The sequence below is a fragment of the Poecile atricapillus genome, chromosome 3 (genome assembly GCF_030490865.1).
Source record: "Poecile atricapillus isolate bPoeAtr1 chromosome 3, bPoeAtr1.hap1, whole genome shotgun sequence".
NCBI lineage: Eukaryota > Metazoa > Chordata > Aves > Passeriformes > Paridae > Poecile > Poecile atricapillus.
In genome coordinates, this window is record NC_081251.1 from 62,226,983 (window position 1) to 62,470,775 (window position 243,793).

The following is a 243,793-nucleotide window of genomic DNA, read 5'->3' on the forward strand; positions in this document are numbered from 1 at the left end:
TTTTGGTAAAATTCCATCCAGTCTACTTTTTGAGCCCAAAGAAATACCCCTGCAAGTCACCACACAATTAGGTATCACATATCATAAAAGATTCTCTGTCAGAGACAATGAATGATGATGAAAGAGCAGCAGACTAGATCCTATTTATCAGCCACCACCTCTTTGGTCATGCAATCTTGTTTGCCCCTTGCCACTCACTTCCAGCCCCCTCAGTCTGGTGCATTTGAAACCTCTCGAACACAGGCTGGTTTTCTTGGAACAATTTTTTCCAGTGCTTAATACAACCTTTCCTTGTCTGGACTGATTTCTTATCCTGTCAGAATAACTGGCCACTGCAATTTTGGTTTCATCTGTGCTAGAAATGTATGGGGAAGTGCTGCCTCTCAAACTAGGATTACTGCTTCTGTACATGACACTTGCTTTTTCACCATAGGTGGCAGTGATGATCCAAAGTGCAGAACAGGGGGCTGAAGGCAGCTGGCCAAAAATGCCACACAACCAGAAGATGCAAACCCAGGGCATGAATTCAGAACCTGACGGTTTGATGCCTGCCAGCTTTTACCAGAAAAAAGAATCAGAAATTATTAGTAAGTAAAATCAGTGTTACACCATCTCTCCAAACCAGCTAGAGTTCATGCTGCTTCTCCATAAGAAGCACTGCAGCAACTGGAATCATTGCTTAAAATATCATGAGTGTGTGTCAGCACAGTGGAACCACAGCATTTCTAGCTAAAGAGAGCCATTTTCAGCAGGGTGGGTGGACTATCTCCACATTATAACATGCTCCATCATTTTAGTGCTACACAGCATTTGGCTACCTCTAATGCAAGTTCCTGTATAGTCATTCTATGTGCTATGTGTACAGAGACTCGAAAATAACATGGGGAACAGCAACATCACAAAGAAGTTTAATCCTCACAGAAATGTTTTCCAAGGTCATGGATTTGTAAGCACTCTGTTCCAACTTCTGAGTAAAGGGGTATAAGCCATGTATATTATTCTAAAATTCTAACAAGAAGAAATTCAACTTTCTAGCAAACAGTGACCTGTGATACACTAGAGTGTTCACTTCAGCTGGGGGCATGGGTGAAAATAGAACTCAAATTAGAATACACTATGTAGTATAAAGGAGTTACTTATTACTTTTTATTTTATTGTCCATGAGCTAACAATTTTGTGATCTACACAACATGGCAAATGGACCAAATAAAAGAAACAAGGCTTCATAGATATCCCCCTTTACATAGGAGTGGGACAGAAAAAGAAGGTGCAGTCGTCCCCTCTAAAAACACCTTCACACTTGGGGAGAACATGGACAAAGTACCATCAAAGATCAAAACAGAAGCTGCCAAAGGATGTGACTGATTTTGCTGCTGGAGTTGGCAATTGTCTCAAGGGCTCACAAACCTGTAGTGACACTACCACTGTCTCCATTGCAAGTGGTTTTGTGTTAATGGCTTTACAAATTCACAGGGACAATTCAGACGAGCTTAAGCCTTAGATAGACAAAGGTTTTCAGAGCCCTTTATGAGCAACAAATGAACCTTACAACTCACTGAGATTGTTATTTACCCTAGTTCTGCACACAGATCAGCTCAGCTACATTAGAGGTTTCTGAACACTAGGAATTGATGAGAAATCAGGATCATAAACTGAAATCCTCCTCCCAGTTTTGTTCTTCTGTCTGTTTTTTTTCCCTCCTCTGTGTTTTAGAAAAATACACCCTGTTTGCCTCAGAATCAGGTAAGACATAACACAGTATCTGTAAGGTCAAGTCCTCAAGCAGCATTCAATCCCAGCAGTCTTATATTTAAATAATGCTAAGTCCTGTTGAGTTACGGAAAGACAAAAATGACCAGTTACTTCAAAAGCAAGGGAATTTCCATCTGCAAACAGTTTCCTCTGTCTCTTACCCTTCCTGTGAACACATGATGTCATGCAGAAGGCTAAATTGACCACTTACTATCCTCCCCATCCCACAGCTTTTCAGGCCTTGGAGTTAAAGTCTCACCTCAGTGGAAAGCTCTAAGTTTTAGCATAGGTCAAATATAAAGTTTGATGTTGCTACTGGATATTCCTCAGAGATAGGCTGTACAACAGACAAAACCTCCAGTCCCTTTAAAACACATTTTTTACTTGAAGGCATAGCCTGCAGCCACAGCTGCAGAACCTACATAATTCAGGGTAACAATTAACCACAGCTAGCTCATTATTGCTAAAATAATAATCCAAGTGCAAAGAAGTCATATAAATCCCCAAGAAACATGAAACAAGGCCTCCTGGTTTTGTTCACTGCTGGTATGGTATGCATGACACAGGACCTCACCATGGTACCATTCACCCCCATGAGATTCTTCCCCCAAGCCTCTGGCACATCACACTGGCATTCTTCTTGGTAAGAATGAGTGTATAAGACTTGTCTGTTTTAAGGTGAGATGTCTGTCTGAGCAGGACACAGCTGACTAGGAGCTCTGGGGTAGGGATGTTGCTGATCTCACTCCTTAAAGGAAATCCCCTCTAAAAATGCATCATTTAGGGGCACTTCTGTTTCCACACCTTCTTTCTTCCTGCTTCTGCTAGTTCCTTGCTGCTTTTATATTTTGCTTTCCCCTGCCCTCTCCCCCGCCAAGTTATTTCCAAACCTTCCTATATTTTAAAAATGAGTTTTGTTACCTCACTGCTGTCTCCAGGCTTGATGTGTTTGCCCCAAAGTAGATGTGTGCAGCAAAGCTGGAGCCCAGGACCTGCCAGTGGAGGCTGCTGGCTTCCCTGCCCTGCCCAGAGCAGCAGGCAGCCTTGCAGCCGAATGAATACCTGCCGATAGCCTGTCACAAACAGCTGATGCCAAAATAGGCAAAAAATACGACTAGAACTGTCCTGTTGTGCCCTATACAGATGGATGAATATTTTATTGTTTTTCCAGGAAAGGCTTTTAAAAGAACACATGAGACAACAATTATGTGGAGCTGTCTCAGCACACAGAATAAAAATAAAAGCAATCTAACACTTAAAAGAAAGGACTTTTAAAATTGTTTTTTAAACAATTGTTTAAACATTTTTAAACATTGTTTCTAAACCCCACAAAATGGCATCAACCATAACAGCTAAAAGTGTACACAGGTGACCTATAAGTAACACTGATCTTTTTAAATGACAGTTTTGGCCAGAAAATAATGATGGCAGAGGAGAAGAGAGATGAATTACAGAGATATTTCTGTTATGTGGAGCAGAAGATGGAGTTTTGCCCAACAATTATCCATGGTCTGACTTTGAAAGTCTCTTCAGCAGCATGATGAGTTTAATAACAGAGGCCTGATTCACTGACACTGATACCAAATTGTTATTTCTAACACTCAGTAGCTAAAACACTCAGCTTTGCTAATATTCTGCAGTTCTGTATTGCCAGAAATAGCACCTCTCCAGGAAGAATTTGGGCAGGTATCCAGTTTATATACATCAGAGTGTTTACATTTTAGTTGTCAGACTGCTGAAGAACAAATTAATCAGGCAGTTGAGCTTAGGGATGCAAATAATCCTGCTGCTCTCTGATCTCATAAGTGCCCAGATGACACCACAAGGGTTTTCAAAGGTGCTCTCCCATCCCTGTAGATGTCAGGGGGACAGGCCAGATACAGAGAGGTATTCAGCTGCACAGTCCCCACACTGGCATCCCAGTTAGGGATCAAAGGCCCTAAACATTCTCCTACAGACCCAGCTGTTTACCCAGTTTACCCAGCACCCTGCAGGCTCTTTGGAAATGGATGTGTTTCCTATAGCACCCAAAGTATGGAAGTGGCTGGACTCTTAGAGGAGCTGCCTGGAGAAGGGAGCGTGTCCATACCGCCCGTGGGGCTGAAGCCCGCTGGGGGATTGGAGCAAGCTGACCACAGGCAGCAGGAAGATCAATGGTAACCATGAAAGAAACTGGATCACAGCCTTACCCTCTGCCCTGGTGTCTGCAATAATGCTTAGCTTCACCTGTTGTTGGGTTGGTTTGGGGCTTTTTTTTTCTTTTTTTCCTATCTTTTTTTTTTTTTTTTTACAATTAGATTTTAGTTATTGTCTGAAAGGATTCCTTTAACCAATTTCAATGGTATATAGGTAGTTTTCTAAACATGGAAAGCATCAGTCATTGTTTCCACATGAGAAAAAAATACCTGGAGTTATTCAGAAAACTAATGTTATAAGAAGCTTTGAGAATAGCTGGTAAGTTGTACAGACATCAAGCCTTACTTATTTTAACTTTTTGCAGATAGTAACCAAACTGGTTTCTTCCTTAGGACAAAAATCCCCAAACCAAACCAAACCAAACCAACAAAAAACCAAACCAAACCAAACCAAACCAAACCAAACCAAACCAAACCAAACCAAACCAACAAAAAACCAAATCAAACCAAACCAACAAAAAAAAACCCAAACAAAAAAAAAAAATCAACACCCCACACAGAGAAAAATCTGTTTCTATGGTTTTCAGACACTAGCTTCCCTCTTCATCCCCCCTAAAACTGGCCCTTAAAATAAATGTGACTCATTCCAGAACAGATTCTTATAGTTGGGTAAAAGTGGTATCTCTGTCAAGACTTCAATAGTATTAGTTGTTGATGCTGAGGAGTGTAAAAACCTGGAGGAATTACCAGCTTTGCCTGCCAGGGTATCTCTTGCCCACAGGCATTCTGTGTTGAAGAGCAGGGATCCTTCTCCTCCAGCAGAAAATTCTGCCTTGTCATGCAATATCAAACACAAGTCATTATCATTTATTATGTTAAGGCTTCTTAAAAGCTAGCCAAAGCACCAAGTGCAAAGAGTATTGTTAATCTTATTTATGTCTAAAAAAAGAACATTTTACTAGGACAATGTTAGGTTTCTTAGATGCTGGCAATGTAATTTTCCATGATGTTACATTTTATATTCTAGAAAAACTTTTTTTTTTTGGTCTTGGACTTTATAGAAATAAAGGCAGCAATACCTTTTTATCTGTTTGTCACACAAGTTGATAACGATACATGTGAGATGAGAATGACCTGGACAGCTTAGCAGACATAAGCAAGAGTTTTTCTTCTACTATTAAAAAAAAATAAAATTCAAAACACCCACAACCCCCAGAAAATCACTGAAAGCTACCATAGAATAATCTTTGCCACACACTGTAGAGGTGATTGTCACTTTTAAGGTCAACATCAGACAAATCTGACGATCTGAGCAGGTTTCAAAGGGCACTGAATCTACTGCAGATTGTGTCTCCTAATATGCATTACACTAGTACCAATAAATCTGTGAGATCTCAACACGTTCAAGTTTCACGGCAGTCAAAGCAGCTTGCAAAATAGCTGTCCCAAAAAGCTCTCTTTTTTCTCTGCCTTGTGATACAAGGTAATGCAAAAGGGAAATGCAAATAATGCATTTCATCACCGATGTAATGATGTGTGTGCCTCCTTAGAAACCGTGAAGTGCATTATTTGGGATGAAAATGCATGATCTGAAGTTGGAACATCAAAGAAAATAAAAAGTGCAAATATATTCAATATTTTATGTACTAAATATGAAAGAGAGTAAGGCATTATACAGAGAAAACTGAACCAGCTTAAAATAAGACAGATGAGAGCTAACCATTATCTACTTTTTGTTAGCTTTATTAGTTACCTATCCACACCTATTTCAAACTGCGAGAGATATTTCTCTCTGAAGTACACTCATTTTCCCTTCCTGCCACATTTCCTGCATATAGCTTCCAAAATAACACTGAATACCTTAAAAAGGCAGATCCTACATTACAGTTTAGCTTCACATTTCCAGGAAACAGACTTAGAGCAGAAAAAACCAGACTGTTAAGGGGTTAACAACTTAAGCGTGTCACATTTTAGACATAAAAATTTGCTTTAATAAAGGACATTTAAAAGGAAGAAGCCACAGAGGCTAAAGAAACACATCTCCAGCAGCAAGAGAGAGAGGATACAAACGAACCCCGTAGCTCCACTAAGAATGAAGATCTGTTTTATTTCACTTACCGGTATTATCCATTATTCCCTCTCGGTATTCAAAAAGCACAGTTCCCAAGAAAAGCAGCCGGTACAGTCTCAGGCTCGATAATGAAGCTGGCTGCCCTTCTCCTGGTTATTAGACCTTGCTGGCAGTCAGAGCATACTTCATGTACTGACTGCAGTAGACATCACCAGGAAATTTATATCTCCAAGGATGACAAACAGCCATTAGCTCCATTATAGGCTGATTAAGATTGTGTGAGCCTATCAAGTAGATACTTAAATCCCCCAGGGTTTTACATCTATGGGGGGAAAACAAAAGAGCTCCCAGCCCATAATACTGAATATTTGTTTCTGAAAAGTAAAAGTAATGCTGATGAGGAGAGGTTTAATGGGTAGGAGGGCAAAACCTTAAATACAGAAGGGATATATTACTGAGGAAAGGGCTGTTATTTATCAGTGACGCAACAGCAAAAGTTTTAGGGAGAGAAAAAGAGGGGGAGGAATCTGTGGCTGAGAAAGTGTTGGGTTAGGCTACAATTTGCAGTCATTAGCTTTAGCTAATGTGTTTTAAATCCTGCAAGTTCTGCACCTGATGTTCTCTACATCAAGTGTTCTCCTTTTTGTGAGAAACAGAGCAGATGTGCTTGTCTGTGAATGCATATCAATATATTAATTGCCTGGAAACATACATTATTATAGTGATAATAGCTGAATGTAAGGAAAGGGTAAAGAGTAACTACAGGGCTTTACTTTTAAAGTCAAAATGAAAACCACTGGATTCCAGAGGGATTTGGCTCAACAAAATCTGAGTGACATGCTGAAATGAAGAGGTATTAATTCTAAATTTTCCGTATCACCTGAGACTATGAAGCACAGGCTTTTCCCCCACAGACATAAACAAACAAACAAATCCAGTACAGACTCATAAAAATTTCCATGTACCAGGATATTAGGGTTCTATCCCGCATTTTGGCACAGATTTGCGGTGTAACCCTACACCACGCATTTTGTGCCACAGCCTTTGCTCAGTGGTGACAGGGGCTCCATTACACACATGGCCTTTGGTGAAAGAGAATGTCACAAAGTACTGGCACTACATCAGTGCTGCACAGTATTTTCTCAGTATTTGTACCTTCCATTAGATAATTCACTCCAATCCTCTTTATTGCAATGGAGAAGGAATACAGTTTTTTTATGTCTCCATTATATTGACCCTCTGCCTCACAGAATCACGTGAGCAACAAAATATATTTTCAATTCATCACCCCTTCAACGTCCCTTTGATCTCATTGCTCTTTTTAAAATTTTGAATAAAAAAAGGTTGCAGCACTGATCTATTTACACTGATTAAGAAGTGGAAAGAATCAATGGCTGAGAAGTAAAGTCATCAGCAAGAATGGAGAATATCTAGGGCACACTGGATATATTTTGTATTTCCAGAAAGGAGGTGCTTGGAGAGCTAAGGAGAGACTAAAGATTAGAGATCTGTCACACTTCATATTAAGCTTCTATTTATAAGTGGCTTATGAAGAGCTTATAGAAAATAGAAGTTAGCATAAGCATGTTGCATTATGCACGTCAGATAGCTACAGCCACACTAATACAAAGGGTTAAAGATGACCAATAAGGAGTTTATTAATTTGCTAGGTTCTGCATCAGTTAATGACAATTGATTAATGTGCCAATTTGGGTAATTGGTTAAAGTGCATTTGGTGATATCTAGTTGCAGAGGAACACTGAACTGGAGGCTGTGTGATGACCATCTGATAAAGGCAATCACTTTTCTCCAGCTCCTCTGTGGGAGACAGCTGCCTGGACAGTGCTGGGTTCCTGCAGAAAAGAGAAAAATAGCAGGCTCTTGGTGTGTCTTTAAAGCCCCACGTGTCCTGGAGAGAGCTGGGGGATGTACTGCAGCGCTGGCAGACTGCTCAGGAGAGAAGGGCAGAGGATTGTGCCCTTTTGCTAGGAGGCTACTGCTAGCCAAGGGAACAGCAAGCTGCCTGTGTGAAATGAAGAGATGGCTTGGTTTTGAGATGGGGCTCTGCAGAACTGCAAATCCTACAGGTGTCTGAGCTCAAACTGCACTGTGGGATGGTGACAAAGCCACTGCAGGGCAGAAGGACAGATATCTTAAATCCCACTAAGTATGTAAATGTCTTTTGCTGACTAAAGCTTAGAGAATTGGCTTTGAATCCAACTTGTTTGCTTTGAGTTTCACTGGAAGCTGGAATTGGGCAGCTCTGCACTTGAGAAGTCACCAGGCAATGGTGCAGCTATAGGAAACCAGTCCTGACCCTTGTGGCTGGGGAATACAGGTGGGCAACTCCCCCTGCCAGAGATCCCAAGGGAAGATGCAAAGTTGCACCTACACAGGCCTCAGGGAAGTGCAGAGCTCCAGACAGTGACTATTTCTCTGTGCAGAGCAGTCCCAGCATGTGTGCCATGGCTGAACCTCAACCGCAGGGCAGGTGGGCTTCATGGTGTCCTTCAGGGTGCTGGTCCCCCAGTCACACAGATGAGAAGACCTACAGGACAACACCACAGCTCCCTTCCTGCCCACATGCACAAGTTTCCTTCCAAGGATGCCCTGGAAGAGTCTAATGAGTACCCAGGTCTCTTCCTGAGATGCAGTACAGATTCACAGCTTCAGGTCAGCTAAGGATCAGGACTGTAAGGAGCTAACTAGAGTATGGGAAATCCCAATTGCAACAGCTTGATAAGCATTGAGTTTGGGTGCTTCATCATGGCTGTGTGACAGGAACTGCCAATGAAATTAACTGTTAGTGGAATTTATTAACTCTTGAAAGCTAACTAAAAATGGAAATTTCATATGATACAAATCTTCTCCATTTGAACAGAAAGTATCTCACCAGGAAACTTCGAAAGAGAGAAAGCTTTACAAAATATGTGAATTGGGGTGGATTTTTTTTAAATTGTAGGTAACTAGATTATTGCATATAAATCTACAGATGTGCATGATCAGATGCCATTGTTACAGGATTAAAGCAATGTCAGCCTGACTGAACGCAGGGGAAAAGAAAGATACAGGTAATAGGTGGAGTTCAACAAGGAGACTGTGATTGTTATTTAGAAGTAAAATATACATATATTCCAGACATAATTTACTTCATTTGTGAGGACAGAGCAACCCCATCACAATACACAGTTGCATGACACCAAAATTACTCAGTCTTTTTAAGGACAATTTGAGGCATGGGCTAAGAAGATCAGATCTGAACAGGTGTAAAGCTCTCTGTTCATCTTGAAAAAATCTCATACTCCATCAGAATATATCCTGGTTTTCTTCACCTATGAGGTGGTCCTGTCTAACAATACATTTCAGCCATAGGCACTTAGGACCTGGGCTCAATTCCTTGTTCATCCTGATTTTGTGCAGGCTCCTCCAACATCTGACCTAGGAACAGCTTATACCGTGCTCGCTTCCCACACTTGAGCTGTGTGAGGATAAACACACTGGAGGTTGTGTGAGACCCCAGTGCAGAGCTAGGAGCCAATGAAGTTGCTAACCCACATAATCAGGGCCAACCCTTGGAGAAGAAAGCATTACAGGGTACATTAGTAGCACTGCTAATTACACAGAACCCTAACGATCCCGCTCTCCAATATACCTGATGTACACAGCCTGCTAGGGCAATGACATTTCACTCCCAGGAAAATCAATGAGGATTAAAGGAGGCACAGAAATCTGCCCAGGTAAGCAGCAAATAGAGAAATCAGGGTAAACACCGACCTCAGTGCCCAGACATCAAAACACTTAGAGTCGACAAACCTGCAGAATCGATGGGCAGCTTCAGCTTTGGTGTTTCAAATCATGACAAAAATGCCTAAGGACACATTTAGAATATGTGAAATCTGGCTCTGTTCAGTGCACATTTGTCACTGCAAAGATCTGATTCTGTAAGATGCCATTTCGGGCAAAATGTTTCACTTCCCTTTCACTGTGTCTGTTTCTTCCTACACAGAAATCATCAGGCAGGTGTCTCTGGGATAAGCTATACTTGTTTTTAGATGCTGTGGGTTTGAATACTCATCATCAATACTCTAAATATACAACTTCATGCAATTCTTGTAAGTATCCACCAAGTCCCAGGCCAACGACTGAGTATGAGGTATCTGTAGACTTCCAGAAGGTATTTCCTTTTCTGAAGTGCCTTTCCATCCACCAGTGGGGGGATGGTTTTACTGGGAGGGAAGGAAGGACATTGTGAGAAGATACGGGAATGACAGCAACGGATCTGCACTCCGCTACAGATGTATCTCAGTATTTCAGACAGTAACAAAAATTGCCGCTTGTTATAAAGCGGTTTTGGTGCTCATGAACTGCACCAAAATCTGGAATCAGTAACATGTCTATAAATACAAAGTTGCTAGATACACATTCTTCAGGCTTTATGTATATGAAAACCACCTCTGGCACATTCTTGAAAATTGCTAGGCAAAATGGAAAGCCTCTTGAGGATGTGCTGGACAGTATGCATGGAGTAGGCTTCCCTGGGTAAGGGCTGAGGATGTGGCAATGTGCACAAGCAACCTCTAGCAGAAGCTTTCCCTAAGCCTCACTAACAATTCCCAGCTGGGAAAAGGTTTTGCCAAACGCCTTTTCCCTGTCTTACTTAGGCAGAAGAGTTTGAGAGCAGGACAGTTACAAGGATGCTCTTTTCTTGGGAAGAAGCTCCAGTTCAACCTGGGAATATTGTCCAGACACAGCTGTAAGGGCACAGAGTGCTTTGTTTCGCTGAGCAAACAGCAGGAACCTCTTTTTCCCCAGGAAGACTTTATCCTTGAACAGCCCGGGCAGATGCAGTGGTTCTGACTCTTGCTGAAAGCTGCAAAGGGAGAAGCAACACCTCTGAAGTCAAGAGATTTAAACTGAGAAAACAAGGAGAGAGTGGGATCCAGACAGCAAGATGGGGTCACTGTAGGTGGGGAGTTTCACAGCACAGATGGGTTTTCAGAGGGAGCAGGAAGGGGCTGGGCATATGTTGAGTTCTGTGCAGAGAGGGTGGCAGGGCTGAGTGAAAGGAGGGACAGAGGAAGTGGGAGGGGAAAGCAGGGACTGCGACAGGTGAAAGAAGAGGTTTCAGCATATCGTAAAAAGGGGAGCTCAGCAGGATATAAAAGCATGGACAAGAAAAAAATCTCTAAATACATGATTATTTAAGAAAACTGTAACTTCTTCCTGAATCCTGGATTTTAGTGAATTCCTATCTACAATGCAGCTTGGTATGTGTTCAGTTTGAAATACTTGGAAAAATAAACTGAACGTTTTCCTCTTTAGCTTTCTCACTGATTCCTTTATAGAGGCTTGCATGTGCCTAACTGCCTACCCAGCCCTGGAAATCTTCAGAGGATTTCTTGGATTTGGAGATGCTTGAATGATTTGTGCCTGGCATGGCCAAAAGTAAATATATATTAACTATGTGCTGGTGTCACCATGATCACAGCTGCACGGCTGGTGATGGGGGGGGGGGGGCTCACAAACAAGATGTCTAATGGCTTCAAGCATTTTTACTACTTTTAAACCAGCTCAGAGCTGTTGGCAGGCGGTCTGCCTTCAGAAAACAAATATACTCAGGTCTAATTGACATGCTGGTAAAAATGCCTCAAGTCGCAGACTTGTCTGTGTTCCATCCTCCCTCTTAGCCAGCCATTATTTCCCTTGCATCACTTGCCCTTCTTCCCTCGTCTTGCCCTCTCATGAGCACACGTTCACACACAACCTAGGCTGTGGTTATTCCTCTCTGTTCTGCCCTTACTGTAAGTCAGACTCTCAGGCTGTGCTACGTACCAGCTTGCACAGAGCCAAGAGCTTGCTACATAGGGAAGTTCTGTAGATCTGAAGCTGCCACACGTCTTCCACCGAACTGCCAAGCATTTGCTGTCAGAATCAAAATATGCCCTTCTGTTTGCTTTTTACAGTCTCCCAAAATTGGAAATGACTTAGAAAAGCAAATGGCTACCAAAGGGATTAGGGCTATGGTTTGGGAAGGTCCAGAAGATCCATTTTCCTCTCTGTCACAGAAAACTGGGTAAGTGTTCCAGGTGAAAGGCTACAAGACCCGAGCAGTCATTTACAGTGCCTGGTGTGGGTGTTCATGCATTAATATAACATACTGCTCACATAAATGAAATCTGTCAAGCAAACTGAAATAACCTCTCTCCTTTTATCTTTAAATATCACAAACAAATGCTTTGAAACAAGTTACTATTCCTATGGAAACAGAGATGAGCTGCGACCAAAACCTTACTTCATGTCATGGCCTTTGTTACACCCAGAGTGCTAAGCTAAATCAGGTATAGAAAATTGGGACAATCACTTCAAAATAAGACTTTTAAAGTGTAATTTTAAGGTATCAGGCTGCTATAATCCTCAGTATTATATGATTATAACAAGGAATAAAAAATTTGCTTCCATGTGTCCACTGAAATCAAGTTCCAGACTCAAACTCCTTTTTATGGGCTGTAGGCTTTTTACACCTGAGGCAGACAGTTACAGAGCCTGTTACAAAATGTTCTGACTTTGGAAATCTAATGACATCTTTAAATGTTCTGAAACCATTATGATATTTGACCAGATTGAGTATTTGTCTTAGAACAGGTTTTCTGCAAAGAGGCCAAATGGAAGCTCTGCATAAAGGGAGTTTTGGATTCCAGTTTGTCTCGGCCATACTGAGGCTGGTGTGAAAACCCCTCCATCTCAGCATTTGACCTCAGCGGGATGGTAATACAAAATAAAATAAAATACTTCAGCCTTCTACTGAAATGTGAAAAGTGAACACATTTTGTGAGTCACAGGGGCCAGGGCACCAAGAAGAAACAGAATGCCTTTTACTCTGTAGTGAAAGTTACAATAAAAAACAGTGGTTGAAAACTGAGACTAAGCATGTTCAAGTAAAAATTATCTATTGCCACAGAAAATGTGATTAAGCTACCGAGGCTTTCAGTGGATCTTCTGTCTCTGGAGGTCATCACATCAGGACTAGATGTCTTTCTGGATGACAACAGTAAAACACAAGTTACTGAGCTCAACGAAAGTGTTAATGGGCATAATTTAAGGGCTTGTATCACATAAGTCAGCCCAAATAACCTCTCTGGCATTAGTGCTGTGAATCTATGTAAAAAGGCCAGTCTTCATTATCCTTGCTGAAGTGAAATGTCAGACTTTTATCATGCCTTAATGACTGCATACAATAGATTTACAGAACATTTTACCCTGCTCCTTATCTCAGGACCTTATTCTTACGTTCTTCCCCCCACTTTTCTTTGTGTCTTCTGCAGATTTTTCTCTTGCAGTCTTATGTACAATAAAAAGAGAAGGAATTTAACCTCACTGAGAGGCATAAATAAATCTCTATTTTCCCTTAAAATCTTCAAACAGACAATCCAATAAAGAAAAATACATAGAAAGACATATATCCTGGTCTGAGGATCTGAAGTGATACCAACTTCAAGTGAAGCCAACAGCAAAACTCCCACTTCAGTCAGGCCAGGACTTTGTCTCTGGACATAAAACGTGGCCACATTTATGTTAAGGATAGGGGAGGTTCTGGGTGTTTCAGTTTAAGTAGTGTGAGTGAAAATGCATCAATAAAGGCAATGGAATAGAAGACTGCATTTAAGATATTTATTGGCATTTGTCTTAACCCTGTCTCCTAGCTGAAGTAAAATTTAAGCAAGAAAATGGTAGGTAATGATCACTTAAATGTCAAATGTCACCCTTAGGAAAATGAACAAATGAAAATAAATCAAGAAAGAAAAAGCTTTTCTAACTCCAAAGGCTGACAAACAACTGCTAGTGTGCAGCCATGTGCTGTACATGATGCACTGTACATTTAGCCAGACAAACTTGACGGCCTCTGTCACCCTGGAGTTAGAAAAGCTTCTTCAACCTCCTTAAGGGACCCAGGTGGACTAGAATCACAGCTCCAGATATTGTACAAGGTGCCTCACAGTTGCACCAAAGGATATTTCTTTCTAATGACTAATAGCCAGAGTATGTCTTCACCTATTCAAGTGCAGGAAGTGTGGTGAATTGATTGCTGTGTAATTTAACTCTCAGCACCCTGGTTAGTTACAGGAATGTCTGAGCAATTTGACTTCCACTCAACTGTCCTGAACTGCTTTAGGTTCCGTATCGAGGATCCCTTTAGTTTGTGCAGCTTGATGATATTCTAATGCCAGCAACAAAACATGCTCAAATGCACCTCAAAGGTACTGAAAGGATGGGTATATTTTAATTATTATATAACACATATTTTACCTGCAAAAGTTCATTAACAACACCAGTTACTTTAATCTTATTTGGTAGCTAGTGTTCTTGCCAGAACTTACTGTAAAAAGTGTGTGACAAACACAGAGCCTAGACAATATCAGCAAAGTACATCAGGCAAATTGGCAAGCTGGAGATATGCCACATGCAGGTGTTGGGAAAACATGCATTAGAAAGAGCTTGCTTTTGCTGAATGAATAGACAAGGTAAATATTTTCCATTCCAGGATGTTACTGTGTCACCATAGGCTGTACTTTTGTTAGGCCACAGCTAGCCAGTATAGCAGAAGTGAAACCCTGGAGTCATTTCAGGTAATAATGCTGATAATTCAGCATCCCAAACTTTTTTATTCTGAGTCAAAACTCCAACTGTACTCTACTGCAGCATATGGAGCTAGAGGATAAACTATTGTTTATACAACAAGTGCTGAGAGGTGTATTACAATGAAATCAGCAGTGTGTTGTAAATCTGGTTCAGTCTGCTTGGTTGCTTTGCACAGAAGTGTGCACGTCTGGGTAAGAAAAGCAGAAAGACCAGAGAATTTGACCAAAGAGGCAACAGGGAAGCCAGGGGAACTCTGGAAATACACCCCAAGGAAAACCTATGAACAAACACCAGCTGAAAACAACTGTGCTGCTAACAGTGAAATGATGCCTTTTTGTTTGATTCCTGCTGGTTTTGGGAAACAGACTTGGTGTACTGACAGATGAAGAAATTAAAGACATTTCTGTTTCTGTTATCAGTTTGTCATCCTAAGTGAAACAGCACACAAAGGTGTGTGAAAGTTCAAAAAGGGGTCAAACCCACATGGCAAATCGGTTTTTGCAATTTCTCTCCTTCCTTAGCTGTTACCCAAAACACCCTGTTTATTGCAACGTGCCTTTCACCTAGGCATCCCTTCCCAGGGTGTCATGCAAGGCCACTTAATCCCTTTTGTGGCAAACAAGTCAGTCCTCTTTTCCTGGGGTGGTAATAAGACGTAAAAAGAACACCCAAGTGACATTTGTATGGCATTGTTCCTTTTCTTTTCCTCTTACAATAGCACCCACTGGCAGTTGCCTATTTTGTGCACAATTGGGGATACTGCAATTAACTTCTGAACACAGGTCTTTTCATAAAAGCATCAACAAAGGGGTAGGAGGGGAAATTATGTATCCTGCTTCATTTATTTCTAAAAATAACAACATTTCATCAAGAACATGATGCTTGAATTTGCCTGGAGAACGTATTTAGGTAATGCAGGGAAAGGTGCCCTCTTGAGAGCAAGAAGAAAAAGCTCACTAAAGCTCTTACAAAAGGTGGTTGGGTATTTCAGAGCTATGTTGCCCTTCTCTTTGCATTCAGGGTGGTGAGAAGTATAAGCTTCTTTTGTTCAATACGAAAGAGAATATTATAGAAGGATACTGACAAAAAAAGTATTTTAAATCTTTTTATTTACATCATTAATAGTGGTTTGATTATTAAAATATAATGAATTTGAAAGATCTGGTTATTTTACTACTATTATCCTTTTTTCTTTTGTTACTGAGGTCAGTCTGGACAATGGGATTACAATGAAGATTGTTTCCTCTTTGATTCCCTGTTATCCATCCATGGTTTTAAAGCACAGGTGTGCTGTCTTTCAACAATTTCCTTCCTCCCATTTGCATTCAGTTTAGCAGTGTGGGTAAGTGGCACAATCATATGCAGTCTTAATCTCTTAAACTTAAACTCTTCTGTTCTCTACTTATGTTCTCAGGTTGCTGCCTTTAAGTGTGACAGACCCACCCAAAATACAAGTATTTTGATGAAGTCTTGAAATGGTACATTTCTTGTGGTAGTCTCATCATTTTTCTAACACAGTTCTTCAATATCTTAAAATCCTTGCAAAACCTTAGTACTGGACATAAATTACTTGACAGTGTGGCTTGGAATTTTACCTGGATTTTGCTAATGCTGTCTTTGCACACCCTAGTTATGTGGAAACAAAACCAAAGGAGGAGTATGTCAATTGACAGAAAGCTGTATTACCTCTTTGCTTGAATCTGTCAAGAGCATTTGTCAAGAGCAGTGCTATCCAGTGCTTGCAACTTTTCTGGCTTAGCAATAGCTGCAAAATTTGCAAGGATATTCTGTAATCCTACATTCAAATCAGAACTGAAGCACTGAGTAAGAGCTGGGCCAGGGACTGCCCCATGAAAGATCCTGCGGGAGATGCCCTTTTGCACTGACAGAAAACTACAGATGCATATCTTTGAGAGCAATATATCAAATGGTTGTACCCTTCATGAAGATAACATCTAGGCCATGTCTCCATGACATTGATTTCTGAGCTAGACCTGTCCACAAATACAGGACAAGTTTAACATTTACATTTCTATTTTATAAAGGAAAAGTAAATTGAAATAGATAAACCTTAATGTGCTTAGCCAGAACCTGAAGACTCTCTGCTATATTTCTCCCACAGTCCAAATCAGGAACAAAACCCCTTTGGAAGTAGGCCAAACAGTTAAACTAAAAGGAATAATTCAGATATTATGTCATTCTAAGGTTGCAGCGAGCAATGTAGTAGACCACCCTATTAATTGTATCTTTAGGTCAATATTTTATCTTTATCCAAACCATATTAGTGCATAATTTTAAAATTAATAAAAAACTCCAGACCAAACAATCAACAAACCAATGAAAAAAACCTAGACAAACAAAAAAAACCAACCAACCAACCAACAAAACAAACCCAAAACCCCCCTGTGTTTTTCATCCTCACATAAGATTATTATCAGTTACACATTTCAAGACCTGGATGGAATTTCACCATGCTATCTCCCCCAGAGTCCAGGAATGAAGAATTTCTACCACTCTGCTCTAACAACAGAGGAGCCTGCCCCAAAGCTTTCAAAAAACCTGCTGCAACCCTGGATATTCTTCAGCCACTGGGGCTGAAACACACCAAGCAATTCTTGTGGATGCTGTGGAGTGAAGGAGCTTTGGCTCCTTGGGCTTGCAGGTGCTGCAGTGATTGCTCAGATGTGGCAGCTCAAGGCTTGCACTCACCCAGCTAAGAAGAGCTATTCAAAGGCTTTTTTTTAAAGTTTCTCCCTCTCTCTCTCTCTCCTTATTCATCTGCACATATATGTGGGAGATGGCCAGGACTTACAGATGTAATTTTCTCAACATGGATGGCATTCTATAAAATAACACAGTCATTTTTCACGGAGTCACTTTTTATGATCATTTCAGGCAGTATTGAATAAATAACAGAGAAATGTTTTGGTAAGTTAGTAAGAGTGCTATTTTCATGTTTCATTCAGTGATGTGTCATGGGAAAACAGCTATAGCTTAATTTTAGTCATATATCTACTATCTATAATTTTTAATATTTCAAGTAGAAAAAAAAAATCTGTTCCTGATGAACTGGTATATATGAAAATTTTGATGATATCTTTAATACTTATCAATTGTATATGAACCACTTAACATTACTGTGGGGTTATTTTTCATGTAATACCTCTAATGACAAAAATATACCAGGCTTTTCTCCTCAAAGAATAAAAGAAAAGAAATTTTTAAAAAAAGAAGGAAAACAAAAGATTTTTCCTGCCATAAAACTGATTTGAGGTTGGAAAGAATGAGTGACATCTCTTTTTTAGGCTTCTGAGGAAAGTCTTTCCAATGCTGTAATTTTCAGTCTGGGAGAAAGAATGACTGTTTTCAGTCTCATTCAGTCAAGGGATTCTGCATCTTCCCTTAGAGCTGCATACCCCAAATCTAAATGTCTGCCAGGCCAGGAAGACATCAGGGTATGTAAGTGCACACTGCTAATCAAGGCCTAGATGTATTGCTGAACACATTTTATATAGACCCAACTGAATTTTGATTTAGAAAATAGTACTTCAGGTTCAGCACACACAAAAATTTTAGTCCAATTATTTTAATGATTTCTTTCTCAGAAGACTATGTAATAAAGGTGCAACTCAGCCTGAGAGTCTGCCTTTGCAAACTTGCTGTGGACTAGGGTCAAAGCACTCTGCAAAAATACTGGAAATCCTGGTACTAATTAAAGCCAGATTCCCTCATAATGGATCAATATCCAAGTGTGCAACAGGCTGCTGGCAAAGAATAAAAGCTTCTGTTAGTTCCCAAACAACACAGACAACAGACCTTGCTCTCCCACTCCTCAGCAGTTTCTTTGACAGATCAATGCAGAACCCACAAGCCCTGACCAAAAGTACATCAGAATCAATACAACAAGGAGATCCAATTTCACCAGCAATAATGCCAAGCTTGCAGCATTACCTTGGCTGAGAGAAGAGCAATGGCTGATAATAACATTTTGTGTTTTTTAAATATGCATTTTATGGATTTAAAAAAAAAAAAAAAGAGGGGAAGAAGGGAGCATTATGAAATTTAAAATGCTGACACACCATCCCCATTCCATCCCACTCCAGTTTTGTGCCTTTAAAGACACTTAAGGCACCGAAACTAATGAAGATCCTGCTGTGACTTCCTCTGGGAAGGAGCAGAAACCAGGTGAAACCAGCTCAAGGCAATCTGCTGCTGATCACTCAATATAAACAAGCCTATATTTCAGATCCTGTCTGCAGGCAGGTCCCTGATCCAGGCAAAAATCAAGCACAGAGAGGCAGGCTTTGCAGATCAGCATCACAACCACTCCATCTAGTGTATAAGCCTCACACAGCAGCATCTCCCTGACAGCCAGAACCTCTCCCCAGCCGAGTTTTCCCTGAGAGCCCCTGACAGGCAGCCAGGAGGTTAAGGTACCTAATCAAGCTGTGCAGGGGGGAGATGATGGGAGCCTCATCAGCAAATGGGTGTGAAGGCAGAGGGGGGATTTGGGAGCACATGGTGTGAGGCATTCAGCGTGTGTGGCTGGGCTCAGGGGAAGCTCTTTGGGTGGTGACAAGGCAAGATGCTGCAGTAATTACATTAAGGATGCTCTTAGCCCTTAAATCCTATCAAAAATAACTAGAGTAAGGAAGATGTAATAAAACAGGAAGCATAAGGGGGTTAATTCTACCTTATCGCTGGGGAACATATTCTGTTTCGACCATATATTGATGAATACAAGCATACTCACAAAACCCAAAAATCTTGGCTTTTCCAAATTTTTCCCATTTCCCTCCTCCTGCAGGAAGGTCACTGAAGCTGCTGGGCCTTGTAGGACAGGAAACAGCACAAACAACAGCAGAAGAAAGCTCCATTACCTTACACCTTCATTACACAGGGAGAAAATGAAAAAGATTGCTCACATAAGTGAGGCTTTCTTCAGGCAATTACTATAATGCAAACAAATTGTTTAAAGCCACTAACCTAGTCATCTGTTGTTTTCTGTCATTGTTTTCAGACTCCTCCACAGACCTGTTGCAAAATCTCAGCCTATGGACAATTCTCCTCGTATCTATAGCAGAGCAGAGCTGGAGCTGGTAAGGGTCCAGCACATCACCTCTGCTGGCCACCACAGGCAGATGACTCCTACAGTAATTGTTGCTAGATGGAGAGCATCCCTAGTTTTCCCACGCTTGGTGGGCATCATAGTACAAAAAGGCAGGGAGAATAAAGATTTTCCACTGAACAAAAATCAGAGATGCTGAGCCAAAAGGTAGTTTGTTACCTTCAAAAGGTATTTTGAAGCTAAAGTGAAAGAAGCAGAGCAGAATCAATGGATTTTTCTAGATAAAGATATCATTTGCTCTGTTTGTGGACATAATGACAGACTAACATAAAAGAAGGTATCAAAAATTTCAATGAAGAAATTTCTTTTGTTTCTGATGGGGATCTTTTACATTTTAGACCATTTCAATTTTCCTTTGGTATCTGAGTCAGTACTTTTTCATCTTGATTTCTCCTGGCCCTTCCTACTCCTCTTGGTACTATAATAAAGGGCCTAGCTGTGTGGAGAGAGGTAATACAGCTCACACCAGAGAAGAAGAGCTAATACACTCCTCTCTCCTGCTCACATGCAGCAGAGGAAGTGAGTCACGGATCATCATGGACAATCCCATCCTCTTTCTGTCCTTACCTGAGTAACAAGGAGCCAAAGCAGGGCTCTTCTCCCGTGAGGAGATCCTCTTCTCTGAAGGTTGGCTGCCTGCAGACTCCCACATCATTGGGTGGACATTCATAGGGCTTTCACAGGATAAAGGTGCAAGCTGCTGTGTATTTTTACCTACTATGGACTTGCTGCAGATGCTTCGTACTTGTTCATTGTTTAATTTCCCTTGGAAAACAATCTCACATTTATTTTGATCCTTATTGACCCTGGCCAATCACAAAACCTGTTAATGCATTTCATCCCTGTTAATGCATCTCATCTCTACTTGCATCAGGATTTTCTTAACAGGCTAGAACAGAAAAAAGCCAAACTGCTCCCAAAGGGACTTTTGTCTTCTACAGGACTGTGATATTTAACTTCAGGTCACCTCATCTTTGTAAAGTGGCGTAAAGAATTCTTCCTGGGATAAAAGCTGTGGCAATCTATTCCAGCCCAAGCCTTTGCTTTGACCCTTTGGAGTCAATAGCAGCACTGCCAACTACAAGTGCACCAATATCATGAATCAAGCCCCCAGGATCATGGAGACGCCATAGAAAGCATATTATAACTTCTCTTGGAATAAAAAAGAACAGTAGTTTTTCTGCCTCTTTCTCCTAACCTCTGAATGACTGGGCATGGGAGAATTGTGTTTTCAGAAGTTTTCAACACCAAAGAAGTCCAGCAGCTGCTGGAGGGAAAAAACCCCACAACAGAGAATGTGACTGTAAGTGCCAAAACACAACAATGCTGAGCACTGGAAAGGGCATTGGAAAGTCACAATGAAGTCACAAGGCCAGAGACACGGCAGTAGCCTTCACTGGCAGTGCACTCCTGCATTTCAAAGGGGGCTGCACAGCACCTGACAGTGAAGCTTGGGTGGGATGCAGTCACAGTGGTGGCTTGGCTGGACCACTCTGGCTTAGCCTGGGTGGCATCCACTGGAGGATGCTTGGTCTACTGGAATTGCTGCATCTCCGCGCTGATCTCAAAGCGAATGCTTTTGCTGAGAGATCAAAACGTCTGTGTTATCTACTTACACTACCTCAAATCACAGAAATGGGAGGGAAAAATGACAGCATGGACTCGAGAGGGAAATGAAAGGGGTGCCCAGCCACTTCTCCTTCCATGGCAATCTCAAAGTGCAGTGACTGAAGCCTATTTCCCTGTTCAGAGCAAGGGTCCATGTGGCCAGTCTTCAGCATTTCATTTGGAGATACTCGATCGCTACCAAGCAGCTCCTTCCTTCCCTGTGGCTGTGTACCTGTATTTCCTAGCAGAAAAAGCAAGGCCCCACCAGTCTGATGTTTATATTTAAGTAGTTTAGAAAAATATATAATGGACATTTATTTCAATTAGTTTATTATTAATATTATTATAACATTAATATTAATATTATTATAATATTACTAATTAAATGAACTGGACTGAACTGAAGCTGTTATCATACCCAAGAGCTCTTCAATTCCTATGTAGAGCACTCTTGACATGCTCTTCTTCCTCGTATTCTGTGAATTCCCAACAGAAGAACCTGTACTGCAGTTTTACAGAAAAAAAAAAGATGCAGCCCTAATAAAAACTGTCCTGCAGTTCTGTGGCAGCATTTATTTCAATGCCTGCTATCACATGACTCTGCCATTTGCAGAGTCTCTTCTGGATTTTTTTCCCCCTCTCTCCTATTATTATGATAATCAATATTTGTAGAAAAACATTTTGGACCAAATATCACTTCTTTCTTACATGGTATGCATGAAGTTTACTTTTCTGGGGTTTATTTCTCTACGGGGCATAATATAAATGAGACAAGTTCATTGAAGCAGAAATATGTAAGGTCTAATAAATATTCTAATAAGTAATAAATATTAATAAATAATAATAAATATAAAGAAGTTCTAATAAATATTATAATTCACTTCATTAGTTAGTGCCTGAATTAAAATCTCTTTGTTATAATTTATTTAAAGAAGTTGATTGTCTTAGAAAGCAGACTAAGTTTGTTTATTTAAAGTACTTCTCACTGTCAAAACCACATTGCCTAGAATTCATCTAAATATTCTAAATATTCACCCAAAATCATCTAAATATATATTTATCTTAAGCTTGGGATAAAACTGTGTATAACAAAACTCCTCATCAAAATACTAGGGGCAAATTTGGCTTTGCTCTTTCATTTAGCTTATCTAATTGTCAGTTATTTACCTGCTGCTTGGGAGAATTCCTTTCCATCTCTTTCACTTCCATCTGCTTTTAAAGCAAGTCAAGAGGACACCCGGCCACTGAGGGTGGGTCATGGATGTGGCTCTTCCATCCACTAACAAAGCAAGATCCATCTTTATTTCCTTCGCCCAGTGAGTCTGGCAGATGGATGGCTTGTATACTCAGTCCTCTGTCCCTCTGCTGTCATTCCTGACTTGGCCTAAACACAGCAATAAAAACCCAAACCAGAAACCCCCATACAAAACACCCACAACTGCAAAAAACCCTGCTCATTGTTGGTGCAAAAAGTTTCTTTTTGCATACTTTTTAGTGCATTTCCAGCTCTGGTTTTAAGTGCTTCCAGCACTTAAAGGAGAGCAACTTTCACTGTTCCTCCTGGGAGGCCATTCCCCAGCCCAATAAATCTCACTCCCAAGAAATCTCTTTTACACATCCCTTCCTGTGCTTACAACGCCTTTCCAATCTCGGCCTATCATGAGTGGAACAAATATGTTTTTCCCCGCAGAGTTTATATAATAATGCAATAAAGTTGCAGAAGCAATGTGCTCCACTGAGTTACTTCCACTCACCAGAAATTTATGGGATAACAACTTCTGTATTGCCAGCAGGACGTATTTCAAATTTCAATAAATGACGAGATTTCTACTGAAACACAAAGCCATCTGAAACAGACAATATTATTACAAACTTCATAGAGGATGTAGGAAAAGAAGCATGGAAAATCTTTAAACTGCTGACACCAAGGTAAAGTCTGATGGGTTGTTCTCCCCCTGAATTCAGCAGACTGGTTACAGATATCTTGCCAGCACTCACTCTGTCTTTGATGCTTTCTTTCTCTTTTCAGAAGACCAGTAACTGAGTTATTTTAGAAATTATAAAAGAAGTGCTTTGGTTGCATTTTATTTAACCCAGCTTGAATGGAAAGTGATTTCAATGCCTTAGCTGCTGTTTGGCAATTGCCTTGCTGTTTGAGGCTGTGTGCCATCTTCCCTCACCCAAAGATAGGCAAGCCTGTGGAGCTGCCTGGCACTGCCTCCACAGCAAGCACTGAGTGAAAAGCAAACAAAAACCCCAAAATTCCCCATGGAAATTGCAGGGGGGGAAACTTTCTTCCAGGCTCTGGTGATCACCAGGACAGCTATTTGATACAGAGCCAAAAAAGGGGCAGGCAGCGCATCTGAAGTCCTGAAGTCTTTTGCCCCTGTAGCTGCAAGGAAGTCATTCACTCTGCTCATTCCCTCCAGGTCTGGCAAGTGCTGCACTGCAAGGATGTAGCTTTCAGAGCTTGTTTCAGGTAGACCACTAAATGCATGAGAGTGTACAATGCTCTCCTTTACCATGTGTGCAGTGATAAACATCTGCACCACGGCTTGTGAGCTGAAATCGCCTACGAAATTACACACATTCACCAGCTTGCCACAGAAAGATCCCATCAGAGAAATCTCAAGATGACCAGCTAAATATGAGAAAGCTCTGGAAATTAATGCATCAATTTTTGGAAGTCTTTCCCCCAAATGATTTTTGCTATATGTAGACCAAAAGCTATTGTTTATCTCAACTTACAAAGAAAGGCGAAACTCATAGCAGATGTGTCTCCAAATACTTAAATAGCTGAGTGGCAGACTGTTTTTTTATTTGCTATTCACTAAAGTAAACATGATGTGAAATTTGCCATTCAGGTTTTTTTTTTTTTGCAGGAAGGCGTAACAGGAAGGCACCATGATTTTTAAAAAGTGTTAAGGGCTCAAAAATCAGACAGCTGAAAGAAAGATGCCACGCTCCTGGGAAGGTGTAATTCTCTCTCTTGGCTCACTCCTAAGGATACAGTTGACAGTCTACTCAGAAACATAGGCAGAGGTACCTCTAAATCTAAGTAACAAAGGCAGCTTTGCCATGCTTTATTCTTGGGGCTGGAGCAGTTCTTATCATGGTTTGTGTGAAAAACAAAGTTCACTCTTTAAAATTTTTAAAAGTTTAATAAGGGATAAAAGGGATAAAATCCAGAGCTGGGGTGCTTGGCTATCTGCCGAAAGCACACACTTAGCTTAAAATAAAGTTCTTTATATACTGTTACATTACAGGGGGTTACATGCATATTCATAAGAGTTTATACACATTCAAACATTCTTTTGAGTTTAGGTGTTACTGTGCTCGGTTCTAACCTTTGACTTGTCTTCATGCCATGCTGTAGATCAAACTAATATATTTTATTTCTTCTTGTGGTTCCATTCTGTTGTTTTCCTACTCCCTGATAATGGGAGTTAGTAAATTGGGTTCTGGTTTTTGCCACTGTTATCTTCTCACTCAGATAGTCTACAAATGCAAAGAACTACCTAATTATCTTACACCATTCCCTGAGTTAGTTACATAAAAGCATTTTAACATCACATAGTTTCTATTTTAATATTATGCTGTGGCCTAAGATATATTTATCAAATTACTACTTACTATTTATATAAACTATATGGTGGATATATAAACTCACAGATTATACTATATTAAAAATCAGTTAAAAGGAAATATAAATTGTACCATATCAACATCTTTGTGATTAATAATAATGTGCAAAAGCTAATAAATAAATGCAAAAGCCAATACTGTATTGTTATTTATAACACTTGGGATATCCACTAGTCCCTGATCAATTACCCTGGCTCTCACTATGTAAGCAAAATAATGTATTTCAATTCCAATCCTTCTGAGCTTGCCAAAACTGCTTTAAATCAGAATAAAAATCAGAATTATGTCTTGCAGACTCTGCCTTTTTGTGCTATCCCTTGGTATGACTCATCCTTTTTCAGATAAAAAAGTCACAGTTTCATTGGTGGCTTAAACCACCAACATTTACTGCAGCAGTGACACTGGGCAAGAGAGGAATTGAATTAAAAAGTGGCAAGCAGATGACTGCAAATTATCCTTTCACTCATAAAGTTCAAATATAGCCATCTGTGTTTGAACACAAAGAAGGCCTGCAGATAGGGCACCTTCAATTGCAAATGCACCACAACCCATCTTTACTGTGCTTGTAGATGATGCAAAACAATACCTCTATACCAATTCTACTTAGTGGCCATAATTTGCTTCAGTAAGGTGTGTATTAGTCACAGATATAGCTTAAAAGCTGTTATTCTACCCCCAAAATCAAGAAAAGCAAACACACATGCTCTGGAGGGAGAGCTTTGCTCAATATGCTCTTTACTGTCTGGTTCTATGATATATTCAACACCTTATGCTGTGAAGAAGGCATTTGCACCTTTTGATATCCAATAATTTGTAAAGAATTCTGGCAGTGGTTATCCTTGCCTTGGATGATGTACACTTGATGGACAAGATCCCTTGGGATAATCACATTTCTCTGGTGGGGAAATTCTGGCACTTCTCTGCTGCTGTAATTCCTCTTCCTGATCCCCAAACTAGAAGAAAACAAAAACCCTATGCCAAATATCTGTATGATGAAAAGTTGTAGAAACCTCAGTTAATTTTTTGAAGTGACAATTTACCATTTTCAAATTTTTGTCAGATATTTTTCCTGAAAATTAAGAAATATGCCTGAAATCAGGATCGTTTCTACAGAAAAAAAATGAAAAGTTGTTCACAAAACGCTTATTTTTTCAGGAAAAAAACTGTATTCAAGGAAATTTAAGCTAATTTAATAACTTTAAATGAAGTAAGGATGATGTTCACATTTCCTGATCTTTGCCACCGTGCCAAGCTTTATCTTAGAAAGGCTCTGAAGCACTTCTTCATTCCTAATACTCAACAAGCCTTTCTTTTAGAAGTTTTAGGAAATCTTTTATCCTTTCCCAATGAATTCTTAACAATGAAGGAATCCCTGCTTGGCCTGTACAAATTCTGACCATTATCTCTCAGTGACAGAGAGAAAATAAACTTACTGTGCATTTACATGAAGTTATTAATTGCAGGTGATTGCATTATCATATTACAAACTTAATGTCATTAATTGGAAGTTCCTAGTCCCTTCACATCTCAGTGCATTAGACTCAAAATGGGCAGGGTACAACAACCTCACATGTACCTAACCAGACCTCAACAGAGGATCACCAAAGGTGATCAACACAAACATAAGGCTATCAACACAACATAAATGACATTAACTGGAAGCTATGGAGAATGCAGAACAGAAGTTAGTAGGGAAGAGGGAAGTGAAAGACTGGCCAGAAAGTGAAAGGAAGAAAGAGATGAAAGGAAGAAAGAGATGAAAGGAAGAAAGGCATTTTATTATTTCCAGTATAGTTTGGATAGGAACAGCCTGGTAAAGGTGCCAAAACAGAGCTACTGACTGGGGAAATACTTATCTGGGAAAATAGTGAATGGTGCTGTGCAACCGGGCAAATTCCCCAATTGGGAACCACCACAATTTGTGTGCAAAACTGAAGTCAAGTCTGAAGTTGAAGGGAAAGAAAAAAGTAACTGCTTTTAATGGAAGTCCACTTTCCTTAAACAAATTTTCTTCTGGATACTGTAAATTGTGCAAACATTAGAAAATGTGGCCCAATCTACAAATAACTGTTAAATTCTACATTGTCTGAAAAAAAAATAAAGTAAAAACATTAAAATTATTTAAAAAATATTTTTTTAAAATATTTTATCTCATGGGAAGTGTCACCGCTGCCATTTGTGGTTGAATGCTTCCTCTTCCACATTTCCCTCCCAGCCCTGCACTGATGGTCCTACATTTCTCTGAATAGAGCCAAGCATGAGAAATGTGCAGGGCAATGCAGGATGTGTCAGAAACATGTAAGAGACATGAGAGAAATGGGAGAGGGTAGAAAAGAGTCTCATCACCAAAGGATGCAGTGGTTTAAGCTGCCCTTTAGCTCCTCTATGCAGCGCTACCTCCACCTGAGAGTGTGGCCAACTTGCAAAGAGCAGTGGCTTCGCAGCTTCAGGCTGTATTAAAGCAGGGACAACACTTCTGAGCCCACTGTACTAAATACTTGATGCTGATAAAATTTACTAATATTCCACTGTCACTCAAAAATCGTGGCAACATCAAAGGCACTAACAGAATATATACAGCACACCATCTTAGGAGTCCAGTTCTGCATCAAAACCCCGAGATGGGAAGCAAGTTTTCTCAGCACACCCCCAAGGGAAGTATTGACTGCCTATAAATTCTGCTTGCATTTCAGGAAGATCACAGTGCTTTCCACATGAATGAAAGGGTACCCCTTGTTGCGCTGGGGTTTAAGACTGACAATTTCAAAGATAAAGTGAGAGGTGAATGAACTCAGAACACTGAAGTCAGAATTTTGTGTTTTCTTCTGGATATTATTCCTTTTGTGCCACTCGGTTTGTGAGAAAAACTACTTTCTGCATTTGTTAAAAGTAGCAACATGCTAGGTAAAATGCTAGGGGAAAAGGAAGAAAAAGAAAAAGATTACCACTAAAAATATGTCTGCTTTATGATAAAGCATATTCAATGAGAGTTAGTAAAAATTCAGAAACATAGCTAATACTGGTGTTATTGAAAGCTGAAATCTTACGGGACTTCTGGCACTGAAAAGATTCTGATTTCAAAAAGCCTAAATAAATAAAAAAAATGTAAATTCTTCACAAATCTTTTAAAAAACTAGTAATTCTCACCAGTCTTTTGACCATAAACTGTGTCTACTTTTTCAGGAAACAATGGCAAAAAGAGAAGGACATGCAAGAGCGGGGCGGAGAAGAAAGACAAACTATTTATGCTACTGGTGGATTTGGGCAATGAAACATTTAGGTTTTAAAACAAAAACAAAAGCTTCTTTTGAACAAGTTGCTTACATTCAGTAAAAGAAAAAGAAAAATTTTTCTTCAGCTACTCTCTGAATCACTTCTTTAGCCTTCACACTTGACATGTGGTCTGATATTAAATGGTTACTTGCTAGGAGCCACAGAGCAGCAGGAAGTGCTAAATGCCAAAGGGCCCTGAGAAACTAAATCACACTCAGCAGCAAACCACTAAGCAGATCTCACCATCAGCTACTGGTCTAGCTGCTGCAAAACAGGCATTAAATACTATGCTGCAGTTGTTTGGAGTTAAATTTCTACTTAGCCAACCATGACTATCATCACATGTAAATTATTTTTTTTCTTTTTAAGCCTGAGCCCAAGTCTGAATATATTATTGTAAAGCTTCTCTCTCAGAAACTATGCCATGTGTAAATGACATGTAGAATACAAGGTTTATATTTGTAAACCATGGTATTCCCAGGGTTTCCCCTTCCATGCTTAATCAGTCTGGGCTAATAACAAGAACCTATTCCACTTATTCTGCAAGAGTTGGTGGGGGTCTTTTAGTCTGGTATAAAACAAGCAGGTTCTTATTTTGTGTATATTTTGGTATATATAACTCACATTAGAAATGGCTGACTATATTCTGACACATGCTTCTTTTCTCTATATGCCCATCTATTTTATAAACTGAACTGTTTTTCAGGCAGACTTAAACTTTGTAAGTGTATGCAGTACAGATGATTCCTAAATTTTTCCGCAGCATCATTCTGAAACTACAAGTTACATGTAAGGTTGACCAGGATGGGATTTAACATTATGAGATGATGGCCTAAATAGATTATTACAAAGTAGCTGCTTCAATTCTAGAAGTGTAAGTCAAATTTCATTTGGTTATACTTGTTGCCTCTTCCTAATAGTTTAAATTTTAAAATTGTTGCAAAAATATTAATGTGAACTTAGGACAGGATGCACTAACTCTTGGAAACTACTTAGTCATGCTGAGTCTAGTTCATAAATCCTCCCAAATTATTATTTGTCTTAACTTCTACTATAGATTTCTACCAAAAATTGTCTGCCTTGGGCTTCTTGCAAAATTCTGTACTTCAATTTAAGTTGTAAACAAGTCCTGCTTAATACGATGGAGAATCATGTTTTCCCATATCTCCCATATTTTCATAAAATGTACCAAAATCCACTGCTCTATTTTTGGTGTTCTCCCACAGCATGAATATTCTCCCTCATCAGCCCCATCTTAGGACTGAAAAACAACATTTTTCTAACTCCCAGAGAGCTTGGTACGACTCTTGCTTTGTGTATATGCAAACAGGAATTTGTAGTTATTTGGGGAAATATGCGTACAAGTGCAGAAGGAAATACAGACACATGTTAACAGCTACCTATCTACCGGCCCAAAATTTACCTTTTCCCTAAATTCCATGCTCCCAGATAATCAGGTCAATGTCTAGAGCATATTCTGTGTTTCACCCTTTCTAGATTCTCAAATACCTGGAGCCAAAGGGCTAGCTTCTACCCCCTATCATGTCAAAAATGGGTCCTTTGCATCAACCAGAAAATTTGTTCCATAAAAAGAGAATCTGACATTAAGTTTGTAAAGTGGGGTACTCTAATATGAAAAGCTTAAATAAGTCAAAAAAATCATCAATTTTCTTCTCATTTAGTACCAGCTACTTTGATGCCCTGATCACAAGAAAACTTCACTTAAGTGGGGGATTTTAAGCAATCTTTTCCCCATCCTACTTTAGAGTCAACAGCAGATGGCATCATAGATGTCATTCCTTATCATTTTGAATAAATTAACCCCCCAAAATACCCCAAATCATCCTGGGATGTACAAGTGTTGAGACAGGACTGCCATTTTCACTCAGGCTTTCATTTTCTTCTGCAACTCAACATCTGGGCTACAGACTGAGGTACTGAATTGCTGTCAGAGTTCTTAGGTAGGTTTTTTTCGTCTGTCATCAGAAGGGCTCAAAGAACCCCATGAAAGGAATGGAAAGATGCATGAGGAGCTCACCTCTCCACCTGAAAGGTGCATTTCTTACTAATGGAACAAATTATCTGAAACTTCTTGCTGCCAAAGAGCAAGACCTGAGGAGGAACTGCAAAAATACAAGAGCATCAGTCCCAGAGCAGAGAGATGGGTGGTTTTCTGACTTCTGATCTGAGCAGTAAAGTTCCCTTTTCACCAAGATGTACCTCACCACAGACCTCACCGCCTTCGGAACAAAGTGCAAGGCTGTACAATAAAACCCACAACACCAAAAAGAGAGTGAACTGAAAAGTGTCTGCACGGACATGTAGACAAAGAGCAGGCGCTGCAGCAGCGGAGATGGGCTCCTGAGGGCTGTCACAAAGAGAACCACTGCCACAGCTTCGCCATTGGATGTGATGTGAAACAGCACCTCTTCCACCCTGCAACCCAGCTCATGCTGAGAGCTACCTTCAGCCCCACAACCACCAAATCTACCACCAAATCTAGGTTTTGAATGAGTTCTTTTTTCTCGTTGCAGTTCAGTCCCCATTGTGTTGGACACATTAAGAAACTCGACTAGCTTGATCCACCTTTAAGGTGGGTTTAAATCCAGTCAGTAAAGATGGAAGACTGCTTAAAGGTGTGTAATTCAAGCAGCTTTCTGCAAGTGGCTCTGGTGTTGTCCTGAAATTTTAGGAGAGTATGTTTTACTTCACTCATCTCATTCAGATGCTCTGACAAATCAGCCAGTTGTCAACTGGGGCATACCACAACATTGAAGTGATGCAGAAACTATGCCTGCCACAGAGACTTTGAACTTTGCTAACACTACACTTTTTCAGGGTCTAAATCAAAATTCTAGATCATGCCGCCCATACTTGTGATGAGTATCACTTTATTCCTCCTAGGGGCTTACCACGAATAAAAAGGCTTGACAAAAGAGTGGATGAGGTAATAGCCCAGAAAGAGAAATGAAGTAATCTTCTACCACTAGCACTGAAATAAAAGGTCAGCTTTAAGAAGAAAATCCTGAAAATGTATTGTCCTCACATACTGGATGGCAGCTAATGAAGTGAGATGCTGTAAAGTGATAGCAGCAAGTTGCTTTTGTCAGTGTGTAAGAGCAGCAGAAGAAGGAGTGGGGGTAAGAAAGCATAGACAGCATAAATATGGGGACCACCCTACCTCACTGCACTATCAAGATAGATACTGTACTGACCTAGAATTACAAGCAGATGCATTTTATGAACCACTACCAAAGCTGCTTTAAAAAAAACTGTTATTTTTTCCCCTAGCTAGAAGGGTCTCTAAAAATATTGCCTTTTCATAGCTCCTGCATTGAGAATGGTGGATCAGAAGGTGGTAAAATAAATGACGGTGTGAACCTCCACAGGGGTACCAACTGATCACTGAAGGAGCGTGAGGAGACAACATCTTCTCAGCTCAACTCATGTCAGGTTCTAAAAAATGGAAACAAGTGTGCAACAGAAGCTGCCAACAGTTGCAAGCGACTCAGTCTCGGGACAGGCATAAAGCAAACATTTTGCAGGTTATTTAAAATGCAAATTATTTAAAATGCAAATTGTTCTTCTATACACGCAGATGTTGGAGCACAGGTAACATCTGATGTAAATGAGTCATCTACTTTAATCAAATGGTATGGCTAGAGAAAAAGGTAGAAGCAAAAATAATGACTCATATTGTTTCTTCACATTTCTGTCCCCATTATAGTTGTTCACCAGGTTAGTAGGGGAATGAAAAAGCAGGTTATTTTAATGGCACCTCAGTATAAAACCAATTCTCTAACCACCATATTAAAATTTAAAGAGCTTTGCATCTTTAATGCATACTTTCTTTTTTGAAGATGGAATCAACAGTTGTGTGGCCATATGTAAAGTGTTTTTGTTGTGTCCAATCAGCAGCTGGAAAAAAGATACAGGAAGCAGCAACGGAGAATTAAAGAAAATATGACCAAAATAATAAAAAACAAAGAAAGCAACACTTGATTTATACTGTCAGGAAGCAAATCCTCAAAATTAAATTAAAAAAATCAAGTCAGGCAACAGGCATGCTAAAATGTCGTGTTTAAGAAACTACAAATAACAACACATCTTTGAAAACACTGTCATTTTACCTCCACTAGATTTGCCAGTCTCTCATAATGAACCAGCTCGTTACCAGTAGTCTTTGTACTTAAGCCACCAACCAACACTGTCTACATCAATAATCCAGGGGTGTACACATCCAATCACAGGGCATTGTTCATGCAGCACTCTCCAGGCAGTGCTGAAATACACCTTACATCTAAAAGTAGTCCTTTCTGAAGCACTAGAACCTCCTCCTTCCTCCCTGTCCCAAATATCCTTCACCATAATTTTAAGTAGACACAGAAAAAGGTAGAACAGAAAATTATACACAAAATGGCACAGAGCTGTTTTTGCTAGCAGCCTCTGGCCCCATAAGCTGAATTTACTTGCTCCTTTGTGACTAAGAAAGTTTTCATTCCCTCTCTCCTCATCAAGAAGGCATAGCTGCATACTTGATCTTCCCCAAGCAAATGTTCTGCCTCATCTTAAGATTCCCTGAGGAACAAGTGTAAGAGAACATTGTGGTCCGTTGCAGACCCAACCATGCACTGCACTATCTTGTGCTGCAGCAGAGGAGGTCCCTCAGTGCACTTTGAGCTTCCCTGATGGTGTTTCATGGGTACCTCTGTGCCCTATTATGTGAGTGCATCCAAAGTACCAACATCGCCAGGGCATATGTGCCTACAGACTTCTTCTAGTCAGCAGAGCAGGGCTGATTTGCAACTGGGCAAAATACATTTTCAAAATGTGCTCAGCCCTATGGAGACCAGAATTTTATTTTCCTTAGTGCCCTACCTCAGGAAACGGACTGAGTAAAGCACAGCCCAGCCACTTTGGCAACTTTCAAGTATCTGCACTGTAAACTAGGACCCTCACTTCCTCTCATTTTATACAGCAAAGCTTCTCCAAATCCTGCAGGAAGCCTACTCTGTCCCAAAGGGCCAGCTTCCACCCCCAGTCATCCTGTGTGCACTTTCAGGGATTGACTCTTGAAGGAAGATAGTGGGATTCTGACTTAAACATTGGTTTTTCTCACCTATTAAAATCCCTAAGCAGATACAAGGGCACAAGGTAAAATTCTGACATGCAGTTGAAGCATGTGTGAAGCAGCAAGATGAGAAGTTTTGATGTCCCGGCAATACACCCTGAAGCCTTCCTGGGACTTTTCTTCTCTTGCAGTCGGAGATGCTTTGGCAAACGGGTGCGTAGCCACGATGCTACCAGGATTCATTCATTCACTTGTATGAACATGGGTATAAAAAGCCTGCAACTCTCCAAACATCTTAGCAAGGAGAAGATCAAGCACCACGTACCCCAGAAATCCACACCACTGGCCACCGAGAGAAGACAAGTCCTAAGTCTGGGTGAGCAGGACAGGGTATCGGCGAGGATGTCTTTTCCCAAATTCCCAAATTCAGTTCGGCTCCGAGGTCTCGGACACAAGGAGCCTTCCCTCCCTCCCCCTTACCTGAGCCGCCCACGTTGGACCGCAGCAGGCAGGTCCTCCGGGAGGAGGAGAAGGAGGAGATGTCGCTTTGGGAGCGGCCGCGGGGACCGGGCAAGGACCAGACGGGCAGCAGTGCTGTCCCGCTGCTCCCTGGCCTCTCAGCCATCGTCGACGGGGAGCCGAGAAGGGCAGGGAGGAGAGAAGAGGAGGGAGAGAGGCGGCGAGGGAGGGGACAGGCAAAGTTTGCAGAGGAAGAGCCGCCCCTCTCCTCCGACCGCCCCGCCGGGACGCCGGCGGCGATTTTGGGTCTCTGGGAACATAAATTTTGTGTTTGCACAGGAGCAAAGCAAAGTGGGGGGTTGGGTGTGCGGATGCACCCATCCCCCGGGGTGTCCTCATGCTCCCGCCATTGCCATCTCTCGGGGAAAAAAAAAAGAAAACAAAAAAGAAAAGAGAATCAGTTAAAAAGAGCAACCCACACCACCACTTCTGGTTTGTGTAACAGGGTGCCCTCTCCCCCGCAAAGCCGGAAGGTTGCACAAGGCACCGCATCCCTGCAGAATAGCCGTGAGAGAGACGAGTCAAATATCCTCCCCCCTCCCATCACTTCCCTCCCCATCTTTCTTAAGGATTGGGTTGCAAGAGACTTAACTAACTTCGGCAGGAAGGTACTCGCCTGCCTTTCAGATCAGTCACACAGACATAGGCAGAAGCAAAATCAAGCTTCATGGTTTCGTTTCCTGGTGTTTTACAGAAACCCTTTTACAACAAGGTGCATCTTTAAAAGGAAATTTAATGTTCACACTGCTTCTTACAAGCAAATCATATTACATTCTACCTTGAATAAAGCCCTCACTGCCATGCAGCCACAATGACAAAGACAGAAAAGACTGCACCCTATATTTTTAATGCATCCAGAGCTGCATTATCTACTTATCCAATGTGAAAGTTGCATTCAGGCTGCATGAAAATTGCATTCAGGCTGCATTTTAACAACTACGACTCTCCAGGTTTGTATCAAAACCTATCAAGTCTGAAATTTGTCCATGCGAAATTCAGTTTCTGGTTTCTGCTTCCACACAGGCAAGTGCCTTCGTCTCAGTGCCGAGCCCGTGCAGCTCCCCAGGCACGGGGGTTTTGTGATCTTCCCAGCAGTCACCCTCCACGGTCGTCGAGGCAATTGATCCAGTACAGGAGCCTCATATGTCAACCATTAGTCCGGTCAAAAGGTCTTTTCTGCTCAGCTTCTCTCAGGGAATTGCCTTCATTATTTCCTCTCCTTCCCTCTGCTGACAGAGCAGCCTGCTCCTTCCCCAGCCGCAGAGCTTTCCCAGCGGGGCTGTGCTGTGAGAGAGCAGCAGGGCCTTCTGGCAGGGCACGGCAGTGAGCTCCATGCTTACAGCCCCTCTCACGGGGCCCAGAGGCTGCACGGTCACACAGGCAGGAACGTCGTACCCATGCTTAGAGAGCTTTTTGCAGCTGCACATGCCAGGCCTGTGTTATTCACAAAATCTGACAATGTGCTATTTTTATTATTTACCCTTTGCAGCTTCCATTATTACGAATGTGATCGTACACCAAGGACCTTTTTCCCTACCAGGGATTTCAGTACCTGGGTGTGTGTGGGCTGGTGACATTTTCTGAACCTGTTTATGCCTTAATCACAAGTGTACTCATCACTGCTATTTATTGAAATGTTTGACTTATTTTCATTTAATTTCATTTCATTATTTCATTTCATTGGTGCAATCAAGTTAGTTATTGAAATACACAGTCCCTGCTCCAAACCTCACCAGAGTTTATGGCAGGTCAGCAAGCTTTGGGTCAGACAATGACTGTTTTTAAAATCATTTTTTCTTCCAGAAGTTTTGAGCTACAGAGCAATTGTAACTTTGTCGTGCTGTACAGAATGTGTGCTTCAAAGTTTGCACATAAAGGAGCTGCTCAGTGTCTGCAATCCTTTGGTGGGATCAAAAAGGAGAACATGAAGAAATTGAATGATAAACTAGAAAGGATACCATAGCAAGAGGTCAAAGGCATCTAAAGATTCCTTTTGAGAAGCAAAGTGACACCTAAAGGGGTGAAGGAAAAAGAAGATGTAAAGTAGGTCAACAGTGAATGTAAAAGAGCTATGAAGAGGCTCCTGTTGTAATATGAAAGTGCTTTGGTAAACTAGAGTAATGTGAACAGTCAGACAGAAAGAATAATATACTGGCATGTTTTTTACCTGCCTTAATTTATTATATTAATCAAGGTATATAAATGAAAATATCACAAAACCTTGTTTTCACATCCCTTTAAATATTTTTTTTTAATTAGATGTAACAGCTGTGGTTAATGGCTCTGGAAACTGAAGCTCGATTTCCATAGAATAGCAGTAAAGTATACATTCTTCTCAATTGGAAAGAGATTAATTCAGTTGCCTGCTCACTGCTCGTTCATTTTCGACTGTTCTGATGAGATTGCCGAAGAAATTTCCATTTGTGTTGGTGATTATGGAAAGTTAGTATTTGCTGATTAAACCAAATTATTTCACAAAGGCTGTCCCATGGTAGCTGGGGGCTGAAGTAAAAACACAAAATTCGGGCATCAGGAAAGGCTGGAAAAACACCAGCTTGGGCAACAAATTGCTGGAAGATGCATTTTTTAAAGTATGTGCCCGCCACCCGTGATACGCAGCACAAGCTCCAAGTGTAATCTACTGCATTGAGGCAGCTTCCGCACATGCCATTCTAATGATCAAAGAGGAAAATATTTCCTTGACAGGCTTTGGGCCACCTCTCTGCCCGGGAAGCCTCCACTACAAGTCGGCTGGAAGAAGCTGCAAAGCGATGTTACACCCTGTCCTTCTTGGGACGGGGAGGCAAGCTGAGCCTGTGGTGGGCAGCAATCGGGAAGGACAAACCCAGGAGGCTGCCGAGGCCACCTCTGGAGCGGAGCGGCTGCAGACCCAAGGCTCAGAGCCGGCTCCGGCCGTAGATCCCGCAGACACCGTCAGGCCGCTCTCGGGCGAGGCTGACGGGCCGGCCGGGGGAGGAGCCGGGGGAGGAGCCAGCGGGGCCGGGGGCGGGGGAAAGCAAGGCTGGATGACGGCCGAGGCGTCAGCCAGTTATTTCATTTTTTCTTGAAATCCTTAAAATCCCTGGGACAGTTTGTGGTCGAGCAGCCAGATGGAGCGGCACCAATGCGGACGAGCGCCCGGGCGGCGGGCGGGGCGGGGGAGGCGCGAAGAGGCAGCGCTGCCGGCCGGGCGCCGCCAGGGACAGAGCCGGAGCCCGGCACCTGTGTTCGGCCGGCGGCCTTGGCGGGGCGCGGACAGCCCGAGCCTGCCCCGTTCGTGCCCCGCTTCTTTTCCTTTCCCTTCCTTTCCCCGCTCCAGCCCGGCCCGGCCCAGCAGCACTGCGAACCCCGTCCCGCGGAGCCGCGTCCGGCCCCGCCGCCATGTCGGGCCCGGGCGGCCGCGCCGCGCTGCTGCTGCTGCTGCTGCTGCGGGGGCTGCCCGGGCTGCTGCAGGCCCGGCCCCGCTACGAGCCCACCTGGAGCTCGCTGGACGCCCGGCCGCTGCCCGCCTGGTTTGATGAGGCGAAGTTCGGCGTGTTCATCCACTGGGGCGTGTTCTCGGTGCCCAGCTTCGGCAGCGAGTGGTTCTGGTGAGCTGCAGCCAGAGCGTTCTGGTGGCACGGAACAGCTGCGGCGGACGGGCCGTGGCAGCGGCCCGAGGGCTCCGCTTGGAAAGCAGCGCTCGGGGCAGGCGGGGATGGTGTGGTGTCCCCCCGTACTGCGGTGGTTTGGGTTGGAGCCCCTCTGCAGGCTGACCACGGAGCTCAGGTGTGTGGGAAGAGCTTAGTGTCCACCCGAGGCCACGGACTCCATGGCGCCGTTTGCAGAGGAAGTGGAGTTTGCAGTACTTCTGGTGTGTCTGAGCACCTGTCTGCCCAGCCCCAAAACTCCCGAATACCTTGGCTGAAGTGACTAAATTCAGCAGAGAGCCGGTAGGGCTGAGAGAAGTGCTTTGCAGCACAGCAGTGTTGGTGGGAGAGGTGTTTGATGGAGTGGCCAAAAGCGACCTCTGAAGGACCGCCGTGAAGGGATGGGTGAAGGGGTTCTCCCTTGTGGGAGCAGGTGTTTGGCATCTCCCAGCCTCGGGAGCCGCCTTGTACAGCTGCTGGAGCACTCTGGGGAGCGCAGGAGACCATCGCTACCCTTACTTGCCAAGCAGCCGTGCTGTTTTCTTGTGTGCCTTTTGTGCTGCTGATGGTTTTCTTCCCTTTTTTTACTGTTACTGCATTATTCAAGAGTGCTTTGCACTTAACCTAAAGCTCTGATCCTTTAGATAATTTTAGTTCAGAGGCTGAATGAAATCTTTGTTCTGTGAGTGTTCAGTGGTTCAGGCCTTTTGGCTGTAAGTATGTTTTTACTGTCACCTTTTCTTGCTCTAGCAAGTACTTCCTGTGAGACTTCAAATGAGATACATTATTATTTACAATATGAAGATAAAGGTAGCTTTGTGACAGAGCTATGGTGAGCCTTAATTACAATTACAATATTTGCAAAGGAAGCCAACATGTATCTAATAAAACCAGTGCTTTCTGACACCTGTTCTTTTCAGAATTAAGTTCAGGTGTTTCAGCAGGTTTTTAATGCAGACTACATTTACTAATAAATTACTTTTAAAGGGGCAGGACAGAATTAGGTTTGCATTCAGGCCTCACTCAGAGTTCTGTACTCTGATAGTTTTGTACAGACTCAGTATTGAGCATTTGGGTTTTGACCCCAAAACTAATTTCTTTTTATTAATTGCTCCTATCCTGTGGCAGATGTGGGTGTAGAGTTGCTTCAGTGCCTTCTGGCAGCATGTGCAGTCAGATGACTGAGGTCCTGTATTAGCAGCTTCAAATGGAAGGTCATAAATTATTATCACCTATCCTATGTGCCTTCCCTCAGAGCTCCACAGCCTTGGTAAGGATGTTTCTAGAATCTAATCATGTCAGCATGGAAATGTTTATGGTAGCAAACCATGTGACTATGGGAGAGAAGCAAGGTTGTTACTTTTTAATTTAAGAAATTACATACTTTGAAATCAGAGGGATTTTAAAATGTGTTTGTTGTGCTTTGTTGTTATTTCTACTGCCCCTGCCTCTTTCAATGAGGAAAGCTGGCTCAGCCTCTTTCTTCTAAGCTTTTTTCCCCTGTTGGCTGCCAGAGATTGTGTCGGTTTATGCTGGAGTGTTTTTGGGAAGGTTACAACAATATTCACACTATGGTCTTAGAGAACTGAGGTCAGAGTCCTGCTCAGGACAGGAGGGAGAAACTAATTTCAAACATTTAGATTCTGGCCTGTTTTATTCCTTCACTTACAATCTGTTTTCTGATGTGCCTAAATTTGACAAGAGGATTTTTGCTGCTTGGTTTCATTCATAGAAAGGTGACAGAGGTGCATTTGTCAGTGTGTGGCATTCTTGCAGGGGCAGGTTTTGGTTGGAGGTCATGCTTTCTTCTAGCAGGGTGTCTTTGCTTGCAAGCCTCAGGTGTGCAGAGTCTGCAGTGACCTGGTCACAGCTCTCTTTGGCCGTGGGGCTGTGGACATTGGGTCACTCAGCTGCAGTTCTGTAGAGGACTCGGGGCTGTCAGAGAGGTAAAGCTGATGATCCCCCTGTTTGTGGGTGGCAGAGCAGAGATCCTGATGGCTGAGGTGTGAGACTTGAGGAGGTGACTCATGCAAGTCCAGGAAAAAAGCATTTCCTGTGCCACCTGAGCTGCCTACACAGACTGTCTGTACCTGCTCTCTGGTACAGGTTTGAGATTTTGGTATTGACCAAGACTGCCATTTTTCCATTCTCAAAGTGTAGCTGCTTTTCTCGTTGCTTCAAATGAAATCCTGAGACCTTTCTAAACTGGAGCGCTTCAAAGATGTAGGACACGGACAAATAAGATAGAAAAAAGGAAATCTTTGATAATCAATACTCTCCTGGAGCAGTTTTTTCTTATTGCCAGTGTCATGTACCTGCAATGCCTCTCCCTCGCAGTGTTAAATAGGAGCTGATGATTTCAATTCTCTTTTCTTTGTCTAAAAATACATCAGCAGACATGCTTTGTTCTGTATTTTGTAGGTGGTACTGGCAGAAAGAAAAGAGAGAGCCCTATGTGAAATTTATGGACACAAATTACCCACCTGGCTTCAGCTATGAAGATTTTGGTCCTTTGTTTACAGCAGAATTCTTTGATCCCAACCAATGGGCAGATATTCTGAAGGCGTCAGGTGCAAAATACGTTGTCTTAACTTCAAAACATCATGAAGGTAAGTGGAAGCTTTGTGAATGTTAGTGATTGCTGCATTTCTGTCAACAGATGAAAAAAGCAGGCAACTTTCCTGCCTTCTGAGAGACATAGAGAAAGCCAGGCAGGCTTACCTGCCCCACCACAGCCAAAGAGGAAACAAAAACCACCCAAGAGATGTGCAGGTGTTTTCCTGACTCATACACACAAACTGTGGCCATGGAGTTTGCATAGGAGGAGCAATAGGTTGTGCCACTGTTCTCCTGCTGTGGGTAAGACAGCCTGAAGTGGTGATGGCAGCTGAGCTTCCTGCAGTGGCTATAGTTTATTTTTTATTTCTGTGCAATTTATTGCTGAAGGAGCCGTAAAAGTGAATTGTGCACTGTTTAACATTTAACATTAGCTGCTGTGAGCAGGCAGTTAACAAACTCCCTTGGTTTCTCCAAGGAATTTAGGAATGTGTTCCAGGAGTCAACTTCAGATTTAGGAAGGTATAGCTCTTCCTGATGTAGTGCACAGAAGCCAAAACCTTGAACCAGATCTGTAGCTTTACAGGCACTTTTTTTCTTTTTGCACTGTAATTGTAAGATGCTTTGCAGAGAAAAGTAAAGAAAAAGAAAGCTTCTGGAAGGAAATACAGTAGTGAAGAAAGTATAAAATAAAAAAATATACTACAATACATCTAATGAATGTTGTTGGTCTTTGTGAGATGTGGGTTCAAGGCAAGCAACTTGTGATGTGTCAGTTTTAATCTCAGCTCTGACACACATAATTCTTGATCTTGATTCTTGTGGTGAAATTCCCAGTGACTTCAAAAGAACCAGGATTCATTTAGTCTGTCCAATAGCCTTGTGCATGAATTTTTAGGTTGTTTAGTCAGTACAATTGCATGTATCCAGTTCACTAAAATAGCACAAGATTTATTAGACAGTGAGTATAAAGGGGTTAGAAGGTGAGAGTGGAACTCCTCTGGCAGTGGTCTGAGTGTGCAGTGCAGTAGTATTTGTGCGTGTTTGCGCTGGACTGATGTGTGCCTCAAAGGTCAAATCCCTCCTGATATTTAATCTTGATGTTTTAAAAGCTGTTTCAGGAGTTTTTGCCCTCTCCTTATACATGTACAGAGTAGTTGATTGAGCTGTTATAAATATCAAGGCAAACAAAAAGCGAACATTTGCATAAGATAGAAACAAAAAATAGGGGAACAGTCTTGGAATGCAAATGATTGCTTGGGCTTTCTGCAGCTGAGAAACAATTCTATCTTCCACTTGCTGATTGCGTATTTACAGTTCACATTTGATGTAGATGCCTCAAAAGCTGCTGTATTTTTGGTTAATTTCAGAGTTGTAGAGTTAAAGAATGCCTTATGTTGGAAGAAGCCTTAAAAGTGATCTAGTTAATTTAATTGAGACATATGAATAGACTGAATAAATAAAGAGAAGGAATAATTATTCTAAGCAGTACAGAACTTGAAAGTATAAATGGATGTGTACATATAAAAATACATGGTGTTCTGATGCTAGAACTACTCCCATTGTGCATAAACAGGGTATAGGAGCACTTTATACCATGACAACAATATTATTACATATATAATTTTTATTATTTTATTTTTTGCAACACTTCCAGCCACTTTCCAGAAGGAAGAACTGTAATGTCCTCTCTTCTTCTTTTCTTTCTTATCCTCTGATTTTTCTCTTTTTAGGCTTTACTTTGTGGGGGTCCAAATATTCTTGGAACTGGAATGCTGTTGATGTGGGACCAAAGCGAGATCTTGTTTCTGAACTAGCAACATCTGTTAGAAACAGGACTGACTTGCATTTTGGGTTATACCACTCCCTGTTTGAATGGTTCAATCCTCTCTTCCTTGAGGATGCCACCAATGCCTTTAAGACAAGAAAGTTTCCAACCAGCAAATCATTACCAGAACTCTATGAAATTGTGACCAAGTACCAGCCAGAAGTAATTTGGTCTGATGGGGATGGAAATGCTCCAGATACTTACTGGAATAGCACTGGTTTCTTGGCTTGGCTGTATAATGACAGGTACATAATGATGCTGGTTTATCTCCTTATCTGAAATTTTGCTCTGTGTCTAGTTTGTTTCATTTTCTGTCTGCTTTGTGGAAGCTGCTGCCTCTAATTCAGAGGACTTAACAAAATATTAATTGTCCTGAAATACACAATCCAGATCTTTCCTAGAACTATCAAAGCTGGCTTTAGAAAAAGACTATTTTTAACCACATTTGGAAATTAATCATTTAAGATGGTATTGGCTATTCTGCTGAATCATGGTCTTCCCTAAGTATTAGCTGTTGCACGGAAACACAGGATAGCAGGACAGTTTGAGAATACGGGTACATTGTTGTCATTGCAGGCTGAACATCTGGCAGTGGATATGAAGTGCAGAGTGATTTTTTGGCAGAGCTCCTGTAAAAATCTGGAGCTTATTTCCCTAAGAAATTCTGATCTGGACCTTTTATTAGAAAGGCATGAGAGTAGAATTCCTGACATTGAACTTAATCTTATTGTAATAAATTAGTAGTATGGAAGTCATCCAAAATGTTAGTTCCTGGGAGGGGTATGTGTGGGAAGGGATTAGGCTGGCTGTGACTGCATTTTATAGAATAAAATTAATAAAACTCCTCTGTTCCCAGCCCAGTCCGGGACACAGTAGTGACCAATGACCGCTGGGGAGCTGGCAGCATGTGTGCCCACGGCGGCTTCTACACGTGCAGTGACCGCTACAACCCCGGGCACCTCCTGCCCCACAAGTGGGAGAACTGCATGACCATCGACCGCGGCTCCTGGGGGTACCGCAGGGACGCGCAGCTCCACGACTACCTCGCCATCGAGGACTTGGTGAAGGTACCCTGCGCCACAGGAGCTGCTGCTGCTCCCCGTTCTCTCTCCTGATTGTTGTGTTGTGCTGTTTAACAGTTTGATTATGTAACTATTTTTATGAATAAGATGATTTTAATTCAATGGTGAATCCGTGAAATAGTAAGTAATTTTGTTACTTTCCAGCCTAATGCTGGCAGGATGGAATATCCATGTAATTCTTAATCTTCCTCTTAGTTGTTTCTGTAGAATGAATTTCTAGTGAAAATTCAGTCTGTTTGTTAGAAGCCTGTGAGTAACTGGCCAAGGACTGATCTTTAATGTCATTAATGATGACAGTCTCATCATTACCTTTTCAACTATGTTTCTGTGGAAACTGCATACACAACCTGATGGGAAGCTAAGAGTTGCAGTTTCACAGCTCCTGTTTACGAACTCCTGCTGGAAGGCTACATCTTTTTCCCTTTACAGACAGAAACAGTTTATGACTCAGCAGTAGTTTTACTTCGTAGCGAGAAACTTTCCTTACAGACATGCAGGTAAACACTACCAGGATCAGACAGCTGGTGTTGTTAGAACATTGATTCCCTTACTAGTCTGAGGTATTAAAAATGATTTGAAGTTTAGGAAACCTGAATGAAAGGAAGACTGATCAGTCTTTCAGAATAATGCATTTAATTGCAAAATTCAGCTAGTGAGGGAAAGATTGATTGTTGTTGTTGCTTAATCCAAAACTGTTTCTAGTGCTGTCCTTGCAAAAGACAATTTCAAATTGAAGTAACCTCTTCTCAGAGGCAGAAGGTTTGAATTAATTCAGCAGCTTGTCTCCAGCTGTCTGTTTCTCCGACTTAAGCATCTCAGTCTATGATCTCTGGAGGGCAGTGTGGATGTGAACACAAGCTTTATAGGCTTTGTAGGAGGCTTCCTTGTGTTTTACAGATGTTTCTGTAAAATAGGAAAAGCATCAAACAGGAGGAAGGAGGAAGCTGCTTTTCTAAGATTCAATAAAGATGAAGTAGCAACTATTTGCCCTATTTTACTCTGGCGTAGAGAAATCATCTGTCCTGTTGGTAAAACCCTCATGACATTTCTGCAGAAGTTGAAATGATAAAGAGTTGCAGGATCTGATTCTAATGTAGATTCAGGCAGACATTGGTGCAAGGAGGTATTTGGGGCTGTGTTCAGATGTAAAAATTGACAGCAGAGCTTTGTTTTATGGGAACTTAAGTTTTGTATTAACTTTTGGGATGAGCCCCAAAGTCTCAGCATTCAGCAGTAGCATAACGCATTTGGCTCATCATTCTGAGGCAGTACAGCAGACTTTAGAAGGTACTTCAAATATACTCGTAACTGTATGCTCTGTGTGTTTAAAAACACTTCAGCAACTTGTGGAAACGGTGTCTTGTGGAGGAAATCTCCTGATGAATATCGGGCCCACTCACGATGGTCGCATCACTGTTGTGTTTGAAGAGCGCCTGAGGCAGGTAGGTGCTTGGCTGAAGGTCAATGGAGAGGCCATCTACAGAACGAAACCATGGAGAGCACAGAACGACACAGTCACACCTGGAGTCTGGTAAGTCTACTGAACCAAAATGCAGGCTCTGGAAAGCAGTGCCAATGTTATGTGAAACTTTGAAATCCCCAATGACTTGATGCTACAGAAATCACTGTCTTAGTTTGTATGTGGTGAAGGAATTAAGGCCTTTGTTAGTGTGAGTAACTGCATCTAAAATGGTATGAAGCTGTAGGTAGACTCATTTTGGGATGATGCCAAGGCTGGAAGGAGAGCTGTGCAAGCATTTCTTTGGTGATCTTTTGCTTCTTGGTGTCAGCTAATCTGTTAGGTAATTCTGTTTGCTGCTAGTGGGCAACAGAAAGGAAAAACAAAATCTGGAAATGCAATGTTTGTCTGGATAAAGAAATACTCAATATCACTTGATGTTTAGAAAGAAAGTGGGAAGATAACAGCAATCATTTGGGTTGCTAAATACAGCCCACCTCTGGCCTCCCCTCTGCCCTTGTTACCTGTAGCTTCCCTGAAGCCTTCATGATCCATCAGGGCTTTGGTCATTACCCTCTTGTCTCAGTGGGTATTTTTACTCCCATTCCCAGTAAGCCATCTGGCTTTAGCCTGGAGATGTTGAACTGTTGACTGCTTAGTAAAATCCCTTTTAAGAGCAATAAAAAATTGTAACTAAAGGAAGGAAGGAGGGAGGAATGTTTCAGGTGTATGCCACGAGATTTCCAATGGCATAGTGATGAAAACAGTATTTTTAAAAACTAGCTATGCAAGGTGGAAACTCTGTTGCTCATACTATTTTAAAATTCTTTTAGTCTGCATGCTAGTGTACAGATGGGAATTACCGTGTTTTTCTGAATATAACCTACAATTATCTGTTAATGATTTCCCATCCTGTATCTCCTTCCTATATGGCTGAGTTGTTACAGTGTGCTAAAGTAACTACAGGTGTTTACCTCTGAATTCAGTTCTTTAGTAGTCTTCATTACCTCTAGTTTGTTGAAACAAATTTTCAAGGAACAGTACATTATTAAGGTCATAATTCATCTGACAATGTGGTTACCTGTGTGAAAATCTAATTAACCCTGACTTTTCTAATCCATTTTTCCAGTCTTGAAAGCACTCTTATGCATGACTTCTAAAAATTTACAGGGAAAAGCTGACATGCCGTTTTGGTCCCCATTTCCAACCAGGTACACTTTTAGCCCTGAAGAAGGGAAAGTCAACGCTATCTTCCTTAACTGGCCAGTTTCTGGGATTCTGGAACTTGGTGAGCCACAGGCTAAGCTTGGAGAAACACAGGTAAAAGTGCATGCACACACAAACACACACACACACACAACCAGCACCCCTCTCCCTTCCTCCTAGCATGTGTCATGTTTCATCTTGTTTATTTAAGTTTCTGGCATCTTTGGGAATGCATAGTTCTTAGGACAGAGTACTTTGGAAGAGACCCAGAAAAATGTTTGTTTTCTTTCTGGGACCTCCTTGTCATAGTCCTCCCAGTGGGATGTTTCTTCTCCAACAAAGTTAGACTGAGATGTTGCTGGGATATATTTTAGTTTGCAAACTAAGAATCACAAAGAGGCCAAGGAACAGGGGAAAAAACTGTGCCACCTCTCGTTTCCTGTGTAGACTCCTAACTCAGCATGACTTTTCTTTAGAAGTAGCTGTCCTCATGACTTTGGTGATACTGGAGTTGCTGTAGTGGTACAGTTGTTTGAAGTCAAAGCCTTGCAGGAAAGGGAACATTCACAGAGGTTTTTGTTGCCCAGGGAGGCTGAGGAGCAATCAGTGTGACCCTAGATGTGCATCTTATACCAAGTAGAGGTCAGAAGTTGAGGGCAGTGATGCCACACCTACACTGGCAAGTAGCAAGTAAGCCAGTGGAAGCAGAAGATGGTATCAACTCTGTGCATTTAAGGGGAGATTCACTTTGGCTTAGCTCTGCTCTGGTCTCATGCACTGCATGTCTGTTAACTGCTGAAATGTGCTAGGAGTGTTTCTGGACTGCCCCTTCTGGTCTAGTTCCATACAAATGTAGGCTGACTGGTGCCAAGATAGAGTCACTTCAGAAGTGATGGAGATGCCTCTGGAATTTTGGGGAGGCAGCTAGACTGTGCACTAGAAAGTACTGTTCCTCAGCAGCAGACTGGTCTGCAGCTGCTCCAGCAGGTCACCAGCTGCTGTAAGTGACAACATCAACCTATTTGTGGTTTTTAGTTCTTCAGCTTTCTCTGAGATACCTGGCTGCATTCTGGAAGAAACAGTCATGCTTATTCAAGACTGCAAATGGCACCATGGGAAGCAGGCAGTTTGGAAACAGGGGATGCAAAGCTCTATACTGTGGCTCCTAGATCCCTGCTTAGACATAAATCCCACCCCAAATCCTTCCAAAAGGTGTTTATGTACCTTCTACAGCCCTAAGGACTTCTCAAGACCCAACACGAATAGCTTTTTTACTTGCATACGTACTTGCAAATGTTTTCCCATTACCTTTAATAATCGTCACTTGTTTGGTTGGTAAGTGGCATTTAAGGATACTTGGTAAGGCAGCTATGGATCAATATTTATTTTGTCAAGATTGCACTTACATGTACTTTGAAAAGGCACTGTTCCAACTGTAGTGTGTGTTTCTATTTTAGGTGAAGCTGGCTGGGTACAAGGAACTGCTGAAATGGGTTGCCTTGGGAGAAAAGGGAATGGTTATTGCTCTACCTCAATTGACACCTCAGCAATTGCCTTGTCAGTGGGGCTGGACCTTACAACTGACTTATGTAAACTGAGCCATGCTCTGCTGGAGCCCTGGCTAGCAGGGAATGCTGATGTTTTGCTCTTTCTTATCATTGGTTTTAAACTTACTTGTTTGACTGAGAAAGACCAATAAATTCTCTTTTTCTATGAGAGGTGGGTTGTCATTAAGGGATGGAATAGAATGGAACAAACCTCACAAAAAGTCTAGCACTTGGTAATTGACCCTCTGCACACAGTTTCTTTGAACTTGTGTGAAACATTGAGCAGCTACCTTGACCTCTACACTTGGTTTAGTCAGTTTCTGGCCAAGTTATGTGAAGAATGAGGTGGCGGGGAAAACAGGCACTAGACTTCTAGAGACGAAAGAAAGACTAAAGCCGAAGCTGGTGTTCAAATGCACATAAGTCAGTTGTATACCCTCCTTAATGCAAGAAATTTACCTTCCACAAAACTGCACAGTAAAAAGTGAGTTTTAGAGAAAAGAATATACTTTTCCCCTGTGTGTTTAGTGGGAGCTGGCAGTATCAGCTGAGTAGGGTAATGTCTGCACAAAGGCCCCATAAGGGTTGGGAATTAATCATACATGCATTCAGGCAATGCATCTGTACATCACTGTTTCTTATCATGGAAGTCATTAATTTTACATGTTCCTATTCTTGAGTAACTCCATCCATTATTGGGACACAGGTAAACTGGGAGAGAGTTGGCTTTTTATATTTTGTATAATTTTATATGGGTAAAACTTGCCTCTTGTTTACAGCCTTTGTTTAGACAGTTACCAGGATGCCTCCTGTGGACTATTAAACCAAACATGTACTTCAGTAACTAACTCTTGTAAAAGGAGAAATAATCAGGAGTTGCTAGGGATCTTCAGCTTTGGAAAAGAGACAACTTTTTAAGCAGAGAGTAGACTGCATCCAACTTGAAAAATTTCCAAATGAAGTATTTCTGTTTCAGGGTAGAGACTGAAGGTTTATTTTCCCTGAGTAATGTTCATAAGCGCAAAATTAGTACTGTATAAGTTAAATTTACTCTTTCAACTCTGTCAGGATTTTGAGTAGTTGACCAGGTCAGGTTATTCTCCTCCCTACTAGTAATGTTAATACACACACAAATTATACATTAAAATATTTTATTACAATACAGACAATTGGGCTCAAAATTAATACAAATTAAGATAAAATATTTACAAGGTAATGTGTACAGTGTAGCTGTTTGAACAGCAGAAACAAGAGAATGTCTAAAAAACCACATTCCTTTAGTATTAAGTAATGGAGAGAGCAGACCCCCAGCTTGTTCAAGGGGAACATGCATCCATTGGCAAAGGCTTTCTGAAGAATGAGAGACTTTGGAACAAGATTTGTAAAGTTAAGGGGAAAAAGATTTACTTTGTAGAAAGAAAAATCTGGGGGAAGAAGAAGAAAAAAGCATTACTTCATTCTGCTGCTCTGTGCTATTCTTAGATCACTTATCATTTGTTCTTCCCAAAACTTACACATCCCAGGCAAAAAAATGGGTTTTTTAGTAACTTTCTGTAATACTGCCACCAAATGTCTTTTAGATGCAATAAAAACAACCCAAGGAATTACAGAAGAGTTTAACCACTTTTTAATAGAAAAGTCTTCACTTACACTGTTTTTTTCAATAAGAATATTTTTAATGGGTGAAACATAATTTGGTTAGAAGAAAATATGGGCTCACTCCACTTTCCCCAGAGTGCTCTTTCTGCTGCTCTGCCACTCCTACACCATTATAAAATTAACCCAAGTCTCATCAGTAGTCACCAGGGATTTGTTATAAATACACCATCCATTCATAAAAATGTGCAGGTCATTTCTCTAGTTGCTGAGGGGTACTGAAAGCTTCATAAACATTAGCAGCAAAATCTTTCACTTGTTCCATCATCAACAGGTCCTGGAAGAAATGTATAAAATAAACTTCCTTAATCAAATACATTCCCCACTATTCAGCCTGTGCTGTAGTACAGAATTTCTATGAAAAGCACCTGGCACTCCCATAGGCACAACTCAAACTTCTTGCTTTAGAAAGGTTTAGGAGCAGACATGCAAGCAGTACCAAGGCAAGACAAGAAGTCTGTGGTTCTGTGCGGTTCAGCAGAAGAATTAAGTTCTAGAAAAGCAGTGTATTTTTGGAAGATACAAACTGACAAAAAGTTTTGTTACTGCAATTGTTTTCAGTTTATTTTTTAAAGCCACTGAAATTAAACAAATTATTAAAAAAATATACAACATTAATTTCAATATTTTACTTGGGATATTGTAAATAAGGCAGAGTCTTACCTGAACAAAGTGACTAGGTGTTTCACTGCATACTGAATGGATCTGTCCGTTTATTATTGGAATTATCTTGGCTAAAGGAAGACTGACACTGGAAAGACTAGGAGAGAACAAAAAATATTGACCTGCTTTGACACAGATGAAACCACTAAACAGTGATTATAGAATTCTAAGTAAGTACAACTTAAAAAGTAAGAACTGAAAGACTGCAAATTAAAACATATGGATGAAGGGTTTTTTCCTCCATATCAAGGCTTTCCTTTAACATAGAGAAGTACCAATTCAATTCCAGTTCATGTTCCTATTGCAGTTTCACACTTGCTTCTCATGCAAGAGAATTATGGTTTAGTCAGAGTCTTTACATATGTATGTAAGTAGACAGGTCATAGAAGTGCTGTCTACAGTTTCATGCTATTTCAAACTAAACCAGGCTTAGGTGGAGAGCCAAACAAAAGATTTTTGGGTATTTTAAGTGATGTAAATAGTATATATTTAAATTAAAACACAACTCTCTGAAAGCCAATAGTCACTAAAATAAACATACATAAATGCAGTTATCATTCCAGGTTTTAATTTTAATATTTGAGAAACAATATTTCAAGGATTTGAACCCAGCTGTTGGATTTGTAATGCTCTTACCACACTGCTTAAAACCAAAGTTAACTTCAAAATAAAAGCTATTTTTAAACATTCTTCTAGAAGGATATAGAAAATCCTGAATATTACTGCATTTTATCTGCATACCATGAAACCTAAAGCTCCGTGGCTCCCTGTCACTGGAGGATCAGAGCAATACCCACCCCTCTTCCTTGAGAGCCACAGGAACTGATGGAGGCTGGGGCACTGGGGGCTCGTGGGCTGCAGGGGAGGGCTCTCCTCACAGCCTCACTGAGCACATCTGCCAGGAGTCACCAGCAGAGGGTAAACCCTCCCAGCCCAAAAGGCACTCTGCCTCTGCTGTGTTCCAGCAAGAAGTGGAAGGCACAGGTCATCTGATCTCTACTTCTAGGTCTGCAAGTAATGGTGGGAAAGAACCTCACCTGATTCTAGTGATTTCATTGGTTGGGAGGAAACATGAATCCTCCTAACTGCCCACTTGGCCAAAGAGAGAAGAATGCAGTGATCCTTGAAGAGCAAGAAGCAAAATAATATTTCCAGCAAAAGAATTCCAAGAAGGCAGGAAAATCAGGAGCCTTTTTGGAATTCACTATGAACCCAAAGCATTACTGACATGAGAACCACAATAAAAAAAAACCCATTTACCTATTTAGAGAGCTGTTTTGAGAAAGGTCCTTTTCAGTAGGTCTAAAAAATTCTGCCATATTGTCCAGCAGTCGACTGAATCCTCTGTTTAAACATGTGCTCAAAACTGTACTGAAGTCTGGACTGAAAAGAAAGAATAATAGAAAAAAAGGTTTTATTCCTGGGTTTAATTTTTTTTCAAACTAAAAAGCCCTGCAAGTATTAAGTGCTACAGGTGTGCCTCCCCTCATGGGTGATGTGTGAGCCAGACAAATGCCACTAGCATTGCCACCTCATGAAAACCAGCTTCCTCAACAACCTGAACTCTACCCTAAGATTACTAAAATCCAGAAGAACAGGGACTTAACCTTAAACATCCCTAAATGCAGCTAAACTGAAAGAGTAGTTTGACATTTGTCTCAATTCCCTCAAATCCTGTATTTATTATAGGAGCCTCACTTTAACCAGCTCTCTGGTAAAAGGACACAACTACCCTCAAAACCATGCATTAAAAAAAAATTCCAATAAGCCAAATCTGGTGTTCACCTTATCAAAGCAAGTAAATCCAGTAAAATTATACTCTCAATTTGCCCTGCTTTAGCAGAAGAGAAGTACTCCTCTGTTCCTAACTATAGAGCATGTGAGGAAGAGATAATAGGTCTGACTGCCAAGGACATCCTGGGTATCTCATTAAGACAGAATTATTTCTTTAAAAGTTTCAGCTTACAAGTTTTGAAAATCCCAGCCTACAACTGATAAATATAAAAATTTAATGCAGAATGGTCACATTTCTCAAATGAAAAGTTTTCAGCTTTTTGTATGAAAGTAATTGTCTTATAGAAACAATAGTTTTGAGGAGGAGTTTAATATGAACACAGCATCTTTCTCTATACCTTTCTAGCATATCTCTAGTTTCATTCAGTAATTTAATTGTAGCAATGTCTCTCTCTGTGAGTCCACAGGCCTAGAAAAACCAAAGACAGACACTGTTAGTAAGTGCCATCAGCAACCGTAAGAATAAGAATAGAAATAGAGAAGCTGAGTATCATGGAACTAAGTCAAGATGTACAAGTCAAATATAAAAGAAAATATTGTTGTAAATCAGTTTCTTTATAATTTGTGTTTAAATGGTCACTGTAGGATTTTTAACTAAAAACAATACTATCAGGAAATACTAGACTATTTGAGGAAGTAATTTTTCCAATTCTGACCTTCAATACTGAAATCAACCTAGCGTATCAGATAAAGCAATAAATGCACGTAGTCACATGCTGCAGCCCAGGCACCTTCACAAAATTTAAGAAATTAATGTTGTGACTGAGATTACACTTTTCTCTTGACTCCTGTTCATTTTTCAGCCCAAAGCATCAAAGGACTCCAGGACACCATTCTCTTGTGCACCAGCCAAGATGCTCCAACACTCCATGAATATTGCTGGTACACAAGTGCAGATGACACAATTTATCTTAGGGCTGAGTTAAGCTGTGTTGTGTCACAGGCTAAAGGCAGTAACTGGGCTGCATTTCTGAGCACAAAGCTGATGTTCTGAGGGTGACACTTGTTTTCTATCATATCTGAAGAAAATACAACTGCCTAGATTAAAGATAAGGACACTTGATATATGAGAGAAGAGGCTTCACCATTTATTAAAGACACAGATGCCATGGTACACTAGAGGACTGTTATGTACCCTTTCTTCTTCAAAAACAACCCCCCCCCCAAAAAAAAAAAAAAAGGCAGAATGAAAAAAGGTAGGTGAAAGGAACTGAATAGAGTACCTGACTAGCCAAGGGGTTTTCTTCATCTGGCATCAGATAATGACATAAGGGAGAGTAAGATGCAATCTGTTCTGAATCTCTATGTTCCACTACTTCCCTGATATCTTTAAGTTTCTGTTCCAGCTCCAGAAGAGACAGGGTCTGCTTAAGGGAAATACTGGAAAGGAAAAAGACTACAGTGTTGCTTGCAAAATAAGTAGTGCTGCTTTCTCTTTCAACCAATAACATGTTTACAAGTAACAAGACTCCCATCAGCTACATGGGTTTGCAATGGCAGACACAGCCTGCTATAATAAAAGCATGACTTTGAAAAAATCAATATGCCTGCTTTCCCCCCACCCCCACAATTCTTATAATACTCTTTATTTTGGGAACAGTCATCACAATAAAACTTAAAAGCTAACCACAGAGAAATACAGGCTCTTACCTTCCAAAAACTTCACGCACAGCTTGTTTAACAATAGTTATTAACTCAGTCAGTCCTAAAGGAAGAAAGTCAAAATTATTCTAAGGATTTGTTCAAGTCCCAAAAAAGGTAGAATTTTAAAAGTGTAGTTAGCTCACAATAAGCACCATACCATCTCCTAAAAGGTGCTGAATGCTTGATAGATATTGCTGCTGGACTTCAGGGGGAGCTAGTGGTGTCTGCGGGGGGAAAAAACCAACAGTTCTGTGACATGTCAACAGTAGAGAACAGTGCAAAAATAATTTCAAAAATAATTTCCTTAATCTTTGTAATACTCTTCAGCAAATAGATTGCCTCACTCTCTTCAACTTTGTACTGACTCTTCCTGCCCATCAACCATGTCATTAGTCCTCCAGCATTCTTTTCTTCAAACCTATACAGATCTCTCTTCCATCCTCAGTGGCACAGAAAAATCACTTTTCATTCACCTAAAGGCAAGTCTCTTAAAAACCTTTACTGCTGGTGAAACCAGACCCTCCACCGCCCCAGAAATTTAATCCAGTGGACCAAGTTATTTATGCTCAAACCTAATAAAAACTTATCTGACAGAAAAGAAGCTTTCAGAAACCAAGACAGGATTCCAGTTTGTCCCAACAGAATGCCTCAGAGCTGGCCCTGTCAACCCACTTCTTTGTTGAGAAACTAACAGAAAGGAAGTGTGTTTCTAGTTCACAATCATCTTGCGCTTCTAAACAGCTTTTTCAGGTTTTCCAAAAAGAAGCACTACCTCAGTCAACTCAGGCCTTCCTATTGAAAGCTTTTTTCCATCCTGCCTTGACATGCTGTTCCTTGACTCTCAGCAGGAGCCATCACAGGGGGGCAGATGAGAACTAATCAGCTTGTATCCATTATTTATAGATGAGCCATCCAGCAATTTGCAGGTCCCATTCTCTACAACTGGTACTTGCTTACTGTGGGAGTGATCTATTTTTATTGAGCAGTGATACACTATATCAACAAAAACCAGCTCTTGGGTGCTTGTCCCCACCAACAGACATTTAGGTAGATGGCCTTTTGGAGTCAAACCGAATAGTGAAAATTTCAAAGACAACATTTTCATTCTTTAATCTCAGAAAAACTTAACTGGAGGAATTAATGTATGTACTAGGAAGACCTAATAAGATATATCTACCTTTGCTTACGTATCTTGAATCATTCACACGGCATTGCCATTTCACAAAAAATCAAAACAAATAATTTCATGTTGGTGTTTAGACAGAAAGCAGCCTTCTTTAAGCAAGACAAATGCAGACAAAAGGCATTCTCTAATATTGCTGGTATTCAGGTAAACAACAGTACCACCAAGTCATCCAAATTTAAATGCTATTAAAGGACATCAATATATTGTACTGCCAGTAATGCTTCCACGTACCCCACTCTTGTAAGGACCCTTGGTTTCATTCCAGCAGTCCTAAGCTATGCCCTTTTCATCTCACCAAATAATCCTTTCCCTTCCAAGGAAGTACAAGTCCTACCTGTGAACCAAAGCAAGACACTTACTGTGCCGTTCTTGCCGAGCGCGGCGTTATCCAGGTAGATGTAACCGCCGATGATGTTTAACTGGACTCGCAAGAGAACCACGAGCATACAGGTGCTGTACACAGCGACAATACTGCGTGTGAAACCTTGGGAAGACAAAACAGAGTGACTGCAAAGTCAAGGAAATAAAGGTGAGGCAAGGGGAGAGAGTGCTCTCCAAGGCTCCCAAGTGCTCTTTACTTTTAAATACGCAGTCACATTTCTCTCACTGGTTGTAATAACATGTTTTCTCAACACATACCCAAGACAGTTACGAGTCTAATGTGCTGGATCTACATCTAAAGTGTCCCATTTAAAGTCCTATATTAATATAATTTTGCACACTGCACAAGTTATTTTGCAAAAACAAAAATCATACAAGTTGTTCTGGAAGGAAAATGTTTAGTGTCAAATCATCTTTCTTCATTAGGCCAGGAAATACACAGACTATGTTAGCCCTCGTCATGCAATTCAGACACAACTACAGCTTGTCAAAAATGTTACCTAAGACATAAGCAGCTAAAGAAGATCTAAAGAAGGAAAATTAAAATGAGCATCAGCTACCAGCCAGTAGGCAATGAGGGTGTGTAGAAGAAGCATCATGAATAGATACATAAGGGAAGAAAGGAGCCAAATCAAAAGTAGGATCTGTAAAGGTGCTATGAAATGGAGAAAAAAAACAAAAGGAAGAATGGCAGAATGGTAGAATTTCACTGCATTATTATCCGAGTTTACTATTTTCTTCCATCCCACTGCTTCCATCAGCCAATAAATAAGAAATGATAAGGGCTTCATGACTACTGGTATAGTGGTTCTCTCCAAAAGGCTCAAAAAGAGGGAACTGATGGCCAGGTAAGGGCCGATCTACATTTCTGATTGAATTTCCAATACATCCAGCATAGAATTTCTGAAACTAGTTTCGTTTTATTGTGATGGCACAGAAAGGTCTCACAAAGTTTTATTGAGTAGAGTAGCAGGAAAGCCAAAAAAATTATTCACCTTGGTTTCTGAGCTTCTAATTTCCCATGGGGCTAAGAAAAGTTACTTCATGTAAAGCCTTTGGGGGTGCAGGGGGGAGGTTTGCCATGTGTGTTACACTATCTTTGTATGTACTGAAACAACCCAGTGTGAAGTTTGTTTTAAATGGTGTGAAGGACATTTTAAATCTACACTAAATAATTATGTAGACGTAATCTTTAATTTCCACTTACTTATAATCTTTAAATCCTCCCATATTTCTAACTTGTTTGCTGGCCTGTGGGAAAAAATAAATGGAAATATTAAAAATTATATTTTACTTGGAAATTAACAAGTATGTTAAATGACATAGCAGTGCTCTAGGGAGAACTTACTTAGCTACCACAATTACTCAAACCATATCCAGGTCTATATCGCATTCAAGAAAGCAGTATATAAACAACACACTATAAAGGCATAGAAAAGCTATTCAAACTTTAATGTATAAATGTAGTGTTTAGTGATGTCAATTACACACTTACATGATCAGTTTTGAGTTACTATATTATGCAGTCAGAAAAAGCCACTGATGGTACAAAGTGGTCTTTTCTGGGGCCTTGACTATATATTTAATGTTGACTCAGTTCAGCAGGACTTTCTGTGTGCAATAAATGCAGGATCAGAATTCCATTGTCCTACTTTCTTGCAAGATTTGCCATTGCCTGATGTGTTTAAAGTTCATATTTGATCATCAAAAACCAAAGAGATCACAACCATCCGTGGAAAGGAAATCTTGCACCATTCCACACCAATACATGTTGATCTTTTTCTTTTGCTAAGGCATGTTCACTTTTTTGACCTAACCAATTCCTAGTTCATATTCTGCAGTCAACAAAGCAAGACTGTAGATTGCATAGATACACCTGAACTGCCTGAAGTACATTGCATATTTATAAACACTATCCAGAGGTAATCTTAGCTATACAGCAACAGTAGCAGGAATAAGAGCAAGTTAACCATCCAAAATTTTCACCAGCCATTCTCATCTGTTAAGCATTGTCAGTAAAGAATGGCTACTGTATGTCAATTGTGGAAGATAGATATTGTAAAAGTCACTTAGGGAAACATTTGGTAATTTCTTAGAATCAGGATTAACACTTAAATATTTAGAGCAAAGAGTTCAAATTAACCTATACTTTACAGTAACCTAGTTTATTTTAAAAAACATCCAAACCCCCGCACTTCTCACCAGAAATCATTTCTCTTTACAGGCACAACATAGCACTTCTGCATTAGTTTGAACATTCTATCACTTACACAAACAGAAATTTTTATGTTCACTACTACCAAATAATGCAAATAAACTGATACAATAAACTATTAAGTCTCTATTAATTCTGAAAACTAAAGAGATATTAAATAAACAATAGCTAAAAGAGATACACGGATCTATGGCAAACGTAGCAGATTCACACACTTTTTGCAAGCTACTCTATGCAAGTTTTTAAAGCTTGGCTAAAACACAACAAAGGAAGAACTGTAAAAATATATTGTAGCATTTCTATACATGAAACATGATGGGACTCAAAGCTATAGTTGTTACTTATCAGGGGTTAAGTTCTTCATGAAGAATGAAGAGATATAGAGAAGCCAATACATCATTAGGCAACTACACCTGCACCTATTACATCAAAATATTTTCTAAAGCTCATGCTTACAGAGCTTCTTTTTGCAGCATAAGGCAGCAGCCAGATAACAGTCTGCAAGTATTAAGCCTAACAGTGGAAATTAGTTTTTCAGTCTTCATCCCCTGCAATTTACTAAGACTCAGCTGCTACTCAAAACTCAACTTTTATTTCATATTTATTTATTTGGAAGGCTGTTCTTGCTTTGGAACCAAAGGGCAATGCAAACAGAAACTAGTGGTTTGGGATAAATCTAAGTGCTAAAGAGGTGGGAGATGTGCAACATCTGCAATGCTGCAGAAGCAGGGATTTCACCTTATCTATAATATCCAATCACTGGGCTTTAAAAAGAGAAGGACAGATCGAACAAGAACATCTGTGGTCTTGGGTGCTGCTCCCTCTTCAAAAGTTTCTCTGGAGGTCTGAAGACTTCAGCCTCTTTACACTCCCAGCGTACCACTGGCCACTCCAAATTTAAGGAAGTGAGTGGATTTTAAGTTAAAGGAGATTACCTAATGCATAATATGATCTGTAACATATGATAACATAGATCCATAACATTTTAAACCACAACACAGATTATGTGAGAAAAATAATACATCTTCAGGAACATGACAGAAGGTAAATCTTCACATCTGCTCTTTCATATATTCAACAACAGCACTCAAGGGTCTGGAGCTGTTTGATTGATCTTCTTAAATGGAAGTGGAAAGCAAAGAAATCTATACCTCCATGCTTAGCAGAGCTTCTTCAAAGGATCACTTCAAAGAGGAGCAAGCTTTGATGGCTGATTCCATTATCTGTGCCTTCACAACCCCTTCCCTACATTTCAGTTCAAAACTTTCAAGCATCCAGTTAAAACTTCCTCAGTGTAAGTAAAATAAGAAGTATTAAGACACAAATTCCACTGCAAGATACATTCTAAATGACCATCCACGCTTACAGAACGTTGCATGTAGCAAGCATTAAAAAAAAATTTGTTTTTATGAGTGCATACCAATAACAAGAAGAATGCCTAATCTCTATTTTCACTGGAATTGTTGGTAGTCAGAGGTGCATCCCTACACTGTTTCAACTGGTCAAACAATTTAGAGACAGCAGGTGTTATCTTGATAAAAGAATGCTTGCTACAGAGAACAAACTAAGGTATTATATGTCTTCAGCACTGAACAAAGGAATACAAACTGTTGCAGGCTATTTTCTGCACATTTCAGATGACATATCTGGTGATCCACAAGCTCTTTTGTTCATTCAGTTTAATTTTTTCATTGAATAAGACTTCTATTATGATAAATACATTTATTCCATTAAAATTAACCTTTCCCAATTTCTTCTTGTTTGGGGTACATAATATTCAATAGAAGTTGTAAATACTCAGAGAGTTTATTATAAAAACATCATTCAGGCTGAAATTCCCCCTTTAAATCAGATTGCTTTGTTGTGGAAGTTTTTGGACTGAAAAAAGCAGTGACTGAATAGGTAATCTATTAAATGCTGGACAGCTGAAGTTATAGATGTATAAATAAACTAGTGGGAGGTAAACTAGAAAGACAGTCTGGAGTGAGTCAGAAATCCCGTGTTAATTGCCTACATAACACTTTTACTCTGTGCCATATGCCAAGCAATTTACGTTTCAGGTATACTATTATGCACTTTATGAATTTAAATCAGGCTATTTGTTCCTGCAGTTGTAAGGAATTCCAAGGTGTTTTCTGACAGGAAAGCATTTCTGTTAATGCATGACATGTCCCTATTTGTTCTACTTTGAAAAAAAAAAAAAAAATTTAAAAATGACTTCTCATCACTTACATGCATTTGCAATCTCATCTTGGATACTTTCCACTACTACTCATGTCTGAACTTGGTAAGATTACATAAACATTTTTACAAACACAACATCAACAACTCATTCAAAATATTCTGCTCTGTTTAAGAGAGAACTAGATCCAAGTACTTTTATCTACCTATCTTATAAATAATTTCAACAAAAAACATGGCTCTCACTGCAGCACCTTAAAGGAAGTATTATTTCCTGTAATTTTGGAAAATGCTAGCCATACCTATTAAAATACATCTAACATGACAAAATATTTACATAGTGATTTCAAAATACCTTAAGACTCATGATTCAATGGGACACTAAACCAAAATTGTGCATACTCTCTACACTATATAATTTGAAAAAAATTTGTCATCAGAGCAAGTGGAGTTCAACACATTGAAGACAGTCTTACCTATTTTTAAGAAGAGATGTGAGACTCTCAGAGTTTAATTGATGCATTAAGGCATCCCTCAATGTTGGAAGCATTGACAGTACTGTTATTAAAAGAAAAAAAAAACAAACAACAAAACCTCTCAACATCAACAAGAAAACCTCATATAAACCCATCCTCAGCTCACACTAGGATGGACACCCATTGCTTAACAGGCAAAGCTGGGAGGACAAGCAAAATAGGAAACCCAGGGAGAACTCAGAAGGGCAATAACCTGTGTGCCTCTCAGGAACTGGGGCACTCTGCTGCCCTTACATGACCATGTGGTTTTACTGGCTCCAGCTGCAGATGTGTATTCACATCCTGCATATACACGCTTCCAACTCCCCAGAAGAAAATCTGGCAAAAACCTACACTGCTGCATTTCTCCCAGTGAGAAGAAAAAGATCTGAGGTTTGTTTTTCTCAGCAAGAGAACTGGAGAAATATATGTTATAAATGAGAGAAAGCCAGTGGGAAAAGATCCTTTACTTTCAGAACCATGTCTGATCTGCTGTTACATGACTGGATCAGGAAATGGAAAACATGATAAATACTAAGAACAAAGTATGAAAAGTCTTGTAAGGAATGCATGCTGCCAAATACAAGATACTTTGTATAAAGAAAGGCAAAGAAAAACCTAGTCCTTGCAGCAAGATTACTCCCAGCAGTACAAAGTGAAAAGGATGAAAATTAAATATCAATTGGTCAGGGTAAACAGGTTGGACTTACAGCCACATTACAAATTTCAACAGAAAAAGAAAATACTGCCGAACTTCTTTAATAAAAGCAGTTTTGAATGGCCTGAATTTACAATGGCAAGGAATTTGTTGAAAAAGTACTTTCACTTTTTGCTCTCCAGCTAGTCAGGTACCTTCTAAATGTGTAGGAAACTGATGGGCTGATGTGCTTCTTATTAAAAATTACCCACCAAGTTCTCCATGCAGCTTACTAACAATCTGCTATAATGAATAAAAAAAATCCTGCTGTAAATTCAGTATTGTTTGAATCTAAATGCTGTTTCACACCTCAGTATCACATGCAGTTTAAGGCAAGAGGGTCCTGAAGTGACAAAAAATTGTAACCTGCATGTATACTTGTAGGTTTATTGATGGTAAGGGTTCAGATGTCGCCTAAAATCCCTTTAATTCCCTACTGTTCAGACTCTCTTCATTTGCTAAACCACTCTATTTATGCACCAGTATTTAATTATGATTTTAAATTTATCTACATTTCTAACTGCTCTTCCATCCTAACAATATGTAGCATAAATCCCCAAATACTTCCCCTTTATCTAAAACAGTAGCTATTTCCTTGTCTTACCTGTCATATTGCACGTCCTCTGATTACTCTCAAAATGGTACTGCCTTCGTGCTTGGGCAATGTACTCAGCTGCCTCTCGTTCCTGGATTTCTCTGATTTTCTTCTGTCCATATTTTCCCAGTAAATAGACTCCTACAGAGAAATATACATATTAGAAGGTGCTTTTAAAAAGTGATAACGGTCCCTTAACCCCTTTATTTGATTTTAAAGCATAAAGGTGCATAGTGGGGGATTCTTTTGATATGGGGTCTTGAGTATTTTATTAATTATTGGCAAAGCAGTACTAAGAAATAATGCTTTAAAATTTTATTAAAATGTCAAGGCTTATGACTTGAATCAGTAGATGAAACTTTCCTGAGAAAACAGAAGACATTTTGGTACCAATGTGAACTAGTACTAAAGAGACTGCAACAAAAGAGAAACAATGTAGGGTAAGAAGAACAAAAAATAGCGAAACAATCAGAAATGCCTATGTCTAGAGATGGATGAAAATTTAAATTTCTTAAAAGATATATTTCTAAAATTAGCAGAAGTTAGAAAGAAAACTCAACTACTAAATATCACATATGAGAAAAATTTTATAGATCAACACTTCCTTAATTTTGGTTCTGAAACTTCCATAGGAAGAACCTTAAGTTTCAATTGGGCTTGACTGTGGCTCTTCTTTTTTTACCACACCTGGTTCCTACTTTCCAGCCACATTCTTCTCTTGAAGGTCACAGCATCCCTCATCACTCTCACTATGAATCTTCGTTTTTCCATAAAGACACCAAAAATCTTTGCTTTGCATTTTCACCTCTTCCAACATACATCCCTCTGAAGTTTCACCCAACTGCTTGTCCCGCATCACCAGGGGTTCAGGTATGTATCCAGGCTGCCCACAGCCCTCTTCCCATCCTTCCTCATCTCTGCCCCCTTTTCTAAACCATTCCTCAAGGTTTCACTACACCTTCTAGGCTTATCCTCAGCACCTTTGCCCACTGTAGGCTACTTTCCATGAACTTTTCCCCCTCCACCCAGGCCTTCTTGTAGCACCTCCTGTGTGTCAGGTTCATCTGCTGCCTCCTGTATGCACTGGCAGCTGCAGTTTCCTACTTAGGTGTGTAACCAGCACCTCCCCTGTTCTCTCATGGAAGATTTGGAGGGGGCACAGATAAGGGAGGAACAAGCCCATGCAAGGAAAGACTACAATTTAGTCATCTTCAGTCTGTGTTGACTAATACCATAATTACTGAAGCTCCCCTACAGAGAGTCAGCTCCAAATCTGTCAGGTCAATAACAGCACAAAGAAAAAATCTGAATAACAAATCAAGAATTTTATTTATTTTTTTCCCCTCAAAGTACTTTCTAAAGTTGTAAACACAAAGTTTTCTTCAAAGTTCAATTTTCACACTTAGAAGCCAATATTGGAACAAATGAGGCATTTAGCACTTGCTGAAAGTTTCACATCTAGTTTTATAAACCAAATCTACAACTAAAAAAAGAATAACAAGCAAAACAACAACAAAAACCAAACAAAAAACCCCACCCTAACCAAAAATAAACACACAAACCCATAAACAACCCCCCCCCCAATATTTCGAATTCAGCTACGTTTTTTAGGTTATTAAAATCTTTCAAAATATTCCCTGAAACTATCATCAGTGTTCAAAAAGCCTTGTTAACTTTGTGCTCCAATGTCCATGGTTGTAAAAAAAATCTGGCTATTCACAATGGCATTATGCTTGCTCATAGGCAACTACTAGCCAGACCAGTCTGGAACAACCACAGTCACTTCCATTTCCCAAAAGCCTCATAAAACAGAAATGTGTGAGTCTCTTCCACACTTCAGCCTTTAGGCAGACTGCCCATTTGCCATATGAAATATTCACTTCATTAGATGCAAACTTTAATATTATGGGTCCATACACAAAAAATGTGATTCCACTATTATATTGTTAACAAAAATGAGACTTCACAATCAAGATTATTTTCATCTAAAATGATATTCATCTGCCAAGAATATCTATTTAGAATGCAACTTCCAGGCTACTGATATTTTTTCAGCTAACATACTGAAATGGAAACAGTTTTTTTAGCATTAGTGATCAATTCTTGAACATGAGATTTTTCCAATCATTTTACCCCATTACACTATTCACATTACATTAACATACTGTCATTTGTCCAAATGACTACTTTTGTCTACTTTCCCTACACCCCAAAATAAATCCTTTTAACTCCAGGTTTTGTAGCAGAAAAGTCATAAGAATGAAAAAAGACCCTTCCTGAATGTAGACAGATCATAGCAGACATGCAAACAGTTCAAGAAGAATCATGTGCATGCCCTAGAGCAATGCACAGGAGCAGCAGCTTTGAGATTGAGACAGGTAATTGCTTAACACCTGCTGGTTAAGGCTGTGTGCCTACTCTGTATTAAGAGCTGTTGTGGCCTGTGAGGGTACAAAGCTGCAGTAGCTGTCATCCAGGCTTAACAAGCAGTCTCCAGAAAAAAAACACCTGCCTAAAACAATGCAATACCCAGCTACTAAGTCTCGTTTCTCCCTCCCTTCTCTGAACTGAAGTATAACTTTGACCCACTGTTAACAGATGTTGCTTAATCCAGGATTATTCTTCTTTCTGGAGTGTGATGCATTAGAAGTTAACCAAATTAAAAGCTGCATCGCCCACCTGCCCACCTTGAGCAAACCCAGCAAACAACAATAAGCTTGAGCTTTGGTTGCCAGCAGCAGACTCTCTGCTACCAACTGCACGGCTTGTAAGCGCCTCTAAGTCACCTGGAGGACACAGCACTTCACCTGTGAAACTCAAATCTCAGCTGTGACAATGAACTTCTGCTCCCTGCACTCACTCCTGAAAACTGCAGTGCAGCCTCTACAAGTCTCTGCCTTATGAGACATCTCAAGGAGCTGCCAGCTGGGGGGGCTGGCTTGCAGGGGTGTTTGTTAATCCAGGACAAGCTTGTGTATCTATATTAATATGCTGCATTAATTCAGAGGATTTGACAATTATACAGACTTCTCAGAAGTCCACAATGAATGCATCACACAAAACCATGATGTGGAGTTGGAAGCAGGACCAGAGAAAGCCACATCCAAAAACTGCCATGATATCAAATCAGCTAACAAACCTGTAAAAAAACTAAGCTCACATTGTGAAAGTCTGTTATCATAAACATGCAAAGCCAATATCAGCTTTTTATAACTAATAAAACTTAGTTTTACTGCTCAGTGTGGGATAGGAGGTCTGCAAAAAGCTGCAGCAGCAAGAATTTGCTCATGTCTAATTAGCTAAATTGTTGTATAGATGGAACTTCATGCTGAATCTTCCCATATGTTTGACACAAGACAGGAATTAAGAAAATTCAGAAATAGCGAGGCTGCCCAGGAGATAATTCCTACGGAAACTTTTTTCTATCTTCATCAAAATGTGAATTGTACATCTGATTTGGAGGGTTCCAAAACAGGTGAGTGATAAAAACATCACCTGATGTCAGACCCTTCAAGAACAGCAACCTCAGTAAGGAGCTCAAACTACAACTCATACAGTTTTACAACTGATCTAGAAAGTGAAATGTATTGACATATGTACTGGCTGTGTTGGATCTGGCTGGGATAATTTTCTTCACAGTAGCTGGGAACAGTGTTGGTAATAGATGTTTTTATAATTGCTGAGCAGGGCTTACACAAAGTCAAGGCCTTTTCTGCCCATCACACCACCCCACCAGCAAGGAGGCTGGGGGTCACAAGGAGCTGGGAGGAGACACAACCAGGACAGCTGATCCCAGAAGATCAAAGGGACACGCCACATCACAGGATGTCATCTCAGCACTAAAATTAGGGGGGAATACAGGAGGAGGGGGGAGCACTGTTCAGGGGCTGCTGGGCATTGGTCAGGCCTGTTTCTCTCCCTCATCCCACCAGAGAAGGTGTGTGTGGCTCTGTGGTGCTTCAGCTGCCAACTGGGAAGCATCCTGGGGTTTACAGCCCCTATATCCTGTGGAAGCAAGATTTTTGATTTGAGATGAATTTGTCTCCATATCCTTCTTTGGCTGTAGCACTGTATAATCTCTTCCCACCTAAATGTAAGTAATGCAAGAAGTTTACAGAGTCTTCAGGCTCTTACATGTTCACTCTAGCAGCCTCCAAGAGGTAGAGTAATTCTCACATCACCTAAGTGATGGTTTCCCTCTCCTTTCTTCACAGGTGGAATGGAGGGCTGAGCTGAAGAATGGCACAGCTAATTAGGAGGCATCAAGTTTTCAGGAAGCCTCTTTGCCTTCACTGCCATGCTTCCCACAGGAAGGAAAAAAAAAAAAAAAAAGGAAAATTTCAGTTTTAAGAATTTTATTATGTAGGAATTGTGCTGACACACAGAAGCCTGCATCATTCCAGGACACAAACATCTCCATAAACTGTGGTTTGTCCTTATGTTGCAAGCAATGCCAGGCATTAAGGGACATACAATTATCCTGTTATGGTTGAAAGCCATCTTTAAAACATGCAGGCACTAAATCCTTATTCTCTTGGTAACACAGTCCCACCAGAACATATTTAACACCCTGTGCTTACTCACAAACCAAGCCAACTTTCTCTGCTAAGCAGAGAGATTTCTGAACTGAAATGCTTTTTCTGCAAGCCAAAGGTTGCAACAGATGAAATTCAGCAATAATTAATGTACCACTGAAATCAGACACATACATTGCAGACACACCCTGGGCTTGTTCTTCCACTGCATCAACAGAATTTCAATGGTGAATCTTTTGTAATATCTATTAAAATCTGGCTTGAATGCTGAGCACCAAGATAAAAAACTACTTTAATCAAACTATCCAATAAATACATGAACCTAATGTGTCCTTGCAGATCCCTGTGGCTCTCTCTCTACATATTTCTAGTGGGTTTGATTCCCAGACCACTAGATTTTGCTTGCTAGAAGAGATTTAAGTCTTTTCAGTATGCAATCTATTTTATATTGTTAAAGAATATCCTGCTAAAGAAAGGTTTGTACAGGGTCTTTGCTAAGGTGAGGCCTTCTTAACCCTGTGCTTAAGGGGAAGTCAAACATATTTTTCAGTTGCTTTTCCACTAAGTTTGAGCTTATTTTGTGAGACTTGTATCTTCATAAGCAGTAAAATATGTTGTAGTGTTGAGATTGAGAAAAATTGCACAAAGAATGAAAGCTACTGGTAACACACATGGAATCCACCTCAGTAAAGAGAGGAAAAGTTACCATCCAACTCTGATTTTGGTGCAGTAATTCAGCAACACAACACTGATACAATACTGTATCAGTAATAATGCAGAAACTCTTCTATATTGTCTAATGAATTATTAAATATTCACATTAATCTCTGACATGTGCCTGTTAAAGACTTAAAATCATTAAATCTTGTGATGTCCCATTTTCCTTGTTATACCCTCCTTCCCAGAAAATGCACCTGCAGCTCGTAACACCACATAAAAGTAGATTCCAGGCTCTGCTATTAAATCAGCAAATTTGGATACTTTCCTTAAATCATTCAGCCAGTTCCAAATACTCAGTCTTTATTTAAAAGCAGTGTGTAAAGTTGCATTCCATCTTTCAAGATTTGTATTTTCTGGAGTGTCCACCATGGACCTCAGAGCTCTGATTCACCAGTGGTGGCATTACCATAGCTCATGGAGTTTTTTTAAGGTCTGATCCATAACTATGTAGATGTCCAAAGCACTCAAGATTCAGCTGCTCAACAGCTATAAAGCAGCACTCTGCAGTAATTCACTCCATCTCCCTGCTTCCCTTAAAATACCATGGTGAAAAGTTGCTGCTGGTGGCAGCTAATGATGTTCACCTGCTTGTGGAAGCCCAGATTTACTTCAGTCTCAAATACATAAAAAACAATTCTCTACAGTCCTCAAATACTACATGGCCTGAAGAAATAGATAATTGATCCATGCTGCAGAAAATGATATCACAGTTTAATATTTTCAGTCAGAGTTGAAATGCTGATTAGTGAAAGAGCATCTTGAGTTGCCTTTTTTTTTTGGTAATGTTTTAAATGACATTATTTTAGTCTATAATTATTATTTTAAGTGCACTTGATCCAGTCAGTAGCATTTTAGTGAAAGTGAAACTGAGCTGTATATAAACAACACCAATCAAAAAGAAAAAACTGCAAACTCAGTTATGTTAGGTTGGTTTTCAGGCTGGCAGAAGGCTGTTTATACATGAAGAATTTAAGATTTCAGGCTATGAGAGCCACAAGTTCCCAGATAGCTGCCTTCCCACTTGGGAATTGATCCATGTCTACGCATTGAAACTGGGGGAAGTGATTTTGTACTATTCCCATTTGTCCACCCACCACTCTCACACAGACAGTTGAAGGGGAAGGAGAACATCTTCCAGGTGACAGCCTGGTATGTAAAAGCAAAAAACTAAATCCGTTTACTTACCATGGTGGGCTGCAAGTGTGGTGGTAAACATGACAGTGTGCTGCACTTGCAGAGCCACAAGAGCTGCAGGTGAGGGGGTGAACTGGCAGAGCAGTCTGACCATGATACTTCAGTAACCATCACCCACCCTATTATCATGGATTAATTGGCACTCTTCGGAAAACCGCAGAAGGAATTATCATGAAAGAATGCAGACGACATAAGAACCAAGACAAGCCAGAAGTAAATACAAGTCACCTTCACAGGGGACTTCACCTGAACATATGACAAACAACAAAAGCCCTGTAGCCCTCAGAACATTCAATTGTTCAGGCAAGTTCCAGTTCTATGTCACTTACACTGGATATAAGTACATTTGATGACTGAGTGCACTGCTGTGCCTTTTGAGAAGTATCTAATCTCCAGCTGCACAGCTATGCATTTCATCATTAAACAGAGAAACAGATCCAATGTGCATTTTAAATCCATTTCCAACTAAAAACATCCCAATAATAACTTCAAGGGAATGTGGAGCTTACTAGACCATAAGCACCCTACAGGTTCAGCAAGAGCCTTAAGGGAGAAAGTGCTTGAATAATTAATGCAAATCCTCTCAGTGAAAATTTTGTGTCTGCAACTAATCTATATTTGTCCACAGAAGGGCAATGAAACTGGTGAAAGGTCTGGAGTACATGTCCTATGAAGAGTGGCTGGCTGAGGGAGCTGGGAGTGTTTAGGCTAGAGAAAAGGGGGCTTAGGGGGAGCCTTACCACTCTTTATCTACAAATACCTGAAAGGCGATTTTAGCCAGGTGGGGTCGGTCTCTTCTCCCAGGTAACAAGTGACACAACAAGAGCATATAGCCTTAATGTGCGCCAGGGGAGGTTCAGGTATGACATTAGGAGGAATTTCTTCACAAAACGGGTGATTGATTAGACATTGGAATGGGCTGCCCAGGGAGGTGGTGGAGTCGCCGTCCCCGGAGATATTTAAGGAAAGACTAGATGTGGCACTTAGTGCCATGATCTAGTTGACAAGATGATGTTCGGTCATAAGTTAGACTCCGTGATCTTTTTTTCCAACCTAATCGATTCTGTGATATTTGACAATTCACCTCACCGCACGAGTCACACACGAAAGCGGAGGTTTTCAGCCTCCATCCCAGAAACAACACAAGTGTCACACACGCTTTGCGCCCTTCAGCGCTGTTTCAAAGTAACGCGATCTCCCGCCGCAGGAGCACCCGGGAAACCCGAGTCCCTGTCTTTTAGGGCTTAAGGGACGACGCGTAGACTCCCTCCGTGCCTCGGGGGAAAGTCCTGCTGGCACCCGGTTCTCCCGGCGGCGGACAGCGGGAGCACTTCAGTGTCGGCAGGCGGGCGCAGGGCCCGGGGGCACAGAGCCTCTCCAGCCAGCCTGGGCCCCCCCTGGCCGCGGGGGCTCGTCGGGCCCAGCGCCAGCTCCGAGGGGGCCGCCCCGGTGGGAGCCGGCAGCGCTCCGCGGGAAGGCCCCGCGGCCGGCGCCGCCTTCCCCCGGTATCATCGCCCCCGCCCCTCGACCGGGCACTCACCGCCAAGGAAGGTGCCAAGGACGAGGCATTTCTTCTTGTGCCGCTTAAGGAAACTCCAGAGCGACCGGAGCATCCTGCGAGCCTGACCCGGCCCGGCCGCCCCTCGGGTCTCCGCGGCGGCGGAAGGGGCGGAGGCGGCGGCGGCACCGCCCGCGGTGCCCCGGAAACAGCAGCGGGCCCGGCATGGCGGAGGCGGGGGAGGCGGCCGTGCTGGCCTGGATGGACCAGGCGCTCGACGTGGTCAGTGCGGGCCGGGGCTCCCGCTGTCCCGCGGGGGAAACCTCGGGCAGCCCCGGGGCCCCTCACGGCAGCGGGGAGGGGAGGGAATGGGGGCCGGCGGAAGCTCCTCCCGCTGCTGTGGCGCTGTCCTGTGCATCTCGCCAGTCTGTCTGTCTGTCTGTCCCGCAGGCCAAAGAGGCGCTGGAGAAAGGAGAGGTTCCCGTGGGCTGCCTGCTGGTCTACAACGGCGAGGTCATAGGCAGGGGCAGGAACGAGGTCAACGAGACGAAGGACGTGAGTTGAGGTCGGCCCGGGGACACCGCGGCTCGGCCGCCCCCGCCCTGCGCCGCGCTCGTCCCGTGGCTGGGTCTCAAACGTGCTCTCCTAAAGTCACCCGGGGGTTAAGAGTGAGAAATGACTGTGCAGCCTTTCCTGATGGAGTTCTGTCCACAGGCCAGCGCAAAAAAGGCTATTTCCTGTAGATTTTAGACATATTGCAACTTTAACCATCAAATTAGGTATGAGATCTGGTGCCGAGAGACCTATTAATGCCAACAGAGATTTTGTACAGCTGGAATTTTTGTAGAAATTAATCTGACTGCGGGATCTGACTGTAATTTATATTAGATGTCTCAAACCCGAAAACAGTAAAAAGTTAAAATTAGTCTTTTAAGCTCAAAAATGTAACAGTAGATGAATCATTATAGTAATTTGTTCTGCAGGACAATCTGTAATGCATTAAGAGGATTTTAATACAGCTTTAAGAAAGCCAGATGACAGAGAAGTTAGGTATCTCATGTTACACCATTGTAAACACTGGGGAAGCAGACTCTTCTTGGGAAAATCATGCCAGGGATACTAATATTGTGAAGAAATCACATGTTAATAGACAGAACATAATTGAAAAGTTATGTAAAAAGTTTTGAAAAATTTACCAAAATCAACTTAAAAATCTCAGGGAAGCTTTGAGGCATTTTTGGTGTCAGGGCTGTCTGAAGGTGCATACTAAAATGCAAGTAGCCTGATTTAAAAAAAATCGGCTGGATTTTGGAAACAGGAATCTGTTAATATCTTTGAAAGCCAAGTTTTTTTTTTTAATTGCTGCTTAGCTCAAGTTTCAGTTATTTTGTGGCTCAGTTTTCATAAATGTTTATATTATAGTGATTGGAAATGCTGGGTACTTAGTGCTTCTAAATTTTTTATCAGATACATAATTGCTCCATGTAGTCTAAAAAAACAATGTAAGCTTGAAAGAAGTACTTGGTATGAAATGTGAACATAGGAAATTGTTTTCAGTTTTCTCCTAACCATTTCTGGCATTATTTAGGGAATAAAAACATTTGTTTTATTGTGGAAAAAACCTAATCCTCTTGGACATTGAGGCAGTTCCAGCAGACATCATAAATGCCAAGGTCTGTTTTAAAACTAATTTCTTGTCCCACCTTATATTGAAGGACTTCTCCAGAACATCATTCCTCAGATGTCTTAAAAAATATCTGATTTCCAGTTTCAAACTTTTTATGTTCTGTTTATATCCCCCTGCTCTTGTGCCAGCATCATCCATTATTTTACATAGCTTGGATGTATTTTAAGTCATATTCCTTTACAGCTTTTGTTTTCCCCGAGACAGCTGTTTAATTTCCTCTCAGAAGACAGGCTTGTTTTCTGTGTTCATTATAATAATTCTTTTACTTAGCCATTCCAGCTTTGATTCATTTTTTCTTGAACTCACTTAACCAGAACTCTGTATTTTATTCCAGATGGACTTGTGCTTTGTTTGATAACAAAAGTACTTCACATTTTCCCTGGAAAAAAAGTCCACCCATCTTTTCTGGAGCTTCCTTGGTCTTTTATGCTGTTTTGTTATTTTGAATTTTTTTTTCTTACTCCCATCTTGAAGGCCATCCACCTCCTGAGTGAGAGTCTCACCTTGTCACTTCTCGTGATGTGTTTCATCATACAAAAGACATCACATCATCAGCTGTTTTCTGTAGCATTTCCAGTTAATGCCAGTGACACAGCTGAAAACACTGAAACCAAATGATCTTTGAGTGTCTATGGCAATGAGTTCCTTCTGGACATTTATTTCTCCTGTCAATGCAATGTCTCTTCTTTTCTTGCTCACCTTGCATTTCTTGCATTAGGCTGTTTTCCCCACTCACAGTAATTTCACGGGTTGTGCTGTGCCAGATGCACTGGAGATGTCCAGGAAGACTGGTGTTTCTCTTGCCTAGAAAAAACATTTGTCAAAGAAAATCACTAGGTTAATTTAGTGTCAGCTATCTTACTGGGTTTTTGTTTAATTTACCTTTTATAAGGACTAGTCCTTATAACACTGCTTTCAAAGGTTTGTAATCTTGCCTGTTTTATTATTGAGATCCTCTTGGATCTATAGGTGTCAGGATTGTATGACACCTGTCCTTCCTGGTTTTTATTACAGTGACTCTGTTTGCTCTAAAGGTTTCACTCATGCAATATTCTGCCTTGATGCATTAAAACATTGCTGTGAGGCTTGCAGCTTTCTGGGCTCCAAAATGCAGCTTTATAACAAGCTGACTTTTGTAGCTTCATGAAAATTTTGTTCCTGCTTTGCAAAATAGATCTTCAGTCCTTCCCTGAAATTCTGCCTTTGGTCAGGAATCAACTTGCCTCCGAACCTTGTGTCAAATAAATTCTGTCTTCTCCTTAAGCAGGAATCTGCATCCTCTGATGTAATGGGCTGAAGTTAGGAGCAGGTACTGTCTTCTTTAGGCCCTCTTCCATTATGTTCCTAAACTGCTCGTTTTGGCAAAAGATTTAGTTGCCAAAAACTCCAGTGTTTTCAGGCTGTCTCCTGTCAGCCTTCATCCTTTTTCTTTTTCACCTGCAGCGTCCACAGCAGAACACATTAAGGTCAGAAATACTTCTGCTTACTTCTGTGGAACTTATTTGCAAAATTACTGGTCATTGTATTCTTCTGGGAGGAATTGCTTTTGGGAGAAGGGAGTCTGTGTACAGCTGTGTTTGGTTTATTTAGTTTTATTTTTTTAGGAGCATGGCTGTGACATCAGCATTTCAAAATAGTCAGACATGGCACTACTTGTCTTTGTTGGGCAACAGTGAGCAAATGTCTCTGTAAGACATTGGGTTTAGACAGCCTGGCGATTCGTTCACAAGCTTGTGCCAGTGCTGCGTGCCCTCTGGCAGCTCCCACACTTGCTTGTTCACGGTCTTGCCTCAGACCAACCTGAAAATTTTCTCCCTTACAGCATGTGTGACCCTTCCCAGCTAGAAATGGTTTTTTGGCATCTCTATTCCCACATGTGAAGCAATCATTCACTTCCCAGTAAAATGCACTCTGTCTTAGGTCCTTTGTTGATACACACAGACATCTCCTCTTTGTTCTGTCCTGTTGGGTCATTGTAGCAAGTGTCCAGCAGGCACAGTACTGGATAATTGAAAATGAAGTATTGTTTGTGTAGTGAAGCCACAAGATAACACAGAACTTTGAGCTTTGGCCCCTTCTACTCTCACTTGTTAATTATGGGTTAAAATTTAGAAAGTAAGCATTTTAGGGCAGTGGTGGTATCTTTTTTGTCTGTGAAACGTTTGGGACAGTGTCGAGGCTTTCACCCCACAGAGTCAGCTTTTTTCCCTTGGTATACCATTTGCCACTCTGTAACAATTCTCATTTTCCCTTGCTACTCTTAACCTGCTTTTGCTTTCTTGACTAAAGTAGTGTGCAATATTTGGCAAGTTAAACTTACGAGTGGAGTTAGTGATTCAAAATTAAAATAATCCCTCTAATATGTTATTTCAAGTCAAAATAGGAAGTCAAAAAAAGGCTAGCTAGTCATAGCTTAATACAAAACAAAATCTTAAGACAGACTTAGAAGGTCAGTGTTCCCCTTTTATCTTGTCTTTAAGATGGACCTTTAATAGGTGTGTAAGGAGGGAGCTCAAGAAACATGAAAGGAGTAGCATAAACCTTTCCTTTGCACATACTTTCCACTTCTGAAAATGAATAACTTAGGGACTTCCAGAGTTCAAGACTATATCTGGATCATTGTTTCTGATAGCTGTCCATGCACATATCCTCCATGAATTTGTCTAAACCTTTTTTGAACTCATTTATGTTTTTTGTTTCCATAGCATCCTGTGGCAATGAGTTTCACAATGTGATTATGTGATTTGTGAGAGTACTTCCTTTTGTTTGTTTTATATCTGCAGCCTGATAATTTCATTGGGTGCTCACTTGTTATGAGAAATAATAAATCACAGTTATAACTGATTTTTCCACATTTTTCTTGATTATTTTAAAAATCTCTACTGTAGTCCTCTTAACTTGGAAAACTAATGACTGTATCTGTTAAGAGCCACAGTCTAATTAGTCTCCAAATTGAGACTGTTCTGTAACTTGGATAATTCTTTCTCACCCTGAGGTGAATTTGTCCTGGTGTTCTGTGTCTTCAGGACACGAGATGACCAAAACAGTGTGTATTGCTTAATATATGAGTACACTGGTATGTAGTAATGTTCTATATTAGTGTAATTTTGTTTTTTGTAGCTGATTTCTCTTACTGCAGAAGCTGGCAGAACCTGCAGCAGCTGCATGGCCTTTCTAGGAGTTTTGAAATGTTTTTGAACAGTATTAAACATGAGTCCTTTGTCATGTATTATAGAGCATCTCAGTGTTATCACCAGATCTTTACAGTGCTAAAACATTAACCCAAATTCATGTTTTGAGAGGAAAATATCAAGGGACGTACGATGGCATGTACAACTATAATCTGGATTGATTAAGTCTTACTCTAATGCTTGTGTCAAAAACATCCTTTTTTTCCCAGAATAAATAGGAAAGAAGGAAAATACTAATAGTCTTAATTCAGATAAGCATCAGGCTCTGACTGAAGAGTCCTTTCAAAACTATTACTTCCTGAAATTTTTGCTGTGATATTCCATTGGTGTAACACAGTGTTGCAGACATTTCAGAGCAGTACTGGGACATTACTGATTATTTTGGTCTCTCTGCAATTAAAGTCAACACTTCTGTTCAGGTTCTTGTGCCATAGACATTGAGATACTAATCATTCAGTTATCTTGAATAAAAGAAAGAGAAACTAATATTCCTTTGTCTTTTTGTAATAAGTCATATGCTAAAATCCTTGCCTATTACTTGAGGGACTTACTGTACACGTATGTTTCCCCAGGCAGCATTAAACCTGAGGCAAACTGAAAGTGTTGTGTGTACAGAGCACACCAGTTGCAGAAACATACTGAAACTGTTGCATGTTCACAGTGTATTCATTCCTTGCCAGCTCAGAAATATTGGCAGAGGGAGAAGCACTTTGTTAATATTTCCAGAGAAAGTAATCAAGCCTGTATTCTTGCTTTTGGAAGTAGAGTGGACTATGGGCTACATCAGTTGTGCCAGTGGGCTTTGTGTGTCCCTTAAGCCTCAAGTAGAACTTTCATGTTTTGCCTCACTGTATCGGCATGACTGAGAGAGGAGAACTTCTGAACATGCTCCTCTGCCTAGGAAAAAACAGAAGAAAAAACTGGCACTTTTACATCTTGTGTGGTACACAGGTTGTGGTTGAATATTTTCTTTCTTGGGTTGAGCATTTTTTCTGCAGTCTGGGTGGTATGAAATTTCTTTTGCAACTTGAACCAGCAAAGAGCATTACATTACTTCTATAACAAAATTGAATTAATGCAAACTTTTAAGAAAATACTTATTTTTATCTTCTAGGCTACTCGACATGCAGAAATGGTGGCAATCGACCAGGTCCTTGACTGGTGCAAGCAACACAAGAGGGATTATAGGGAAGTGTTTCCACAGCTGGTGTTGTACGTAACTGTAGAGCCCTGTATCATGTGTGCAGCTGCTGTGCGCTTGATGAGTATCCTTTCATGCTGACTCACACTGGGAAACTCTGTCAAACCATTACTCCTTTGGCAGTGAGCCCACAAAGAAAGGCTTGACAGTGTCAGGGAAGAAAAACCATGAGGGGTGGTTTGAGGGTCTGCACCCACCTCCATGATGAATAGTGAGAGACTCAAGAGTGAAAGAGAGATGCAGTTATAACTGTAGAGAGGTGCAGTTGTAACAAACAACAGGTTGTAACAAACAAGCTCTTAGAGATTAAAAATACATTTCAGGGATATCTGTTAGCATATAAAATGAGCTATAATATCACTAATATAAAATGAGTGTTCAGTTTTGAATATTGTATCAATCAGTAAACCATGTCTTTGTATGCCCCTGCTTTGGGGATTCATGCTTCCTCTTTTCTGAGATAGGCTGGATGTGCATCTTCAGCAATACACCTTACACCATTCACAAGTAAATTCTGATTTTAGGAGGGAGAAATTGTAGCTCAAACTAATTTAGTTTGAAGAGTGCAAGCACATTGTAGGAAATTTGATGACTGCATAGATCAGGCTTCTGTACTTCCTGCTTGTTTTTCACTCTTTACCTTGACTCACTCCCATAAATTCCACGGGTCGTGTATGGCTGTCGAAATGAGCGATTTGGAGGCTGTGGCTCCGTTTTGAGCATCTCATCCGATGATATGGTGGACTCAGGAGACCCATTTGAAGTAGGCTGTAAAATGTTTTCCTTTGTTTTCCAGCTAGAGTACTGGGCTTCCTTACTAGGCTTAAAGAATGTTACGCATCACTTTAAGGGGACACAGGTGGAAGATGATCAAAGTCAAGTAAACTTGGCTTAATAAGAAAATAACATTAAAAAAAATTAGGTTGTTAAAGAAAATTGAGGAAGGCCCTGATGACAGTCTTTAATTATTTAAAAGAATGTGTCAAAGGGTAAGGGAGAGAATTATGCTTGTGGTATAAGGTAAGAATTAAATATATCTAAAATATGTGGAATACTTAGAACAGTAAGTATATGCTGCAGGAAGAGATGAGGGAAAATTATTTTAGCTGCAGAATGTACAAACACATAATCAATAAAGATCAAGTAACAGCAGCTTACAAAATTAATGGGTTTTAGTTGAGCCATCAGAAATGATTGTATTTTTGTTTTCAGTCTGTGTGTTTATGAGATAAAATGTATTAGCTTACATTTACTTAATGTAGTTCAAATCCCAAAATAAATCTGAACTGCAACAGTAGCAGAGGAAGTTCAGTTTAGGTATCAAGAAACTTTCTGAATAGTAAGGATACTGAAAGACCAGTGTCTGGGGTGATTTAGGCATCTTTGTCATGTGAGAAAGGCTGGACAAGCGTTCAGTGGAGGTAGAGTATAAATAAATCTAGGTGCTTTACAGCATGATGCTGCCTATGTGCCCACTACATGTAGAGAGTATTTCTAGCATTTTTTTTTATTACATGATCCACACTTGTACATGATCTTGCCTTGTAAAGTGATACTGATTCCTGGAGTTCTTTTCCACATTTCACATAAAGGATTTAATGAATGTAAAAAACAAGTAATGTATTTTGGCATTGTAAATAAGCACTAAAGGCTCAAGGCTCGAAGAATTTCAGTCAGCAAGACAATACTGTTTGGTACTCTAGTGTAAACATATTGGGCATCTTTCTGTCAGTGTGTCAGTGAGACATCTGAATTAATTGATGTACTCAGTATTGAAAGGGTGTTCATTTGCTAACATTGGCATGTGGTATTTAATTTCTTTATACCTTCAGAAGACAGAAAGGAGAAGGTTCTTGATACTATGAATCCTTTGTTTCTGTAGGCAACTGCAGTGGAATGTATAGGAGTAACTACTTACTTTCTAGCATGGGTGGAGATTTTTTTAGTGTGGGTGACATTTAAATGCTTTGTCATTAGTATTCATGGCATGGAAAAGCCATTTAAAGGACCAAAAATATCTGAAAGGTGACTGTTGGGAATAAAGAATAGGTATGTCGAAGAATGTTTTCTGTCAGGAATCTTGTATGTCTCTTATGTTTCCAAGTGCTTGAGTATGGGAGATTTGAAACACATTAATAAGAACGAAATTGTAGATTGCATAATATTTACATAATTTACTAAGAAAGTTTATTTTGCCTAATATTAAGTTATTAAGGAAATTACTTGCTCTACTAAACCTCAATATAGTGTTTTCCAGATGTTTCAGGTATTAAACCTGAAATGGAGATTTTTTTCTGACCCCTAAGTTGACAGTACAGTTGTTTAAAATTGTTCTGTACTCAAGGCATTATTGTGAAGCATGGAATACGTTATTCTCAGATGTGCCCACTAACATCCTTCTAATTTGAACAGTGCTCTTCTGGCTATCGTGCTGAAGAGGCAGTGGAATTGTTAAAAGCTTTCTACAGACAAGAAAATCCCAATGGTAGGTTTTACATTAATGCATCCATTTTGATGCCAACCTAATTTAAAAGAATGTTGGCACTGCAATTACTGTAATTCACTTCTGATGATTCTTTTCCTTTCCTGTTTCTTGGCAGCACCAAAATCAAAAGTACGGAAAAAGGATCGACGTCAGTAGCCCTACACCGGTGGGACACAGAAACTTACCAGAAAATGATAGGTTTCTTCAGCATACTGCTTTTTTAAAACGTACAGTTCAATCAAACTATGTTTAATTTTCTCCAGAGTTTTTACTAATAGGATACTTAGTACCTGCTCCCGTGTTCCTATATTTATGATTTCTTGTTATCATGACAAAACAAGAGAATAAATGGCTGTTTTTGGAAAGAGGAAAATTGGTGGTTCAAGTCCACTCATTTACAGACAGATCTATTAATATGGTGCTTTCTAGAACACATTCTAGAATATTTTTTCCTTCTATGTGTGGAGAAACATCTTACTTTTCTATAGGAAATGTTTGTTTAGGCAAGCAAGTAACTCTCTTGGAAGGTTACATTTTTAAGTCCTTTACAGTCTGTGTGTGTATATGTATTCAAAAGAAATTGTACAATCCTTGAAGACTTAGGACCATTGCAAATGTTTCCTTGTTTTTTTTCTACCTTAGCACAAACCAGATTTTCAGAGGTAACTTCTGAAAGTCACATGCCTGTGCAGACAGGGACATACACACAATCGTGTCTGTGTGTGCTGTTGCTTAGTAAGTAAGGATAAGTAAATATCACTTGGCTGCACAGCACTTTCAGACAAAGTTGTGGAGAAACTCTCTACAACTCTCTTTAGACTGTCCACTCTTGTTGTGAATATCAGTGTAAGAAATACTTTATTTTTAAGAATCCACTAAGAAATTTTCTCAGCTCCTAAATTATAGTAACGAAGGTGGGCAGATAAAAGTAAAAACCAGGAAATGAAGTTGGTAATAACATGAATATAATATATTTAAGATATTTATCTTTTCATGATGTTGGTTGGCTTTGTCATTTCCGTGTTCTTTGCTTGGCCATGCAGTAATTTATAATCCAGAAGAGGGCCTTCAAGTTCCACTAATGAATTAAGAGTACAAGTACGGTTCAGTCTTGATTGTATACCTCTTAGTGGATACTTACATGAAGGGTAAAATTGTTTGTAGTTTATTTGGCTGTTATTCAGAAATTTGAGAAATGCCATCACTTTTTTTATTTTATGCAGAAGAGTGTTCAAAATTTTATAACTATAAAAACTGAATACTATTAAGCTTTTTAGATATTTCAAATAAATACTTTTAAAAGTTTTTAAAAACAATATTAAAAGCATTACTTTGTCACCATTGCTCTTAATAACTTAGAATTTGTATTTTATGTATTTACTTGATGTTTACAAACTGACATGGGAAATAAGCATTTTTACCATAATATCTATTTTCAGAGTTTAGAAATAATATTTCTTTGACTTAAGCCTTTTAACTGATGTCAGTAGCCTATCCTATTCTCCTGACCATTACTTAGAACCCTCTTTCAGTCTTTCCTCATTCCATAAACAAAAGTTATGACTGTGTTTGTACATTTAATCTGCTTCAGAGCTCCAAGGGCTTGTGAACCAGACAGCTAAGCTGGAAAAGCTGTTTAGGAAAAGACCATTTTTAATGACTGGGATGGCTTTATTGGAAAGAAACAGGCATGCCTGTGGTTATGGTATTTGGCTGGTGATAGAAGAGGGCAATTTATCACTACAGATACATTCACATCTCAGCTGGACCATAATTTTCTTGTACCTTGAAGAAGTCACTGAAGTCCAGATTAAAGACATCAGACGTCTGGCTTGTGACTGACATCAGTGACAGTAGGAATCGGAGCCTTCATGCTGTTTTGAATCAGGACCTAAATCTCTCCACGTATTTTCTTTTTCAGAGGGGCTATGAACGCTTTCCTTTCCCATTGTCTTCTTTCAAAGAAGGATGTTACACACACTGATGTGTGACAGTAGGAGCCATGTAAATAAGTAGAAAGATTACTGGTAGTAGGACAAAACATATTTTAAAAGCTTTGTCCAATTTTTCAACCCTTAAATTGGAACAGAATTTTTTTTTGTCAATGGTAACCTGTCACTTAATATAACAGTTCAAATCTTGTGCAAAACCAAAAGAGAATGAAGAGGGTGAGAAAAATAAAAATTTCTGTTGAGAGTGATCAAGGCTAATAATGTGTATCTTGGAACAGAAGCAGGGAGGAAAAATAGTGTAGCAGGATAAAAACTGTCATTTTATAGAAAGGTTGTGAAAAATACGTATGTTCAATGTATAAGCAAAAGGACAGTGGTCTAGTACTGAGGTGAATTTGGATGGGGGAGGGGTTTGTTTTGTGTCTTTTTGTTGTTTGGTTGGTTGGCTGGGTTTGGGGTTTTTTTGCATAATAATTAGCTTGGGGAACAAACTGCTGAAAGATTACACAGGAAGCAAAAATGCAACCTGTTCATCTGAAAATCCTGCTATGTACCTGAGTAAGAACAAATGCAGATACACAGGTATTTTTATAAAGCAAACAAATCAACTCCTGTGTGAACACAAGCCACTCCTCAGAGCCATGCAGCTGGCCCCTCCCTACTCCCCCCCCCCCCTCCCCCCCCCCAAAATAAATGAACCATACACATCTCACCACGCAGCAGGAGCCAGGGAGGCTGGTTTTGTACCATTGCCCTCAGAGGTGCACCTCAATCAGGTGTCCCAGTATGCTGTGCCACAGCTTTTCCTAACCATTACTTTTGAGCTTGTCAGCATGTTTTAGAGTCTGATTTGCAAACTCAAGAGATCCACAAGAAATTACAGAGATCCTGGGTAGAAGGTTCTAAGTTCAGGCTCAGAGAAACCTCTCCGTGACTAAGCTCAGCGCAGGGGCTGGGAAAAGGTGAGAGGAAACCATAACAATTATGAGCCAATGAACTGACTGGTTTGGGTGCTCCACATCACCAAACGAGCTTAGCAAGAAAGAGAATTAGAGAATACAGAAAGAATGTTAGGAAAAGAATTGAAGCATTCTTGGGAGCTTATTCAATGATAATATTCTTGCTCATGGCTGCAGAAGCACAGTATGGCTTGGTATGTAACTGCTGCCACCAGGTGAAATCCTGCAGCAAATTGGGTTGAACATCCTGGAAGAAGTATTGCTGTCTTTGCTGGGGACCTGGTGTCAGGCTTTGGCACTATCTTTAGAGGAGTGTCAAGAGCAACAACTCTAATTGTTACTGACACCTGGAAAACTCAAGAGCAGCAGCTTATAAATGGTGCTATTAATTTCCACAGTGCTTTTACTTATTTTTATCTATTTGTTTCTAGGTTGCCACAGAGCAGACCTCAAGAGCAGCAGTAAATATATTCAGCTGGTTTATTTAAAGAAGTTTAAATGCTTCACCATTTTCCCCTTGCTGCTTGATGAATAAACGTTTGGGCTTCAGGGTTACATTTACCTTGGGCTGCATTTTTGCCAGTTCATCACAGGTAAACATGATTTTATTTCTGCCTTTGGTTTGCTTGTCAATAGTATGACATCAAATTATATTGAACCAGCTAGGAGGGCAGGAAGCAAAACAACACGGCTTTGTCTCTGCTAAACCGATTACAATTGACAATCCAAGGCTATAATAAATATGTCTTGTGACTTGCACACTAGAGGAGAGCCTGAATTTAAATTATAGCTTTGGGTTTTGAAATGCTCACTGATCCATTCCATTCCCATTAAGAGCGCCTTCCGCTCTGCAAAATTAAGTGATATCTTTACATGACAGTTTAATTTAATTAATTTGTTTTTCGATACGTACGTTTATGGAGTTTCTCCATTAAGCTTTTGAAATGTCTGTAGGTCCTATGCATTGATGTAAATGCGCCATCGTCCGTAATTACCTTTGGCAGGCTTAGGGCACTGATAAAAAGATTATATTTTTAAAAACTAAAGTCTTCAAACTTCCTCGGTGCTTGGCAGGAAATCTATTTCTGTGTTTTATTTGGAGCAAGGCTGTGGAGCCTGCAGCCAACAACTCCAGTGTAGGCAGTAACTGTTAAATTTTAGAAGAAAATACATTTGAGGCTAAATGAGAGAAAAGGACAATTAGTGCAAGAGTACTAGAAGCAGCTGTTTGTGTGTTTTGCCTTGTGGCTGCCAATATATACTCTTTATCATTAAAGTGCATCTAGAAACAAGGTATTTTCTATGAAATTACTTCACAAAACACGGATCTTTGTCTTTTTAAGAGGCTGCTCCAAAGTGAGTTTATCTTCCTTTTTCACAATAGCTCTGCACCAGCCAAGAATACTGGATTCTCCCTTTGCCTCCTCCTCCCTCCTTTCTAAAAATGAACTTTTCAGGAAAATACAGATTTCAGAGAAGTTTGAAGGAGAGCAGATGGCCAACAGTGATCCAATAGGATGTAAAACTTTAGTTAGGTAGTTGCTTGGCAGGCAAGTACAAGTGAGCCTGTGATGTTTCCATAGTGATGTTTTCACATGGTGCCTTCCTTTTGTCTTTTAAAAATCTAAGTGATTTAAAAAAAGAAACAGGGGGCGTGGGGGTAGAGGGGGGTGGAGGATAAAATAAAATGAAGAGCTCTGCCAGGGGCAAAGACTTGGGCTCATCTCTGATTTGTGCTTGAGAGTGATGCACTGTCCTCAGCTACAGTGGCACGCATAAGCCTCAGTTGCTGTGGTGCTTGTGTGCTGTCCTGCTGGATAAAGCATGGATAGTTTCTGAAATTATGACTGAGATTGTAGTGTTCTTGGAGGGACGCTGATTTTTCTGGTGTCAGGATTTCACATTTACCTGTGGGGGAAGGTTTGCTGTGGCAGTTCTCTAACCATCAGAGCTTTCTCTGCATGCAAGGAGGCACTGCAATAAAAATTAACACTTCCTGTGACTTTGATTCCTACTTTCACCTTTCAAGCCTTAGAGGTAGCCATCACAGCCACGTTACTTTGGGAGGATATAAACAACAGCCATTATCTGTGCAGCCCCATTGCGCAAGAGAAACAAGGTTTGTAGGGAGGGGCAACATCTTCTATTAAGCCAAATGACAAATGGAAGAAAACAGGCAAGATTTTCAACATCCAGCCATAGGGACACAGAGTTCAAAAGCTTGCCACCTTTTTCCACACACTTAAGTAAAATGAAGACATGTAACTGTGTTCCATCTCCCTGTAAAACGTGCTTTTCTTGAAAGAAAAAATATAGGGCAATTTGATTATCAGCTAATTTGAGCAGGAAAGGTTTGTTAGGAGACTGGACTCACAGTAAACTCTGTTTCCAACTCTGCAGAAGAGCCCTCCACTGCTTCTGCACAGATGTGTCAGCGCTTGTGCCAGCACTCTGTGAGGCTCCAACGCAATTTTCCCTTCTCAGATTTTCCCTTCCCATTCAGCAAGGTGCTGAATACAGCAGCTCATTCGCTGAGCCCCTCACCCTTGAGCTAGTGAGGCTCTTCTGAGGAGAAGCAGGTTCCCAGCAGGAATGCTGTGGGACAGGGACAGGCTAGTTCACATTACCCATGGTTTATGAATCCCAGCACGAGCTGCTCTGGGTGCTGAGGTACAAGCAAACAAAGTCAATTTATCCTGTGAACAAAGTTACCTAGCTGCCCTTCCGTGCTCTGCCTCAGCTGTGCATTCAGAGCTGCCTGGCAAGGGAGCCCACTGTTCCTGTATTAACCAGCCTGTGATTGTTTGGCCCTGGAGACAGAAAATGAGTCCTTTCTAAAGAAACTTATTTTCTTGCCCTCTGCAGCCTCTTGCCAGTCATGCTGAGCAGCACTTGCACTGGCAGCAGCCTGAATGAGTCATTCAAAACTATACCTGTTTAGTGCACTTTTAAATATTTTAATGTGTTTACCCTGTCAGGGTGCTCCATACGGATGCTTAAGATACCAGTGATAAGGGGCTGAAAGCTTTCAGCCATGGTAGCCACAAAAACTTGATTTCTTACAAAGTGGCACACTTCAGAAGCATTTCCACTGCATGGGAAATCTGACAACTTTGGTGTGGGCAACTGCAGCTCAGGGAGAGTCAACCTATGGATTGACCTATGGATGCAGAGAGTCCTTGCAGTGCTGCTGTGCCACAGAGGGCAGTTCGGAAATGGCACTGCAGAGCTGGGCAAAGTGGGACAGCTCAGACTCTTGCCAATCTTTACCTTCACCCTGTGCCATGGCTCTTCCCTCAGCACTCACACACTTGAGCATTTTGTTCTGAGAGTTTATCTGCTCGTTCCTGTGAGCCTTTGATCTGCCTTTATACTCCGTGACAGAGCTGCAGAGTGCTCCCATTTGGAACCACCTGCCTGCTCATTTCAGCTTTCAGACCACCCTCGGGCAGTGCTGCTCAGCAGCCATCAGCACTTGCCTGTGTGCCGAGGCTGCAGTTACAGACCCAACTCCAAGATATCTCTGTGTCGGGTCCTGTGACGAGCTTAACTCGGCTGTGCCGCAGAACACGCGCCCTTGTTGTTCTCCCATATTTTCATTTTGTGCCCTCATCTCTCTCCTGCTGCCCCCTGAGAAGCAGTCAGAAGCTGCTCTGCATCGCAGTAGCAAGGAGCTTCTTCCTTCCTGCCTTTCTGCTGCTCCAGCTAGAATAATGCCAGCTACCAAGAAGGAATAACCCGCAAGGAGCCTAATGAAACAGCAATCTGGCATTAAGATATGTATATAGTTGCCATTTGTTAAATTGACAGATGACATTTGGAACATGCAGCCCCTATTCATTTTTTGGAGCTAAATACTCTCTCTTGAAATAAAGTCGTTGCCATTAGTGTTAAAGCTGATTTGCAGCCCAGACAGGGCCAGCTGTGCTTTTACACATTTCTGGGCACCAGGTCAGATTCCTAGCAGCTGTAAGATTTTTATGGGGTTTTTTTTTGCATTGAACTGGGCAGTTCATGAACAAGATACCCCAAATTACCTCAAGCTCTACCTTTCTTTTTCCCTTCCTACTTTTTCATGTAGAATTTCCTTATACAAGGGGAAAAACAGGATTTTGACAAACAGATTTTAATCAACTTAAATTTCATCATCTGCTACCTAGTCCCACTCGTCTACATTTTTATGTGCTTATAATAACAAGGTGCCAAAGAGAAGATCCAAACACCTTCAGCAGTAGTTTGAAATTTATTCTTAAGCAACAAAAACTCAGCTTTCTTAGAGACAAATACCTCAGACATCATTATATTTTAGGAACAGTTAAGAGTGTGAAGGACTCTGCTCATCCAATTCAAAAACATAGAAATCATGGTAAAGATGCAATATTCCTTTACACCTTCAAATCGCTGTCAACACTTTCATGATGACTTCCATTTCCAGCTCCAGAAATACTCAGAAGAAATAGGTGCCCAAACTTTATCAAAGTTGTACTTTTAGACAAGAACTTGGCTGTTACCTCATATGCTGCTTCATCAGTTTCACTGATAAAGGCCCAGAGAAGTCATCTGACTTGTTTATTTAGTGTCTTTTCGATGTCATTCCATTTTAACACTCGGATGTCATTCCACTACCACTTCAACTTATTTTTGCACATAAAAGAGCAAAAATTAAGCCTTCCAATATGCAGAAAAGCTGGTAATTAGATGGCTACTATTGGCTGAAGGGAGTGAAGCACCTTCCACAGGTGTATGCCAGGCAGAAGAGTGTAGAAGATAACAAAGCTTCACCTCACATTTCCTCAAACACTGACCCAAGGCTGGGAAAAGGTAGAGTCCCTTGACAGGTGCTTTCTCCAGCAGCTAAGACAAGAGAAGGTGAGAGCCTAGCCAGCAACCTTCTCACTCTGATTTGCCAGGAGGCACAGATTTTCCAGGAGTCACAGCCACACAGGAGCCACAAGAGGAGCAAGAGCCTGCAGAATGTTTGAGTCACAGGAATGTTTTCTTTCTTTAACTTAAAAAAAAAAAAAAAAAATCTTAAATGATTTACATATGAATTGCTTCTAATGAGGACACACAAGATCAGTTTTCCAGCAGACTTTCAACAAGGCCAAAATTAAGGATACAATTACATGGCAGAATACTAGACTGAGATCTTCATGGTTTTTATGTCAACAGTGAAGTCAGCCACTGCTGGTGGGTGGGAAGCAGCTCTCTTTAGTGATGTTGAGCTGGTTGATTTTCTGATTACTTCAGAGAATTTTAAAAATAGCAAATTATAATAACAGGCCTATAAGACTCTCTAGAAGCTTTCTGATTAATGTCAACCTCAAGTTATATGCTGAGTTAATGTCCATAAGGTATGCTGCTCAGACATTTTCTAGATGCTGTTTTAACCTGTGTCTTCTGAGTCACATTAGTCAGAAGAATTGGCCTGTAATTTAATTATTGCAAATGGTGCATTGGTGAGTTATTTCCTAGGAGAGAGAGTTAAGAAAACCCAACATTGCAATTAATGCTGAAATGGAACCCTTTTGCTTTGGCCTTTTGAAAATTTTTCCATATGTCAGAAGCCAAGTGAGACTAAGAGAGTTTAGAAAATTCTGTTAGAAAGTCATCTTCACCCAGAGCTTTCCTAGAGACCAGGGGTTTTATGACTCCTTTTTATTTCTTCCTTTGCTTTGGGACTACATAACTCTTCCCTAATTTTCTGCAGAATTGCAGGTATTTCCAATTTACTTCAGAGACCTTGAGTCTGTTCAGGTCAGTGCAAATGACTCAGGCTAGTTAAGGGATTTTAGAACTCAAGAGAGATGTCTTTAAGGTCCACAGTGTTTGTAGCTTGTACAATAGATGACCATCAAAGCAATCATTTAACACTCTGTGCTTGCTTTCCTTCCTGAGCTGTACGGCCAGCAGTTCACAGACCTTTCCTCATGGCTCTTATTTTCAGTTTTCCCACTATTTTCTCAGCAAAAGGTTCTCCACCTTTAATTCCTATAGAATTGGAATTATGATGTGAGACCCTCACTCTTGCATCTTCATAACCACGCAGCTTTAAAACTTGGAACAGAAACATTTACATCTGAGCAGATTAAACAACAAAATGAGCAGTATAAGAGATTCTCAGTGGGGTTCAAAGACTCTCCCAAACTGAAGCAAGAAGGTTTTTAAGTGCTATTAAGTCCAAAAGCATCATGAGGTGAAAAGCACAGCAAGTTCTGTGACCCACCTCTCCAACCTTCCTTCTATACCACCATCTTCCAACTCCACTGTGCATCTTCTGGGTGCTTTGGGCCATCCACACTCTACAGATGAAGAGCAGGCCTTGCTGCCCCTCCTGGTGGGCTATGTTCTGACCAGGCCTGGCTGATCCAGACAATGTTGGACACACACTAAGCTGGCACGTGTGCCTGGGCTTCTCGCTTCAGAGATCTCCAGGACGCAGCCTGCAGCCATGTAGTGCAGGTGCTCTGGGCCGTGCAGGTGGAGTTTGAACAGGAATCATCTGGAGACCCCCCTTACAGACACCTGTGTGTGAGGACTCTGCCTCTTAGCAATGTGGCTGAGCTGGGCTACCATTGCCTTAACTCTTTTCAGTTACTGCTCTCCAGGGATAGCATTTCATGCAACCCACGAGATATCTAAGTGATGCCTTTTTTTGGCCTGTAGAGTGTGTTTGTCTTCTGTCTGACAAAACAAAAAGATCAGAAATAGAAGTGAATGGGAAAAAATGACAGAATAGAAAAATTCAAATAAATGCAAAAGATAAGGCGAGTCAGAGTGCCACAATGCAAAATGCTAATATGCAACATCACCGAAGCCTTGATCCTGTGAAATGTGTAGGACACACATGGGAGCCTGCTTATCTTGCAAGGAAAGAAAACAGTTCTATTTTCAATACATTGATTTTCTAACTTCCTTTTGCTAAAAATGTATTTGTTTTTAAATTAATTACATTGGGAAAAGGCAAGAGAAATGGGAGCAGTGGATTTGGAGGGAAAATTACTTCTAGTTGGAAAAAATGATCTGTGCACCTACAGAACATGGTGGACACGAGGTTTCTGCTCTTCAGACATTTCTGCAGGCTGAAGGAGAACAAATGGGCCAAACTGGTTCTTCCCTTCATAGATGGTTGCACCAGAAGATCTGCACCCTGTATCCTCCAAAGTACAGAGCAAGACTCCAGGAGATGTAAACGTAATGAGCCACATAATCTATATACGTCAGGTTTTTTCTTGATCTTTGAAACATGCTGCATTTGGGAGACTTGAAGCCTGGCATGCCAAAGCTTGGGGTTATTCTGGAGGCAATCGTTCTGCTGTGGCAGAGCTGGCTGTTCAAAACTATGTCCAGTAGGCTCTGCTCTCCACCCTTATAGCTACTGTACAGAAACTGGTGAGCTGATGCCTGTGTTGGCAAAGTGGCTTCACTGCTCCAGGTGGTCTCACAGTGGGAAATCCCACCAGCCATAAAATAAAATCCCTTCCCTTCTCTCTCCCCCTAGAAATCCTGCTGGCTCAATGTATCCATATCCCACTGGAGTCAGACATATTTCTCTAGCTGCAAACCCCCCCGCTCCCTCCAGTGAGTGTCCAGCACCCAGGCTGGGCTTTGGTGGTGCCACTGTGCTTGTTCTGCTCTGCGCACACCGGCTCCGAGCCTCAAAGGTTCTGACCACCATGCATGTGTTTAGTTTTAAGAGCAATTCAGACTTGTGCTTGACTCATACAGCAGACATACCTTTTGTTTCCAGGGTACATATTTTCAGTGTGTCCTACCTGGCCACAGTTTGCAGATCAGGCTGTTCCTATGTTACAGTATAGTAAGAGAAGGCAGATGAACCAGTCCTCAGTGGTTTTGCCTGGAGAGATATAAATCATATTGTTGGTATTATTTCTTCACATGTTGTGTCATTTGCTGAACAATTAAGTGCTACTGAAGGATTAATAAGTGAGCCAAGGCTTCAGAACATAATGCAACTTCACAGGAGGAGATGACAATGTAACTTTTTAATATTGTATTATTATTTGATGTAAAACCAGCTGATGCAAAAATCAATTCCATGCTAAAGTGTGTTTTCTTCTTTGAGCTTTTTAAACTAGTTAAAAAAAAAAACAAAACAAAGGTGGGGAAGATACCAACATCTTAAGTCTTTTTAAACTTAGAACAAAAATTTTTAAAAGTGGGAATGATACCAACAGCCCATAGACAATCTCTACATAATTTGTTACAGACTAATGGTAAGTGGCACTCTCCCAAACCCATGTTTATATTAAAAAACCTCATATGTGTACATTATATAGACTATCAATTATAACAGCTGAAAGTAAAATAAATGTCATGACTGTACATCTACTTTACTATGCATTACATCTCGAGAAAATGGTATTGTTATACCAAGCTATATACCTCATAAAGTTATCACAAACAAACTGTACACTTCAGCAGTATCAAAATCTAAATACCTACATCCAAAACATGCACAATTACAAAAAAGTGTATTATAAACTATATATAAATTAATAAAAGACATTAGTTTTAGGCTGTTTCTCTGTGTAATTCTTTTAGTGTTTTGGCAGGTAAATTAATAGATTCATCCACACTAAACTGCACTTCTTTCAATGAAGATGAGTCCCTGGGGTGTGATTTTGGATGGTATGTTTATAATCTAGGGCAGCTCAACATTAAGACCACTGGAACCCAGAGTGGGTAAAAAACCAATCAGACAGTTCAAAGGTTTGCATTTTTGGCTCTCTTTTCAATAAATACATGAGGGCCAAAGGGTGCTGGTCCTCCCCATATCCCAGGGTGCTATCACGAGGAGCCCATCTCTGCAGTGAGCACTGGCTCTGGCAGCCACTGCTTGATAGAACCGAGCAAACACCTGTGTGACATTTTGTGGGTGACAGGGACAGCGGGATCAAGTGCACCCCCAGCGAGTTTTCCAGTGACACAAAGCCTGCAGTGCAGCTGACACACGAAGGGAAGGGATGGCATCCACAGGGACCTGGGCAGGATTCAGAGGTGGGGCTGGGTGAACCTCATGAAGTTCAACAAGGCCAAGAGCAAGGTCTGGCACCTGGGTCAGGGCAATCCCAAGAGATACAGGCTGGGCAGAGAATGGATTGAGAGCAGCCCTGAGGGGGAAGACTTGGGGGTGTTGGTGGAGGAGAAGCTCAGCAAGACATGGCCATGTGCACTTGCAGCCCAGAGAGCCAACCTTGACCTGAGCTGCATCAAAAGCAGCATAGCCAGCAGGGTGAGGGAGGGGATTCTGCCACTCTGCTCTGCTTTGGTGAGACATCAACTGGGCCTCCCCAGCATAAGAAGGATATGAGACCTGTTGGAGCAAGTCCAGAGGGTAACAAAGAGGAGAGTCATCAGAGAGCTGGGAATCACTCCTGTGAAAACAGGGTGAGAAAGCTGAGATTGCTCAGCCTAGAGAAGAAAGAGAAGGCTCTGAGGAAACTTACAGCAACTTCCCAATATCTAAAGGGAACTATACAACAGTTGGGGAGGGACTTTTTGCAAGGCCTGTAGTGACAGGGCAATAGAGAATGGCTTTGGGTAGGTTTAGATCAGATATTAGGAAGAAATTCTTTACTATGTGGGTAGTGAAGTACTGGAACATGTCCAGAGAAATTGTGGATGTCCTATCCCAGGCTGAATGGGGCTCTGAGCAACCTGGTCTAGTGAAAGGTATCCCTGCCCGTGGCAGGAGGTTAGAAGTAAGCTATCTTTAAAGGTTCCTTGCAACCCAAACCATTCTATGATCCTACAAAATCATCATTCCCTCCTGACAGAGAGGGTTCCTCCCTTTATCTGTGGAATATGCTCGGCTGCTGCTAGCACAATTACACTGCAGGAAAATCCTGTTCCAAATTTAGTCTTTATTTACACAGAATTAAAAAATAAAAAGCTAGAAGGTAAAGGCTAATGAAATACTGCTATGGGAATTACTTTACAGGAATAAAATACTTGGCATGTTTCTAAGGGCACAACATCATACACAGGTCCACAGGGAGTCCTTCACAGCAAAATTTCCTGAGGACCTTGTATGTGTTCACATAACTTTTTAGGGGGAAAGATGCTGGTCCATCATTATGTTCCATCACAATAAGAAGGCAGGGTACAAGTTAACTGACATGACTAGACACAGCATCTGCAACTGGGGAAAGCAAACAGGCACAGAAAACAAATATGTGCCTTTTGTTTTCATGTTAAGATTACATGCAAAATGAATTTTGAACCTGAAGTTGAAACAATTCCATATTCCATCTCTGTGGTCCCACTGTTTGTCTAGTTTACAAAGCTCCTTCTCATATATTTGCAATGTTTCTCATTTGGCTGCATTTTGAATTAGTATCTTCATATATAAATAAGCTAAATTAGGATATGCTTTATCATGTAACTGGCACAGTGAACTGGGGAATAAGCATGCTTGCCAAGTAGTACCAGGAGCATGGATCAGGCTCCTGGCAACACGGAGAGTTTGGCTATTCATTGTGATGACACCTAGGAAAGGAATGATGCAATACAGAGCTTGAGGCTTTCATGTGTTGCCTCTGCCGCCATCCCTCTCAGACAGGGTGAGAGATACTCAGTGTCTTCATTTGCTCCTCTAAATTACAGCACAGTCAGTAACATATCATTTGAGGGGTTTGAGGCTAAACTTGTAAACCAGTTTTGATTCCATCCATCATGTCTCTCATTAAGTGTAAAGTGCCTCCAGGGAAAGGCAGCTGATTAAACAGATTCCTCAGTGACATAATGAATTTACAAAGCCCTCAGGTTTTGCTGGGGATGTTTTGGGAAAAATATCTTCAGCCACCGAGTGGGAAGTCCACTGAGAGGGAGAATAATTTCATTAGGTTTGCCTTGGGGCCTGAGAAACATTCCCCACCCAGCCTCGGGGCTGAGAGGAGATCACTGTTGAGCATTGGAAGGCAGGAGGACGGGCAGGGACATGGCCATCCATCCATCCATCCAAGCACACCCCTGTCTTCCCATTGAAGGGTGGGGGATCACAGCCTCCTTGCTTTCCTTGGCCACTCAGCTCTGTCACCTTTCTCCCAGCAAAGCTCTACTCACGGAGAGGTATTGCCTCTCGGCACAGGAAAGAAGTATGAGGCTTTTTCCAGCATTCAGATCCTGTTTTTAGTGTGACTCAGCTCTGCAGAGTCCATAAGGAAGACACGGGTTGTGCTTTATTAGCACTTAGGTTAATGTTTGGAAATAACAAGACTGATGGTTTTATCTGTTTAATCATTTGGTGCTGCCAAGAGCGACCATAAGCACAGCCCAATGGTGCATGAAGGGAGTACAGCCTGACATTAGTTTCCCACCACTAAAATCCAAACATTAGCACACAAGTTGTGTAGCAGGCTGGCAGGGGCAGGCAGCCAGATCACTGCTATTGGAGTGACTCAATGACTGTGATTTTTCTTCATGGAGATTTTGAACCTCCTTGCAGTGGAAGGAAATGGGGACAGATGAGGTGGGCTAATTTTGAAGTTTGGCAGATCATTTGTGTTTGTCCAGCTTTCCTATGCCCTCAGCTGAACTAGGGTACAGAGCTAAGGACTGAAAGACTTCTCTAGATTTCCCCAATATTACCATTTCACGTGCTTTTCGGTCCCCCCTCTCTTTTTCCTTAACTCTCCTCAGGTAAATTCTTTAGCCAGCAGTAGCTGCCGTGCAGATTCGCCACATGTCACCAGGCAAAGCTCCTGAACTGCCACATGCAGCCAGCTGCAGCTGTAGCCATTCATCACTGAAAAGCAATCGGATGGCTGGATCATGCGGTCAGCTGGCACCCAGACAACACTGGATGTGGCAGATGCCATCAGTGCAGAGAGCAGAATAAGAGACGACAGGAGTCAACAGACACAGGGATGTTTTCTTAACAGAGGATAGCTACCTCAGCTAGTGTTTATCACCATTTATCACTAAGTAAGTGCAGCTGTTGGATCCTTTGAAACATATGTGGAGCAGCAGAATTTGGCGAATTTTGGCAGAGTTACTCAGAGCACCTCTCCTGTACACAAAATCAAGGGGGAGAAAACCCACTGAAATAATCACTGGAGTTGTGCTCCAAGTAAAGCCTCCTTGGATGTGCAAACCCCCGTGCCTCACCCTCTCCTTGGAAGGCATGTGGCTGCACACACCGTGGTCCGGCTGCCCAACACTTCCAACCAGCAAGGGCTGCACTGCTGGAAGAGCATTGCAGAGCTTAGAGCTGGCCACGTAAAGTGCTTTTTGTAAAAGCTCCTTAGAAGCCACACAGGTGGGCTGTCGTGTAGGGGACTGGCTAAAAGAGACAGATCATCTGCAGGGCTGGCAGACCTCAAAGACCTGAGACTCTCAAAGCTTCCACAGTTGCCCTGCATCTAATTTCTTTCTCCTGTTTGTATACTGTTGGTATTTACTCTTTCCAGTAAAAAAGGGTAGTAGCAGCCCATGCCCTTGACCACCTCATATGTCTGAAGATGTTGTCTGGAGCTGCCCATGGCTTTAGCATGTTGGATCAATGCTTTAAATCCTTTTTTCTCTGCAGAGCTATGCTGTTTGCTAGCACAAAAATAAGCAGAGCCTGTGCTCTGCCTACTCTCCCTGCTTTTCCTCAAATACATACCAGAAAAATAGCTGAAGCACAACTCCCACACACTGTACAAGATCCAGACTTTAGCAGTCCTAAAACAAGCTTTTTCCTGTCCCAAGTCTATGCTAGAACTAGTCAAAATTTAACACTTGCAAGATCGTAACATTTTTAGAGCAGAGGAGGTAAGGGTGGGAAATCCAAATAAGCCTGAACACATACAAAACATGCTGCCACTTCCATAACTAACAGAATCCCACAATACTAAGCTAAAATAAAAATAGAATAGAGTCTTATCACTTCCTCTTTAGCTCTAACCTCAAGGCCACCTCTGCTCTACAACTACGTAGTTTCCCTCCAGGTTCACATTTTCAGCCTTGCCATCTTAATGAGAACCTTCTGCCAGCTGGATCCAGCTCCCAAAGCACAGTCTGTAATGAGGACAGGCACCTGGGGACCTACCTGCCTATCTCAGGAGAAGAATTTGGTTTGCCTTTCCAATCCCCCGCACTGCAGAGTCCTTTGAGGCTGTGATAAGGGAATGCCAGACCACCTGGCAGCGAGAGCAGATGCAAAGGGAGGGGACTGATGAAGTTGAGATGTGGGTGGTAGTCAGGTTGGAGGAAAGGGATAGAATAGGAGAATTGTTTATCAGAAAAGATGTCTGAAATTATCAAGCTCAGCTGTTCACTGCCAAGTCCACCACTAAACCACATCCCTAAGCACCACGTCTACATGTCTTTTAAGTACCTCCAGAGATGGGGACTCAATCACTTCCCTGGACAGCCTGTTCCAATGCTTAACAAGCCTTTAACTCTTCTTTAGCGAATATTTTTTTTCCTAATGTCTAATCTAAACCTCTCCTAGTGCAATTTGAAGCCATCTCCTCTCATCCTGTCTTTTGTTACCTGGGAGAAGAGGCTGACCCCTACTTGGCTGCAATCTCTTTTCACATAGCTGTAGAGAGTGATAAGGTCTCCCCTGAGCCTCCTTTTCTCTAGACTATACACTCCCAGCTCCCTCAGCTGCTCCTTACAGGACTTGTGCTCTAGACTCTTTACCAGCTCTGTTGCCCTTTCCTCAGCATGTTCCAGCCCCTCAGTGTCCTTCCTGTAGTGAGGGGCCAGAACTGGACACAGCACTCAAGGTGTGGCCTCACCAGTGCCAAGTTCAGGAGGACAATCTCTGCCCTGCTCCTGCTGGCCACACTATTGCTGATCCAGGCCAGGATGCCATTGGCCTTCTTGGCCACCTGGGCACAGCTGGCTCATGTTCAGCTGCTGTTGACCAGCACCCCCAGGTCCTTTTCTGCCAGGCCACTTCCCAGCTGCTCTTCCCCAAGCCTGAAGCGCTGCCTGGGGTTGTTGTGACCCAAGGGCAGGACCCGGCACTTGGCCTTATTGAACCCCAAACCACTGGCCTTGGCCCACTGATCCAGCCAGTCCAGATCCCTCTGCAGAGCCCTCCTGCTCTCCAGCAGATCAACACTCTCACCTACCTTGGTGTCACCTGCAGAACTGATTGAAAGTGCCCTGAATCCCCTTGTCCAGACCATTGATAGGACAGGCCCCAGTACTCAGCCTAGAGGAACACCACTAGTGATGGCCACCAGCTGGATGCAGCACCATTCACCACCTCTCTCTGAGCCCTGCCACCCAGCCAGCTTTTTACCCAGTGAACAGTGCACCAGATCAAGGCATTCTCCAGGAGAATGCTGTAGAAAATGGTGTCTAAGGATTTACTGAAGTCCAGGTAGACTACATTCACAGCTTTCCCCTCACCCACTAAGTGGGGTCACCTTATTGTAAACTTAAATCAAGTTGGTCAAGCAGGACCCACCTTTCATAAACCCAGTCTGGCTGGGCCTGGTTTCCCAGTTGTCCTGTATGTACCCTGTGATGGCACTCATGATGATCTGCTCTATAACCTTCTCTAGGACCAAGGTCAGACTTACAGGCCAGTAGTTCCCTGGATCCTCCTTCCTTCCATTCTTGTGGATGGGTTTCATTCAAATTTGGTAACTGAGACCTCCTCAGTTAGCCAGGACTGCTGGTGAATGATGGAAAGGGGATTGGTGAGAACTTCTCCCAGCTGCCTCAGTACCCTTGGGTGGATCCCATCCAGCCCTATAAACTTGTGTGTATCTAAATCGTGTTGCAGGTCACTGACCAATTCTCCTTGGATCATGAGGTCTTTGTTCTGTTCCCCATCCCTGTCTTCCAGCCCAGGGCACTGGGTACCCCAACAACTACTGGTTGTATTAAAGACTAAGACAAAGAAGGCATTAAGTACCTCAGTCTTCTCATTCTTTGTAAACTTCACCCCACATCCAATAAAGGACAGAGATTCTCCTTAGCCCTCCTGTTGTTGATGATGTATTTACAGAAACATTTTTTATTGTCTCTTACTGCAGTAGCCAGATTAAGTTCTAGTTGGCCTTCTGGTTTTCTCCCTGTATAACCTCACAACATCTTTGCAATCCTCCTGAGTTGCCTGCCTCTTCTTCCAAAGGTCATAAATGCTCTTTTCATCCCCAAATTCCAGCCAAGCTGGTGGTCTTCCCCACTGGCTCATCTTTCAGCTTGTTGGGACAGCCTATGCCCATACCTTTAGGATTTCCTTCTTAATGAATGTCCAGCCTTCCTGGACCCCCTTGCCCTTCAGGACTGACTACCATAGGACTCTGTCTCTTACACAGGTGAAAGTCTGCCTTTCAAAAACCCAGTGCCTTTTTTTGCCTTTACACAGATTCTTATCTATAAACACTCAACCTTATTGTCACCATCAGTAAGCTTCAGAAAATCTAAACACTCCCTAACATACAGGGGTGTCCCATTGTCTCTTCTTCCTTGCCTATTCTTCCTGATCTGTGTCAGAATCCAGTCTGAGAATCCAGTTTGCTCCCAAGCCTGAGAAGAGGGTGTAGGGTGCTGGTGCCCCTTCGGCAAGACCACTTTTTTTTTTATAGTTTTGTTTCTTCATTATACCTTTGCGGTTTTTTCCTCTTTCACTTGCTGCATTTAAGTCACAGCTTGCTGGGAAGGCTTCAGTTTCTCACGAAGTAGACTGTTCAGTCAAATCCCCACTTTAAAAATACATTTTCTAAATATGCACTATTCACTGTTGTCCTCAGTGATTTGATTGGCAGAAATAAGAACTGCAAAAGCGGATCTTGTCAGTCATTCTTAGGCATTCCTTAATATGGAAACAATCACCTGCCATTTCAACCATTTTTTGCAAGGGACACAGTGGGCTTAATAAAATGCACACACCTGCAGTCTAAACTTCTCTTTTCTGGTAAAAAATTTTTTCTGGGGATTGCAGATGTGTATGTGCAAGATAAGAGACCATTCCCTGTGACACCTGAGAACCCATCCTGGCCTATATTCTGTAATTTTCTGGAAACGCTCTGCACATTGGTCCAGCTCTGAGTGTCTGCCTCATGCGATCCAAAGGACAAGGGTGACACAACCCCTATGTTGTGCAACACCTGCTCATTTCAGACTCATCTTTCAGAAGTGGTGAACATCTGTGGTACTGTCTGTATTCTGAGATACGGAGACATTCAGCAACTTAAAAAGAACAAGGAGGCCTGATACTGAGGCCCTAAATTATGTTTAGAGAATGGTTCCAGAACAATCAAAACTTTTTTTGTCTTTTTTTTTTTTTATTAAAAGATCTCCTAAGGAAGAATTAAACTGGTAGTATGCTATGGTAAATTTAGCTACAGTGTTTCTGGGACAAGATGTCCACGGAACAAGCATCCCTCATTTATCATCAGAACATCTCAATTCTGACCTGAAACACAAATTTGGTGCCACGTGTAGCAATGTGTTTGTGGTCTGTTGCAAATGCCAGCCAGTGAGGGAATGTGTTGGTTTAAGGCACACAAGTAAAAAGCACAGCTTTTAAAAGTTCAGCTTCATTTTCCTTTGCTGGGAAAGGAAATAATTATTCTATTTATTTTGCTTCCAAGATGGGAATAGTAAATGTATTTCTCACCTCACTGAGAGGAAAAAAATCACACACAATATGGTTAAGGTGCACCCCCTTTAACAGAGCAATGTGACAACCTTGCATCTTGAACACAATTTTTTTCTTTAGCTGCTGCCTTCTGGATTTTTTTTCTTTAATGTGGTTTATTCTTGAGATGCCTCATGCATAAGCATCTTGGATCGTTTCCTACAAACCAGCAGAGCTCCTAAATAAAAGGAATGGGTAGGGCAGAAGTGAAGCCTATTTCAAACATGGCTTTAGAGGAGCCGATTTTGCTGCCATGTGGAGGCAAATATTTGGCCATGGAGGAAGAACATTTTAAAATGAGCCTCTCTCTCCACTCCTCACTCCAGGAGTGAGCAGGTCAATCCTTCCTAGGAGCCTGTGGTAGTTAATTTTTTGGATGATGTGAGCTGTGATTCTGCTGAGGGTGCTGCTTTTGTTTGTTTTCTTTTGCAGTGAACATGCTGCAGTTGAGATCACCTTTTCCAAAGCTCAGATGCACCTTCCAGAAAGCCAGGGCCCAGATGAGCATTTTGATATTTGTGTCCCGCATCAAGGGCAGGGCTTTGGGAGAAAAACTGGAGCACAGCAGATGTTCAGACCAGGATTGCACACAGCAGTGCTCCTTTTTGACCCACCGTGTGACTCTTTTAGGGACGCTCTTTTGTTTTTCAGCTACTGGATGCTATGACACAAATTCCTGTATGTGTAGTGTCGCTTCCCATGACCAAAAGCCCTGTGAAAGGGGAGCCATTTGGGACAATTCCTGCACAAGTTCCACCCCCTCCTCAGCTCCAGTGACAGCAACCTGTGTCCTCACACTACTTCTTGGCTCCCTCACAGTAAGGTGATCCACAAAGGGAACATTAGAAGGTGTTTTCTGAGCCAAGGGTTTTCCCCTGGCATCTGCTTCCCTCGGGGCTGGTGTTGCCTCCATCCAGCCTCCACAGCTGCGTGCAGCTTTTGCTCTGACCACAGTGATGCTGGTGACAGGGGAGGAAACCTGGCTCCAGGTAGAGATGAGCCAAAAAAAAGTTGTGTTACAGGTAAGTCCTAGAACTTGTTGGACTGGACAAGGACTCCAAGGCACAAAGAGAGGTTGTTTCTCCCGGGGGCGGTGGGACCTCAGTTGAGGTGCAGCCTGCTTCCTCCCTGGAACAGCGAGGGGAGCATGGCTCAGCTGGAGGCAGTGGGGCCAACACCGAGTGGCCACACCGGGCACGCAGTGGGTGAGTTAAGGACATACTTTCAGCCTTAATTCTGAGTTTCCTAGGTTTTGTCAGTTTAAGCCAGATTCCTAATGTTATTTTAATGCAGTTGTTTTGTGTGTGAATAATATGCTTTCCATGCCAAACCACAAGCCCTGGAACTAATATCTCATAAAAATGCCTGGAGTCCAAAGCTAATAGCTGTAATTCAGCTGATCAAGTGATGCCTAAAAAGTTACGGATTAACGCTATTCCTCAAAGGGAAGTAAAATTAAACTCGACTTCTGAGGGGCTGGGTGCTATTTTGCACAGCCTGGGCTGAGGGATGCAGCTTGCTGCAGACCCTGGGCACCCCACGGCAGGGCCCAATGCCCTTTGGGCAGAGGTTGGGGCTGGCGGGGTGAGGGATTTTCCGCATTTTTTCCCTTAAAAAGCTCCCACCCTTCCAGCAACACCCCACCCAGTGCTGGGTCACTACAGCTCATCCTTGCACAGCCCTGATGCTGTGGGCAGTGAGTCAGACAACACTGAAATGGGGTGGGGGCCGGTCCCCCTCTCCCAGGCTGGGTGAGTGGCTGCTGAGGCGACATCAGGAGCTGTGCCTGGACCCAGCAAGGGGGCAAGTGCCCCTTCCACCCCAAAGGGTTTGGATGAGTCAATAGTGACTTGCAGTGAGCAAAGAGGGGACACGGAGGGGGGGGCAAAGCTGTCCCTTCACGCTCTTTCAGGCGGGGAAGTCGTGCCACAGGATGTCAGTGCAGCCTGTGGGAAGGCCCTGCCTCCCGAAAGAAACCACTCTCTCCTCTCAAGAGCACACAGGAAGATCTCTTTCCCAGAATATCTTATTTAGGAAACTTGCATCACAGCAAGCAGCAAAGCAGAATGCTTATTTGGGAAAAAGAAAATGAGATGTGGCCCCAAGTCAGCGCTTGCCTGTAGGCTCTGTGGCAGAAAGTTTGAGGAGGCAGCAGAGGCAGCTGCTGGCTCACTGGACCAAAGGCAGAGCTGGGTGGGCTGGAGACCCAGCTGGTGTTTGCTGCCTGTGCCGTATCCTCCAGTACTGGCTGAGGAGCTCTAAGGTATCAGGGATTTTCCTGTTACAACACAAAGGGATCAGCTAGATTAGCTTCTGCAGAGGTGAGAAGGAAATGTGTCATGTTGACTGTTTATTTTGCGTTAATTGGATTCAGACCCTCTTTCTGAATAAATCTCGGTTTACTCCAGCTCCTGTGGTTTTCCATGGCTGTGAATGCAGAGGAGCTGTTCCAGGGATAGGCAAGTGATTCTCGGCTTCAGTGGGGAAAGCAAAGGGATCACACTGTGGTCACTAGAGGCAGGCAGCCTGCAATCAGCACGGCTCTTTGAAGAAGGTCTCATGGTCACATCCCAGATGAGGTTCTGTAGTCATGGACAGCTTCTGGCAGCACGAGGTAAAAGCTGCTCTTTGAGCAGGGAATTTTAAGCTTTTCACTCCTTCAGACATGACATCTACAGCTGCTGTGGGTAAGCTGCAGCAGCACAACACTGTGACCTGGGGGCAGGGCAATCCTGCCCGTATGAAAGCAGCATATGCTGGTCCACTTGAACAGGGAGAGCTGCGCTGTCAGCGAATCTTCTGCACTTCATCATCCTCCTCTAGCTGGTGTGGAACACTGTAGGAAAATTATCTTGGTCTGCTGTTTTTCTTGGCCTGCTCTCTCAGAAACATGGAGTGTACCTGCAGCAGGAGTGGCTTCTCAAATTTGTCCCTTAAATCTCTGGAAACAAAATGAACTCAGATGAAAAAGAAAGGAGAAAAAGAGTAGTTTAAGAATCCTAGGTCTCAGTGGCTGCAAGCTGCTAATCGACCTCACTGTTTTAATTCCTCCAATCCAGCAAATACTTTTCACTTCTGTGTCCCTTGCACTGTGGAAACTTTTTGACATCTCTGTACTGGCCAATGTGGTTTGAATCCCTGCCTCTGAGTCACATGGGTATCAAAATCCTCAGGCCAGCTGGACTAAATAATGCTCTCTTGATGAGCACAGCAGAAACTAGACATAAAATAAATCATTAAGTCAGTGACATTTTTTGGGGATCTAAATTGTGCTTGCATATGCGTTACAGAGTCAAGTCTTGATTTTGAAATTCTTCCACTTATTTCTGGTTCTTACAGGTGCAAATGAATGCTACATCAGGAAGACACATTTCTCTGGAGAGCATCTGCTTCTGCAGTTTCCAAAGACGTCCTTTCTTTGTGAATGTCTCTTCTTGTACATGAACCTGTGACTTGTCTGAGAGTCTCATTGTCTTATTGGAATTGCACATTAAAATTATCTTTTATTGTTCTTTCGGTCATGTTTCTCTCTGTGACAGATTATTGTATTTTCTGTTGGCTTTGATATTTTTTAATTGATCACTGAAGAACCAAATCCAGATGCTGGGTACATTCTCTGATGAGGTGGGTATTGAAGTACTTTGGTATATAGATTGTCATTGTTTTCAATGGCACCTTTTGCCTTGATCATTTGCTCTTGCAGAACTCATTTCTTTCAGTACTTTTAGAGCCCATGGGAAGTGCTAAATAAACACTTCAAACTATAATAAAAGTCACTGGCCAACTGTGAGGTGCTAAAATTAAGTAAAATGCCCAGCATCACATAGGTAAGCAGAGCAACTGTTTTTCTCTTCCTTTGTTGTCCTGATTAATTTACAGCACATCAGATCAGGCTTTTACATTCTGCCTACCTGCAGAGCTTCCTACTGGAGCAGTATCCATCCCGATTGAACAAAAAAAAAGAAGAAAAATGCCCAAGATAAAACCAGTATGATCAACGAATATGAAGGAACTTTTTTTTTTTTTTTTTTTTTTAATATGGACAATAGAGTCAGTTTTTGCTTATCTTTGTTTTTGGAGTGCTTGAGCCATCTTAGAAAATTTAACCTGAATCAGACATGTAGAATTTCCTAGTGAGGAATATGCCAATCTACAAAATGAAAATTAGGTTAAAGGAAAATAGCTGAAAACAGAGACTGCTACCAGAAAATATGATACAACATGGACATTGGGAGACACTGTAATATAGGAATCCCTGCATTTACTGAAGTTCGCCACCTCTACAACAAAGTTGCTTTGCTTCCACAAAGCAGTGCTATAGAAGTTTTTAGGGAAGGAAGCAAAACAGAGCATTATTTCTAAGGAAAATCACAGGTGCAATAGGAGAGCTGTCGGTACAGGCATCCCTTTCCCGCGGCAGTACGCAGAGAGCACAGTGGGAATGGCTTGATAGCAGAAGCAAGAACAGGATGGGCTTTAAGTGTCACCAAGTGAAAAAACTGGTAGGGGCACCAACAGGCTGCCAGTCCCTCTCCTGCTGTCCTGCCAGGAGGAAGCATTAAGTGAGAACAGGCTACTCCTCTGCAGACTGAAAGTAAAGATAAATTACTCAATCCAGAACTTTAAAAAAACAGCAATATGACTTTTGGAAATGCAGAAAGACCCATCCATCTGTTGCCTTCTTAGCAATATGAAAATTGAAGGACACTGTGTAAGCCAAGGGAAAACCCCAACACTCTGCAGCACAAAATTCAGTTAAATCTGTGCCCTCAGCAGCTTCCAAATCACATAAACATCAGGAATATTGGAGGGATGGGGCACACACGGCCTTAAGAGGCCAGGTTAGAAAACACTGTTGTTTCCTTGCATGAGAAGACATAAATACTATTTAGCATCTTCAAGCAGGCAAGTTCATAAGTGAGCCTGCCTGACTGTGAACTGGCTTCTTCGACAACTTAGTATTCAGGAGAGGGAAGAATTGCCATAGCAACATTCCCATCTTCTGACATGTATCATGCAGATCATGTAGTCAAGGCAGCGCAGCACCCTCTCACACATGTGCTCTGTGAACTTTTGCGTTCCTGACAATATTAAAGAGAGAACTGTGTCTCATGATTGACACACTTGCCTGTGTGTCTTTATGATTCCTTAAAAAATATATGGAAATGCTTCCCTTCCCCCATCCTCCTCCTTTGAACTGTTTTCTTTTTTCCATCCCACTGAAATGATGAGAACAGTTCCTGCCCCAGATCTGTAGATATATGTTCCTGACAGTAGTCCTACGCTATGCAAATGTGTAAACTGCAAAATGTAGAGGGCTTTAAAAAATTAAGTATATCCAGCAGAGTCTAAATTCTGAGTGCTGAAAGGAACTAAAAATCTTTCAGTAGCTGCATAATTAATGCTCTATTAAGCAAAGCCTTACATCGCTTTTCTTTTGGGTTTTTTATTTATTTATTTTTTGCTTTGAGTTAGCCTGAAATCTCCAGACACACACATCAACCATTCCTATGGCACATGCCAGTATATATGCCACCCTGTGTGGGAGCTGAGTTCACAAGCAGAGCAGAATACTTGTTTGCAGGCAGGATCTGGCTAACCCTTGGGATGGCTTTGGCTAAGTGGACTTCCCGCTGTAGGAAAAGCATTACACATCACACAGGGCTATGCTGTGGGCCACTACAAACGGGATGCTGCAACACTGTGCAGTGACACTCTTGTCTGTAACCCTGAGAGCAGTGACAGCCGGGTGCTTGACTTTACAAGTGCTCTTGCTTTAATTGTATGATAGGTCTGCCCAGTGGATGTCTTTCTAAGCTTACAGCCTAGTCAGTATTTTGGCTCCTTTCAAAAACTCTGTAATGCTATAAAGAGTTGGAATATAATTACACCACTGTATTTATGTGTGTCTCTAACTATATCCACCCCACCAGTGGTTCTGACATTAAAAGTACCACAATATACTGTCACATGCCTAAATACTTTCTCCTCAGACCTGGGATTTCATATGCTGTGCCATCCTTGGCAGGATGCCTATTGCACCATCTCTGCATAGAGGTTGGCCTCAGTAACGCCCTTCTCCAAGGAAAAGGCTTAAAATCCTGCATAACTCTAAGGCCTTGACAGAAAGAGACCAAAACCCACTCAGACTGAGTGCTCTCTCTGGACTGTATGCACCTAGCTGTGGGCTATACCTGGGTGAGGTAATTTTTCTAACCATGTTGTTTTATCCTCTCTTGTCTGCCTTCTTACACAACTCCCCAGAGCTGCCTAATAAGCATTCACTGCAAAACATTCCCACTGGATGGCAAAAGCTCTCATTGTTTGTGCCGTGGGGGCTCCTTTTTACAACTGTCTGCTGGAGGCAGGTAACCTTTGGATTGGAACAGCTTCTTCTATCTTTCCCCCACCCACATTCCTGTTCTCTCCACCACTCTTCTCCAATGTTTAGGATTACTGTGCAAAACTTTGGTACTTTATGTGGTACCAAAGGAACCAGGACCTCACCACACACCAGGAAGGGTGAATGTAATTATGTTGTGGTCAGTATTGCTTAGTTGTTCAGCTAGGATTATATCTCCAATGAGCCACCTCCTGAGCTTCACTCATGTTTGAAAGCCCTCCTGCCTTGGTGTACTCCACTCCTGCCCATTCCAAGAAATGAAGATTCAAGAAATCCCCTCTTCATAACTTGTTCCATGGTAATTCTTGGCCATAGTATGCACAGGTAGCTGAGGTCCTCCATTACGGTAATTTTTGCTGCCTCACTAAGTATTGTGTGACTAATTGCCTCTTCCTACTCAATGACTAATAGCACTCCTGTTAAGCCACCTCTAGAGAGAATGGTTTTGCAGCTTAATACCAGTTACAGAGGAGTGACCACCTCCCTCTTTCATCCCATTACATATGTCAGGTGTGAACTTCAGAGGCAAACTGAGAACCATTATTATATACGAACAACTTATTATATTTTACATAGTAAATAAGCTAAGACAATTATATGTAGACAGATATCGAGGCACTGTTCTGCCTGCAGAAATGCAGGAACTGCAGAGTCCTGCAGCCACAGACTGTCCCTGTTGCTACGGGCAGCATAGCCAGCAGCAGACCAGCCTTATTCCCAGGAGAAAAGTAGGACAAGGGGCTGTCAGTTTGGAGTTATGGTGGCATTACTGCCCCTGTCAAAAATGATGCCTTCCACAGTGTCTGATTTCTTTCCATGCTAAGTAACTGCCATTTAACATCTGACTGTCATCATTTGTTTCTGCAGAAGATCCTGTGCATATATATGTGCATATATATGTGTCCATGTGTGTGTTTAACTTCCATCTACACAACACACATACAGAGGGGACTATGCATAATAGAAAGCAAAGAGATACTCTGTCCTAGAACTGACTGCACTATAGCAATTTCTACATTTAGAATGCACACTGCAGAGATGCTTCTCCAGCCTAAAGGTATATGTTTATATTTTAATACACAAGCTATATATAAAATGCTGAACTTGAACACCATGGCTAGTTACAACATTAATAACATGAAAAAGGTGCTATTTCATTTCTGTCTCATTTTACACAACTCTAAAGAACAGCAGATACCTTCTCCAGTGGGCCACAAAGTCTGTGGCCTACCTTTCAAATTTCTGTACTGGCATTTATTGTGATGAGGTTTAAATCCCTTTACAGCTGTGGTCTGAACAACAAAGGGGCACTTAAGGGAATAAGACTACAACTTGCTCTTCTGGGTTACATTAAAACCCATTGATTTCCATCTGTTACTTGAACAAAACAGTGCATTTTTGATAAAAATAAAATTGCTCATTTTGGAGAATATATGCTAAATATATTTCATGTTTGTGGTCTGCAAATTGGGCAGTTCTGTTCTTCCTAGTTACTTAAATGATACAAGCAAGAGGAAGTAGCTATGCTCAAAATGTGTATTTTCACCCTAAGCCCAAACCCCTGTCATTACATCATTAGAAGCACTACACAAAATGCTCCACCTGCCAGCCCTCTTGGCCCCTTATTCAGCAAAGCCCCTGCAATTAAAAGCACCTGTGTGTGTGCTGTGAGCTCAGGATGCACCCAAGAACTCTTCTAAACAGATCTCAACAGCTACATCCTTTTACTTTTCATTTAGTTTCGTTCTCCCTTTGTTCTTGCCTTAAAGACGAGAGATCATTGCCACTGTAGAGAGCTGACCAGCCAAACCTCCAGTTGTTCTTTTCTTCCCTGTGACTTTGGCAGTAGTCAAGCTCCCAGGTTTCTGTCCTTCCCAGCAACGCCTGTGACCCCAGTTTAACCAGCTGGCCACAGCAGCAGGTGAAGCTATGAACCACAGGAGCAGAGCAGCTGGGATACTCTAGTGGAGATGACCTCCTCTACTGGGATGCACCAGGCTTTGATCAGGAGCTTTCTTATGCTGCTGCAGACAGAAGACACCTGTCACCAATGTTTGACCCCACTCATGTGACAGCAGAGAGAATTAAGAGATAGGATTAGTAGCACTTTTCCAAGTCTGCATTTGGAGGTGACCTCACCTACACCTCTCCTATTGCTCCCTTCTTTACTCCCAGGCCAGGAACAGCAAACCTGCCTTGGTGATGCTAGCCTCAGGTAGATGGTCTCTTCAGGACTATACATCAGCTCACATTTTATATGATGAATCTTTTGAGTGTTAAGCCTAATGGTATCTGAGTCTTCAAAGGCTACCGAAGTGTGAATCAGAGCAGAATGACCAATCCTCATTGAAAATAAAAGGCAAAGAATAAATTATTGTTAGGATTTGAAGCAGTCTTTGAAAAGCAAATTCAATAGGAAAAATGAACTGAGAAGTGCCTACTTTATACAGTGCCACTACAAACTGCCCCCTGGAGCCTGCAGAATGGTGAGCCATTTGTCAGTCTACTCACTGTTCAAGTGGCTTTGACGTGCACTGGTGGTAATTTTGCTAATATTACTCCCATGGGCAGAGAGATGTAAAGAGTAGGGAAAAACAGGGAAAATATTTGTCATTTTCCTTTAAAATAAGGCAATGGTTTCTACACAAAAACAACAAATTACAGTTTTATCCTACACAAGCCAAATTACACACTGAAATAATTTAATGTTGAAATTGTGGCACAAGTTTGCAAATTATGACAAAGCCTTTTTAACAGAGTGGTATGAGAACTATGAATATGTGTTTTGGGGCAGCTACATGCAGGCAGAAAGTAATGATGAAAAGCCAAAACAGGGGACATAGTCACAAGGAAATTCATGACAACATGGTGGCTAGACTTTCTAACCAGCCTTTTTTTCTAACCCCCCATTTTTATGTTCTATTACTAAAAAAAGATATTACTAATTTTGAAAAGTTGGGTATTGGAGAGTGAGATAATGTCAGCATTTAGGCTGTCTGTTCAACCTGAATTTGGCCCCTTGTGAGTATGAATTATGATATTGCCTTTAATTAGATGATCACACAATATTTTTTCCTGTGCCTCACTCGTAACACTTGATGGATGGTGCTCACTGAATGATGAAACTGTATTTTGTTTTTTCCTTGTGGTTCAAGGTGTGGCAGCCTTCCTTATTTACTGCCCACTGTGCTCTTCTCCGACAACAAAACTAATGACTCCTTTGCAGAGTTTTCTATGTGGTTTATCATTACAGCTAGAGCATAACAAACACTACTAATTTCATTTTATTGCAGTCCTCAAGGGAAAAGCTAGAGGTTTTTTCACTTAGTTCATCCATTTAGAACCTATTCTCATTGCTCAAGTTGCCATCAAAGCTTTGCTTCCCTCACACTTCTATGCAGCTTTATTTGCATCAGCTCTGGGAAGGTATTGACAATTCATGGGAAGCAAAGTGGCTTCCCCATTCTGGTCTTTGTCTTAGGTAGTCAAGGCATGGAGAGGATCAACAGATCAGGGATGGCAGGGAAAATCCTATTCAGCCACAAGATGGATTATTCCCAAAGCTGATAAACACTCTGGAGAATTACCTGTGCACGACAGGGAAATGCAGGGTTATTTTTTTCCTAAAATTTGGACAAAGACAAATAGATATTTGCCATAAATTCAGAAATGCTACAAATATAGATGTTGTCTTCAGACTGAGTTCCACAGGAAAAGTAGAAAAAAGTTTTCCAGACTTTTTTTTTTTCATAGACTTGCACTTGGAAATAAATTACTTGTTCTGACAAAAAGCTTTCCACCAAAAAAATAGTTCCCCCAAGAGAAATACCTTTCAGGGACAATTTCAGCCAAGATGGTTGAAATTTGGCAAGTTTACAAGTGACTTTTATTTTAGTCATCATTCATCCATCATCTTTCTTAAGAGTGATGGATTGTGTAATCCTAAAGGGAATGAACACAGTCTAGAAGAGTGCTCTCTGGGTACACAGGCCCCCAAGTTATTTATATCATGGTTCATACATCAGAGGCTAGATTTAATGCTCTAAAATGTTTTTGACTTTAAGTACGATGATTCAAAGCTCACAGGAGGTGGGGAACTTTTTGAGATGTGAGAAGACAAATTGAGTTCAAACCTTCTTGGAATACTATAAATTTTCTTAAACCAAATGGAACCTACCACATTTTGTATCACATATATTGCCTTTGGCTAACATTGCCAACCTCAGGGGCTTAACTGAGATCTAAGCTTGGTGTCTATTTTTTTGAGGTGCTGAATATTCACAAATTCACAGATATGAGGGATGACAACTTTAAGCATACCTATACTATACCTCTGAAAGGGAGCCTTCTTTCACTTGGACACCTACCTATGGATTCATCTATGCGATTTTGATCTCTGACGTTTCTGTTCTCTTTATATTCTTACAACATCTCCTATATTGCATATAATGACATGGTATTAGAAGAAAAACCTATCTTGAGCAGGTGCAAAACCTGCCGAGAAGGAGGAATCTTTCCATCAATGTCAGTTTTTGAGATCTCAGACATTCAGTACTCATTGGTGCCATATATACAGCAGACATGATCAGAGTATGCTCTAGCAGAATGGGTACAGCTCTGTGGCATTTTGGCACTTACTTAACCCATTCTTCCTATTAGAATGAATTCTTGAATTCTGTGAAGGAAACACAGAAACTGTAAAATAAAATCTTAAAAAAAAAAAAGTCCTAGACTTAATAGCAGAGCATAGGTTATGTAAATTCTTCACATGACAAAAAGTCAATAGAATTTCTGCTTTGGGCTTCCCGCCCTGAGCCACAGTTGCTGCTGTTGGAAAGTACAGCCAGATCCCCCAGAACATTCACTGACCGCCACTACTTCTGTGTGCTACCACAGCTTTCAGAAGCAGTGACTTTAAACATGACTGAATCCATGCCTTCTCTCCTTCCTGAGTTTTAAAAGCCTGTCGCAAATAGCATCGTGCACATGTAATGGGGAGTTCAGGAACAGCAGAACATAATATCCCTAATGCAAGGCCACATGGCTACGGCCATTTGCTTCCAAATTCCACTGGTTTTTGTGTCTCCTGCCGTCTCCCTCTGTAGGAGGGATCAGTAGAGGAGCTCCTTTATCTGGCCACTTATTTCAATGAAATTTCTAGTAATTTGCTTCGCTTCGAAATCTTTGCAACTCTTGATCAGCAAGTTAAAACTAATCTAGCAGATGGACAGAAAAAGACAATATCATTACTGAATCTTATTTTTGAAGGAAACAAACCAAAAAGCACATTGTTGAACTTGTGCTGTTTCGTATGATAGTGTGTACATACATTTAAAAAATACTGTGGAGGCATGTAATGAGTTGCACGAGATCAGTTTTCCCCAGAGTTATTCCAGAGCAGAAACACCATTAAATTGTATTAAAACTCTGCAGAAATCCTGTTACTAAAAACAACACATTAACACCATACATACTCAAAGTGCTCTGCATGTGTTAGAATAAATGACTAAATACACTAATGAACAAATATGTGATATGAATACCAATATTTGGAGCATAAAGCTGATTTTTAATAAATATTGTCTTGTCAAAAATTATTCTATTCAGTTTATTTTAGTTCTAGACAATTTTTCATGCCCACTAGACTTACATCTTGATTGTCTAGTAGTTAAACAGAATCATATCAAACTCAAATAATCACTAGTTTTTTGCAATTGAATTCCTTATACAAACAGGCATGTGCTTAACTTTAAACATTTGCTTACATGCCTTCCTGAAGTAAGACTTAAATGCTCTCTCTTGTGCAACACGAACAGCTCAGCCCACCTGTGGAGAACTTACAATTTGAAAATGCAAGATCTGTTATTTTACTATGAAAATAAGATGAAAAATCCTCATGTAGAAATTATACAATCTACAGTTGACACTGGAAAACCTGAAAATGTATCATTCAAATGCCATCAATCCATCAAAAATGTCAAGAATCAGCATGAAGAAACAGAAATGCAAGGATAATTTCATTTTTATTTAGGTCTAAAGATCTTAACACTGCAAGTAAGATTTCACTGAACTGGTAAAATTATTAACATAACGAATTTAAGGCAGCTGTTACATAGTGTTACATTAATATTTCAGTCAGACTGAACTCTTCTTCAGATACATTCATGCAATTAACTTCTATGCTGTAATTTGAAATACATAGGATTGCTTTGTTTCCCTGTATTAGGCCTATCTGGTTAAGCTTTTCTCAAACAATACAGAGAATGGACTCATTGTTCTTCTTGGCAGAAGTAAAAAGATCTAATGACTTAATGGTTTAATGACTTATTTGATTCAAGAAATGCACGTTGAGAATGCCTTGGAGATAAATATACATCTTATATGTGTATGTCACATGCAAGCATGGAGAAACTGAAGTTTGAAACATTAATATTATTCTTAGCTAAAATAATTTTCCCCCCATATAAAATCCAAAAATATCCTTGCACTGAGAAGTGGGCCCATGAAACTTCCTCCTTTCCAGAAGATTCCTCTCCAGGCCAAGCTCTGTTGGGGATGAGAAATCTTCCATGGAACTATAAACAATCCTCTGTGTTGCCTCTTATTGTTCACTCCGATTTTGGCTTTTCTTTTCCTTCTTCAATACCTGAAAACATACAGAGAGCAGCTTTTAAAAATCAGTGAATACAACTCAAGGGTTTGCTTAGAGAGGTTCCTCTAATGCATTAGTCTTTCCTTTATCAATGTTGTTGCTCCTGAACTTGCTCTCCTGTGTTACCTCAACTGCTGTGAAGGGAAAAATCATCTGCACACCTGATGGCAGTGGTTGTCCAGTAATGGAGCTGCACAATCCTCCCTCCCTCCCTCCCTCCCTCCCTCCCTCCCTCCCTCCCTCCCTCCCTCCCTCCCTCCCTCCCTCCCTCCCTCCCTCCCTCCCTCCCTCCCTGCACAATCCTCCCTCCCTCCCTCCCTCCCTCCCTCCCTCCCTCCCTCCCTCCCTCCCTCCCTCCCTCCCTCCCTCCCTCCCTCCCTCCCTCCCTCCCTCCCTCCCATTTTCAGATCAGCCTGACCCCCTGCCTCATACCCAGCCTTTGACAGCTGCAGGGGTCTGGGAACATGTAGTTCCCTCACCTGCTCTGCTTACCTACTAGCAAACTAAAATAGATGTTACTATAGCTGAATATAAGCAACCAACTTAGTTTGAAAGAAAATTTTAGTAACTGTGTTTCAAAATTCAATAATTTGAGGTCCCTCTCCATTTCAACATTGGATTTTTAAGTATTTGCAGGTACATCTCCCTTTTTTGAAAGTACAAGAATGGAGAAACAATTACTGCTGAGAGAGTGCCTCTCTCTTCTTGTAATGGCCATTTCTTTCACTAATATCAGGAGGGCTGAGTTGAGTGTAGGGCTCCTTAAAGAACTTATTCTAGCTGCTGGACTTGTCTCTTTTCTATGCTGAGCAAAGCCTGGGCTGGGCAGCAGACTGTGTTTTTTCTGGCAATGGAAACATTCAGCTATTTCATATGCCTGTTCCTGGACAATGAATTACTACTGGTATCTGACAAAAGTATTGTTCTTCTGACTAAGCCCTCTCTGCCAGACATCTCAAATACAAATATTTCTTTTGGAGGTTTTCAGGCCTGCTGCATGCTGGAAAAGAAAGACTTATGATAACCACAGGCAAAAAAGAAGCAATGCTTGAGAATGCTGAGAGGAAAATCCAGTCACAAGTAAGATCACCAGCTAGTGCAATAGATGCACAGGTGGTAAGTACACTGTAAATCACTTTGTTATAAATGCAAAGGCAATTTTGGGATAAAATCAAAGAGAAATTTATTAATAAACAATAATAAACAGAAACAGCGATAAAAACCCACAATAAAAAGAACAGCACAGCGCTGGGTGGACAGGGGTCTACACCGGAGGTATAGGTTTCCCAAATCCACGTCTGAGCAGCCTCAGGATTGGGGTTTTATAGGATTTTTAAGTCCTCAGGCCAAAATTCCAGGCAAGTTCCATTCACCAAGTGTCCTTGATTGTCCAGTGAATGGATTTCCTGCCCTAGAATGATGATATTATTTTTGTGTCCGGCCAGAGTCTCCTCTCATGCAAAGGAGACTCTGTGTGTTGCAAAGTTAAGTTTTTCATGACAGGGTGGTGGAATCCGGGTTGGTGCCGATGAATATCTCGGCCGGGTTTCCTCCTTTGTTTTCCCTGATTGCTTCTTCGACACAGAGATGTTTGAGTCTGGCGAAGCTTTTCTTTTGGAACTTGTCTTTTTCGATTGATCAGTTTCTCTACCCACTGGAATCCGCAGGGCGTTGCTTGGATCCGGAGGTAGATAATTTCCCGAGCCAGTGTCATTGTTTTCCTGATGGTCCGTGTCCTGTGTGTTTGTTTGGGTTGATGGGCCAGTTTTGGTTAGTTATCTTGGGCGTTGCTGGTAATCAGCAACCTCTCGGCAGAAAGCCTCATCCCACTTGGGGGGAGAGGCTTTTCCATGCTTTATATTTTGTTTTGTTTCTACAAAACATATCTTTCTTATATACTCCGAATTTTTAATACAACCATAATTTATTACAGTCCCCCACCTAATAATTTATCACATTTAAAAATTCGTTATTTTACACTCCTTTTAAAGAAAAGTATCCTTTTCTTATTCTTTTTCCATCATCGTTTTTCTTTGTCTAATTGTCAATTTTGGTGGTCAGCATATGTTCGTTTTCAAATTTTTCTAAGGCCCTTAATGCCTTATTACTCTCTTTCTCTTCTTCTAAAACCAGCAATTTAGAAAGAAGGGCACTTTTATCTTGTGATTTTTCTGGATCTATTGGGAGGGCGGCAATTTGCATTCCTTGCACTACAGATTGTATTAGCCTAATCAGGCAAGGAATTAAACAAGGTAAAAAGATGATTCCGGCTATTGAACATCCTATAAAGAACACTAGCTTTTTCCACCAAGCCCCTTGACCGAAAATTTGATCCCACCAAGAGGCTTGTAGAATAGAATTCCATTTTTGAACGGGCACATGTGCCACTTTCTTGATTTCTGCAGCTAGTCCCTTTATAGTTTCGCCATAATCATCTATTTCCATGCAACACTCCGATTCATTGAATCTCCCGCACACCCCTCCCTCCTCAGCTAGCAAGTAATCGAGGGCTAGTCTGTTCTGGTAAACAAAGGCCCTCATTTGAGAATGTTGCCTTGCTAGGAGTTCCAGGGCTTCTGAGGTGTGATTGGAAACTACCTCCATTACCGCTTGCAGTCGAATGAGCCGATTCAGAAGATAAATGGGGGTTCTATAACCCCAACTGCCATCATTCGCCCAGGTGGCCGGACCATAGTATTGTATGATTCTCTCGGCCGGCCATTCTTCCTCGTTCCATTTCTGGCTCCCTCCTGCTATCGGTAATATCTTTTTTAGATCCCTCTTTTGTCGAGCTAAAGTTTCAAAGAGGGGAGCCCCTAGGGATTTACTCTCATCTTTTGGTAGGGTGAAGAAAAACGGCCGAATTAGTCCCAGTGTGCATGACCCTTTCCACTTCCGAGGTAATTCACTGTATGCCTTTTTCCCGCATATCCAGTAAATTCCATCGGGAGCTTCCCAGTTTTTATTAGTTTTTGCCGGATCCTCCCAATAATCCCTCAGGCCTATGAAAACATGGAAGGGATTGGCCCCCGGTTTCTTGTTCCAACACAATCCAATAGTCTCTACCCATTCACAATTGTTTTCCCGATAGGAGATCCAATATCCTTCGGGCGATTCCGGGTGCCAGATTTTTGTTTTCTTTTCTGAGTTTACCGTGAGTGTATTTACACACGGAGTGTATCCTACCAAATCGGTAAACTCTTTTCCCTCCCGGCTAATGCAAAACGTTCCAATTATTCGGTCATCTATGACCCATCCCTCTGGCCTCCGGGTAGTTTTTGAGAATTTTAATTCTGTCCCTTTTAATATTTGTTCCGGGGTCAATCCCTCTCCTTTCCATGGCCACCTCTCTGCTGATTTTAAACCACCGCATATCCAGCAGTTGGATATACCTAATTCAGTGGCTATTTCCTGCATTAAGTCAACAAACAAGTTTTGGTTAGGGCTGGGTAATTTCCAATTATCGTATTGTTTCTCTAATAATTCATATTGTTCGCTGAGAGAGTTTAACCTCTCTTGCTCCAGCCTTTTCTTTTTATTTTCCATTTCTTTCCGTTTTAGATCTATAGCTATTTGCTTTATTTTACTTTCTGGATCCAATCCCTTTTCATCCTTTGAAAAGCAAAACACTGGGTCGAATTGAAGACACGAGTTCTCATCGTCTGACTTCAATAATTCCAAAATTATAGGTTCATTATTGAATGTCAGCCTTGTCTCGTGTTTTACATTTTTCCCTTCCCAGTACAGCTTTCCCCCCATCATGCACGGTTTTAAGCTTGCTTCATTGTAGCAGGTAGGGTTAACTCGGTGGTATGCCAAAAACGTCGAATGCTTCTTTCCCCCAATCCAGACAGTCTTATTACACTGTCCACAGACCTCGATTGGGGGAATTCCCTTTATTTCTCTTTTGTTTCGGAAGTGGGTCTCAGCAGCCCCTATTCCTTCCAGGTTCTAGCAATTAATAAATCATCTACATATTGTAAGAGCTTTGTCCCTTCTTCTGGAATGAATTCAGTAAGTAATTGTTCCAATGCCTGTCCAAATAAATTGGGTGATTCCACAAACCCCTGTGGGAGGACCGTCCACCTTAACTGTTGATTTCTGTTTGTGTCCGGATCCTCCCATTGAAAGGCAAAGAAGTTCCTACTCCCTTCATCCAAAGGACAAGTCCAAAATGCGTCTTTTAAATCAATTACACTGTACCATACATCCTCGGGTGAGAGTCTGTTAAGTAAAGTATAAGGATTTGCCACTACCGGAAACCTGGTTCGGGTTCTAGCATTTACTGCCCTGAGATCCTGCACCAGTCGGAAGCTCCCATCCGCTTTTTTCACTGCCAGGATGGGGGTGTTATGTTGAGACATGCAGGGTTCGAGGGTACCTCCTCTAAGGAGGTCATCAATTACTAGTTTCAGACCCCTTTTCCCTTCTATCGGGATGGGGTATTGTTTTACCCTTATCGGGTCCTCTGGGTTTTCTATTTCAATTTTGATGGGGGTAATATCTAATTTCCCCACCTCCCCTTTTGAATGCCACACTTTGGGATCGATTTCCTTTTCATCTTTTGGAGTCAAATGGAATATCTTTATTACTAATTCAGAATTCTTTACGACAATGTTTATACCCAATGAGACAATCATATCTCTACCTAACAAATTGTAATCGGCTTCTTCTACTAATAACAAATTTCCTAGGCATATTTTATTTTCAGACTCTATTTCCACATTTTTAATTACAGAAACTTTGAAGGGATCTCCCTTCGCACCGATTACCACTACCTTTTCCTTACTTACCACGCATCCCCGTGGTAATTTTTGCAGGGTGCTTCTCTCAGCTCCCGTGTCAACCAAAAATTCTATTTCCTCGCGATGGGGACCTATTTTTAATTTTATCAAGGGCTCTTTTGCTGTTATCATCCCCATCTGAAAGAGCCCAAGACCTCCCTAATCTTCTTGAAATACCTTTTCATCTTTCATTTTCTGATGGCAATTCCTTTGTATGTGTCCTACTTTCTTACAGTAAAAACATTCTGGGGGATCTCTCCGCGGGGCGGAGCCATTCTTCTGTGGCTCCTGCGGCTTTTTCGGCGCTGTTTTAAACTTGCCGTGTGCCTGTTCTTGTTTCTGAGCTTCTTTTACTGCGGCCACCAGTATTTTGGCCTGAAGTTTCTGTTTCTCGTCTTCTCTCCTCATGTAAATCTTTTGAGCTTCCCTCAGAAGCTCTTGGAGACCTTTCTCCTGCCACCCTTCAATCTTTTCCAATTTCTTTCTAATATCCTCCCATGATTTCGCCACGAACTGTGTTTTAAGTAACACTTCTCCTACCGGAGAACTAGGGTCCGTCCCAGAATAGATCTGCAGACTTCGCCGTAATCTTTCCAACCACTCGGTGGGGGATTCCTCTTTCCCTTGACATTCCCCAAACACCTTACTAATATTTTGGCCCCGGGAAACCGCTTCCCTTATTCCTTGCACAATTATATTCCTTAAATCATTCATGCTCCTTCTACCATCCTCTGTTTGGGCGTTCCAACTCGGGCTTACGCTCGGCCACTTTTGAGTGCCTGGCGTTCCCTGAGGGTTTCGCCGCTCCCACTCCCTGATACCAGCTTGTTTAATCATTTCTCTTTCCTCTTGACTAAACAGAGATCTCAAGATAGCCATGAGATCTTCATAGGTATAAATGCTACTGCCTAAAAATTCATCCAACCTTTCTGCCACTCCAAACGGATCATCCAACAATCTTCCCATCTCTTTCTTAAATGCCCGCACATCCCCTGAATTTAGGGGTACATTCACAAATCCAATCACTCCTGGAGCAGTAGGCACTTCCCTGAGAGGGAACATTCTGTGCCTACTCTCATTCTCTTCCCATTCCTCACTCATCTGTCTAGACTTAAACCGAGTCCTGCTTGAGGGGGGGGAATAGGGGTTTTTGAGAGTTTGTTCCTTTATTGCTGATGAAAAATCAGTTGCCGCTAGGTTATTATGAAGGATCCCCCTTTCCAAAGTTGGGGAATCTGGCTGAGGCAACGGGACGGGCAATGGGGGATACGGAGATCCCCTATTTTGCGCTACCATGGTTTCTTGGGAAACCGCGGCGGTCGCGGTTCCCACAGGAGGAGCCAGGGGAGGGGCCACCGGAACCACTGCTGGTGCCGGTTCCCCTGTTCGCGATGTGTGTGCTTCACTTGGTTGTGCCAGCTGGCTCGTGGGAGCTGATGGCACCACTTGGTCCACCACGGGAGACCCTGCAGGCCCGTGGTATGGAGGAGGTAAATGATCCAGGGGCTCCCAGGTTTCTGTTTTTGTTTCATCTTTTAGTTTGATCGGAAATAGTCCTACTCTGGCCTTTAGCCAGAGTCGGGCATACTCCGGTTCCTCGGAGTCCGAGGGGACCTTGCTCTCTACATACGAGAGTAACTCATTGCACGTCCACTTTTCAAATGTTCCTAATATTGGCCAAGTGAGATGGGGCCTCAGTTTCTGTCCACCCCAAACCTCGGCACAATAGTAGATCATTTTTGCCTTGGACTTCCTTTTCCTTTCAGGGCAATTTTCCCACTCTTTTAACAACCAACCCAAAGGACTTTCTGGTGGGATGTCTAACAATTCCTTCGTTTCTATGGAAGGGTTTCTCGTGTCTACTGGTTTTTGCACTTTACTCTTTTTCTGTCCCATGGTGAAGGAAAAAAAACAAAAGTCTTACCTAGTATTCTGCGTTGTGTTTGTAGTTTGAGAGTCAAAAAGTCTGCTAATACTCACCTTCTCGGATTGCTGTTCCGGGGTTTTTCTTAGCGCTTTGATCTCTCCTCCGGACCTCTCCTGGGTCCTGATTGCTAGAAGAGTTTACTCTTTCCCGAGCTCTACTGGACGTCCTCTTCCTCTTCCAGCCCTTCGTGACCAGTCCCCCAGAGCACCCCTTTGGCCCCAGGCTTTACAAACGTGTAGAGAGAGTCCTCTCACCCCGACTCGCTTCCTCCGTGGCCGGCCAATTCCCTCGCGGGAGGATGGAACCGCGGCTTTGGAGTCCGCTCTCGCTCCGTGATCAGATCACGTCTCACACACGCTTGCCCAATCACTCCGCTCAACCTTGCAGTACTTACAGCAATTTTCCTGCGAGGATGTCTTCGTGCACAACTGACTTTTTATGAGCTACCAAGCCGCGGCTTCTTTTCCCGAGCTCTTCCTGGATCCGTATTTCTCTTTTATTGTGGTTTTTACCTCAGCCTAAATTTGGTTCGGGTGTCGGAGTGAACTGCGGAGGTTCTCGGCTTCCCAGGCCGCTGAAATCAGCGGGGGTACCCCCCTGGATAGCGAGGTTCTCCCACAGTTTTTCCGATCCGAGTCACAGCACCAATCTGTTATAAATGCAAAGGCAATTTTGGGATAAAATCAAAGAGAAATTTATTAATAAACAATAATAAACAGAAACAGCGATAAAAACCCACAATAAAAAGAACAGCGCAGCGCTGGGTGGACAGGGGTCTACACCGGAGGTATAGGTTTCCCAAATCCACGTCTGAGCAGCCTCAGGATTGGGGTTTTATAGGATTTTTAAGTCCTCAGGCCAAAATTCCAGGCAAGTTCCATTCACCAAGTGTCCTTGATTGTCCAGTGAATGGATTTCCTGCCCTAGAATGATGATATTATTTTTGTGTCCGGCCAGAGTCTCCTCTCATGCAAAGGAGACTCTGTGTGTTGCAAAGTTAAGTTTTTCATGACAGGGTGGTGGAATCCGGGTTGGTGCCGATGAATATCTCGGCCGGGTTTCCTCCTTTGTTTTCCCTGATTGCTTCTTCGACACAGAGATGTTTGAGTCTGGCGAAGCTTTTCTTTTGGAACTTGTCTTTTTCGATTGATCAGTTTCTCTACCCACTGGAATCCGCAGGGCGTTGCTTGGATCCGGAGGTAGATAATTTCCCGAGCCAGTGTCATTGTTTTCCTGATGGTCCGTGTCCTGTGTGTTTGTTTGGGTTGATGGGCCAGTTTTGGTTAGTTATCTTGGGCGTTGCTGGTAATCAGCAACCTCTCGGCAGAAAGCCTCATCCCACTTGGGGGGAGAGGCTTTTCCATGCTTTATATTTTGTTTTGTTTCTACAAAACATATCTTTCTTATATACTCCGAATTTTTAATACAACCATAATTTATTACAACTTCAAAAAGATAATTCATGAATTCCAATGTGGGAAACAACGAGACTCATCTGCAGTTCGAAAGCACAACTGCAGAGCTGCCTTGCTGAAAGAAACAACACCAAGACAAATGGGTTTGCGTGTTGCCAGCAGCCCAAGTACAATGGCCCTGGGTGTTGCTGGCACACCGGTGTTAATGGGAGAGCAACAGCTGAAGGTTTAACAAGCAAAACAAGAGACTGGGACCAAAAGATTACAGACAGTTTACAATTGGCTCCAGAGCCAATCTTAAGTCTTCTGCTTTCTCCTAGAAGGAACTTTTCCAATAATTTTAAAAGCTGTTTTACTTGCCTTTCTGAAAGCACGTCTTTCCTTTCTTCTGAAGCGCTCTACTGCAGATGCATCAAATAGTTTGGCAGGAATGCAGATATCCACAAAATTGTGGACAGACACTGGCTTGTACAAAGGGCAAATTTTTCCTTCCCTACCATGTTTGTGGTTTAACTTGGAAAAACTAACTGCAAATCATTTTGTCAGTATTGAGGTTCTATTTAATGCATCTCCAGAGGCAAATAAAAATACTCCAAACCCAAAACAACCCCTTCTCACCCCAGAAATCTTCTCATGGCAGACTGTTTAGATTTGCAGTCTTACTGCTCAAAAGCCCCTTTCAAGTGTACAGTTTTCAAATAATATTTTCCCAGGCCTCACATGGTGACAGACTGGCATAATTTTACATCTCTGCTGTTTGTGGTGTTCCTGCCACACGCTTCAGGTTAAGTTTGCGCAAAGTGTTTCAAGCTCAGCAAACCAGCAGGTGACTCATGGTATTTCTGTTTTCCAAGTGCTTGAGCCAGAAAGGACTTGGGATCAATATTCCTTATCTACATGAAGGAAATGATGGAGAGGACAATAATTCCAGGGTAAACCTTGAAAGATGTTGGGAGAATGACCCAATTGAGTTAGCTTGTCTAGGGCGGAGGCCTGCAAGGAGCAGCGATTTTGTTATGCATACTTTGGAATAGTGCAGGAAATTTTCCACCATCTACTTATTCATGGACTTGCTAAGAATATGTGATTCTTTACCACACTATTATTCTTCATACAGGACTTAGGTCAAGTGAAATTATTCCTTGCAGCTGCCTTTTTAGAAACATCTTTCCCGAATTAACTTAGAGAAGTTAAATGAATGTGAATTTGACATCAAACTGAGGAGTGAATACCCATCTTGAATACTATGACCAGTGGTTGATGGTCCTAGAGCAAAAACAAAAAGGCATTTTACACCTGGAAGCTAATATGAGCAAATGGAAAGTAAAACTGCTTTGAGCTTCTAGCATTAGATTCTACCTGGTATTGAAGGACTTGTTAAAGAGAGTTGTGTGTGCCATTAACTACCAAGTGAATTTATTTCCCTCCAGTTGTGATTTGCCACAGCAGCTATAATGAATGTTATTTCATTCAATTTGATAAATCAAAACCATCTTTCATAGATAAAAGTAACCTACTTTTAATCTTGTGTTTGTTTTGTTTTCCCTTTTCCTCTCCTCAGCAATGGGTGGCCTAGGCAGGATAGAGGATGTAGAGTCTGCACAGTTGAGCTTACCCTGCACTAAAGTGATCTTTCATTCCTGAGCTGAGAGAACACCTTATACCTGAAAATACTAAAAGAGTATATTTTCATTTCTCAGTCTAAGCTTACCATTAATGGCATCCACATTACATTCTAGCTGCATTTAATGGGTTCATCAGCTAATAAGTGGGTTGTAAACATCTCAGGTAATTGCCAAGAGCTCTTAAATTAGTACTGTAAAAGAGAATACATATTCATAGCTCCTCAGGCTCTCCAGCAGCCATTCTGTTCATCCGTCTGTTTTTAAGGGCAGGCAAGCAAGATGTTTCAGTGGAACTTCTGTCATTTTCTTTTGTTTTAGTCAGCTTAAAATATTCTACATTTTCAGAGAAACATACTCAAGTCCTGATGGTGTACTTCACGAGATAATATTCCTAAAACAATACTCACATTTTTGTGTATCCCAGATGTAGTTGTTCAGGACTTCTCCCACCAAGTAGAATACATTAATTATTATGGTAACAGCTGCAAAAAAGATTATTTTGACACCTGGGCTGAGGTGCTCAAGAAGCGGGTACACCCACACTCCTGTAACGTGGTGAATCCAGCACACCCTAAAACAAAACAAAAATAACAAGCACTGACTCTTATAGCCCTGTTTTACAAAAGTAGCTTGGCCTGTGGGTTTAGCTACTGTAACCCCAAAAGCAATTATTTGAAAGGCCTGCAAGTTGCAGCTGAACTGGAGCACGTGCATGCCATCCATCCCGAACAGACAGCACAAATGATGAAACTATGACTGATTTCCCACAGTCTTACTGCTTTGCTTTCAATTTATTATGAGCAGTTGGCCAGTATTCATTTCTGATGTAGGCAGGTATTTCCTTGCTCACTTATATTTCTGAGGAAACCCCTGTTTCGTGCCAAAGCTGGAAACTGCAGCAGCCTCTGTTCCAAGCAGGTTCTTTATCCTAAGAGCATTCAGGGTTCTGCAGGCTCTACTACCATCTCGCTCTGCTTCCTGCAGTATCCTACTTTCACTTCATACACATTTGTGATTTCCTTTTGCTTTTCCTTGCTACACATGGTAATCAGTTTTTGGGTTTGCCAGATGCATATGGTTTAGATTCTCTTTGAGAGAATAGTTTCTTCAGCAACTGTGTTTTAGATTGGTCCTCCTTCCAGTTACCTGCTATAATTTGGAATCTAATTATTTTTCTCTAGGAAAGATAAATATTTTTTTTAAAAGACCAAACAAAACCAAAACTCTGGTGACACAGAGATTTTTATCATTCAGCTACAGAGGACATTGTTGGTACACTAACTCTAGAGACAGACTATCAGCTTTGCAGCAGTGCCGCCTGAAGAAGCACTCCAGGTGTGTGGTTTTGCTGTGTGTGGCTGCAGTGGACACCTGTATCCTCTGATGGGATCACTTTTATGTTGAGCTCTGATGCAGTGAGTGGTGAAGTCAGAGGGAGCAGAGAGAGTCCATACATTCCAATATGTATGGAACTTCCAGTGGAATTAAAGAAAAGCAAATACTGGCAAACAACTGAGCAAACATCTCAGAAGCTAACTGGGTAAAGTGCTCAGTGAAGGTAGGCTATGGCTTTGCTGGGCTCTCTTCAAGAATATAAATCTTTTCCTTTCTGACCTGGAAATTTGAGAGAAAAGCTCACAGTGAAGCACAGCTAGAGCAGCTGCACAGACTGTTATAGATGGGGATTTCCACGTCCACATGATTTGCCTCACTTGCTAAGTTTCTGTTTGTTTAAGGAAGATTTTTGATCACTAGATCAACAGTCACAGGCTCCTAAAGGGTAGAGACAGAGAAGTTCACACAAAACTGCTACCATAAAATTCTGTCACACAGAGAGTACAGAATCCCTGTTTAACAATCACCCTGGAAATGTCCATGGTTGTCACAGCTTCCCTACTCCTTGGAAAAGCTTTTATTACAGCCAAACCCTTAAGAGTTGCACACTTCACCTGGGAAACTACATGTGTCAGTAAATTAATCTGCATGATCTAAATGCAATTAAACCCTCTTCTCCAAATCAGTTCACATATGGGAAATTATCTCTGTACTTTACAATTATTTTCCCCAGTATTCTTCTGTGACAGAATTAACCTGACTAGATAAAATTATCTATGAAAAAATGAAGGGCTCCTGCATAACCCATGGTAACAGGGGACACCATGATCCTCTTGATGAAAGAAAAAGATGAGACAGTTGGGTAGAAGGTAATGGGATGTCCCCTACTACCAGGTTGGCTTAGCGGGGAATGTCTATTATCACTTAACAATTTTCAGTTTCATTTGCTTTTTTCAGTTTTGATTTGCCTTTTTTTCTAATGATCATTCCGTGAAAAACAAGCTCCAAGGAAAAAGACTGAAAAGAAGCCGGTCTCTTTTTCACTAATTTTCTGCAGTATGATGAAACTTCTCAGGATTATAAAGTACCTTTACAGAGGGACTTTTCAAGGGACCTTCTAAACGGCATCTATGTAGCCAACTTCATGAACCAAGCAGAAGCGGCTTTTACTAGAATACATTTATGCTAGAAAGAGGAAGCATTTTCTAAATCCAGCCAATGAATCACTGATGGGCTCCTGCATGTCAGCAATCTCTGGTTAGTTCAGGCTTTGCGGACAGCTCCAGCATTCTGCTCCCTGCTGCCCAGCACAGGAGCCCACTCCCTGCGTGGTGATGCTGCTCATGCCTTCAGTGCAGCTGCTGTTTGTCTGTCCCCGGGGTGGCCACACTGTCATAACTGCTTTGAGCACAAGAAGGACCAAGCACCGCTCTGGAGACAAGTCACAAATCCACCTGATCCTTCTGAAAGTGAGCTGCACCACACTGCTGGCTATGCTGGGGTGGAGTAATATTAGCCTTCTCTCCACTGAGCAGTGACACGCTCTGGCACTGTCTGTGCTACAAACAGGAGCAGCAAAGGGACGACTGCTGCCATGGAAACCTCACCTGGTGGCCTTTCTTAGTGGGTTCGCTCCTGCTGGAATACAGGTGGTCTCAAGGCTGCACTATAAAGGGCTGATCAACCATTTGCATAAAGCTTCCACACAAGAGTGCTGATTACCAGTGTTAATGAACTCCTTCAGTGTTGCAGTTACAGTAGCCATTACTCCTATCCAACCTCATTATTAGTTAAGCACAAAGAAGCATGCATTACGATTTACTTAGGAGTGAAAATTTGTATCAAATTGAAGATTTTGTTATTGAACAGGTGTAAAAAATGTGTAGTTTAGATAGAAATAAACTGAGGAGAAAAAGTTTAAACTAAAACTGGACTGGCTACTTCTGAGAAGATAGAATGAACCTGAACTTCCCTGCGATTTGGAATAGTAGCAGCTGTATGTAGACATAACTGTATATTTTAAAAGATGAATGTGTTACAGGTCATGGAGTTAATCTAGCCATTTGTTAGAAACAGTAAAAAGAGAACGAATGGAAATATTCACACATTGTATTCAAATTAAAATGTATGTTAAAAAAAGTGGTTGTTTTTAGAAATTTTCAACCATTTGGTGTAGAAATCAGAAAAAGCTATTTGAAAATGCACAGTATTGCTTGTTTTTAACAAATCTGTCAAAAAATGTGACTTTGTAGCTGGTTTTCACTTCTACTGTACAGTAGATGTTGTATATCTCTCCTATCAAAGTAATTAAGAGAAAATGAAAACTATGCAGGGAATATATATTTATTCTTTGGGTATAGATCCTTAGTTAATGAGGAAAACTAAACACAAAAATTTGTTGGAACCTTGTGGTTTATGTGTACTCTGTCAGTTTAAATGATACAGCTGTCAAAACAGCATGTGTAAGACCTTAGTCCTGGTAGAATCAAGCTCAACAAGTGAATATAATGGCAGATAATAACCATGACACCTTATGAATTTTGTAATGGGAGATGTTGCAGAAAGCAGTTGCTCCTTCATGGTGGCTGCTCTCAGCTGTCACAGCTTGGCTGCACTTTGTGGTCTGGACTCTCTCAGAGAGAGTCTCTACCCGTTCCCTGCCTATTTTGAGTCCTTCATCATAATCTGTAGTCATCAACAACCAGTACTATGAGTTCTGGAAAAGGGGATGTTAGATGAGGGGCTATGTAACTTCTCAAGAGCAGCAAATGAAACGACACAGAATAATAATGAATGACATAAATTGGGTGAAGAGCTCCCAGTTTACTTCCTTGTGACAGAAGAATCACATCAACACAGCTTAGAGACAAGAAATTCAAATCTGATATTGGAAATATCTTTCTGAATGATACCTAATTAATCTCTGAAATGCTCTAACCTACCTTTCACTGATACATCACTGAAATATAGATACTCAAAAAAGTTTTGAAATATGGAAGTCTGGAAGCCTACTTAGTCCACTCCTCTTCTCTAGGCCCTGTCATGAAACTCCATCAAATTTCTGAAATCAGGAGATTGAACAAGCAATAAGAATGTGCACAATTATGCCTAAGTTTAAAGCGTACAAGGTATATAAACCATCAAGACGAAAGGATCTAAGCACCTATGTTGACATAAGTTTTGGAAGAAAACTCTCCTTGAAGGCTAGTTGTTTCATAATGGTCTGCTAAGCTCTCCTGAAGCATCTGACATTAGCTGTATGAGCCTGAGTACATGACAACTCTCTACAAAAGGCAGTTCCTTTTTGGTTACTTCTTGCAGCAGTAAATCCTCTCCCGCATCTTCAGTGCTCTTCATATTTCCAGTGACTGGCACAAAGGAAGGCTGAATCCTTGGTTCCAGACAAATCATAGACCAGTTCTCAATGGTTACTCTTTAGCAAACAACAGAACATGGGCATTTTCTTATGCCTTTATTTCATGATCTTTTCCAGCATCACTCTCTTCCTTTTTCACAAAGAATGCTAACTTTACCCAGAGCTATTAAAATGTGCAATGTCTTCCAAACGAGGTGATGGGCTTACAGCAGCAGAGATGTTCAAAACAAACGAACAAATAATTTGTGGTTGTAGTGTAGGACCAATCTTGTGCTTTCAGGGATAGGAGCACAACGAGCCACACTAAATTTGTTCTACTTTTGGTTTCTAATACTGATTGATGTGAGGCACATCTTCATAACTTCCCCCAAAAACACAGGAGAGCTTGTTCTGCATCTAATCAGAATTCTTAAGATCTCAGCTGTATTAAGATGCTGGGCTTCTTATATTAACAGCCAGCCACACCTAATACACCTACACCAGGAATGTACATAGTTCAGAAATTTTAAAGACTAAACAGTAAGTTCAATAAACAGTCATAATTTAGGAAATAACAGCAATCATCCCCTCTTGTTCCATTTTCTTAATGCTGGATTCTTCTCCATTCATCTGAGTGGAGAACAATATGTGGGTCACAGGACTGTGCTACTGGTGTGGAATGGCTTATGCAGTCAGAAGTAGACAAGTCCTGAGAAACTGAAGCTGCAAATAATGTCACATCCAAAATGCACTCAGCGTGACATGGTGCTGGCTTCCTCTGGGATGAACAAAGCTTAGCAGAAATTTGTGTTTATATACAGGTAGCTACAATGACAGCAACTTAGCAGATTCACTGCAAAGCGCTGTCATCTCTGGAAGTCATCTATTTTGATAAATAATTTTTCATTTTAAATATAGTAATGGTTGCTATGCCTTCTTGAGCTGTATTTTAAGGAGCTGCACAAGGAAGTGAGAACATATTACCCATGCATGTCATCTGTGATTGTGCTGTTGCTTTGACTGAAACATTTGAGGATGTGGAGGTGGAGGCAAGCCAGAAAGTAACAGTCATAATGGCTATGTCAGACCTAACAGGCTGGGGATCCATACAGCCTTCTCTTGCTGAGAGCACTTCTGCCCTCCCACCCTCCTTCTGGGTCAGGGACAGGGGACGCTAATCTTCCCCTGGCCTATTTCTGCTGCTCCTGTTTCTTTCTACTCTTTCCTGCTCTGGGCAGCTGCAGCTCCAACCCTTTTCTCCTCTGCATTGTCTCATCTATCATCCACTTCTACATCAGCCTTCCACTCTGATTTCAAAGTCTGTTTCTCACTCCCTCTCCCAGCAGTCCCCACTTACTCACATGATTTCAGCTTTGAAGCTGCTGACTTGTGAGCTGCACATTTCCTTATCCACTTGTCTTTTAACCCATTATTTTAGTTAATCTCTTTTACTTGCCCCCAGGACATTTAATTTTATTCCTTTTTCCTCTAGCCACTGACTCCTCTGATCTTTATCGAACTTTTATCCCCAGTGCTCACTTACAAAAGCCAGCATGATGCCCTCCTACATATAAACCCTCAGCACAGCCTAGCAAAGCCATGTTGTGTCTCTCCTGCTCCACTGGCACCACCAACATCAAAAATCCTTCTGGTTTCTCAATCCTGCCCTTCTTTATCAATATGACTGTCAATTCTCACCAAGCTTCACACTCTAACCCACCACCCCTCTCTTCTGAATGTCAAGGTTTGTCCTAGCAGTCTGTGCCAACATCTGCTCTTTCTGATCTTCCTCTCCTTCTATGGAGAATTGCTAGTGTAAATCCTACAGCAAGCCTGATAGAATCTATCTCAAATTCATTCCAAATCCTCAGTGTACATTCCTTTCTTAAATTTGTTCAAGAAGAATTCAGTGAATTACCCCATCTAAATGGTCTCCCTCAGCAAATCTACGGAACTCTCCTAAAGTCACTTCAAGAGAAACTTTATTTGCGAATGAAAGTTTAAAAGCTCTTTAAATAGATTTATAAAAGAATTAAAGAATGAATCAAGTCCAAGCTTGGCACATGTGGAGGCAGCTCCTAGTGGATTTGAGATAGCAATAAGAGAGCAGATCAAGTCTCTTGCTCCCAAACATGCAGCCCAGCATGACTACAGCAGTGGAGTCAGATTATTAGGGTCTGTTTCTTTGGCACCCTGAAGTGCTCAAAAGTAGAGGGAAAAAGAAAACCATTTAAAACAAATGTATTTGTTTCAGCTTATTTTAGGGACATATTAGGCTCTGATATTAGTTACCATGAGGTCATTCTTGTTACAAGGAACAACACATTTCTGGCTCTTTTCTGTTCCTTGACAACCAGCTCCATAAACTCATTGGCAGAATTTTCTGGTAGTACTGGCAAACGCTCTGATTTTCTTAGCACTGCCTAGATTTAACAATTCAATACAAACTGTGACCTTTTCAAGCCATGCTAAATAAAGCCAATAGGCTTTTCCCATCTTATCCCATGGCCTCGATCCTGAAAGTCCATGTATGGTCTGCAACAAGCAATGCAAGGCTCTGAAGGCTCTGCCTGGGCACAGTTCCTTGTGAGCTCCAGAGAGTGCATGAGCTAAGTGTGCCTACTCTAAAACTCTTTGATTGAAGGGAGAGAACGCAAAAATATAGAAAGAAAAACAGAAGAAGATTTTACTCTTCAAGATAGGATGTTTCTCAGAAAACAAGTCTTTGAATCATGCTCAGGAGGTATCAAGCTATTTAACTATGTTCCTCCAATTTCAGTGATGCTATTCAGAATGGTTTGCCAGTTTTCTTATTTACCAATTATACTTAAAAAAACACTTGCTATTCTACCACCTCTCTCATACATGACAGATTCAGTCACATACAAAACAAAACAAGCTTTCCTCTACTTGGAATTGAAAAAAGCATTCACAGAATCAAACCTAAACAACATCCTCCTGTATGTTCCTTTCCAGTAAAAAGTGCAACACAATACATAAAACATGTAGATGTTAAGGAAGTTTCAGCTGAGATCGGAAGAAAATTCAAAATTCAAGAATAAAACATAGAGAACATCTGATTAGCAACTGTCTTCACTTTATTCTGAGAGTTGCAGTGAATACACTTCTGCTGAGGGAAAAATGGAATAGGCAAAAGGACAAATTCTCAAGTGGCAGATCCCTAAATTCTAGTTAAAAATCCATGAACCACAAACTAAGCTCCAGAACAGGACCCATGGTCAACCCTAGGTACAAAGGAAGGAAGTTCCATCAGGCTGTATGGAACTAGGTAATTTGCAGGTATAGTCTCATTTTAACACACTGTGCTAACCTTGAGGGTTCTGCCAACAAGGACAACAAATCTCAGTTTAGCAATTCCAAGTCTTCTGAGTGATTAAGGTCTCTACTGCAATGTGGTCACTCGGGAGCAGGAAGACAGTAGATTTCAGCTTTGAAAAGAAGGCACACCCTGAATGTGAGGGACAACAAACTCCTCACTTTTCATACTTTCTGGTAGATTTTTCCAACCTGTGAATAAGATATATCATATTGATATAATGGGACCAAGATTTGGCTTGCAGCCTCAAGTACATCTTGGATAGAGTCTTTGTCGCTGCCCGCTCCGCCCCTTTTTGCCTCGGCTAGCTGTGGCCGATGTCAGCGGCAGGAGTGGGGAACCAGGCAAGCACTGCGAGGCTCAACCTGGAACCTCCAGAGCTCCTCTGCGCTCTGGCGTCGTGGCTCACAGGGCGACACAGGTTGTGACGAAGGGAGAAAGAGTGCTCAGGCTCTCCCTATTTCCCAGGAACAAGTTTATTCCAACAGGTGCAGGGCTGGGATCACAGGGGAGAGGTCTGAGCCGAGACCCTGGGCACCCCCATGCGCCAGGTTTTAAGGACCGTGGGCGGCTCGTATGGTGACCAATGGGACAACAGCCACGGAGGGGTTATGGGTGGGGATTACAATATGCAGGACCAATGGTAGGGACCCGGGGGGGGGGAAAGCAACTGTACAATCAATGGGGCGTCGAGGAAGGGATGATAGGCAAGGAAAGAACTGGAACAAAAGGTGGGGGTTCACATAGATTGACAGGGCTTAGGGGCAGGATTAGGGTGATGGATGGGGAACAATCTGGAAAAATGGGAAGGGTTTACCATGATGGGCACCTGGGGACAAACCATTCTTTATGACCGGGGAGCAACTGGGGTAAACCACCTCTGAACTTAATAAAACCAAGCAATATGGGCGGCAACAAGTCTTCAATAGCACTGCAGGCTGAAGACATGCAGAATTTGCAAGTGATGGCACAGTGTAGCTTTTGTCTGCCTCCATTAACCTGCAAAGGCCTCCTTCCACAACAGTAGAAGGAGAAACGGGTTGTATGCGCATAATTAGCAGGATGAACTTTTAAGATGGTCTCATCTCATTTAAAGAGAAATCACAACTTGGAAGAAGGTGAATCAATTGAGATTAGCCCTATCTGTTTTGGAAATAATATATGTGTAGGCAAAACCAATCAACAGCAAAAGCAAAAGGAGATGACCATAATCTGTGCTTGAGTAATTATTAATGCAGTCATTATTTAATGCAGAATCTTCTTCTACTGCTTTACTTGTCCTACAATTTTCTCTAACCTTGTAGCTGCGGGATACAGATGCACTATAGTAGGCAGTATCAAGCTAGATGAGCATCCCACTGATACTGTAACAGATTCTTAAAAGATTTTAAGGCACATCTGGTTTTATTTCACTTGTAAAGCTGGGTTGTTTCAATTTTAAATTCTTATTAAATACTATTGCATGTGTCTACTTAGATGATTTTGAGAAAACAGGAGTTGCCAGAGGAGGTCATGCCATAGGTAATCTGTCAATCTGTCTCCAGGCACCGTTAGAGGAAGGTCAAGAACTATCACAGTTAAGCATTACTATATATGGGTTAAAAGCATAGTTACTTTTTCCTGAAGGAATAATCATATGCCTTTTTGCATGAGGCTGCCCTTATCTTACAGTTACAAATATTATTCTTCTTTAAGAAGCATACGTATGTTTGTAAGAGCAAACGGCAGAATGTGGCTGCTGTCCTGGGACACAACATCCCGCTTCAGCTGGATTAATAGCGTTGTACGATCACTGAGTGTATGTGGATATGTATGAATAATGACCTCTCTTTCACTGGACCAAAGGCACAAATTGCATAGTTGAAGCAGTGTGATTGTACTGCCTTGAGACCATGTTACTATCACACTAGTCTTATCTCGGTTGGTGGAAACTTTGGAAAATACATTCTTAGCTGAGAGAAGGATGTTGTGAAGTGAAAAGAAAGAATATGAAATGGGGGTCACGAAATGCAGAAAGGATAAAGGATAGATGGCATCAAAGGAGAAATATAAATAAAACAAAGGTTTAGTGAAAAATAAATACTAGGATGACCAAAGTATATTAACTCTGTCACGCAAGTCAGGTCCTTGATTAGAAACTGCCCAAAGACTTAATTTAATGTTGTAGAAGAAAAATTATTTCTGTTTTAGTTTAATTTCTCACCAGCATTTCCATTTCTTAAAACAAACTTTAGAGTGTTTGGATTAGTGACTTATTTTGTAATCAGTTTTACAGAAAGAATTTATTAACTAGTAAAGAAAAAAGACATTGTCTATCTTTTCTGTTGCTGCTTAAATACTGATGCAGGAAATCATTTGCCTATTCTCAATTTTATTTGATAGAACAAAAACCCCAAGCAATAAAACTAAGGTCCAAGGAAAACATTTAGCTTGAAAAAAGGTTGAAAAATGTACCCTTGGAAAGACCACTGCTTACATGGGATTGTTCAACAAATTCCTGTTGTGTGAGGTTTGGCATATACTTTCTAAAAATATAAGCATCTGGGGAAACCAGACAAAGCCCAGGTCTTGGACCAAACGAGGCATGCAGCGTGAATCTGTTAGCGATTATATCCATAATGAAATATGTGCCCAAATTTAGCAGTACAAAACCCCCAATACAATGTGGAAACACAGCATGTACAGCCCTTACCATAAAATATAGCCAACAGCGAAGGTGCACACTGCAGCCAGTCCACAGCTCCTGCTGGGATACTGATGATGTGTTGTTCTCATCTCGATTAATACAAAGGGCAAAACTGTTGTGTGCTGGAAAAGAAAACCAAAACAATGGGGAAAAACAGGTGATACAAATGGTTCTCTATATTTTCACTTCAATTCTACAGTAAGAAACTTAATTACAGATACCTGAAGACAATTCTTGATGGTTAGAAAGACAAGGTAAAGTAACTATAAAATTTATCAATAACCCAACCAGTATCATCTCTATGATGTCCAATTGTTCGAGAGAGCAAAGGAAAACTGAGTAACCAGAATGTGCTTTTCCTTTTGTTCAGGAATCCAAGGCAGATACTCAGTGAGTAAAAAAGGAAATGTGTCATGAAGGGACACAGGTCCCAAGCCCAGTCTGGCCCTACAGTTGCTCTGTGATGTCTGCCATATCACTTCAGTTATTCTGACCATTCTAGTTGGAAGGCAATGCATCTGGTTTTCAGAGACTAAGTACAAAGAATGCCAAATGAATGAATATAAATGGAGATATTTAATGCTTCTGAGAATTAGGTCTAAATGTATTTCAATCTGGGAACTTAAAAACAGGAGACATATTTTCAAATTATAGCATCAATACCTCTGTTCTTCCATCGGCAAGACAGAAGCAATTATATTCAGAAAGGTGTTGTGAATCTTAATTTGTTAGTTGTGCAAAATAGTTTTAGATTCCCAAATGAATCATATGAAAGCCAAAGCTGTAAAAACCATTTTCAGCCACTTGTCTTTATTTAGCTGTGTAACTCCTTATTTTGTTATTTTCCCATACACATTTCCTACACTGCCCCTTCTGAGAAGGCCTGTTCATCCAATTAATGTCAGCAGCATGAAAAACTGCATCCAGCCTGCCCCCAACACTCAATGTCTACATTTCAGAGTGCTGGCAGGCATGAAAATATACATAAGTAAAGAACAAATGTCCCAGGAAATAAACCCCATAATTTCTGAATATACAGCTCACTTAAGACCAGCATTAGTGGTGACTGAAGAAACATACCCTGCCTTGCCTCCATGGGGCCAAGTTTTTGCTGGCATCTAAAGGGAATTACTTCAGTTGAGAGCTTAGCTCTAGGGCTTGGTAAGACTGACTGTGAACTCTGCCCACTCCAAAGGAAGACCTGGAGGTGTAAGGATTGCAAGGGTAGCCTGAGTCCTAATGCAGGTTCAGTCCTTTGCCAAGTATAGCTCTGGTAGATGCTGGAGGGTCAAATTTTTAAGTTTGCAATAATTACAGTGTGAATTTCACCTGTGTGCAGATAGGAGAGACATGGAGTAGAAATATCTTTATGTGGATTACAGGTTCAGTGGAGAAGAAACACAGTGGGGTCTAAGCCTTTAAAAACTGCAAAGAAGAATGGTTTGAATGGGAAATGGTAAGATAAAGGAAATGCTATTGCTAAGAGATGTAACATAATTGAATTGGGTATCTGCTCTGATTTTCAAGGCATTAGTAATTAATGACTAGCATTTGAAGAATGTCAGGTGGGTAATGCAGCAGCTAGGGAAGCTTTCAGTTTCTTCATCTTTTAACAGCTTGTTCCACCCCCATCCCTTTAAATGGTATAAATCAGCATCAAGGGAATGCAGAGATGTTTTACATGTGGTCTGCTATAAAGGTTCCCACCATTAGATGAGAGGTCTATGAGCTGCAGAGGACCTTCAGAACCCATGAGTAGGGACTGACAGCAAAGCAAGCCCTGGAGATTCACCTGCACATCTTATATGGAAAAGGTCTCCAGGAACAGAGATCAGTGCTTTGCTCTGCAGAGCTCCCAAAGCAGAGCAGCTTGAGGCTGTGCAAATGTCTCCTGCCCTGCCCCTGTAAATTATTCAGAGAAAAAAAACAGAAGAAAACAACTATCAATTCCAAACTCCACCCTTGATACTCCTTGTACAATGTATTCTTGTAATCCAGTCACTTAGTTTTAACTCTACATTCTATGGATGATTGTTGCAGAGCTTGTGAGCTTGGCTTCTCCAGGTAAATGTTTACTGCTTTCAATACTGCTTGTTGATGAGTTCCTCATTGATGATAACAGCTCAACAGCTTGCCAATTAAAAAGTAGTTAAAACAATTTCAGCAATCAAGCCTTAATCTAGAATACTCTTCCCCTTTCCCTCCTCCCAATTCTTGTGGTTATATAATAAAATAGGTTATTATTTTCTTAAATTCTCACTTCTGCTCTTTTCTAAAGGTAAGGGGTGATGGGAAAAGCAGATAATGAGCTGTGCCACTAAAGAGTTTGTGTACAAAATCCTGTTTAAAGTACAGTGGAATTAGAAGTGTAAGAAAAAACTCAGAGATGTGTATCTTTAATCTCAGTCTGTTAGAGCGAATGTCAATGCTACATGAGAACACTGCAGTTTTACAAATTTGGAGTATGAACTTTGGTTTAAAATGCTTTTGTGAAAGTGCCACTCTAAAAAGCTGCTTCAGATCCTTTACCAAACCACAACCAAGATAAAATTTCCTTTCTCTGCATTTCAGCTCCTCCAAAAACCTTGATTTAAAAAACATGAAATTTTGTAGTCTGGGATACCTTCTATCCAACAGTGCCAATTAAAACTCTAGACTGAAACACAGTGAAGATGATCAGGGGTCAAATGTGCTTGCAGTGGGATCCATCAGGGCTGGGTATTCTGCAGGGGCCCTAAGATTTCATATCCTCTAATGTTTTTGCCACCTGATTTCTGAATAAACAGGCCAGTGGGAATCTGAGGCTTAGAGAGAAAATAGCATTGATATTTCCCTGACCTGCCTAAAGATCACGCTGTGCCGATCAAACATACCCAACTGGTACCTCTGGGACTGATCCCTTTTACTTACTGGCACACAGGGGGACAAAACCACATTTCTCACCTTGTTTGCCAAAGCATCTCCTGAGGCTTGCTTGCTTCACAAAAGACTGAGGAATGAGGAAGTTCAAATAACAAGGAGGTTTAAACAGTAAGGATGATTAGCTGCTCTAACAGCTTTCCAGTCGTTGCCATTTTGCACCATGAAAAGTTTTTAAGAAAAGAACAAATATATAATTAGAATATAATGACTGGTATAATATAATAGCAGTAATCTATGCTAGCACTACTAATTAATGCTATATTGATAAGGCACTTTCAATATGGACTAAGTAGTTACAAGCAAAACCATATTTTTACCTAGACATCCTATTCTCCTCCCACTGAGACCAGCTGCCCCTGTGAGATAGTTTTGCCTGTATGACTGTGCTGACACAAGAGGCTTGTGCTGAGCACTGCTGTGGCCACACCAGGGAGCACCATTCCCACTGTCCCAGGAAGGCAACCCTTTCTGCACATGTTCCCTGTGGTCACCGCAGGCTCAGGGTAGTCCCCAGCCCCCAGCTCAGCCCAGGCAGCAGTGGGGGAGATATCCAACCACTTATCACTAGCTTGAGCTCTTAGATTGAGCTTTTTCAGGGCTCAGTAACTGCATTTACTGGCAAAATGCACCCTCTCAGCTTCTCCAACTGTGACTGTAGTGTTCTCTGCAAGATGTCCTCACAGTCACAAGTCCTTTTTTTCTCTGGAGTGCCAAGACAGCAGCCCTCAGACCCATTTTTTGCCCCTCTCTGAAGAATTCATCTGCCAAAACAACTTTGTGACCTGAAGAGTTGACCATAAGCCCCCATTACCCAGCCACAACACTGCCCTGCTCAGACTCCTCACCACATGCCCCTGCTGCTGGAAAGGCAGCTTTGATAAATTTTTTTGCTAGGAAGTGCTGGTCTCAGCAGAGCAGAAAGCTGCAACTTCCTCTCATTCTGTGTCTACCACACGGCATTGCTTTCCAAGGACCCATCACCTACAAGTGGTGAAGAAATATGGCTTGCCAAATCTTCTGGTTTTGCTAGAAAACAGAAACCAGCACAACACACAGAGCCTGGATGAAATGTGCAGGAAGGTTATCATATGGAGAATCTGATCCACAGGACACTGACTCCAAAGAAGCAACCTCTGAGTGAAACTGAATTAGCACACAGCATAAAAAAAACCATCCTGGGATCTTGCAGATGGATTAATTCCTAGAGCCACTCTTGCGGCTTCCTGAGAGAAATTCTGCTCATTAATAACTCTTTAAAAGATATTACTAAAATACATATCACCCCCCACATGGTATATATGTGCCTAATTGTCATAATGACATTTGAGTCCAGAAAATCAGAAAATCACATTACAGATATGCACCATAACCGTGGCGCTGGCTTGAGAAGCTGAGCTTTGATGGAAGACTGTGCTTCCCCATTTTAGGTGTGTTCTGCAACAGTTAGTTTGAAAAAAAGATTTTATGCAAATTAGATACATTAACAATGAGTTCTGTAACAGTCTTTAGGCAATTAAGTGCTCGTTCTTGAAAGCCTGATGATATATTTTATCTTCCAACCAGTAAGTGGTGCTTTTTTTAACACTGGTTTCAACAGTACCTTACTTGGCCTTTTCTCCCTCCCTTAACTGTGTTATAAATGGAATCTTAAAACTTTTCAAAAGGTTCTAAATTGACTGCTTTATGTATTGTATCATCAGCACAAACATGATAGTGATGTCTTCCAAAGTCATCCTAATCTGCACTGACTGTCCTGAAGTACCTTTATGAGAAGGAGGCATCTCAGATGCCCAGGTACCTCGCAGCAGTTCTGTAGGAATGGTTAAACTGTTTGAGGATCACAAAACTTGTGATTATAATTCACTTCGACCAACAGACTGCGACTTGTTTCTCAATTTGATCAGACTAAAAACTACAAGGGTATAGAACATTTTAGTTCAGTGGAAATACTGTGCACCTCTGAGGCCTACATCATGATATTCATGTTCTTAAGGGTCAGTGAAAGCTCAGTGACAGGAAAGGAGGCCTTCCAGTTTTGGTATCCACCAGCAAGTCAACTGATGGACTGGGAGCCTCCTGGGACTGCTGGTCTGCTCTGCAACGAGGAGACTGCAGACAGGTTTTCACCCACAGAACTTGTACAGCCTGGGACCTGGAGGGTTACATCTGCCACCCAAAGCTGTGTCCACTTCAAAGCCTCTGCCCTGGCAAGGGCAGCTGCTTCAACATCTGCAAAGGGAACTACCCTGCAGCACTCTGCCACTGTGCCTGAGACTTATGCTGGTATAAATTTGGCAGTGCCCCCCTTCATTGCACCCTTCTGTGCAAACTTGTGTTTTCTGGCTGCCTCTGCTTTCTGCCTTTTACAATTTGCCTAAAAAATACGGTTTCCATCAGTAGGATTTACTCCTCCCCTTTTTCTTCTGAACTCACAACAAGATTATGTTGTTAAACAGCTGCTCCACATCAGAATGAGTGAAACCGTGTCTGCCACTTTTTCTTCCCTCTCAGGGCTTTGTGCAGCACCTTAAGATAAAAGTTTTACAGAAACCACCAGCAAACTGACCTATGCCCATTCCTCTAAATTTAAAAACACTACCAGTGTGTTCACCTTGGAAACCAATACTAACAGGCCTAAAAATCCCTACAGTAGTAGTCAGTGCCATTTGTAGAGTAACAGTAGCAATAAAGTTCATTTTTCTGCCTGCTCCTAGCCTAGTACCATGGAAAACCAGATCAGGATCTAGTAAAATAGGGGCATGATTATGATTTACTCCTTGAGAAACTTCTGACAAAGGAACAGCTGGCAAGAGAGTATTTATGTGTTGTCTGAAGGATGATACCTTCTACCAAGGCAGCAGGATATCAGAGCTGGGTGCATAATAAATTGGAATCCTTGGGTGAGTCTGAGCCCTTATGAGACTGAAAGCGCTGGTAGCACTTTTCCTCTTACAAATGAGAAATTATGACTATTAAATGAGACATGCTGATGCACAGGATGCACTCCGAGGCAGCCACAGACGGCTCACTAATTGTTATGGTAGATTGGAGGGAGGAAAAAGTATTATATGATCTAAACAAAGACCAATACCTTATAATGCCACAAAACACTCAAGAGCCAAAGATAACCATTTTCAATCCATATGAGAGTATGGAGTTCTTTGTAAAGAAAATTACATTTCCTCTTTAATCTTACCCCTCTTTTCTGTAGAAAAACACAGTGGACACAGCATTCCAGACTTAAGAGGATTTGCATCACTTTCTCTACACATACCTGATGTTGACAGCTTTGTTATTGCTTCTTCAGACACCTGCCGTATATATGTGTATTGAAATAGCAGTGTCAATCTGATCTCACCCTATGACTGTACTAGTGTCAGGGAGGTTATATATAGGTGTTTATCTATAGAATTTCCACAGTGCCAATCACTAAAGCACTTCAGTGCCTCAAAAGCGTTACTAAACATACCCTCACAGCAGCCCTGATCTGTAGGAGCAGGATATCCTATCCTCATTTTGAAGAAGGGCGAGATGGAGATGGCATGCCTCACTCAAGGTCACGTAGGGTAGCTATGAAGGAATGAAGAGCTACATCACATTCCTGGGTGTTAGCCTAAGATGAGCAAGCATGTATAGAGAAATAACAAAAATTTGGTATGAAAGCCAATCTAATCCTTCAAGTTTATTGCTCTGAGACATCTTGGCCCTTTCAGCATCTATCAGTTTTTACCCTGATTGACCCCCTGTCCTGGTTCTCCTCTGCTTTTGGAGGCTTCTTCAATTGCCTCCCTTTGAGCTGTCTGTCTGTCTCTCATCTCAGCTCCTGCTGCTCCAAGCTGCTTTCCTGCAGCTCCCATCCTTAATACCTTAAGACGACACACAAAATCTTGGTCACTTGGACATGAAACAAGATGAGGGTAGGGACCAGACACAGTACATACAGTATAGCAAAACTGTGTAAAACCAGTGCCATGTTGCCAAATGGAACATCATTGCTACATGTCTCATTTTCTTTAACTTTGTTTAATTCAACATAACTGCTTTTAATTCTTGTCATGTATACAGATATCATTAAACACATGCCAAGTGCAATGTCACATAAATCAACTCTCTCCTTTTGCTGGGATCCCTTAACCAGGCTTTCTAGTTCATTTTGTGCCATGCCCAAACTCCCCAGTCTGCTCCTGCCAGCAGGCACTGCTTGACCCTTAGCAGACTTTTAAAATACAAGACAATCAACAAAGTCCTGGTTCTGTGCACTCAGCCACAGCTGAGCAAACCCTGCAGACTCTAATTTATTTTCAACCCCAAGTCCTTATTTTTGCCATGAAATCCTTAGAAAAAACACACTACTAACAGCTTGGAATATACACACAGGTATATCCTGTGCAAGGAGCACTCATTAATCACAGTGTTATGCAAAGTAATTTTTCTACATATTTTTCTCAGTTTATTTGCCACCTTCTCTAGAATATCTCAAAGTACTATTTGCAAAAAGGTTTATCTAGGCAAAGAAATACATTGTTGTCTCTTAAAATTATCCTTAAAATCAGTGTTTATACACACACACACACTTTTACATGTGTTACCAAGATTTAATTTGCATGAATGAATATTTGACTGTTTTTGCAGGTCATGCTGAAAAAGTGCTTGTAAAGTCATTGAGCCTCATGTATTCCTAGCAAAAAAAAATCACTAAAGAGGGCTTGAAGATGTATTTTACCAATGGTTTAAACAAGATTACTCATATGGAAAATAGTATTCATCTCCCTGAAAAGTGAACTCTTTCCATACCATGACTTGAAGGCCTCAAAAGGGGGAAAATTTGTATCAATATGTTTTCTAAATCTCTTTAACTAATTTGAAAAGTTTATCAGTATATAAAATACTCTATATTAAATTCTAACATCTGGCAATCTCCCAGGACTAGTATTAAGGCTTTCACAGAGGGATATTTTTGGCTTCCTGATAGCCAAAGTATCCTCTTTCCAACCTGAAAACATTGGACTCTGAATCTGTCACTGATCCAGGTCCAAATATTGCTTGTACTGGGCTTTGGGCCAGTATAATTTGGGGAAAGAAATTCCACATTTGGGAAAATAATAAAAAAGCACATTATTTCTCAGTTTCTTTTTCAAGTGGTGACTCTTTGATGCTATTCGGAAATCCAAAATTTTGGAAGTGGTTACTGAGGGACTGGATTTATTGGGTGTTGTGTAGGTGAGGTAGCCAAAGGTCAAACTTTGGTCTATCACATGGTGATTGCAACTATCTGCAATGTGGTTCAAACAATTTATCTCACAGATATTGTTATTATCTTTATTTCACTTCTTTACACTGTACATGCAAACTCCTTTAACAAATAGCTCTAGAGGATGTAACCTCCTAAGCTTTTTTGTTGTATTACAGAAAGCAGTAGCAGGCTAAGGTGAGAACAGTCTTACTGCTGCACCCAACACTCTGTCTGTCTGTCTGTCTGTCCAGTTTTACTGGATGTGCATTTTCCTGAGTCTCCTAAACAGCCTGTACTCCACTGTAAGGCAGAGGTGCATGACTGTGCAACAGCCCAGGGCTAAGTTGTGTGACAGCAGCTGCACACGAGCAGCTACTGCTGAGTCACCCAATAGATGGTGATGAGCCATGGCCAGGCACCAAGGCAGCTGCTGGTCTTGCACTCTGTGCTCAGGATGCAGAAGGCCAAGGCTGGCTTTAGTGGCATCACCAGATTACTAAGACCGGGAATGACTAAGGCACTAGCCTGTGTTGAGGTGCAGGGAAGAGGGGGTATGTTGTGGGGGAGTACGGAAGCCAAGAGGGCATGGGCTGGGTTCCTGCATTGGTTGAAAGGCAGATGGAGTAGCAGGTATGGTTGACAAACTTGTTGAGGGCGAAAATGAGTTTGTGCAGGAAGGCAGGCAAAGGACAGAGATACAGTCCTGTTTGTGGGTCTCCTAGAGCTGCTCTTCCTCTGCAAAGAAGGCACGAGCAAACAACCTGAATGAACACCTTCTGCCATGAAAACACACTGACGTTCCCTACTTGTTTTACCCGTTGTATGACACACTTTATTTAGGAGTCTCATTTTGCTTCAAATGCAATTAGTTGTAAATGCATGTAAATGTTCATCTTAAAACAACTGTAATTTTGATTGATAGTAAAAGCCTACACACCATAGTAAAGACAGCAATGTTGGGCACAAAGACATTACAAAATCTATAGCCTGACCCTTTAAAACCCAACTTGAACCATCAGATTTGACTTATGAGACTAGTAACAATAGTGCCTCATGCAAAAAGCATTAGGTTAAGGCTGGATCAGGCTAAGTTGCCAAACACACCCTGGCATAATTAATCAAGAATATTTCAGAAACAGATCGCCTCCAAGAGGTTATTGATTTCCTGTCACGACACATTTTCCTCATGAGGTGCTACAATGCTATGTATCTGAGATGTGCTGGTGTGTATTTTTCAGTGACTAAGCCTTGATCTATCTTCCTGGATTCCTGCCACTGGTGCACTGACATCTGCAACTACTCATGTTTGACAGTCCCATGCATGAGCTATGTGGCTTCCAACTTGGATAGGATTAGTATAGGAGACTTTCAGAATACTTCAAATGTAATTGAAAGCAGATAAATACAAGGGTCTCAAGAGGGTGGCATGCTTTTTACAAATGGAATCACATTAAATCACATGTATAAATGCTTGCACTAAGAAAGACCTCAGTGCTAACCAGTATAGTATGCAAGAAAGCATTTGTCCTTGTTTTTAAATATGTATGAATCCTGATAATGTGACTTCTTTCTAAAATCCAAATACAGTGCATGGCTGAAGTGCAGTTTAGACAAACATGAAAAGGTACACATTTGGGGAGAAGGGCAGGAGAAGAGGAACGTATTCAGAGACTGACAGGTGCTTTGCCTTTCACCCATGCCTGCACTAAGGCATTCATATCTTCTGTGAGCCATCCCTGCCAAGAGATGAGAGCTGAAAACAACATACATAATGTAACTAAAGGTTATACTGTTATAGTGTCAAATATCAGTAAATTACAAGTGATGTTTTCTTTTAGAGCAAAATCCAACCACATTCCTTACACAGAACACATTTCTATTTATCTGTTTTTTCCTCAGAAAATGTGGACATTGATATCGTAATCTGCAAATGTATTCTTTACATATTTACTGAATACTGTAAAATAGAAGATGCAAATAAAACTGATGTTAACACTGTTGTAAAGAGTTTATCTTTCACATTTCATTACTTTTTTAGACTCTGAACTCTGTAAACGTAAGTTATCTTGCTTTAACACAGATAATGCAGAGCTTGGTAAGAAAAAAAAAAAACCTTTCAGTGGGAAATGGCCTTTCTTGCTGTCAAATACCTTTTTGAGGATTGCAGTGATGGGCAATATACAAACATCACAAGAGGACAGTGATACTGGACATATATAATATCAAAGGGCTCCAAGATGATCAGGTTTCAGTGGAGCTGTGACATCCATAGTATTAAAGCTATGGGTTTCTCTGGGTTCTCTTGCAGACTCTGGCTTGATTTTTTCTCTTCAGCTTAATGGTGGTATGCCTGTCTCTGCTTCCCTCACTTACAGCTCTGTCCCCAGCCAGGCTGATATCACTGAGCTGTCAGTGACCTGCATAGCTTTTCTATTTTAAATGTGAAAAAGGAAGGAGAACTGGAAAAAACCTGTGATTCTTCTTACCACATAGTAGCATTTTTCCTAGCAAGCAGAGGAACAGAACAGAAGTCACCATGTGTAAGGTCAGTTGATGCTGGGAGAGCAGTGTGTGCACAGCAGGGTTCATGTCTTGTACTCGGGAGAATACTGAAGGAAGGAAGACTTCTTACTCTGCTTGGTATCATTGCTCCTGTCATGGAGTAAAGTCCTCAAGAACTTCTGCTCCAGCTTACTAGATGAGGTCCAAGATAAATTGAAGTAACCCTCAGTTTCCTGATATATATGGCCTAAAAACATCATTACTTTGGTGCTAATTGTAGTAGCATAATGCATTCTTTTGGTACTAGAAAATTTATCTGTATTCCCCTATTGCCACAGGTATTCCAGACAAAACTTCCTCTGCAGCACCTGCTCATAAAGCTGTGCAATCAGTCTTCTGTGAAGTTTTGTCATGTATGCTCCAGCTGGTCTGAGCTCTTCTGTGCTGTGGGATGGATGCCAGTACTGGGACAGAGGTCACTCACACATGCAAATGGTTCATGAGAATTTTTCTTTAAACATAAGAAACGCATTTTTTGACTCTGAAGGTGATCAAACACAGGAAGAGGTTGCCCAGAGAGGTTGTGGAGTCTCCATCCTTGGTGGTATTCAAAACCTGACTGGATACTATCCAAGGCCACTGGCTCCAGCTGACTGTGCTTGAGCAGAGGGCTTGGATGAAACAATCTCCATGAGTGCCTTCCCACCTCAGCAACCCTTTGACTCTATGACCCTAATGGCCTGGCTGTTATGGTCATTGGCCTTTGTACCCAGTCTTGTCAGCCCTCAGTGTCTCTTGTTCATCTCCACTCCCTGGCCAGCACTGGGTCTGTAAGGAGTTGCTGCAGTCTGTACATTGTCTTTGATACCACCCCCTTGGTTCTTGGGTAAGAGTGGGAAAGGAAGCAGAGATAAACCAACCTGACCTGCAGTATTTCCACTCTCTGCCCTTCTGAAGTGTCTCTTGAGTATTTTCTCTCTTGAAGACTCTCAGTATTTTCTTACTAGAAATGTAACTCACCAATTTTTAACTGGAGAGCAGAAACATGTCAGAAATCCCCAGTTTCTACATGTTTGCCTCATTGTTAATGGTCACATTAATGATGTGTGAATGCATGTTTGAAGCAGAAAATTATGGAAATGCCTGTGAGCTGGGAGTGGACTAACCAGTCACTAGATGTATTTCATAATGTTAGCTATAACATTGTTCTGTTTCGGTACTCAAGTACAAGAATTGCAGCATAAACCATTTAAAACAGGGAAGATCACTACAAATGTGTAATTGAAGAAAGTTGCCTGAGACAATCTGGTTTACCTTATACTGGGGAATGGTGTCTGTTGGGAATAGGAAAATGCACACTTAATTAGGAGCACTTGAACTTCATACCAGTGATATTCGTCCCCACAGGGATGAAGCATTAAGGATAACCCCATTGCTAAGAGAAAGATCTAAGAACCACCTCGAGTGCATTATGCTGCAGTGCAGGTGTGGGAGCCAGCATGGTGGGCTAGGTGGGCACAGGATTAGAGAAGGGAGACCTTTTCCAAACAGCAGGTTAGCTGAGAAAGGCTGGTTAGAGCCTCTCTCTGCAGAACTGGAGCTGCAGCCACCTCAGCTCTGCTGGCTGAAGATTGACTGACTGACCCAGATTTGGGTCTGTGCCAAACCAAGACAACAAGGTATGAGAAGCCCATGGTGGAGACTGGAAGGATGGCAGCTACTCTCCCAGCACTGAGAAGGAGGACTAACAAGATCTTTGCAAAGGCATGCCAAAAGAAGAGGAGACTTACCTATACTGTTAGTGTATTCATTATGGGCTTCCCCAGGGCATTTTCCCATACTGCAAAGACTGTATTTGCATTAAGACTTTGGAGCCACTGCTAGCAAGTAGTTAAGCACTGCTGCTCAGGGGCACCCACGTGTGTAGTTCACTTCTGCAAGTTTCTAGGCAGGGTCTTGTGCCAGTGTTATTTTCAGCAAGAGCACCTAAGTGACTGAACCCGGCCTGTGTGACTGGCAGTAACGCTGGGTAGAGAGAGGGTACATAATGTACACAGGCTCATCACTCTTGTTTCTCCTTTGCTGCTGCTGCTGAAGTGCATTCTTAATAGGTTACTAAACTTTGTACTGGCACTTCTGCAGAAGAGACCTGGCAGTAGGCTGATATTTGTATTTTAATTACTTGACCTATTGGACTGCCTTGTTGGGCCAGACAGGCTTCTTCAGCCCTATAACCAACTTCTTAATGACCTTCACTATTGAACAAAATCAAAATAATAGGAAAAGCTTGCTGCTCTGATGCAATGTCCAAGGGCAGAGGAACTACTATAAAAAGGCTTAATATTACCTTAAGGTTCTTAGATAAATCTTAACATTTTAAACAGCTATCTCTAACACATTCTCATAAGACTCCTTTGTTACCTCAGGAATATCAGTTACCACTTTGCCATTTTACTGCAAATTAAAGGAGTGAAATAAACCAAAAATCCAAACTTTTTAGTGAACTGGGACAAGAAGTGGAATAAGGGACCCTTGACAACCTTATAGGATCAGCTGTTAGGATTACCAGAGCATAATTCTTTGTAATGGTCTTATTAATTAAAGTAACTTCCAACTGTCAGTATGCTTTATAAAAATTCCAATTAACCCTTACAATATTTCTGTGAGACAGTAGGGAAGAAAAATAAAAACACTTGATCAGTGAAGACATGCACTCAGACAAAGAAAAAGCATCTTGACTAAATCAAAGCAAAAGGCAAACAGTGATGGATTTTGAACTGGAATGCAGGTGCTGGCGATGCCTTCCACTGGGCTCAGCCCACTATAACACTCCCATGTCAGGAGGTCAAAGTGAGAACAATATTGGTGGGAAGCACACAGCTACTTAGGGGCATCAATGTACTGACCTCTTACATTCATGGCAGCAGAAGAAAATCATGTGGATAAAATCCAAGAGTTTAGGCACCCAATCAAAGCAGATTATTTCAAAACTTTTTATTAAATGTGAGCTCATCTGCCTCTCTAAATGTCAATGTAAACAAGCTAGAGGGAACACAAAAAGGCCAGAGGAATACTTGGGCGCTTGCCTGCTAAATTTATTCTTGTTCTGACCCCTCTCTTCTGATGAAAGCAGAGAGCAACTGGGGGCTTAAAACCAATGGCCTTCAGCTTCAGGGCAACTTAGGTCCCACAAACCTAAGCCCAGGCTTAGCAGCATGCATCTTACTGGCTCATATGGTTGAGATTCAAGAATTCAAGGCAATTCAAGTCTTCAGTAAAGCACATCTCAGAATGCAAAAAGGATGCAGCTCCCTGATTAGGGAGCCAGAAACATCATCATAGTATTGGTGAAGGAGTTTCTGTACTGTTTCCCATCTCCCCTTCCCAGGAGAAGTCAACAGCACCTTTAGGAATAACCACAACTCTAAAGAAGCTAATAGAAGTAGTGTGTTTTAGAAACAGAACCGAGTTTTTGTAACTATAAATTATTTATAAATATATTGTTACATATATTTTATATATACTGTATGTAAATAATTTATAAATATATCTATATATATATATTTATAAATTATTTACATACAGTATGTAAGTGGCAGCACTAACATCTGAGCCTTGATCCTTCAGGAAACCCCTACTGATCTTTTATCTCTGCTGGTAGCTGGGACATAAGCTCCTTCCCCAGGCAGAAGGACTGAAGGAGATTTCTACTGTACTTCCCCCAGTGAACTTGACAGATGATGGACTGTTTTGGCCAAAAAGTTGAGAGGCCTTCTCAGTCCTTTTTGGCCAGTAAATCCTTTTCTAAGTGTTGAAAGCTGCAGAAAATCACCTGCTTACAGCTGGTTTTGTGGTGCAAGGGTTAATAGAAAAATATTTTATTTCTGTGAAATGCAAACAATGTAGACTGGTTTTTTTAAAATTTTGAAGTAAAAACAACTCTACTTTTTCTGCTCAAAAATAAAAAATTGTTGAAGTATTTATTTGAGTCAATCAGAAACAGCTTTTTACATTAAAAAGTAGAGAAACATAGAATATCCTGAATTGGAAAGAACCCACAAAGATCACTGAAGTTCATCTCCTAACCTTGCACAGGATACCCCAAAATTCACACCATGTTCCTAAGAGCCTTGTTCAAACACTCCTTGAATGCCGTCAGGCTTGGTGCTGTGACCACTTCCCTGGGGAGCCTGTTTCAGTGCCCAATCACCCTCTTGATGAAGAACCTTTTCCTACTATTCAACATAAACCTGCCCTGACACAACTTCATGCCATTCCCTTGGGTCCTGTCACTGGTCACCACAGAGATCAGGGCCTGCTCCTCCTCTTCCCCTCACCAGGGAGCTGTAGAGAGCTATAAGCTCTGCCCTCAGTCTCCTCTTCCCCAGGCTGAACAGACCAAGTGACCTCAGCTACTCTTCATATGGCTTCCCCTCACTCCATCATCATGGGTGTTCCTGATTAGAAAGGTGTGAAGGCTGAAGGCAGCAATGTTGGTGCCTTGCCACGATTCCTTTGGCATGACTTTTCCAGCCCCTGTGTCCTCTGAGCTGAACTGGCTTTCTGAACTCTAACCCTAATCCTAACAATAATGGGACCTTGGTGCTAAGGCTGAGGTCCATATCACCGTGGGTCACCCAGATTAGAAAGGTGTGAAACCAGAAATGTTGGTGCTCTGCAGAGATCCCTTTGACATGATCCCTTCTGCAATCCCAGTGTCCCTGGAGCCTTAAGATTTCTGACTCTCTGAACCTTAACACTAACTGTAATGGAATCCTGGCACTGCTTCTGAGGTCCCCAGCACAATGGTGGCCCAGATTAGAAAAGTGGGGAGGCAATAAATGATAGCACCATGTTGTGATTCCCTTTGCATGACTTTTCTAGCCCCAGTGTCCATTAAGTAGTAGGCTTTCTGTCTCTGTGAACCATAACTTCATTTGAATTTAATATGTGACCAGCTCTGGTTGCAATGTAATTGACCAAAGATGTTGAAAAATGCCCTAGTGCCTGCTAGAATTCCTTTGAGAAGAACAGATGCATGTAGTACGACTGAAATATAGTTGTAATTGGAGGAAATATTTGGAAGATCTTGCTAAAAGTCATTTTTCATCAAGACCATTAGCACTCTATTTGTCAAAGCATTCAGAAAGCTCCTTAATTTTGTTGGACTCATTGCTAATGCTGCTGCCTATGTTGGGACAGTAATAATCTCCCATTTAACAGGAAGCCACATTCTTTCATTTGGGGTGAGGATTTGTAAATGGCAGTTTATTCATTCATTTATCAATTCCAGATGTATTTAATAGTCCTTCTAACTGAAAGTGAGAAAGCAAAAATTAGATTAATTGTAATATGGCAAAAGCCTTCAGTATTTGATACCATGCTTTCTGCCCTCTAAGGACTCCTAAATCACTTCAACTACTGTTTTGGTGCCTTGGTTGTACTGAGAGCAGTGAAACCCCTAGCCAACTTCATTTGGATAAGCCACCACAAGCTGAAGTGTTCTTTCTCCTCCCACCTTTCACCTCTTTTCTCTGTAAAATCCCTTTTCCCCTTTCTGCTTCCAGCTTCACATTGCCTGGACGCTGCTCAGCTTCTCCATTCTCTCTCTACCTGTGCTGAACAGTGTGAATATGGTTAAGAAAGTCTTTATCAGTGGAAGACCTGTCTGGATTTGGATAGGAAAGAAATTCTCTGTCTGTCTTCTTTATGCTCTATTCTGGTACCAGACACAAGACAAGGCACTGTTTCATTCACAGCCACTGCAACAGGCAGACCCTATGGAGACAGCGCAGCTATGAAGTTCTCCAAGGAGGATAGCTTATGGAGGTTGGAGAAAAATTATTATTGTTTAAGGATATTCTAGTTTAAAGTGTGGAATGGGAGGAAAGAAATGACCCACATCAGTAGAATTTTTAACATTGTGAAAGTCTTTCAAGGACAGGAAAAAAAAAAAAAAGCAGTGGCAAAAATCAAGCCAACTGGACAGCCAGAGCTCGGGGAAGGAAGGTAGGCAAAGTGCAGAAGTCACTAGAGACAATTCAATGCACATCACAAGTTCAAGTTCTTGCTATTAATGTGGCAACAAATACTTATGCTCTCTGCTTACTTCTCAGTGAGAGATGGGCAACTTACCTTGCATCTCAAGCAGATGTATGCATGGCAAAAGCACAGATAGACAGAACAGAGCAGATGGAGAACATGTGAGTCAAAGCACACTCTATAAACAGATATTACAGAAGTAGATAGGTAGAAGACTTTTTTATTAAGTGCTCTTAGCATTTCCTTAGAAACCTATTCCTTCAGCATAAATTTCTTTCTGGTAAGGAACCAAAAAATATTTGCTTTACTGATTGCTTTCATGCAGATTTAAGTTTTGGGAATCAGACCTACAGGATGGAAGCTCAGCACTGCTAGTGATATTTTTGGAGGATGTATGTATCTGTAGTGGGTTGATCTTGGCTGGACATCAGGTGCCCACCAAGCCAATCTATCACTCCCTTTCCCAGCAGGACAGGGGAGAGAAAACAAGATGGAAAACAATCAGTAGGTTGAGATAAAGCATTTTACTAAAGCAAAAATTTGCATGTGCATTAAGTAAACGAGAAAAAAAGTTTCGTCTCTACTTCCCATTGGCAAGTGATGTTCAGCCTGGGATATTCATTCCCAGGATGCAAGGCTTCAGTACACACAGGGGTTGCTCTGGAAGGTGAACACTATAAAATAACAAATGCACCACATTCCTCCTCCCTCCCTTGGCTTTTATATCTGAGCTGAGGTCATATGACATGGAATATCCCTTTGGTTAATTTGGCTCAGCTGACCTGGTTGTGTCCCCTCCCAGGAACTTGCCCACTCCAGCCCCCTAATGGGAGGTAGATGTTAGATAATGCTGATGTTGTGCCAGCACTGCTCAGGGAGACGTTTTGTATTTATATAATTTCTTCCATTTTCAACCTAAAACACAAGCAATTTTAAAGTGTCATGCACCTTCAGAACAACATACATTGTTGTTTTCACCCATTAGCATGTGTCTGTGAGAACTACATGGACCTTTAAATCCTGATGAAGTAGTCTGATTTCTTGAGGTATACCACTTCTTTGTAATATTTTCAGAAAGAAATCTATTGTAAGCTTTTCCTAAAGCATACGTGAAACTACGCAGTAAGTATATGTCTTCTTGCAGGACAATTATTCTCAAGGTTTCCACTCAAAACTCTAAGATTCACTCATTTCCCTCCTCTCTTTGCCATGTTTGAATTCTGACATTTGCTTGCCGAAAGGATGAATGAACTCAAAGGCAATGTTGCTATATTTTATCTCCCTAAAGAATGGCCAGCAAGGAAGCTTGCTTTCTTTTCCTCAAAGCCATATTGCCATAATACCATCTGCATCTGCCCATGTCAGATAACTCTTAAGAGTCCACACACAAATGGAAATGATCTTTCCACTTCTATGTCTCAAATATTTTTTTTCACAATTACTGGATTACCTAAAATCACTTAGATAACCTTGGGGTTGTTTAGATATACAAGAGAATTAAGCATAACCAGGGTTTTCTTTCCAAATGTTATTTTTTAACACTTCCTCCTTTGAATCCAAAACAACTTTTTGTTATTCATCTCACTAAGCATTCATGGATGAATGACAATTACTGAATGTCTTAGAAACAACACCTTGAAAATGTCATTCAAATCAATTTTTCAACAGCATGAGAGGCTAGGAGGTAATTCACACTTCTTTTATAATAATATTCCATAAGAGGTACTGTAGTCATCTGCCTTCCTGCCACCTCCTCCAGAAGTAAAAGATTAAAAATTCACTCTGATTTAGTGCAGCCAAATGTACCAGGCAGAGAAAAACACTGCAGACAGAATATGCTATTAGGACTGGTACATTATGAGAAAACCCATCTCTATTATTGCCCCAAAACTAACTTGCTCCTTCCAGTTCAGCAAAATCATGGAAGAATTCTGCAAGGCAGAGCTGGAAAATCTTTCCTTCCGTAAAGAGCATTTATCCAAGGACAGCCAACTCCAGAAGCATCCAAACCTGATATCCTGAGCACTGCTTCTTTCTAATGAGAGAAGCTCAGAACCCTGCTTTGGCCTCCTAAATATCAGCTGCTTATTAAAATTCAGAGTTCCTCTTCCTAAAGTGGTGCATACACCTTAGGGGTCCACTGAACCCTGAATCTTCAAGTATCATGACATCACTATTCCAGCATTTGATCATATCCAACTCTGTCATGACTCTAAAACCAGCAGGAATTCAAGCCCCAAAGCTGGGACAAAGGAGCTAGAGACCTTCTGGCGAAAAGACTGTTTCATCCTTTCAAAGGGCAAGTAAGGAATGAGGAGATGCCACCTAAAAAGTTCATGCCGCAGTATCTGTCACATATCTGACACTTGAGATCAGTTTCTGCTGTTGGCACAACGTCCCCAGACCCCTAAGCCAAAGCAACAACAGACTTGAACCAGAGCTGAGGAATGTGTGAAGAAATGAAACCCAAACCATCTACTTTCAAAGTCTGCCTGTATTACTGGATGCAGATGTGAAAAAGCACCAGCGCTGCTACTGCTAAGCTAATTTCCACAGTATATTCTACATACACACACAAAGATTAAGCCAAAGGAATTAAAAAATAGAGAGAAATATTGCCTATTTCCCCATATCAGATATGCAGACAAGGCGTCTTCCTGTAAGTCAGTTCCTTTCAGGCAAAACCTCTGATAAATCTTACAGTTAAGAGTGAACCCACTTTTTAGCATAACATTTGAACCCAAGCTCATTGCCTCTGATGACTTCATATGAAGGATGCTGGCACCACAGTCAAGGATGCTGCAGTTCAAACTCCTCTCAAGGTGGACGCTGCATAATCTCTCTCTCATTTGATGTACAGAACAGCATGTACTTGCCTTGAGTCTCAGCCTTACAGGACTGACAGAAAGGCTGTGATTATTCTGCTGTCTTAAAGGTCTTCTCCAGTTCTCCTGGTCAAAACAGTTTAACAGTCTGACCAACGTTAGAGCCTCACACAGGGAATAATTCCTCTTCCCTTCCATCACATCTGGAAGCAACAAAGCTGACTTGCAGGCCAAAAAACACCCCGACCTGTTTCAATCCTTCTATTTTTCAGCATGTTCCAGGACAATTTCTGATCTCTGTCATGGCTAAGAAACTCATCACACCCTCACCTGATGTAATATCCTCTTCCCCACAGTTCATCTGCAATCACTGCTGAGCATAACCACCTCTCCGTGCAGCACCTCCCACATGATGGAAGACAGAGAGAAGGGACTTCTATGGGCCCTAGTTTCTGGGTCGCCGCAGGGCCCAACAGGTCCCTCAGGCACATCAGGGGACGTCAGAGACTGCCCAGCCTGAGAATAGAGATGTGATGTTGTTTTGGTATAATTTTTGAAGTGACTTCTTCATATTGTTTACAGGTTTGAACCTTTCCATTATCAAAGCAGCTGAAGATTTAACCTCCCTGTGGTGCTCCCTAGCAGCACTGCAGCTATCGAGCTGATCACACATTGTCTGTCTGTCCCATTGGAGAACATTAACTGTAAAAAGAATTTTTGGCACGGCTCCTCCATTCTGTGCCAGGAGCAGAAAGTTGATGCAGAGATTAGCAATCGATTTTCTAAGAAGTACCCCACAAATCAGGTCTCCTCTCTCTGTTTGACTTCACATTTCTGCTGGAGCCTCTATAATTAATTTAAACAGATACAAGCACTTCTCCTCCTCTCCTTTTTGATGCGAGCTGTTTCAACAGACTGTGCAGCGAAGCTGCAGCAATTTCAAAGGCTTCCGCTCCCTGTGCAGAAGGGAGCAGCTGCAGGAATAGCTCTTTGAAGAGGAAATGGCACCCAATGGGACTGGCAGGCGGCTCCGAGATGAGCTCAAAAAGCCCCCAAAGTCCTTGGGAGCATTTGAGGACATCAAAAGAGGAAAGAACTAGGCTGGGAGAAGCCTGAAGAATGACTTCCCCCCAACCCTGAAGATTTTTTCTGTGTAAGCAGCAGGGTCTGAGAGGAAGAGTCTTCCTCCTGTTTGGCTCAGATGATCCTACTTATATTGAAACTGGACATGATTTCAGTGCTGGATTATTCATTAAACTGTAAATGTATAAATATGTATACAAACACAAACATATCTATACAAATTCTGGACTCCTGTATATTGTTTAAAAAGCCATTATATTTCTGTTAGTGTAAGTAAGTATACAACCAGATTTCAAAATGACTATAAAGCACTCAGAGGGCTTCATTCATGTTTAACTGGTTAACTGATGAACTCACTAATGTGATTTATTTCAGTGAAATGGTACTTTTTTATGATATGCAAGTATACTATCTTGTTATTTACAGCACAGAACATATTTTCCTACTGTCTCATTTAAGTGATTTATAGAAAATTCAATAGACAAAACAAAGGAATATTTGTTTCATGCATATGAATTTGTGTACAAGTACATACATACCCTCTCTGTCCCCAAAGTGGGTAACATCCCACTGCTGAACTTCATAACTGATGGAAATTTCTACTGCAGATTTAACAGGCTTCAGACCTAACAGGACAGTATTCATTGAAGCCCTTTGGCCTGTGCAACTCCTAAAGGACTACTTCAGCTGAGGAGTAGCTGACACAGCAGCCAGTTTTTAGTTGAGGGCATGCCCTCAACTGCAGTATTACACCCAATGCATGTTCTTTCATGAAAGCTGCATCCTTCCCGAATTATTTATGTATAAATAAATGCCATTTTACTACACTGCTGCAGTGCGTAACCAACATGTTGTCTAGAAAAAGAACTGACACAACACATCCTGTAAATGCCTCTTCCTTGTCAGATTGCACTAATTATACACTGCATCAAACTTCTCCATCTTTGTCCTCCTAAATGCCAAATTCTGACTTTCCCAATCAATTTCACACTGCTCTTTTTTCTTCACTTTTCAATTTTATTTTTGGAACAACTTAAGTTCATGGACATACAAACCTGAGATAAATGGTGCACAGAGCTACAACACATATATTTCTGCTCACATTTCTGCCCATCCTTTGGCACAGACGTGGATGGGCTTTATCTGAGACCATATTGAGTTTGGCAGGACAACCCTGTATCGTGGCAGGAACTGCCCTCAGACAATATTTCTCTATAAACAGTTTCGTCCTGCTAACAACATTAGGCCTTATTGTTCTGATATTGTCCAACAAATTATGATAAAACATTATACTGTAACTATTTTATTATACATTGCAATTAGCTGGCTACTGAACTCCATTAGAAACTTTTCCTAAGTGTATAGGCTGCTTAACTGAGCTATTAGATGATGTGGAAAAATGTAAGGAGCTAAGTTGAGATCAGTGGAATAATTATCATTTCCACTTCTCTCTGAAGTGAAAGGTTTGCTGATACTCTTTGACACCTCATATCTTAGCTATATTTTCAATGTCTGACGGGGTCAGTTGTTGAGAGACAAAAACTCCACAGCCAGTTGTATATACTTCTGACAGCAAAATTAGAATGCAGAACAGGAAATAAACTGAAATGGTCTCATACTTGAACGGAATATAAACATTCTGCTTAATTAGGTCACTAAGCATATGTTTGTTTACTTGGATATTTTCTCTCTGGCAGTTCATCTCTGGGTAACACGACTATCTCACTGGAGAGCGTGGAATTCCCCTGGCAGATAACATGAGATTGGTAATTTGGGGGTCAGAAAAATATGCTTATTAGCATACTCCCACATAATGAAGCAAGTTAGAGTGTGAACAGTACATACCTCACTGCCTTCTGTGTCAGGTTGGTGTCCACACAAAGGACAGCAGGGCCATTAGTGAGCTGGTTATAGCTCTCTGAATTTCTGCCTGTCCCCGATTTACCTTCTTGGCCAATTATAAAGCAGAGAATGGTATAGACGCTAGTGATGCCTATTTCATAGATATGGAAAACCTTCCCTTCCTGCAAACCAAGATGCAATATTACCACCTACATTCATCTCTATCACTCCGTAGTTTTTTATATTTTATTTTTATAATTTTCTTCTACATCCGTCTATGCATTAAGTTTCATCTTTGTTTTAAGGCTACTTGGAACATGTATCTAGCCTCTTTGTCTTCAGAAGTACAAGCACACTTCTGGTGGTGCATATAAAACCCAGTAATTTCTGGTTCTGTTTGCATTACAGTCCCAAGCCCCAATGAGACTAAAGGAAATCCTTCAGAGACAGTCCCAGTGCTGACAAGTCCACTCGGGCACTGTGGAGAGAGCAGATCCCCTCACTACCACCAACACCTCCTTTTATGGGCCTGTGCTGAAAGCAGGACAGGGCTTACAGGAAACCATGTGTGCTGTTCCCTCCAGACCACAGTTCCAGGGCATGGTGCTTTATGGACAGGCGTGTTCTACACAATGAGCCAGTATTTTCTGGATGTAGCACCTCAGCAGTTGTTCCTCCACGATCAGTCTCACATCAGTTCCTGGGATGAGTTGTTCTGATTTCTCGATAGAGATTACTTGCACCTGGATGCGAATGATGGGGTGTTGGCAAGGACACTGAGCAGACGAGAGGAGAGGGGAGAAACCTTGCCAGCCTTTGTGTGTACAACTGCTGAGTCAGTTCAACAGCATCAGAAATCCCCGCCCCCACAAACACAGGTGCAGATGGCCATGTAAAAGTAATCTGAATTTGGCTGCTGCCCAAATTCCACATTCCTCTTGGCTCCACTGTAGCCTTTTTCCCACATGACCTCATCTCCCATACTCTTGCAGCGGACAGCCAGGCAAGCAGTGTGCAGCTTTTCTCAAAACATCCAGGAGTTTTTGCGGAAGTGGGAAGGAGATGGGAGCCTGATACAGGCAAGAGGAAGAGCATATAGGCATGCCTGGGTCTGGGCCTTTGACCCTCAAACCTCCCACACAGCCACTGAAGTCTGGAATCCAGATCCTTGGAGCTACCAGGCTGCCTTTGTGTCCTTCCACTCCAGCAATAACGCACAGGCTGCAGGAAATCCTTCCATGTGAAGGACTCTGCCAGTGTAAAGCTGCTCTGCCCAGAGCCTGGCAGTTCCTGCTTGGTCCCCCTCTAGGACAGGATTAGAGGGTATCAGGATGTCCTCGTGGGAGACTCAAGCTGTTGCAAGCCAGCTTCAGCTGCTGATGGAACTGCTCCAGCCCCTGCCCCTCCCATATGCAGCTCCAAGCAGCTGAAGACTGACATGCAGCTACGTGAACAACAACTTCAGTGCCTGCTGGAGGGCTGAGGGCTAATTCCCACATCCATCTCAATGCCTGAGTTAATATTGAATACAGCTACAGTATATGGAGCTCACAGACTCATTGCAACACAACCACTGAAGATTCAGAAAGTTAAGTTTAACCTACACAAGCCTTACTGATCCTCTTCACAACTGTGGAAGCCTTACCTAAAAGTGACAACATTCACCTGTCTACAAAAGAAGAGTAAAGTCCTTATTTTAGCTTCACTTAAACAATTAGCAAGTCCACACATTCACCACTTGTCGGGGAGACTAATGAAGCCAAAGCCAGTGGCAATGAAACACATGATGTCTGACCAAAGACTGCTTCCATGCTGTGTTTCAGTTTCCAGAATGAAGCCACTTTATGTGCACAGCTAACAAACTTTGTAACTTGCCTGATTTGATTTTGAGGGAGTCTTCAAATATTTTTCAGAGAAAAGTGAAAAAAATTGGTTGACTTTGATTAAAGTAAAACAGAGACAAAGCCTGGAATATTTCAGAATAGCAAAAGTTTCAGGAATTCACAAGCAGTTTGAAAAAGAAAACTGGACTAGAAATCGTGATACAACTTCACTATAGGGACCACTGCTTCAGCTGCTACAATTGGTAAAGGAAAATCAAAATCTGTAGCTCTCAGATATGTATCATATTTCATGACGGATATCTAAGAACCACCCATCTCATGTTTAGCATATCCCATGTGTTAGGGCAAAAAATAAAAACCTGAGCAGTAGGCATGAGAATGACAACACCATCGGGAGCCTCCTGCTGTTGGAGGCTTTATCGAGGGGAACTTTGACTGTCAGCTTGGCTGAGCTTCAAATTTGCCCTAAATATGGTGCAACTGGCTGAGAAGAGCTGGGACAACAGGGTGAGAACGCTTGCCACCAGAGAACTATCAACATAAGAGGGTGGCTACCTTCCTGTTTGCTGGATTGTCACACAGAATGATCAAAAAGGGAACACTAATACAAACTACACAAATTAGGTACAGCATATGCCAAGCTGAAGCAAGGCTGCTAATGCAAAGCAGAGGCTGTGGCTGTGTGCAGAGTGGGCATGGAGCAGCAGACAGGTGTTTGCACAGGCACAGTGGAGCTTGTGGTGGGGGAAGGAAAAAATTAATTGCAAGAGAAATTCCATTGTTAACAAGTTGTTAGGAGGTGCTATGTGCCTGTTTAAATCTGAATTTTGTAAACAGTGGAAACAGAAGAGGAATGGTGAGCAAGGTTAGGCCTACCCATTAAATTTCCTGGATGGGCTAGGAAAAAGTCCTGTCTGGCATCTGAATATGCTGCAGGAGGCATTCTTGATGTTATGTCTATGTCTTTAGCCTCCTTTAGGGCTACTGCCATATGTCACAGAACTTCCCACAGCAGCCATGAAGATGCTTCACAAAAGTGGAAAGCTTTATTCTTTCTGTCAGTCTCACTCATGGTCACTGCAACTCCCCGTGGCTGCAAACTGCTCCACTTGAGCTCTGGGTTAGGCTCTAGGCTGTAATCATGCTGTGAACCTGTGAGTAAGGAGGTGTGTAGGAAGGAAGAAACAAGAACAGAAGGAAATAACACTGCAAGAGCTGACAGCAGGATGGAAAAATGGAGATATATACAAGGAACTTGTCCTTATAAGAAATGCAGAACAGAAAACTGTTGACATGACACCCTACATGAAACAGCTACATGAAATACTATTAGCAGTTTTGGAGGTGTGCATTATCAGAGTAGCAAGGAAGGAGAAACATCCTGTATGTGAATCACTCTGTCCCCAAAACAGACAGCTAATTAATTTCTGGTTTTAAAAGCTGTAAGAGATCATTGATTATTTGAGCCTTTTTCAGCACAATTGAAAACAAGTAAGGAAAAACATAGCTTACAAATACCAGCAACCCATGTTCGGGATGCTTTGTTTTTATTAGAATTTTTTTTAAAAAGAGCATTTATAAAAATCCAAATACAGATTTGTTGCTCCATATGTATGGTAAGAAGAACATTTGGTTGCACTGTGGTCATCTCAGTGGTATTAATCTTCTGTTTCATCATTCATTATTTATAACATCACTGTCTTTATGAAGTAGCAGGTCACAATCACCATAAATCCCAGATATTCCAGTTAAGTACTAAAATTTTAATCAGTCTTTAGAGTGAAAAAAGGAACAGAAATTAAGTCACCCAAACAGGCGGAATAATCAGATTCTGTGGGAGCATACAACAGGACAGGAAGATCATGCCAACAAAAATTTTGGCTATAATATGCTAAAGTGTGAATGAAAGCTCTCATGCCATGCTTGTCAAAAGACCACATGCAACAGCTTGGCCATGGAGATGATTACCATAACCTTCTTTGGACCCATAAAGTATTCCAGAAGTGAACCAGCATTACTGATCTCAGCTAGTAAAATTCAGCCCTGCTCCCACTTCTACAAGTTGTAGCAGTCCATATTCTCATTAGACAGCAAGAATTCAGGTCAAGGATCATCCTCTACTATGTGCTTTGTACACTGCCAAGCACAAAGGGTGGAGGACTCTAGCTGTCACACAATATAAATAACAGTAGTTCATCTTTCTGATGCCTCCCTATTAGCTTGATTACCTGGCTTGATTCACTCGAGGCCTGTAACAGCTTCTGTGGGCTGTCAGAAATCTTATTTCCCCAAGCTGTTTATGTTGGTGCAAAAGACATCAACACCCTTGCCTCCTGAGAGGATGGATTTGAGACAGGGCACAACACAGTCTTCCCTCTTCATGCCTGAACGCAAGTTTTCCTGAGCTGCTTTTAAGGTGATGATGAAGAATGGGAATCCAGGCTCTGTATCTGCAGCCAAGAGCAGCTTATCTGCACCTCAGGTGAGACTTATGTTTTGGGGGAAACATAATCCCCCAAATTGTGTTACACCTTCTCACTCACTCCTGCAAGGGACTGGAGGTTCCTTTAGCTCCCTGACCACAAACGGGCATGTGCAGGAATCAGGTCCTGTTACACCTACTCAGCACTAAGCCATGTCTTTGGCTCTCTTCTTGGTACACCAATTTTAGGGAAGCAGATATTTGTTCATTCAAGGAAGGCTTTTCTCTATTAATCAATCCTGTCCACATTCTCATCAAGATCCAGACTTTTGCTCTGTCTGGACTCCAAATGTCCCAGACATTTGGAAAGAAAAGTAATGCTTACTTGCTCCATGCCATCTCTTTTGTTTCTTTATAAGCCCTTGTCACAGCTTCATCAACCCACTACCTATTTCTACCTGTCCTTTTTTTTTTTTTTTATTTGCATTTAGGTATTGTGCTTTTACCTGTACTGGACTAGAATTTAGCAATTTTTAGCTTGCTCAGAGCCAGGATCTTTCCAGGTTTTATTTTTTTAGGCTACAGTCTAGCCATGTGGTTATTCATCATGTCCCCCTGCAGCTCTTACTTCCAAGAGCTGATGACTGCATTGAAACAGCATCCTTAATCTATGAGTACTGTTATTTTCAGTGGAAAGAACAGGTTGGTGAGGAAAAAGTAAAAATATGAAAAAGTTTGGATTGTATTTATACAGCATTCATGTATGACTCTTTTACTGAAAAGCTAACGAAGTCTCTACCTAACTTTCCAGGTCTAGGTTTTGAAAGGGTTGGTGTTTATTCAGTAACCAGGATTTCAGTAAGTAAATCCTTCACACAAAGACAGGATTCCCTTCTAATTCCTACATCACTTCAGTGCATACTTTTCTCTTTATCCCTTCCTGGCATTGTCTTTTAAAAACATTTATGAAAAAATACTTTTGGAAAAATCACACTTGTCTTTGACCTCCACTATTTTCCTTCTCTTCTGTCCAAAAACCATGACCAAACCCCTCCTAATCATTGAGAAGTTGTACAAATATTCAAAGAAAGACAGATACCTTTTCAAGTGCATCACAAATTAAATTGTCATCTACAGCAATTACACACACTCTATCAACCTCAGCTAATTATTTAGTTGTGAGCTGTTCCAAATGCCTTCTTCAAATACCCTCCAGCTAAAGCAGGTGAAAACCTATGAAATTAAATACTTGCAACTTCTAAAAGCAATGTCACATCTCCTGTTGAAATGTAATCAGTCTATACAACAGAACTGCAGCTCCAAATACCTGCTGAACATTGACAATGTGGGGTAGACATTACATCGTGCACTTTTGAAGAGTAAAGACCATAAATCTCTCCTACATAGCCAGTGAGAAGCAATTCCCTGTCAGCAGATGCAGGAGACATGAAGATAACCTTTCCCTATCTGTGTTGCTGAGGCTCCAAAGGCTGTAAATCTCTCCAGAGCAGCCGCTACAGTGATGGTTCTGCATGTTGTGCTTGAAGAATAGTGACATTTCATCAGCTGCCTACAAGAGATGCAGAATCAACGGAGAAGTATTTTACAGTTTTCCAAGGGCACACAGGGCCAGCAACACATGCTGCTATTGCATCTGCTAAAGCTTTTGCACTGCCCACTCACATGTTATTAGGAATTTTCCCATGTGCTTGTAATGGACTTACCCTGCCACCTCTATCAGAGGTACCTCTACAACTACTTCACTATGCTGCAGAACCTCTGCTCAAATAAACAGGTCAGCAAATGCACACTTTGGCTTCTTGCTTTACTGGGCTTGCAATGATGGCCTGCAATGATCTACTTCTCATACTGGAAAATAGCAAAAGCCAAATGGCAGCATTTTAGGCCATATGCAGTCAAGCAAAGGCCACCTGAATCAGGACTGATGATACCTGCTGCTTTGTTCTATGTCTGAAAGACTCATTTCCTAAGTTGCTAAGCATAGAATAGACTCTTCCAAAGCTGAGATGTGGAGGGACCTCTGGAGATTCCTGAGTCCAAGCTTGCTGTTCAGACAAGGTTTTACCAGAACAAACTGCACAGGGTAGCATGCAGTTGAATTTTGATTTTCAGTACAGGTGAAGACTTCACAGCTTCTCTGGGCAACCTGATCTAGTGTTCAGTCCTCTCCACAGTAAAAAAGTCTCTCCTTATGTGACCTTAGCTCAGTATATCATCTGAATGTTTATTTCTCCCACCTTCAAGGAACTGCAAAGTTGCATACACATTTGAGGGAAACTTTCTGAAAAGTATGAGCAGGAAGGGTGGGTTCCCTGTCATCCATACATCATTCTGAAGTTTTAAAGACATGAATTCACACCATAGGTTGCTAACATTGAAAAGGTGTATTTATTATCATATCTATATTCTAGCTCACAGGCAGCAGAAATTACACAAACATAACAGAGTCAACTTACCTAGAAAGCCTACTTCACAGCACTCACCTTTTTCCTCTCTCTTTGCCAGTTTCCTGTTGTGGAAGATTTATATACAACACTGATGATGCCACCTGTCTCTGAGTTTCTTGAGCAGGAAGAAAATAATGCATTTACTTTACCTATCCCTTGGTACTGTAGTTTAGTACCTCAGCTCATGACATCATAGAGTGTCTATAGTCTGCACATCTGAAGAGGAACCAGGGCTTCAAATGGGTATTACCCACCAGAGGCAGCCTTGCAGCCAGCCACTAGGGTCAGTTGGATTTTTCACCAGCTTGTCCATCACATTTCTAGATATTTTAGCAGCATGCTTACTATTATCAGGACTGGATGAGGAATCTTCCACACCCTACCTAGCATTTTTTTCACTAACTGTGTTATTAACTTCAGGGGCTTGTTGCTCCATTTTACAATACTTAGCTACCCATTACAGGTCTTAGTTATGTTTCAAGGTCAAATCAAACCAAACCAAACCAAAGAGGTGGGAGAGAACTCTTCTGAAGTTTGAAAGCAAAACACACAGCTATGTACAGGATTACTGCTAAAGATCTAATTGATGTGATCTGTACACAGGCAGGGTTGGTTGTTTGAAGTTGTACTACCTGCGCCAACCGTATACTCTGCACCCTAAAAAATACCTCATTATGAAGGACGCATAGGGGATAATGGGCTGATGTGAACATAACCAACTTCCAAACAGTACTTAAGGCAATGCTACAGGCTAGGCCATGGTCAGGGAGGGACTTATGGGATTTTCTTTAGTAAAAACAAGAAGCGGACATGTCAGAACATGAAAGACAGACATACAGAATAGAAATAAGAGACCTTCCAAAGTAAGTACAAAGCACAATACCGTTTGCAAAGATTAAATGAATTTGGGCAAGATAGTATTCTTATCCCTGAAATTTTATATTGAAATAAAAAAAAAAAATCAACTGAAGATAGCCTTGTTTGTACCACAAAATGACTGTCTATTAATATGTATAAAATAACTCATCATGAAAAGATTAGGGCAGACAAAGACTACTACATTGAAAGGAGCTTGATGCTAACCAGAACAACAGATGATGATACAGAGTTAAGGATGACAGTGCTACATGTCATGTCAAATTTAGCTCCTGTAAACTAACATGATAGTTAAAGGATGTTCATGTATAGTTCCCAGATGGAGGAGGGAAGAAAACTCAGAAAAAAACTAGCTTAAGATGATTTCTGATGATTTTTCACTGGAAGGACACAATCAGCCAGTTAAGACTACAGTAAAAAGAGAATGTAATGTCTTGCAGGAATACTATCCCACCAAACAAAAAAAGCAATTTATCTTTACCTATATGCACAGTCCTGATGACAGATATGGTGACTGAATAAATATAAATAGAGAAAATTGCTCCAGATTTCTACCACTTTTAAAAATTCTGAAAAATGCAACTGAGGGATAGACATAACTGAAGTAAAGCACAACATGCCAGCTTCAGTCCAGATAACAGTCGTTTCTGACTTCATGTGCTTTCACTGTTCACTGTTGCTTTAAAGCTAAGATTATGTTCCATACTGCTTTTCAAGTAGAGATTCCAAAAATTTCTAATTGCAATAGATACATTCATAGTGTCTCAATAAAATCAAAATGAAAAAATATGAAAACATCTAGCAGTAAGTTATTAACATCTGAGGTACAAAGCTTCTCAGTGAACGAGTTATACTTGTTAATCAAAAGATACATGCTTTCATTACAGACAATTATATGTATGTCTGAGTCTTTAAGTGGAATTTATTAGATTCCTCCAGCAATTGACATGTAATAATACCATTGTAAAACACAGTATCAATTAAAATATGTATATGAGAAACAGTCTGACTTCTACAATCTAAGCACAGCATTTACTCCTTAAGCAGGACAAAGTGGTCTTTAAGCATGTCAATCACTAGAAATGGGTATTAGGTAATAATTTTTGTCATGGGAGTATGGGTAGCAGTTTATTTCAGATAACAGCTTTTCGCTGATAAATACAACTGTACCATTACCCTCATTACAAAGCAGGAATGTAAAGGGCGGGCAAGGCCTATGCTGGAGCAGAAAACAGAAGTACGGAATTGAAACACTGCAGTGCCTGACCTTCTCTCAACAGGAGAGACATGTTTCAAGGCTGTCCATGTCAGGGCCAAGAACCCATACTGAAGGTGAGAGCAAGACTGCTGTACTGAATGTAAAGGTGACAGTAAAGGCCCGGTTCTTCATCACACCAATGCTCTTGTCAGCATAAACGCAGAGCAAGTGCTGGCCTGCAAACATATAAACCCTCCACCTTTTGCACTACCTGGTCCTAACCAAAATGTAATGCAGACAATGGCATGTATCTACACAGACACTCCATGTAACCCCAACTCTGCACAGGCGGTTTATGTTGGCAGAAAATTCCTTGACCAAAATAGGCTACAGTGACAAAAATACTTTTAGAAGTATAACCACATCCACTTTGGTATAGAAAGGAAGCAACATTGGGCAACCTAAACCAACACTGCCACAGCATCCAGAGTTTCATAAAGAACCAGATTTCACATATGTTAGTTACCACATTTCTTCTAAATCAGCCTCAGACACAGATGATGCAAGGGGCTGGAAAATTGTGGCTGCAGAAGAAGAAAAGGACTTCATTGTATTCTGTCGCAAGCGATTTCCTTGCTGCACAAGAAATGCTCCAGCAGCCTTGTCCATGTTCAAATTCTCCCACTATTTGGCCACTACAGGTAAAAATGTGAGATTGAACTGGAGAATGCAATTTACACTCTCTTCTCTCTTTTTTCTCAACAAGCTTTAGCTTGGGGCACTAGGGAAAGAACAAACTAAATAAAGGAGCTATAAAAAAACACAACACTAACACAGTAGCATTTTCTTACATCTCATTATGAGAAAAGGCAAAGAAGAGCATTGATTTTACACTCTTCCCATTCCTTTCCCACACATCCCATCTCCAAATACACGACACAGCAGAGCAGCATCAGTGAACTCCAGTTCCCTTCTGGCTGCCACACAGCCCTGTACTGACTCACTTCAAACTCTTGCAGCAGAACTGGGAGGCAATGCAAGTCCTTAACAAATACTAGGTATATGACATTATAAAGGCAATGGCTTAAATGTCTTGTATTGGTATGTTAAGTCCTATTTTCTTTTTCAGAAAATACAGAGCTGCAATATTATGATCTTTCCTTGTAGAACTCGATATACTTCTCTTTTTCAGATTCTTACACATTTTCAAAATCCTCTAATGCAGTTGATTTGAGGAAAAACTTGAAATGTGACAATTTTATCAATTAATGTTATCAGTTATCAGGAGAAACTGAGAGTTACACAAAGGCTTTTGTTTTTGTTGTGTTTTGATTGGTTTCTTTGTGTGGTTTTGTTCACACACAATGCGAAGAAAATAACTTATTCCTATAATTGGCCAGCATTTTTCTATCACATCAGAAAATATTTTTGAAACCTGGATAAAAAGTGAGAGAGCAAATGACTAAATGTGCCCCTGCCCGTCTATCAAAATTCCCTGTGTTCTTCCTTAAAAATCTGTATTTTTAAATAGCTGACAGAGGCTTGGCTCCACATCTTCCATTAATATTAAGAAAAAAGGTGTGGGCAAACCTTTTCATGCAGTTTTCTGACAGTCTCAACCCTTGATGAAACACTGTGCCAAAACAAAAGTAGTAATAATGTGGTTGATGTAACATGAATGATTCAGTTGTTTAAGATTTAAATGATTCCATGCTTCCAAAATATGGATAGTTTGGTTTCTGGGAAAATAGCAATTTGGATAGTTATTTCATTATTTCATATCAACTGGGTTTTTGAGGAACTGTTGGTCGATTTGTGGGTATGTTGCTCTTATTTACCAATGAAATACTATATTCAAATACAGCACAGAGTTTTTCCCATTTGTTTTATATAAAAATAATAACAATTCAGCTGTATCCCTGGAGGGGTAATTGACAAAATCCTCCTAAGGGTTGGTTACTTTATCTTCCTTTTTTGTTCATGCTTCCAGTTTGTCAGCAACTGGAAAAGTAATTAACTTGGACTGTCATGTTTTCTGTACCATAAATAGAACTTTTAAACAACCCTGAAAAGCCCTATTTTCTTTCGATTTCACAACGTATCAAAAAATGCAAGTGACTGAAAACCACTACACAATGGGTACTAATGTTTTGAGTTCTGAGAGAAAGTCAGCTGCAGGACATCCATGTCTGTTTTTCAAGCCTCGGGGTGAATGAAAAGTCAGTGCTCTTCAAATGCTTTTTAAACAGGTGTATGGCAGTGCTCTTTGCTTTTTCACTGCCTGTGGAAGTGGTGGTTTATTCCTAGTCTAACAAACACCTTTGATGGATGATCAGGGACCCCTCAAAGAATCTGCTTTCTTAGGGGCTCAAAAAAGATGACAACAGACAAATTTGCAGGTAAGTATTTATCAAAATGCTAATCCACATGATTGCTACTTTTGAAGACAAATGTATAAATTATTAAATAAATAAAGAAAAATTCCTCACTTTTATCCCCACCCTCCAAATCTCTACAGCTGTAGTAGCAGTGCCATGCTGTTTCTTAAAGAGTTGGGACAGCATACCTCTTATTATTGTAACAAGATGGGAAAAACAGCAACATGACATCAATACATATAAATATGGCTGTAAGATAAATTTATTGTAGTTTAAGACTGTCAAAAATATCTTGCTTTATGAAAACATTTCTCCTTAGTTTCGGAAGGGTTGCATTATGCCTCATCATGTCTGATATATTTTGTTGAGGGGAAGTACACTGAGAATAAGGAATCTGCCAGAAATATTGACTACAGTGTACTGCATTTAAGTACACAGTGAGACGTGATCTTATTTTGGGACATATCCTGTATTATTTGGACTAAAACAACAACATACCACTGTCAAAAAGATAATGGAATATAACTACTGAGGAGGCTCTTTTGCAAAGGATCACATGAAGACATCATAAAAGCATAAACCCCCCTATTATTAGACTTACAGTTTTGTCACTATGGGCTGTCTCGTACTGAAGTTAATTTACTGCAATTTTTCTCCCTCCATGGTTTCTCAAAAAAGTGGGGTGAAATCCATGAAACAAACCCCACAATTTCTAGACTAAGAGATGAACAGCACACCGAACTTCAAAAACTCCAGTCTGGTTCTAATAGTTAAATAATCCTTTCCCCAGAGGAAAACTGGCACTCTAAAAATACCAAAACAGAAACAACACTCTGATCCAGCTTGGGTTAAATATTTTTCTGTTCATTTTGAATGTAGAAGATGAGTTTAGAGAAATCAACTTTTTTTGAAGTAAATGTTTAATAAATACTAAAGAGCATTCCCTGCTGGCACTGCCTATGAAAATATACACTTAAGACTTCAGTATCTGCAATATGATGTCCTCACTACTGGGGACCTGGCTGCCCTCTCTACTCTCATATCACAAGAAGCAGCTATGCAGCAACTGATTTCATGAAGCTCTTTCTCATGACATTCTGGAAAATTATTCAACTAATGGCTTGGTGGGCAGGTCCAATTTTTTGCCTCATTGTCTGTGTTCTGACTCCAGCTCCGTACAATTTTTTGGAGAAAGTTCACCTTCTTTGCACTGTGCCGAGTAAATATTTTGTCAGTTGTTAAGGATGAGCTACAAAGTAAGTCCCAGCAACGTATCCAAATTCAGCAGCAAGACTTGGAACCATATTAGAACTTTTTCCAGATTGTGATTTGTAATGTATTTCAGAAGCCAGAAGAAAACCAACCACTTGAACTATTACGGAAAGGCTGAATGAACCCTTTTCAGAGCTGTGAAAATGTTTTTCCCCACAGCTAGAAAAAAAAATATCAAAAATCATTAGTGCCAGGAGAAAGGGCTGCGTAATGAAGGGGGAAGTTTCCTTTCAGTGCAGCATGTTCCCCAAGGAAGAACCAAATTGTGACAAAACTGTGACACCAAACTGTCCACGTCAAAGATACATCCATAGCACTGGCTGGTGAGCAGTGAGCAAGGAAAACACTTAAAAGAGGCTGCCCTCCATCCTGCCTCCACAGTGGAGCTATAGAGAAGGAGGCATAAATGAAGACTAAACAAAGACTAACTTCAGGAACATAACTATTTGATCTCTGCTGAAGCCAGGCAATTAGTAGAAGTGATGATCACCAAAACTGAATTCCACTATTTAAGTAAGCGAACATTCAGCTTTTAAGTTACTAGATAGAGAAGCAATGTGAACACATCTATAGGGCTCAGCACACATCTATAACAATGTCATGGTAACCACTTGTTTGTAATTCTAGCATTATGTCTAACATAAAATGTTAGACAACAGTAATAATCTGGGGGGAAAAACCCCACAGACCTATATATAGGTGCTTCTGTTTGAACCAGTTAAGAAGTAAAATAAAAAACACCTTCCTTTCCAATAGAACAGTCCTTCTTCATACAATCTTGGATTAAAATAATCTGTATCTTTAGGTTAGTAAACCAGAGACTCCGTCTCTCTTATACTATTATGATTGGTGCCAGAAAAATATTTTTTTCTGTCTGCAAGTCAAAGTACAAAACCCCTAAATTAGTGAAAAGAATGCAAAGGATGAAGAGGGTCACAAGGAATGCCGAGATAAAGACAGAATCTGAAAAATTGATGTTGTATATCTGAATGCTTATCTGAGGAAATTTCTGTCACTACCCCAGCTACACAACACTAATATAAATGGCAAGCAGCTCCCTTCCCTTCCCTTCCCTTCCCTTCCCTTCCCTTCCCTTCCCTTCCCTTCCCTTCCCTTCCCTTCCCTTCCCTTCCCTTCCCTTCCCTTCCCTTCCCTTCCCTTCCCTTCCCTTCCCTTCCCTTCCCTTCCCTTCCCTTCCCTTCCCTTCCCTTCCCTTCCCTTCCCTTCCCTTCCCTTCCCTTCCCTTCCCTTCCCTTCCCTTCCCTTCCCTTCCCTTCCCTTCCCTTCCCTTCCCTCTTTCTCTGCTTCCACTGCTTCTCCTCCTTTTTCTCTTTCTCTGCTTCCACTGCTTCTCTACTTTTGGTGCTTTTTTTGAGGTAAAGACTTTATATGGGAGATATTAATAAGCTTTTTATAGAGAATACCACTTATTTAAGCAAGATTTTTTTTTTTTTGGACAGCATTTACAATCAAGCTCAGCTAATAGTTCTAGTCCCTGATTGACCTCTGCAACTTCTGGCATGCTCAAAGCAAAGAACACCAGTCCTTCAGGAAAAGCCATACCAAAAAGCTAGTAGAAGGCCAGAAGGATTTAACTTTTGTTTCAGCTTCACTTTGCTATTGGCAGTAGCATCCAAATTGTCTCACTGAATCATGAGGCAATAAATTGAGACATAAATTGATAAAATCTACCAAGTTCCATTTTTAAAAGAGTCATTCTTGACTATATTTACAATTTGAACTAAGAACTTCTCCAGTTTTGCTTCTTTGGCGTATTCATAAGCTACTATTCAGCTTCAGGGATATCACATCAGACAAACATAAACACTGGTTTGCCCTCCTCCAGACCAACACATTGTCTGTATTGGTTTAGCCCAGAAGTCCTTTATGTGGCATCCTCCCATTTGATTTTAGGACCTTCCTGCCACACTCGTAGGTCAATGGCTCCTCTGTATCACCACTGTCCTTGTCCCCATCCGCTGGGCTGGACATGTTCTCTATGCAGCTCTTCCCTGCCATACCCTGAGCCTTGGCTGTCCTTTCCCTGACATGTCACAGGTCTCTCTTCTTCCCTCCCCTTGCCTGTGTTGTCCTTATCCTCTTCTCCCTTGCTCTTTTTCCTTTTCTTTTCCTCCAGACAACTGCTCACATATCAGTTTTTTTCTGATTTATCAGAAGTGAAGCAGAAGTGACACAACCACCAGAAGAAGCCACAACCAGGCTTTTTGTGTCCTGCTTTTCTCATGCAGCTCGTGCATTGGCACTCACCTGTGACTGGAGCTCTGTAGCATGGCCAGAGTGCAACCAGCCAAGCTTGAGAGAAACTGAGCCACTGGTCAGGCATGGAGATGCACGATGCACGGCTCTGTCTGCACTGGTCAGAAAGGAGGAATAGAAGACTTCTAGGGCAAGACTAGAGAAAAACAGTTGTGTGCCTCACAGCACATGATGGCTTCTGGTGTAAGAACAGCTTTTTGATCACCTTTCAACAGCAGTCAAAACTACAGATAAAAAGGGAAATAGTAAGAATCTGAGCAGACATTCCCTTTTTTTACCCTTGTGTCCTTTTCTGGTTCAATTTTACAACTCCACTGCAGACCAACCAGAGACCAGCAAGTTAACAGAGACTGGAAGATCCACCTAGGCCTCATGGTAATTCAGCTCAGGACAAATCCCTCTGGGTTTGGGGACAGAACAATGAAAAAAGAAGGGACACATTTCTGAAAATGCTAACCCAATTAAGTCACAGAATCACAGAATGGTTGGGGCTGGGAGGGACCACCGGAGATCATGCAGTGCAATACCCCTGCTAAAGCAGGTTCACGTATAGCAGGTTGCACAGGATCATGTCCAGGCTGGTTTTGAACATCTCCAAAGAAAGAGACTTCTCTGGGCAACCTGTCCAAATGCTCTGTTACCCTCAAAGTATCTTTGAAACCCCAAAAGTGAAGGACCTTCTCCTCGCAATCAGATGGAATTTCTTGTATTTCAGTTTGTGTCTGCCACCTCTTGTTCTGTTGCTGGGCAGCAGTGGTTGGACCCATCCTCTTGACATTCACCCTTAAGATGTTTGTGTGCATTTATGATTCCCTCTCAATTGTCTCTTCAAGCTAAACAGGCCCAGCTTCCTCAGCCTACTTCATAAGAGAGATGCTCCAGACTCCTAATAACTTTAATAGTCTTCTGCTGGATCAGGGAATGAAGTTCTAAGAATGTACTTAAATACTTTAAAAATGATAGCTCACTTATATGTATTTATTTTCAGATAAAGCCAGCAATTATTCTTAAAAACTAAGTACAGTCCAAATGAAAGTCATTGTTTCAACAGCAACAAAAAATTATTGCTTCCCTTAGCAGTCTCTCTCCATAAGGTATTTAATGTGTTTAACAACTATAAAATTTCACTGAGGCCAAGTGAAAGAAGGGATAGAGTCAGTGACTAAGTGAGGAGACAGAAGGTGACAGAATCAGGAAACAAGGTATATGCAAGCAGAAGAATGTAACTATACAGACAAAGTCTTCTGATCTACTCTGTTTGGCACCTGACCCAGAGGAATGCACGGTGCATGTATGCTCACTACCTAAGCTCAATTTCAGCTATTTACATGCTCTGCCTGTCCCTTCAGTTCTGTCACATTTCTGAAAACCTGTCCTTTTTTTCACATGCCATATTCAAGACACTTGGTTAGAAGCAATACACCACTTTTGGTGCATCTGGCAATTCAGACTGCAGTACTTAATTTTTAAGCCCAGAAAATGTGACCAAGTTTTTGCAATTTTGTTTACTGCTGTGAAGAAATTCACACTGCATTCTGACAGCACGTAAGATGACATATGATGAGGAAAGGCCTTAATAAGGCAGGTAAATATCAAATGACAATTCAGTTCAACTTAAGAAAAACATTTTAAAATTTTGCTTAGAAAATTTAGTTATATGTAAAGGCTGTGAATGTGTTTCTGAAGAAACAAACCACTGGACAGGACCCCATTGCACTGAAAGGAATGGCCCTACTTGGATTGATGTCAAAGGGGAAAGGACAGATGGAAGACAGCCTTTAAAAAACCTAATACCTCCATTGTTTCTCTCTTCTCTGGGACAAGTTGAACCCTTCAGAAGCTCAGTGTAGAAATTTGCCCACAGCTCCTACACCTGTGAACTATGTATTTCTTAATTTTTAATTTATATTGCCATCTTCCACCCAAAGACCTAGCCAAGTCTACTTCTCCTAGTAATCTGGAAGGACTGGAGTGCTGTGATTCAAGCTTTGGCTACATCTTTCATCTAGATCTGCTCTTGATTTTGTTAGAAGATCGCATTTGAGAAAGCTGAGAAACAAAAATGAAGTTAACATTGGCATGGACTTAAAAAAAATTACTTCTATAGCTATTTTCTGCCCTTAATCTTAAGAATTATACTGAATTTTAAAAAATCTATGGAGGAAAACTGATGAATTTTTAATTATTTTATTCCTTTCCAAGTATAATTTATTATTGTTTCCAAAATTATCTTCCACAGACTACTACAATAACACCAGTCCATGCTGATAAGAATATCATCTCATTGGCTGATCTGATCTGACTGAGAGAAAGAAAGGGAGGGTTATAAAAAATGTTTTAAGACTAAACAGTATGACTAGTGCCAAGTTTCATCTGACTCACACTGTATGGAAGCTGAGGCCCAAATAGCCAATGTTCTTCACTGCCAGACACCCATGTTCTCAAATCTAAACAGATTTTATATTTGCCAGTAACACAGTAATCACCAAGCTGTACTAAAGAAGACATTTAATAATTCGTATGATACCATATACTATATTTATTTTTTCTTTAAAATGCATTAAGAAATATTTTGGAAAAAAATCAAATTCTTTATAAACAAAACGTAATCAGTATGGGTGTGTGTACCCAGATGTCTGTGTATGAGAGAAATTTTGGAAACGAAACGCTCTAATTTCTCTTTTCTGAAAGGCCCTAGATTTTACAAGGTCAGAACAGGAACTTTCAAATAAAGAAAAAATGGTGAATGCACAGAAGAAACACACATCTGTTATGCTGCTGTTCATACTGCAATCCAAAAACAACACAAGGACAGGCATGCAAACAACAAAACAATTTTGGTGTTCTGGTGGGATTTTAGATAACCAGTAAATTTTTGGTTAAGAGCAAACTAGAAAAGGTATGTAAACTCAGCATATTCCAGCTCTAGCTCCTATGGCTACATCGCTCTGAAGAGGCTGCTGAAAAAAAGACAGAAACCTCTGACATTTCTATTCCTCCTTCAAGAGGGAAGCAGAGTCTGTGAGTCTTCCTTGTCTCAGTTTGGAGGCTGTACAAGTGCACAATTATGTTTTAAGACAGAATAGGGATGTATCAGAGGTCAGAAAATCCCTTTTCATGGGCTGTTTTAAAAAAAGCAGATCTGTGGGACAACGGCGAGGAGAAGCGGTCTCAGGTGGAAGCCCATGGTTGGGGAAGAGTCTAGGCTGCCAATCACCTGAGGTGCCCTAGAGCAAGGACCAGGACTTGCACAAGGTACATCTTTACTTGATCTCATCTAGAAGGAATCCTGTAAAATGTAATCCCAGTATCTGCTGGGATTTGTAGACCTCCACAGAAAGACATATTTGGAAAGAGTTCAAGATAGATGCAGCTTCCTTTCTAGTAATTTAGGAAAATACGAAAGAAACTAAAGATCATGCTCATCTCCCCTGTAAGCAGGGAAAAAAACTTCCCTGTTTTACTTTCAATGTCAAAGTCACTGACAGCCATTAATTTAACTACAGCAACACCTGGTACAGTTTTAACCCAGTGAGCAGCCCTTTTTATTTTGTGAAACCTACTAAAAGTGGTTTTACTAGCTTGTTTGTTTAGACTTCATGACTAGAACTCTGGGGAGAAATCTCTTCAGAGAGAAGCTGTTTGTTTGCAAAATAATTCGATCGGCAAAGCCTGTGGGAAAAATTGGCCTGTAACACGTAGGAAAAGCAAACAAGAGTGGTAGTGGATTCAAAGGTTAATGTAGAGACAATGAAGAAATTAATTAGGTTAATGAACACATTCTACTACCCAACCCGTCATCAAAATATAATGGCATACATGCACCCTAGCTCTGGGCACATCCTCAGGAGGTTCAGATACTGAATCAGATACTGCAAACAGCGTGAGATGCAACACAAAGGAGCATATGCAATCTCCCAGAGTGTCACCCAGGACAGGTGACACGTTCATGTGTTAGGCTACAACACCAATACCTTGCAGACTGCCTGCCTCCAGGCCAGGAGGGTCCTGCTGACAGCTGTTTTACCTCCATCTGTGCACAGACCCCAGAACTTTTCTCTGCAAGTGAAGGAAACCACTATTTTCAAACATGTGCATCACCGTCCATAGCTGTGGTACGGATAAACTACAGACCTGTGTGCAGGTGCAACACTCACCCATTTCCCAACCCAACTTTATAGCTGGATTTTCTTGCACTAGCTCCTAAAAAGCTTAAAAGCAGCTAAATTAACTTCCTAGCACAGCTTAAATTCAGGCAATATTTCTGAAGTGACTCCCCAGTCTTCTTTTCCCCCATTTGGGATTTAACAAACTCCACCCAAAATTCCACAACACATCTGGCAAACAATTTATCATGACTGGCGTATTTAAAATCACCCTTTCTGTACTTCCCCATTACCTCCATAAACTACCTTGAAGCTGTAAGATTCTGTAAAAAACTGTTTATGTAAATTAAAAAAAAAATAAATTCTGCCAATCAATTCTATAACATGATACCAAAATCAAGGTAATTCATGCATCTCCAAAGCTGAGGCTGAAAAAACCATCACACTTAAAATATTGTGTTGGGGTTAGAAAATGTCTTTCAAAAGGATTTTTTGACAGGAAATGTTGTTTGGGTATAGCTGAAATTTTGTAATTTAAAAAAAAATTTGCATGCTTATAAACAATCTAAAAGATCCATCAGGCTACTTCAGTACGGCTGCACTGGGGGAATTTTGCCTTCTCCCAGAAGTTCTTCACAACAATGTAGCCTTGGGAGAATTTAGTTTTCAAGCACCTGACACATCAGTTCTGGGCTCTGGGTTTAGCTTCTGGCTCTCATAACACAGGTTTTCCTCCTCTCAACCCAACCAGTTTGGAGAAACACAGGTGGAATCACGAAGTCCCATATGAAGATGCACTTCAGGTTTACACTAACTCAGAGGAAATTATTTTGCGACTTACAGACTTAAAATGTACAAAATAATGGAGAAAACACTGTCCTACAACAACAACAAACCAACCAACCAACCAACAACCAACCAACCAACCAATCAACCGACCAAAAAAAAACCAGAAAAAAACACCACTACATTTTTTTGCCTCCATTAATAATATAAAGAGTAAATACAATCTATAGATATATGAAAATCTGGTGAATAATGGCTATGCAGACTGCTGGGTATCTATAGCAGTGGTGTGTTTGGGTTTGTCAGATGTGAGACCTTGGAGAGCCCTACCTGTGCCACATTTATGAGTAGGTACAGTATCTCTTTGGTAAGCTCTATCATTCTATCCAAGTAAAAGAGAAAGAAACAGAGACTGGCTTATTTTAGGCTGCATAAGAAAAAAAAAAAAAAAAAGAGGAATAATTAATGCAAACTCACAGTCAGGTAAACTAAGGTGCAGAATTTGCTGCATGCAATTCCCCTCCCAGGGGAGATGTTTTTTGCATGCAACAAGAATAATGGACTGGGAGAGCTTTAAAATGAGTTTAAGGCAAAGGAACTGCATGCAGACATAAAGTGGCATCAACAAGTGACAAGGTTACATCTGTCTGTAACAGCACCAGAAGCAGCTGAAGCACTACAGCTGGTAGTTAGGTCAACCATGTGTAAACAGTTTACTGTATATAGCTTATTTTTTCTGTCTGGCATTACTCCTAAAATAAACAATACCGTGCCTCATTAAAGATTGGTGGTGACCATCTTGTCTTGTGTGTGTGCTGATTTGCTAGGGATGATCAAAATGACCTGTGAGGGGACACCAGACCCATGGATTTGTGTAGATGGCAACATAATGATAGCTCAGGTGCCCTCCATTAAAAGAGGGTATGGGAACAGGAGTAGTAAGAGATATCAGTGCCTGGGAGATTGTCTATCATCTCCTGAGATGACACTTTCAAGGGTCTTAACCTGATCAGCTTATCCCAAAGGAGACATAAGATCTCTCCTTGTATGGAAAACCATGATACAAGATGAGAAATAAAAGACTCTTTTAACAGAGCAGTGGAAAGCATAACAAGCTGAAGCTGGACAAGTTAGAAATTTGGAAAAGAATTAGCAGTGACAGTGAATAATTGCAGGAACAAGCTGCTAAGGAAAATAGAAGATTGTTATCTTTTCAGATCATGACCAAATGCCTTTCTGGAAGACAAACTTCAGTCAAATGAATTACTGGGCTCACTAAGGTACAAGTGAAATGTTATGGCTTGTGTTAAGCAGGAGGTCAGACAAAATCACCTAATATTCTTTTCAGACCTTAAATGCCATGGATGTCTGGGTTTGTCTGTGTGGTATTTTGTTGGTAGGTGAGGACTCACTCTCTTTCTGAGTCTGGATAAATCCTTGCCAACAATGAACTAGAAGTGTGTAGCTGTGGTTAGCATGATGCACAACCAACCTAATAACTTGCTCCTGACCAGGCAGCAGCCAGCTCACAACACAGAATCAAGTTGCATCTGTCTGCAAAATACCATTTAGACACACCTACCCCTAAGTTTGCAAGTTGGCAATCTAGCCAACCTGGTGCATTTTTATAGATAAGGAGACAGGAGGCATGTCTGTGCCATGCCCTGGAACGTGGTGCAAGGATTTCCGAGATAGCACCCATGGTGTTCACGCTGGAGCTGGCAGCAGCAGTACAGCCATCTCAGCCCACCACAGAAGCCTGGCCAAGGGGAAGGCTAACCTAGATGCAGTGCTTTCAAGACCAAGAGGTGTACAACATGGACACAGGCCAGGCCACACCAGGACACAGCAAGCCCCAGTGATTGCCCTGGTAGATGGGCATTAGGTCCTCTTGCTGCATGTGGTACTCAGAGGAAAATGGTATCATGGATTCTCTTCTTCTGGAGCAAGGATGAGGGCTCAAGATCAGCTCACTGGTCATAGCTGGAGTTTAAATGCTCTGAAAGGACAACCTTGCATTCCCTTCCATCAAACTCTTAGCACCTGCTTGGTGACCTGTCTCTTTTTCTCAACATAAAATGAATGAAAACAACTCCAAGTACAAAACAAATTATGTAGTCACACTGTTTTCTATGCTCAGCATCTAAAGAGTAGAAAAATGAAAAGGGTGCTAAGAATATGCACTGCACATGCAAAGAAGGGCAAATAAAGTGATAATGGGGATAATATCATTGCCACCATGTAGTTTGTCTTTACAGAAGGTACAGTGAGCAATACACTGAAAAACCTTGGTTTCTCAGCACAGAGCTCTACACTGACAAGCAAAACATAACTTGAAGAAAGAAGACAGAACATGGGCCTGAGGGAAGAATGTTGTCCTAAAGGGCTTATGCCACAGGACTGAATGCTATGAAGAAATATTGAAGTAAAAGGGCAAACTAAAAGTGAAATTCAGATGTTTACTCCACTTGGGACAATCTGACTCAAAATGGTAGGTTCTGGGAAGGAATTAATGTCAGAGAATAGATTAACTATTTCTCAAGAAACATTAAGTACAGAGGAACACTTTTGAAAATGCCTAAAGATTTGTAAGAAGCAGCAGAAATTTACATTATACAGAGAAGTCAGTAGAAGTAAGAAAGACGAAGGTAAAAACAATGTAAGTTAAACTTTCAACCAAAACCTCCTTTGATGTATTTACTGAGACATAGTCTCCTCTGGGGGCTGGCACTGCACCCCCTCAGCCCTCCTTCTTAGGGTATCAAAAACTCAATTTACATGATTAGTTGATAATCTCAGGTTTTATGGCATAAAAAAGGTTCTCCTTCATGATGTGAAGAAGAGCTTAAAACTGAGACCATAAGGATTAACCTATCAAGATAAAATACACAAACTTGCATATTTCTGGGCCTCTGCTATTCTTAATTCTGACCATTCATACCCTAATGCTTGCAAGCTTACACCTCAGGACCACTGACACCTGGTGAAGAGCCCCAGAATAATAACACCAGTGTAGGATGCTCAGGAGTAATCTCTGTATCTCATGGAGATATGTAAAAAAATGCTCAAGAAGGACTGGTGCATGAGCAGTACAAGCACATATGATGAATTCCACAGGATAGTTCCTGAAAGCACTGAGTCACTGGTTTTGTGGGAGGATAGTTCCTTGAAAGAATAATGTCCATCTGGAGGGGCAGAGTAATTGGAAAGAAGCACTGCGGGTAGGATTTAAACAGTATCACAGCTACTGGATATCAACTATGAAACACGGTAAACATTTCAAAAACACTTAATAATTGCAAACCAGAAAACTTTAGAATTATAACAGTGTCCTTAAAGTTATAATCATAACTTTTTAATTCTATGATTACATAACTGTAATCATAGAACCTTAAAAGTTGAAAACTCTCTTCTCTCTGTTGTGTACCAGTATGATTTCCACAAACACATCACTTCAGTTGCTGTACTAGGAACAAAAACAGGATGGGTATTAGGCATTGGAAACACTCCCATCTGCATTTACCACAAGGGTATTTTTTCCCATGGATCATAAGAAGGGCAGACGGGCATTCCCTTGAGGCAAACAGAGATGTTTTCAGAACATTGTGCAACAGGAATACTCCCTGACAACATGTCTATAACATTATGTTCTAAGTACAACTTTCTGTACTGCACCTTAGGCTATTTGGTGGTGGACATATTTTTCTGCCCATTCATTTTCCCTGAACTCGTATAGAGACCAACTGAGCTAAACAGCCTCTTAAAAGCAGGACATCTCATTTAGCCACACAGATGTTCCTTACAAGTCAGTAAGTCCACAAAATTTTCTGAAAAACTATCTGTGTATCATCGTTACCAGTTTCTCAATCAGCAAGGTGGAAAAGGTTATGATGAAAGAAATGCACTTAGTCACAGAGTATCTTGTGAGCAGACAGATTCCAACCCACTCGTGTCCCAGCATCCAGTTTCCTTACAGAGCCTCTATGTGGCCAGAGTTTGATAAAGATGTGAAAAGTGAGACAGTGTCAAATGCCATCCAAGGCTTCCCTGTGAACAGACTTACAAAAGAAAGGAAAGAAGATTCTGTGTTTGTTTCAGTCCCACAAGACTTCATTCAACACACAGCTCATCTAAATGCCACCCCAGGATTTAGGCATTTCCCCAGGCACTAACAACAGGCAAACACTGATCCCTGCCCGGAGGAGTGTGCCAGAGAGCTCAGCTTGGTTCTCCCCGGGTAGCTCACCAGCTCCTTTTTGCACCTCTATTAGCACAGCAGGTTTGGTAAATGCCCTGCCCTGAACACAGCAAGTGGAAGAAGACTGTTGACTCTCATGGTCTGCACAGCTACTTTCTCTCTGTATCTCCATGAATTCCAGCTGCAGTAGCCCTCCTGAGAAAAACAGTTTTTCTGTGCTGCTGATGGTCCTTTCCATTTCACATCTGGAGGTCATTAACTGTATCCCATGTGGTCTGAGTTTTAGCAGTAAAAACACTCCAACAAATTCTAGTAAAACCGATTTATTTATATTAACTGGACACTGGATACCCAGATAATACTGTATAGAATCACAGAATATCCTGAGCTGGAAGGAACCCATGGGGAAATATATTTCCTTTCCTCTTCACATTGACATTTCACCTTGACCTGTCCTTTGAAATCAATACTAGGAAAACCTCATGTTTTAGTGGTTGGAAGTTCAAAACTGAAAAGGTCAGAAGCTGAAAATAATTTAAGCATGACATCTCCTCTGGTTAAGACAGGTTATGTACATATGAGGGGCGGAAGTCCCAGCTAAAACTCAAACTTGATGCTGTGAGGCTGTGACTTCCCCTCAGCTTACAGCAAACTCTGTTTCTGCAAAGTCATAATTTGCTGCCATGGAAAGAATTATGTTAGCAAACACTGAGCACATTGCTTCAAATCTTTGAAGATTTGAAGGACACAACACTGCAGAAGGGGAAAAGATACATATACATATATATGCATTATGCAGCTACATAAAAGAGAAGATAAATAAAGTGGGGGGAGTTCTGACTAGAGCTGTAAAAATGGTTTTAAGTTGCTAACATGGAGGAAAAATTACCTAAGTGTTGGATTAAATTTACAAAATTTACTACCTTTTCAGAAGGTGGACTGTTACGAATTTGATGTCAAAGACTTAGTGCAAACATATTTCTGCACAAATATCTTTCTTTAATATTTGAGCCACTCTTTGGTGAAAGCCAGAAGGCCAAGCTAAATGTTCTTCAAAAGTAAACTACCACAAATAACTAAAGAAACCAAAGTATAATACTTGTACTTATATATAAAATATATAATATTATACTTATATAATACTTATATATAAAAAATCACCACTAACTAAGGAGAACCGATTGAATAGCTGCAGAATGCTTTCCTCTCCATTCAAACTGGAAAAACTCTCTTGCATTAGATGACCAATGTGCCTAAGTTGTGTGGCAGAGAAAAAATTGTTAGAACTGAGAATGTGAGAACAAAGGAGATGATGGTTTACCAAATAACTTGTTCTGTTATTTTACTTTCTCAGTTTAATTTAGTTTTGAGCCCATCACTGCAAATTTACCAGCCATCAGAGCTCTTTGCTGTCCTCAGTGCTACATAACGATGTTGTATGAGGTGGCAGAAGACCTAACATACCCCAAGGCCACTGCCTGAGGCTTGCTGCCACCACTGCCGCTGCTGTGGTAGTGGAGAATGCTCTCACTCAGACTCTGCCAGGGAGCATGTATCATTTTGGGATTCATGTCATGGATAAAGGTGGTGTGGTGCAGGATGCAGGAAGGCTGTGCTTGGCTGCCTTGTATCTAATTTATGGATGGGTGAACAAAAGCATGAAGTGTTAAGAGAATGCTGCGGACCACACAAGGCTGCAGCCGTGCTGTGGCGCAGAGAACTTAAACAATGCCTTTGCTCTAAGCAAGGACTGGCTCCTGGGGAAAGCATTTATTGCCCAGAATTCATCATCAGGAAAATGAAAGAGAACAGGTTTTATTTGTGCTGTAAATCATGTAGAGGATGAGAACACTTCATTGCAGTCAGAAGAAAATCAAATTCTGGTGTGGTATCTGACAAAGAGGCAATTTTGGTTTTGTTTTTGTAACTGAGACGAGTTGTATCTTTGAGATAAGTGAACCAATTAGCATTTTTGAAGAGTCTTGTGTATCATTCTCACTTAAGGAGGAAAAGGTATTGAAGTCATAATATGATGGAGAGGATCCAGTATTGTAAGAAGCAAGGTTTGAAGAATTTGAAAGCACCACAACTGAGCCTTCTGGCTTGTAGGCCAGTGCAGGAAAGCTGAGGTAAGAGCTCTGGCAGGCGGTGAACACCTGCCAAATTCCTACTAATTGTTAATAAGGATAGCTGAAGAAACTGGTCTCTGAAAGGAAAAATAAAGCTTGAAACCTCAGACCAACTTCTTCAGGAGCAGAACTATTGCTGAAGAGAGTAGTAGATCCATGTGTGTGGATAGATATAGGCTAATGCCTATAAATAGCTGCAAGCTGGCAGCGCTACTGCAGGAACAGAAGCCAGACTGTGGTAACAGCCGGCTTCGCTATAGAAATTTTCATCTTAATGCCATCTTCCTTCTTCCTGTAGGAGACACATTAAAAACAGGCCTGGATAGTATTTTAAATCTCTATCAGGCTTTCAACAAGGTTTCATAAGGTTACATGAGCAATTTTAAAATTTTGTTTTAGAAATTCAGTTCAATCTCTATGCAACTCCTATTAAAATCATAGGTTTCACTGCTTACGTGAAGATGCCAAGGAACATGACCCTTAAACATAACTTTTACATTTAATCTGGTAAGTTTTCTCTACAAAAGTAGCAATAGTGGTAAGAAACCTTATACTGTAAGACTTTAGATAAATTCACCAGATTAAAGAAGCAAATATCCTTTACTCCTTTTGCTGCTGCTAATTTAAACCAGTAGGCAATTTTAATCTTCCAGAATTAATGTCACACTTCTCAATTAAGAAAAGAATATATAAGCCTAAGTAAACTGTCTTTAATACTCTTATGAAGTTTAATTCATTTGTTTGCAAAGTGATCTGAGATATCTGGAAGATTAAGAACTATTTTCTTTTCCTATCAAAGGTTAGAACATGGTTGGTAATTCTGCTGCAGTAATACACAGGAGGCTAGTTTCCATGAACGTAACAGAAACACTAGATTCCCAAGTATATTTCATCCGCATTGAGTGCACTGAGTTATACTGACAAAAGTAAGAGAAGAGGAAAATCATAGCACTTTTCTACCCTTCTGAGGTTGCTGGGGTTCACATTTCTTGCAAGAGTAAATGAGGATAATCATGCTATTCTAACATGTACTGACAGGAGCTGTCAGGTCTGTGTCACCTGTGAAGGGACCAAGCAGGGGCTAGTTCTTTTAAATGCTGTGCAGTTAAAACACTATCAGAGAATTTTCAATGCCAGGGAATTTTACATATTACTATTTATATTTTGAAATTGCAGTCACAGAATGTTCAGACTTGCCCTTCTCTGCCTAGCAATGTATAGGTGGGATCTTCCACGAACAAGTAAATTCGATAAAATATGCTTGCAGGGTCACCACAGAATGTTCTTCCTGACACTGTAAAACTTACCAAGAGGCTGCACAGTATTATATTACATGCTAATGGTATTTCCAGAAAAAAAAAAAAAATTACACATGAATAAGGCAATGAAAGTATGCAGGTAACCATGGCTACTGTTGTGAACTAAATAACATTTTTTATACAGCTGTGAATATTTGTGTAACTGCCAGCTAAGCCGTAGAGTTCAGATTTGAGACAGAGCTGATAAACACTGAATTCTTGCCTGAAGAAAGGTACTTCCCAAAGTGGATCCAGACCTCTACATTGTGCTGCTACTCATTCTGGTGTAACTTTGTCTAGTAAACATATACCTTATTACCCCAGTCAAAATAATCAAAATACAACTCTTCATGGCCACTTCTTACAGTTTACTGTCAGTGACCCACGTTTGCACAAGCTATTTTCTGTCTTAGGGGTGTTTTTATTTCCTCTTACCCACAATCACAGCTATTGACATAACTTCTGAAATAGCTTTGACTCCATAAAAGTATTTTGAAAGATCTTTTAAAACTTTGCAATTTATCAGCTTTCCTTGATCTTCATCAGTGGCAACACCCACCCATCCCCTTAAGCCCCCTGTCCCCCACTTTGGTCCAAACAGCATTCCCGGACAACAAAAGAAAAAAAAACATTTCCAAAATGACGGGGCAAAGGCACACGAGAGGGAACTCTTCACCTTTGACATATTTTCAGTTTCCAAATTCATCCTTCTTAAATCATCCTTCTACTTACGTATTATCATCTCTCTTCTCAAATCAATCATCATCTGAGAAGGAATGGAAACCTAAGGGATTTTCCTCCTTACACAGAAAAGGTACACCCAAAATCAAATTATTTGGAATAGGTTGTCAGTAGTTGCTATACTAAATGAAAACATAAACACAAAAGGAGTTGGTGAGATGAACCTGTACTTCCAGTGATATAAACAAAATGAAAATAATGAAACGCCTATTGTAACTAAGTGAAGCAGGACTTAGAGCAACATCTCCCTATTCAAAAATTGAGTCACTTCTTCCTTCCAATAGAGTCTAAGTTTGAAACCCAAGTGAATGCTCATTCATCCACTGTGAATTTGTTGTCCTTGCCTGGTTTCTAGAGAGTGAATAATTTCTTAACAAAAGTACTGACTAATGAAGCAAACGTAGATTCACTTTGCAGTTCAATCTTTAATAAACTGCCTGTAGCTTCAGGCAAACCACGAATTCCATGTTTTCATTTCTCCTCTGTAACAAGGGGAAAATACTAACTCTCTTCTGCTGGTCTTCACCTGTCCATTCATTTAGGCTGAGAAAAAATTAAGGACTAAACATGTTTTGTCTGTATCGAAAGAGTTTAGATAGAACTATAGATGTTCTTTAAAATTATACTATCTACCAATATAATTACTAATAGCTGAATGACAATATATATATATATTATGTATTTCTCTGTATGGGGGGTGTGTGTGTGTGTTTGTATGCATGTATATACACACAAACACTATATATACACTATACAGACACACTATATACATACATGCATGATAAATGTATTAACAAAGATTTACTATATACAGTAATCCTACCAAACTGATGTCATGGAGAATAAAACTATGGGAGGCTCAGTAGCACAGTGTTCAGACAAACAACTGGGAGATCTAAAGACCCACAAACTGGTGACAGCAGAGGCACCAAGTGTGCAAAGCAGGGCATTCTTTTGGTTTCTGCATGCACAAAAATGCTGGGAAAAGAGAACTGTTCTATAAAACAGTGGTCACAAGAAACCAACTGAAGCTAAATTTCTGCATGGTGGTCTAAAATAAACTGTGGATGCCATTTTCAATATACACTGGGTGCTTTAAACTTCTCTCTCAAGCTTTTTCTCAGTGAAGTACAGTACACACAATTATCACCTCCACGTTCTATGGCTCTCTCCAGCTGACTACTATTAGCACCTCTTTATTTCAGCATTTGGTTTCCTCTACTTTGTTTTCTGTTTTCTCCTCCTTAACAACTTATAAGGCTATCACTTTTTCTCTTAGCTTCTGACACATGATTTTCTTTCTCCCTCAAATTCTCTCTTCTTTTCCATCTTTAATTCCTCTGCTTCAGGAGCAGAGAGCAAAATGTCATCCACCTTAGTCTCTGATCTAAGAATATGTATATTCATCTCCTAATATGATTTGCAGCTGTATGAATTTTTAAACAACTTGCAGCCAACAAAAAATTGTTTGTTAATGGAGACATCAGTAAATCTGTGTGTTAGTAAAAAAACACTTTTAATGGCTTTTTCCTTAATAGAAAACTATATAATTTCCCATTCCTTTATTTTAAAATTTGCCTTAAAATATGAAGTTCAGTAGATTGACGTACATATTTCCTCTTTCCCATAAATAGTTCATAAGAAGAAAAAATCTACAGTACATATTGCATTTGCAAAAGAAGCTACAAAAATGTGCATTGCAGTGACTCAGCAAGTTGGAACCCTGTATACTGGCTTTATAGAAAGCTGGTAAAGCTCAAAGTAACAGAATAAAAAGCTAAAAGCCCCAATGAGCATATAAAATTTCTTCCTGTTGGAAATAAACTGAAGGATGTGATTTGACTGTTACAGCCATTCTTACAAGGAAGAATTTCCTTTCTAAGTATATTTGACTCTCTATAGCATGCCTCATGTCACCCTAGAATTTTTATGATATACCAGGAACACTAAATTTGTACATAACCATGAGTAATGTTATTATTTGTAGTAGAGGCCACTTGTGCTGTGCAGCAGAATGGACAATACCAACGCTAACTCTTAGTTGCATTTGCATCCGTGAACCTCAGAGGAATCTGCAACAGGCAATTCATCTCTTCACCATAAGTGAATGTACGGGATGCTGAGGCACATAAATGGGAAATCCCTCAGAGGTCTCAGCAAGCCCCAGCACGGTGAGAAGCAGAGGGCAGGCACAGGCAGCCTGGTCTGGCACAGCAGCCCAGCCGCACCTGGGACATTTCACAGCCACAATCAGAGGCACAGTACCATAAATGCTCTGACAGACAGCAGTGCTTTCCTAGCTACCACCAGAAAGCCCCACAAAACACAGGCAAAATAGCTAAAAAAGACTTATTAAAAATGCTTTTGATCAAACACTACATAATTTCCCTCAGATTGTTTAGTAAAACAGATCTAGGAATAAAAATAGAAATATAAAGATGGGGCTTAAGCAGCACTTCAAATATGCAGCATTCCTTGTTTTAAAGAGAAAGCAAGCTGTGAAGAGTTGAAGAGTATCAGTTAATAATGCAATGGAGATGAAAGAGCCAATCATGCATTGGCCACTGGTCTGCCTTTTGCCATTCTGAAACACTCCACACCCTCTGCTATGCCTCCACGGTCAGAGCTGTTTCCTGCTCAGGTAACTCTGGTGTCAGAGGGAGGGAAAGGGTCACCTTAGTCAGACTCATGGTCTCTGACAGAAACAAGACACCTCTGAAAGGTTATGGCTTTTCCTGACCAGGGCACCAGGATGGAACTTGGGTGCATTACGTAAGTGTCCAAAGGTAGAAGGGACAATTGCAGAACTGCATGACTAATGGCAGTGGCTTACACATTTGTCAAAAACATCCTCCATGCTACATCCCGAGTTTGAGCCTCTTGCATTTGAGGAGTTGCTAGAAATGCGCACTGTTTTTTCTTATTTGTATCTATGTGGGAAATTTTAAAATACGAGGATTGAACATAACAGGTTATGTTAAAGCTTACAGTCTACCACGAGCAAAGGTCCCAAAGTTGTCCCCAAATTCTTAATTTCTTCCTATCAGCACATATAAAACATTACTGCTGTGGCACTATTTCAACATATTAATCACCTGAATATGAAATTACTTCTGCAGAAATGATGTCTGTTTCAAAATACAGGTAGAAGACAGCATCTAAAAATGAAAAAAGCTACTTCTAAAAAGTGGTGATTTTTTACAAAAACAATGTCAAAATATTTCCTTGTATTAGTTTTCCTGAAGCAATAATGATATCTGTATATCTGTATTCAGGAGAAGCAGTACTTTTTTATTCCATTAACTTCAAGGGCTGGAAAAAGCATTTAAGCTTTTGGGCTCAGATTCTCTTCATCAGGTCTGCTGATTCTTCTGGTATTGTGTCCATGTGAAATAACCCACTTTCCAACAATGATAAATAGGTGAAAATCTGGTCACTGAGTTAGTACATATGCCTTCAATTGAAGGAAAAGCTGTCTGCCAAGCTTCAATCAAGTAGATCATGGGTCTCTGAAAAAAGGATCTAGAAGGATGGAATTCTGTTGCTATAGTGGCACATTAAACAAATAACTGAGATACCAAGGAATGCTGCAAAATATTTGTGGTCTGATTAAGTCATATTTGCCACATGTGTGAACACTAACAGCACAGTTTAGTAAAGTGGTTACAATTTAGTATAGCCCCACTTTTACTGTATGCAAAGTCTAATTCTTATCTGGATGCTAATGGTAACCAGTGTGTCCAAGGGTACATAACACTGCATTTTACTGTAATCATAAGACAAAGCATAGTCCTTTAAAAAAAAAAAAAGCATAGCCATAAAGGTAGACAATAAATGCTTACTAAACTATTATACCTTCAAAGAGATATTTGCATCCTTCCTTGTGTTTGCAAGACCTGCTCAGGAGACAAAGCTCTTCATCATGATAGCCTCCAGGATGATTTACATATGGAGTATTTAGACTATATAACTTGTAGCTGGCAGCTGACTTATTGAATTTTCTTCAATATAACCCATTATCCTCCAATATATTAATTTTTTCCAGTGAAACGTTCTCTTTTCTTGATGAAAGACTTTGAATATACTCATTATTAATCATAACAATCTATCCCATAATGTTTGACTCTACTATCTGCCTATGTTCTCTGGAAAAAAAAACTCAGGGAAGAAACCAGAAATGATTCTGTTAAAAGATAAAACAAGTGTCTGATTTAGCAGAGAGAAGAAAGCATATATATTTTTATTGCAAATACATACCACTTATTAATGCATTTTGCACTGATTTTAAAGTTGAACATTTATTTACATTTATAACCTGTAATTATATATCTGATAAATGGTGCAGCAGCACCAGAAAATGTACCATCTTAGGCATTATAAAAGAGTTGTACTCAGCTCCAGCAGTGTCTACAGCAAGAAATATAAGCTGCACAAAAAGCAAATGTTAAAATAAAATCAGTATTCCCAATATTGTCAAAATTATGTGAATGAACCAAATGCACTTCACATCACTGCTGGTCACTGTGGTAACAAACAAACTTAGCAGTCCAGGGCCAAATTCTGCTTCTAGGAAACATAGCTCAGTACTCCACACTCAGAGAAAGGCTAAGTCTCCCTTCATGTGTTCTTCTGGGGCTTTGCTTTGGTTATTTGCTTTGTGCCCACAGTAATCACTTTACCAAACATTCGTATGAGCAACTTCAGCTGAAAATCTGTATCAGTATTACTATCAGCATAATTACTACTTCCAGAGTTACACCTGGCTTTGGCTGTTAAAGCAGGGCAGTTTAAATTACGGACAGAACATCTCCTTAACTCTGGTATTTTGAAGATGTGACTTTCCAGCTCGCCTGCAACCCTCAGCAAACTGCATCTGTTTTAATATGCAATGAATTTCACACTTCACAGCTGATATGGAAAAATAAGGGTCTTTTTTTAACACAGGACTCTAGTTCTGACAGTCAAATAGATGATCAAGATAATGTACAGCTTTGTCAGATAGAAAGATGCAAAGACATCAATGTCATTCTACAGATGTCACACAGGTAAGTTTTATATGAACACAGGCCTCATACTCTTGCATGGTTGTGGGTGGTTTCAATCTTAAACTTTTTCCAAGTTTTTGAAGCTGACATGTCACTGCAAATACTACTTCACCTGACCTGTAAACCTACATCCAATGGCAACAGAAGCAATTCTCCTTCTCACAGAAGCATCTATAAGCTTTCCTTGCTCCCAATTCCTCTATTATATCTCAGAGAGGTCTACCCAGTGAAGAAATGGAAGAAAACATACTCTTTATTTCATCTTTCTTACTGTTTATTTCCCTGTTTCTCTCTTCCTCCTCCTTCTCCTCCTCCTGCTCCTCCTCCTCCTCCTCCTTGAAATCCTCTTCAGCATTTTGAGTCTTCTCCAGCTTGTCTACATTATTCTGTGGCTTCTTTTTTATTATCCACTTGCCTCATCTGTTTTTTTTCCTTTTCTTTTTTTTTTTCCCCTAGGTAGGAGTTGGAACAGCATCAGCTGACTTTTTAATTCATCTCTTTCCTCCCACCTGTCTTTTCCTCTCATTCAACCATCTTTCCTTAACCTCCCTTTTCGTGCTCTCTCACTGGCTCTTTCCCCTCCTCACTTCCTTTGGTAGAAACTCTGCAATTTGATGTTGACACTAGATGCTCTCATGCTCTCTGCTAGCAGACTGAATTACGTGACCATGTCAACAGAAGGTGGTTAAACTTTGTGAAAGAGATTACATCTGGGGATTTCTGCTCCCAGGCTTTTCATTTTCAATGTTCACACCCAGAATAGGGCTCACAGGTTTTGCTGTTACTAAGTGCTCAAAGACCTTTTAGAAAAGACTCCTTGTTACTAAGGTTTAAGGACGTTTATACGAGGAGGAGCCTCCGTGTGGGTTTTCTCCAGATTAGTGGAAATAACAAACAATCGGAAAAATTCTGCATCTGTGTTCAGTTAAAAGGCTGTCTTCACCTTACACTGATGAGCGTTCTCTGGCAGATATGTAACATGTTCAAGGCCAGCTTCCCACTTCACAAAAACTGCTGTGCTGTTACTATATTAAGTAAAGGGGTTTTCCTCATGCCTCCAGAGGATGCCATTTAGACAACTGGGACTTCTTCACCCTAGCAGCCTCTCTCAATTTTCAGGTGTTATGCTATCAAAGGTTTTGACATACCACCAATTTCCAAGCCCTTCACATAAGTATGAGAAAATTTTAAAAAATCTTTTAAGCTGATGCTGTTTTTCTCCCCAGAGCAGGGAGGTAATTGATACCACTGTAGTTACGCTCTAGTGGTGGAACTGGCAGATAATGAAGAGAGATAGCAGGCAGAGCCACGTAACTACAGCATGAACGTGCAAGAAGTGTACAAATTCAACAACATTATTTTCATGGGTTTTGCAAATATCCCGAGTCCCCAGGCAACCAGCTTCAATTGCTATTCTCTCCATCAGATAGATGTTTAAATAATAGCCATCTAGGAGTGGTTAGTCTGTTGGAAATTAAATTAAAAATTTTCCCTGATTTTTATCAGAAAACCTTGTAACTTATGTAAAAAGTGGGAACGCCTTCCTGGAGCACTGAGAATTTTATTCACACCTAACATGAAAATATTGTAAATAAATCAAGAAGAGCATTCGAGTTGTAATATCCTTGAAATACTTAAATTTGATTTAGAAAAAAAATCCTGGAAAAATGTAAATATCTTCTAGGCAGAAGCATGAAGTATTACAAAAGTGCAGTACATTTTACAAGCAAAGCCCATCCATAGAATGTGCTGTGTTAGGAAGGCTTCCCTAAGGAGTAAAACACACTGTTTCAAATTAGAATTTCTGAAAAGGATTTTTAGGTCTACAAGGAGAGAAACACCTTGATGAAAAAAAGAATATCTCCTTGTTCATATATCAGAGTGACCACTGTGTAGCAACTGACCAGTGAATAATAGAGACATGGGTTTGTTAAATAATTCATCAGTTTTGGACATTCCAATCTTTATATGTTCAGGTTACCATGGATTTTGATTTTTTGATGCCTTTTCTATTGTTCTTGTTAAATCATCACGGAAAAAAGATTTACACCAGAAAAACAACTTTGATAAAATCACAGAATGATTTGTATTGGAAGGGACCTTAAAGATCATCTAGTTCCAACCACCCTGCCAAAGGGAGGGACCCCTTCCATTAGATCAGATTGCTCAGAGCACCATCCAACCTGGCCTTGAACACTTGATGGGAAAAGACACTCACAGCTTGTCTGGACAGCCTGTTCCAGCGCTTCATCACCCTCACAGGAAAGATTTTCTTCATAATGTCTAATTAACTAACCTGTCCTCTTTCAGTTTGAAGCCATTCCCCCTTGTCCTGTCACTATATATCCTTGTAAAAAGTCCCTCCAGCTGTCTTGAAGGACCACTTCAGGTACTGAAAGGTTGGAATAAAGTCACCCTGGAGCCATCACTTCTCCAGGCAGAACAATGTCAATTCTCCCATCCTTTCCTCATAGAAGAGGTGTTACATCCCTCTAATCACCTTTGTGGCCCTCCTCCAGACTCACTCCAACAGGATTATGTTCTTTCCACCATTAAAACAAAAAGACACACAAGCCATGGTCACCAGACCTAGCACAAGGCTGCTAAGACAAACAATTGGAGATGTGGTTGGTGTGACTTTGTACCACTCACCGGTGAGTTTCAGCTGAGCCATCAGTGATAAAAAAAAGAAAGACAACTTGAAAATAAATAGAAATACATCTCTTGGATAGGCTCCTTTCTCTCCATAACTTGTCTTTTTCTGCTATTTGTCCCAGTTTCTTTGCATTCTCTTAGATACTAGGACAGAGGGCAACTCTTTCTAGAAATGCCTTTGTTTCCCATTTCCCAAAAGCAGCTCAAAAAAATAACAGAATACAAAATTGGAAGAGCTTATATAGACTGCAGTGGCACAGAACCCAGACAGTAATCATTTTTCTAACTCCACAGATGCAGAGCATATTTCTCTTCCCCGCTTCCTGACCTCTCCTCTAGGGTCTTCATATGAAGACATTACATTGTTTCCGACCTCCAGAGCATTTCAACTCCTCAGTAAGTAATTTCTATCTCTGTATTTTGCTTTCCTTCCCACAAACAAAAGATGATTCACATTTTTAAAACAAATTTGAGACAGTGTCTGCAAAAACCAAAGAAGGACTCTTGCTGAAATGGTATGCTAACTTGGACACATACTGCAGGCAGTCCTGCCATGTAACCTGGCTCAAAATCAGCAATGCTCAAGCTTAAATGAATGCAGTCTACGTATCTGTTTATGTGGGCATTGCTTAGAATAGGGGCAACCACTAGTTTTACAGCCTATGCTAATATTGAAGAGAATATAATTTCTGAAAACAACTGTTATCCATGCATCAACCTGGCCAGTCCCAGCACAAAAAGTTGTAAGGAATGAGCTGATAAAAATCCTTCTACTATGACACATTTGTTTTACACACTAAAGGTTAGTCTTCAATTAAAAATTATTCACAGTGATAAAGATCGGACAGCCAGCCATCAGAAAATGGAAAATAATATTTCCCATGCAAAATATGCCTTTGGAATTATGAGCTGATATGGTTCCAAACGGCAGGACATTCTCCAGAAAACAAATGACATCTTTGATGAAAGAGTTCAGTAATTTGGCAACTGAAACTGTAGCCCACAAAGATGAATTAATCTGCATAACTAATAAATCCAGAAAGTGCACTTGAAACTTCAGAAACAGACCAAGGCTGAGACACAGCCCTACTCTCCAACAACTCTCTTTCGACAGGTAGTTATTTCTGCTGACAGAAGCTTAGCCTCAGCTACTCAAATGTGCTCCTTCAGATAATGAACAGAGATTAAATCCTTGTGTTGGTCAAATCAGTAGCAGCCCTGCTATTGATTTCCCTGGTCATTTATCAAGTCATAGCGATACCATTGGTTATGGATTAATTAACTGATGGAGATGATGCAATACATCAGTTTTATGGCACAGTACTACTCTGTTAGTGACACCTTTCACAGGTGTATGAATCTGCACATGAGGTACTGTTTGGTACCATAAGGCACCACTTAATACACAGGTTTTCCCAAATACAGGAATTATATTTGTAACTATTACAGGGTGAGTATATGTGTGTATATATATATATATATATATATATATGCAACAGAAAGATGTTCTTGAAACTATATGCAATTTTATGGTGAATAGTTTCTGCACAACAATAAGGCTCTCCTCTTTTTCTATGAAACTTTGTAAAAAACATTAAATTTGACTTTGTAATGGGACTGCATATTTCCAAGGTTAATTTCCCTCATGTTTCCCACTGCTAGAAAGAAATTTTTTCTATAATTCTGACTTTTTTGAATGCTGAAGAAGTGTTGCTATAAGGACTGGTATCTCTGAGTATTAACAAGACATTACTGTGTGTTCAAGAAAATAGGGGTAACAATTTCTTCACAGAGCCTTCAAAATAGTTACCTTAAAATGCTTCTAAAGTGTGAATACTCTCAAATATTTTAATACATGCCCATATTACTAATGGAAATATGACTGCTGTTATTATGGCCAGATTTCATGATTTTTCACTCCCTTCTATGTATGGATTTTGCAGGTTGATGTGACACTTGAGCAAGCTGTTACAGCTGATCATAATACAGTAGAAGGCTTTTTTATTGTGCAAAATGTATTTATTTTTTGGGATTTTTTTCTTTTGTGAGTTTCTTTTTTGTTTTTTGCTTTTTTTTTTTTTTTTTGGTGTGTGTGTCCTAAATAAATATTTTGGGGAAACTGCTGTGAAAACAATATGGATAGAGTGTTCACAGTTTAAGTAATGTTTGATCTCAGATCCTTAGCAGCTGTACCAGATACTCTGTGGGAAGATCACACAAAAGTGAGATTAATCAGCAATACAACAGAAGCCAAACAACCCACCTCTCACTGACAGAGGAGAGTCTCTTGTGTGAGTTTTGTTGTGCAAGGTTGGGTTCCAGCATGGCCACCCCTGCTTTCAGAATAGTCATCATTCCATGTGCACAACTGTTGCAAAATGTGCAGGAATACATGGGAATAAATGTTTCTTTTGGGATAAAGCAATAGCCAGGGATCCTGACTTTTCTAAACTGTATTCCCAGAGGTACAGAGGCCCTTTCACAAAGTGGACCTCTATCATATTCTCTAAAATTTGCCATGTCAAAATTTTAACTACAACTAAGTGAGGTACAAGTATTCTCAAAGTAGTTTAATAACCCTTTCATACTATGATGAGCAATGCATCAGAATTAATTAGCACGAAATCTGGTGAGGATAAAATGATGGATAAAACATCAGAAAAAACGTGCTAAATATGGTGAAAAGCCCCACAGCCATAAGCTTCCCCTGTGATCTAACCGAAGACCACTTGGATAAATGGAGACTGACACAGAAACTGATTCCTTTGCAAAAGTCTTTCAAAAATGCTTTCTACAATATTTCAAGTTGAAAAAAAAAGTCTAAAATACTTGGACACAATACATTTCAGCAAACTCTATGATGTTCAAAAATCTCAAACAAAAGCCATCTTCACATATTTCACTACGTATATATTTCTACAAAGCAACCTGAGCTTGAGTTGCCTTTTAGTTACAGCACAAAGAAGACTTCATGAATACCTACGGCCACTTGCTGCCAACTGCTTCACAATGTACATTTATGAAAAATGCTATGGGTTAGGCACTTCCAGTATATAGAATGCCACCTGAAAGAAATGCCATCAGAGCTGGCACTGATCTGTTGTGGGGAAAAAATCAAGATGTGCATGGTTTGGCAGTGTTTGCAAGTGTTCAGTTTTTGGCCTCAAAGCTCAAGGGAGAACAGCCTGAACAAACATAGCAGGAGTCATCAGACTCTTTCCTCAGCTCTAGACACACGTAATATCATGCTGTTCCTTTCAAAACATCATAAAACAGTACAGGATCTAGCAGAAGTTGATGCTCCTCTAGTCAGTAACAACTCTCATACTGCTCCTTTGACACAAAATCTGTGGAGCAAATAAATAGCAGTGTCATCTGCCCCATTCTACAATGGACCAATTTATCAAGCACAGCAATGATGGACAAAGCTTGATCTGCTGTGGTGATAAAGTGCACACACCCAGAAGGATGAGCTCTGCTGTCGTCTACTGATGAACAGCAGTGCCAAATGTTTTGCTACATCTTGATGAGGAAAACAAAGTAATAATGAAACATTTTGCAAAGATGCAACTGGAGAAGCAAACATGACACTTTCCAGCTCCAAATGCTGCATAAACAGTGGAAAGTACCTGATGGCAAATTATGGCCTTAACTTTCCCTTGGCATTTAAACATATGGTTGAGAGAAAGGACGTCTGACTTGACATAGCAGAGAGGGATTAAAAGCTCAGATTTCTCCTCAAGAAACTACCTTTATGATTACCAATGCATTAATTTTAAAGCTTTGCATTGATTCCATGTATAATTCCACATTATTAAAATTATTCAGATACAGGTTCTGCTACATAAGTTTGGTGTGTTTCAGTTATTTTTCTAAAACCATACAAGTCAAAAAAAAATGAGATTTTTTTTGAACAAGCATTTTAACCAAAACATTTTCATCAAGAATTATACTTTGGTAGATTGGTAAAAAACATTCAAATAAGTGTTTCTGTCATTTTAGAGCAAGATTTGTCAAGTTCAGAACTTCTGTTTTATGGAAAATTCTGTTTTTTCCTCATGACCACAGTGACATTTATCTGGGAAAGCAACCTTACACAGGAAAGAGCTGATCCCCACTACAAGCCTGGGATGTAGGACACGTTAGTTCAGACCTCCAGTTTCAACCTAATAAGGATTTAAATATGACTCCAGGAGTCAAGGAAGGAAAGATGTTACTCTTCCTTGCAAATCATGTTCCTTAATCACTTCTGAGGGGATCAGCACCAAGAGTATGCAGAAACATGCATGGAGAAATCAGTGTCTTACACTTTTGTTTATGCAAGGAAGTGTTTGCATTACTTTACTCACCATTCCGTGATTCAGCCATGCTGGTATAAAATTATCGAGCAGCTTTGGGTAAACCAGTTCCCTGTCATAGATATAGATGCTCCAAAACATTGTCACAACAAACTAAGGAGAAAAAAAAAAAGACAAGGCATTTTTAAATACATGCTTCTGAAAAATTAGTTGCATTCTTTAGACAGCAAAATGGGTCACTTAGCAAAGGATTTAGGGATAGATATGGGCATTATTGTTCTTTGAACAAATACACTTATAATCAACAGTTTGGATCTGGATCACTCTGCATTCATTGAGGTTTTAACTTTTCTTCTTCTTTTTTTTTTTTTTTTTTTCCTTAACTTTTAGCCAGGAAAAAAAAAAATCTTTTTTTGACTTACATGCCTGTGGCCAAATTGCAAGTGAATACTACACTTTAGTAGCAGATGTGGCACATAAATAATGTTTCTCCACTAACAGGATAGAAAACAAATGGAAAATCAGCTAAAATATCACTTGGAATTCATACAACATATCAATATGAAACATTCACTCCTGAACAGAAGCCTGTAAATTCACATTTGCACTTTTCTGTGTCAGCCATCAAAACAGCTTTAGAAAAAAAAAAAAAAACAACCAAAAAACCTTTGATGACTATCCATACAATTCATAGACTGGGATCCACAGAAAAGAGTATCCTGCTAGTTCCCTGCTCATTTGTCAGTATGAAATTTTCCTTGGTTCTTCTCAGACACTATTTACTAGGGCCCAGAAAAAGACCATTATTTCCTGTAGGATGAGGACAGGACAAATGGATCAGATAAAGTTTACAATTAGCTGAGTTTTTGCCAAAGTGTTCACATATTCTTTCAAGTTATCCTGATGTCTGAAAGGCAAAGACAATACAAACCAATAAGAATGTACAGAAATAATAGTTTTAGTTTACCTTAGCTGTGGCAAGTAATTTTCTAATTAAAACACCACTGCTTTCTCACCTTAAATTTGAGCCATGGTTTTCTAGTAATGAAAAAGGCTTATTGTTCATAGCAGTAAAACCCAATACCTGGGCCAGGAGCTTTTCAATGACCATTTACAGAAGACCTCTAAATAGTAATGCTGAGTCCAGGTTTAAAGTTTGAGAGCCAAAAGATAGAACTTTCACTGAGACTGAAGGGAAGTATTCAGTTATGTCCAAACTGATGTGACTCATGATCTTACAGCTCATTTAGAGGATCAGTGAAAGAAATATGGGGTGAGCATAGCACATCCTGCAAATTACTAGCATGTATGATAGTGTAGGCATAAGTTGTTTCATTAGCTTCTGACTTCAGAAAGTTAAAATTGAGGTTTGCAGTTAATCAATGGCACCTTGTTCTAACCACAGACACGCAAACTTCGGCCAGTCAGGTATGTGAATGACCTGAACCAGTACACTGTTCCCTCAGTGTGCATACAGTACATAGTTTCTTGGTTTCCAGCACAGTTGTCCATCTGTTATGACAGCTATCAGTGCCTGCTCAGAATAAGTTTGGACTAATTGACTAGTGCACAGAGGCCAGGAAAAAAAATAGGTTATGATGGACAGCCCAGAAAATATTGCAAGTGTAAAGTACCCCACAAGAAATCTCTCTTCTGGGCCAGTCTTGGCGTTGGCACAGCACAACTCTTTACGCACCTGCTGACACGTAAGTGCCAAGATATGAATAGCTGAACAGCAGGACAAATGGAAGCAAAGTATCCTCTTCTCTATAGGCTTCCTAGAAGTCATGTATTATCACAGTGGGTCTCTGAGAACCTGCTAAGATCAACTGCGGCATAAAAACATCTTCTCAGGCATATGAAGACCAAGATTGATAATGTTTTTTCCTAAGGAAGTCTCAAAGCAAGAAAAATCAACCAGGGTTAGGCTGAACTTTATTACACTGAATACAACAGAGCTAGCATGTTTTGTCCTGTGATTTTTGTGTGGAGCAGAATAAAACAATAGACTTTGTCAAGGAGGTAAATACAAGAAAAGAGGGGACATGCCATCTGTCCCTTAACCAAAGTCAGCCAATGGATGGAACAGGATCAGCCTAGCTGGTTGCAACCATCTGGAGCTACAGACGGCAAATGCTGCTTAGCAAAGCACTATCACAAGGCAGACATAAGGTAAAGGAAGTGCGCAAAACCAAACGTGTTACAGAACTAACCTGTCCCAGAGGATGACCTGATATGAGACTTAACACAACACCCTGGGGAAGATTCCTTCCAGGGACTGAATGGTTCACCTTACTCTTCTTTACAACTAGTTCATTTGGATAAAATGAACTATAAAAATTAACTATTTGGATAAAATTAATTATAATGAGGGCTTGTGACATAGTTACTTTGGCTGCTTCTGAATTTGTTTACTTTGTTTAATGAGCAACTGTTGGTCTGGTACTCTTAAGTCCCCTCTACTATGCTTACATTTTGCTACTGGCAGACTTTTATTTGGGCTGGGCTTTGCTAAGATCCCACATGATCATGTAGTGCCAGACCATGAAACAATTGAGCTGCTTCGTTACACTGCCTCTTTTAAAGTCCCGGACCTGCTCAACGAGTTTCTTATCCCTTTTTTATACCCAAGGCAGCACACAGGAGAAATGAGGCAACATTCTCAGGAGGTTAAACAACAAACTTTTATTCACAAATTTTAGAAAATAAGGGTACTTGGCAACTTTTGAAGCAACATTCAGTCAAAATCATGCATTTCACAAGGCATTGGCTTAGCGAACTCCAAACCATCCAACTCTTAAGATTTTGAGAAGAAGAAATTGGGGGAGGAAGAGAGAAAGATTAAAAATCATTGCTTGAATTCCAGTGTGATCTCAGCTACTGTGAAATCCTAACACTGGACTGTGACCACAGGTGCCTATTCAACTGCTTTTATCTGCTCTGGTCTCGCAGGGTATTCCCCCTTTGGTGAGGCTTTTGCTGTGTCAGTGGCTAATAGCCATTCTAGGGCTGGACCAGAGGCTTCAGGAGGTTAGGGGGTGGAGCAGTGCACCATCCCACCTATGCAGGACATGCCCTGCCCCCATCCCTTTAATTATTTTAAACCAGTAATCATTTTCTCCAGTTTCCCACATGATGCCAAGGCTTAAAACAATGACCAAGACCAGAACAATGGACATGGGAGCTTCTTCTTCCATGGTGGCAGTAGTGGGATTCTAACCTAGCAGAGAGAGGGAGGAAAAAAAAAGGAGAGGAAAAAGAGGAAAGTGTACAAGAAGTCATACAGCAGACGATACTTCGATAATCAAAAATATTGGTCCAGTCAGTATAGGGATTCCACCCTACACAAGCTATCATCCCTCACCCTGTGAGTTCCAGAGATGGCAAGCAAGATGCAAATCAGGATCTAGGGGGAAGAGTTCATTAAACCAGTCTTTCAGCTGCAGTGATTGGAAGAGTTCACCAGACTAGTTGGCAATTTTCTTTACTTTTGCTTGTGCTTCTTAAAACAACATTTTCGTATTGGTGAGGTTCAGCATTTCATATACTCCTTGCCCATTTACTAACAATTTATTGAGGATTAGACAGTTTTATAAAATCCTTTTTGATACTTGCTGGACTTGCAAGTTGAGCTCCAAAATGGCCAGTTTAAGATTCTCTATTGCAATGCAATTGCACACCTTGCCAAAAAATAGAAACTTTAAGGATAAGGCAAATTTTCAACAGTTAGACTGCCTTACATTTTGGAGCTGATAATCTTACAAGTGCAGATACCATTGTAACCCAAACAAGCGCACATTTCCTGTACTACCACCTTTACCCCTTTTACCAACCTAGTTTCAGGCAGGTCCCTAGGGTCCATATTACAGTCACTTATCTTATTACTGTGCTAGAGATCCAAATGCCAGGATAAGGAGGAATATCAGGGTGCACCATGGGAAAGTTACATCAAGTAAAAGTTCTACTACATAATAGTCTGGTTGCCTCAGGGGGATCAAAGGTATAACAAAACCTCTAGCCATTCCTATCTGCATATTTTTCTAGACAGGGTCCTGGGTTCAAACCAAATACCTTCCTAACTTACTAAATACTTCACTAGTTTCCAAATCCAAAATCCTTTTTTCTGACATCTTGACCACTTAAGACTTCTTCACTTAAAGCTGGAGAAAACTTTCCAGCTGCCACCTCAGTCTCTGTCAATCCCCTTCTCTGTTCGATCATGCTTCATGCATCGCTTTCCACTACTACATGTGGTTCCTTTGGCACCAAACTACACTTCTTTCTCAATTCAAAGTAATTTTATACCTTGCTCTGAGGAGGTAGGAAGGGATATACAAATCTGATTTCATAATCATATGAAATCCTGTCTGAGCTTCCAAGCTAAATTCAGGAAGGAATCTTTTCCACCTCCTGTGGCAACCAGAGAGGAGACACAAACAGCCCAAAACAATGCTTATGACATTTATACACATACTGCAAAATTACTGAGACAAAACACATGAGAGTGTAAATATCACAAAACATATTAAAATAAAACATGTACATAATTATCACTGCAGCAAAGAACTGTGTAAATTTTCAGCCACACCTTTGCATGGAATACCTGCAGAAGGAGAGAGAAAAGAAAACTCGGTCCTACTTGGACCAGTTTTAAAAAGAAGGTATCATCCATCTGGTGTTGATTTTGTGTTCTCTGCCATGGGCATCTGTGGTTACCCATGCATGCATGTTCAGGGGTGTCTTTTAAGACCAGCAGGACTTCACTGGTTGCTGGCAGGCCTATCAGTACTGGCTGACCAGGAAAATGTATGGAGTTCCGGGGATCATCAGTCCTTTTGTTTCTGGAAGACGTGGTAGGTGTTGTGGGGCAAAATGCTGTAAGTCATAGACATCTACTCTCCATGGGTCACTGACTTTGGTCACAGTGTCCCACAGCTGATCAGGCCACTTTGGATCCTGAGGTCTTGTCATGGGGTGGTTTTACCTCTAAGGTGGTTTTGAGAGCTAAGGAAGTTGAAGCTGCTGGTGACTGATGGGAGTCTTTTTCTCCTGACCAATTATCGGTCATTTCTAAGAACTGACAGCAGTTTTGACCATTGAAAAGTGAAATCAACCTGTGAACACCACCTTAAGACCTAAGCCCGGGAATTTCTTTGTCTCTTTGTTTCCTGGCTGTGAAAGGTTACAGAGCTCCGGCTGGCCTCCCGTTCCCTGCCCAGGCCATGCAGCCGGGCGGGGGCTGGGCTGGGCCCAGCGGCTCCCGGCCGGGAGATGGGGCCTGCGGGGCTTCTCCCGGGCTCTGGCCAGGCCAGGCCGGTCCCTGGCTCGGCTGCAGTTTTTGCTGTGACTGAATTCACCAGAGACTGCCGAGTAAAGAAAGGGAAAAAAGCTCTTGACCTGCGGCGGGCTGAGACAGCGACCACACTCTCCAGAGCAGCCATGAAGAATCTTCCATCGCAGACAGCTCCAGCTCCTGCTCCAGCAGAGATCACAGAACCATCTACAAAGCCTGGGCAAGATTTTAACCCTTTCATTACCCAGATGAGACTTGCAGATTAATCCTTTTATCCAGAGAGAGAAAAAGAGAGCAATCAACATGTAAAGAGACTTTAGAAACTATCAGAGACAGTAAAGAAAAGAAAAAAACTTCAGAAAAGGTAGAGAATAAGGAGATGCTTTATAAGCTGAAATATTTTTCTGTTAAAGCTATGGAGATGGACAATAGGGTCTTGAAAAAACTCCTTTAATTCATGACAGAGTATATAGGGAGGAATAGAGTGTTCAAAGTTTGGATTTTGAGCAAAAGGTGGAGTAATTGTGATACAGTGAGGTGCTGGAACAGAGTGAGATAGAGTAATAGTTGAAGATTTGAGGCCTTGAGAGCCAATGAGAAAACTGTTTCCAGGGAAGCTCACAGAAACAGATGAAGAGAACTTTTGCCTTTGAATAACTCATCCTTAAAAATAACATCCCTAGACTCATTGACCCATAACACACCTCAGAGTGATGTGAAATGGGAGGAGTGAACTGATGACAAGATTTCTGGGCAGCTGGCATCAGGAAAATAGAAAGCTATAACAGAAATAGCTTTCTTGTAGAAAACTCCATAGATTAGCAGAAGAAAACTTCTGTTTCTCTACAAAGACTGATGAAAAGACTCTAGCAGGAATTGGGACTGTTTTAAACACCAAAGTTCCAAAGTTTTTGTCTCTATGTTGTCATGTGAACAAAGGAATCGTGGGTAGTAGAGGATAAAAAGGGTTTTCTGGAAGTTTATTCTGGTGTTCTTATTCTTGTAGTTTGTTCATAAACTTTCTTTATTCCTTTTTAAGTTTTAAGCCTGTTTTGCTCTTGCTCTAATCCATATCTCACAGCAGGAAATAAGTAATTTTTTAGTTACTGTTTTAAAACCACGACAGGTCTCAAAAACCATTTTAGGAGACCATTTGTCCTTTCTACTATCCCACTGGCTTGTGGATGTGGTGTAGCAGATGTGGAACACCCACAGTCCCCTTCAGTTTTCACACGTTCTTGGATTATTCCTGCTGTGAAGTGACTGCCATTATCTGATTGCATTTATTTTGGTTTTGGGAAGGGAACTGATCCATAATTTTAATCCCTTCACAGTGCTTTCCCCTGTAGACCATGCCACTGCTTTAGTCTGTACCTAACTTGACACTATTTGAACACCCATCAGCACACATTGCTTTCCTCCTGATTTGTTAAAAGGACCAAAGGACCAATGCAGTCGACATGCCAAATTTCCCACAACCCCTTTCCCATCCTTAGGTGCAGGGGGTGTTTCTGCAGTCTGGTGCAGCACTGGCTGCAGACAGAAATGACTACTTCACAAGCCCTTTGGGTGACAGGCCATCCTCTACTTACCACCTCTCTTAACCTCTCTCGTCTTCATCCCAGAGTGGCCATGCTTCACATGTAGCCATTCCAATAAATACCTCCATTTCTCTTCTTGCTCTGCTTCCTTTTCCTCAGCTAAGACAGCAAGCTAAGTGCCAGAATCTACTTGGTCATTTAAGATGTGAACTGGATGATCTCCCTTCTCATGGGCTGCTACCCATCCAACTGATACCATTCTGGATCTTGTACTTTTCAGAATTTCTCCCCACTTCCCTTTCTGCCATTCCAGCAGTCTTTATATCTGTGTGTGCCAGTGGCTAACAGCCAGCCTGGGTCTGGATTGGAGGCTTCAGGGGGGTGGTATGAAGCAGTGCATCATCCCACCTACGCAGGACTTGCCCTGCCCCTCTTCCTCCCTTCCTTTAGTTGTTCTGAGCCAGTACTCATTTTCTCCAGTCTCTCACACCTACGTAAGCCTCAAGCAGAACCGTAGCTCTTGCGCTCACGTTGCCTTCCTTGTGCCATAACTCATCACTTTTGTGGACACGGACATTGTACTATACTCGCATGCCAGGCTGAACAGGCTTCTCATATGAAGCAGAAAAATTTCAGGGAGCCCAATATTTTATTTGTTCCCAAGGCAAAATGGCACAAATATTACCCTTCCATTTCCTCTGTATATGACACACTCAAGGCTTTGAATTCAAGGAAGAAAACAGGCCCCAGCAATTGTTTTTTGACATTTATTTGCACGGGAGCCTCCTAAGATTGACAGCTTTGCAAAGATAGTACTGGGTTAAACATAAAATTAAGCAACATATAGAACAGAAAAGTCCCTCATTTGCTACATATCCTATCCAGAGTCTGTAATCATTCTGTCTGTAATGATTATCTATCTAGGGTCCAGTCATTACAGACCAAAGGAAACCTCAAATTTTCCAGAAGACCTTGGAACCTGAAAATATGGAATAGCTCACTTATTACAGGCATCTGAAAGACTGCTGAACAAATACACAGCAGCAGAAAAAAAATAAGGCTGATAATAAAATGCTGTCTTCTCACTTAAAGAGGTATTCCTTGAGTGTCTGTCCTCTGCCGCTGAAGCTTCAGAGGACACGAGAACATCACGTGTCAAGGGAAAAGTTTTAACAGACAAGTTGGGAAATGGATGGTTATTCAAAAGAGAAATCAAGTGGCCTTGTCAAAACACTACAAATAGAACCAAAGAGAAACTAAGAAAGTAAAGCCAACAAAAAGAATGGTATAATTTGCACTTTTACATGAGTCCAACCAAGAAATGTTATGCAAACGAAGAATGAACCCAGTGGAACTTTATTTTCCTACACTATGTGTTTTTGGTTTTGGCTGGGCTGCACAGTTCAGTCATTTCCTGGATGGCTAATGACAAAGAAAAAAATCCCCAACCCTTGTGACCCTGACAAAATTTGTTGTAACTACAGTTAAAGGTAGGCTTTCTGCCTATCTCCCAAGACATTTGTGGTTAACTGTGAGTATAAATAAGTTTTTTGTGAACTTCTTTGACATCATATCTAGAAGAAAAGTGGTGTTAAAGACAGACAGGATGCAGTAGGTACATCTTGTCATGGTACTGTCTTTAGGCAGGATTGAGAGCTAGCACAATACACCAAAGGGATTTGAAAAGCACCAGTGACAGTAATCACAAGGAGCGGGAAATAAAAACCAGGGAAAACCCCTCTCAGAGAATAGACTTCAGGGAGCAATTGTACCACTACTTGCTAATTATCCCATCACCAGTCCTCTCATCACAACAGATGAGGGTAAAATCTAGAAGAGAGAATTTTGCATGGTTGAGTCAGTTCTGGAAATAAAATTATGCTGTAGTCTGGTCAAGTAATGAGGTAACTAGGAAACTGCAGCAAATGCCTACACATCTTTTTTTGGCGTAAGATCACAGATCAGCATAACTGATGATCTACAGAAGGGTGATCAGCTTTCCTTTTGACTCTACTAGTACAGAGAAACATGAAATAAGAAAGCATGCCTGACTTTCTCTCCTTTGTATCACAGGTTTTTAAACTCATGAAAGTAAAACAGAAAAAAAGAGGTAATTCTGGTCAGTTTAGACTCATATTCAAACATAGTTATTGATGCTACATGATATAAAATGTCTGTGGTATAGTTTGTGATTTTCTAGGCAGCAATCTCTCTTTTAATATGTAATAAGATCAATTTTTGTTCTTCCTATTTTTATTAAACACTGTCTTAAACAACCAGAGATGCCTGTTTTATCTCTTCTTCCTTTTGTTCAGTGAAAATGACAAGAAACATATTGATAAAACCATACACAGTTTACACAAAACACTAATTAACCACAGAAACTTGGCAACTTTATGACCTATGTCAACCAAATAGAAAAAAAGTAGGGAGAAGCTAAATGTCTAAAGGTGTAATGTCTGACTTTTAAGCATGTCTCACATCACTCCAGTAGTGTAAATTACTCTCAATCTCTATCTCCTTTACAAGATAAAGGGATGGCAAGTCCAATTATAGATGAAAATTGGTAATGAACTTCTAAAATGCCTATGCAAGCAATTTTCTTCAGTGGATGCTTCCTAATCTCTTGGGCATTTGAATAGTATTGCAGGCTTATAACAAACTAAAAAGAGGCTAGGAATTGTTGCCCACAGACCTTTTGTTGCAGAAGGCTTTACTGCATAGAAAATTAATCTGTTGATTTCTGACTTGATTCGCTGAAGAACCATATTAAAAGGAGCAACAATAAGTAAATAGTAGCCATTATGTCCTTAGAAGAGGTTCATGTTTGTTTATTTCTTAACTCTACTGTGAAATATAGGTTGGCAATTCAGTTTTATCAGAGCCTCTGAAGATAAAAATGCGTATCGCAGCACTGGAGAGATGTGATTTGCTGCACAGATTTTTTCAAGTTTAGATTTGTTTTCAAGATTTAATTTGTTGTGAAGCCACAAAAGAAGATTATTTACCCTTGGGGTGTTCTTCCCCTCCTTCAGAAGGCGGGAAGAAGCTGGTGGACTTCTTAGCTGGTTTGTATGCAATAGTTTTTAAAAAAAAAGTTTTAAAAATTAATAACTTTGTTACTTTTTTTTTTTTTCTCTCACATCATTGTTTAACTTGGGAGTGGAAACCCCTTTTCTCATCTGTTTTTCAGAACAAGTCATCTCAAGGGCTCCAGTAAGCAGGAAATACAGAAAAAAAAGAAAAAATGGTGAATTGCTATTGAAAAGCTGCAGCTATTAGGTTTTAAAATGTTCCCCTAGTATTTGCATTATTGCCTAAATATGCCCAGTGTAAAACACTGAGCAATAAAAATAATTTAGATGTTAAGGTAACTGACAAGCACTTAAGCATGACCACTACTGTTACATTAGAAACCCAACAAAGATTTCATTCGCATCTGCCCAATTTTTATGTGTGAAGGTTCCCTTGTGTCACTACTGGAATCCACTGAGAAGCTCCACAGAGAGCTAGGTGGGTGAGTCTCAAGGAAAGGAAGTTTGCATTTCAAATTATTTTCTTTCTTTTTTTCCTTTCTTTTCTGGAGTGAGGAAGCTGTTAAAAGAATATGAGAAACAAGGGAACTTTTAACTTTTTTTCTGCAGGCACTCCAGTGTTTAATAACTTTCTTCTAACGAGAACCTCCATCATAGCAAAATTTCACTCTTTTCTTCCACATAAATAGCTCTTCAGATGACAACATCTGCGTTAGATGTTTGCTACTTTTGGGCCCTGCATTGCTTCTATCTGTAATCCCACTAAAGCAGAGCCTGCAGTGCCTAGCAGTCTCTCAGGTACTGGCTTTGACAAGCAATAGCTGCAGTGTGGTGAGGTCTGATGCTGGTGAGGATCAGGTTTCAGGAAGGAGCTGACACCCAGTGTAAAGTTATGAGGTGCTGCTGTTTGCCTCTCAGTAGCCAGGATAAGAAATAATAACAAAAACAACCTTTTTTAGGATTTCTTTTTTAAGATGTAAAGTGGTAAACAATTGTTCCCCCTCACCACAGGAAGGTCACACTTGGAAATGGAGCGTATCTGTACAATGAGCATGGCCACCCCTTACTATGTTTGTTTAAGACACAAGTTGTTCTTGTATGAAACCCTTGGGAAACCACCTATCTCCAGGTATTCGACATATCTCTGGGGAACTGCTAATTTGTAAATGTTGCAACAACAGCTGTATAGCACAGGCAGTGGCTAACTGGGATTCTTTGTGCACTGGTGGCAAGAAAAACATTGCCTGAAAAGAAATGTTCAGAATTGTCAAGACAAAGCAAAGCTGAAGTCTTCCGAGATCTTGAGAAGTTTCAAGGTCAGAAGGATTGCAGGAGAGGAGGAGCACACAGACAACAGTATGGAGCTAAAACTGGCAGGAAAGAATCCCTGAATCCTGAGAGGCATGAGAGAGCCAAGGAGGGTGTGCTTTGATGCATGTGAAGGAGTACATCTCTAGAGTGAAAAAGAAACTTAAAATACTTAAACACAGACAAATAGTGTGAAGTTGTTCTCCTTTTTCATTTCTACTATCAACACAATAGGAAAAGCATCTGTTGCTAATCAAAATCACAACTACTTCTAAGTCCCCATCCCCCTTAAAAATACAAATGAGACATAAATCTCTGCACCCATAAAATGCATATTTGCAAACTTGTCTATGCACAGATTTTCTACTAGCTGCATTAGCTGATCCAGACTCCTCTACCACTGCTGGAAAACTGTCGTCCACTACCCCAACATGAATTGTAGCAGCTCCCAAAAGGCAGGCCAGCAAGTATAATAAGGGAAGGCTACCAGCTGGGTTTTTATTAAAGAAGTACATGCAGTGATTCACATATGCTTTGCCTTTTGTAACTTTGTAAAAGCATTCTGTATTTCTTCACGTATTGTGAAATTCCACATAAATGGTGAAATGAAATTCTAATGAAGCATCGCTGAATATATGAAATTATAAGTGATGGATTGATACGTTAGCTGCTGTTAACTGACAGAAAGTGATCAGCTGTTGTGAAAGTACAACTTTAAAGACCTCATACAGCTTTCTAATAGTCCATGAAAAAAAACCTGCTTCTAGTGAATTTATTTTGAACTACTGTACAATGAACTAAGAAAAAGAGAATTAAAGTTTGATCCTGAATTATAATAAAAGAAATAACTTTAATAAAATGTTCACACATTTTTGCATTGCAATCTAAGCTTAGAACTAGACTAATACAGGTGACACTTCCATGTAAAAACTTGTAACATTTTGGATTTTTAGCGGTTTTATTAGCTATGTAAAGACATTGAGCACCTCTTGCCTTTGAAAGTGACGTGCAGAGTCCCAGCAGGGCAAGATCTGATCCAAAGAATAGTTTTCTTCTGAAAAAAGACATGTCAACCCCACATTTTTACATACCTTCTGTGTGCTTTTTAACATTACTAACAACACCCCTTTTTTTCTACCTCAATTATTCTGCCAGCTCTGAATCCCCCGTGGAATTAGCAAGGAGCAACCTGGACTTCTGCTTCTCTTCTTGCCAATGTCAAAATGTCTTGCAGCCCGAATTCCCTCATGTCATTATGGTGTAAAACATGCCACAGTCAGCACTTTCGCTACTCTTGATGATGACATGTGGTGCAGAAAAAGCCTAAATTGAATCTCAAGATGCTGCTGGTACAATCCACATTTAAAATTACTTGTACAATCAAGTTCCTATTGTAATGTTACTTTTTTTATAATGAACCAGAAATTGTTTCAGCAACACACTGTATATTCTTTTCCCTTACACCCGTGAAAAACAAGAGAGTAGTAATATCATCTCTACCACTTTTCCCTTTCTGCGTAGTCTTTTGTATAGCGATGGGGAAACCCCTTCAGGAAGAAAACATTCAGTAAGTAACATTGTTCACCCAGTTTGCTAAGACATGCACAGATTAACACGGTACTTACCACTCCCACAGGGAAAGCTAGAACAGCCATCATCCAGTCACGGAGGGAAATGAGTTTTTTCAGCTGCCTCTCTTGCTCTTGACTGTCATTCCCTCTAGTGAGAAGACTGGACAGGTCAGTCAAGACACAAATCCCAAAGAAGACAGCCTGGATAACCTGCATGGAAGGGAAACACACTCTTGAGCACATCTTAATCTTTCTGTGTTCCTTCTCCCATTTCTTCTTTTGAACAGAGAAGACCAGCCCTTTGGCAGAAAGCAGGTCAGACACAGGCATGCATGAGGAATATTGCCACAGAATTGACGTGGGGAGTGGGAATATATCCGTCCCTTAAATATCAGAGTTTATTCACATAAAAGACATGTGTGCTTCAAAGTCCTGCATGCACCTTGCTCCTCATCTACAGGGGGAATCAATGTGAGTGGAAGGACCATCCCAGAGGTGGCTTTCCACCCTCACCTCAGATACATGCCACCTGCTGGTGGTGAACTGAAGCCACCCCTTCCTGTGTCACTCCACACAGCTCATCCCCAAAGGAATTGCCTCTGAGGCAGAAAAGTGAGGAATGCTCCCTGTGAGAAGAAGGGAAAGAAACAGAAATAAGTGTTTCTTTCCCCTGTGACAGCAGGTCTCTCTTGGAGATTCTGCCTGCCCCAGACACTCCACCTGAAGGTGAAGGAAGTGCCTGAGACTTCCTGACAGACATAGTACATGGCCCAGGCTTCAGCAAATCTATCTCTGTTTCTTCTCGGGCTGTGAATGATAGAACGAGAAAGCTGCAGGAAATATTCACTTTCTTTTCCTGATGGCACACTGTAATTTATCTAACTTTTCCTTTTTTGCATTTACGTATTTGTGTGCAATATAAGGCTATCTGTTATATTAAATCGTTAGGTTAATCACCTGAAACCACTGATTTGGTTCAAACCTGACTAAATCTTAATGTGATCACTGAGTTTTTCTCCTTTAATTAGCTTAGTAAAACTGTAATAAGTTAGCTTAGGAATGCTCTTGCCTGAGGACTTGCACATCCTTTCTAGTACAGTTCAGAGGAAGTGCACACAGCTTGTTTACTCCCCAAGCTGGAAGCCCAGGTCACAAACCCACACACATCAGGTAATCTCAGGTAAAAAATTAACAAAACATGGGCTTGGTTCCCAAATTACACAGTGATTTGTCAAAAAACATGACCATATATATGCTTAGAATTCATGCATGTTTTTCAAAGCAAGCATGCAATCTTAGTTTAGAAGTCTTACTGTAAACCTAAGTGTTCCACTGACTGGGAGTCTCTGACCAAGCAGAAAACTATTAATAAGAAATAAGAATAGCATATACCCAGATGCTGCAAAATACAATTTATTATCTGCATACATCTTTGCAGAATTTACACTACAATAAGGCAGACAGGCAGGCAGGAAGGAAGGATGGAAGGAGAAAAATACCGAACAGATGTTGGCTACTAGGAAGAAATCCAGAGATGTGTAATGATTGGATGGATTAAAGTACACTTCCTTCCTCAACAATCCTTATATGACCCAAACACTTGTAAATTCTGGCTGTAAAGCTGTGACTGACAAACATTCAAATGGCCCCTGGATCTACTTGCAATTCTGTTGCCATTTCTCTCTCCAGGCTGCAGCTACATAGAATTTGCTTGATAAATAGATGAAGCAACATTACAAAACATTTCCTAAAGCTGTGAGATTTGACAGATTATTAATGCTAGAGCTGTATACTGCGCTAGAAAAAGGTATTACTATTTCAAATGACTGCTTGGAAAAGTTACAATCTTCTACATACTTTTTGAAAAGCCTTTTAAATGTAAGTTGGGGCTTCTTGGAGCTGCTAAGAACTCCTAATGCACTTTTTCATATTATTTGTTTGAAACAAGCACTTAGTAGAAAAAAATCTTTCCATAGTCAGCCCTGTTTTCCACCAAACAGATGGCCTATTTGGAGAACTGAAATAGAAGAACTAATTATGCATTTGCTTGACTTATGAGGAGATATGATACCATCTACTATTCACTCAAGAGTGTGAATGCCAAACAAGACAGAGCTGGGGAAAAAAGTATACCTAACAGTAATGATATCAATCTGGGTGTTAAAAAGTTTAGGCTGAGTACCAGGAAATATTTCCTAACAGTGAGCTCTGTCAGACCATTAAATAGTTTCTCAGAGGAAGTGGTGGAAGCCTCATGGCTTGAGTCACTCAAACCAATATTGGACAAAACACTCAATAATGTACTGCAGGGAACCGTATTATGCTGGCAGGGCTTGGAAGAGTGACTAATGGATTGTTTGCAGCTCTAACTACAATTCCCTGAAATGGTCCCTCTCCAAAGAAACACAGACTCAAACAATCACACGCCTACTTTCCAAGGGAATTGAGACTGTACATCCACTAATCAATCACAAACAGAGCAACTTCTCTCCCTATTATCCTGTTATGAACACAGAGCTTCAAGAGAAAATGTAATGATATCATTGGGAATAAGTGAAAACTCCTAAAGGAAAATACCCAAAGATTTCAGAGGGTAGGAATGAAGCAGACTACTCTACAAAAACATTAACAAATAAAAATCCATATAGGAAAGAGAAAATTACCTGTTTATTGAGAACATTCAGAGGCAATTGAAAAAATTGTACAGTGTTCAGGAAAGAACAACTTATTCATACAAATAATGTACATACATTCACTCCATTCATTCTGCTTCCTTTCCTGTCTAGAATGCACAAGAAAATTCTTCTGACACTTATCAACACTTAGGATTAGAGTTAGGACCTCCAGAGCTGCATGAGTCTCAGCAGCATTAATTGAATAGAATCAGTAATGATTTACATCCTTTGTGGGTCTGGCATAGGAAAAGCACAGCATGCAGCTACTGGTGGTTTTTAGTATGAAACAAATTCTTGAAGTCCATGCTCCTTGGTGTGAATGCTGTCTAACAGATGTGAAAAGATCACAGCAAGGAAACAGAAACTCCCTCTAAACAATGTTCTTCAGGTGCCCTGGTGTTACCTCAGATTTAGGAACACATATTCAAAAGAGAGATCCCATTTTGAAAATTTGCAAGTGCTAAATCCATATATGAAACATCCGCAAGCTGCTGAACAGCTGACTTTTTTTTTCCCTTGGAAATGTAAGCAAGAAGATCATTTCAGAGGAAATACTCTTCAGTTTTTCCTCTAACTAGAGCTTGAAGGAAAACAGTGATTTAGAAAATGACAAATTTGACAGAAAACAGACACAGCTTCCCTATACCATGTAACAATATAGATAGATAATACAAGTAGTATAGACAGAATCAGAAACTTATGAGTATGCTATCCCAAGAAAATAACTGAACGGGTATAAAATACTGCTGATCCTTTTCCTCCTCGAAGCGTAAAGGGGCTACTGCCACTAGGGTTGATACCACAGTACCTTTTAAACTGTGATAACACAATGAAAAATAATAACAGTGGGCATCTAAAGGATGTTAGTAAACAAAACTTAGACCAGTAAAAACACTTGTTAAGTTGCTGCAGTAGAAAAACAGCTATAAACAAGCTATAAGATGAAACCAAGTAGCACAGGAACCTTCTCAAACAGGGAAATGTGTTGAATTACATAGAATGAGCTAATTGTATGTGTCTGTCTACTAGCAGAAAATAAAGACTTGCTTCAGTAGGACAGATTTTTCACAAGGTGCTCATTTCAGGACTGCAACTAATGACCTTCTCGTACTCCCCCTAATTTGAACTTCTCAAGAGTCAAACAGAAAACCTATTTCCTCATAAATCTTTGTCCAGGGCACGGAGACTCCCTTTTCCCCCGTGCCATGAAACTCCATGCTGTGGACAAGATCTCTTGAGCTTATGAAAATTCTGTTACTAGTCTTATCAGAAAGAAAAGGCAGAAAATCCACCCTTAAATTAATTGAATCTACAGTTTAATTCTCTTTCAAGTTCAGTCTCATAATCAGAAGCACTCCTTAGAGCTCAGGGCAGGAGAACTAGAAAAGTCTCTGCAAGCACTAATACTGTTCAAGGGTAATTTTCCCTCTACCTACCTGTGATTATGAAAAATCACTGTCCTCAAGTTATCATTTTCGAGATTAACACCACTTATGTCATGTGGCTCTCTATGAAATAAGGCATCAGTCTGGGCTGGCAAATAGGCAGCACCACCAGAATAAAACATGGGAGTAACACTCACAAAATCCACAAGAAATAACAAAAAAGCACTAAGTAACCAAACATAACCCACATGATATGATGACTAATTCCCAGAAGGGTGTCAGGGAGGCTTCACCGATCCCTGGGGGCAGGGAGTGGCAGGGGGGTAGTCAGGGCACATCCCCAGCCAGGAGCAGAGCAGCCAGTGGCACGGGGCCAGTCCCAACCTCAGGGCATCAGGCACCTCCCTGGGGACAGGCCACCAGCTCACAGGTGGGAGGACAGACTTAACCTGACCCATCAAATCATTCAGGCTTAAGATACATGTCGTATTTCCACAAGAAGATGTAAGTTTAGTCTACCAGCATGCAAATTCAAATTGCTGAAAGCTGTAATTTCTCTTGTATTTTTTAATCTGCCATAGAAAGAACATGGTCCGATTCTCCTCTTCAAACAATGGAAAATTACTTATAACCTTGGAGTATCTATTACTGCTCACCATCACCTTAGCTTTCATTTCTAAATCCTCTGGACATCATTACTTGCTGTAACAAATGAACTATGCTTCAGCAGTTGAGTCTTTCAAGTGGTGTTGTGTTTTGGGCTGTTTGCAGGCATCCTGTAACAACATATATCCTGTACAGCCTGCATCCTGTAACAACAGCTTTGTTATCTGTAGTTGCAACATAGGGAAGTCCAGGTTAGATGGAGAATAAAAAGGTATTTTTAATAGAAAATCATTTGAATGAAGTAATGGGTTGTAGCTGCTTAATAAATGTGTTACTGTTCTTGATTGCATGGAACTACTGAATCTTCTTGCCCATTGTCATTCCACCAATACTCAAAGGCACACTGCTTTATTCTTGTCGCTTCTCCTCTCCTTGCTGTATCTTTGTTAGTTATGATAGCAAGCAGAAGCTGGACAACATGTAATCAAGTGCTAAATCTTTGTATCACAGAAGCTACAGACTTAAGAAAAAGGCAGATCTTTGTGTCTACAGACAAATGAAAGAGACACATAAAAAAATGCAAGAACAAAGAGCCTTTTAAATATTAAAAACACAGTGCAATATATCTAACCCCTAAACCTACAATTAATTAAGGTGCAAGAACCATGAAAAAACACAGTGCTACTCAGAATTTCTGTGCAAGGAAAAGAGAAAAATACTCGAATTTCAGGGATCAGAAGTAAAAAAGCATCACCCCGGAAGATTCATTGACAGTAAACAGAGGCAAACAGGCAAAGCTCATATTGCATCTTCTTCCACACCAGCTGCAAGTGCTGTGGTTGTTTTAGGTTGCTTTGTTTCTTAAGCAGGTTCCAACATTACAGGGCCACTTCAACACAGAAAAGGATGAACCCCTGGCCCTTCAAAAGCCAGTAGTCTCAGAAAATAAATACATCATATAGAGAAGAAAAGTAACAGACACGGCAAGGAAAACAGAATAAGCCAAATGAATAGCTAACACAAATGCCATCTATTTTACTTTGAGTTGTTTACCGGTTACAAATCTTGAAATAAGTATTTCTCCTATCCCTCCTTTCTCTTTTACTTACATAATTTAGAACTAAAAACTACACTAGTAAAACATGACACTTACTTCTACCAGATTAGACATTAGAATCTCAGTAACCGGATAAAGGGACACCCTTACAAATGTCCAGCACTGTCCTCATCCAAGCTAATGACTCATGTCTCCCTTTGCAGCCTTCAGTGGGGGGACAGCTTTTCTATCCAGCATGTTGCACACGAAGACTAGTCCTTAGTAGGAAACTTAACTTCATTTTCATCATTTGGTCATATGATATGAATCAGTTTATAAAACATGCTTAATCCCTTAGCATATGATGCAAGTTCAGGGACTCCTTTAAATATAATCCTTTACATTCTACATAACCTCCTGTGCTCCCTTTCTTTGAAGCCCACCAGCATTGTCCAAATATAACCAAAAAGATGGTTTTAAACCACTGAGATTTTATAGATACACAAAATAATTAAATCTACTATGAAATTAATATGCATGAAAGAAAAAATGGTTTGATTTGAGTCTAGTTTTTATAGGTACTACACTGTTCAATTCCCAGTGCTTAACCACCTATTATGAAGGTATGGAATGGGGACTAAGCTGTGTAAGATCACAAGATCTTGTGTTTCCATGACAAGAGATGACTTTTAAAATTATGCCTGTCGGAATATGAAGTGTGTTTTAATCTGGACTGTTGCAGTCCGCAACCTCAGGATCTCGTCCAGGGAAGCAGCAGGGTTCTGGGGACCAGCATGAAACACCAACGAGCCAGGTTCCCGGTTCATGAAACCATTTATTCAGCGTGGGAACAAACTCAGGTCCAGAACAGAGAGCCCCGAACAGAGGCACAGCAGGGGTTTTTGAGGGACAGAACCCTTGAGGGTCTCCACCCTTGATGGTGCAGTTCAGGGTCAGGGACCACTAGAAACACAGCAAGGGAGAAACCGCCAGGGACTCAAACCCAATCAGAACTCCTGGGCCGTCCTTCACAAGGGGTTTGGGGTGGGACAATACTTATCTGAAAAGTAACTCTTTGTCTGCCCAAGGCACATCACAACGCTGGACAAACAAAAAAGCAACTCAACAGGCTCTTCCTTTCTCTTGTCATCTTCCTTCCACTTAACCCAGGAAAATCCCTTAGTCTGTTACTCTTACAGGAAAGGTTAAGGCCTCAGACCATTCTGTCTTAGCATGATTCTTGACTGTCTCATAAAGTTTTCCAAAAATATGCTCTTGGAGAGGTGATGTTTTTGTGCTAACATAGTTTTAAAAGCAATTTTCATAGTACTTTAAGTACTTCTGCAAGGACAATATTCCTTACCATAGCAAACTAAACTCAAATTTGGTACGCTAACAAAAATATTTGGAAATGCTTTATTCTTTGACTGCTACATAAGCATCTTTATTCTTTTTACATGGGTGCAATACCCCAGTGAGAAAAAAAAAATTATAGTGGACAACCGAGGAATTAATTTTAAAGTGCTACTCTATCTCAGCTGAGTTGCATAGATGACATTTCTAACATGATCTCAGCATGACAGAGTGTATGCCATCTGGCTCAGAAGTGCTAACAGCCTGGAATCCACCATCACGTATCAAATGAAGAGATGGAATGGACAAATATACAATATACTAAAGAAATATGAATAAAAATTTGAACAGATGCTGAGAAAGTACTACATTTTCTCAAATCTTTTTCAATTATATCGGCTATGTCATTCCAACACCATGTCAGTCGTCTTCTTAGATGTTCATGTATCTTACTTTGGTTATGGCTAATACACTCAAAAGAAGCATGAAGCTCATTGTTGCAGTACTTACGATATCATTATTCTATTTTTATCTTTATATTTTTAATTGTTTTGATTAAACTAATTTTCTAATAATCCCCATCTTCTTCCTTGCTCTCTTATATTGTGTATAGAAAAGCTGCCATTACTACTTACTGTATCCTGCTTATAAGACAGTGTAATTTCATTAAATTTATATAATCCATTCAGCAAACATGTATAATACAGTTTATTCAGAATAGATTATGATTTTATTAAGTTATATAGTTTATGTTTTTCTTCGGTAAAGATTAATCTTATTAGGATTATACACTGCTTAGAAGGTTATGACATTATTTTGGCTTAAATGATAATTTTACACATTTCAGCATGACTGGTACACTCTCTGCAGCAGTGCCCTTGCAGTCAAGGCAGGGAAAGCAGCTCTCTAGACAATGTTTGGGATAGCTAGCTAAGAAGGTAAGACTTGTTCTACAGCTGTCTGTGCTAAAATGAGCTTTAGGATAGGGTTTCCCATGGCTGGAAAGCCCCTAGCAGTTTGTAAGTTAATTACCCCCAAAAAGAAACTACATTGTATTAAGTGCAAAACTTTATTAAAAAAAACAAAAAACAAACACGTTTTTCTTAAAACCCCAGAAACTTCTGCATTTCACCAACTTTTTCATGTTTAGAAATACAGTTTGAATACCACTACAGGGAAGCAATTTTGACTGATCAAAGAGTAACCAATTTTGCTTTTAATTTCTTCCCTTCTTAATGAATAAGGTAATAGCTGCCTTGTAAATTGCTGAATTTAGATAAGACCATTACAAATGTATTGCAGCAACATGGGGACAGAGTTGGAAATGCAAATGAGTAAGTCACTACAATCTTCTGAGACACTGCAACCTCAGTGCTGCCCTACTATGGCTTAGGAAATAAAAGGTTTTAAAGGTCTGTTTCCTGAGCACTGTGAAAATAGTAATGAATTACTCCACACACCAGTCCAGAAAGACAGGCTTTTACGTGATAAGCATCTAAGTTGGGCAATTCTCCTTCTCTCCAGGGAAGGTAAGGGAAGGAGACACTGAGAGCTTTATCCCACTTCGTCATTCATCCAACAACACACAAATAAGTCAGTTGCAAACCTATATTGTGAAAAACAGCTCAAATTTATGATCAGGCTCATCTTCAGCTTTTGCTTAAAGTTTTCTTCCTTTGTGCACTGCTGCAGCAGCTGAAGTACAATTTATGACAGATAGGTAAAGTATATTCATAAAGAAAGTTATTACTAAGATAAGGATTTTCTGCAATTTAGACCACAGCAAAGGATGCTGCTATTCAAGCTCCACTTGAAAAAAAGACAGGACATAATTTTGCACATTAATTATAAAGCACATGGTTCAATGAAAGGTGATCTAATGTGTTACACTGTACTCATAAACAGGACTATTCTTTACATAACACTTCAAGCAAGACACTGTTCTAAAGAGTTACATTTCGGGAGAAAATAAAATCTCATTATCTCACATCTCTAAAGAAACCATGGGAAAACCCCTGATATAAACTAACTGCATTTAAATTAAAAATACAAGCAGGGGTTAAGCGTTCACTAGGTGTGTGGCATTCCAACCACAGATGATAACACTTCCCTGCTTTCATTGTCTTTCTTGTGAATCAATCCCAGAGGAAATGAAGGATTTTTTTCCTGATTGTTGTTGGTGAAAGCAAATAAACTGGCCAAGGCAGCAGGGCAGCAAGGCAGCAGGGGACCCCAGGGATGAACTCAGGTGTCCTGACCCTTAGGCGGTTCTCCAGGCATTGTATCAAGGTTATTTGCCATGCACCTACACTCACTCTTACAGAAACTGCCATTTCCAATGCACATACATTTCACTCCCTCCAAATGCAGCCATACTACTTTTAGCACAAATCCAAATATTTCTCCTCTTACGCAGCTCACAGTGATCAGAGTTTTCAAAGACCTTCTTTAGTGTACTGTGTCTTTAAAAGTTAGATACTATAATTCTGACCAGCTGATCTATTTCTGCCAACAAACTAGAATTACCAAGGTCTCCCATACCTGTGGAGATCTCCTTGTCCATTATAGCACTCCCACCTTCACTGTTCTTACATCATATTTCATACAGCAAATTTGATTTTGAACAACACTAGTAGTGAATATATATTTTTAATTTTTCCCCTTGTTTTGCTCTGTATGAGGAAGTTTGATGTGCTGCTATTTCAAAGGGGTGTACACATGGCTCCTCAGAATCCCTGTAGGATAGGTCACTGAAGAAGCACAACCACCTCATCTGCTACCTGGAGGCTGTCTTTGGAGAGAGTGGTCTGAAAAAGAAAATAGTATGGAACCCACTCTTACCTTATATGCTCATGAACACAGACCTCAAACATCTCTCACTCTTTCTTACTCTAACCAACTTTATCTGTTTCTTGTGTTTCCAAACTAACCTTTCAGACATATCTGTTTACTGTACTTCTGGCTTACTCACTACATTTCATTTGCAAAAGAAAAAGGAGATTAACTATATGGAAGTTTAAATTTACATCCCCTCACGTATTAGGGGAAGCCACTTTATGACAACTACCTGGTATCACACCAGGTTCCAAACCCATGAGATTTAAATATTCTCCATCAGCAGTGAACATATTTTTTAGTCAGAAAGCACTACAAGTTCAATAATAGGCTGCTCTTTCTTCTGGAAGAAACAGAAGGCTCAAACAATACCCACTGTAGTAGGTAAGAGCAAATCACTCCAGTAAAGAGACCTTTGCTGAAATGTAGTTCTGGTGACAGTGTGCATAATGTTTTTGATTTTCCACGGCAGGAAAAGCACTTTGTGGTAGCTTGTAAACATGGCAGCCTGGCATGGAAAAAAAAAAAAGTATCTGTGTCTACCAAAGAACACAGTCTACTAGTCAACTGAGCAGGACACACCAGGAAATGCCCAAGCATCAAGTGGCCTCTGCAAAACCTCTTGGTCCTCCCAACCCTCCTGCCTCCATGCACCAGCTGGGTACATGCACGTGCACTCCCAATTAACACCCTGGCTGTAATTGTAACACAGCTGGGGACAAGGGCTGTGCCCCTGCACATGCTGGGTGTGCTGAGTCAGCCATAGGAACTCCCTGGGCAGTCCCGGGAACTCCCTAGCTAGTTTCTGTACAGATGAGATAATTGATTGATAGCTACTGGAACCCGCCCCGGGCAGTCCCAGCTCCACCAGAGGTCTGAGGAATCGATAAAAGAACTCCACAGGCAGTCCCAGTCCATGGTAATAAGATAATCAACTGCATGTCAGGGACTGGGGAGCCAGGGAGTTCCCAGCAGTCCTGTGAACACCCCAGCTGGATCCTGCTTTGCTCATATGAAGTAAATGGTAAACTAATGGACACCATTTATCTATTGAGATAGGTGTATCATTGAACCGGACAACTTTTTGCACACAGATGAGATTATTTTAACTAGAACCTCATCACGCATACACCGGAGTGTTGACAAGGAACTTCAGGCCAGCTGGAGCAAACCAGAGGTTGGGGGGGTTCTCACCCAAACGAGGTGAAAATGCTGCTACAGGGTACTTGTGATGGTCCTATCATCACCTGGTGAGAAACTGACCTTACTGTCACAACAGTGACAGCAGCAACAAAAGATTGTTTGTTAACACATAAACCAAAGTGTGTGTAACATGAACCAGAACAGTCTCTTAAGAAAATGAGTCTACCACCATATAAACTAGCCACAATGAAATGCCACACAGACTTAAAACATTATCCTAGAGTATAAGAATATTAGTCCAAGTAAATGTATCTGATGTCGTTGTCTGATTTTATGTAAGGTACCTCTAATTCCGACTTGCAGAATTCATACTCTTTTCCCAAAACACTTGGTAAATAAATACTTTCTAGTATTTCACCCTGTTCTTCACAATACAAAAAAAAAGCTGGTTACTCAGATTATGTTTATAAATGTTGGAGGTTTCTAGGCCATGCCCATTTGTTCATAACCTGGCAGTAGCCCATTGCAACACCAGGCCCAGACACCCCTGCAATATAAGAAGAACCTCTCCAGTCCAGACCACTTGTAACCACTCAACATGAAACTTCACACCAGAGTCCCTGAGCAGAGCTGCTGAGCAGCCCCTATCAGTATCCCCATCTTGAGACACTCAATTCTTATACTGAGACTGGGTCAACCTCTAGCTTTGAATCAGGCAAGAATCCTGGCTCAGAGATGTGTTACAAAGTTAACTCGACACAGTCTGACCAGGGCATTGGACCCTTCCACTCCATGTCATGAAATCAAGGCCAACTACTCAATGCAGAGCTGAGCTGAGTCCACCTGGACTTTGAGCACTACCACAAGGGGCTGTTGTATTTATGCTGAGGAAAGCTGGGTTTGGATTATGCCTGTGCCCACCAGGAGGTTCAGGTGCAACACCGCACAGGGTTTTTAGATACCTGGCTAAAGTGGAAACCACAGCTCTCACACAACACTAATTTCTAAGGAGAAGACCATAAAGTGAGATGAAATTAAAGAAAAATAAACTGGATATAATAGGGTAAAGAAGTGTGTCTGGAATCCAAACCTCTCCTGCAAGGCACATACATGCAGAATTTAAGTGACCTCTGTCAATTTCTTGTGTGAGATGAGCACTCACAGCTTGAAGCCCAAGAAGAAGGGCTTTAAGAGTCCAGTGTTTAACTTTTGGGACTGCTTATTGTAACACATGGTAGAAGAAAACACAAATTCTTGTCTTTTTATATCAGAATATATTACTTGCTAACATGTGCACCTTCTACACCCATTTCAACCCAAACTGAACTTAAAAAATAATTCCTGTTTTCAACAAGATATATATTACTGACAATGTCAAAGGGTATTATGCCCACCTTTCCAGATAAATTGTGCTAGTGTAGGAGAGAGCCTGCAGATGTCTTTGGAACTTATACTGACGTTCCAGCCTTTGCCTGTATTTCACCATGAAAACTATCTGCTAAAATACTTTATCTGGAGCAAGAAATAGGAATCAGAAACAAGGACTGCTTCCTCCTGTTCAATCCTTCACACAACATGCAAACCGGACAGCCACTATTCTAAGTATGGCTCTCCATGAACGCTCTGTCTACCACATTGCCACTAAAATAATTGTTTTCTTGGTGCGAAAACCAATTATTTTCCAAGTCTCACTGCAGAGCTCATAACTATCACATTTCTTCATGCATTACTGAAACCTCAAGGAAAACACATGCTGGAGATGTTTTTCAAGTTCCAGTTAACTCGATCAGTTTACTTTGTTCTTCCCACTCCACTGAAAGGAAGAAGCATGTGTGAACTCTGGCCATATCCAAAGTTTGCTGTCAAGATCAGCCATTTTACTTCTTCATTTCTATTTATAAATACAGTTAGGTATTACAAGAGCCAGACTATTTAGCCATGAAGACTGTCAAAATAGATAATGCATTGTGTCTCACTGAATTACAAATTGGCTGGGTGCCTAGCCTATTGACTGCAAAAGTCCACTCCATTACAGCTCCAGCAATGTCTTCTATCTACTTCAAAAAGGTTTTTAAAGGCAGACAACTGTGAAATGACTATATGGATCATACAAATTATATTTTTTACTCCTTCCATTGGTTACCAGGAATTACTGGTTACTAGTTCTGATGCCAACTCAGGAAGAGTAGTACTTTACCAGAAAATCTAACTGATGACCTTCAGTCTAATAAGATACCACTCAGCAGTGATCTCCCACAGTATCCACACAGATGTGTATTAACTTACTCTGCTGGAACTAGTGCGCTGATAAATTGTTTTCCTTATGTGTTTAGGGAGCGCATGTGCAGCCACAGTGCGATCAAAATTAGTATTACATTAGTATTAAAATTAGTATTAAATTTCAAAGTGAAGTAGCAGTTACAGTACGGTGATAGTTGTTACAAGAACCATGAAATTTTATTTGACTCACTGCAGGCATTGCTTGTATCTGCTTCCAAAATATCCAAAATAGATAACTGAAAAACAAAGGTAATAACACCTACAAGTATATCAAATTGAATATAGGTAGGCAAACATCTTCTTTTGAGTAGAAAACATTGAAACAAAACAGTAACTCAGAAAATGCACATTAACTCCAAGTTAGAATACCACAGCTTGTCTTTATATGAAATAGTATTATCTTTCAGAGGAAAATACAATTTAAATACTGGTTTGATTTATAAAATGCTTGACATCCAATCATCAACTTGCATACATGCAGTGAAGTAAAAGCACATTGTGCTTTCCTGCAAAGGGTTTTCTTTTCAAGAAGCAGGGTTTATCCAGCTACAAACATAGTCAAAACATGTACTTCATCTAAAAGCAAAACATGATATAGTATTCCAATAAAGTAGCATTATAATTAATAAAAAACTACTACTTCAGGAATTTCCTGTCTCTAATTACACCTGTATCAATGCCAAGATCAGCACAATAATCCACAGTCAATTTGAAAAATAAGCACAAAAAAACTACAGCAGACATAGTCATATTTTAACCAAGTGTTTATTTACCTTGTATAGTAAAAGGATAACTATCATATCAGGATGCCTACGTTTTAAATGTATTTACCTTAAAAAATTAATCAATCTGCATATCACAGTATCACTATGGCATTATAATTGCTTCTCTGCAGTCATTTTCTTTCCCTTGTTTTTTGTCATTACCACTTTCCAGGTTTTCAGACTGAAGATGGAGAAAGTATTAGAGGGATTCTTGCCTCTCTAAACAACTCAAGAAATCAGAGAAGGAATCTGAAAGGATCTCATGTACTTCAGTTCTAGGTTCGCTTTCCCTTAATAGCACTCAATCAATTAGAAATTATTTTGCTGCTAAATACAGAGACAGACAGCTTCAGATAGGACTTTCTCTTTGGTACTATCAGACCGTTATCATCTTTTGAAGAAACCTGAAACTGATCAAAGAGATGATTTGTTTATTTCTTATCCATCTCTTATTTAAATGATTCTAAATATCATATGTAAAGGGTGCTTTACATGGAACTGTCATAAACCAGCCTAAATGGTATCAATGCACATTACTCAGCAGCAAAAATTGTCTGCATATTGTAATATTTATATCAAGCTATGATTGTTTAAAAACCAACAGAAATCATGAAGCAGAGACCAATAAATTCTTAACTATCTATAATAAAATCTCAAAAACAATGAAGTCTCCTTCCTGGATTTTAATTTCTATACTCTTATTAATGGTAATCTTTTTAAAGAACTAATGAAAGAAATTTTTCATATATGTTTTTCATAGGTCATCGTATTTATTTAGATCAAAAAGAGAAGTAAGATTTACAACAGAGATGTTCCCTCTAAGTGGCTGTTTCATAAGAAGGCAAAATAGTACATCTGTTAACTTCACTGTTGCATAATAGCACAGGAGGAGCAACTAAGAGCAAAGCAGACAAATCCACAGCAATTTACTGTTTTGTAACCCAAACCAGCACTTTAAATTCAGCTTGAAAAAAAATACAGGAAACACTACTGTAGCTGGGAAAAACAAAACAAAAAAAAAAAGGCAATTTCCTTGTCATAAGATATACTTAGTAAGCAGACTGCTACGTTTTGCACAACTTGCCATTTTTGGTTGAAGCCTCTGGTGAAGAAAACTGAAGAGAAATAAGGCCTAAGGCATTGATGCCATGTGAGCATTACAAAAATGTCACACTGAACACAACTGCCTAGTCAGCCACAGGCAGAAAAAAGGACTCCAGAGTTCTGGAAAGTGCCCAGATTCATAAGGGCCAAAACCAAGTAACAAAATGGCAAACACTTCCCCTAAAAAATGAAATCTTGGGTTTTGCTATACTACTTATTTTTTATTATACTAGAAAATGGTGACTAAAATGGTGCATTTATTTTATTTCTGTTAGATAAGTATCATGACTGGTGATAGGATGGAACATGCTAAAATATCTCCAAGCAGAATTCTGACAGTTCCAAACTAAATAAATGATCTTGAGATGTGTTGTGAATGCAAAGAAAAGCTTAAAACAACACATTAGGTATTAAAATGACATACTAAAAAACAGTATGTTTTCTGTAGTAAGTAAAACCAGATTTGGTGTTTCTTTTCACCATGCTCCACAAGATTTTAGAGGTAGTAGATATTATCCTCCCACACCTCATTGTTATTCGCAGGTGAGTAGGAGGAAAACCAGTTTTCCTACTTTCTAACTCCCAGCTGGTTTCTTACTGAATTGATTTCTCCTCATTCTGTGTGAATGAAATAATTACTGAACTAACTTAATGAATAACAAAAAATACTTTCTCTGCATCTGCAGAGGAGAGCAGTAGTGTCAAAAAAGCAATTAATACTGAAGGAAACGCTAACTCTGGTGCCTAATCATTACCTTTAAATAGTTCTGTGGCGTGGTTCCTGTCAAAAACTTTAATAGCACAGTCTCCATCTAGATTTAACAAGAATAATTGAAAAATTTGGATGTGTAATACATGTTAATAAAAGTACCTGAAAATATTCTGTTCTGGGATACATGATGGATTATGAGTGTGTTACACTATCACACATCCAGCATACAGGATTATCACCAGTGAGATTCTTAGTAGACAATGTGACTGAGCAGCTCCGTACAACACAACAGAAAGAGATGGATGTGTAATGGTAGAAGAGTGGAGGTTTCCAACTTATCAGTCAGAACTCAGGTGGAAAAAGTCCTAGGAAACCTGGGTCAGTATTGAGCAGTGTTGATCTGACTAAGGGATTGACCTCATGGCTTACCTTCCAACTTGAGTGATCCCATGATTACATTAAGTCTGGGGCTTCTTGTAAGGAAAGTGTTTAGTTGCATCAAGGATTGTGAAATATCTTCATTATTTGCAAAATTCACCTATATCTTGACTCCAGCTGATCACAACATTTTAAACACTTCTATTCTCACAATTTACTGAAGGACTTTTCCTATGGTCGTTAGGTTTAAGCTTCATATGAGGATTGTGGTGAACAGACACTGCTTCAACAGTGCTTGGTCTTATTTAAGTGTCTCCCTGCTTCTAAGATTTCAGACATGTTACTCAGAGGGGGAAAAAAGGAGTTGGGGGACATAGCCCAGCTGAAGATTTGAGCGTAAAATTGTATACTAGCCTATCACTAATAGGTACTCAGCAGCACCCAGTTGCTATTTTATATGCTTATATAGAAACAATCAAAAAAATTCAAATCCTATCCAGGTTGTCATCCATGTAAGCCTGGAAACCATTCTGCAATTGCAACATCTGCACTTGACAGGTTCAACTCACCCATTAGAATAAAGAAGAGTTATCTTGGGCATGTTTAGTCATGCACCTTACTGATTCTTTTATTGCCATTTTCTGTCTAAACAGGTCAGGAAGTTTTTACATACACACATACCAGTACTACCTTTTAAGTCCTTAGTGACTGTTCTGTTTCTATCTCCATGAAACCGAAAGACATTGAAACAAATAGCTTTGTCTTTTCTATGTAATTTTACAGTCCACTGTTTTTCAGTCATACAAAGAATTCTTACTCATACCATGTCAAAATTCTAGTTCACATTAAAGGGATGCTACCCATTCTTTGGTGAGTTCCTCATTATGGAATTTTTTCCTGGATCTACCTTGCTGGTATCAGCAGCAAACTAACACCAATTCAGCATTTAACCAAGATGCATAATGTTGATAAAAAAATTATCATTTCAGTATCAGCCAGGCAAGTTGCATATGAAATGCAGCACTAAAGTAATTTCTTGAAAAATTTTATTAAAGTTTTGCAGGTAAAAACTTAATTTTATTAAAGTTTTGCAGCTGTTTTTCCAACAGCTAAAGGTTTGTTATGAAAGGGCTTATCAACTGGGAGAAAAATTTAAGGATTTGAATTCCCGTAAGTGGTTGTTCACATCTGCGTACAACATAGATAAGTCAATAACAAACTAGGATGAAATTCTCTTTTCACTTAGTTGAGTCTTCTATCAATTAAAACGTAAGAGGCAAGATACAGATGTAACTGAAGATATTTTCTCTGTTGCTGGCAACAACTGAACCCAAAACTTCAGTTTGTCTTGGGATATCGGAGCCTTCCAGTTTATTACCTTACAAGTACACTCCTCAAAAGGAGTCTGCCATTCCTCACCATTGGTCTTGAAAACTAGAGCTAGAACCCTGAACCTTCATGACTATTTAGGGCACCACAATTACATTTATTTCAGCCTGCAGAGATAAATTCAGCTAAAAGAGAAAAATAACGAAGAGACTGTGGTAGGATGACTATTGCTCCCTTTCCCCTTACAAGTTCAGTTCTACGTAGCCTACATATACTCCACATAAAAGATTCAACCATTCCCATTACACATCCTGGGGGGTGCCTTTCTCCTTTATTTGTCCCTGTAGTACACCCTGAATGGATCTCGCATGTCTGCAGTGTTCTCTGAGCTTTCTATTTGTGCTGTATATGATGGGATAAATTTCCTTCATAGTAGCTAATATGGGACTATGTTTTAGATTAGTGCTGAAAAGTGTTGAAAATAGATGTTTAAATTATTGATGAGCAGTGCTTGCACCAAGTCCAGCCCTCATATGCCTCACACACTGCCCCAACAGTGAGGAAGCTGGGGGTGAACAAGAAGTTGAGAGGAGACACAGCTGGGACAGCTGATCCCAAGAGACCAAAGGGATATTCCACAGCATATGGTATCATGTTCCTTATATAAAGCAGAGGGAAAAAGAAGGAAGAGGGGGATGTTTGGAGTGATGGCATCTGGCTTCCCAAGTAACTGTGATGTGTAATGGAGCCCTGCTTTCCTGAAGATGGCTGAACACCTGCCTGCCCAGGCAAAGTGGCAAACAAACTCCTTGTTTTGCTTTGCTTGTGTGCATGGCTTTTGCTTTTCCTATTGAACTGACTTTACCTCAACCCACAGGTTTTCTCACTTTTACTCTCCTGATTCTCACCCGCATCCCACCACAGGAGGCTGAGCGAGGGCTGTGTGGAGCTCTGCTGCTGGCCGGGGTTAAATCATGACAGTATTCCACTACTGCTGGTGGTTACTGCACTTTAACTGCAGCAAAGTTTCTGAAAAAAACTTCATTTTTTCCAAGCATTTGGAGCATGAAAGCACAGAAGAAGTCTACATGAAGGACTTTCAGATAAGCTGCACTGAAGGACCATAACCGACTCCTCTACATACTGTCAGATAAAGTTAGGCTGCTGATTTGTTTTTCTTTTATTAATTTTTTCCTTGATGTTCAGAATATTTGATAAAATATCCTACATATTAAGGTAATAAATATTCTCTAATGTAGTTTAAAAATACTGTATTACTGATTTATTTGAAGTAACTGCAAAGAAAAATTACAGCTAGTATTTCAGAAGAGTCTCTACAACCATTTAACATTTACAGGTGGGACTTTAAAAGAAACTGAAAAGGAAACCTACTAGAATTCATAGCCCAAGGTGCAAAGCAGGGGAAAATCATATTTTACCTGAAGACATCATCCAGGGAAGTAACAAAAGCTACTTTTATTGTTATTTTTATGATAAACTGAAGCCCAGAGAATTTACTCCCTGTGACAACATCTTAAGGCTCAGGACATTCTGGAAGAAGACAGTCAAAACTCCTGACTAAGCAAGACTCATTAAATAATCCTTTTGACCTTGACAGAAGTCAGTTGGCAGAAATTCTTCAGGATTTGATTATCTCCCTCTCCTACAGACATCTTTTGAAGGTTCATACTTAAATATAGACACGCACACTTCTAAATAAACACCACTTACATCTGTCTCTTGCTGATAAAGCAATGCCCATATGATAATTCTATCATGGAAAAAAAATATTTTCAGTTACAGATCTTGACAAGGAGTGCAAAAATTAAAATTCAGTTTGTCCGTTTACCAGATTAAACAGGTCTTTCTAAATAGCATCTGTTTCATGGAAGAAAGAAAATCAGCAAGGCTGGACTAAGGCTATGTCTTGAACCTTCAATCTCCTCTACGTTGACATACAAAGTGAAGACAAGATGTGAGCACTACCAGATGATAACAATGTGTCCTTGCATTGCTAAGATGTAAATGGCAATACAAGGTGCAAGCTAGAGGCCTTAAAACTGGATGAAGAATGCACAGAAATTCAAGCAGTAAAAAAGTTACATCCTCATTTGGAGAAGAGTAGAACAATAATAAAACAAGCCTAATTTTCAAAGTAAAATTGTTAGAAGCAAATCTGGACTATGATTAATAGAATAGAAACACCTAAAATTCTTTTGCTGCCATGATTGTTTACTACTAATTAAGCAAATAATTTTTTCACACTCCATTTGCAGCAACATCTTCTGTTTGAAGTGTTGTGAAGATGTTGTGTTTGTCCAACACAAACACTTGTAAATTTCACTTTTTGATGGTTCTACACTTTGATCAATTCAGTGCCTTTCACGACTTCAAGAAACCTGGATTTTAGAGACGTATGCAATTTCCTGAGAACTGGCCATATGAAACATTTGATGACCTCTAACTTTGGCTCTTTACACTGTTGTCCATGTCACAGTTGAGGTGAGAAAAATAAAGCTGTGGAAAAGTCATATCAAGGACAAATACCAATATTGCTTTCCTTTGTGGCTGTGGTTCTTATTAAAAAACTTGGACATACCTCATGAATGGCAAAGGTCTGAAGCACAGTTTGTTCACACACCCACAAGAAAATGAAGAGGTAAGGAAGGATGCTTATAATAGAAGTCTGATAGCTTAAAGTTCAAATCGGATCAATGACTTGGGATGTAGACTTTCAACTGATAAAAATCTGGAGGTCACTGTCACATGATTACAGATTAAAATGGCATCCACTCTCAAGATCAGGTGTATCTGGAAGCCATCTACTACACTAACTGGCATTCTGCAGAGGCTTACTCCTTATCTGAGTGTAAGAGCAAAGCTTCTTAGGACAGCATAGGACAAACCAAGCACTAGCACAAAGTAAAACACCTGACAGTAAAACTGACTCTCTGATTATAGAAGTTGTTAGGGTTCATGCCTTCCTGATATTCTCCTAACAGAAAACTTTAGATCTTAAGACTTCGTTTTTAGATCATTTACTTTAATTAAGTCAAAGAGTTTTTTAGGCCACATAACCCAAAGAGATACTGGGGAATTATTCAGAAAATACTGATTTCAGGCTCTGAGATGGGAATGCAGAAAATACATACATAATAAAACATGCTTAGAAAACATTCTTGTGAGAAAAAGAGAGAAACAGGAACCCTTATTCTTCCCACAGAAAAGTGTTAATTAATGAGATGACTGAAAACCGTAAACAAAAAAACTAAAGAAAACATAAAACCCAAAGGAGGTTGTGAATTAACTTGACACTATCCACTTCATAAATGCAATACTTTTTGTTGTGTATGGCACATTCTCCTCTTTTACAATCATAAATATATATAAGTACATATACATATAATCTCTCTCACAAATCACTAAACCTTTTGACTAAGGTTGGCATTGCTTTTTGTCCTGAAAAGAGGGGGTGCACTCCACAGCTATAAAAGCTGGATGTCCTCACAGGCTGCCGCAGCTCAGCACCACAAGTTGCCTTTCCAAGCTGGGAGAGGAAGGCAGGCACCCAGGAACCAAGCAGCAGGCTGTCTGTAGGCAAGGCTTGGCTGGGAGGCCTCAGCGATCTGTCCCTGACTGCCCCTTTTTCCCCATGAGGAAGAGGGTGACCACGTCTCACCTGCAGCCACCCCTGAGCATCACTGCCAGCCAGTGACTACAGCAGCAACAAAACATGGTCCCAACACCCAAATGCCAGTCATACAGAGACTTAACCCTTTACATAACCACAGATTATGAAATACACAAATAAATAACGGCACATGCAAAATTCAAGGACAGAAATGCTGCCAGGACAATGCATTCTTCTTCAAAGATGCACACAGTTGCCTCAGCCAAGCTTTCAAGATGGATCCTTCAGGAAGAAGGGCTCAGTTCAGGAAATCAGGGACTTGATCCATGAGGATCCAGGACTGTCAAAATATGCATGATATGTCTTTGCAATCTCTTTCACAGCAAATCACTGATCCTTTATGAATTTTCAAACAAATAATGAATATTGGGGGAAAAAAATTGTCCAGCACAGGGAAGCAATAATCCACGGACATGAAACACATTCCGCATTTTTCTCCTCATTCAACTCTGCAGCTACAAGAAGACAGTAGCACAGTAAACAAGCCTCCTCCTCCTCCTCAACACACTTCAACTCATTCTTCCCACACACAGCTGCCACTATCATGCATATTTCAAAGCCTCCATCTGGGCTTGACAACTGTACCTTCCTTTCTTCCAGCCAACAGAAATACACGTCCTACTCAAACAGGCATGGATGATACTGCGCTGTTTATTTCAAAAAATAAGCTGTTCCACAAGTAGGTCATGTGGGTGGAAGCCTCCATGCTAACCTACATGTTCACCGTATAGGTTAGAGCTACCCTACATTCATTTTTCCCTCTTTCCAGCTAGAAATTATCTTCAGACAGCCTGTAAGGATTCGTGGTACTTGTCCAGGCTGCTGAATGCCTGGTTCTTCTGCATAAACACCTACTGTTCGCACAGGGATTAACTTCACAGTATACACCCAGCAGGTTCAACATTTCCCAGAGATTCTTCATTTATGCCACATATGCTACACAGTGCAGGTACACCTCCTTCTGTCCAGAAATATGTCCATAATTCCAACAGCTGTTGCAGACTGGGGATGTCCTGAACTCAGCATGCACACAGGCAGATCTCCGGTCTGTGGCCTTGTCTTCTTTCTCTTAAGGTCAACTTGCCCTGCTGGAGCTATGCCTCTTGAAGTGCTGCTCCAGCAATCACCCACTCTGCACCCACAGCAGCAGCCTACGTTCTACCACTTAAATAGCTGTGTCTCTTCCTTCCTCCCTCATCAGCAGCCTGTACTCAGATCACCCTTCCTGTACCATCAAATGCACTCGCCTACATCCAGCATGTAAACACGCACCCTGCCTCTCCCCACCTCTTGTTCTGCAGTGGCTGGGTAGGCATAGGCTGAGAGCAGTGCCCCTTGCAACACCAGGAATGGCCAAAGCTACCCCAGGCTGTGGCTGCTATCTTGGACAGCAGAAGGTGATGCTGGAGTGTAGTTAGGCTGCTCCTGCTCCACCAAAGAGGTAGCACCTGGGTTCATTCACACATGATGGCAATGTCCACACATTTCCCATATCTCTGTGAATAGCAGCAGTGGCGAGTCACCAGGTGAGACAAGGCAGACTGGAGGTGATGCTTAACAGCCCAGGCAGAGCAGGTTGAATAACCAGCCTCACCTCCAGCTCCACCCCACAAAAAGCCCCAAAGGTTGGCTGAATAGGAGTAATCTGTGGGCAGCCTCTGGCCCACATCACCTCCTGAACCACCTGAGATTAGTAATGTTTTACATACAGATTACACAACTAAGGTAATTCCTAAAGGATTTTAATGATTATATGTCCAGCCAATTTCAGTATTGTCTGCTGTGCTTGCATTTGGTTCAAATCACACTTCTCTGCAGAGACATGAGGCTTAGATAGCAAATATTTCTTAAGTGCTTTGAGATCTTGTAATAAAAGGTACAATGGCACTACAAAGGAATTTTAGTGAGACGCTATCAGAAGATGTTTATTTTTTTCAGATCTCTATCTGTGTGTGTACTGCTTCTTTCTTGGAATAAGGAGAACAAAGGAGATGGTACACATGTAAGCATCTCTAAAGAGAACAGACAAGATTGACTATTTAGAATGGTCAATCAGCTGCTAATACTATTTTACCTATGCTTTCTTTTGGGAACACCACCAAGGAGAAAAACTGCAAAGCAAACTCCAGTGGAAAGATACTTTCCACCCAGCATACTCATTCATTTTAGGTCATATGGAAAAAGATATGACCTAGATCTTCTGCCACTCTGCAGGCACTACCTATCTTCCTACTTTAACAGCATTTCCAACAAACTGAGATATGGGCTTAATTTTCCTTAAGCTGATCATACAGGTTTAAAATTTTTTCGTTGATATTTATCATAGTGCTTCAGAGGTCACCCAGGCATTTTATGCAGACTGCCGGTGCACTTAATCATTTCAGTGTCTTCCTGCAGTAAATCAGAAGACATTATATTAATAAAAGATGGGTCTGTTCCAGGTCTGATTCAGAATGCTGAATCCCCATCTACCTGGCTTAGAAAGAGTCCTTTAAAAAGGTCAGTTTACTCTGTGGAATTCTGAATATCAAGGATATGTCTTCTCTCACACAAGATATATACACTTGAGACCAGCACAAAGACACTGGAGTGATTCAGAATGAGTGATCAAGGCTGTCTGTACCACAACCTAGCCAAAGAGACCTCGTCTGAAAATACACCACTGAGATACAGGCACACAATGCAAATAAGTATCTCATAAAACATGTTTGCCTCCATCACTACAGTTCTTTGTCTGGGAAATACTGTTTGGTCACATCCACTTAGCACAAGAAACAAGGCAGGCAAAACACAAGGTCTGCAAGGGAAAGACTGGCCAGAACTTCTCTTGTACCATATTATTATTATTTGATCTGCCTTCAAAACACTTACTAATCCCTGTAACCAGGTTGTATATTTATTTAAAAAAAAAAAATAAGAAAGAGAGAGAAAGGTTAAAGAATTGTTCAGTTATTCCCTGGGCTTGGATTTATCACATCCTGTTCTGACTCTCACTTTCAAATTTAAGTTTGCATTGACTATTCCACACGCCATGGGTACCACTGCTGTGAAATAAGGTAATATTTATGATTAAGTCACAACTTTCAGTGTTATAGTCCTCTTGTGACATTGATCTGGTCCTTGCTAAAGGAAAATTTAATACATTTTCAACTAATACCACTGAGAAAATATTTCTGAATAAAAATTTCTCACTGCAATGGCTGATTCCTTTGTAACATCGTTTTGTCTGAGTATTTTAATGAAGATAATCAAATGTCTTGTTTTCACTTGATAAGTTCAACTGCATCGAAACCATGATTTTGAAATACTTTATCTAAATCTTTTTCCTCACAAGAAATAGTGAGATTGATTTTTTTCTTCCCATCTGGAACAAATTCATAATTTCTAAATTTACAATCACACCAGAAGAGGCATTTAAAAAAAAAAAAAAAAACACTAGAAAAAAGCCTCCTTCAATATTTTATGTCTTATCTTGCAGTGTGCTAAAAAATCACATATTTTTAAGTCACATGCATATGCGGATGCTTTATATCTCCCAGAACTGGGAGTCTGACCTCAACTCCTGTGCAAACTAGGCAGAACACATGTGACTAATACAGAGAGAATACCTTCCCATCAGCTGTTAAAAGTAACATCAAAATACCCCTGTAGATCAAGATCTTTGCTACCTTCCCATTAGCTGTTGGAAGTAATATCAAAATATCCCTGTAGATCTGGACTTTTGCGAGATGCACTGAGTTCCTGGGACATGAGGCGGCTGTGAACACTGGTTCCAGGATGTGCCACACAGGTCAAACCCTGTGGTAGGGCCGGACTCTCTGACAGAAGTGGTATCAAGACCAAAGTGCTCCCACCCTAACACAGCACCCTGACTGCTGCCCAGCCCTGTGTTCAGCACAGGAAGGCTAACCAAGCAAGATACAGACTCTAGGCGTGTCATTCTTTGAGCATTCTTTGTTCCAAACATCACTTGACATCCTGGCTGATGTATCTTAAAAGATATTGACCCTAAACCACCTAGTCCAATCAGAATTTTATTTGTATTGACCTGGATGAGAGGCAACCTGATTTTACACTTCTGCCTTTGTATGTGTCCACTGGGCCTGTGTTCAGCCTTGCTCATGGCTGGAAACGGGGGAGTGGAGCCATGGCAGGCTCATCCGTAGCTGGTAACCTCCGACAAAAATGAGAATGTTTTCATGTGAGTTTGAGGAGAAAGTTACCACTCTGAAATGTGTATTTCTCTCTTTCCTTACTCCTAAACTGTACCAGGTGTGTCTGCATACAGCCAAAATTCGCACCCACAAACAAGGTATAAGTACTTGTATATGTTCACATAAAAAAAAAAAGCTGCTTCTATTAACAGCTGACAAGCTAAGCAATGTTCAAAAATATTTTTGCTAATTTCACTGAAAGTAGTAGATTTCAAACCTCATGACAATTGTTAAAAGACAAGTTTTCTTATTAAGAAATATAAAATACAATTTAAATAATTTCAACATTTCATTTAAAATAAGTACATTACAAAAAACAAAGATATAAAATGTCTGAATAAATAGTGATTGCTGATTATGTACATAATTTTTATTTTTCATGTTAAATGTCAGGTTTTATCAAGGACCTGCTTCTGAATTGGAAATTTTATAATAAAAAAATTGAATGGCAGACTACCAAGAAGTGACAAGATTTTAACACCATAATAAACATTAGGATCATGATCCATTATGCTCAACACTTACAGGCTTTTTTTTTTCCTGTAACCAGGATGCTTAAAAACTTGTTCAAAAACAGAAAGCAAAGCTAAGAGTCTTATGTAACAGCATAATTTCCAAACTGGTTTATTTAAGGCCACGCCACACCAAGATCAAGTTTTTCTAGTGGAAGATGGCTTATTTTTTATTGGTTTGGGTCTATACAAGGTGCTTTAAAAACACAGGAGAACAAATGACACTGAGTAGGTCTGGTGTTTGGGAAGGACAGGGTGAGAACGCAGCAGAATACATGAGATCGAATGCCCTGGGAGGAAAGACAGTATGTGTGAATGGTGGGGAAGGAGTGTAAGGAGTATGTGGGGTAAGAAAAGCAGCACTTGATGAGAAAACACAGGCTGCTGGAAGAGCACTGGGTGTGCAATTGGAACTGTGATGCAGAGCTGAAAGGTCAAGGAAACTGTGCTGGGTTAGAAGATATTAGAAAAGGGAAAGAGATAGCGGACAGGAGGATTCCTATAAGGAAAAAAAGGAAGAAAATATATATTTTATTTATAAAAATATACAAATATATATGGTTGCCGATTGCTGACAACAACTTGCAACTGAGGAATCTGACTGGGTCATACAGGGCACAAATGGATCAGGACAAAGGGACGGCACTTTCACAGACAAAGCCAGCAGTGGATGAAAGGAGTCACCCCTTGCACACCCTCAAGAACATTCATATTTTGCTTTTATGTTGCCAGTTGAATTTTAAAACCAAGAAGTTCACATCCCACTGGCCCAAATCCTTGAAGTAACAAGAGATCCCTCCACCCTTTTCTAAAATGCATTGTCATAAAATACATCTCATCATTTGAACTCAGACTTGTAATTAATAGAGAACAAAACAGCTTTGAAGTATTTTGGTAGTATTTGGTAAAAAATTGAAGTACTTTCTTCCCCAAACCATGAGAAAAAGAGAATAAAACTTAGCCTGAAATGACATATAACTTAATAGCATAGAATACAATCTGGTGGAAAACCAGAGGTGTCTAGCTTCCGAAATTATACTGGCAATGAGTCAAGGAGATTTGAATGCTAATCTTCTATAATAATATATTAGAATTAGAAACATCATTAGCTCCTTAATAAATGCAGGAATATCCCTTTCTCACCATGGTAGGTCATGAGACAGTTGACCAAAAGCTGTCTATTCTCTCCTGTCCTCTACAGTTGACAATGAAAAACTTGAACAGCATCTTGAACCACTGTAGTCTTTGACCCAGTGTTCATTAATTGGTCACCTAAACTGACTTCAGCAGTAGCAGACCAGTTTACTCTGAGATGTGCACAGCATATGGAGAGGCTATGGAACAGAGTAGCTCTTATGAACAGTTTGCTGTTTTCAAATTATGTGCAGCATAGGTAAATAACTATTATACCAAATGTACACAAAGATGTGTATCCACACCTGAAGACACCAAATCCCTTTCAGCCTCCTGAATGTCCAGCATTAAAGTACTGTGCCATGCAGTTCCACACAGCAGAGGTTTCCATTGTGACTCACGCATTCCTGGGACTTGCTTCTGGGGACCTACTGGAATGCAGACAATTGCGTCTACTGCACAGTCCTTGGAACACAGAACAAGTAAACACAGGTTAAGAAAGTTTTCACAGCATGGAGTCTCCATTTGTTTGTAAGCCTAAGTGAACAGCAAATGGGGACCTCTGCATCTGTCAGTGCATATGGCTTCTAACTAGGGACAAGCTTTGCAAGCACCCTGCGCTGAGCAGAGTGTGCAAAGCCAAACACGTATCCGTGGGGAAACAGTGCTGTGGCACCAGTGCCCCCAGTCAGGGGGGCTGTGTGGGGAGACTATGTGGGTGTGTGGGAGGAAGAAATGACAGAGAGGAAAAGGAAAGGAGGGAAGTCTGAGGGAGCTAACACATGCTGATTTAGCCAAGAAATACCAGCCACCATGCATCTCCACCCTTTGCCTTCCCTCACTTTGTCCTCATAGCTGGCAGTCAAATACCTAAATACCAGTTTGTCATAACACAAGACTGGTCAGCATGGTGCACTCTATGACCTACGTGCCCCAGGTAAAGAGTGCTGTCATGCATGATTCCTTTTCTCTCTCACTTCCCTACTTCCCTTCTTTAGAGAAGGGCAAACTTCTGTAAAAAGAGAAAACAGAAGAGCCTCTACAAACACTGCCTATAAACAACTTGTGTCTTCTCTGCTTCCCACTGCTTTGCCTCAAGATCAGCCCCCTGCCCCAACACTAGCTGTATGGAATGCTTCCACCACTTCAGGCACAAGCTTGTTCAGCACCTTGCAGGGAAAACATCCTTTTTGTACCCTAGTATTTTATCAACCCATACAGTGGCATTTAAAGTCATCAGTTTCTTTCTTCCTTTTGCATTTGATCAATTACATTTAGAAACATATGCCACCTGTGCTTGCATGTGGAACTCCCACTCCTAATGAATTCTAATAATACTAGCAATAATAATAATAAATAACAATTTATTACTTAGGTGCTGCCAGGACCAGAAGGCTTCAAGACATATTATAAAATATACACAAATATAGGGAAGGAAAAAAGTAAATTTACCCTCAGGCACACAAACCCCTAGGTTTAATAAAATATACAAATACAGACAGCACTGAAATAAAAAATGAGCCTATCAATTCCTAATAGATTAAAATTTAAATTCTCAGCTAGGTCCCTTCCTGCACAAGCAGCTCAAACAGTCTGAAGAGTCTAGCAGCATTTGTAGAATTAAGATTCAGCCTCTTACATTATTTCACTTGGACCAGCTGATTTCAAGAAATCCTTGTGTGCTGCTTTACAAGTAAGGAAGGAATTAGCGAGGTATTTTACATCCTGCTCTCCTGCACATTCTATTCTACTTTAGCAGGACACCAAATATTCTACTAGGAAAAATGCAGCAGTACTAGTTTTGTTTTAAGCTATACTGCAGAGCCCTCACGCACTTTAGAACAACTAACCTGACTGACAACTGCAGCAAAAATACCTGAACCATGTCAGCTACACACAGATTTAAGTGGAAATTATTATACAATTGCACCTTCTGGCATCCTTTTTTGGAAAACCTATTGTAAACTGGATGCTTGTAAGTGCAACAGCAAGACAAAATGTTCAGGGAATGCAACTAGAGGCATTCAAATGGTACTTTCAAACTTTCAAGGGAAAATTGCATGGATTTAGCTAAGAAGCCAGAAGGAGGCTTCATACAAATGAAAATCAGGGTCTTGTTTTCTCCTAGCATTTCATATGAGCTTAGCCTGTTTTCAACCAACAGAATCCCTAAAATCTGCAGTATAAAAGCAATTTTGCAGTATTTAAAAAAAAAATAAAAATAATAATAAAAAAAAATCTTAATCAGGAATCACCATCCTAAGTGGGAGAGGGGTTAGGTTTTAAGTCTTACAAAAACATACTTGTAAATTTTAACTTACTTTAGAGTTCCTTCCTGTCTGAAAAGTCTGGAAGTTTTACTTTAGCTTCCAACAGATTTTGTTTTTTCTTCAGAGTTGGGTTAACTTTTCCATCCACTGAAGTTAAACACAGCTTTTTCAGTGGTAGCATATTTAACTATGCTGAGTTGAAAAAATCTTGCATTATACATAGTAAGAGTAATGGAACAAAGCCTGCAAGGCTTTGAAGACTAATAACAATTTCAGAGCCTTGGAAAACACAGTACAGGGAATATATAACTATACAAATAAATGCTGGCAAATAAGGCAAAATTTGAAAAAGCTTTCATTGGAAGGATGAAAGCTTTTCATATTCAAAGAGTTGGTCTACAAAATAAGTCAATTGTCAATTTTGTTTCTATATTATATACCATATATATGGATATATATAGATATATATATACTGGAACATCAAGATGAGAAGACCAGGCCTCAGATTAAATACTTAAAAAAACCCCAAAAAACTACACTGAAAGGAGTTTGATGTTCTGCATGATCTTCTGCAAGCAATAACATCACTTTTATTTCAAATATAGAAATATACAATGTGAACTTTGTTATACATCAATACTTATTTCACTCTTGAATTCTACAGAGAGCATACTAACCTGTCACTGGCGGTGATCTTTTTTACATTTACTGTCTGGAATTGCATTAGCAATTAGAACTCCAAATGACAAGAAATTCACCACCCACACTGAGCTCCTCCCAATATCAGAGTCTATATTAAAATAGCACAATTAGAAAAATGTCTTCTAAATATTGCATTGGGATAGGCAAGCCCTCACAAAACCTATTATTAGATATGGAAGGTTGCAGCACAGAAAATACTTAATCTAATAGAAGGAATCTAAGATTTTTTTTTATTAGTTTGTTCAGGTAAATACACACTCAGCATAATCCTCCACAATTAATCTCATCTATTGTGTTCAAAACACTGCAGAATTGCCTATTTGTTCTTTATTACATTCTACATTTGACTTTATTCAAATCTGCAAACTTGTATCTGTGGAATGTGAAGGTTTTGTAATTTCATAAGGGCTTTTTTTTTTACTTATAGGTCAACTTCAATTTTGTTGTACAGTGGCATAATAGCACACCAATAATAGAACACTTTTATCATGTGAGGGTTTCCCAGTTTTCAGATAATCAAGTTTCTTTTTCTTCTTTTTCTGCCTAAGGACAAAGTAAGTAACCACCCACATGTGTATTTACCCTAGAAGTCTTTGTAAATCCTAAGGTTCATGTAACTGCAAAGAATCAAGTGTTATTTGATTTTTATTACAAATATATTTAATTTAGAACACTAAGTTTGCAATTTTCTATACTAGTTAAGAGTATTATTTGATAGGTTATATAGATCTTTGCTAAAACTTAAGAAAATCAATCTTCCAGAATCTATTTCTTGCATAAACTTACATGGCTGCCTTAACATAACACAAATACAAGGTCAAAAATACATTGATTAAATAATTTTTATATACTTATATTCACAATGGATTAGGACAGTTCAGAACCCAAATGCCTTCAGCGAAAAACACTAACGTAGAACACAAGGTGTGTTGTCCTTGTTTAAACTAATTGTTTAAAACAATTTGGCCATATGAAGGCATGTAAGATTATCTGAATTATCCTTACCACTATAATAAAATTTTAAAGAAAACAATTCGACTGTTACAGAACTTAAGTAAATAGGATGTTTTTCAAAGGGCAACAGAAAGACTACTAAACCAGCTTCTTGAAGTTGTCATCATTTGAAACTGTTCTGGCAAAACTCTACAGACTGTACACTGATGTAAAACACAGCACTGTTACATATCACTTACCTACTCCAAGTTCTAAAATAATATTATTGTCATTAGTTAAATCTATCATCATAGAAAGTGATCTCCATTTTTTCTCTCTTCCGTTCTCCTGCTTTATGCTGCCAACCCTATTGCCAACACAAATAGTTCAAGATAGCCATAACTTCCCTGAGAATTCCCAAATTAAATGTACATCATACTTAAGTAGAATTGTAAAATAAAAGCAGACTAATGCAATGTGAAAACGGAACACTTCAATGTAGTGCTCAAATTCCACTCAATTTGTAATAGTACTACCAACAGCAAATGGAAAACATGGGTCTATGAATAAAAAAGGGTGACACTATTACATTTTTATTACTGCATCAACAGCACTATACATTACTGTTCCCCAGACATGTTTACAGCCCAAGAGTGAAAAAAAAAAAGCTCTGAAACACTTAAATGGCTCTCCTACGCATATTGTTACCCTTTCTCTCAAATACCTTAGGTATCATTAAGAAACGTCATCTTGTTATTCCTGAAAAAGCAATTCCTTCCTATGTAAACTGATAAATTCTCCATTGACTGTATGCTATTAAAGATTAAATATTATAAAAGATATTTAGATATGATGATGAATTACTGCTGGGAATAATACATAGTAATATTTTACACTTCTGGAATATTTTAACTCAAAACCCATAAAACACTTCCGTATCAGGCTAACTTTACAGATGATGAAAAAGGAATCGTAAGGTGAAATTCATTTTACCAAGGGAAATCCTGTAAAAGAGTCATAGTTATATCCCATAGTGTGGAATGTGTTTCTACTTTTGTCCTCTGTTTGTGGCAAGTGTAACCCATACAGACAGCAATGAAATTTGCTCCATTTCAGATAATACAGAAATGGTACAATTTATTATTCCTTCATTCTGAAACTTTTGGCCTCTAGTATTTTCTGGTCCTTTTATTTCCTATCAGCTTGACCAAATCCAAACTGGGCACAAATCACCAAAGGTTTTTAGCTGTGTTTTGTTAAGCTAATACCTTTGTTTGTTGTCTAGTAACTGTATCTCATGTAACTTCATAACTAATACACTAAATAAATAAATTGTAAGTCTTACAACTTGAGTTTCTAGTCCTGTTGATAACATGACCCTCTGAAAATTTTCAAAGACAAGGAACTAAGTTCTGATCACTTACTTGAACTTAATCAAACTAAATCTAAAGGTATTTTCCGAAAAAAAAAAATAAAATACAGCATTTACTGGCAAAAAATACATGCTGCAAACAGAGCACATACCTATTTTTTGTAGAACTCAATCTGCCAGATAATGTATATAAAGTTCACACAGACATCCTGCTATTTCTTTCATGAGAATAATAAATGTATAACATCAGGCAGATTTATGTATGAGCAAAATCTGTTCCTTTCTGCCTTTGGCTGCCCTGAATCAAGTCATAGGAACATTCAGGTTAACATTCTGATATTCAAAATGGGACCAATAATTTTATGATGATTAATCATAAAACACAACACTTGAGACTGCTTCCAAAAATCTGGCCTTGCTTTTTCTCTCTGTAACTACCCTGTGCAGCCAATCAGGAAGACCTTAAGATTATAAAATACAAAACCAAAAAACCATAAATTTGTTAATACATGTGCACTAATATTTTGGTTTACTCTACTTTCTTTGAGTAATAAAGTTTCCAGAGAAACTGCACAATGAAAACTAGATGCTATTTAGACCAGCACTAAGCATCTCTTACTAAGGAGGTACATACTTAAAACTCTAAGTTACTTTTCTGCTAATTATTACCCACACCCAAACACAAAAAATTTATTTGGTCTTCTTTTGGTACCCACAGGCTCCACTTTATTCCAGAAGACAAATTCTATTTAATTTCACCTCCTCTCCCAATAACAGTAAGAGGTCCCAGAGAAACTGAAGAATAAAATGTAATAACAACTTTTAAACAAGTTGGTGCAGTGGACTCCTCAACAAATGCGTATTCATAAAGGCAAGTGTGCGATTGCAGTGTATGCAGGATGATCAAGTACTATTATCTTCTACCCAGCTACTTCAAGTACCTACAGAACTGTGTAAGGAAAATTTCTGAGGGTTTTACATAAGATGAAAAACTTGTTGCAAAGAATCATATCTGCTGGCATCATTTCTGGCCTAACTTAAATTTCAGCTATTAGGCTCAGCAATGAATTTATGGGATGTGGCACAGGACAGTGATGTCCTGCAGCATTCTAGTATTACAGCATAAAATTGTGAATCTGAGTTAAACAAAGGCAGCTATACAAGAAATTTTAGGCCCATTTCTTGAAATATCCCATCTGAATCCAATTCTTTGCTGTTTTCATAGGAACTAACTTCAAGGCTTGGTTTGTGTTTTGAGTTTAAATTAAAACAACACGTAGTTTTGAACTAGCCTGAATATTCAGCTCCATAATTCCATCTGCTGGGCTCACTGACTGATTTTGGCAGCAACTCTTTACCTCTTCATACCTTGGTTTTCCACTCTTTACATAACAAAGAAGACATTGCTCTCTGTGTGGGCTTTGGAATACGCAGGTACTAGGCAGCTATCTTTGCCACCTTTTGAACAAGCAGGGTAAGTATCTACCACCTCTACATACCAAAAGAAGTGGAGATACTACTATTAGTAGCAACAGTCAGGAGCATCTTGAGCGTAATGTCAAAACATATTGCCTGCGCATTGCTTCATAAACCAGAAAAACATTCCACTGACACAGGTGTTTTAGGGAATGTTGCTACCACATTTACAACTGCAAAAAAAAATTAAGTCTTCAAAATGACAGCAGTTAAAAGAAGTCATTGATTGCGCTTGCTTTATTTTGTAATTCAAGGACAGGAGAGATTAAGAATGAACATTTGCATCTAAAACACCACTTAGATATGAATATCCAAAATATTTTGGATGGACAGGGACATTACATTTGTATTAAACAACTTCCTCATAATGCTCAACTTCCGTGAACAGTGTGGGGGCTCAAAGTCTACTGTTAAATCACTGCATACACTTAAAATGTTTTATTGTCCTGTGTTTTAGAGTCCAAACTACTATATTTTCATAATTCCGTTCAAAAGTATATTACCTGCAGATAACTGTAAATCATTTCCCATAGTACCTCTACAAAACTGGCTACTTGAAACTCCAAGAGATTTATGGAGGCTGAGACTGGAATGAACATCCCTTTGCAAATGGACAGATGGAAAAAGTCCAAATTACTTTTCAGATTAAAGTCATAAACTGACTTTTCTCAAAAACTGGTAGCAGTTTTTGGAAGCAGAAAAAACTTCTACGTGCTTCTGTGATGTCAAAGATGAAATCTCTGTTTGTGGAGGTACAATCTGTAGCAAGAACACACGTCTGCCAAGACTCTGGCATTGATGATATTTCGTCTAGACAGCCTTTGAATGTGACTGACACAGGAACAGTGCACATGGCTGAGCAAACTGAAACTTATGGAAGAGCTTTTCAAGACTTAGTCAAGATACAAGATTTTGGAAATGTGCCTAACATCCTCCAATCATGCCTCCTGGTATCCTCCTCAGGAATCTAAATGGTTTTGTTCCATCGAGTCTCCTAGTTGTCCCAGAGAACAGTAAGATAAATTTGCTTACAAAAGATGCTGGCAGGGCCATTTAGATGTAAGGAAATATTGTCAGCAAGAGGAGAGTTCTGCATGCTGGCTAGTCACTGAGAAAGGCATTCAAGCCATTGAACTGTGTGTTATTTTGAAGGACTGAAGACTGTAAGAAATTGCTAAACCTTTTCTCAGCTACTGGGCTTGACTGTGAGAAACGCATGACAACTATTAGCTAAAGGAAAGAAATTACTAAATGCAGCTGATAACTGCTCTAGATATTTTAGAAAGCACTACATATTTACATTGACCTTTTGAGGCCCTAAACCATGTACATGCTTTGATGGAAAAGTCCACATGAACTTGCCATAGACAAGGCTATAATTTTTGGGAAATGATGACTGTCACTTACAGTTAAATTTTCACTGTGTGACAGCCCTGGTTGACTTAGTTCTCAAGCAACTGTCAGGGTTAAGAGAAAAGAGAAAAAGGTGAAGGGGACTCAAAGAGATTATTGGCTTTTAGCTTTAGCTGATTCACTTCCAGTGACAGTTCAACTGTCACTGAAGTCAACAGCTACCCCCCTAACTTACTGGGATTATATTATAACTTCTATTAACCAATATTACAGACAGTACTGTTCAGCAACCCAAAAGGTAAAAAAATAGATTCTATTTGTCCTTCAGAGAAACATCAAGCCTTAAGACACCAATTTACAGTTGCAGCAAAAGCACTGCTGTGGATCTCAGAGCTTCTGCAAATTTTTGCACATAAAAAAAATTACCCTGATTAAGTGAAAAATGCAGATGATGCTTCTTCTCTGCAAATAAAATATGGACCTCAGTGAACCTTAACTTAATCCTGATACAGAAATTTGCACACTTGACCTGCTTGGCAACTAGTGTTTGAATTTGGTCTCCAAGCCCACAGACTCAACCTATTGAGTCAGTGGCATGTGTGTAGGCAATAGCAGCAATACTCGTGAATCTACAGTGAAGTTCTGAGAGAGGTATTATCACTGGGAGGCACTGAAATACTTGCATTTTGGGACTTTTCAGTAACTGAACTGGAACCGCAAAGTTTCTCACCTAATTAAAGAAAAAAAAAAAAAAAGTATTTTGATCTAGGTACTAGGTGTAAGTTTGCTATCATATTTCTGAACCAGAAACGAAGTTTCTCCTCCCACCGCCTCTCTTCCTCCCGCCCCCTCTCCTCCCACCTGCACTAAGGGAACACTTGTTGTGGAGGCAGCGAGCCTAGGAAGCTCAGATTAAAAATAGCCCTGGCTAGCACCTGGCGTTTTCCAGCAGGCCAGCATGCTGCTGACTCTTCCAGATCTGGACCCTTACGAAGAAATATAATGAAAGGACACGGCTTTTATTTCATACACTCATTTATGGATTTGCAACCAAAACTAACTGGATCTGGCAAGTTGGAGTTGCCTGGCACTTTTTGCATCACTGACACAATTGCACCTGTCACGGATGGATTCCTCAGAAGGGCCAAAGGGCACAAGACATATATTTTATTTTGACGGCACACGGGAGCCAGATGCTGGGCCAGCACGTTCTGGTGTTCACTGTTGGCCATTAGAAAAGGGGAAACACATCATCGCCACTGGGGTGGGTGACAGGCCGTCAGGCGCACCTTCCCCACGGCCGCTTACACGCAGCAGCCGCTCGGCTTTGTCCGTGCCTCTCTCCGTTCAAAGCACCCGGCTCCGCGGTGTCCGGCTGCCTCCTCTCACGGCCGGCCCTGCAGCCCCAACATGTCGCCGCCCCGCTTTAAGGTCACCGCATGGCGAGGCCGTCGAGCGCCGGGGGCCGCGGTGCGCCCGGGCCGCGGCCGCTGCACGGGCAGCCCGGGGGAGGGGGCAGGGCCACGGCCGCCGCCGGGGGCACTTACCAGGTCTATGAAGGTCAGAAATTTCCAGCTGCCTCCATAGGTCTGATGCGCGGGCATGTCAATGGCCTTGTAATTGCACAGGATGGAGCAATAGGACAGGAGGATGGCGGCGCGCAGCACCTGGCAGGGCACCAGCGCCATGTTTGCGGCGCGGGGTGCGCTTCCGTGTGCCCGTGTCTATGTCCGTGTCTGTGTCCCAGTGCCCCGTGTGCGTGTGTCCGCGTGTCCCGGTGTGCGTGAGTGTATCCCCGCGTGTGTGTGCGCGCCGTGCGGGCGGGACTCCGAGCGCCCCCGCGGCCCCGGCCGGGGCGGAGCGCAGGGCCCGCGCGGTGCGGCGGCGGCGGCGGGCGGCAGGGGGGCCGCAGGGCCGGGCGGGCTGGGCGCGCTCCCGACCCTCAGCTCCGCGCCCGGGCCGGGCCGGAGGAGGCCGGGCCGTTCCCGAGGGAGCGGAGGGACGGCAGTGTGAGCACGAGTTAATTGCAGAACCCGACTGCCCGCCGGTTTTCAAGCGAGAGCTACAGTAGATCAGCAATTACGGGTTATAATTGCCTTGATCGGAGGAACGCTGTGGCTCGTGTGTGCCCCCGGGCCTGGCGACCCCCCCCTGCGGCCGGCGCTGCCAGTGGGCCGGCGGAGCAGGTGCCTCCGTCCCGGCGGCGGGAGCGCGGCCCGGGACGCTCGGCTGAGGCCGCGGGGGGGCCGTGCGGCCTGTCTGCCGCTCCAGGCCTGCCCTTCGTGTGTCTGTGCCCTTCGTGTGTCCGTACCCTGCATGTGTCCCTGCGCTTCGTGTGTAAGTACCCTTCGTGTGTCCATAGCCCTCATGTGTCCAGAGACTTCATGTGTCCATATCCTTTATGTGCCCATACAGTGGCCCCGCCGGGCAGAGCCCTCTGTTCCTGAGGCACCTTCAAGTTTCTCAGTGTTTCAACTCGTCCCACTCAGACATTTGCTAGAAGTGGGCTCTCCCATGCCTACGAGCCCTGTGAGATGGGAGCCTCCTGATCCCTGGGTTGAAGTGAAGTACCCCTGTTATAAGGTGCGATGCCCTGGGACATGATGCCGAGGCACTGGAGCATGTCTCTTACAAGGAAAGGCTCAGGGAGCTGGGCCTGTTCAGGCTCAAGAAGTGATGGCTGGGAGGGGACCTCATCAATGTCTGAGTAGCTTAAGGGAAGGTGTCAAGAGGATGGATTCAGGCTCTTCTTGATGGCGCCCAGCAGTAAGACAAGAGGCAACAGGCAGAAACTGATGCACAGGAAGTTCCACCTGAATATGAGGAAGAGCCTTCTGTGTGAGTGACTGCTCTGGAACAAGTTTCCCAGAGAGGTTGTGGGGTCTCCTTGACTGGAGATGTTCGAGAAGTGTCTGGATAGAATGCTGTGCCATGTGCCCTAGGATGACCCTGCAGAGAGGCTGGACCAGATGATCCACTGTGCTCCCTTCTAACCCAACTCATTCTGTGATTCTGTGATTCTGCCATGTCAGCAGAGGTTTGATCACCACAGGGGTCCTTGATACTAGGAGAAATCAAGGAGGACTCATGTTTGGATTCCTACACCTTAGAAAAGA

At 40.7% G+C, this 243,793-nt stretch overlaps 4 protein-coding genes across 6 annotated transcripts; 2 read left to right on the top strand and 2 right to left on the bottom strand.

Annotated features, from left to right (window-relative positions):
* Positions 1-36,854: 36,854 nt before the first annotated feature.
* FUCA2 (alpha-L-fucosidase 2) lies at positions 36,855-49,082 on the top strand. Of its 2 annotated transcripts, none has more exons than XM_058834356.1 (7): positions 36,855-37,429; positions 39,890-40,077; positions 41,758-42,097; positions 42,709-42,919; positions 44,275-44,465; positions 45,605-45,713; positions 47,057-49,082. In XM_058834356.1, the coding sequence occupies exons 1-7, from the start codon at positions 37,221-37,223 to the stop codon at positions 47,195-47,197; spliced, it is 1,389 nt and encodes a 462-aa protein (XP_058690339.1). In that variant the 5' UTR covers positions 36,855-37,220; the 3' UTR covers positions 47,198-49,082. The 2 variants fall into 2 exon arrangements, with proteins under 2 accessions (XP_058690339.1, XP_058690340.1); XM_058834357.1 differs by lacking the exon at positions 36,855-37,429 and adding an exon at positions 37,454-37,607.
* On the bottom strand, positions 48,281-68,817 carry PEX3 (peroxisomal biogenesis factor 3). The gene is made up of 12 exons (XM_058834358.1): positions 68,663-68,817; positions 60,683-60,814; positions 59,343-59,424; positions 55,678-55,721; positions 54,449-54,573; positions 53,061-53,127; positions 52,910-52,964; positions 52,483-52,639; positions 51,598-51,668; positions 50,726-50,848; positions 49,466-49,562; positions 48,281-49,079 (listed from the first exon to the last, which is right to left on the bottom strand). The coding sequence occupies exons 1-12, from the start codon at positions 68,733-68,735 to the stop codon at positions 48,996-48,998; spliced, it is 1,110 nt and encodes a 369-aa protein (XP_058690341.1). The 5' UTR covers positions 68,736-68,817; the 3' UTR covers positions 48,281-48,995.
* ADAT2 (adenosine deaminase tRNA specific 2) lies at positions 68,770-78,508 on the top strand. Its single transcript, XM_058834359.1, has 6 exons — positions 68,770-68,902; positions 69,071-69,175; positions 74,613-74,763; positions 75,356-75,462; positions 77,112-77,184; positions 77,300-78,508. Exons 1-6 carry the CDS (start codon positions 68,846-68,848, stop codon positions 77,338-77,340), a joined length of 534 nt encoding a protein of 177 aa, XP_058690342.1. The 5' UTR covers positions 68,770-68,845; the 3' UTR covers positions 77,341-78,508.
* A 30,612-nt stretch (positions 78,509-109,120) lies between these two features.
* AIG1 (androgen induced 1) lies at positions 109,121-242,572 on the bottom strand. Of its 2 annotated transcripts, XM_058835949.1 has the most exons (6): positions 242,225-242,562; positions 205,475-205,630; positions 192,724-192,825; positions 130,239-130,354; positions 119,927-120,090; positions 109,121-109,762 (listed from the first exon to the last, which is right to left on the bottom strand). In XM_058835949.1, the coding sequence occupies exons 1-6, from the start codon at positions 242,363-242,365 to the stop codon at positions 109,725-109,727; spliced, it is 717 nt and encodes a 238-aa protein (XP_058691932.1). In that variant the 5' UTR covers positions 242,366-242,562; the 3' UTR covers positions 109,121-109,724. The 2 variants fall into 2 exon arrangements, with proteins under 2 accessions (XP_058691932.1, XP_058691933.1); XM_058835950.1 differs by lacking the exons at positions 109,121-109,762; positions 119,927-120,090; positions 130,239-130,354; positions 192,724-192,825; positions 205,475-205,630 and adding an exon at positions 241,823-242,074 and having other exon boundaries at positions 242,225-242,572.
* Positions 242,573-243,793: the final 1,221 nt, after the last annotated feature.

Excerpts from the sequence above, each read along its gene's own strand:
- PEX3 (XM_058834358.1), bottom strand. The coding sequence starts at position 68,735 with ATGCTCCGGTCGCTCTGGAGTTTCCTTAAGCGGCACAAGAAGAAATGC. Across the intron at positions 51,669-52,482 it reads AAAACCCCTTGGCTAGTCAG|GCCTGTGGACTCACAGAGAG; the intron begins GTACTCTATTCA and ends TGGTTTTTCTAG. Across the intron at positions 50,849-51,597 it reads ACTAGAGATATGCTAGAAAG|TCCAGACTTCAGTACAGTTT; the intron begins GTATAGAGAAAG and ends CTTTCTTTTCAG.
- FUCA2 (XM_058834356.1), top strand. The coding sequence starts at position 37,221 with ATGTCGGGCCCGGGCGGCCGCGCCGCGCTGCTGCTGCTGCTGCTGCTG. Across the intron at positions 40,078-41,757 it reads AACTTCAAAACATCATGAAG|GCTTTACTTTGTGGGGGTCC; the intron begins GTAAGTGGAAGC and ends TTCTCTTTTTAG. Across the intron at positions 42,920-44,274 it reads CCATCGAGGACTTGGTGAAG|CAACTTGTGGAAACGGTGTC; the intron begins GTACCCTGCGCC and ends AAAACACTTCAG.
- ADAT2 (XM_058834359.1), top strand. The coding sequence starts at position 68,846 with ATGGCGGAGGCGGGGGAGGCGGCCGTGCTGGCCTGGATGGACCAGGCG. Across the intron at positions 74,764-75,355 it reads AGCTGCTGTGCGCTTGATGA|AAATTCCACGGGTCGTGTAT; the intron begins GTATCCTTTCAT and ends ACTCACTCCCAT. Across the intron at positions 77,185-77,299 it reads CAGACAAGAAAATCCCAATG|CACCAAAATCAAAAGTACGG; the intron begins GTAGGTTTTACA and ends GTTTCTTGGCAG.
- AIG1 (XM_058835949.1), bottom strand. The coding sequence starts at position 242,365 with ATGGCGCTGGTGCCCTGCCAGGTGCTGCGCGCCGCCATCCTCCTGTCC. Across the intron at positions 205,631-242,224 it reads TTCTGACCTTCATAGACCTG|GTTATCCAGGCTGTCTTCTT; the intron begins GTAAGTGCCCCC and ends CCTTCCATGCAG. Across the intron at positions 192,826-205,474 it reads TAGCTTTCCCTGTGGGAGTG|TTTGTTGTGACAATGTTTTG; the intron begins GTAAGTACCGTG and ends TTTTCTCCTTAG.